Source organism: Rhinatrema bivittatum, chromosome 7 (genome assembly GCF_901001135.1).
Source record: "Rhinatrema bivittatum chromosome 7, aRhiBiv1.1, whole genome shotgun sequence".
In the NCBI taxonomy this organism is placed as follows: Eukaryota; Metazoa; Chordata; class Amphibia; order Gymnophiona; family Rhinatrematidae; genus Rhinatrema; species Rhinatrema bivittatum.
Genome location: NC_042621.1, coordinates 180,387,018 through 180,675,375, shown reverse-complemented (window position 1 = coordinate 180,675,375; position 288,358 = coordinate 180,387,018). Strand labels below are relative to the sequence as shown.

At 45.0% G+C, this 288,358-nt stretch overlaps 1 protein-coding gene across 4 annotated transcripts; it reads right to left on the bottom strand.

Annotated features, from left to right (window-relative positions):
* Positions 1-139,839: 139,839 nt before the first annotated feature.
* On the bottom strand, positions 139,840-287,798 carry ERLIN1 (ER lipid raft associated 1). 4 transcript variants are annotated; one of them, XM_029609575.1, is made up of 12 exons: positions 287,507-287,798; positions 250,285-250,343; positions 246,414-246,495; positions 241,570-241,616; positions 227,984-228,045; positions 215,463-215,588; positions 200,602-200,675; positions 182,952-183,010; positions 182,686-182,777; positions 180,939-181,028; positions 146,039-146,118; positions 139,840-140,894 (listed from the first exon to the last, which is right to left on the bottom strand). In XM_029609575.1, the coding sequence occupies exons 3-12, from the start codon at positions 246,447-246,449 to the stop codon at positions 140,682-140,684; spliced, it is 879 nt and encodes a 292-aa protein (XP_029465435.1). In that variant the 5' UTR covers positions 246,450-246,495; positions 250,285-250,343; positions 287,507-287,798; the 3' UTR covers positions 139,840-140,681. The 4 variants fall into 4 exon arrangements, with proteins under 4 accessions (XP_029465435.1, XP_029465434.1, XP_029465437.1 ...); XM_029609574.1 differs by having other exon boundaries at positions 250,220-250,343; positions 287,507-287,796; XM_029609577.1 differs by lacking the exons at positions 227,984-228,045; positions 287,507-287,798.
* Positions 287,799-288,358: the final 560 nt, after the last annotated feature.

Genomic DNA, 288,358 nt, shown 5'->3' with positions numbered 1-288,358 from the left:
GCCTTGTTTGGTAAGAGTTTTTTGTGCAAAGCCAACATAAATGGCATTATCGTAATCTAGGTGGACGGGTACAATTGATTTCATTAATGTTTTGAAATCAGTTGGATGCAGGAATGGGCAGAGTTGTTTTACCATACAGAGGTACCAAAAGGCTTTTTGAGTTACTGCTGCTGTTTGGTTCTCCCTGGTAAGGGCTGAATCAAAAATGACTCCTAGGCTTTTTACCTCCTGCTGAGGATGTAAAATAATATCTCCAAGAGTGAGTGGGGATGGGTGTTGTTGGAACATGGGTGTTGCTAATCCATAAGATCTTTTTCTTCTCCTTGTTTAATTGGAGTCAGCACATAAAAATGTTCTCAACAACCTTTATTTTTAAACACTGCCTAGAGTTTTTCATGCAAACATTTACTTTTAATGGGCTACTACCATTTTTCCCTTCCAGAGTTTGTGGTACTCCTGATTTAAAAACTACGTTTGCCTAGCTTAACTCTTATACTAGACTAAATATTCATACCATCTCTTATTCCTATTCAAAATTGTTTTTTTTGCCAGTCATAACTATGAACTCACCATCATTCTTAGCCAATGAGACAACTTTAAACAAGTTTAATAAATGCATATGTGTAGCTCACAGTTTGTTTTTTCAGTGAGTTTCTAATCTACTCAGTAAGTTGAGAGACAGTTGAGGGTCTACATGCAAAAAGATAGTTATGCTTCTCTAAAAGGAATAGAAAGAGTGTTCAATGAGCCCAGGTCCAGGTGAATAAAGGAGAAGGATTCCAGAACTGTGGGAAGTGAGATTTAGGGAAGAATACACAACACAACAGAGAAAAGTGGCTGTGAGTTTAGATAAATGCAGTAACAGGCTTGTAATCACATAGATGTGTCTATTGACATATTAGTAAAGAGAACCCTATGGTCCCTTCACTAGATCCATAGTCCTCCCAATGGGAGACATATTGAGACTGATAGAGTAATGAATGGACTAAACCATTTGCTATGGAACGCCCCTCTAGGAATGGCCACAATAGTGCAGTCCAGAGTTTGGAAAGAGAATCCTGAGAATATTACACAAGAAATGTGATGGGGCCTCTAAAACAAGGCTTGGACATTAGCTGGGGCCCTTGGAGAATTCTAGCCTCTACTTTTGCAGTTCTGTTGCACAGGGGCCTTTGATAAGAGTTTGGCAGGAAGCTGGAGTGAAGTCTGGGTGGAGGAACGTCTCTCTCTCTTTTCTTGCAGCTAGTGCTTGGTGTCAAGTAGGACCATGGCTCCATAAGATGCAAAATATACTCCTTGACAGTGCTACTGGGAGGAATCGTGGATTTTAACTGTAGGGAACTTCTTCCTGTGATCAGGGAAGGAGATGTAAAAGGATTTGTGAGTACCAAAAGCTATTGTTTTGTTTTTAATCATTGGCTAAGGGTTCGTTCCTATACTAAATAGGAAGAAGAGAAAGGAATTGATGTTATGCTAAAGGGGATTTTTGGAGGAAGTGTGTTTTGTTGTCATTGCTGCTATTGATGCTGTAAGAAACTTGTATACCCTGAGAAATCAGTAATTTTCATGAGTTTTACTTTGACATAGGTTTTCCTTGCCAGGCTCCATCCAATGATGTCATCCATGTGTGAGGAATGCCATGCTTCTCCCCAGAATTGTAAAATAAAAAATGTTGTTTGAAAATACCTTTTGGAGTACTGAGGAGATAGTGGGGGAGAGAAAAAAAAACCCTTTGCAGCAATCATTCCAATAAGGTACATAACATTTATTGAATGTTTTTGGTTACCTATGTGCAACAATTAATATATACTAACACTTATTTTTACAGACGATCAGTGAAAGGAGCAGGAGGAGGCTGCTCCCAGAAACACAGATGGTATGTCAGAAGACACCCACACAGCTTCTTTCATCAAGAGTCAGATCTTTGAAAGACCACTAATGTCATCTTTTCATCATGTAGTTGCTCCTTTAAAAAGTTTAAAACACATATTATCTGCTGATGGAACCATTTAGATATTATATGTAATTCTGTAGTTCACAAGCTGGTAACATATTAAACCTTGCAATTAATATACCATTTTTGTTCAATTAAATTTGTTTTCATTGCAGACATGGTGCTGTTTTCTTGTAGTTGCTGGATATGTCAGGTCCAAAATTCCAGGGGCCAGAGATTTATTTTTATATACTGACATTCGATCAGAGATATCACATTGGTTTACATTCAGGTACCGTGTATCTTATAAAATCCAGGGTCGGCGCACGCAAGGGGGTGCACATTTGTGCAACTTGTGCGCGCCAAGCCCGGCGCGCGCTGCCTGTTCCCTCTGAGGCCGCTCCGAAATCAGAGCGGCCTCGGAGGGAACTTTCTTTCCACCCCCCCCCCCCCACACCTTCCCCTCCCTTCCCCTACCTAACCCCCCCACCACCACCACCTTTGTTGGCAGATTTACGCCTGCCAAAAGCAGGTGTAAATCTCCGCGCGCCAGCAGGGTGCTGGCGCGCCATCACCCGACCCAGGGGCTGGTCTGGAGGCCTCTACCATGCCCCTGGGCCGGCACCACGCCCCCCGGTCCCGCCCCTGACCCCGGACACGTCCCCTCCCCACCCCTTTTACGAAGTCCTGGGACTTACGCGCGTCCTGGGGCTGTGCGCGTGCCGGCGGCCTATGCAAAATAGGTGCGCCGGCGCAGGGCTTTTAAAATCCGGCCCTAAGTTTGTACCTGAGGCAATGGAGGGTAAAGTGACTTGCCCAAGGTCGCAAGGAGCAACAGCAGGAATTGAACCCTGGTCTCCTGGTTTGTATTCTGCTGCTTTAACCACTAGGCTATTCTTCCTCCCCAAGATCTTTGGTCCTTGGCTCCTGGGCTTACTGGACTTGGGTCTGAGGCTCTGGGAGCCAAGATATTGGACCCAAGGTTCCCAGGCTTCTACTACTGGGAGTTCTGATTCCCAGGCTCACAGGCCAGAGTGTCTGCTTCCAGGGCACCCAAGCCTAGGAGTGTATTTCAGGTATCCCAGGCCTGGGAATTCTGCTTCAAGGGCTCCCAAGTCTGGGAGTCCAGCTTCCAAGGCATCAAGGCTTGGGGATCCTGCTTTCAGGGCTCCTTAGCCTGGGGATGGTTCCTACTTCCAGGGCTCCTGGGCCTTGGGCTCCTGGTTTCAGGGCTCCTGGGCCTGGAAGTCTTGGTTTCAGGACTCCTGGGTCTGGGGGTCTTGTTCCTCTTTTCTCTCTCAGTGCAAGTTGAATCTGAAACAATTCAAGCAGTATCATAATGCTGTCATGTCAAGCAGCTGTGAATAGCCGGACCAATACTCTGGAATTCCTTACCAAACCCCCTACGTTCAATATCTAACCCCTTTCACTTTCAAAAATCTCTCAAAACCCACCTTTTTCAACTTGCGTTCAATATTTCATCTAATTAAACGATTATTCATATGTCAACCTATACTTGCATAGTCGCTTGCACCCTCTATAATCCTCATTCTCTACATTTTCAATCTTACATTTGTCCCTACCCCTCCCCCCCTTCCGCAATATTAATACAATCTCCATATTTTCTATTATTTACACCTCACTCGACTCCCGAGAAAAAATTAAGCCCATGGCATCAAATCTTTCATTTTATAAAAGTCTTTAATCCTAGCATTCTGACTAGTTATTGTTTATTTTTATGTATATTTGAAACCTCATTTTATTTTGATTATTTTTATGTTTATTTTATTCTTGTAAACCGTTTTGACAAAAATTTATTTTAAAAAACGGTATATAAATGCTTTTATTTATTTATTTATTTATTTATTTATTTTGTATACCGACATTCGATCGAGATATCACATCGGTTTCCAGATAACTAAAGGAATAGGGTGATAACAGCCCTATTTTACATTATAACATGGTATTAAATAGATATAAGAATATTTTACATTATAACATGGTAATAAATATAACAAGAATATTTTACATTATAACATGGTAATAAATATATAACATGGTAATAAATTTAAATAAATAAATAAATAAAATAAACACGTAGGCACCAGGGTAACCTATTTGATAGGGTAACGCTTGCTACAGTAATGTGAGTTAACTTTACTTCAATTGTAACCTGAGGTTAAATTTTCTATGCTAAAAGCCAGTGTTACATTAAGCAAGTTTTAACAGACTTTTGTTTATTGGAAGTACCACTTAAGTTGTGCGTTCAAAGTCATTAGTATGTTCATTTGTATATATATATGCATTATGGGGCAGATTTTCAAAGGGGTATGCGTGTAAGATACACGCATAACCCCCGAAAACCTTCCCCAAGCTCCCCCTGCGCGCGTCGAGCCTATCTTGCATGGGCTCAGCGGCGCGCACAAGCCCTGGGACGCGCGTATGTCCCGGGGCTTCGAATAAGGGGCTTCTGGGGTGTGGCCGAGGGCGTGGTGGCGGGCCGGGGGCATGGCAGCAGTCCGTGGGCGGTTCATGGGCAGGGCCAGAGGCATGATGGCGATCCGGGGGTGGGGCCGAATGCTCCGGCACAACGGCCTATGCAGGGGCAGGGAGCAGGCGGCGCACGCAAGTTACGCCTGCTAGAGGCAGGAGTAACTCCATGAAATAAGGTAGGGGGGATTTAGTTAGGGCTGGGGGGTGGGTTAGATAGGGGAAGGGAGGGAAAGATGGGGGGGACCAAAAAAAAAGTTCCCTCCAAGGCCGCTCCGATTTCGGAGCGGTCTTGGAGGGAACTGAGGCAGGCTGCTCGGCTCGGCGCATGCAGGTTGCACAATTGTGCACCCCCCTGCGCGCGCCGACCCTGGATTTTATAACATGCGCGCAGCAGCGCACACATGTTATAAAATCGGATGTATATTTGTTCGCGCCGGGTTGCGTGAACAAATCTGCGCCCTCTCGTAAGTTTAAAGATTTGCCCCTATTTGTAGAGCACTTTACTAATCAGTGTTTAATGCACATCTATGTGTGCTAAATCCGATATTACATCAGAGGTAGTTTAGCTTATGTGACGGGGAGTCCAAGCCTTTACTCATATTGTCCTTGTAATTTGAATATTCAATGATTATAGGAGAGGTTTTGTATTTTTGATTCCTCCCTATGTGATAACCCCACCTTTTTGGAGATATGGTATCTGGAATATATATTGCCTAGGAGCATGTCCAGAACTTCAGAGGGTTAGGCTGAAGCAGCCTAGAGAGAAGGAGGCAGCTAAAGATTCCTACAGGATCTCAAGCAAGAGGAGTTAGTATGTTGATATTCCCTCCAGGATTTCAAATACTTTTGGGATCGCTTTAAATCCTCTCAGAATCTATAAGAAGGAGAGAGAAGTTTTGGGACTTTCCACAGGGTCTCAAAAGGGAGAGTGCTGAGCACTTTTTGGATGGGCCTTCTGCTCATCAATTGGCTAATTTTGATATTCAAGGAACTTTTGGATTAAAGGATTTTTTTGGACTTGACCAGTTTGAAGGGAAGGGCATACCCCCGGTATCCAAGAGGATTTGGGGCAAACGTCTGATTTCCTGAGCGATCTGAAGAAGCAAGGGTAAAAAGCTTTGATACAAGGACTCAAAGGGCTACACCTATTGGGATAATGATACAGTTTTCCAGTTTGAAGAAAAGTAAAAAGTCGGACCAATTGAAGTTGGATGTTTTTGTAGGTGGGGCAGTTGTCCTGCAGTTTTGTGCTTGGGAGATTTTCTTGTATTTGCTGATTGACTTCATGCTGGAACCCCATTCCAGTTTTCCCACATTGCAAGGGGAGCAGTTTTTCTCCATGGATAATGGTGCAAGAGAAGTGAGAAGGAAGATAACACCTAAGATGGACAAATTAACAATCATCTTCATTGCTATTATATTTCTGATGCTGTTCTTTATTTGTGGCATTTTGGCTTGAATTATTTTCTTTAAGTTGCAGTAAAGATTATTTTAGTTGAACACCACATTTGGACGTGTGAGTGATTTATTCTATTTTGCTGCTCCATCTATTGTCAGGACTATATGGCTGAGTCCTGGTGTGAATCAGTTTATTTATCCCTGCTGCTGGTAATATCATCCTATGGTCAGTTTGGCACCTATGTGAGGTCTTCTACCTTCAATATGAGCATTGAGAGTAAAGAGTGGATAGACATGCCAGAGGGACCCGGAAGATTATTCTTCCTCCCCATCCAGAATGAACCTGGACCTATACCACCCCAAAGTGAAGGATAAAGCACCCAACTTGAGGACCGGTTACACATATGTTAAAAAAAATGTACAAATCTGTGGGAATCAGAATGCTACAAATAGCACACTTTATTGCACAAGTCCCTAAAAGACAATTAATTCTGAACAGAGTTAACGTGTTTTTAATAGAGTAAAAATATAATTCTTTAAATAGACATTTCTGATAAATATATCTGTGAATGAGGATAGGTAGTTTATTATAACTGCTAATACAATTTTCACAAAATAGACCCCTTATCTGAAATTTTTTTAGCTGGGAATAAGAATTTCTGGAAATATAAATATGTTGCGCTCGGGGGTGGACCCTTGTCCTGGGACAGTGATGGAACACCTCCTGAAAGGGAACAGGAGGTAACTGCCCCCAGGGGCGGAGCACTGGAGGAGACAGAGGCTGTGAAGAGCTTCACCACTGGAAGCCCGAGGTCCCCCCGGAAGGAGCCCGTAGGGACCCAGGCCTCTTGGACTTAGGTGGGCCTCGCAGGGTCTCCTGAGAGAATGAAAATCAAGCGTGCCCACGGATACAGGGGGAGCGCGATCGGGTTCGAAGGTGGAGTCTGGTTGGAAGAAGGAGAACCAGAACAGAGTTGGTGATGACAAGGCAAAGTAGGAGTCAGGTACCGGAGGTCAGACGAGGTCAAAGGCAGACTGAGGTTTTGAGGCAGGTGGCAGGCAGGTCAGGAACAAGCTGAGGTCTTTGAGGCAGGCGGCAGGCAGGCAGGCAGGTCAGGAGTAAGCTGAGGTCAGTACCAGTAAGACAGTCCGAGGGTACTACCTGGGTAGACAGACGAACACAGGAACAAGCAGGACGCAGGAACTAGGATGCAGGAACAAATCAGGAACAGAACTGGAACAGAAGGATCCTGGAACAAGATTAGGAACAGGCAAGAACAGGAACAAACGCAGAGGCAATCTTAGAGCAAACCGACCCAATTGCCAAGGCAAGGAAGCATAGACAGGAACTTCCTTATATCAAGGGATCAATCAGGGCGCACCGCGGAGCTAAGACCCGCCCTTGGCCTTACATGAGTCCTGGCGGTCCGCGTGCACGCCTGCATAGAGGCATGGCCAAGGATGCCGAGCCTCGGCGTGAAGCCTGGCACGCAGTGGAAGGCCTGGCGACCGCTGCCATGGGACGCCGGGGCCTGGCAGGACTGGCAATTACCGCGAGGGAGGTCATCCCAGGACCCGTTGTGGAACCATAAAGGTGAGCAGGCCCGCATGCAGGACGGCCGCAGGCAGGGCACGTAACAGTACCCCCCTTTCTAGGCCTCCCCCTACACGGCTGTGGTTTCTCAGGGTACATTCTATGGAAGGTCCTTAAGAGATCCTTATCAAGGATATTTTGGGAGGGTTCCCACAAATTCTCCTTGGCCCCATGGCCCTCCCAGGCTAAGAGGTATTCCCACTTGCCTCGGCGTCGCCGGACGTCAAGGACCTCTCTTACCTGGAGAGAAGTGTCAGGTTCTGCAGAGATACGCAGAGCAGGAGGGGCTTTGCGTGAGGGCCAGGAGAGGACCAACGGCTTCAACAGGGACACGTGAAACGTGTTGTGGATACCCAATGAATGAGGTAGCTGGAGTTGATATGAGACAGCTCCCACTCTTCGGATCACAGGAAATGGTCCTATGTATTTTGGAGCCAGATGGTGAGAGGGAAGTCTCTGTCGAATGTGTCGAGCACTCAGCCACACTTTCTGGCCAGGTCAAAAGAGTGGAGCGGGTCGTCTATGAAGATCAGAAGTGCGCTTGGCGCGTTCAGCAGCTCGTGAAAGTCGCTCTTTTACCCGGGTCCACACTTGGCGAATGGTTTGAACCATGGATTGAGCTGCTGGAGATGGAACCATCAGAGGAACAGGCAGAGACAGTCGGGGCTGCTGTCCAAAGACTACTGCAAACGGGGATATGTCGGTGGCTGCTGCGACATGGGTATTGTGCGACAGCTCAGCCCAGGGGATAACATCCCACCAATTATTTTGCTGATCATTTACATAGGAGCGTAGGAATGTCTTCAAGGTCTGATTGGTCCTTTCAGCCTGCCCATTGGCCTGGGGATGGTAGGCTGACGTATAACTCAGAGAAATGTAGAACTTTCGACACAAGGAACGCCAATATTTGGCAGCAAACTGTGATCCCCGATCGGATACGATCTCCTTGGGGAGTCTGTGGAGGCGAAAGATGTTCTTCAGGAAGAGCTTTGCCAGTTCCAGGGCTGAAGGAAGGCCCGGCAAAGGGATAAAGTGACCCATTTTCGAGAACCGGTCAATGACGACCCAAATCACCGTGTTATTCTGGGAAGGAGGTAGATCAGTAATAAAGTCCGTCAAAATGCTAGACCATGGCTTGCCCACGGACACAGGTGGAGCGAGATCTGGTTCGAAGGTGGAGGATGGTTGGAACAAGGTGAACCAGAACAGAGTTGGTGATGACAAGGCGAGGAACAGAGCCAGAATCTGGAGACGAGGTCAGGCAGGCAAAGGTCAAGATCCAGAGGTCAGTCCGAGGAATGGTCAGCAAAGCAGGGGTCAGGTACCGGAGGTCAGATGAGGTCAAAGGCAGGCTGAAGTCTTGAGGCAGGCGGCAGGCAGGTAGGTCAGGAACAAACTGAGGTCTTTGAGGCAGGCGGCAGGCAGGTAGGTCAGGAGCAAGCTGAGGTCAGTACCAGTAAGACAGTCCGAGGGTACTACCTGGGTAGACAGACAGACAAACACAGGAACAAGCAGGACTCAGGAATTAGGATGCAGGAACAAGTCAGGAACAGAACTGGAACAGAAGGATCCTGGAATGAGACTATGAACAGGCAAGAGCAGGAACAAATGCAGAGGCAATCTTAGAGCAAACCGACCCGATTGCCAAGGCAAGGAAGCATAAACAGGAACTTCCTTATATTGTGGGATCAATCAGGGCACCCTGCAGAGCTAATACCCACCCTTGGCCCTACATGAGTCCGGGCGGTCCATGCGTGCGCATGCAGAGACGTGGCCAACATGGCTGAGGACGCCGAGCCTCAATGTGAGGCCTGGCGCGCAGTGGAAGGCAAGGCGACCACCGCCGCGGGACGCCAGGGCCTGGCAGGACTGGCAACTACCATGAGGGAGATCATCCCAGGACCCGCTGTGGAACCATGAAGGTGAGCAGGCCCGCGCACGGGATGGCTGCGGGCGGGGCGCGTAACAAAATATAAATGTTAATTTTTTTAAGTTCCCCAGTATTTTATTTAATGTATATTAAAAAATTAGACTTGTGTAGTGAACTATATATAAAGCAATTCATAAACATTTGCATGCAGAAGTACATCTTATTACCTGTACTGTCAGGTTTAGTAAGAAGAAATGGCGTTACATTTGTGAACCTGGCATCAACAAGATGTTTTACTTGTCAGTACCTACTGCCTTAGAACAATATTTCTATTGTCTGGCTATTATGTCAAGGAAAACACCAGTAACTCTACTACTGCTGGCAAGGCTTTACCCAAGCAAAGTAGTACTGCCAATTAATATATAGGAATTTCTTATTGTGATTATTTTTTCACAACCTGTTGAACTATTTCACTTGGAATTTATTATATTTTCAATATGATACTTAATCACTTTTAGAGTGCTACTGAGCATACACAGAACTGTACAAGAAGTCTCTGCCCCCAAAAGAGCTTACAATCTAAGAGGGTACCTGATGCAATGAAGGTGACTTGCCTAAGGACGCAGGGAGTTTTGGTGAGAGAAGCAGGGATTCGTACGCTGGCTTCCCTGGTTCTCAGCCCATTGCTCTAACCACTAGGCTGCACTTCCTCCATGTACAACTCTACTGTGACATAAAAAAAACAAACACTTAAGAAAGCTTCATTGTGTTTTATTACTGCTATAACAGCTATGGGATCAATTATCAGCTAGATCCCAAGTGGTGCAAAAATTTCCCTCATCACAGCAGCTCAATGTAGCCGCTAAAAAAAAATGGATAACCCTGCAGATGTTTCAGGGGGGAATTAGCCACTTTGTGCTGATTTTACAGGGTAGGCAGCTAAATGTAGCCACCAATGCACAGCAGCCAAATGACAGGCCTAAATCCAAGTAGCCTAATTTTGGATGCCTAGATTTAGACTCATTTTCAACTACAACTTTGTGCAGCTGAAACAAACCTAAGATTGTCAGCAACATTAGATGCTCAGAAACCAGCTCAAAATCGGCTCTATGACCTTTTATTCTGCAAAATTCAGTGAGATATAATAAAATATGCAAGGAGCAAATTTCATTTATTCTCATATTTAAGCCACTTCAACTTAAAAAAAAATTGGCTACAGAGCAATGAAATCTATGCATGACAGAAATGAATAGCCCCCTAGCATGAAGAAACCATTTCCAGACACCCAGTCATTTTCATGGCTCAGGAAATCTTCAGAACTGAAGCCTTTATATAAGTTTAGCATTTATTATAATTGGCAAAGTGTTTATACAGATTTGCCAATAAGCATGTCTCTAAGCCAATTTATAAAAGGAAATATATCATGACAATGTGAGGATATGAATTCTCGGTTATTCTGATGGGGGTGACCTTATTGCACCTGACTCACCACACTTACAAAGCGTATAATGAGACCATCCCTGTCCAAATATAAGGAAACGTCATATCCTCAGTTTTGACGGTGACAACTGAGTTCTATGCAATACAAGCATAAGAAATAAAGGCCAACAAACCAGTTGCAGATAAAACTTTTTTTTTTATACTGGATTAGGCTGAGAAATTTGTGACTAACCTTTAGTCTGTAATATATTACAGACAAACATTTTGTCTATCTGCAGCCACCCAGTAAGTTTGTACATCTGAGGTGGCTGATGAGGACAATCAGATTAACATGGTAGCCAGAGAAGTTTGCAGCTCAGCTGCTTTGGGCTGGTCTACCTTGGCAGATTTATTGGAAGTCAGTAACCCTAGAAACCCTCACAGCTGGAGAGTTCCCCTGGTGAATGCTTTAATCAACCAGATGTTGGTAGGGAATCTGAGAAACTAGTGACTGCTGCTCTTCCTGCCTTTTGCATCACTGATTAGCCCTTTAAATCTTTGAATACCAATAACCAATACCAATGCCAATAGCCAACCCTCATAGTTATAGCTTCATTAACAGTAGCAAACTCAATGACTATGGGTTTGTTTCTTATTCTTAGTCTTATCAGAACAAATCTTTAGGAGGCTGATGTACTAAAGTACAGTAATTTTGATAGATTACCATGGGTGACCTAACAAAAATGCATGCCGTAAGTTAGTCGATGTTGCCTTAAGTACCAAGATAATGATATGTCAGCCAAGGTAATTTAGTTACTATGACCCCCAGCTTACAAACCTGGTACAGCATTTGCACATGTAAGAGGGCGGGTGGAGGTTAATGCTAGTATTTTATAAACTGTGTAGTGGGAGCTGCACAATTTATAAAATATCATGTACTTCTGCTCAGAAAAGTATGCATGTATGTTTCAGGATGGGTGCTTATTTCCAATGTAAGAAAACACATCTTTCTCCAGCTTATACATTTATTTATTTATTTATTTATTTCCATTTATACCCGCCCTCTCTCCAGACAATGTGTTCAAGGAGGATAATAACATATTTAAAATCAGGGGCACAGGGTGACTGCTGAAGTTGGTGGTACATCAGAAAATGTGCGGCTGCCAGGTGCCCTAGAATACAGTCCCCCCTTCCTACATTACTTTCAGGCCAATACAACTGAGCACACTGTTTAACCCGCAGCTGGACACAGGTTTTGGACGTGCGTCCGTAACCCCTTGTACCATAAGGGGATTAGCACATCCAAAACCCCCACCCCCGCAGAACTAAAGGCGCGCATCACAGTCAAATTCATGTTGACGAGGCTATTAGCTATTCTCCCCAGATCCAAAATAAAATGTGCGCCAGACCCGCACATTTTTACACTCAGAAATTAGCGCCTGCCTAGAGCAGGCGCTAATTTCTGAGCCGCCCAAAAAAGTGTACAGAAAAACAGAAAATACTGCTTTTCTGTGCATCCTCCGACTTAATATTGTGGCGATAATAAAGTCAGAGGAACAAAAAGGTTTTAAAAAAAAAGTTTTTTTTAGAGTGTGCCAGCGGTGAGGTTAGGGAAACAGACGCTCAATTAACGAGCATCCATTTTCCTAACCTATGGCTGTGCCCAGGTTAGGAAAACGGACACTTGTTAAATTGAGCGTCTGTTTTCCTAACCCGCTGACAGTCATTTCTCCTGAGCGCCCGCTGCCAAGGAGGCACTAGGGGCGTACATTTGTCCCTAGCGCCTCCTTGGCAGCGCGACCTCAGGAAAGTGGACACTCAACACTGAGCACCCGTTTCCCACGCGGCTTTATTGTGCCGGCCTGATTGTGAGCACTTTGAAGCAAAAAGCCTATCAATTTTATGCTCACAGCAACCCAGTCCTTAGAGGGATAATTAGCTAAGTCCATCCCTTAAAATAATCATCTAATCTTTTAACAGCAGTTACAGTAAAATATGTGAATGAAAAAAATATTTTCTGCAAGAACATTCCAAACAATTTTCTGCATGTGTTATGGGCCCCAGTGTCCAGGAAACCTACCTGGGGAGCAGCACAGGACTGCAAGGCAGAACCTAGAGCAAGACAAAGGCTGGTCTTCTGCCTAGCCAGCCCCCTCCTCTGCAGGTTGAGCCCTTGGGTTCTGGGGGCCAGCAAGTCTCTGCGGTGGCAGTACATCATAATGGTGAGTCTGCACAGTCTGGAACATAACTAGGCATGCAAGGCTGGACAGGCAAGGCTGAAGACAAGGCAGGCTTGGCAGATAGGACAAGGCAGACTGGCAAGGCAGGCAGGACAAGGCAAGCAGGCTTGGCTGGCAGGACAAGGCAAGACTGGATACCAAGCAGGATCTGGAACTAGACAAGACATAGTTAAGGCAAGGCAAAGACAGGACTCTGATACAGGCATGACTGGACACTGAAACAGGACAAGTCCAACAAGGCAGACTAGGGCAAGAATAGACAAGGCAGACAAGGGAAACACCAAAGAAGCCCAAAGGCAGCAAAACTTGGAACTGACAGAATAGGCCCAAAAGCCCCAAGGCAGGATTCGAGAGAGAACAGGCCTGAGAGCCTCAAGGAGAAGGAAGAGACTAGAAGGCTCGAAGGCCACAAAGCTAGGCAAGGCAAGAAGGCAAGAAGGCCTGAAGACCACAAGGCAAGGCAAGAACAAGGGACAGGTCAAGGAGCCAGAATTGACATCATGAGATGATAAAGAGAAACAGGCAGGGCTGGTTTACATAGGGCTAGGTCTTGGGTGTAGCAAAGGCAGTGAGGAGGAGTTTGTCAGGACTAGTGATGAGGGTTACTGAGGACCTCTGCTGGTGAGAAGGCGTTATGAAGGTAGAATAAGGCTGCATAGCAGGCAAAATCCTAACAGCATACATATGAAATTAATAAAGAGCAAACTTCTGTTTAAAACAGAAATGAGGAAAAGAGGACCATAATGCCATTAAAGCCCGTGATGATAAGTACCATAATTTTCACAGCAAGAATTCAAGTTACACAAGAACTGGACCTTTCAAATACAGACAAACCTTCACCAAAAAGAAACAGAAATGTGCCAACAAAAACTGTACTGGAAACCACAAGCCTGACTGTATTATGCAGGTCAAAATGGAAAAACAGAAATATCATCGCAAAACATCGAGCAATAAAATCAAGAGACATAACACATTATTCATAATATTAAGACCTTGCTAATAAAAAGAATAAATGTCAACACAACGACGAACATTCAATAATTTTTAAAAACTTGCATAAGTTTGTTCTAACATTTCTCAAACATCAATAAAATATTTCAAAACAATAAAAATATCAAATTACACCCAATAATTAAAACTAATAAGGATTTAAAAATCTCCTGCTCTCCATACCTGGGACCTTTTGATTTCCACTCACCCTGAGATTATCATAGATTGTGGGAGGCAAGGCCACACAACTAACTCTTTCTCTTATTCACACACACTCCTCTCTCATATACATGCCAAAGCTCTCACACTCCCTCTCTCACACACACATAGGCTCTGTCTCCTGTGTGCATGCCTGTGAGAGCCTGTATGTGACACACAAGGCCCTAGAACAATAATATACCACCTACTGGACAAACAGAACAAGCCAGACTGCTACAAATCCTACAGAGAAACTACACGCTAGTCAAACTACTTCATCTCTGTCACACATGCGCATCACAGACCGACCTTTACCTAATACAGAATAAGGGACTACAAATTAGAAACAGAAACATGCAGGCAAAACTGAAATGGAAAACCAGAAAAAACAGACTCTGAACTCTGGAATACTAAAGAAAAAACAAAATACAAATATATAATAAATGCACATTCCCAAAGATGGCATATTCCAATTGCTGAAAGGCAAAATAACATTTTTACCTTTGTTGTCTGATCGTATTTTTCTTTTTTTTTTTTTTAATTTATATCTTTATTATTTTTCAAAAACATTACATATAAGGATTTCATACCTTACCGTAGGTATAACATACATTACACATTTATACTCAATCTTAACCCCTATATTTTTTATGCTATACCTATGTTATTACTATGCAATCAGAGAGATCATATTCAAAATAACAGAGCATATATTCACCATCTATTACTTAAAAAGAAAAAGAAAGTGGTGAGATTAATAATAATTTCCTGAGTTTCCACAAATATTAGGTCAATACTTCTTTGGAAATCAAAAACATTTCTAATTGCTCTGGCTCCATAAATACATACCGTACATTATCAATTGTTAATATACATTTACACGGAAATTTTATTAGTATTTGTGCACCCAATGCAGGGCTCTAGAACATAGATTCAAAACATTTTTTCTACGTATTTGTGTCGATCTGACAATGTCTGGATAAATCCATATCCTTTCTCCCAAATACAATTTATTCCTGTTCTTAAGAAAAACTTTTAATACATTATCTCACTCCTCTGATAGAGAAAAGGGGAATTCTTTTAGTAACATTTTCTGTATCTGCTCTTCTTGAGAAGTCTCAAGGAACCCCGATAGATCATCCAAAGGGGATGATGTCACTAAATTTGATTTTAATGTTTCTCCAATCACTACCTTATCTCCTCTTTTAATCACCTCAGGGAGAAAATAAGCTTTAATTATTAAAGGTAAATTGGAGGGGGAGAAAGATAATACTTCCCGTAAATACTTATTAAATTGTTCTTTAGGAGATACAAGCTTGCACTTAGGAAAATTTATCAATCTCAGATTATTATATCTGTGATTATTTTCCAGACTTTCAATCCTTTTATCTATTCTAGAGTCCCCTTGGATTAGGCCTACCTGAATCTCTTTCATCTGTGCTACTTGAGAATCTAATTCCCTTATCTTAATCGTATTAGTTAATACAACTGGATTTACAATTGTAGACTGATCTTGAAATCCTTGAATTGATTGAGTCAAGGAAATTATTGTTTTCTCAAATACTGATATAGCATTCCACAATACATCTAAAGTTACAATATCTGGCTTTTTTAACAATGTGATCTCCGGTATAACTAATGGAGCTCTCTGAGACAAAACTTCTAATTCGCCCATATCTGGTTTTCTTTTCCCATCCATGGACAGCTGCAGAGAACTGCCTGATCCACTCAATATCCCGATGTTAATTTCTTTCAGGGCAGATAATACTTTATCACCCTGAAATTGTCCATGGTTTATAACTGACGGAATTCCCTCGATCGCTTCTCCCTTCTGAGACAACTTTGGTCCGATGGGTTCAGCCATTCCGGCTGTTATTCCATGGGTGGGGGGGGGGGAGGGAGTCTCAGGAGCCCCAGGGCTCAAAGATGTTTCGTCGAGGGGTTCTGGTTTCTGCTCCTGACCCAGTAACCCAGCCGACGCTCCTGGGGAATTACCCACCGCGGGGTAGAACTCTTTAATTTTGTCTGACCTGGGGAAGGCTGTCGGGGAGTCGAGGTTCCCTCCCTCACCTTCCCCTTCCTCTTAGTGTGCGGCATGAAGTTCAAGAACAATAAACAATTTCAGACAGTATTTTGAGATCTGCTTACCCTTCCTTTCTTAAATCAAGATGATCTCTCTGTGGAGGCTGGTTTGCGGAGGATAATACAAGAGATAAGTAAAGTCAAAATCAAAACGAGGAGATTTCACACCAAAGCCGCGCGCCCCTTTGGCGTGCGTGGCTTAGGCAGCGCGCCGGCGTTGGCTGCGCGCCACAGCAGGCCTGATTTTATTGGCAGCATCTCATTGCAGGGCGGAAGTGACGTCACGCCCCCTCCTGCACAACGGGTCAGCGAGTCAGCTCTTACAAAACTCTTTCGGCTGATGGAAAAGCGCTCCTCGGCACAGAAACAGCGTCTCTTGCCTCCTCCTTCACAGGGCAACCCCGTTTCTCACCCGCAGCAGGCCTGATTTTATTGGCAGCGTCTCGTTGCAGGGCGGAAGTGACGTCACGCCCCCTCCTGCACAACGGGTCAGCGAGTCAGCTCTTACAAAACTCTTTCGGCTGATGGAAAAGCGCTCCTCGGCACAGAAACAGCGTCTCTTGCCTCCTCCTTCACAGGGCAACCCCGTTTCTCACCCGCAGCAGGCCTGATTTTATTGGCAGCGTCTCGTTGCAGGGCGGAAGTGATGTCACGCCCCCTCCTGCACAACGGGTCAGCGAGTCAGCTCTTACAAAACTCTTTCGGCTGATGGAAAAGCGCTCCTCGGCACAGAAACAGCATCTCTTGCCTCCTCCTTCACAGGGCAACCCCTGATCGTATTTTTCTAATCATTTGGTCCCAGTCTCTTTTTCCCCCCTTGTCTGTCTTTTCTTTATTCCTTTTTCAGGGTCTCTTTTATTCTTTCTGTTTCTTCTCTCTCCTCCTGTCTTCTTTCCTTCCTAAATACACACACACAGGCTCTCTCTCACATGTGCGCTCACACACAAGCTTTCTTTCACACAGGATCTCACTCTTGTATGCTCTCTCTCACATACACACAGGTTCCCACTTCCACACACAGACTCATACTCTCATATACTGTCTCACACATGCAGGCTTGAGCTCACATACAAGTTTCCATTCCCACACATATACGCAAGCTCTTACTCTTATGTGCTGTCATTCACTCACAGGCTCCCACTCCCACACATACACACACACACACACACACACACACACACACATACACACACACAGAGACTCTCACACTCATATGCTCTTACATGCTTGTTCCCATTCCCACAAACACACACATAGGATCTCTCTCTCATATGCTGTCTTACACATAAGCTCCCATTCCCCCTCAGACACAAACAGGCTCTCACTCTTACATGCTCTTTCACACCAAATACACAGGCTCTCACATGCAGGCTCCCACTCCCATACATATGTACACACAGAGACTCTCACTCTTACATGCAGGCTGCCACTTTCTCACACACACACACACACACACACACACACACACACACACACACACACACACAGGCTCTCTCATTTTCACATGCTGTTTCCATCATGCAGGCTCCCATTCACCCCCACAGACACATGCATTCTCACACAGCTTCATATTACCACAAAAACACATAGGCTCTTACATGCAGGTTCCCACTCACATACATATGTATACACACAAAGCTTCTCATTCTCACATACAGGCTGTCACTATCACACACACACACACACACAGGTTCCCATTCTCACATGATCTTTCTAACACACAGGCTCCCACTCACCCATACATTCCCTCACACCCATACACAGGTTCTCACACCCACATGCTTTCTCTCTCACACACAGATCCCCCAAGAAGACCCTCATTCACACACACACACACACACAGGCAGAGTCCCATTCACACACATTAAGGCAGCTTACCATTCTCTCTTACACACACACCCAGGCAGGCTACCATTCACACACATACACACATTCAGGCAGGCTACCATTTACACACACACACAGTCACACCCAGGCAGGTTCCCATTCACTCACATACACAAATACAAAACACAGGCAGGCTCCCCATTGGGTCTGAGAGGCTGCCAGCGGACCCGATTCCACCTGCAGCTGAGAAGAGGTGCAGGCCCAGGAGGCCGCCAGCAGCCAAGAAAAGAAGCAGGCCCGGGAGGCTGCTGGTGGCCAAAAGAGGAGCAGACCCAGGAAACCGCCGGTGGCCGAGAAGAGGAGCAGGCCCAGGAGGCCGCCACCACCATGAAGAAGAAGGAGCCCATTCTTCCACTGCTCTTCATGTGCCTGCCCCGTGCTATTCAAAACTCGTGAGGCTAGCACTTCCTCTATGCTGTTCTCATGATGCACAAAATCAGCATACAGCACATACTGGCTGCATGTAGTTTGAATTCAAAAGGCTGGCATACTTAGAGAAGCAGGAGAATGGACTTCTTCCTCTTCTTGGCCACCTGCAGGATGGGGTCTGCCGGCGGCCACCCAGTCCTGCTTCTCTTCTTGGCCACTGGCAAGATGGGGGTCTGCCAGCAGTCTCAGGGGCCACTTCTTCTCTGTTGCTGGATATGCACGCAGTTTGTGGTGCACAGCACACCCTGTTTTAAAATTGGTAGTGCTTGTGCACCACTGTGCAATATGGACGCTATGCCCATGTTCAAATTAACACAGAAGTATATACCAAGAAATCACTTCTTAATACATAAAAATTAAAACAACTAGTAAATAGCATCATAATTAAAACAAATGAAGTAAAAACTAAAAACTAAAAGCCTCACTTTATAACTGTGCTTTAAAGATTTCCTAAAGCACTTCTAGTCTGCTTGCATTCGTAAATTCCCAGGGAGATCATTCCAGAGGGAGGGGGTCACTTGGAAAAAAGCACGACCACGAACACTTTGTAGTTGTAAGATTTGGCCGCCCACAGAATAGCTCCACGACCGTCCATACTCATCCCGGATGTCATTAGCTGCCACCATGGCAAGAATGCTGCTGGCACCTTCCTCCAAGGCTCCTGCATGTTGCCCTAGTCACACGCGTGTGTCACCTGACACCCGATATAGACCCTGCAGCAGGAACTCCTGCACAGCGCACAGAGATGATGTCAGCATTGGCTGGGGATTTAAATCCTGGCCGCGCTTCAGCCAATGCCTCAGCAACTGTTCCTCCTGTCTTGCAGTGTGTGTTGCTACTCCCTGTGCCTTGTTTCACTGTTCCCATGCCTTGTCTTGCTGTCCCTTCCTTATTATACTGCTGTCTTGACTTACCTTGTCCATGCCTTTGCCTTGCCTCAGTTGTCTTGCCTTGTCTGCCTTGCCTTGTCCATCTTTCCTTGTCTTGCCCCTCAGTTTCTAGTTTCTGTCTGTCTTGTCTGTCTTGGCCTGATTCTCCAGTTCTGACTTCTGCCTTGGATTCTGACTTTGTCTGCTCGCTGTCTGCCCTGAATCTTGGCCTGAACCCGGATATATTCTGCTCACTGCCTGCCCTAACTCTTGGCCTGGACCCAGACATCATCTGCTCACTGACTACCCTGACCACTACCTGTAGTCTCTCTGATCTCTCCTTAAGGGACACTCCCCTAAGCTCTTATGGCCCTGGAATCCAAAGGCTCAGCTCACAGGGAATGGGCCTAGTACAGGTGAAGCTCCAGCTCCAGTCCCAGTAAGGGCATGTCTGCCAGCAGTTGGCGTGGTCCTAATAGGTTCGCCTACTAGGCTGTGTCAAGCACTCCACAGCCCAAGGGATCACAACCATGACAGCAATCTTGCAAAGGCAGCAGAAGGAACACTTAATAAATGTTGTCCTCTGGAGTGTAAAGCCCATCTGTGCTGATATAAAGACTGTAGATTTTTTAAATACCCTTGACTAGCTCTAGATATTACATGGTGCACTAAGATCAAGATTTTAAATTTCATTCTTTGCTCAATAAGCAACCAATGAAGGTCCTACAATATAGGAGTAATATGATCTCTCAAGGAACTCCAAGCTAGTAAGCAGGCAGCTTCATTTAACAAAACATTAACAATGCAAATGACATTTCAGAAACCCTACATAAAGGACATTTCAGTAATCTAATACTAATAAAATGAAATAATGAATTATAGGTAGATTTTAAATAGGCTGCACGTGTAAAATCCGGCCTTTACACACGTGACTGGGCCTTGAGCTCCAAGCCTATTTTCCAAAAGATCCGGCCATGATCATAAAGGCCAGAATGCGCATTAGTGCTGGCCTTCCTGCAAGGGGCGTGGTGAGGGGCGGACCAGATCAGCGCCATTGATCGCTGTCTCAGAGCTTTGCACGCTGGCCGGCTGCCGACGTGCGCAACTTACTTCAGGTCGGGCCCTGAAATAAATACAAAAGCAAAACAAATCAAGGTTAGATAGGTAGGGTTTAGGGGGTGGGAAGGAGAGGGGAAGGGAAAGAGAGGTTAGGTAGAAGGGTAAGGCAGTTGGAGCGGACTGGGAGGGAACTGGGGAAAGCCAAAATGCGTCGCCACACAAAGTTTGCAGAAATCCTCCCCCCCCTTGCGCGCGCTGCCTGCCTGCACAAATGCACACGGATTATAAAATCTGGTGCATATATGCATGCGGCCCATGTATATTATAATATGCAGGGTCTGCACCAAAAGCCTTATAACATGAGATTTAAGTCCCTAAGGCCTTGATTCACTAACCTTATTCCCATATATGCAGAATGGGGAAAAAGCCTTAATATGTATTCACTAGAGAAGAGAGACAGGGGAAATGACAGAGACAATCAGATACCTCAACAGTATAAATAATACCAAGAAACAAACCTTTTATACTGGAAAGGAAGTTCCAGAAGAGGAAGTCATGATAGGCGACTCCAAAGGGGGCTGTTTCAGGAATAACATTAGAAAATATTCCTTCATAGAAAGGATGGTGCATACACAGAACAGCCTTCCAGAAGAGGTGGTGGCAGCACAAATAGTAACCAAACTAAAGTAAGCATGGGATAAGTAAGGTAGATATTTAATTTTGAAGAAATAAAGGGAAAGCCAGGGATCAATGGAGGTCTATGGCATGCACCAGGAAATACATTGAGCAGATTATGGGCCTTACCTTTTGTCTTATTCTATATGTCTGTGTTTCACTGCAAGAGGAGGTAGAGGGACGTTCTCACAGCAGATCTCAAATACCAAGACTGAAAGAAGGTGCTCCTCCTGTAAACAGTTTTGGGTCATGGAGGACAGACTGAAGCTGACCTGAGATAGAAAGAGATTGAAAGTACAGGTCGGAGGTGCTCTGTACTGCCTGTACCCCAGCCTCAGCTGTGATACTAGCTGAGGCTGCTCCTTCTGCCTGCCTTGCTGTTTCAGAGTTTCTTCCTCTCTCTCACTCATTTTTATCTTTTCCTCTGCCTTCTTTTTACCCTCTCTCACATCTCCTTTCTCCCTCTGTCCCACCTCTGTCTCCTTCTTCTCTTTGTCTCTGCCGCGCTGCAGCTAGAGCACAGCCGAGACTCCAGGTTAGAGGAAGAACCAAACTGAACTTGCTTATCCTGTATCAAGACTGCTTGAGGTTTGTTCTCCTAAAATAAAAACTTTGTGGGACGCACCGCCACTCTTACCACAGTTTGGTACGAAGGAGTAAATGTGGAAAGAGGTCTTTACCCTTAATTACTATGTCCATTTTCCTACTGGAATACGCAACCGCAATAAACATCCCGTGATTTCTGACTTCATAAATACTCAGAACACAGGGTGGTATTTGTGGTGTGCAGCAATCATTACTGCACTCTAATACACCAGCCTTTCTGTATGTTGAAAAATCTGTTATAGTTCAATGTAGCTAAAACAGTCCTTCTATCAGAAGATGTGTGCATTTCATGGTAATTCCTTTGAAGAGGAAAATAACTTGAAAATACATGGCTAAAAATCCTTCTTTCTTTTCAATTTCCAGCTGCTCTCTGTGTCTCAATCAGAAAGCAGCTCACAGAGCAGAAGTTCTTTTATTTTACACTCCAGGGTTGAGAGAGAGCTCCCAGGATGACTGGTCTGGTTTGCAAAGGCCAAAATCTTTGCAAGCTTCAATGTCTTTTATTTCTGTTATTATTTCATTTAAAGGTCAGACACTAGCAGATACAAAAAATGTTCCCACATTATACAATGACCTGGACCTTCTAAGGACCACCCTCCCTAGGGGTAGTGCTGCAATTCAGTATCCATTACAGCTCTGTGTGGAACAGAAACTGCCAGCTAAGCCAAATTGGGGGATTTATGGAGGTTTGTGGTAGGGGTTCCTACAATCCCTCGGAGTCTAAACTGAGTTCACCAGCTCCTAAAACCCATTAATAACTAGCCCATGCAAAATAGTTGCTGGAAGATTTCACAAATGTCAGCTCATTATAATCCCAGTGATCAAAGATGTGTTATTATTACCCTTTCTGTGTCCATTCTTGCTGTGTGAATCATGCTTTGTAGGGGAGATAGAGCCTTGAAAAGGAAGAGCAATCAAGGGAAAAGCCAGCAGCTGTGGAACAGTCACAGACTTACTGCCTAGAAAACCAAAGAGCACCAGCCCTTCGTCAGCATTAGTCACCTGTATTAGTTGTGGTCCTACTACTTGGGTCATAATCCTATATGATGTTAAAAGCTAAGCAGTATCAGGCATGGCTAGCACATGGCTTAGAACCCTCTTGCAAGAAATAGACTTAATGGCTCTATAAGAGCAAGGCTTCCCTCGGAGATGGTACTGACCCAACGTGGAAGTGATTTCCTGCTGCTGAGGATGCTGTCGGCTACTATGTTAAGCTGAGATATGTAAGAACGGTCCTGGTGATCAGAGCATTGAATTACAACTCATCTAGTGCAATCATTTTAATAATCAGGAAACATTGTCCTTTGTTAAAATGTCATCTAGTGTTGTACACACTATAGGAATTCTGGGAGGGTGGAGATGGGAGTTGTGCACACACTATAGGAATTCTGGGAGGGCGGAGATGGGAGTTGTGCACACACTATAGGAATTCTGGGAAGGTGGAGATGGGAGCTGTGCACACACTATAGGAATTCTGGGAGGGTGGAGATGGGAGTTGTGCACACACTATAGGAATTCTGGGAAGGTGGAGATGGGAGCTGTGCACACACTATAGGAATTCTGGGAGGGCGGAGATGGGAGTTGTGCACACACTATAGGAATTCTGGGAGGGCGGAGATGGGAGTTGTGCACACACTATAGGAATTCTGGGAAGGTGGAGATGGGAGCTGTGCACACACTATAGGAATTCTGGGAGGGTGGAGATGGGAGTTGTGCACACACTATAGGAATTCTGGGAAGGTGGAGATGGGAGCTGTGCACACACTATAAGAATTCTGGGAAGGTGGAGAAGGGAGTTGGCACATGCTATTGATTTTAAACAGAACAGGTTAACTTTGTGCAGGTTAGAGCACATTTTTAGAGAAAAATTTCAAAGCAAACCTATGCACATATGTTTGCCTTGAAAATGGGCATAACCTGTTCTCTTCAGCACTGCATAGGTTTTATGAAAGTTATTATAAAATTACAGCCCTCTCTCTCTTTGTGCCTTGTTTTCCCAACTGGACCCCTGGGCTAAGGTCCTCACTGAGCAGTCCATGGGCCATCCTCAATTCCAAGGATGGCCCATGGACTGCTCAGTGAGGACCTTAGCCCAGGAGTCCAGTTGGGAAAACAAGGCACAAAGAGAGAGAGGGCTGTAATTTTATAATAACTTTCATAAAACCTATGCAGTGCTGAAGAGAACAGGTTATGCCCATTTTAGCCTAGGGGTCCAGATTTTCCAAAAACTCTTGCTAAAACCCCGCTCTCCGAATTCCAAGATTCCCTGCCAGGAGGGGACGGACGGGGGAAGACTTCTCTCCAAGGGACTAACGTTGTTAAGACAGTCTTTGTATAGAGCAGTAATAATCATGATGGAAGCTGATTATAGTTTCCAATTTAACTTTACTGACAATTGTTGATGGAATAATGAAAACGACTATTTACAGCTCCTCATTCAATCTAATCTATTTGCATATTTTCCTCTTCAGTAAATCTGTGATTTTGTAATACTTAATACATCTTGTTTTTCATTCCTGATCCTGGCCAAATGTAAAGGTAATTTAGAAGTTCTCTATCATATTTCAAGATGCAGGCAGATAATATGATACACCATAAAGTCCCATATTGCATGCCTTTCTCCAGATGAATAGAATGTACTTGTTACTTCTCAGTTCAATTTCCTCTCTTTATTATCCAGGTGACAGCATGGTGATCCATACCAGAATGTTCCACTGTTCTTCTTCTGAAGTCCATATCTCTTCCCCATAATGAATGAGAATTCATTCCTACAGAGACCTCTAAAGGGTTATCGAGGCTCTTCAAATGAGAAACTCCTACACTCTTTTAAGATGAGATTCTCTGAGTTCCTGGATCCAAAAGGAAATCAAATGAAAGATAAAAATAAAACCAGTTTCAAAAGGTAACCCAAATATGAGGAAAAGAAAGGTGGGTAAGCTTCTTCCTCAAACAACAAAAAGGGTCAAAAGCTGATGTGAATGTGGTATGAATGAGGTGAGGATGAGATGGTGGCTGGAGTTGAATGTAGAGGAGTTTGGGTTGGGGTGGGCGAGTGATGGTGGCAGATTTGACATCGGGGAATATAGATTGAATGGAAAAGAGAAAGAGGGGTACATTTTAGCAAAACTAGTGGTATAAATGTATATCTAAAAGTTTTCTGACATAAGTGATTCTCTTTGATTATATTGTATTTCTCTTACCACTACTATTTTCAGAAGTTATCTACATGAGGTTGAGATTCTGGTGTAATGTACCTTCTTTGTGCTGTATGCTGCTTTAATAAAAATATTTTGCAAAAAAAATAAAAAGGGAGAAAGGCACCTTTTCTTCTAGTCCATATCCCAAGTCTCTTACCAAGAAACCCAAAGGCCCTCTTCCCAAAAACAAAACAAAAGCCAGGAACAAGCATGATGCCATGCTATCCCTGTTAAGGGCAACTACAAAATGGTGCCTTGGGTTTGTATAGGTCAGGAGTTTACCATTATATTCTCCCACATGGGGGAGCTATAATCCAACTAAACCTGATCCTTTCCTCTACCCACTTAATTAATTGGTATGTTCCTTTAGTAGAAACCCAATAGGGCTCTCTACATAACTATAATTGTATAGTAGCAGTAATACAAGTATCAGTGTTCTTTCTTCTTTTTGTAAGTTTTCATGGACTTTGTGCTGTAGAATGTACTACCAGGGCATCCACTCCAGGAGTGATTGAAATATTACACTGTAAAACTTAATGGTATCCCCTTTTGAATGAAAGATGCTATTTTACAGCAAATTTGTTGCTGTTATTTAGATCTCTTCGTACTTTTTGCAAGAACAATTATGATAATTCTTTCATCATATTTAAATTCTAACAAAGGGTATATAATATAGCTTACCAATGTAAAGGGACCTATAATCTATATCAGGGCTTCTCAAACCTGTCCTGGGGACCCCACAGCCAGTTGGGTTTTTAGGATATCCACAATGAATATGCATGAGATAAATTTGCATACAACAGAGACTCAGTATATGCAAATTTATCTCATGCATATTCATTGTGGATATCCTGAAAACCCGACTGGCTATGGGGTTCCCAGGACAGGTTTGGGAAGCTCTGGTCTATATGATCCTCCAGTGGAGGATATATTAAAGTTGTGAGAACAGTGAGTTGACTGAACCATTTGCTATGCCACTCCCCTTCAGGGAGTGACCACAATGATGCCAAAGGGTGATGGTCAGAGAAGACCGAGAATATTCTGTCAGAGGGTGTGGAGCTGACAGAGAGATTAGACCAGTTTCTCATCTCTCTCCATGAGTGTGGAGAAGGGAGAAAGTCTGCCTTCTGTCCCTAGCATTTTGAAAGTTCTATAGTGGGTATTAAGGGCTGAGAAAACCCTGTGGTGGTGCTTCTGATACTTTAATGTAAGTAGCTGTTCCTGAGGCATCCAGCAGTGAAACGAAAAGGTTTCCCTGCCCCGAAGGCGTAAACCTACTCTCCCCACACGTTTTGTCTTTCCCTGGGGGAAAAAGGAATTTGGTGTGTGAATACAGGAGAAGTAAGAAGTGAGTGTCAAGTGCCTGTAGCAGAGGTATCCATTAATGTGGAGAGAAGAAAGGAGAAAAAGAGAGAACTGCCCATCTGGTATTCTGATCAAGGAGAACAAAGGATTCCAGAGGAGAGAAAGAAGAAGACGTAAAGAATAGAGATTCAAGCAATGGAGAATCAGGCACAAAAAACATTCACTGGGCGTCAGGGAGCCCAGCATCCGTCCAAGGGAGCCTTGTACACTAAGAACAAGGAGTGAGGGGGATCCCAGGTGGCTGCATCAACAAGGATTAGAAGTCCCCTTCAGTGTCTGTTGGAGTATTTTTCCTGTTTAAAGACTGTATAAATTGCAGCTTTCTAATTAGAACTTTTTAGTAAAGTCTTTTTATTTTGGAACACCAAAACCTGTGTCAAGCGTCTCCTTGGGTCTTGAGGTTATCGCTTCTCTCTGTTGAAGAATCTATAGCAAGGTTTTCAGGACTGCATTGGGATTAAGCGCTGGTATCATATGTGCTCCACAGCATAGAGGTGTACACAGGAAGGAAGGTGGTGTCACACTAAAATTATCCATGTAGCAAAGACCTGGCTAGTGTGAGATAAATCTGCCCTATTTTGTTCTATTTATTGATAATTATTAGTTAAAAGCTTATCTATTTAAAACTGTGTAGTGGGGGGGGGGGGGGGCGGTGTCAAGACTTTTATAGGGCTCAGTTTCATGAAGGGTTAAGTCTTCTGAAAAAAGAGTATGCATCTCACAAAGTAATTGCATTTTTGTTTCGGCTGCATTTAGTGTGATGATTCATCATCTTCATGCTGCAGGCAAAGGTGCAGCCTCCTAGAGACCCACATTTGAAGTCCAAGAACATACATTTCTCCTCTGCCCAGATGTTTCATTCTAACTTGCATTTTGCTGGGTTTTTCCCTGTAAAAAAAAAAGCATTTGTCCCTTTCTACTGCTAGATCCTTTTGAATTCCTTAACAACTATGGACCCAAGTCAAACCTACTCAGCAGGCAGCTAGCAGCTATATATCAGGACTTTGTTCACTGAAACAGCCTGAATATTATTAGCCAATTTAACTCTTACCAGTAAATAAAGTCTCAATACACAACTAATAAATGACACTCAAAAAATTGAACTGTGCCCCTGTCTATTTATAAACTGCTTGATAATACTCATTATTATTATAGCATTACTAGACATAATGGGCCTCACATTGAGCTGCTATCTGGCTAAGGCCTGGATTCATCATTCCTCGCAGAATGATGAATCCTGCGAAAACGGGGGGTGGGGGGGGGGCAGGCCTGAGAAAGCCCGCAGCCTTCGCACCATGGCGGTGCGCCGGCTGCCGGCTTTCGCACCGAATAGCGCCACCACCAATGATAATGTTAGTAACATTATCGCTGGCAGCAAAGACACCGCCGACTCCGCCCCTCCCCACCCTGACTCCTCCTCTCCCCCTAATTTGCATTCTATCACACGTGAAAAGGCCTTTTTCGCATGCGATAGAGGCTTATTGCACGCGATACTGCCGTATCGCGTGCGATAAGCCTTTGATAAATGACCCCCTAAATTAGCTGGATAAACTTATCCTGCTATTTTGGCTAAGATATTCAATGGTACTGAGTTTTATTTCCTTTAAAAATGGAAGTCATGTGGGTAATTATAGGGCCTTGTTCTTGTGATATACATACCAATTAACCACATAATGAGTGAAGTGCATCATTCAGCACTTAGCCAGATGTAGTTTATCTCCTCTGTTAGGTATTCCTCTCTTATCCCACATCCTTTACATTGATCTCAGTTTCCTCTCAATGCTCTTCACCATTACAGAGAGCTAATGAATCATGCACCATTTACACAAAGAAACTTATTGAAAGCACTGTTTTGGATATCAGTTAGCAAAAGCCTTTGTTGAATTCAAATGGCCTTCCAGTGGTAAAAATAACTGCAATGGCATGCAGAGCTCAGTGGCTGAGCTCATCAGACAGTGAGCATCTTAGATCCAGGGGCAGACTGCAGGCAAAAATCAGTCCAAAGACATCCCCAAAGCAGTGACAAATTTAGGTTTTGTCTGCCCTTACCTTCCCTGAAAGGTTGAACAGGGAGCAGTAGGTCTAAGATCTTCTGCAGCACAGAAGGAGAGCAGCAATACTACATGTCTTCAGCTCTTGCAAGCTAAACTGGGAGGGGGATCAGCTCCAGCTTCTTTACTTCATGGCCCTTGTGCCTCTTCCCTACCTCCCTAGCAGGCCATGATTTTAAAGGCACAGGTATGCTACTGCATGAACAATCCAGCAAGGAATGCCCATACCCCCGATAGGCCAGACCTCAACATCTAAAAAGAATTATATTGAGCTTTATTTGTTTTTAGTATGTTGTAACTGCCTCTGGCAGGCGTAACTTGTGCAACAAAGGTAGGGGGAGTTTAGATAGGGCTGGGGGGTGGGATAGGTAGGGCAAGGGAGGGGAAGGTGTGGGGGGATGGAAGGAAAGTTCCCTCCGAGGCCGCTCCGATTTCGGAGCGGCCTCGGAGGGAACGGAGGCAGGCTGCACGGCTCGGCGCACGCAGGCTGCTGATTTTCGGCAGCCTTGCTCGCGCCGACCCCGGATTTTAACAGATATACGCGGCTACGCGCATATCTATTGAAATCCGGCGTACTTTTGTTTGCGCCTGGTGCGCGAACAAAAGTACACGCGAGTGTAGTTTTATAAAATCTGCCTATTAATTCTCTCACAGTAGAACCCAATCAGTTAGGTGCCTGGATCAAATAACCACTCCAAGATCTTCAGGGGCAGATTTTCAAAGGGGTATTCGCGTACCCCCCAAAAACCTGTCCCATGTTCCCCCTGCGCGCGCCGAGCCTATGTTGAATAGGCTCGGCGGCGCGCGCAAGCCCCTGGACGCGCGTATGTCCCGTGGCTTTCCTGGGGGGCGTGTCGGGGGGGTGTCACGGCGTTGCGTCATTCGGGTGCGGGGCCACGGACGTGGTTATGGCCTGGGGGCATTTCAGGAGCATGGTCGAGGCCGCATAATCTGCTCCCAGGCTGGGGAATCTCGCAGCCGGCGCTCGCAAGTTACGCCTGCCTTGGTCAGGTGTAACTTGTCTAACAAAGGTAGGGGGGGTTTAGATAGGGCTGGGGGTGGGTGGGTTAGGTAGGGGAAGGGAAGGGAAGGTGCGGGGGGTGGAAGGAAAGTTCCCTCCGAGGCTGCTTCGATTTCGGAGCGGCCTCGGAGGGAACGAAGGCAGGCTGCACAGCTCGGCGCACGCAGGCTGCCGATTTTTGCACAGCCTTGCACGCGCCGACCCCGGATTTTAATGGCTACGCACGTATCTATTAAAATCCGGCGTATTCTTGTTTGCGCCTGGTGCGCGAAGAAAAGTACGCGTGGGCGTACTTTTATAAAATCTACCCCTTAATGTATAGAGTTCCACAGTCATCCATTCTATTCCCTGTCTTATTTATAATAAATATATCCAACCTCTAACCAACATTATTAGAACATTTGGCATTAGGTTTCAACTTTATGTAGATGATATCCAGTTGTACTGGATTTTTTTCAGGATGAATTTGGATTTAAAAATGCCCTAACCAACGAATGACATGAGGAACAGTTATGTGGCAAAATAATAGCGAAATGTGGCCCATGTCAACGTTTTTCAGGATAAGTATTGCACTTGGGAAATATATAAGTTATATGTTTCTAGACAAATTTTGTTAAATGGACATTTAGAATTTTAATACTATAATTGTGAAATGGATAAAATGGAAGTTTGTGGAATTTGAAAGGGTTTTTTTCTGCAATGGCAGTATTAAGTTTGGATCAGCCACTGGTGGATTGTTTTAACTCAGTGTGGACTGTCTGAGGTTTTTCCCTTTCATTTTTCCATTTTTGGTGTTTTGCAATACTATGGAGGTACTCTTGTTTGCTTAAGATTTATATAAAATAATTAAAACCTTTTCATCAGGTTTTTTTGTGATTATGGCCTTTTGATCAGAGGGAGGTTGAATGGTGTTTATTAATCTAAGATATTTACATCTATATTTATGATTTCATATTAAATGTGAAGTGTTTTGCATGTGGCCAACAGCAGCCATAACTAATGTTGAAATTTCAACCTTGAAAGATTAGCTCAAATCAAGCCAGATGTCAACGTTTATCTCAGACTCTTGTAATGATACACATTCTCCATTTATCATGGACTTTATATCCATATCCAACTCTCCCTAGCCCATCCACAAAATTTTCATTTTCCTACCATGAACTGATGGGGTTGTGGCTCCCGAACCATTTTACCACTGCCTTCAGCCCCTCGTTCATTTTCCTTAAATTCTTTCAGTTTTTCCCTCTTGGGCCTAGAATCATCAAAAGCTATGTTTTTTCGCAGGAGGGGTCCACAAGAGTGGGGCCCCCTCCCCTGAAAACATATCGCAGCATGATGGCGCATTCTTTTGTGTCGCGGCCAAACACTGGCACAAAAGATGGTAGTGAGAGGCCCTTTAAGATGATGGTGATCCCGTGAGGTTGGGGCTACCATTGCATTAAAGAGCCACTGGACGCCCAAATAAAAAAATGTGTCCAAAAGGGGAGGTTGAGCAGGGGTCATTGCTGATCCCTGTTTCAACCCAGGGCTGCCAGTTGAGGTGGCCCCAACTGCCCCAAAATTAAAATAAAGTTTACAATAGTGCAGCGGCAGCTTTCACCTCCCATGGCCCCCCCAATAGCCAGATCCCCCCTCCCCTCACCCCCTGGTCCCCCTGATAGTGGCAGGCCCCTCCCTCTTTCCCCCTTCCCCAGCCCCCAATAGCCAGATCCCTTCATCCCCTGCCCCCCAACTTCTCCGATAGCCAAGCATGAGTTCGATCCCCAGACCTTACTCCAGTCACATGGCTGGGGCAATGTGAGATCAGCGTCATTTTGGAAAATGGCACCGACCGGTCGGGTATGAGAGTGCACCCATCCCCGATATAGGATCCATTCTTTGCATGCAATTTGCATTGCATGCAATTTGCTTGCAAAGAAGGTCATTACTAGGCAATTCAATGCAAATATTTTATCGCGGCTGACTGAGATGATGGTCAGTTGTAATAAAATAACAACATCTCCCTGGTTAGTATTAGATGTATGGCAGGAGCCTCGGGACCCACATTAGGATCCTAGTAATGACCTTCTTTGCATGCATTTGCATTATTCATGATTCAAATTGCATACAAAGAAGATCATTGTAATAGGGGAGGGTATCTGGGCAGGGACATGCAAAATATCATGTATATCACGTGATTTTGCTGCGATCGTGGATTATCATGGTGATATTGCATTATATATGCGATATAACATGCGTTAGAGCCTATTATCACATCATAAGGCCCTAACACATGATGAATGACCCTGAAAATTGGCAAAAAAAAGATCTGGACATCATTGGCGAAGATATGATATTTCAGTTCTACTGCCTTAATGACCACACAAAGCAGAAACATATAGATATTATTAAATAAATATGGAAACATGGCTAAACCCTGGAACATTCTGCGCACCAGCTCCCTGGATCTAGACTGTCCCAACAATACTTGTTGTGAATATCTCTGCAAAAAGGAGACAAACCATCTCAGCACCTTCCTGCACATTCCCACCATCCTTAAATCAGTCTGTCTTCAAAACATGTTTGACTATATCAAAAGCATCAATAACATCCAAAAAGTCCACAATGACGTAATTTCCTCTATCAACTTCCCTATACAGGTCTTCTAACGATGATATCAAGGACATCTCGGGCTGAACTTCTCCCAGAAGCTGGACTGATATTTGTCCAGTAGGGACCTGCTTTCCCAAAAATCCAGCAGCTGAAGTAACATCACCTTCTCAATTACTTTGCTTACAAAAGGCAAATTTGAAAAAGGTCTATAATAATTTTTTTATAGCAGGATCTAATGATGGCTTCTTAAGTAATGGTTTTACCACTGCTTTCTTGAGGGTTTCAGGGAAAAAAAACCTTCTGAGAGATGGAGGGAGTGGATGCCTTCGGTGGAGCCACTAAAGCTCACCACAATCATCACTAAGAGAAAATATTTCAAATGTTTTGACAGTAAACATAATGCTAACTAATAATATTGCACTCTTGTCGCATTAAAAATGTTCTTTCCTGGAATTTTATTCTCTTGTGCTTTCATTTTCCCTACTTAGGTCTGAGTTACATTTCACATTGCAAGGGGAAGACTGTTCCTTTAACATCATGCCTGGCTTTTGACAGATTGGTTTCTGTACAGTAAATATGGGTGTCATTTGGGGAGCTGCCAGTTTTTGCTTGCAGATGTTACACTTCCTGTTTGTCTTGGGTGATGCCAAATGCTATCCATGCCATGTCTGTTAACAACTGAAAAAAAAAAGGAATTTCCATTGTACAAAGAGCAGCTTATGTCACTGTTTCAGCTGATAAAAATGCTTTACTTCTCTGCCACATGTAAAGTGTCCTAGTTCCTGTCCTCCCTTCTTCAGTCAGGCCCCTGGAAAATAACATCAGATAGTGAATTCAGAAGATGTCTGTATGATCAGCTCATTCATCTATTAAACTGCCAGAAGAGAGCGGCAGACCTGGGGGTTGATTGCACAATTATTTGTGCTGCAACAAACAGGCAAATAGCAGATTATTTTAAGCCTGTGGGTTGCAGAATCAGCAAGAATCATGTAGACTTGCATTTTGCTTATTTCTTAATAGTTACCACACTTCCATTAATAGCCTTTATTTTCTTTTGTTAAATAATTAGCGAAGTTTCAGATTTGAGCAGATTGATGCTTTTAAGGATCACAGGACTGGGTATCCTAATTGCACTACAAATGAACCCATGCATCTGCGTATGCTATTCTATTTTATGTGCCTTACTTGATGCAAACTCTATTTATGCTATTATCCATACTGTGCTATATATTTCTGTTGCAACATGTTTGAGCTCTCTTGATGGAAAAACATGAAATAAACAAATAATGATAATAATGATGATATATAGTTTACACTCCTAGTGCAAAAGCCTATTTTACTGCTGTTTTTTTATATTTGAAGGCCAAAGCTGCCATGTTCTTTTATGCACTGAGATGTTTGTATTTGAAATTTTAATTACACTGTTTTTTTTTGTATTAGGTATGTTTGTTCTTTGGGGTATTTTTAGTGCAACTATTCAGGCCTGAGACTTGAATACAGCAGTGGCGTAGCCACGGGTGGGCCTGGGTGGGCAGGTGCCCACCCAACTTAGACCCAGGCCCACCCAACTGGCACCGGAACTGCAAGGCTGTTGCGGGATCCCATCCCCGCGACAGCGAACAAGAGAACCCACGCCTCGCGCGCCATCACGGCACACATGGGGAAGCGCTGCTGCGGCCGTATGGCCAACCGGTCTTCCTGTTGAGGGGGGGGGAGCGGAAGCGCCGCGCGCAGCTTCCGCTGCCTCCCCCCAATGCAGGAAGATCAGCTGCCTCTCCTGCTGCCACCCGTTCTCCTGCTATCTTCGGGCCAAACGGCCCGCCGAACTTCCTGTTTGGGGGTGGGGGAGCGGAAGCGCCGCACACAGCTTCCGCTTTCTCCCCCAAAACAGGAAGATCAGCTGCCTCTCCTGCTGCCACCGGCCTCCTGCTATCTTCGGGCATTGGGCCGTATGGCCCGCCGAGCTTCCTGCTTGGGGGGGGAGGGAGGAAGCAGACGTTGTGCGCTGCGCTTCCGCTCCCCCCCCCCCCCGACAGGAAGTTCAGCGGGCCATACCTCCCGACGCCTGAAGATAGCAGGAGAACGGGTGGCAGCAGGAGAGGCAGCTGATCTTCCTGCTTTGGGGGGAGGAAGCGGAAGCTGTCCACGTGCTTGAATGTGTATGTGTGGATGAGAATGGGAGTGTGTGTGTGTGTGTGTGTGAAAACTGGAGCCTGGGTGTGTATGTGGGTGAGAATGGAAGCTTGAATATGTGGGTGAATGGGAGCTCGAATGTGTGTATGTGTGGTTGAGAATGGGAGCCTGGGTTTGTGTGTGGGTGAGAATGGGAGCTTGAATGTGTGTATATATGGGTGAGAATGAGAGCCTGGGTTTGTGTGGGTGGGTGAGAATGGAAGCTTGAATATGTGGATAAGAATGGGTGCTTGAATGTGTGTATGTGTGGGTGAGAATAGGACCTTAAATGTGTATATGTATGGATGAGAATGGGAGCTTGAATATGTGTGGGTGAGAATGGGAGTCTGGGTTTATGTGTGTGGGTGAGAATGGGTGCCTGGATGTGCGTCTGTGTGTGCATAAGAATATAAGCCTGGGGAGGGGTGAGAAAGTGAGAACTTGTATGTGTGTCTGCAGAGAATGTGAGCTTGGGGGGGGGGGGAAGAGCATATGAGAGTGAGAGCTTGAGTGTGTGAGAGGGAGTCTGTGAGAGAAAGCGTGTATGTGTGCGTGTGTGTGTGTGGAAGGGAAGAAGATAGTAATAGAAGAAAGACACTGAAAAGGAATTAGGAAATGAGCTTTAGGAAAAAATGGGAAAAAGAGACCAGGACCAACTGATTAGAAAAATACAAAGATCAGACAACAAAGGTAAAAATATATATCTATATTTTGAGATGTTAGCAATTTAAATATAAGCAACACAACCGCTCTCTCAAAATTTATGGACAGGTAGGAGCCATGTATAAAATCGTAATAATAAGAAGGCTAAAGTACCACAAATCACCGTGAATTATGTTTGTATCATTAAGTAAACCTCATACTTAGGCGTAGATGTGAATGCTATGCTGCATAATTTGGCATTATTTATCAGTAAAAAAACAACTAGTAGACCTGCATGCTTGCAGCCCACCCATGTTAACCTTGTGCCCACCCAAAAAATCAATTCTGGCTACGCCACTGGAATACAGGCTGAGATTGGGGACTTGATATAGTGTTCAAGGTGAACCAAGGAAAAGGGCAAGGACTGGGAAACAGACAAAAAAATGGACAGGGTGATGCAGGATCAAACAAGGACTTGCAGGGCAGCACAAGACAGAACAAGGACTGGACAGGACAAAACTAGGCTGGGATAGAAATGGACAAATGGCAATCACAGCATGAAGAATAAATCAAATGAGAGAATGCATGATTCTCAATCAACCCACAAACTAAGATTTGAAAACTACCATTTTATTTGTGATTACCCACACTCCTTGCCTTATGTACTTGTCGTAATTCCATTTGTGCCAGAAACCGTCATTAGAAACCGTTATTAGATTTATGGAAATTAATACCTACTTATGAATACCAGCTTCGTAACCATTCGCTTTGTTTTTTGCATATGTTTGTCTGTTGAAATTATAACTATGAATGTCATCTTGTAAACCGTTATAGATCACAACAGTTTACAAGATGACATGAATGACGGTATATAAAATGAGTACTGTATATAGGAAAGTCATATAAAGTGTGTGTATATAATGATTTTTTATATGTATTGTACTATATTTTGAAATAATATGTCGTCCTTGTCCAGTGAAGGCCCTGGGGATTTAGGCACACAGGGAGTTAACAAGCACCCAAGGTCTCCTGGCCTCCCAAGGTTTCTGGACAGGGTGAAAAGCTGAGTATTATATTAGCCATAATATACTTGTAAGTACTAAGACTTTCCTAGCTCCTTTGTCTTTCCAATAAAATACTCACTCTGTACATCTATGGTATGGAAGAAGCATTATTGATTGATGGCTTTGTAATAAATGTGTAACCGGGAACTTTTTATATATCGTGTTGCAGTATATGTATGTACATAGGAAGTTAACTACTAGAACCCACTTTCCTCTTACCTCTAGACCCACAGGAATGGAAAGGTCTTTGGGACAGGTACCCTTTCCACCCTAGCAGATGAAAGCTAGCTGCCATCTTATTCTCCATTTCTGTACAGCTAGAGCCAGTAAGCAACCCTTTTCAAGAGCCACATCATTCACTGTGCCCTTTCTCCACCATTGCATTTTGGTGCTTTACAAGTATTTTTAGGGTATATATCTGTACCACAGCAATGCTTTCAATACAATTTGTGGTGTAGCAGGAGGTGCTATATTAGGGATTATAAAGCTTTTCTGTTAGGCAGAAAAAAAGATCATCTGAGTGTAAAAAGAAAAATCTGTATTGCATGAATATTTAAAATATGTACAATTGTCAGTGTTGCAGGCAAGCAGCCTAGAGATGAGTCAGATGGGCTGGACTCAAGTGGCTACCAAAGGGCAAGGCAGCACTTACAGGGAGTATCTGCTACCACTGAGGAGGACCCAGAGGTGAGAGAAGAACTAGCAGAGGAGCAGCAACAACCCATAGAGGAGGAGAAGGAGGAGGAGACCGACCCAGCCAGCCATTCCTCTTTCAGTCATCCAATCTCAGCAGCTTGCAGGTGGCTAGCAGGATGGTAGCCTCAGCTGAGAAGGAAGTCATCTCTCCTCCAGAAGAGGAGGTGCAGGTGGTGGAGGAGATTGTGAGACTCGGAATGTTGTTACATGGTCTCCAGGATGCTGTGAGGGAGGAAATGTAGGGCCTCAAGTAAGCTGTGAGGAAGGAGATGCAGGGCATGCAGCATGAGCTATGATGCATTTGTCAGGCAATGGACACTCAGACTGCAGTATGGAGGTAGATGCTGCAGAGGATGCCCCCCTGGTAGCCTCAGCCCCCACCATGCAGCCCCCACCAGTTTTTGCTATAATGCCAGGCTAAATGGCCTCTCCTCAGGCCAGAGCTCCAGCTATGCATTGTCTGCTCCACTTCTCCACCACCACTCATCATGCTACCGCCTTCTCTGATGCCACCGCCGCCACCACCACCACCAGAGCCCATGCAGCTTGCAATATCACCACCACCACAACCAGAGAGAGAGATGTTCCCACCTCTCCAAAGGAACAGGTGGCTGAGGAGACAAGGCCAACCACAACTGCCAACCTATCTTTTCGGTTCATGCAAAACCCTGCAGGACCCTTCAGCAGCTATGATGATGTGGGACTGCCCCCAGTCCTGTACCCTCAGACATCAGCATCAGCTGCAACAGGACACCGCTGCAGAGAAGGCCCAGAATTTGGCAAGCGAAGGCAGCAGAACTTCCCATACCCCAAAAAGGAGGGTGGCCAAGGAAGCACTAACTTTATGTTATATATTAGTCATCATATTGAACATAGCAGGTAAATAAATGCATGTCCATCTTCTAAAATGTCTTTAAATCAGTGTGCCTTTCCTCTGTAGCCTGCAGTTGATTCTGGCGGTGTATCTCCTGCAATTCCTCCTGACTCAGCTACTTTGCTTCCTCCTCATCCTCTTCGTCTTCATCTGGATTATTTTCCCTTCCTTCTGGAGGAGGCATGTTTATGGTTTTGGCTAGGTTACATAGCACACAGCAGGTAAAAAGATCTCACAGACTTTGTGGCTGCTGTGGCAGAGGTTGGTGGGGTACTAGGTGTTAAATGTTTCTGTGTTGCAAGGTCAATAGATGGAATGTCACAGGGTATACTGTTTGATGCCCTCTTCCCTACTGGGTCTCCTATGTAGAAATGGGGTCCAAATCCCAACCAGCAAAGTCTCCCAGGTATAGGGAGGGGAAACAGGGATAAAGTTGGGATAACCATCCTGAAGGAGGATGTTATCTGAAGAACCTCTGTAACAAACAATTCCTGAGATAAAAGGTTTAACAAATTTTATTTTCCTAAAAGAAAAGGATTGGGAATTGCAATGAACAATAACAAGTACAGTATTTAAGTTTTCTCAATAAGCATCTATGAAACTATATCAAGAAAATTTCTCTTTTTCTTCTTTTACAATAATCAACAATTAAACAAATATTTAGAATGTAAAGGCTTTTAAACTTTTCTTTTATATATAGCAGTACTAAACAAGTATTAATTATTCTATTTTCTTTCTGGCAGAAACTCAAGCTGGTTCAATTCAGAGTCAGATAAGTATCACTTTTAATGTACTCTAGCTGTGTCCCAAACTTGAATCAAACTTCAGATTTGTATTTTAAGTACTTGAGTCTTTGTGGGTTATATTTTCTCTTTCAGGCTTTGCTGACACAAAGAGAGTCCCTCTTATAGTAAGTATCTTTATCTTGCTTGGCTGTATGTGTTTGTCTTTTCTGTTACTTTCCTACTGAGCTCAGTGATTTTTATTAGTCTGGCCAGACCTAGCTTGTGTCTCTCGGATGTGTGTCACACACTTAATAATCTGTGGTCCCAAGGTCTTGGCTCCGAGCTCTGTCTGTCACTGTGCCATAATCTCAGGCTCAGTCATGTCTCCTCCAAGTGTTGGGTCCGCCTCCGGGGGGGGGGGGGGGCGGGGAGTTACCCAGTATCTATCTATAAGAAATCAATAATAAAGACTGCCTCTCTGGCACCAAGTATCTCCTCTTCCTGTTCAGCTTTATTACCATTAACTATCCTTACCTTTTTGTCTTTACCTTGCAGAGCACAGGTAACACTCTGGAAACTGGAATCAAACTTCTTTTTTTTTTCTCGCCTTCTGCTTCCAAATCTCCTCAGGAACACAGTGGTACTGGTCCCTGTAGTTATTCCCCTCTGGTACAGACTGGCTCCACCACATTTATTTAAAGGAAGACAGAAGTGGTTATCAGCACTTATGCCTTCTCCAAAAGTTTTCTGCTTTCTCCTCAAAACCTATTTGCAGACCCTTTTTTCTTCACAGGAGCAGATCCCTGCTCCGCTGATGTTACCAAAGTAGTGCCACTTTTAAAACCTTTTTAGCTTTTCCAGCGCTGCCATTCTCAGCCATCACAATCACAGGGCAGAGGTGTCAGCTGCTTCTATTGTATTTTTTTTAGATTTGCTGTGCTGTCTCAAACCAGGTTCCTAAGGGCCGGGCACCTCACTTTTAGTGTCCCTACACTAGCAAATCACCTCCAAAAGCCACAAGGCATAGTCCTCATGCTTTTGAGCTTGTTACATGGGGAGCTGCAGGCAGAATCCAGCATGGATGCCTACCTAGACTGGAGTCCCAGCACAGGGGGCTGTCCCCTGACCACAAAAACTTTCAAAACCACCCTTGCACATGTGATGGGGGCTAGCACAGGGCACCCCCAACACCAATCCTGGCCCACACATTCAATTTAAATGGTTTTCCAGGTGGGGATACATGGACTTAACTCCTGGGTTTTCTCTTTCTCTCCAGGACAATGTTACAGCAGCAGAGGCTATCCCATAGTCCCCTGTGCTAGCCCATCTCTCCCCCTGTGCCCCAATCCATTACTGGAGTCTGGAGGGGCTGAGGGTTTTGTTCCATGCAGTGGGGCTTGCTGCATTCTCCCTGCATCCTTATCCTTTAATTTACATTTAATTTGCTTCTTTTATATTTTTACTTTTATTTTATTCCCTTCTGTTTATTTAGTTTGCCTGCCTGCTTCATCAGCCTGGCCAGGGGGAGGGGGGGGGGGGGGGGCTCTTCCAGGGGCATAGGTGCTCCCACAAGCAGGTAAAACTTTTAAATTATTTTCAACCTGTCCACTTAGAGAAAGCACCCCCAAATCTGTCAAAATAGCAGAAATGTGTAGACCAAAGGTTCCCGTGATGACTGCCCTAGACTGCCAGTGGACCCTGTTGTAGCAAACCTCTGCAGCAGTCTGTGGCTTATCCAGCAGGATGAAGAGCCACATTTTAAGTGAATATCCTCTTTCACCTATAGGAGAGAAGGCAGAGAAGAGCAGAGTTAGATATGTCTTAAGAGTGGGCAGCAGGGCAGTTCACAGGACAAGTTTAGAGCAGTGTTCTGGCCCAATGTTATCAGTCCACCTAAATATGAGGGTGATAATAATAAGTGGTTTGTTACATGATAAATGCATTCCGACCTAGAATCCACCCCAGAGTTGTGTTCTTCTTGGAAGCGGCCATGAATTCCTGACTGCGAGAGGATGTAGGCATCATTTATTTTGGTTTTTATATACCGGAAGTTCCTGTATAAATTATTCATGAGTAGATCCCGAAAACCTGGGTATGACATCAAGGATGATGGTCTTAGCATAGCAAACCACCTGCATATTGAAGTAGTTTGCAGTAGGTGGCATTGTCAGCCCCAATGCCCTTATCAAGACATGAGTGCAATTGATAGCCTCCAAAACAGAGGGGAAATGTGCTATTTGATAAAAATCAGTCATTATTATATATTATATATAGTGATACGTTTTCCTGAGCAAAGCAGCTAGGACCTAATCTATACACATAAAAGTGGCAAACCGGCTGATTCTATCCATGATCCTCAGAGGTGACTGGAAGGTGCTGGTGGTAAAAAATTTCAGGGCAGTAGTAACCGTGACAGGTACAGGCAAGGCATGGCCCTTTCGGGTGGTAGGTTGCAGGTCCCACCCTAACTGCTGGCATAAGAACAGTATGGTTTCTTTGTTGAACCAGAACCTGCACAGGTCTTGCTTCTTGCACAGATTCAAAAACTGTGTCCTAGCCCTGTATACTCTCTGAAAGGAGTATCTCCTCCTCCTCCTCCTCTTTTTTTCTCTCCCTCCTCAGCCATTGTGACCCAAGTATCCATAGGGCCAACAGAGTCATATTGAAAAGGGACTTTCCACCACTGACTCATCCCCCCCCAGTTTATCCCAGTAATACAACTCCCACCCTCCTTTATAGCCTGGTATGTCCCAGTTCTCCCCCCCCAATCTGTTTCAGTAACCCCCAGTATAAACTTGTATGGCCCAGTTCCCACCCGTATGGTCCAGTGTAACCCAGGTACACTCACTCCAACTCCCCATATGACACAGTCTCTTCCTGTAACCCCCCCCCATATGACTCAGTTTCCAGGTGTCCTCCAGTAGATCCCATTCTGTCCCTGGTACACTCCCTGCCACCTCTTGGTCTGCCTCTGTGTCCACTCACCCGGAGAAGCCAGCCCACCAAATGCCAAGTTGCTATTGAAAGTGAAAGTCAGCACTTGTGTGCGTAAATAAGCAGTTACAAATGTACATGCATTGCTGTAATGATTTTCGCTCATTTGTAGCTTTTAAAATAGCTCATTATGCATGTTCGCGCAAACCCCATCCCAATGTGCCCAACACACCCCTTTTTTACACATGTACATCTGGGCATGAACATGTGTATATATGCATATGTGACCCCTTTTTAAAAGATGGATTACATGTGAAAGGACCGCATACATGCATATATGACCTTTTTTCGCATGTAACTCTTTGAAAAGTTCCAAAAAGGTGAATATAAAGCAAATAAATAAATAAATGTTTGTGTTTATGTTACAATTATTATTTTTTTTTTTTTAAACAAATATGGAGTATAATCCCTTGAATGTTAAGGCCTGTGCCAGCTCAGAATCTGTTTGTGTAAGAGCTCTATACAAATCAGGAATGGATTTTATTTGCTCTCCTGAACATTTTATACATCGTCTTGTGATCACTTGGTGCACTGATTTTATTCTCTGTATAACATTAATTAAGTAAATTTGGGACCATGTCCCAAATTTTCTTTTTAGATGGGGAAGAGTATAGGGCCCCATCAGGATTCCCTATTAAAGTATAGCTTGGTAGCCAGACTAGGAAAGTGGAATCAAATCTTAGGAGCATACCATCTATTTTACAGCACACCCTTGTGAAGCTGCTGTAGTGGTTGCTCTCTGTTCCTAAATAAGGACAGTCTACTTGTGAATGTGTGCATTTTTACTCAGATTTCAGAGGATAACGCATGTTTGAGTTCCTTCTTTTTGGTTGGGAAGAAATCTTAGGTCCTACACCTTGTCGCACACAGGTTGGACAAGAAACATACAATTTCCGATTTCAAGTTTTTTGCAGTAGAGATAATTGATACCCCATAATCATGGGGGTGATTTTTCATCCCATTTGGCACAATGCAAACAGCATTGGATCTATGAACATAAGAACATAAGAAATTGCCATGCTGGGTCAGACCAAGGGTCCATCAAGCCCAGCATCCTGTTTCCAACAGAGGCCAAACCAGGCCACAAGAACCTGGCAATTACCCAAACACTAAGAAGATCCCATGCTACTGATGCAATTAATAGCAGTAGCTATTCCCTAAGTAAACTTGATTAATAGCCGTTAATGGACTTCTCCTCCAAGAACTTATCCAAACCTTTTTTGAACCGAACTACACTAACTGCACTAACCACATCCTCTGGCAACAAATTCCAGAGTTTTATTGTATGTTGAGTGAAAAAGAATTTTCTCCAATTAGTTTTAAATGTGCTACTTGCTAACTTCATGGAATGCCCCCTAGTCCTTCTACTATCCGAAAGTGTAAATAACCAAGACACATCTACTCGTTCAAGACCTCTCATGATCTTAAAGACCTCTATCATATCCCCCCTCAGCACAATTTTCATGACTGCATTAGGTATTACTACCAGTGCAGAGAAGTGAACTCTAAAATAAATTCTAAATTATCTCAATTTTTATTACTTTTTAAGGAAGCATTACTTCAGTGTCAGAAGTGAAGTTAATTTTTTTTTAATTTACCTCTGTTGGAAATAAATGTAAGTAAAAAAATAATAACCAACCTGACTCCAAGGACCCCAAGCCAGGGACCCCAGCTCTGAGTCAGAGATCACAAGGCCTGGGGGTGTTGGTGCTAGGGCTCCCAGGTCTGGGTGTCCTGGTTAAAATCATAAGAAATTGCCGTGCTAGGTCAGACCAAGGGTCCATCAAACCCAGCATCCTGTTTCCAACAGAGGCCAAACCAGGCTACAAGAACTTGGCAAGTACCCAAACACTATGAAGATCCTATGCTACTGCAGAGGACATTCCCTAAGTCAACTTGATTAATAGCAGTTAATGGATTTCTCCTCCAAGAACTTATCCAAACCTTTTTAAAACCCACCTACATTAACTGCACTAACCACATCCTCTGGCAACAAATTCCAGAGCTTAATTGTGCATTGAGTGAAAAAGAATGTTCTCCGATTAGTTTTAAATGTGCTACTTGCTCACTTCATGGAATGCCCCCTTCTTTCTATTATCCAAAAGTGTAAATAACAGATTCACATCTACTCGTTCAAGACCTCTCATGATCTTAAAGACCTCTATCATATCCCCCCTCAGCTGTCTCTTCTCCAAGCTGAACAGCCCTAACCTCTTCAGCCTTCCCTCCTAGGGGAGCTGTTCCATTCCCCTTATCATTTTGGTTGCCCTTCTCTGTACCTTCTCCATCGCAATTTATATCTTTTTTGAGATGCGGCGACCAGAATTGTACACAGTATTCCAGGTGCGGTCTCACCATGGAGCGATACAGAGGCATTATGACATTTTCTGTTCTATTAACCATTCCCTTCCTAATATGATCTATGAATTTGGCTCCTGTTCACCTAGGGACTTCAAGAAATGAAGTCAACTTCAGTAGCTGCCAACATCTCCATGTCAAAGAGGAGCAGGAGGTGCAGCAAGAAGTGTAATCAGCCCTAACCACGGCCTGTGAGGACAAAGAGAGAGAGAGAAAGAGAGCGCTGCAATGGGTGGGGTGGGGAGAAGATAAGTATGGGGGGACTGGAGGAGGAGGAGAGGAGAAAGAGATTAATACACGAAATAGATGGGGTGGATGGTGGAGGAAAGAGAGAGGAAGAACTGCATAGGGATATGCAATCTGCAGGGAAGAAATACATTCACCATGTGTTGATATTTCTATCCGAGGAGCAGGAACATAAGTAGACAGTTTCTTTTGTAAATCGTTTTACTTGCCATTTTCCAGAAGTAAGGAGACTTTGTTTTGGGAACCACACTCTGTGTCCCTGTCAATTGTACAAATAAACCAATTAAAAGAATCTAAAATTAAATGGAAGAGACTGTGTTGCTCCCGTTGGTCACAGACAGCTGCGCCCTCTGTTGCTCACCTCTCTTTTAGCCAAAACAACTCCTATCGGAAGAATAGCTATCTCTGCCTCAAGCAGCTCCTCAACCAAGACCTGGCGTCCTCGGTCTGACATGGGCGATTGCGTTTGCCATCTTTTCCCGGGAATTACCTAGGGCGCGCGCGCAGCCCCGTCTTTTCCATACGTCATGGCGGGAACCTTGGGGGCGTTCCCACCACATGACGTCTCCAACTCTGGACATTTAAACCCGTCTCTCAAACTCTGCTATGAGTTAGCAAGGAATCCTCCATGTTGATCTCTCTCGCTACCAGACGTCTCGCTCTGTGTGCCTTCGCTTAGGAACGACTTAGGTACCCGCTCCTCAGGGGCCTTGCCTCACTCCTCTACGCCCTTTGGGGTAACTCACTGCATACAAGGACGCCCAAGGTACCCGCTCCTCGGGGGCCTTGCCTCGTCCTGAACCCTCGCTCCTCAGGGGTTCCCGCTTCCATCTTCTACCAGCTGCTGAGTGAGTACTACAGCTTCTACTCTGTCTCTGCTTCATTTCACCACTCTCACCATAGATCCTCGGCCTACCCTGCATCGCGGACCAGGAGTCTTGGTGCTATTTTACATAATGAACTTCATCTAAAGGCATTTGTAAAGAATATAATTAAAGAAGGTTTTTACAAATTGCAAATTTTAAGGAAACTGAAACCTTTTGCCGTACAGCAAAATGGCGCCGGCCATACGCATATGGCCGGCGCCATTTTGCTGTACGGCAAAACGATTCGAGTTTAGGAGGTCGTTCCCGGACCCCCGCTGGACTTTTGGCAAGTCTTGTGGGGGTCAGGAGGCCCCCCCAAGCTGGCCAAAAGTCCCTGGGGGTCCAGCGGGGGTCCGGGAGCGATCTCCTACGCTCCTGACGTCGGGGGACAAAAAACAAAATGGCACCGGCGCTACCTTTGCCCTGTCATATGACAGGGCAAAGGTAGCGCCGGCGCCATTTCTACAACGCACCGCAGGCCCGAGAGTAAAAGATCACACCGGGACCCCCGCTCTGAACCCCAGGTAATTTAAGGCATTTTGGGGGGGTTCGGGAGGGTGGGGGATTTATTTTAAAGGGTCGGGGTGGGTTTTAGGGTTGTTTTAGTGTGCCGGTTTTTCCGCCCTCCCCCTTCCCCCGATTTACGATTTTTGACGATAAATCGGGAGAATTCCTATTGTATCGCGCTTCTAACGATTTTTGACGATTTAAAATATATCGGACGATATTTTAAATCGTCAAAAAACGATTCACATCCCTATCACATTGCTCCATCAGAGCAGACTGTACTTTTGTAAGACAATTCATGTGGATGCGCTGTCTCTTCCCATAAGAGTTTCCGAGCTATAGAAATTAAGTGACTTGCTAAGTCTTTTAAGGTACACAGTGGGTGATGAGTAGAAAAACTGAGTGAGTGACTTTGGCTTTCAGGTTTGCGAGACATGACTATAGCCACTATGCTTCAGTACCAGTCTAACCACTTGCTTTAAGGATAGAAAAATAACCATAGAAAGAAAACTTTTGTTATGTAATAGAAACTTTTATCAACATTTTCTATTATTTTTTTTTTACCCAAGCTATTTCCTCTTGCTAAATCATAATCCATCAGTGCCATGAGCCTTCATTTACAACTATATGGGGTTTCCCCCTCACTAATTTTGAAATCCCCTTTTATCTAGCCCACTCATTGCAGTGATAATCCTAGGCCAGGGATCACAGGTTTCTCTTCTCTCTGGAAGCTGATACAAGTATATCCTGATTCTGGTTAGCAGAGCATCATCACTGTATGGCTGTGACCCTCTCCCACATGGGGGCTGTGAGAACCTCCTACATAGAATTCCCCAGCTCTAATTGCCCAGAGGAGGAAAAACTGGGCTCGTGTTGAACCTGATTCTCCTTCATAGTAAGTCCAGCATTCCCATTAAGTCATCAATCTTTTTTTGTTTGTTATGAATATTTTTTTCATTTTTAACCAAATCAAATGTTTTTTTATCCAACAAATCCTATCGTTGCCTAATAGTATTCTATATTTTTGAAAATCGACCAGCATTTAAAAACTATTAACACAAAAGGGACTACCTTACACCGTGGAAAAACTTTTTATTAGAATTGCCCGACTCAAAGCATCTCGCAAAAAATGGCACTGCAACTAGTTGCAGTGCCATTTTTTGCGAGATGTTCCATTGATCGATAAGCTTTACTGCAACGGCTAATGTTCAGATTGATATACTGATATATGTAGCTGTGAGTATACGGTTACAGCACAAAGCCCCTGATGCAGCCTTTTGGCGAAACTCAGCTTGAGCTTTGAGTCGGGCAATTCTAATAAAATGTTTTTCCACGGTGTAAGGTAGTCCCTTTTGTGTTTTTTGCCTTGGCTACGTGGGACCACCTTCCGGTTTGTTTCATTGGACCATTTAAAAACTATTAAACAGGATATTTTTTAACAAAAAGGAGGATATGGTTTATCTTTCCACCAAAATCCACTGGAGCACTGGATTTCCCACTCTGAGCTTCACTGAAACAGTCAAAAAGGAAATTTAACAAATAAATAGGTTTGAAAGGAGGCAGAAAATAAACATGTCAAATTTTGATCTCTACTTAAAGTGTAAATAAAATTAGAAATCGTTCCTTCTATGAATACTAAATAATTCTTCTACTTGCATACATTTGCTTTGTTAGGTATGTGAGTCAATCCATCCCTGAAAAGGATCAGGTAACACCTTTTATAATGCTGAACATTTTAATTTGAGAATTGCTGTCTCTTCTTCAAGGATTATGTATTTAATCAGAAGTCATTTATACAGCAGGCATAGGGTGCTGCTGGCATATGGTGAGTCAGAGAAATGAACTGGTAGGGAAAGTTACCAAAGGATCTGTTGTCACAGGCTATAATAATTTATTCATATTGGGTTTCTGATTGCTCTCATTCTAAACTCATAAACCCAGGTTTGCATCTGAAGAAACTAATTTATTTCTCAAATCATATTTTTGTGTTGGTATGTAGCTGCCTTCTTGTAGGTGTGTGTCTAAGGTCTGTATGTGAGAAAAATCTGTTATTAATTCAATGTGTGATTCACACATCATTGCACTGTAAAAACTGGCAAGATTCTTATGCTTAGAACACCTGTTCTAATTCACGATTTCTTTATTATTTTTTTAGACTACATGAGCAGTTGTCTCTAATTAAAAAGTGGTTTAGTTTTGGAGTTGATTACCCTTCAACCGAGGTTATGAATTGTGAGCAAGGTCATATGGATTATTCTCTGCTAAGTGCTTCATTCCTTTCCAGAGGTCGCCAGTTTTCCATAAGAGCCTGTGGTGAAGATATCTGCCTTAACTGCAGACCTGGCCTAGTTATCAAGCCTCCATGGCAATGTAAGACAACGCTGACACTCATTTACAGTCTACTAGCAGGTATAGAAATATAAAATATGACAACAAATAAGGCCCAATAACACTAGACTATCCAGTTTAACTCCCAGTACAATGGCATAGACCCCAGTTAATCTCTGGCTTTCCTCTCACTTCTTCACAATCAGGGATCCTCTGTCTTTATCCCATGGTTTCTTGCAGTGGTGGTTTTATAATGAGGTAGAGTGAGGCAGCCGCTTCAGGCAGAAAACTTAAGAGTGGCAGCAAGTATCTCTCTCACCTCCAAACAAAACCTTGCAGTGGTGGTTGACACATTCTTTTAAATTCTCACCCCACCACTGAAGATCCCAAAGCATCGCAGGATGATATCCTGGCAAGGTTTCCACTCCCTACCAGCAATAGGGAAGACCTTTTGGCAGCACTAGATGACATGCTGGCGGGGTTCCCACTCCCCACCAACTCTAAGAAGGCCCCACAGTGGCACAGAATGATGATGTGTTAGTGGGGTTTCCACTTCCTGCCAGCAAAAAGAAGAACCCTGAAGCAGAAGAAGAGGTCCTGCAGGGCCATTGACATTTCCTTTGCAGCCAGTGGTAGAAGAAGTGGTTCTGCTGAGCTGCCAGCATTTCCCCTGCAGCCGAAGAAGGTGGGAGGTCAAAAGTGTGTGTGGCTGTGTATGTATATATGTATGTATTTATGTGTGTGTGTGTGTGTGTGTGTGTGTGTGTGTGTATGAGAGACTATATGTGAGAGGGTACCTCTATGTGTGAGTGCCTGCCTGTGCGTATTTGAGAGTGCAGTTTGGAATGATGAAGTGGTGGGGTTCCCACTTCCTACCAGCAATAGGAAAAATCCTGCGGTAGTACGTATGATGTGCTGGCAGGGTTCCTACTCCTCCATAAGTACTAGGAAGGCCTCGGTATGTTAGCGGGATTACCATTCCCTGCCAGCAATAGGAAACTCCCGTGGTAGAAGAAGAGACCCTGCAGGGCCACTGGCATTTCCCCTGCAGCCGCTGGCTAAAGAAGAAACCCTGCAGGCAGTTAGCATTTCCCCTTCGGCCTGCAGCTGAAGAAGAGTGAGAGGTCCAGAATATACGTGTGTGTATGTGTGTGAGAGAGAGAGAGAGAGTGCGCCTCTGTGTGTGAGAGACTGTACGTGAGAGAATGACTGCCTCTGTATGTGAGAAAGTGTCTGCCTGTGAATGTATATGTGTGTGAGAGAGAACAAGGTAAAGGTTTGTGCACCCTCCTCCAATCTATGACAATCTCAATGTGATGAAATCTAAAGTTCCAAGATATGGAGAGTGGGGAATTTTTTTTATCCTTATTAGTTTTAATTATTGGATGTGATATGCATGCTGTTTTGAAATATTTTATTGGTATTTGGTAATTTTTAAAACATTTTTGTATGTGTTTAATTACTGGATGATGTTCTGTTCATCAACTGATTTGACAGTCTTTTTATTTGTATGGTTGATGGTTTATATTTCTTGATTGTATTTGATGTTTGCACTGTATACAAAGTCTGGCTTCTTGCATGTTCCAGTTCAGTTTTTGTTTGCACATTTCTATTTATACTTTATGGACTCTTTATTTTGTATTTGGTGGGGGTCTGTTTGTATTCTGATTGTGTAATTGAGGCCAGCTAGCAAATAGTTTCTGAATAGGGATTTACAACAGCTTGTCTTGTTCTGTTTTCCTAATAGGAAGTGTATTGGTGATTAGGGCCTGAAGTAATATTTGCAGTGTTGCTTTTTCATAGGTAGAGTTGCTACTATTTGAGTGCTGGCAGTTATAGTATGGAAGGTTTACTAATTGTAATTGTAGTTCAGTCTATTCATGGCTTTCTGTGACCCAAGTCCATACCCAGTGCACTTTACAATAGGCCTAATACCATATGGGATCCAAGTGTATTGTTTGGAGTGCATTTAAATATAATATACATGTTGTAAGTGATATTTTTACCTAAAAAGATTGTACTTTGAATCTCCCTTTTCCATTTAAAATCTCCCTTTTTAGGTTGGGAAAGCGGTTAATAAGAAATTTTAAATTGGAAGAAAATGCATAATTTTTGATTGTTTGGGAAGGCGAGGGAAAAGAAAACGAAAGGCTGTAAGTTTTGCTTAGGGCATCTAAAACCCTTGCACCGGCCCAAAAAGTGTGCCGCATACAGATTCCCACCAATCACCAGACTCCAACATCCACAGGAGCAGATGCTAGGGAAGGATGGGAGGCAGGTGATAAGGTTCCCAGGAGGATGGCAAGGTTGCCAACTTCCTGAAAATATTATCACCAGGGGGGATTGGCTATCGGGGGATCGGGTTTCCCCTGGTGGACCGAGCTCCCATCAAGTGTGGGGGGGGGGGAGGGGGTTTCTGCTTCTCGGTCAAAAAAAGAAGAGGGGTTATTGCACCCGACGAGAGGGCTCCAAGGCTTTCTTGGGCAGTTCTATGAGGCAGGGGGAGGCGGCCACCTCAGGTGGAAATATTTTGGGAGCAGCAGGTATCCCCCTCAAAAAAAAAAACCCCTGCAGTGGCCACCTCACTATGCCTTTTATGTCTAAAGGCAGCAGGGTTCCCACACCCTGCTGACAATAAAATCCACAGCGCTGCGAAACGATATGCTGGTGAGGGTCCCAATTGCCACCGGCATTAGAAAGATCCCGCAGGGCCGCAGGCAATTTCTTCTGCAGCCAGTGGCAGAAGAGCCCCAGTGGTGCCACCGGTGTTTCCCCTGCAGCTGGCAGCAGACGAGGAGGCCCCGCTGTGCAGCCGGCAGCAGAAGAAGGGGCTTCCTTTGTGCTGCTGGCAGCCGATGAAGAAATCTAGTAAGTGAGAGAGACTGGCACCGGCTCGACCCCTGCACGTAAGAGAGGACACTGCAGCTTCAGTCTGGGCTGCACTGCTTAAGGGAGAAGGCTACTGCATCGGGCTGGGCCGCACGGCTGAAGATAGGATGACTGCTGCTGGTGAACTGTACACATTCCAGGGACATAGCGAGAGGGTGAGAGCATGTGTGTGTGTGTAAGCAATAGCATGTATGAGAGCCTGATTGTGAGTGAGAAAAAGCATGTATGTGTGTGTAATAGCATGTGTAAGAGTTTGTATATGTGTGTGTGAGCAATAGCATGTATGAGAACTTGTGTATGTATCTGCGAGCAAGAGCATGTGTGAGTATGAATAGTACATATGAGAACTAGTGTGTGTGTGAGTGTGAGAAATAGCATTTGTGAGAGCTTGAGTGTGAACATTAGCATGTGTGAGAGCTTGTATCTGTATGTGAGTGATGCTGTGTGGTCCCAAAGAGGCTAATGCTATCTATATGCTCCAGGGAGAGAGAGCATGTGTGTGTATGTGAGAAAGCATGTGAGAGCTTGTGTGTGTGTGAGAGATATCATGTATGTTTGAAAGCTGCTACACAGGCCCATGGAGGAAGCTGTTGCTCCTCTATATTAAAGGGAGAGAGAGCATCTGTTGTGCACGCATGTCTGTGTGTATGTGTGTAAGAAAGACAGCATGTGAGAGTGAGCATGAGAGAACAAATGGGAGAGAATGTGTGTGAGTAGACGAGTGTGTTAATGTATGTGAGGAGAAAATCTGCATGCTTCAATTAATCCACAACAATCTCAGAATGACTGGAAATCAAACGTTCCCAGGTGTGTTTGCTGTTTTGAAATGTTTTATTGGTGTTTGGGAAATTTTAATAACTTTTAATGAGTTTTTAATAATTGGATATTTTTTGTCAGCTGTTTTGAAATATTTGTTCTATAAGTATGGTTTTACTATTATGATGTTTTATATTTCTTGATTTTATAGTTTAATTTTTTTTATATGGCATGGTGATGTTTCAGTTTTTCTATTGTTGCACAGCATACAGAGTGTGGCTTGTTGCAGTTTCTAATACAGTTTTTGGCTACATGTTTCTGTTTACACTTTATGGTCTCTTTATTCCATGTGTGGTGAAGGTTATTTATGTTCTGCATATATGACCAAGGTGAGGTATTCTGCTGGCATGTAGTTTCTGTGTAAAGATGTATAGCAGCCTGACTTGTTCTGCTTTCCTAATAGGAGTTGGTATTTTAGAGCCTGGTAATATTTTCAGTGTTGCCTTTTCATAAGTAGGGTTGTTACTGTTTGAGTGGTGGCAGTTAGAGCTTTATGAGGGCCAACATGCTTTACAATAGTCCTAATACCATATGGCTGTAGGTGTTTTTTATGCAGTTTTTTGTGTAAATAATGCATGTTTTAAGTGATATTTTTACCTTAGAACACTGAATGTTTTTTCATGCAAAATCTATTACTATAAATGCATATCTTTGAATTATTTGTGGGAAGGGTAGGGCCAGGAGTCTGTGCAAGGCTGCAAGGTTCGCCGATGATACCTAATATCCTTGCACCAGCCCTGGCTGTACTGACTCCATAAGAGAAAGCAAGATTCCATTTGGAGCTGTGCTACTTTGGGTTATTTATTTATTTAACAGTTTTTTATACCGACCTTCATAGTCGATAACCATATCAGATCGGTTTACATTTTAACAAAGGGTAAACTGAGGTAACAATTCTGGTAAATAATAGATAACAAAGGAAAAAGGAATAAGTCAAAGTTACAATCAACAAGGAATGGAAAACTTGGAGGCTTAAAGACAAGCTGGAAGGAATATAGAGGCAGGAAGAATAAATATAACATGATACGAATAATTTAACGGGTTAGAGCATATGCTTTAACCTGGAAATGCCAGTGTCCATTGTTCAGGAGGAAGTGTGTCAAAGTCCTTGTAAGAAGTGAGGCTCAAACTAGTGATTATCCGGTGGATCTGTGAAGGCTTGGTGAAAGAGCCACGTCTTTAGTCTTAGGGTTAGTGGCTCTCCTCAGTCTTGGCCAGGGCTTAATCTTCTCTTTTTATAAGCTGAGAGAACAGTAGGCTGAGCAGAGCCTGAGGAACCATCAAAGCAGCAGACTGTGTAGCCTGCAGTCAACGGGCATGCACTAGAGTGGTGGGAGGGTTGCAAAGAAGTGGAGGTAAGCTATAGGCACAGAAAAGAAGAGGGTAAGCCAGGAGGAAGTGCCTATGCAGTGATGGGGAGGCTTCTGTCTGAGGTGACCATACTGAGCTCTGAGAGAAGCAGCTGGCTGTGGAACCAGCGAGTCTCTTAGAGAATGAGATTGGGAAAGGGAGGAGGCTGCTGCAGCATGGGGAAGGGTTAGCAGCAAGCAATAACTTTACACTATGATGCAGCAGTGCTGAACTGGAGGCACTCACTGTGTGAACACAAACAGCAGAACAAAATTAGCTGGTTAGAGAGAGAATGTTAGATTTCATGGACCCTTGGGTGGTAGTGACTCACTACTACAGGTGGATGAATCCCGCCGAGGGACAGTCAAGAACTTCACCTTTACCAACCATCTTCCCCGTGGGTTGAGCCCTTGGGTGCTGATGACCGGCAGGACATAGGTGGGTCCCTGGGGTAGAGACAATCAGCGGACAGCACATCCAATAGCAGACAAATGGTCATGGCAGGCAGGAGTCAGCAGATCTGATAAGCAGGTAAATAGTTAGGGCAGGCGGCAGATCCAGAGGGAGACCAGGGTCAGAACCTGAACAGATGGCAGAGCAAGAACGGGGATACCAGGGGCACACAGACAAGGAAGAACCACAAGGCACAGGAAGGGAGGAAAAGGGGCAAGGAAGGGACAGAAGGGGCAAGGCAGGAACAACCAGAACAGCAAACTCTGGAACAGCTGACTGAACAGGAACTCAAGAAGCCCATTGCCAAGGCAAGAAGCAGCAGGAAGAGTGGCCATTTAAAGAGCCGCTGCTGCAAATGTCAGTCTCATGTGAATTTCGGGGCCTACACGTAAAGTGCGAGTCAGTGGTATGCCCGAGGTAGTGCAAGGGTTGAAGTGGAGGTTCTGCCACTATTAGCAGTGGCATTTCAGAGTGGCGAGGGAGCATGAGGGCCCTGGTAAGTCTGTGGCAGGAGCACATTCTAACAGTACCTTCCCCACAAGGCCTCCTTCCCTGTCTCCTGGATCTGGGTTTTAGGGGAAAACATGGTGAAATTTGTGGATTAGTTGAGGGGCTTGAATATTGCTCACGGGGTCCCAAGAGGTTTCCTCAGGGCCGTAACCTTTCCAAGAAAGGTTTTTTTTTCTTACTCTCTTGATGTCTAGGATCTTGGCTACCTCATACTGTGTGTCATCTTCAAGAATCATGGGTGGAGGTTGTGGTGGCCAAGATATGATAGCAGTATTAGGGAGAGATACATGGAATATGTCATGGATTTGAAGCATGGGTGATAATTTAAGCTTATAAGCCACATTTCCTATCTGTCGAATTACTTGAAAAGGTCCCACGAAATGAGGGGGAAATTTCAGCGAAGGCATCCGCAATCTGAGGATGCGGGTACTTAGCCATACAAGTCCTCCTTGTCAGAGTTGTGGAGCTGAACTTTGGTTTTTATCAGCCTGTTTTTTGGATTGAGTAGCAGCTTGTTCCAGGAGTTGGTGTGTGGTCTGCAGAGATTGTGTTCTTTTTCAGTGAGGCTAGCAGCGGGGCAGGCTGATGGCATAGCTACTGGCATCGGCATCCAAGGATGTCGTCCAAAAACTAGGTAGAAGGGCAAAGCCCCTGTATCTCCGTTAATGTGGTTGTTGTAGCACATCTCTGCCCAAGAAATCAAGGAGGACCAGTTGTACTGGCATTGGTTCACTTAGCATCGTAAAAAGATTTTAAGAGATTGGTTTGTTCATTCTGCTAGTCCGTTTGATTGAGATGGTAGGCCAAGAAGAAATCAAAGTGAATTCCAAACTTCATACATAAACCCTTCCAGCAGCAGGTGGTAAACTGGACCCCCCAATCAGACAGGATGTGGTGGGGGGAGGCCGTGCAAACAGAACACATGTTGGACAAATAATTGTGCTAATTCTGGGGAGGAAGGTAATCCAAGCAGGGGAATGAAGTGGGCCATTTTCAAGAATTGATCTACGATTACCCAAATTGTATTATTTCCTTTAGAAGAAGGAAGCTCTGTGATGAAAGTGGTGGCCAGGTGGGTCCAAGGTTCCTTAGGGGCCAGTAAGGGTTGAAGTAGATCGAGCCCAAGAGCTCTTACTGGCCGCACAGTTAGGGCATGAGTCCACATATCGTTTGGTGTCTTTTTCCCACTGAGGCCACAAATAGTGAAGGAAGAGGAGCTCCTTGATCGCTGGAGCCCTGAGTGACCAGCAATACGTGAGTCATGAGCCCATTGGAGGACCCATTCTCGCAGAAGCTTGGGAACTTCCGTCTTCCCCACGGGTACTGTCAAGGTGGTGGTGATTAAGATTCTGGCCAGTTCGATGACATAAAGAAGTAAGTTAGAGGTTCCTCAGGATCAAAGCTTCTGGATAGGGCATCAGCCTACCAGTTTCTCTGCCAGCTGAAAACACAGGTTGAAGTCAAAGTGGCTAAAAAATAAGGACCACCGGGCTTGTCGTGGATTCAAATGTTGGGTATGTGATTGGTATGCCAAATTTTTATGATCAGTGTAGATAGTCACCGTGTGTCTGGCTCCCTCCAGGAGATGGTGTCATTCTTCCAGGGCTAGCTTGATTGTGAGAAGTTGTTGATATCCTATGGTATAATTTCTTTCTGCAGGTGAAAACTTCTTAGAGAAGTATGCACAGGTAACCAATGCTCCATTTGGGTCCAGTTGCAGGAGGATTGCCCCTACCCCTAAAGAGAAGGCATCTACTTAGACAATGAATGGTCGGATGGGATCCGGGTGCCGCAAGAAAGGTCATTGGTAAATTCTTCTTTTTAATTGTTAAAAAGCCCGAATCGCTTCTTGGGTCCAGTTATGGGCATCTGCATCCTTTTGGCTTAAAGCTGTGAGAGGGGCTGCCAGTGAGGAATATCTATGGATGAACTGGCGGTAATAAATAGAGAATCCCAAAAACCATTGTAATGCCTTGAGATCCACCTGCTGCTGCCATTCCAGGAAAGCCTTGAGTTTTTCTGGATCCATACATTGACCTAAGCGAGAGATTATATATGCAAGAAAGGGCAATTTGCCTTGGTGGAAGTCACACTTCTTCAGTTTGGCAGAAAGCTGGTGTTCACGTAACCATTGCAGGACCTGTAGCACATGGTTTTGATACTGGTCCAGAGTCTTAGAGAAAATGAGAATATCATCCATGTAAACTACAATGTGCGAATATGAAAGGTCCTGAAAGATTTCATTTTCCATAGCTTGAAATACTGTGGGGGCGTTACATAATGGCCATCTCTTGTATTGAAGGCGGTTTTCCACGTGACTGCTTCTCAGATGCGAATCAAGTGATAGGCCCCCTGCAAATCCAAATTTGTAAATATCTGAGCTGCTTTGAGCTGATCAAAGAGCTCTGTGATAAGTGGCAGTGGATATCAATTCTTTTTTTGTAATAGCGTTAAACCCACAATAGTCAATATAGGGCCATAGAGACCCATCCTTTTTTCCCACAAAGAAGAACCCGGCACCCGCCAGGGAAGAAGATGGTCTGATGAAATCTCTGGCCAGGTTGTCTTGAATATAAAGAGTCATGGCCTCTGTTTCCAGGGCTGACAGCAGGTACACCCTTCCATGAGGTGGCATTTTTCCAGGAATCAGCTCAATGGAACAATCGTAATTTTGATGCAGAGGCAAGTTCTCCGCTCTCTATTTACTAAAGACATCTGCAAAGAAAGCATAAGAGGCGGGTAGCCCGGGCAGAGTTGGGGTGGACTACTGAAGATTAAGTACCAGGGCCCTTACTTGGGCCAAACAGTACTCAAGGCAAGTGGGGCTCCATTTAGTCAATTGCAGGGTGTCCCAGTCAATGTGGGGATGGTGCAGAACCAACCATGGCAAACCCAGAATTACCTGGTTGACAGCAGAGGGCAGGACACAAAGACGAATTTGTTCTTGAAGTAAGAGGCTGGTGTTCATGGTCAAAGGTGCCGTGATATGGGTAATCCTCCCTGGAAGCAGTTCCCCTGAGACAGAGGAGACCATAACAGCAGGTCTCAAGGATGAAATTCCTGCACTAGTCTTTCTTCTTTGAAGTTCCTGGCAGCGCCGGTATCCAGGAAGGCTTGAAGGTGTAGTTGGGTCTTTCCTAAGGGAAAGTTCACAAGAAGTAAGAACTGTGGAGAGGAGCCTGAATGACCTGGGGTGGCCTCTCCCATCAGTCCTAGGTCCAAGAGTTTCCTGCCTTGAGAGGACAAGAAGCTGCATAGTGTTCGAGGCCAGCACAGTATAGGCACAGACTGAGTTGCCGACGATCCTCAGGGGAGATCTGGAGGCAATCCACTTGCATAGGTTCCTCAGATGAGGCTTGGGGTTCAAAAGTACTCTATAAGTACTTTTGTCTCTATAAGTACTTTTTGTCTCTATAAGTACTTTTATTGTAAAGCTTGTTGCTGATTTATGGTTCATTGTAAACCGAGGTGATGTTCTGAACGTGCCGCGGTATATAAAAAATATCTAAATAAAAAATAAATAAAAAAGGCTTGGCTGGAACAATGGGGCATTAGAAAGCGGGGGCTAGCCAGACTGGATGACAGGTTGAAGTCCCCTCCCAGGCACACTCCCAAAACCATAGGTCCAAACGGATTGCAAGCCAGATCAAATAATCCAAAGAGTCATGTGGCTCCTGCCTGGCCAGCTCATCTTTGATAGTTTCGGGTAGCCCTTGTTGGAAGATTGCCGTGAGGCTGTCATCTCCCCACCATAGTTCGGAAGTCAGAGTCCTAAACTGTACCGCATATTCCCCGACAGAGCGAGATCCTTGATGAATTTGTAATAGGTCAGAAACTGCAGAGATGGAGCGTCCAGGTTCATCGAACACCAGACGAAAGTCCCGAAGGAAGCAATCCAGATCCTGTAACAGAAGGTCTTCTCATTTCCAGAGAGGAGACGCCCATGCCAAGGCAGAACCTTCCAGTAGGGACAGGATGAAGGTAATCTTCATCTTATCAGTAGAGACCAGGGGTGCTTGAAGTGTAAAATGCATATGACACTGGTTAATAAAGACTCTGTACTCTTGAGATCTCCACTGAAGCATGGAGAAGGGGGTAATCAAAGAACAAGGTCCGCAGGAGGTGCTGGTGCCCGTGCTGGAGCAGCAAGAGCATCCATTCGTGCCACAAGTCTCTCGAGGACCCCGTTACCTAGTCCAGAAAGCCTTGTTGTTGCTGAACCTGAATTGCCAACCCAGGAATGGCTTGTAAAGCCGACAGATTTACTGGGTCCTTGGCCTCAACAAACTGTTAGATTTCGTGGACCCTTGGGTGGTAGTCACCCATTACCACAGGTGGATGAACCCCATCAAGGGTCAGTCAAGAACTTCACTTACTAAATGTCTTCCCCGTGGGTTGAGCCCTTAGATTCTGATGGCTGGCAGGACTTAGGTGGGTACCTGAGGTAGAGACAGTCAGCAGACAGCAAGTCTGTTGGACAGGCAAATGGTCGGGGCAGGTAGCAGACAGCATATCCGGTAAGCAGGCGAATGGTTGGGGCCGATGGCAGTCAGCAGATCCGATAAGCATGCAAATAGTCAGGGCAGGCAGCAGATCCAGAGGGAGACCAGGGTCAGAACCTGAACAGATGGCAGAAGCAAGAACGGGGATACTAGGGGCACACAGACAAGGAAGAACCACAAGGCACAGGCAGAGAGCAAAACAGGAAACAGAAGGGGCAAGGCAGGAACAACCAGAACAGCAAACAATGGAGTAGGTAAGACTGAGCAGGAATTAAAGAAGCCCATTGCCAAGGCAAGGAACAGCGGGAGGAGTAGCCATTTAAAGAGCCACTGCTGCTGACGTCAGTCTCATATGACTTCTGGGGCCTTTTCATAAAGTGTGTGCTCATGCTAGCGTGCAGGTGGAGCGGAGGCACTGCTGCTATCAGCGGCGCCATTTCAGAGCAGTGAGGGAGCGTCGGGGCCCTGGTAAGTCCACAGTAGGTGCAGGTTCTAACAGAGAGTTGTGTGTCTGTGTCAGAGAGCGTAAGAGACACACACCCATACACACTTTGTCTATAAGAGAGTGTTTGTGTGGGGGTATATCTTTCTCTCTGACAGACATGCACACTCTGTGTTTGGGAGAGTGTTTTTGTCTGAGAAAGAGTAGGTGTCTTAAAATAAGACTTGCCTTACAGGGTCAGACCAAAAGTCCATCAAGTCCAGTATCCGGTTTCCAATAGTGGCCAATCCAGATAACAATTACCTGGCAGGATCCCAGATACTATTGTATGTACCAATAAAGTTTCTAAAATCTAAAAATCTGTTTGTGACTGAGCATGTGCTTCTGACACTGGTTGGCAATGTTATTACTTGCAACTAGTTCAAGAGCCTTACCAGGAATCTAGGATATATCTCTTTAAGAGATATAAGCAGATATGTTAGGGGGCCCAACCAATTTGCATGGATGGAACGGGAGCTGCAGACCTGCTCACCCCTGATCTAGAATTTGCTCAACTTCTTAGTTATCTAGGAAAAATGTTTATTTTGGAGATATTTTGGCTCCAGAATATGAATATGCATGCAAATCTATCTCAACATATTCATTGTGGCAATCCTCCAGTCTGCTGAGTGTATCCTGAGGCCTGGATTGAGATGAACTATTCCGGGAAATGAATTTTAGTTGCTCATCATATTTATTAGATAAGAAAGCTTGACCCGCAGTATCATTGACAGCCAAGTTATCATAAGAAAGTGGCAATACAAAACAATTATTGAAGTAACTTGGTTGTGAATAACAGTGTTTCAAGCCCTTTCTCCCTCAATAAATGGACACCCTGGCCTCTAGTCTAAAGTATTAATCTATACATAAGAACTTGCCATACTGGGTCAGACCAAGAGTCCATCAAGCTCAGCATCCTGTTTCCAACAGAGGCCAAACCAGGCTACAAGTGCCAAACACTAAGTAGATCCCATGCTACTGATTCCAGTAATAGCAGTGACTATTGCCTAAGGGGCGGATTTTCAGACTCCGCGAATAGGCCTACTTTTGTTTGCGCTCCAGGCGCAAACAAAAGTACGCTGGATTTTAGTAGATACGCGCAGAGCCGCGCGTATCTGCTAAAAACCTGGATCGGCGCGCGCAAGGCTATCGATTTTGTATAGCCGGCGCACTCCGAGCCGCGCAGCCTACCCCCGTTCCCTCCAAGGCCGCTCCGAAATCGGAGCGGCCTTGGAGGGAATCCTCTAACGCCCTCCCCTCACCTTCCCCTCCCTTCCTCTACCTAACCCACCCACCCGGCCCTGTCTACACCCCCCCCTTACCTTTCTCCGGGGATTTACGCCTCCCGGAGGGAGAAGTAAATCCCCGTGTGCGAGCGGGCCTCCTGCGCGCCGGGCCGCGATCTGGGGGCGGGTACGGAGGGCGCGGCCACGCCCCCAGACCGCCCCGGGCCGTAGCCACGCCCCCGTACCTGCCCCCAAAACGCTGCCGACACGCCCCCGAAACGCCGTGACGACCGGGCCTGCCCCCGACACGCCCCCCTCGGAGAACCCCGGGACTTACGCGAGTCCCGGGGCTCTGCGCGCGCTGGTAGGCGTATGTAAAATAGGCTCACCGGCGCGCAGGGCCCTGCTCGCCTAAATCCGCCCAAAACCGGGCGGATTTAGGCGAGCAGGGCTCTGAAAATCCGCCCCTAAGTCAACTTGATTAATAGCAGTTATTTATTATTTTTATATGCCAATTGAGATATCACCCCGGTTTACATTCAGGTACTGTAGGTATTTCCCTATCCACAGAGGGCTTACAATCTAAGTTTTTTGTACCAGAGTCAATGGAGGGAAAATTGACTTGCCCAAGGTCACAAGGAGCAACAGCAGGACTCAAACCCTGGTCTCCTGGTTCATAGTCCACTGCTCTAACCACTAGGCTATTCCTCCTGAGTACATTTTATACACTTTATTGCTCTATTTATATTAAAGCTCATTTGATAAATCCTTGCTTGTTATTGAATACTTGAATATTCCTTTGAATCCATTTCCTACCTTATACTACATCATGCTCACCATGCCTTACACTACATCAAAGTTAACAAATCTGCATGCTGTTTCATGATCTCAGTGTACTATGGTGAAAGCAACAGTATGAAAGAAGGCAGTTGAAGTCTATATTATTGCAATAGGGAGAGTACTGGGCAGACTAAATGGGCCTAGTGTTCCTTATTTGTCATCATATTATATGTATTTTGTAGACAGGACCCAGTAAAAAGGGTAAAGTACAGAGACTGACCATATCAGTGTTTATCTATATCCCTGAATAAATAATTCCTCTAAGACAATACATTTTGGGGACAATTTTTAAAGGGTTTAAGCCTTTGAAAATTTACGAGGGCTAAGTTCCTAAATTTAGGCTTCAAGTTTCATTAGGCACCTAAATTTAGAATCCTATAAAGCAGGTGACTACAGGGGTGGAATGAGGATGGAGAAACAAAGTTAGGTGCTTATTGCTAAGCACTGATCTGCTAAACTAGCACTAGGGTCCTAAGTCTAGGTAAATTAATAGCTGGCCTAAATTTATGTACATTTTTTTTTTTATGCATTTCAAACTTTGAAAACAATAAAGTTTGTATATATACAAATACAGAAATCAAAATAAATTTAAGCAATAATTATTCACTCAAAAATATACTAATTTCTTTCTGTATAGTCTCTAGGTAATTCAGGAGAATTAACTTATATAAAGAAATTGAGCGATATACTTTAGGAAAAAGCAATTAAAGAAATATTTATTTATTTATTTATGCAAATTTTTATATACCATTACCCGGAACACAAGGTTCCATCTTTACGGTTTACAACCAATTAAAAATCAGAATAATACAAAAAAATCAATTAAAAATAATAAAATAGTAAAATTACTAAAAAAACATAAAAATAGCATTAATATAGATAAGAATATAAAAGAAAAAGTCAAATAAAAACTGCAGACTTAAATATCAACCTGAGTGTTAGTTCCGTAAGCTTGTAAAAAGCACCATGTTTTTAGGTCTTTCTTAAACTTCTTTAGATTGACCTGCAGTCTTAGGTCTAATGGCAAACTGTTCCAGAGTTTCGGACCCACAACTGAAATGGCCCTTTCTCTTACTTCACTCAAATGTGCCGATCTGACAGTAGGTATCGTTAATAGGCCTTTATTAGTTGATCTTAACTCCCGTTTTCACTGGTAGGAGATATCAGCCAAAAACTTTTATATGCTCCTATCCAATTGCTGTGTTAATAGGGTGAGATTCCAAGAAGGCCTGTAGGGGAGGTATCTCAAAGAAGACGTATTTCTTTCCTTATAATTTATCTCGAATCTACAAGGGTACCTTAAGATAAATCTTGCTCCCCTTGCAAGAACTTCAGGTTTCAACCTCAAAAAAATCTTTTCTTCTTAATTGGGTTGCTCTCACCAGATCTGGATAAATCCAGATCTATTGCCCATGAAATTTCTCTGTTCGGTGTCTTAAAAATAGTCTTAACACTGAATCCCTTTCAGTTTGAAACACAAATGATACAAGTAATGTAGTTCTTACAGATATCTCAGTGTGTATAGAGGTTTCTAACATCTCGGTCAGATTTAAAGAAGTTTGTGGCTGTATCTCACCCAATTGGTTTTCTGTCACTTCTTTTAAAGGAATATAATACATTTTTGCAAATACTGGTTGTTGTGTACGTGGACACTTGGGCTGGTTGGAACAGAGGATGGAGTGCTGTAGAGGTCCACAGCAAGTGTCCCAACCAGGAGGCGGTTCGGAGACTCGGAGCAAGCTGAGATACTGGGCTACGGTGGAGTCTTATGCGACCAAGGACTCGGTACCTACTGGGAGGACGGACGACATTGGACCCTGGCGATAAAAGAATCTTCACCCTGGAGACCGGCACTCCCCCGGGAGGAGCCCTTAGGAGTCCAGCCGCTGGGACTTTTGGAGATTCACCCTGGAAGCCGAAGTCCCCCCAGGAGGAGCCCGTAGGGATACAGCTGCTGGGACTTAGGCGACTCCCTGACGGTGGAAGATGGTCTGCAGGCGCCTCCTGCAGGTTGTGGGTTCCAGATGGCTGGTGCCTCCAGCAGATCGTAGGTAATCCAAAAGTCAGTCCAGGAGTCTGAGTCCAAAGAGCGGTCCGCAGCCAGTCCAGGGGTCGGTGTCCAGAGAGCGGTCCAAAGCCAGTCCAGAGGTCGAAGTCCAGAGAGCGGTCCAAAGCCAATCCAGAGGTCAAAGTCCAGAGAGCGGTCCAAAGCCAGTCCAGGGGTCAGAGTCCAGAAGAATCAATCCAGCGAGGAGGGCAGAGCAGAAGCGGGAAGAAAAGCAAACCAGGAACGCAGCAACAGCAGGCCGAAGACCAGGAACCTTGTTGCAAGGCACTGGAGTGATCTAGCTGCAGGGTACTTATCCCCTGAGGGCATCTGACGTCATCCACAGCCAGAGTGAGGTTTTCCCGCGCTGGTCCCTTTAAATGGGGGTTCTCCCTGCGCGCGCACGCGCGTCAGAGGACAGGGCCAACCGCGCCAGAGGGAGAGACGCGCTGGAGGGCCTGCAGGCCCGAGGAAGGCTGGAAACGGCCCGGGCCGCCCCCAAGGTAGGTGGAGGGACTGGGGCACGGCCCGGGACCGCAACACTGGTATAGCTTAACTAGGCATTTTCAGTACTTCTGGATATTCTATAAACATATCCTTTGCAGATGTTATTTTCTGAAAGGGAAAGTTTAAGACCCTCAGATTTAAATATCTCAAGGTATTTTCTATATATTCTACCTTCTTTATATTAATTGATTCAGATTTAATAAGATTTTTCTGAAGAGTTTCCACCTTTTCTAACCTCTCTTCATGATTTAACATTTTATTATTTCATAAAGATGTAACATTTTCCAGATCTAATACTTTCTGTTGAGAATTAGAAGTCTTTAAAGTTAAATTCATTATTGGCAATTCTAAAGATTTAATTGCGGACTACAACGTCTCCATTGTGATTTCAGTTGGTTTAGATGTGTGTGGCATTAGTATTAATAATACTAATTAAGGAAAGTCCACCAAGGTATCTCTTTTTATATCACTTACCATGAGATATTGACTTAATTCTCCTGAAGGTGGGGGATCGAGGATAGAGAGTAATGAGATTTACTCAGTTAATGGCTCGTTCTTCCAAGTTTATATGCCAATGTCCAGAAAACTCCAAAAAAGCCGCGCACCCCTTAGTCGCGTGCAGCTTGGGTGGTGCGCCAGCAGCAACTGCTCGCCACAAAGAGGGCCAGTTTAACAGCTTCCGGTCCCTCGATAGTGATGTCAGACGGGTGACGACTCCTCCTTTGGTGTCAGGAACAAGTCCTGACCCTCAGGTTAGGCAATATTCTTTGCGGAAATTCACTATAAGTCCAGGTAACAGCCACCGCTCGATGCTTGCTCTCTCCTCTCCCCCATTTATGTGAATTTTTAGCTAAAAAAGCTGAGCCCCTATATTTAGGGTCCTAAGTTAGGCACCTACTTTCAGCCAAACGACTCTATGTTTTTAGCTGAAAATTCACATAAATTTAGGACTGCTATTCATTTGTCTAGATTTAGGTCCTAAGTTAGTTGCTTAGTAGAGAGAGAGAGAGAGAGAGAGAGAGAGAGAGAGAGAGAGAGAGAGAGAGAGAGCGCCATGCTATATTGTCTCTTCCCTAGACAGGTATTTGTATCCCTATGGGAAGCCCACCTAGTAACTCGAGGTGGGGATTAGGTATGAGTGTAGGGGGTTGAGGGCCACTTTCACATTCAACATGAGACGTACGAACAGAACAGTGGTCTCTTGTGAAGATTTGATGGCCTTCGGAGTGGGGAAACTCACTCCAAGATGAGATTTGGGCAATGTTCTCTCCACCTAGCTTGATGGACACTCTACCTGGGCAACAACAAGCTAGGTGGAGAGAACATTGTCCAAATCTCATCTTGGAGTGAGTTTCCCCACTCCGAAGGGGTGAATGTGAACCTGCCATGGGGGTGTATGTGTGTGTGTGTGTATGAATAAATGGGAACCTGTCTGGTATATGTGTATGTGTAGGAATCTGTCTGGGATGTGTATGTTTGTAAATGGAAACCTATCTGGAGTGTGTGTGTGAATGGGAACCTGACTGGTGTGTGTGTGTGTGAATGAGAACCTGACTGGGGTGTGTGTCTATGTGAATGGAAACCTGCCTGGGATTTGTTTGTGTGTGTGTGTGTGTGTGTGTGTGTGTGTGTGTGTGAATGGGAACCTGCCTGGGGGGGGTTGCATGTGTGTGTGGGTAAATGAATGTGAACCTGTCTGGTGTGGGTGTGAATGAATGTGAGCCTGTCTGGTGTGGGGGTAATGTGTATGTGAACCTGTCTGGGGTGTGTGTGTGTGAATAGGAACCTGCCTAGGCATGTGTGTGTGTGTGAATGAGAACCTGTAAAAAAAATTTGTGCTACCACACTAATCCAAGCCGTACTCAGGATGACTGGAAATAAAAAGTTTTCAGGTATGGAGAGCGGTGAATTTTCCATCCTTATTAGTTTTAATTAGTGGATGTCAGTGTCTGCCACTTTGAAATAATTTATTGTTGTCTGAAATTTTTTTTAAATTTTGTATGAGCTCTTAATTATTGGATGTTATTATATTCTTTAGATTACTGGAAATATTTTTATACGTATGATTTTACTAATATGATTAATTTATATTCTTTGATTTTATCGGTTGATGAATGATTTATGAGGACTGGTGATGTTTCTGTTTCTCCATTGCTGCATTGCATTCAGAGTCTGGCTTGTTGTGGTTTCCAGTTCAGTTTCTGTTCATAGTTTATAGTCTCTTTATTCTGTATTTGGTGAGGATGAGTCTGTGTTCTGCAAGTTTAACTGAGGTGGGGTATTCTGTGTTTAAAAAAAAAATAAGGTGTGGACAGTATAGTAATTGTTCGCAAGGGCAGCAAAAATTCTAACACTGACCCTGCGACTGAATATATTGAATGAATGAATGAATGAATGAATGAATGAATGAATGGAGACCACAGATTCTTCACCACATAAATGCTCTGTTTGCCAAATTTTCTCTATTAAAGGAATTTTTTTTACAGTAAAAACTTTATTTGAAACATTCACGCTGTGTGTGGAAAGTGGGCTTTTTTATGTCTTGGAAAGTACACCTGAAGGGTCTAGAATTTGAGTTTCTGTCCTGCTCAGGAACGATTCACACCCCTTCAAAGTGAAAATACAGGAGGGTGATAGTGGGTTTCACATGCTTTGTGGATAATTTTCAAAGAGGAAATACGTGGGTAGTAGGCATGCGCACCAAAACAAATTTTGATTCGATTTGTTCATTTGGTTCAGTGATTCATTTTCTTTAGTTTGGGTCCCAAAGTTTAAGTCATTTATTTAATTCATTTGGTCATTTGTTTTCCATTAAAGTCAAAAGGGGAAGTCACACATTCTATTTTGGGCTCTAGGAACCAGATTCATTAAGGGGTAGATTTTCAATGAAGCGCGCGCTACCCGGCCTGATTTTATGACATGCATGCGCAGGTGAGTGCATGTCATAAAATCAAGGGTCGGCGCGCGCAAGGGGATGCACAATTGTGCACCCTGCGGCGCCGACACCCGCGGGCTTCACCCGTTCCCTCCCCACCCCTTCCCCTAACCTTCCCACCCCCTAGCCCTATTCTAACCCCCCCGACCTCTATCTTACCTTTTGCACCTGCCTCCGGGCAGACATAAGTTGCGCGCTGGCAGCCTGTCGGCACACGATCCTCCGACAAATGGCCGTTGTGCCAGAGGCCTCAGGCCTCGCCCCACCCCCAGCCTCAGGACTTAGACGCATCCCGGGGCTTTACGCTCGTCACAAGGCCTTTATAAAATAGGCCCTGCGTGCGTAAATCCACCCATTTTGTGTCTATGGCAAAAACCCATAGTGAATCAGGTACTAAAAGTGATGTTTCCTATTCAAGTTTAATTAAACTTCCAGGCAGATATCAGCAATAACAAGTGCCAGAATTAAAGAGTTGGAATTTTCCATTCAAGAAAACTATTGCAAGACCATAGAACAAGATAAAGGGTTTTCTTCCAAAGGAGCAATATAACTGGAGTCACATACGGTAATTTAAATGTTTTTAACATTTCAGCATGTAATATATAATCAGAGGAAGCATACACCTAAACAACGTATTCAACACTGTAGCAAGGATTCAGCAGAGTCCTTATTTCAAATTGTTTTTTCCAGCTAATAAATAACTGGTGAGGGAGGTAGGCTTAGCATATGTCTTATCTTTGTGGTTTTATGAAGGATGATGAGAAACCCATGCTCTTGCAAAAGGAATGTGCAGTTTATGATCTGTGTCAGAGATATGAGCAAAATAGAATCATACTTTTTTTCACTAAAGATATTCCTGGTTTTCTTCAATCATAGAATAGCTATATTTGCCTCTTTCGTTTTTCATCTGGCTCACCTTTCTCCACACTTGACCTACTAGTACCGCTAGAATCTTCCACAACTAGAATTACCAACTAACTCCAGTTTTTCAGGACAGGCTCATCCCATTGCCTACATTGGGTAAAGCCAGAACTGGATTTACTTATGAAAATCAGAGCCTCATGTCCATGCAGGCAATGAAGTAAAACCATGACTGGATCAAAATGCCCTGATTAAAAATTCGAATCAATTTATATAGTAACCCAGGCCTCTTTCCTACTCTCTTCCATTAATAATTGGATGTAATAAATGACTGCTTCATGGCGCAATTGGTTCAGGAACCAACGAGAGAGGGAGCAATTTTAGATTTACTTCTTAGTGGAACGCAGGATTTGATGAGAGAGGTAATGGTGGTGGGACCACTTGGCAACAGTGATCATAACATGATCAAATTTAAACTAATAACTGGAAGGGGGACAATAAATAAATCTACAGCTCTAACACTAAATTTTCAAAAGGGAAACTTTGATAAAATGAGGAAAATAGTTAGAAAAAAACTGAGAGGTGCAGCTGCAAAGGTTAAAAGTGTTCAACAGGCATGGACATTGTTTAAAAATACAATTCTTAGATGTGCAGTCCAGATGTATTCCATGCATTAAGAAAGATGGAAGGAAGGCAAAACGATTACCGGCATGGTTAAGTAAGGTGAAAGAGGCCATTTTATCCAAAAAACATCCTTCAAAAACTGGAAGAAGGATCCATCTGAAGAAAATAGAATAAAGCATAAGCAATGTCAGGTTAAGTGTAAAACATTGATAAGACAGGTGAAGAATTTGAAATGAAGTTGGCCGCAGAGGCAAAAATTCATAATAAAAACTTTTTAAATATATCCGAAGCAAGAAACGTGTGAGGGAGTCAGTTGGACCGTTAGATGACCAAGGGGTTAAAGGGGCTCTTAGGGAAGATAAGGCCATTGCAGAAAGACTAAATGAATTCTTTGCTTCCGTGTTTACTAATGAGGATGTTGGGGAGATACTAGTTTCGGAGATGGTTTTCAAAGGTGATGAGTCAGATGAATTGAACCAAATCACTGTGAACCTGGAACATGTAGTAGGCCAGACTGACAAACTAAAGAGTAGAAAATCTCCTGGACCGGATGGTATGCATCCTAGGGTACTAAAGGAACTCAAAAATGAAATTTCTGATTTATTTGTTAAAATTTGTAACCTATCATTAAAATCATCCATTGTACCTGAGGACTGGAGGGTGGTCAATGTAACCCTAATATTTAAAAAGGGCTCCAGGGATAATCCAGGAAACTACAGACCAGTGAGCCTGATTTAGATGCCAGGAAAAATAGTGGAAACTATTCTAAAGATCAAAATCGTAGAGCATATGGAAAGACATGGTTTAATGGAACACAGTCAACATGGATTTACCCAAGGGAAGTCCTGCCTAACAAATCTACTTAATTTTTTTAAAGGGATTAATAAACATGTGGATAAACGTGAACCGGTAGATGTAGTGTATTTGGTTTTTCAAAAGGAGTTTGACAAAGTCCCTCATGAAAGGCTTCTAAGAAAAATTAAAAAGTCATGGGATGGGAGGCAATGTCCTTTCGTGGATTACAAACTGGTTAAAAGACAAGAAACAGAGAGTAGGATTAAATGGTCAATTTTCCCAGTAGAAAAGGTAAACAGTGAAGTGCCTCAGGGATCTGTACTTGGACCGGTGCTTTTCAATATATTTATAAATGATCTGGAAAGGAATATGACGAGTGAGGTTATCAAATTTGCGGATGATACAAAATTATTCAGAGTAGTTAAATCACAAGTGGATTGTGATACATTACAGGAGGACCTTGTGAGACTGGAAAATTGGGCATCCAAATGGCAGATGAAATTTAATGTGGACAAGTGCAAGGTGTTGCATATAGGGAAAAATAACCCTTGCTGTAGTTACACGATGTTAGGTTCCATATTAGGAGCTACCACCCAGGAAAAAGATCTAGGCATCATAGTGGATAATACTTTGAAATCGTCAGCTCATTGTGCTGAGGCAGTCAAAAAAGCAAACAGAATGTTAGGAATTATTAGGAAGGGAATGGTTAACAAAACAGAAAATGTCATAATGCCTCTGTGTCGCTCCATGGTGAGAACGGACCTTGAATACTATGTACAAGTCTGGTCGCCGCATTTCAAAAAAGATATAGTTGCAATGGAAAAGGTACAGACAAAGGCAACCAAAATGATAAATGGGATGGAACAAATCCCCTATGAGGAAAGGCTGAAGAGGTTAGGGCTGTTCAGCTTGGAGAGGGTCTGTTCAACTTGGAGAGGGGGGATATGATAGAGGTCTTTAAAATCATGAGAGGTCTTGAATGAGTAGATATAAATCGGTTATTTACACTTTTGGATAATAGCAGGACTAGGGGGCACTCCATGAAGTTAGCAAGTAGCACATTTAAGACTAATCGGAGAAAATTATTTTTCACTCAACACACAATTAAGCTCTGGAATTTGTTGCCAGAGGATATGGTTAGTGCAGTTAGTGTAGCTGGGTTCAAAAAAGGTTTGGATAAGTTCTTGGAAGAGAAGTCCATTAATTGCTATTAATAAAGTTGACTTAGGGAAGGGCCTCTCCTATTACTGGCATCAGTAGCATGGGATCTTCTTGGTGTTTGGGTACTTGCCAGGTTCTTGTGGCCTGGTTTGGCCTCTGTTGGAAACAGAATGCTAGGCTTGATGGTCTGATCTCAGCATGGCAATTTCTTATGTTCTTATGAGGGAGGGAAAAGTCTGAAGCTGAGGCAATTAAGATTATGGTCATGGCTACTAGATTTAGTTCCCAATTAGACCCCATGCTCCTTTCTTAAGGTTCTAAAAGGAGCCCCAGAGGAGGGGCTAATTTCAGAATCTTGAAATCAGCCATGAATCCCATTTGCAGATATCACTTTTGCACAGTAACGAGGAACCCCTCAGTTTAGGAGCTGTGAACATTGCCTATGCAGTGATTTCTGCCCCTATCGGCCTAGTAAGTAGGAAGACCAAAACCCAGTTCTCCTACATGGCAGCACACAGAATTGGGTCAGTCTCACCGTTTCATCTTTAAGATATAACAATATTGGGCCGATACACCGGAGCGCACTGTTAGCCCGAGTTTGGACGCGCGTTTTTGACGCGCTAGCTTTACCCTTTATCCAGTAAGGAGTAGTAGCGCGTCGAAAACGCGAGTCCAACCCCCCCCCCCCCCCCGAAACTAGTAGCGCCCACAACATGCAAATGCATGTTGATGGCCCTATTAGCTATTCCCGTGCGATCCAGAAAGCAAAATGTGCCGCGAAGCCGCACATTTTACTTTCAAAAATTGTCGCCTGCCCAAAGGCTGGCGTTAATTTCTGCCGGCACCGGGGAAGTGTACAGAAAACCAGAAAAAGTGCTTTCTGTACACCCTCCGACTTAATATCATAGCGGTATTAAGTTGGAGGCCCCAAAATTTAAAAAAAATTTAAAATTGGCCCACGGCCCACTGGTCGGAAGATGGACGCTCAATTATGCTGGTGTCTGTTTTCCGAAACCATGGCTGTCAGCGGGTTTGAGAACCGACGCCGGCAAAATTGAGCGTCGGCTGTCAAACTCGCAGACAGCCACCGCTCTTGTCAAAAAAGAGGTGCTAGGGACCCACTAGTGTCCCTAGCACCTCTTTTTACCGCGGGCCTTCATTTGCATACTAAATCGCGCACACAGGAGAGTGGCCTGTGTGCGTGTCAGGAGAGCGGGCGCTCGCCTCAGAGCGCCCGCTCTCCCGCAGGTTTTACTATATCGGTTTTACTATATCAGTTTAAACAATCAGGTTTAAATCCCACCTCCTTCACTCACTATGTGTCCTTGAACCTGTCACTTCATTTATGCTCCAACTTGGTTTGTAAGATCTTTGCAGGTATATGATTTATCTTGCCCGGTGATACATACACTAAAACTTAAGAAGTGTCATGCTGAGTCAGATCAATAGACCTAGACCATCGAGCCCAGCATCCTGTCTCTGATAGTGGCCAATCCAGGTCACTTGAAAGGACCCTGCAGATCCTAATGGGGAGATCCATTTCATGTTGATCATTGCAAAAGTAAGAGGTGACAAACCCCAAGTCTATTTGGCTAATAACTGTTAATGGATTTATCCTTCAAACCTTTTTTAAATCTACTGGGATGTGCTGAATACTTTCAAGTGACCCGGACTGGCCACTGTCAGAGACAGGATACTGGGTTCCATAGATCATTGGTCTTTCTCAGTATGGCACTTCTTATGTTCTTATATCTTCTAAATCTCCACATATTTTCCTGACTCTTCAGGTATCCTTACTCCTGGCAGCTCTGAGCAGCTCTCCTGAAAACATCTCTGGGATCCTAGTATATTGCCTACTGAACAAGATCATTTCTTGTCTCACATACAGGAGAACAGGTTCATACTATTTCCCTGAGTTAGGATTTACTTGAATTGATTTCAGGCAAAAGTGCCTTATACTACGATGCAAAAGATTGTGTATCAGAGTTGCAGATACCTAAACAAAAGATGGTTTCTTATAGTAAAATCCTTTGCTATCTAATTAAAAGTGACAAATTTTGGCCTTTAAGTAGTTATCTGTATCTCTTTATATAGGGCCAAGGCCTTGACAATTGGCACTACTCCTCACAAATTTCAAACTTGTGCTAATTTAACCCATGATACCATATGTCCAAAATATATGCATATATTTAGTCAATTTTTTTCAACTGGTAAATCCCCATCTAATATAAATAGATCTTTTTGTTCACACACACATACATGCAAATATATACATATGTAGAAGTTTTATATATATTAGAAAAAAAATATAAACCGTATATATATATATATACACACACACACTCACACACACATTCACATTTTGATTAATTTCATCAACAAATTCTAACTACGTCTACACCAGGTAGGAAGCTGAAACTTGGCACATTAATCATCCAAGTGTGGAAACTAACAGGGACAGGAAAAGTCAGAAAACCCATTTTAGGGGGGGGGGGGGGGGGGCAATGAGCCCTGAAATGTTTCACAATATTTTTTTCTGTTGAAATTGGACAAATCTGTATGACGGAATTTTTAGATAGATGATGATTCAGAATCTGAAAATAGATTTTCTGTTGTTTTTTTTTAATTAAAGGTATTTCATGAATGGGGGAGGGGGCGGCGCTGAGTTAGCTTTACAATTTGTCCCTGTTGTAGGTAAGTTAATTGATTTTCTTGAACTCTCCACCATTTCTGGCTCTGCCAAAAAGAAGAGAAACATTATTAATATGGAAATGAGATAGCAAAGGAGGTAATATGTTATACATGGATATTTCTGACATTGCTTGAAAACCAATTTTTGTATTCCCTTTTGTAGAGGAAAATGAACCATCTCGAACTTCCCTCAAGAAGTAAACAAAGTAACTAGTAAATTAAATCGATAAAGTAAGCAGACATTTCCTTACAATGGGGAATGTAAATGTAATGCCCCTCACCTCTGGTCTGAAGCATCTCCAGCACCATGCTGCATCCAAGGAACATGGCTGAACTTCCTGTAGCTCTTGAGCCCTTTTATACGTCCTGCTGGCAGGACTTCCTCTGACATGCACAGATGACATCATATCCTGCCCAGTATAAAGGGAAGCTCAAAACTATTACTCAATGCCTTTGCAACAGGACTCCTGTTTGTTCTGCATTACTAGTTGCTACAGAGTGTTCCTGGTTATGTTTCTGTGTTTGTGCCCTGCCTTGTCTATTCCTATCTATCTTGTTGGTTCTTCTCCTGACTTGATTTCTCATTGCTTTGATCTTGGATTGGACCTTGATTCTGCCTCATCTTCTGCCAGCCCTGACCATGGATTGGACCTCGACTCTGATTCATCTTCTGCCTGCCCTGATCTTGGATTGGATCTTGATTCTGCTTCAGCTTCAGCCTGAAAATCCTGCTGGCTGCCAGAACCTGAGGGCTTAACCCAAAGGGGAGGTGGGTTGGTCAGGTATAAGATTGCCTCCCAGTGAGTCAGCTTCCACCTGTTAAGGCCTTTCGTGCTTCACAAAATAGGCAGTGACAACTTAACAGTGACCCAAGTCAGCGTGACATTAAATCTCAATATCCCATGTCCTAGTTTCCACACTTTAACTATGCATTTACTATATGAAGTATTCCTTGTCTCCGCAATGTTCAAGATGTTGCTTTACAAAGAACACTTTGATTGAAGTTAATAAATACAATTGCAACTGAAGAATTCTTAAGACAAATAGGTGAAAAGTAGATACAAGAAGACCTCTTAATTTAATTTTGTAACTACTTATAATGCCATATTGAGAGCATTCAAAGAATTACCTCCAAGAACTGGAAATACTGGAGTATGATAATAAGTTGAAAATTTGAACCAAGGATGTCCTTAAATAAAAACATTGGGCCAGATTTTAAAAACTACGTGCAGGCATAGATTTGTGCGCGCAACCCGGCGCGCACAAATCTATGCCCGATTTTATAACATGCATGCACAGCCACGCGCATGTTATAAAATCCAGGGTTAGCACGCGCAAGGGGTGCAACTTGCGCGCGCCGAGCCGCGCAGCCTTCCTCCGTTCCCTCTGCCCCCCCCACCTTCCCCTTCCTTCCCCTACCTAACCTGCCCCCAGCCCTACCTAAACCTCCCACTTTACCTTTAATTTTTAAGTTTCGCCTGCCTCCTGACAGGCATAGGTTACGTGTGCCGGCGACGGCCAGCCCGTGATCCCGGGCACAGCGGCAAATGGCCGCTGTGCCTGGAGGCTCCAGCCCCCCCGCCCACCCACTCCCTGCCCATTTTTTCAAGCCCCGGGGCATACGCACGTCCCGGGGCTTGCGCGCGTCGCCGAGCCTACGCAAAATAGGCTCGGTGCACGCAGGAGGCTTTTAAAAGGGTTACGTGCGTATTACGTACCCCTTTTAAAATCCACCCCATTGTATATTCACTCACTAAAATCAGATCCTCACAAGAAAAGTGGAGCTGACAGAAAATTAGTTAACATTCCTAAATGTAGGCAGTTACAAGTGTAAGGGCATAAACAATGCAATAAAATATGGACTAATACCACCCTCTGACTTCCTTGTTTTAGTGAAATCTACTATAATAGATAATATCAGATGTTGTAATTCCACATATTATTTAGTTATTGACAGTAATGCTAAGAGGAGAAAAAGACAACAGTCACTCAGGAGTGCATGATTCAGAGGGAGGTATCTTCAAAGGATACTAATGAAACAGGAGAGTTAGGGCGTGCCAACAGAGAGGGACCAATAAAAGCAAAAATAGTCCATGTGCCTATAAGTGAAGAATCACCTAAGCTAAAAGATTCCAAATTATCCCTGTCAATTGAAAAGCAGGTTCTTAATAGAAACAAAAACCACACTTTGAAATGTCTGTATACCAGTGCCAGAAGTCTAAGAAGTAAGATGGGAGAGTTAGAATGTATAGCAGTGAATGAGGAGACAGACATACTTGGTATCTCAGAGACCTGGTGGAAGGAGAATAATCAACAGGACAGTGTAATACCAGGATACAAATTAAATCACAATGATGGGGGGAGGATCAACTTGGCGGGGGGGGGGGGGGGGAGGTTGCTTTGTGTCTGGGATGGCATATAGTCCAATAAGATAAAGAGACTAAATGCACAGTAGAATCTTTATGGGTAGAAATACTATATGTGTTGGGGAAGAGTATAATAATAGTATATTATCATCCACCTGGCCTTAGGGAAGCTAACCTATTTGGCAGTGCAATAATAATTGGTGATTTCAATTACCCCAATATTGACTTGGTAAAATGTAACATCAGGACATCCTAGAGAGATAAAATTCCTGGATGGAATAAATGACTACTTCAGGAACCAATGAGAGAAGGAGCTATTTTAGATCTAATTCTTAGTGCAACACAGGATTTGGTGAGAGAGGAAATGGTGGTGGGGCCAATGGGCAAGAGTGATCATAACATGATCAAATTTGAATTAATGATTAAAGGGGACAATAAGTAAATCTATAGCTCTAGTTCTAAAGTTTCAAAAGATAAACTTTGATAAAATGAGGAAAATAGAAAAGAACTGAAAAATGCAACTGCAAAGGTTAAGAGTATACAACAGACATGGACATTGTTTAAAAATACCATCTTAGAAGTACAGTCCAGATGTATTCCACACATTAAGAAAAGTGGAAGGAAGGCCAAACAATTGCCAGCATGGTTAAAAGGTGAGGTGAAAAAAGATATTTTAGCCAAAAGAACTTCCTTCAAAAACTGGAAGAAGGATCCATCTGAAGAAAATAAGAAAAAGCATAAGTATTGCAAGTTAAATGTAAAACATTGATAAGACAGGCTAAGAAAGAATTTAGGAACATAAGAAATTGCCATACTGGGTCAAGCCCAGCATCCTGTTTCTAACAGTGGCCAATCCAGGCTACAAGTACCTGGCAAGTACCCAAACACTAAATAGACCCCATGCTACTGATATCGGTAATAGCAGTGGCTATTCTGTAAGAAAACTTGATTAATAGCAGTTAATGGACTTCTCCTCCATGAACTTATCCAAACCTCTTTTAAACCCAGCTACACTAACTGCATTAACCACATCTTCTGGCAACAAATTCCCAAGTTTAAATGTGCACTGAGTGAAAAAGAATTTTCTCCAATTAGTTTTAAATGTACTACTTGCTAACTTCATGGAGTGCCCCCTAATCCTATTATCCGAAAAAGTATATAATCGATTCACATTTACCTGTTCTAGACCTCTCATGATTTTAAAGACCTCTATCATATCCCCCTTCAGCCATCTCTTCTCCAAGCTGAACAGCCCTAACCCTCTTTAGCTTTTCCTCATAGGGGAGCTGTTCCATCCCCTTTATCATTTGAAATGAAGTTGGCAGTAGAGGTAAAAACTCTTAATAACATTTTTTTAAAATATATCCAAAGCAGGAAGCCTGCAAGGAGAGTTGGTTGAACCATTAGATGATCAAGAGTTAAAGAGGTACTTAGGGAAGATAAGGCCATCGCAGAAAGACTAAATTAGTTCTTTGCTTCGGTGTTTACTAATGAGGATGTTAGGGCGATATCCATTCTGGAGAAGGTTATCAGGGGTAATGATTCAGATGAACTGAACCAAATCACGGTGAACCTGGAAGATGTAGTAGGCCAGATTGACAAACTGAAGATTAGGAAATCACCTGGACTAGATGGTATACAGCCCAGGGTTCTGAAAGAACTAAAACAAGAAATTTCAGATCAATTACTAGTAATTTGTAACATCATTAAAATCGTCCATTGTACCTGAGGACTGGAGTATAGGCAATATAACTCCAATATTTAGAAAGAGCTCCGGAGTGATCCAGGAAACTATAGACCGGTGAACCTGACTTCAGTGCTGGGAAAAATCATAGAAACTATTCTAAAGATCAAAATCACAGAACATATAGATAGACATGGTTTATTGGGACACAACCAGCATGGATTTATCCAAGGGAAGTCTTGCCTCACAAATCTATTACAGTTTTTTGAAGGGGTTAATAAACATGTGGACAAAGGTGAACCGGTAGATGTAGTATATTTGAATTTTCAGAAGACTTTTGCAAAGTCCCTCGTGGGAGGATTCTAAGAAAACTAAAATGTAATGGCATAGTAGGCGATTTTCTTCTGCGGATAGCAAATTGGTTAAGATAGGAAACAAAGAATAGGATTAAGTGGTCAATTTTCTAAGTGGAAAAAGGTAAACATGGAGTTCCTCATAGATCTGTACTTGGATTGTTGCTTTTTATAATATATTTATAAATGGTCTGGAAAGGGGTACAATGAGTGAGGTGATCAAATTTGCAGATGACACAAAATTATTCAGTGTAGTTAAATTACAAGCAGAGGACCTTGTGTGACTGGAAGATTGGGCATCCAAATGACAGATGAAATTTAATGTGGACAAATGCAAGGTGCTGCATATAGAGAAAAATAATCCATAATCCATAATCCAAATAAATAGCATGGGATCTAGGCATCAAGGTGTGCCATGCCAGTCAAAAAATCAAGCAGAATGTTAGGAATTATTAGGAAGAGCATGCAAATAAAATGGAGAATGTCATAATACCTCTTTATCACTCCATGTGAGACTACACCTTAAATACTGTGTGCAGTTTTGGTCGCTACATCTCAAAAAAGGTACTGAGAAGGGTGACCAAAATGATAATAGGGCATGGACTAGCTTCCCTATGACAAAAGAGTAAAGAGGACTTGAACAGGTAAATGTGAATTGGTTATTTACTCTTTCAGATAACAGAATGATTAGGGGGCACTCTAGGAAGTTATCAAGTAGCATATTTAAAACAAATCATAGAAAATTCTTTTTCACTCAGCACACAGTTAAGTTCTGGAATCCAATGCCAGAATATGTAGTTACCAGTTAAGGCACTCAGCGTAGCTACATTTAAAAAAGGTTTGAATAAGTTCCTGGAGGATAAGTCCATAAACTGCTATTAATCATGTTGACTTAAGGAATAGCCAGTGCTTATTATTGGCATCAGTAGAATGGGATCTATTTAATGTTGGGTACTTGCCAGGTACTTATAACCTGGATTGGTCACTGTTGGGAAACAGGATGCTGGGCTTGAGGAACCCTTGGTCTGACCCAGTAAGGCAACTTCTTATATTGTTATGTTCTTATGGGCAGAGTCACAGCACTTGCATTTTTGCTTCTCTGCGGATAAATATGTGTATATGATGTGGGAAAGATTGGCCTATAAATTAGACCCTGTGCTGAATGACAGTTGTTGCTGTATTGCAGGATGCGGATGCCTAAAACAAACCAACATGAATAGCCTTTTGTGGTTTGCTGGAATATCTTCACTGGTCATCAGCTGCACGTAAATTAGAATGATCTAAACAAAGACCCCCTCCCCCCAGACATGATCACACTGCGAATACCAGTCATCTAAAAGCACAGACGAGCTCCCCACTTGCAACAGAACTGTTTTAAATAAAATCCTGGTGCATATATGAGAGGGAATGTGGTATGCAAGGCTTGATACACAACCTGAAAATGTACATGGGCCTTGCAGAATCTTTCCCCACCAGCATACAGAAGGATCTGATGCACACAAAGATGTTTAAATTGCCTTCAAACAAGAGAGGGCAGATCAAAAGACAGCATGCAGGAGTGGGATTACTCCAGAGTGACAAACATGGGATTGTGTTGAGACCAAGATACTCTGTTTATGTATATACAGGGACCTTCGTTCTCAGTTTTTATTTTATTTTTTCCATGAATTTATCAGTGTTCATTGTAACGAACAAAAACATGAGAGAAAATCAGTGGAAAAATGGAGTCCTTTTCTCACGGATTTTCTGCCATTTTTATTCCCTATTATAAACTATGATAAATTCCCAGGAAAAATAAATTAAAAACTGAAAATGAAAGTCCATATGTATTAAAAGCAGGGTTGTTGCGCGCCCCTTCCGCACACGGCCCGAGCACGGGCCTGCTCACCTCGCTAGCTCCTCTGCAGGTCACGGGTCGGCCTCCCCAGTGGCAGCCGCGAGCTCCTCCAGGCCTCGGCGTCCCGTGGCGGTGGTTGCTAGGCCTTCCACTGCACACCAGGCTTCACGCCAGAGTTTGGCGTCCCAAGTGGTGTTGGTCATGCCCCTACACGTGCGTGCATGGACTGCCCGGCCTCTTGTAGGGCAAGGGGCGGGTCCTAGCTCTGTAGCGCACTCTGATTGACCGTACGATATAAGGAAGTCCCTGCCTGCACTTCCTTGCCTTGGCAATCGGGTCGGCACTGTATGTGTACTAGTTTGCCTCCACGTTCACAGTCTTGTTCCAGTCTTGTTCCAGCCTTGTCCAGCGTCCTTCTGTTCCAGCGTCTGTGTGTCCTGTCTCCCCAGGTAGTACCCTCGGACTGTCTCTCTGGTACTGACCTCAGCCTGCTTCTTGACCATTCTGTTGGCTGCCTGGATCCTGACCCCTGCCTGCCTTGTGACCTCATCTGACCTCTGGAACCTGACCCCTGCTTTGTTGACTACTCCTCGGACTGATCCTTGGATTCTGACCCAGGCTGCCATTGACCACATCTCCTGATTCTGGCTTTGTCCCTTGCCTTGTCATCGCCTACGTTGTACTGGCCTTCCTTGCTCCTCCAGACCTACAACCCAGAGCCCGACCATGCTCCCTTGCTGCTCATGGGCACGCCTCTCTACTACCTCTCCGGGAGACCCTGCGAGGCCCACCTAAGTCCAAGAGGCCCAGGTCCCTACGGGCTCCACCCGGGGGGACCGTGGGCTTCCAGTGGTGAAGCTCATCCTAGCCTCTGTCTACTCCTGTGCTCCACCCTCTGGGGGCAGGTGCTTCCTGGTCCCTACCAGGGAGCCATTCTCCACTGCTCCAGGACAAGGGTCCACCTCCAAGCGCAACAAGGGTATTCTGTTATTTTTCTTTTTTGTTTGTTTTTTTTCTTTTTATGTGTTTCATTGTATGCCACCTAGAACAGTGGATTATGAGTAGGCTACTAATTTTTTAACTAAAGAAATGTTTAGTGTGTAATATTGAAAGGAAAACCCAGTATATCAGTGAGGAGTTTCCTAGGGGTGTGCATTCATTTTTGACGTATTGGCAATCCACAACATATATGTCCCTATTCGTTGTATTCGTGGGATCACGAAACGTATGGCGAACCCCCACGAATACAACGTATCTAATGAATAAATCCTCCACCCTCCTGACCCCCCCCCCCCCAAGACTTACCAAAAGTCCCTGATGGTCCAGCGGGGGTCCTGGAGCGATCTCCTGCACTCGGGCTGTCGGTATTCAAAATGGTGCTGATAGCCTTTGCTCTCACTATGTATCAGGGGCTACTGGTGCCATTGGTCGGCCCCCATCACATGGTAGGAGCACAATATGGCACCGGCCGTCCATTGTTCCTACCATGTGATGGAGGCCGACCAATGGCACCAGTAGCCCCTGTGACATAGTGAGGGCAAAGGCTATCAGCGCCATTTTGAATACCGGCAGCCAACCCGAGTGCAGGAGATCGCGCCAGAACCCCCGCTGGACCACCAGGGACTTTTGGTAAGTCTTGGGGGGGTCAGGAGGGTGGGGGGTTGTAGTTAATTAAATTTAAAGGGTTGGGATGGGTTTTTTTGGGGGGGGAAACGAATACATACGTAACTAATGAATGGATCAGGGTGCCCCGAGAACGGATGCAACGGATTTGGCTCCCCACGAATACAAATACCGAATGGGACAAATCCGTCCCTGCTGCACATCCTAGAGTTTCCTGAAGTACACTAAGGGGCTGATGTTCTAATCCACAGTATTCACCATGGGTTAGCCACCATGTCTGAGGTTTTGCCTCAGAAGCAAATGAGCTCATTTGCATCCATGGCAAAATTTTGTGTGAAATGTTCCACACAAAATGAACATTTCACAAGCAAGTAGCATGATTTAAAGGGGCCATGCAACCTATGTGAAACCCCAACCAAATTAAAAGTCCCTTCCTGGTGGGCCTCTCCTATCCTGATCACCTAGCTCCTTGGGGAGGCCAAAAGGTCCTGTAGCGGTGTGGGGGGGGGGGGGGGTTTAAGCCTTGCCTGTATGTGGCCCTTTAAAAAATGTTTACAAAAAAAATTCAGCCTCCTTCCTCGTGTTTCCCCCTCCCCCAAACTTACCCATTAGCATGGGGGAGGATGTCTCCCCGTGGCAGGAGCAATATCCACTCCTGCCACTCTGGCTGCCATTTTGAGAAAGATGCCACCTAACTGGCTCACCTCATTCACCCCTTTGCATGTGACAAAGATGCTTTAGGTTGTGAATATAGTTCCAGATTCAGAGATCCATTTTATTACAGATGGGATATTACTGCCAATCAGTACTATGATACAAGATTGGGGTGTTTTTCTGTAATCATAACTGTAGATGGAAGCCCAGATTATCACAGCCACTAAGGGGGTATTTGAGCAATTATGCTTGCTGAGACAAGAAATGTTTTAAGTCATCTGATCTTGGTACATTAGTACAAGTACTAGTCATATCCCGTATGGATTACTGCAGTGCTATTTATATTGGGCTACCTCAAAGTAACTGCAAAGACTACAGAGAGTGCAGAATTAGGCAGCAAGGTTTCTCACCAACTCTAGTTACATGATCATATAAAACCTGTAGTATAAACTTTACATTGGTTACAAATAAAGTATCGCAACCAATTTAAACTACTTATGTTAGATTTTAAGGCCAGGAATAGCTTAGGCCCAGAGTCTATAAGGGACTGGTTGGTCCCTTATATTCTGTGCTGTTTGTTGAAATCTTCATAAGGCCCTTTACTGTCCATTCCTTTAGTAATGCAGGTAAAATTACTGGGAATATGAGAGAAGATCTTTTATGTTCTAGCACCATGGCTTTGGAATTCATTGCTAGGATCAGACAATGTCAAAACCTGAATATTTAGACAGGCTTTTAACGTTATTTGATTAGTTTCCAAGACTGTGTTGCTTTTGCCGATCGTGGTTGGGCCCATAAACAGCTCACTCACCCCCAACGCCACACTGCCCAGCCTTCACGGTCCTGCCACTGCTGCAGCCAAGTCTCTGCACCACCTCTCCTTCATGCAGCTATGGGATACCGCCCACACTCTTCACAGCTTGGAGTGCTGCTTTCCCCAACGCCGCCTCTGCTATCATGCGGCGGAGGAATGCCATCACCAACACTGTGTCCTTCATGTGGCCTGGAAATGCTGCTGCCTCACTGCTCCAGACCCTGTTGCTGCTCCTGCATCCGATGCCCTCCTAGGCGCATTTATGTGCCCCTTTTCATAATTTAGAGGGCTTGCAGTAGGGAAAGCACTGTGGCCCTTTCTGATGATGTCATTCCTGCAGCCCTATAAAAGAGCTTCTCTGTCAGTCCCTCATTGCTTTTGCAAGGAGTTGCTTGCTCGTGGTCCAGCTTTTCACTCCTGGAGTTCTTCCTATTCCAGTCTTCGCTTCTTCAAGGCCTTCATGTTCTTCGTGGGAGCTCCATCATGTTTTGTTTCGTGTTCCTGGTCTCTCATCAGCTCCTGTGTCCAAGTCTTTGTTCCGGTGATGTTTCTGGCCTTGTCTCCCTGGTGTTTCTGGTTCCTGAGTCTTTGTCTTGTTCCCAAGTCCAGAGCCTTCTAAGTCTTCAGAGCCCTGTACACAAATCCTGGTTGGTGTGGACCATGACCGGCCCACGGTGGGCTGTGTAGGTCACACCATTATCCAAGTCCTGGGTCCAAGTCTTCTAAGTCCATGGTGTTCTGTGTCTCATCTCCAGAGTCCATGTCTTCATTTCCTGAGGTCCAGCCTAAGCTTTCATCTTCAGTTCAAGTTCTAGTCTTCAGCTCCTGAGTTCAAGTTCTCATCCACAGTGTTCTTGGGTTCCTGTTCCTTGTCCTAGCCAAGTCTCTGAGTTTCCCTGTGTGCGAGCACATGGTCCATGACCAGCCACAGTGGCTGTGTAGGGCACATTGTGGCTCAATCCTGAATCCAAGTCTTCAAGTTCGTTCCTGCTGGTTCAAGTTCTCAGAGGCCATCCTTGTTCTGATATGCTGGTTTCCTAGTTCCGGTCTCGTAGAGCTTGTACAGTAAATTGATCTCCTTGTTCCTAAGTCTTAGCCTAGTTCCTTTTTCTTCATCTGGATCCTTGTCTTCAGCTTGTGTGGTTCCCTTGACAAGCCTGGACCTCCATCTCAAGTCTAAGTCTCAAGGCTTCAGTGCCTTCGCTAAGTTCCTTGTCATAACCATGCTTTCTGAGTCACTTTGTCTGTCCTAATGCACAAGCCATTCCCAAGTGGCAGGTCTAAGAGGGCTATCGAGTGGCTGGAGGGCTACCCCAGAGACCAGCATACCATTGCTGGGTCTCACCCCCCTGTGCATACAGGTTCAGCAGAGTCCATGTGTTCCAAGTCTCCATGTGTTCCAAGTCTCCAAGTGTTCCAAGTCTCCAAGTGTTCCAAGTCTTCAGGCCTTGCCTAACCTATGCTTGGATGTGCTCGCCTATCCACAGCGCGTTCCTCGAAGCTTTGCCCTGAGGTTTTTCCATGGTCTAAGGGCTCACGCTCTCCCTGGTGATCGGGCCCTCTTGCCCACCTGCAACAATGAACATGAAAATCTCCTCAAGAGATGTTGCCATACTAGGGTACTTGGTACTTGGAATCCTACCTGGGTCATAGAAACATAGAAATGATGGCAGAAGAAGACCAAATGGTCTATCCAGTCTGCCCAGCAAGCTTTCACACCTTTTTTTTCATACTTTTCTGTTACTCTTGTCCCTTTAAATAACTTTTTTGGTTCTATTTCCCTACCACCCCCACCATCGTAGATAGCAGTGCTGGAGCTGCATCTGAGTGAAGTATCCAGCTAATTGGTATGGGGTAGTAACCGCTGTAATAAGCAAGCTTCTTCCACTCTTGTTTATCCAGCCTGTGAACTCAGTCTTTGTTGGTTGTTTGAATATAAATCCTCCTTTCATTCCCCCTGCCGTTCTCATCGGGGCGAGAAGGTCCTCTGCCAAAATCTGCCACTCTGTGCAGATTGCCACAGTATTTCCCTACCATCCTGGTTAGATAAGCATACAAGATACCATATTTCATCCCACATTCAGTTCTTCTTCTCCATGTTTTACCAGAATGAAGTACTGCTCCCTCTCCCCTCTACTAACAAAACAAAAATTAAAACAAGACTGCCCATGCCATATCTTAATGGAGAGGTTCAGTTTTCCAGCATGAAGCTCCGAATGCTTGTAAGGAGAGTTGACAGGTGGAGGTCTGTCTGCAATTGTCTGATATTTTCTGCTCATGATCACATTTAGTGGAATATGAGAATGGAAACAAAGGTTTATCCGTTCATATGAGTGCATTCAAGAAGCCATGTGGTGTATGCTCGAGTTTCCAGTAGTGACAACTTCATTTTACTAGCCCTCAAAAAACTAGAAAACAGGTAAATAGCCTCTGTCCATCTATTCAATTTTTATATAACTTTTAATGATTTGAACTTTTTGAAGTAGTCCTGTGCCTCTGTTCACTTTCATTTCATTTATTACTTATATGCCGCAATACCAGATACAAAACTTGCCCAAAGTGATGCACGTCATCATTATGATACAAACAACAATTAAAACCAAAATAAATAGTCCCACAGAACCCCCTCCCCCAACAAACTATAAATCAAAAAAAGGAAATGAAAAATAAAATAAAAAACAATAAAACCACAAAAGGTGCTCAAGAAAACCCAACCATCCCAACTTTTCCCCTTAAAAATTCTACCCATACCCAAATCCCAAATTCATGTATTAAACTACTACAGTCGCTCCATAATCCCACACCAGAGCCACGACCACACTCCTTAACCTAAATTACTCTCATTGCAATGGAAAATCACCCGTCTAACACTCACCAACATTGGACTACCATAACCAAACTTCCGCTTCCTCACCTACAGAACACTTAATGGAAACAACCATGATTTCACTTTTTTCTCTCTAAAGGCCAAATCATTCAGGGACAGTGGAACGCCTTTTTGGTTAGGGAAGGGGTGGAAGACCAAACCAACCAAGCTCTACTGCTCTTCCCTCTGCCCCTGCTGATTTCTTAATTTATATTTAAACTTAATATCATTCTTTCTTACATACATTGTTTGCATAAATCATAAAGGGCAATTTTCAAAAGCCATTTATCTGTGTAAAAGGTGGGTAAAAGGGCTTTTTGAAAATCGCCTACCCTGTATGTGGACAAAGTAGACGTATTGTGAAACAATGCACCTTTTCAATAATATGTATAGCTGCCATTGGTACTTATGTCTTATTCTTTGTTTCCACAGCTCTCACCTAGAAAGCTACTGGTCCCAACCAGGAAGCCCCAGGGATCAGCCAGCAAGCCACAGAGACCCACCAGCAAGCCCCAGGGACTAGCAACGCACCAGCCCTTTTGCATAGGGCCTTCATGATGGATGCCCGGACCCAAGTGAGCAAGGAGAAGGAGGAACAGCAGCAGCAACAGCCTCAGAAGGCATTGCAGATGCTTCAACCCCTGGCTTCACCCAGTCCACTCTCTGGCTTCATGGAGGAACTCAGCCTCGACTGGGAGCCAATTGATGCAGCACAACCTCAAGCAGCACATCATGGCGCCAGCCTGAAGCACCACACCTTCGGCAGGAGCAGCCCAGCAGCCCCCTCGTGCCACATTTGGAGGCCCAAATTTCAGCACCCCACACCACCATCACAGCACCGCCACCAGTTCTGGCACCAGCCCCAACACCAGCACCAACAACACCCCACCACCAACAGAGGAGTCGATGCATGAGCAGCTGGACCAGCTGGAAAGGAGGCATGGGGTACACCTCTGGCACATATGGGCTGAGCTAGTGCACCTCAAGAGGGCTATGAATAGGCAGAATCAGGCTGTAATGATGCTGGCCATAGCAGTCAATAGTATGACCAATGTGCTGATGCAGATCCTTCAAAGCAGCCATCCAAGTCTTCCCCAGTATCACTGGAATCCACACCCTGCAGCAGTCCCCAGCCTGACAGATGCCCGAGGGGTAGGCCCCCAAAAGACTTGTCCCGTCCCCCCCAAGTGGCAAGCCCGCTGGACCACCAGGGACTTTAGGCAAGTTTTTTGGGGGTCGGGAATATGGGGGGGGGGGGGGTTGTAATTAACTAAATTTGAAGGGTTGGGATGGGTTTGGTTTTGTTTTTTAATAAATGTGCCCCTCCCCCCCACGCTAACCCGAACAACATATTGTCTCCAAAGTTTGGGGAAAATCTGTCTTGGGATTCAGGTCCTCCGACCCATGCTAAATTGGACAATTTCTTTGAAATTGTCCAATTTGGCAAAAACAAATGCACATCCCTATTATAGGATTCACACAAAGCAAAATATGCCATCTACTTGCTGATTGTTGGAACAGAGTGTCAGCTGTTGTATGACAACTAGAGAGGAGGAATGAGGGAGTATTGTTGTGTCAAGAATGTCCAAAGGACAACAGCAGAGGCCTAGAGGGTTGCTGCTGCTGCTGCTTGGGACCACACAGACTGACGGCCATCCCTGTAGTGGGCTGCCTTCGGGATTTACATGCTACCAGTAAGGTCATCCTTACCTTACACATATTATCCAGATCCCCAAGCCAGGCCAGTAGAGGGGTGCCAGCCAGTCTGTGCAAGTCTGCCTGGTCCCAAGCAGCAGCAGCAGCCGCCTTCAAAGCCCTCTACTCGTCACCTGTGGACATTATCAACAAGACACTACTTCATCACTCTTCATCCATAGTTGTCACACAGTAGCTGATAGGGATGTGAATCGGGCTTCGGACGATTGAAAATATCGTACGATATTTTCAAAATCGTCAGAAATCGGGGGCTCCCCCAAAACGATAGGAAAACCCTACGAAATTGTTCATGGGGGTTCTCTTATCGTTTTGGGGGAGGGTGGGAAAAACGGCACACAAAAATAACCCTTAAACCCACCCATGGTAGGAGCACTGGATAGCCCACGCCATTTTTAAAGATGGCGCCGGCCATCCAGTGCTCCCTCCATGTGACAGGGGCCGGCCAATGGCACGAATACCCTGTCACATGGTAAGGGCAAAGGGCCATCGGCGCCATTTTGATTAGTGGCAGCCAACGGCCCGGGAGCAGGAGATCGCTCCCGGGACCCCCACTGGACCACCAGGTACTGTAAAAAGTTTTTTGGGGGGTCGGGAGGGTGGGGGAAGCTAAGGGATTCGTTTTAAAGGGTCGGGTGGGTTTTTTGTTTATCGGCTCGGGCGCAGCCGATAAACAAAACCGCGATTGGGCCAGACGAAAAAAAAAACACGATGTGAATCGGAACCGGAATCAGAACCAATTCCGGTTCCGATTCACATCTCTAGTAGCTGACACTCTGTTCCAACAGTCAGCAAGTACACAGCGGTGTTGGTTAGTGTACAAGTGAAGCACCAAAAGTGCTAAGCAAAAGGTGTCCCCTAGATTCTACAGCAGATATAGGCACACCTGTTCTATGTATGCACAGTAAACCTATTGACCTACATATGGCTAAATAAAGATTTAGCCCTACCCTGCCAGCGCATACAGAGGACAGAGTGAGTGTCAAATAATGTGGCCTGGGGCAGCAGCCTGTATGTCAACTGTCTATGAAATGATCAACAGAGAGGAGGTTAAAGAGACCAGTGACTGAAATAGGGAATCTCAAATTGAACTGCCACCAGGCCTCAGGCACCTGCCAAGCAAACAACCCCACATACACAAACACCTGTTTGCACCGGGTATCTCACTGCATGCTGGCACTAATCCTTCATCCAAACCATTCATCTGAATCAGCCTAACATCAATGCATTATGTGGTCCTTGCCACTCCACGTTCCTGCCATCCCTGCATCCCCACATTCAGTGGACAGCTTCTTAACACCCACTACCTCCCTCCCTAAAGTTGCAAGCCTGTGTGACTGCTTAAGCTATGGGAACCCTGCACACCCCCAAATAACTGACTATTAGACCCACTCCAAGTACAAGGTGGAAAAGCCTCAGTGGCGGGGGGGGGGGGGGTAGAAGGTGTACATTACAGGCAAATGGCAACTAATACTCACACGTAAGACTGCATATTTGGCATGTCACGCTGGCAATTTTCTCACCTCCGCCCCTCTCTCGACGCAAGGTATAAACATTGAACAGCCTAGAGAAAATGTAAGAGTACAAGGTGTGAGGCTATTCATACAGCAGCCTATATGGTCACCTCTCAGAGGCACCCCTTCTCAAGAGTGGAAGCACTGGATCACCGCTATCCAAAGGCAAAGTGTGCAAAATGAATGCACACACACTGCCTGCTCTGGGGTATGAATTGCTGTGGTAAGGGAGGGACCTTCGAGTGCAACAGCTCCCCCAGACACTGAGATCGACAGAGGCTAACACAGCACGTCACTCACCAAGTTGCACACTGAAACACTTATCTATTGAGTACTGACTACCTGCAGCACTTCCTGCACCTACACATAGGCAATGCGTATGCTCCTGGGCTGTTTGTCATCAAATAACATTGATGTCTGTCCCTAATTGCTAATGAGGTAGTCTGACTCCTTACTCAGCTCAGATACCTGGCCGCATAAAAAACATCTGTCAGAGGCAGATATGACACCTACTATGTCTGAGGTATTGACATAAGCCCCTCAAGGCCTTAGGTGGCACTAAATACGTGTCTGGCAAAAGACCAACAATAAAAGGCCATCAGTCATCATGCCAACCACATGAGACCTCTGGGAGCAGTAGACTGTGGCCCTTTTACAATGGAGGCAGCTTGAGGGCTCCTAAAGTCTGAGCAATCCCCTCAAAGACACACCAACAATGCAAATATACAAAACCTTTTGGCTAAATTTCAAAGATTTAAGGCAGTAATATATATTTAGCTTGGAGCCCTTCTGGACAGGAAATAACCAGAAAAGAGACTGGCACTTGCTATTCACAAGATGATAACGTTTGTGCACCCTCTCCCTCCCCCCCCCCAGCCCGCCCCAAAATAATACAAGACAATCTCAGGGTGACTGGAAATCAAACGTTCCCAGGTATAGAAAGAAGAGGAATTATTTTTATCCCTATTAGTTTTAATTGTTGGATGTATTTGATGTGTCAGCTGTTTTTTAAGTGTTTATTGATGCAATATTTGCAGTGGTTCTCTTTCCTGGGTAGTGTGGTTGCTGTTTGAGTCCTGGGAGTTAGTATTGTTTTGATATGGCAGATTTGTATTCTTGGCAGGCTGTGATAGTTTTTATTGGGCTTTGTAAGTATTATGCCAAAAATACTGTTTTTGAGCTATTGAGACAATATAGGACCAGTTTTTAGATGTGAATGTAGCATCTGAAGAAGGGACCTATTTAGTTTTAAAAGCTTTCGTACAATTTTTTAGGTACAGGTGTATTTTATTTTGAAGGTATTTTTAGGCAGCCTGGCTTGTTCTGTTTACCTAATAGGTGGTGTATTAGTGTTTTAGAGCCTGATGTAATATTTGCAGTGTTGCCCGTTTATAGGTAGGGTTGTTACTGTTTAAGTGCCAGCAGTTAGTGCTGTTTTGGTGTGGGAGGTTTACTTTATTGTAATTGTTTATTCATGGCTTTCTGAGGGCCATGCCCACACCCAATGCATGTTACAACAGACCTAATGCCATAGGGGTTCCAACTGTCTTTTGTATCTTTGGGATGGGGAAAGAGGGGACAGACAAAGCAAGACTGCTGGTGACTTGGGGTGGGGGGAAGGAGAGAGATAGAAGTGGAGAGGAGGCTAAGGGAACGAGACTGAATTCCCTACTATAAATGTCACCACACGCAACTACAAAAGACAATTACATCAGTCAAGCAAGGTGTTATTGACACCTGTACAACTGTCTTAAATAACATTTTCCAAACACAGGTGAAGCTTCTGCACATCTAAGCTTTAAAAACACTTTTAAACTACAGCTAAAATATGGAACTCAATGCAAAAGAAGCATCAAGCTGAACCCCTAGATCTTTTATTTTCGGGGTGCAACCCACTGCAACCTCATTTATCTTAATGGGGTGAGAGGGACTGATTCTCCTCCATAAATAAACAAGATTTCTGTTTTATCTGCATTCAAAACCAAACAACTATCCAATACTGCTATTCAGAAATCCTGCAGTTGCTGCAAGATCAAGCCCAGCTGCTACTACTTCTGTTCGTGAAGTTTAGATCAATTCCTTTTCCTGTGCTACAATGTTTTGAAAGCCTCCAATTATTATTATTATTTTATTTTTTAAAGTTTTACTTGTCTTAGCAGCTGCTGGCAGGGATATGATAAAGGAGCAGGATCTGCCCCAGCCTAATACATGGCAGTTTCCCAATGACTTCTGTCCTGTACAGATTGCACCACTGTAGATTTTAGCCCAGCTGACCTAATCCCACAACTAAACCAACAGTAATTAATATAAAAGCTAACAAAACATTTTGTAAAAAAATGAAAAGCAAATTTAAGGGGCCTATGGGTCTTCAAAGTAAAGAGAAACTGTCCCGAGAAATCTCATCCCTTTAAAGTAAGTACTGCTAAACATTGAGAGTCCTTTTTTTGCCCGAAGTACTTGTGATAGGAAAGAATGCTAGAACCAAACTTTTGATGTGAGATTACACAGTGCTCAGTATATTACTGGTGCCCTCTAATATCCCTCATGGGTAAAAACATATTTTTGGGTCCTTTGAATGTCAGAAGGACTGCCCAGCTGCAGGATGTGGAGGTCACACAAAAGCAATGCTGGAGAACAGTTGGAAGCATAGGAGTTGTTTGAGCTGCAATCTTCATGGCACTTTTTCACGGAGCGCGTGGCAGAGAGGGACTGTGGTATAGAGTATGGCTCCAGTAAAGAAAACATAGTAGCACTTTCTGCTACAAAAATGGAATATTTCCAAGCACCTATACAACTGACTGTGAATTAATGTAAAAAATCTTCCATAAAAATCCCATTATGCATCCCCTTCCTCCCTCCATGATCATAAAAAGAACCTCTTTATCTGTTAAAACACAAGGAAATGAAGCATTTCAAGGAAGGAATTAAGAAGGTTTTAAACATTTTAAAAATCTACTCCCCACCCTGCATTGCATAAAAGATTTAAAAATCCATTTGATAAGCAGTTGTGTCAACTAGTAATTGTACTTGTTATTGCTGAAATATTTAAATTGTTACCCTGCAATTTGCCTGAACCTCTGGAAGCAGCCATATTCAGAAATTTCATGAATGTCCTCACACGAGATGGGATCCGATTGCTTTACGTTCTTTATGTGATGCCATTGCAACAAATATGGGCCAATCAAAAAGAATAAAAAAAAGTAACCTGGAGCTTCAATCCCAATGGGGATAAGGTGGCAGGACATTAACAGCCCCTCCCCCTAACTGTACATGTTTCTAGCCTGAATCAAAAGGCCAAGAGGGGGCCATTCTCAGTCCATGGCTTGGAGCTTAGCCTTGGATCACAGGCAAAAGGCCATGAATCAATACATATTACATACTGTAGATTTCAAACAAAACATAAAATAAAATAAAAAAGGTGTGGCTTTAACAAATACATGGTACTTCATATCACTTTCCAAGTGCACTCTTGAAACTCTGCACACTTCATAGTGGTAACAGGTTTGTTTATTATATTTTAAATATAATCCTGCCGCCTCCCCTATGCATGCTCTCAGTAGCAGGGCAGGAATGGAACACCAGATCAGTCTTTATTTAGTTTTCTCCTGAGCCGTTGCATTTAATGTTTTCTTGCATAAACTCATTTAGGATTGCTTATTAAAAATATATTACAGCTGTTCTTCCCAAATTATTGATATGCATTTAGCTAGGCACCTTGCCTTGTTTGCTGAAGTGGTTACAAAAATCACTCACATTAATAACTTTGTATGTAGCATCACCTGGTGGATGAAATATCAACCTTCCGTATGGCAAGTGTATTTCATTCAGTGCTTTAGAGATAAAAGCAGAGTCAGTACAAGGCTATTAAGCACCTTAGGCAAATCTTCAAACGTATGCCCTCTCCCCACCAACTTATCAGCCCAGCACCTCCTCCTACCAACAGTGGCGGCTTCAGTACAGAGCTCCCTTTGGCGGCAGTGTCTCTGGCACAGGTTCCCTCTTGCTCTCTTCCTCCATCATCTGCCCAGCATACCCCTCCTTTTTTGCCCTGCCCACTGTATATTGCATGCCCGTGCTCTCTCTCCCTAATCAGCATCTCTTCTCCTCCACTCCCACAACATCCTCTCTCCCCTTCACTTCTTGCCCAGTATACCAGCATTACCCCATATCTTTTGCTTTATTTCTGCACTGCCCAGCATTCTCTTTCTATCCCCGTAACCTTTCCTCTGTCTTTTCCCCTCCACAGGCTCAGCAACTTTTCTCCCAACTCCCTCCCATACAGCACCTTCTCTCTCTCTCCACCCTTTGCCCATTCAGCACCTTTTCTCTCTCTCTCTCGCTCCACTACACCATCCACTCAACACCTTCTCATCTTTCTGCTCATCCAGGCATCAAACTCTTTCTCCATCCCACCATCTGCCATCTACCCAGGACACTCTCTCCACCCCTACCTCCTCAGCACCCTTTTTTTCACCATCTCTACCCTACCATTACCCATGCTAGCCAGCATTCATTTCTTTTTCAATCCCCTCCTCCTCCAGCAGTTACTAATCTAATTCGGTTTTTGGCCACTGGAGGAATGGGATTCACTAGCAGTGTCTAGCATTTTTCAGCTGCTGGAAGGATGGGGGTTGCTCTAGTGCCATAGTGCCAGCACTGCAGGCATTTTTACAACTCATATGCAGGCACACTGCATTGCTGACTGCTGATCTTGAACTGCATGAGATTAGCAATCAGGAAGTGCTGGCTTGCAAATTTGAAAAATATTTGTAGTCAATCATGGTGCTGTGCCTTCTTTAAAAGTGGGCCAGTGGCACCCATAGAATTCCAGGAATTTGTCATCTCCCAATTTTTGGCACTCTAGATTAGTGGTTCTCAAACTTTTTTCTGTCGGTACACACCTGATAGATGAGGCTCACATGCGTGACACACTGAACATATGATCACTACAAGGCTAAATGTAAACATATAGGGCCAAATTTTAAAAGGTGCGTGCAGGCGTAGATTTGTTTGTGCAACCCGGCGCGAACAAATATACTCCCGATTTTATAACATGCACGCGCTGCCGCGCATATGTCACAAAATCCAGGCTCGGCACGCACAAGGGGGTGCACACATGTGCACCTTGTGCGCGCCGAGCCCGAGGGGAGCCCCAATGGCTTTCCCCGCTCCCTCCAAGGCCGCTCCGAAATCGGAGCGGCCTTGGAGGGAACTTTTTTCCGGCCCCTCCCACCTTGCCCTCCCTTCCCCTATCTAACCCATCCCCCATCCCTAACTAAATCCCCCCCTAGCTTTACTCCAAAAGTTACGCCTGCCCAAGGCAGGCGTAACAAGGCAGGCGTAACATGCACGTATCGGCAGGCTGCTGGTGCGCCATGCCCCGGCACAGGCCGCTGTGCCGAAGCACTTGACCCCGCCCCTGGACCGCCCCCAGACCACCACCATGCCCCGGCCATGCCCCTGGACCGCCCCTTTTTGCAAGCCCTGGGACCTGCGTGCACCGCCGAGCCTATGCAAAATAGGCTCGGCGCACGCGCAGGGGCGGCTTTTCTCGGGTTACATGCGTAGCCTTTGAAAATCTGCCCCATATTCTGCAACAACAGGAACACCCCCCCCCCCCCCCCACCCCAATCCCCGGTCTCCAACAATGGGTGCAGAGCAGAACTAGGATATTTTGCTGTACAGCTCACCATATATCAGATTCTAGTGTCATCTCAGAAACAGCAACACAAGTATTTGGTACAATCCCAAAAAATAAATAGATCCCAAGTTACTATCCCACAGTAATAAGTAGTGGCTATTCCCCAAGTCTACTTGGTTAATAACAATTTATGGACTTCTCCAGCAACTTATCCAAACCTTTTTAAACCCAGTTATGCTAACTACCTTAACCATATCCTCTGGCAATGAATTCCAGAGCTCAAGGAAGCTGAAGGTAAAATTCTTTAGGCAGGCTTATACTTGTTATGTTTTGGTATGGATGTGAACCCTGGGCTGAGAAGAGAGGTGTCTCCGCACACAAGGAGCCTTATGGGGTCTCACATTGGTAGGCGTGGCCTCAGTAGCGTAGGACACAGCTGTAATAGATTTTATTGACAGGAAGGAAAACAGAAGCCACAGAGCGGGGAGGTAAAGTACAGTTCTGGGCAATGAGGAAAACCCAGCTGTGATGATCCGGTAGTGGCCCACAGAGCGAGGTATGCCAGGAAGTTCCTTCCAAAGAGAAGAGATACCTCAGAGTTGCAGCTCCGGTAGTGACCCGCAGAGCAGGGTACGCCGAGATGTCTGTACTGAAGATGATGAGGCAAAGTCCTGCAGCGCAGGGTATGCAGGAACACTTCACTGAAGAGAGAAAGGTAGTGGCCCATAAGGTAGCTTCAGCAAGGCTGGTATCGTAGAGTCAGTAGTAAGAACTCACAAAGGGAAGCTCCAGGCAGAGTCCCAAGGAGTGAGTCAGGCAGATTCTCCAGGCAGGAAGGCCCTCCAAGGAGCGGATATCCAGGACGCGGAAAGGCCCTCGAGGAGCGGGTACCTAGAGCGTCAAGACCCAGAGAGTAACTGGAACAAGACATCCAATCGTAGAGTGGAATTCAGCAATGAAGAAACTCCTTGCTAACTCATAGCAGCAGAGGGCCGGTTGGCATAAGTACAGCAGTAGGTTGACGTCATCCGGAGGGGACGCCCCGAGGTTCCCACCATGACGTGTACAAAGAAGGTCCTTGTGCGTGCGTGTGTTAGGTGATTCCGGGTCCAAAGTGGTGGTCAGCAGCGCCAACGCCATCCCGAGGACGTCGGGGAGGTCGGTGTTCGCTGGCGGAGGCTGCCACTCTTCCGAGGATTGCCAGTGCAGGGAAAAAAGCAGTGAGCACAAGAGGTCGCAGCCATCTGCGACCGACAGGCGTAACAATACTCTGTAATAGATTTACCGTATATTTTATTTCAATAGGGATAATGTTTTTAAGAAATTGTGTTTAATTTTGTGATTGATATAGTATTGTTTTGTATTATGTATTTAGTCTTTTAGAATTATGTATGTTCACTTTGTAAGCCACAATGAACACATTTTGTTTTAGAATAGGCAGAATATAAGTACAATCAAACAATCCAGTGGTTTCTGGTTTTTCCTCATCATCTTTGGATGCTATAAAACATTTAAGGCAATTTATATTTCTGAAAACTTCTCATAGCACATCACAAGATCAAGAATATTGAATGCTATTTTGTTCTTACAGACTATTCCTTTTGCTACTGCCATGCAAATTACTTACCTTTGAGACAGGTCTCTGAGTGTATTTATGCCTGTATTGTAAATTGCTCTAAGGCCTACTTGGAGAGAGGTGGTCAACAAATTTGAAAATATAAATAAATAAATAAATAAAACACATCAGGACGGCTACTCATTTTTTCAGTTCTACATGCTAGTTTTTCAAATTTGTTTGAAGCTGTTTGTTTTTTTTTTATGCCTATCAAAAGTTTGTTAATACTATTGTTTTGGATGTTTTCATCTGTGTAATGCATATATCTTTACATTCATTTGCATTTTAATAACATCTTTTGTTTAATATACTTCACATGATATTTTTATTGTGGCGTTGTTCTCTGTGAAAGGTGCACACTAGAGTCATATAATTCATTAATATACAATCCACATCTGGTTCTAGCTTCTTTTCTTTATCTTTTTTTTAAGTGTCAGAGTACTGTTACAACATATACTTAGAGTGTGTCATTAAGCATTAGACAGCTTGAGCACAGAAGGTATACTGGGAAAGAAGACAAAGGTATAACTCTCTAACAGGCTTTTTCATATAGATTTTTATAAAGCGATCTAGAAGGAACTGAATTTTTTTTTTGACTTATGAAACATAAATATCATTTCATGCTTTTCCAGCAGGAGAACTGAAAGTGTGCTACTACAAAGCAAAAATATTCAGGATACAAAATATAGAATAACAACATGAATAGAGTAAATTGAAGGAAGACACAAAGTAATTGCATATGTAGACCCATGCTTTCAATTTTAATGCGATTGGGACAGGTTTTTGGGGACTCTGCAATCTATATTTAATACAGAGTGGGTGGTAACATTGTGTTGTACAATTTTATAGTGTTGATCAACAAATTAGAAATATACAACATATAAAGCTATACAGTAATACCAAATAGGCTGAACAGAAGGAAGGCATAAAAAGTAGGGATAGTAGCACATAGAGACACACGGTTTCAGATTTACTGCAGGTTTTGTGGCTGTGGTTGGTAGCAGCAGAATATTTTGAAGTGCAGTTTTACAATACCCTCACAACAAGAGTATTTAATATTCAGAGACTGGCACTGTCAGATATACATCAAGTTGCTCTTTGAGTTAGGAAGGTAGTTTCAAAAAACCATGCTTTCAGTAATTTTCTGAAAATTAGCAAGTTTATTGATTGTCTGATGTTGAGGGGCAGGGAGTTCAAGGGTTGGGACTAATCCTGAAAAGGTCATTTTTCTGATGCTAATGACATGCTAGTCCTTGAATACTACAATGGTACCAGGAGTAAGCTTGAAAACAGTTAATATGTTAAAGATTTTGAGTTAGTCACTGAAAAAGCACATAGTTATTACCAAAATATTTTTATTACACTATTCTCCATAAATATTTTTGCATATAAAATTATTTTATTCACAGACTACATCAGTAATTGTAACAAAAAAAACCCAACACTCTCGTATATATCATTTTCAACCAGTTATTTGCAGGGAGAATAAGGATAGTGATCTTCACAAAATGGTCTTGCATAAAAATACTGTGTTCAAATAGGGTATGTATTTTTAGCTTTAAAATAATTTTCACACAACATAGTAATGATGGCAGAAAAAGACCAACCGGTCCATCCAGTCTGCCCAGCAAGTTTCTTATGGTAGTAACTGCTACTCCGAGCAGTCTACCCCCAAGTTCCTGAACATAAGAACATTAGAAATTGCCATACTGAGTCAGACCAAGGGTCTATCAAGTCCAGCATCCTGTTTCCAACAGTGGCCAATCCAGGCTACAAGTAACTGGCAAGTACACAAATACTAAGTAGATCCCATGCTACTGATGCCAATAATAGCAGTGATTATTTCCTAAGTCAACTTGAATAATAGCAGATAATGGACTTTTCCTCCAAGAAGTTATTCAAACTTTTTTTCAACCCAGCTACACTAACTGCACTAACCACATTCTCCGGTAACAAATTCCAGAGCTTAATTGTGCATTGAGTGAAAAATAATTTTCTCCTATTAGTTTTAAATGTGCTACTTGGTAACTTCATGGAATGCCCCCTAGTCCTTCTGTTATCCGAAAAAGTAAATAATTGATTCACATTTCCCCTTTCTAGACCTCTCAAGATTTTAAAGCTTCTATCATATCACCCCTCAGTCATCTCTTCTCCAAGCTGAACAGCCCTAACCTCTTTAGCCTTTCCTCGTAAGGGAGCTGTTCCATCCCCTTTAAATTTTGGTCACCCTTCTCTGTACCTTCTCCAGTGTAATTATATCTTTTTTGAGATGCGGCGACCAGAATTGTACACAGTACTCAAAGTGCGGTCTCACCATGGAGCGCTACAGTGGCATTTTGACATTTTTCGTTTTATTCACCATTCTCTTCCTAATAATTCCTAACATTCTGTTTGCTTTTTTGACTGCCACAGCACACTGAGCCAATGGTTTCAATGTATTATCCACTATGACACCTAGATCTCTTTCTTGGGTGGTAACTCCTAATATGGAGCCTAACATTGTGTAATTATAGCATGGGTTATTTTTCCCTATATGTATCACTTTGCACTTGTCCACATTAAATTTCACAAGGTCCTCCTGCAATTTATCACAATCTGCTTGTGATTTAACTACTCTGAATAATTTTGTATCATTTGCAAATTTGATTACCTCACTTCTCGTATTCCTTTTCATATCATTTATAAATATATTGAAAGGGGGGCGCTCTTGTGTGGTGACTGATGACTGCCTGCTCTGCTGTCTCTGCAAAATCCTTTTTATTCTTTCCCTCCTGTGGTATCCTTGAGGGGATTTTTATCTTTTTTTTTTTGCTAGCGCTATCTCAGCTCAATGTCCTTCACAAAATCAGGGAAAATTGAAGCTGCCTTTACAGCAGGAGCCGGAGCAAAACATTCTAAACAGGACCCACTGTCGCCCAATAAGGCCGTGCCTACTAAAACAATGGCGTCGGTGGAGCTTTTGCTCGCAGAACTATACAAGCTGAAAGAAATGCTACAGAACAATGTAGAGAAGACGGCGGCGATTCACACAGATATAACTATGATGAAACAGCAACTGGCCTCTTATACTGCCCGTCTGGATAACGTTGAAGCTCAACCGCATCATTCCTTCTATCTACAGTTCCCCTCCCCCGTCTTACTTCTCAAGTGGACAAACTTCAGAGGGAGCTGGAAGATATTGCGAATAGGAATAGATACAACAATGTCTGGGTCTACCAGAAGGGTTGGAAGGCATAGACGTGTTTTATTTTCCATTGTTCCAACGTGTGTCCAACTCACCTTCGACTTTCCCTTCGAGACTGAATGTGCGCACGCAACCCTTCCAGGCCTCTACAAAACGCGCAGTTTCCCAGACCCATTATTTTAAAAGTACTACGATATCCTAAAGTACTGGCTATTCTTAATGCTACACGTACCCATGCTCCTATTGGCTACCAAGGCCCCAAGTTGTTGTTGTCCAGATGTGGCTAAAACCACAGCCGCCCGGCGTAAAGCGTTCTTAGCATTTCGCCCACGCTTACAGAGGCTTGATTTATTTATTTATTTATTTATTTCAAATTTTTATATACCGGCATTCGAGACAGCAGTCACATCATGCTGGTTCACATAGAACAGGGGTGCATAGTAAACATAACTATAACAATGGTGCTGAAAAGGCAGTTACATATAACAGGGTGTTAAGAACTTGGCTTAGAAGAGAAAGGACAGGTTATTATTCACACGAGTAACGATAGAAGATAAGGTTAACCATGGTGTAGGTGGAGAATGAGGGTGGCTTGGAAGAGTTAGATCAATTAGCGTCCGGGAAGGCTTGTATGAATATCCAGGTCTTTAGTCTTTTTTTGAAGGTTGAGATGCATGGTTCTATTCTGAGATTTGAGGGGATGGAGTTTCATAACGGTGGGATGGCTGTAGAGAAAGCTCGGTCTCTTAGTGATGCCTGTTTTGGTCTCCTGTATCCCATTTGGATGTGGGTAACTTGTCATAACCTTTGAAAATCCGGAGGACCTGGACAAATTTTTGCACTCCCTGGAAAAGAATCAAGAGATGATCACCTGAGCCTGTAAATGATTAATATTGGGAATTCTTAAAATCCCTGTGTTATAAATCTCCTCCTGTAGAGGGAGAAGTTAGCAATCTATTATCAATCTCCTGCTGCTAGGAGTAGCAATCTGCTATAAGTCCACCAGGGAGTTAACAATCTGTTATGGATCACCCTGCCAAGGGGAAGAGCTAACAATTGTAATACTCCGTAGGCGGCGTTAATGATCTGTGGTGGGTTGGCTTCCCACAGAGTGGCAGTCTGTATAATACTGCTCTAGTAATGTAAGGAATGAACACTTAAGGTAAATTGGTGAATCCCTGGGCCGATGGCAGATGACAGCGCCCTCAGGAGGATATCCTGAGAGGGACCACCGGCTAGGCTGGAGTATGGAGACAAACACAGATAGTTCTTTATTAGACAGGAAGTAGAACCACCAGAGGTGGAAGTAGTGAGCTGATGTGCCCGACAGGGCTGAAGTCCTTCAGATACTGGAATTGCGGTCTCTGGGTTGCTGAGCTGTAGAGAGACTATAGGTAGTGAGTAGACAGGGTATGCTGGATACATAACCAGTAGTAGATGATACACTCACAATTGTAGATATCTGTAATGGCTTTTATGCAACAGAGTCTTCAGTATATTCAGGAACAGGAGCCATAGGCGAGTGTTGGTTCCTATATGCAGTCTGGAATGAGAACTCACAATATCTGTGTATGAGGTGGCGTCTGGAATAGAAGAGAGTCTTTGGAGAGTTTTAGGAACATGGGCCCTCGTGGAGCGAGTACCGGTTCCTATCTGTAATCTATAATAGTAATTCACAAGATATATAGATATATGATAGCTTCTGATATAGAAGAGAGTTGAGAAGGGATTTAGGAACATGGGCCCTCGTGGAGCGAGTACCGGTTCCTATCTGCAATCTGCAATAATGACTCACGATCTCCGTACCTGCAATAATGTCTTAGACAGAAAAGAGTCTTCGGAGATTAGGAACATAGGCCCTCGTGGAGCAAATACCGGTTCCTATCTGTAATAGAACTCACTGTGTTCACGTCTGCAATCGCTTCCAGGCAGCAAAGAGTCTTCTGAGCATTCAGGTACATAGGCCCTCGAGGAGCGAGTACCGGATCCCGTCTTAGCAATCTGAAATCAAGAAGAGAGAGCGGGGCCCCCGAGGAGCGGGTACCCCTAGGTAAGTTTGTGGAGGCAGAGCAGCGGAGAAAGAATTCCCCTTGCTAACTTGATTCGTAGTTGCAAGCAAAGACCTTTTAAGTTGGAAGCGGATGACATCACTAAGGGGGGACGCCCCCGAGGTTCGCGCCCTTGCCGGTACAACTCTGGAGCGCGCGCGCACACGCTTACGTCATCAGGAACATGGTGGATCCGCAGCATCAGGCCAGCCCGGGGATTCCAGGAAGAAATGGCGAAGTGAAGCCACGGCAGCATCTGCCCTTCAGACCCAAAGGGAGTCGCCACTAAGGTAGAGAGGGTGGAACAAGGGCGAGAACAGGCACCAACGCAACACCCTGGAGGATTGTAATGGTTTCATACCCCTCTCTCATATTTATAAGTAACACTGGTTTTACGGGAGATTCTTTTCCTAATCCATCCTAGCTGGATCTCGCAGCCTATGGCACTACCACGAAGCTTGTTGTCTCTTCTTTGTTGCCATTTACTTGGCTTTTTTCTGGATGGCTTTTTTAGCCACCCTCATTACTTCGTTCTTATGTTTTTATTTAACTTCCCCCTTTTGCTGCAGGAATTTGATACATGGACTCAGAATTTTAAGTTTTACTTTTTAATCTTCCTGGGAGCTGCGTGTCAATTTTGGATGTTATTTTTTCTTTAAGGATATCTCAGACATGTCTGCTGATTTGAAAATCATCTCTCTGAACATCAATGGGCTTTCTCACCCTATCAAATGTAAAAAGAGATTATCTTATTTGCATTCCTTGCAATCCGACATTGTCATGCTCCAAGAAACTCACCTCTCAGCATATGAATCCCTCAAACTTAAGCAAGCCTGGGTAGGCAATGTCTTTTTTAGCTCGGCTTTCAAGAAGAAGAGAGGAGCAGCTTTACTGTTTCTTAAACATCTTGGAGGCCAATTCTTTGAGCATACTACTGACTGAGAAGGATGTTGGACAGCTGTGAAACTGTGTATTGGCCCGGATTTATTTTTCCTCTTGAGCATATATGCTCCAAATGTTGATGACCCAAATTTTTTCCATGATAATACATCTCAGTTGTTAGCGGCAGCACCATCCAAAATTATTGTGGGGGGTGATTTTAATCTACCTCTGGACCCATTACTGGATAAACAATCATACGCTAAATTATCATACACCAAAGCCCATCCTGCTCTACACAATCTCATGGAGGTTGGCAATCTAGTGCATCCCTGGCATATTTTTCACCACACTGATAAAGATTTTACTTTTTTTTCCTCACCTCACTCTACTTATTCTCGAATTGACTATTTTTTGATCTCCTCCTCTCTCCTTTCAAATGTTACTGCAGCCACCATACATCCAATCGTGTTCTCCGATCATTCTGTAGTTTCTTTTACTCTGCTCTTAACTACACCATCCTCTGAAGATAGGATATGGAGATTTAACTCGGCACTTCTAGAGGACATCAATTTTCAAGACTTCATAAAAAGCAAGATTTCAGAGTTTTTTTCAGTTTAATGAATCTTCCAAGGTACCCTTCCCTATTGTTTGGGCTGCGTTCAAAGCCACTATCCATGGAGAGATCAATAGCTATACTATCAAACTTCGGAGGCAGCAAAGGTCACGTCTTCAACAACTTCATGCTGACATTGCTATCTTGGAAGCCTCCCACATCTCCTCTCCATTGTCAGTAACTCTTCTCCCCTTGGTTAAAGCCAGATACGAATACAACAACCTCGAATCTTCACACTGGCCACTCTATTTTACAGCAAAAGACCCAATACTATGCGGAAAATAATCGATGTGGACATCTACTAGCTAACTAAAAAAGAAAAGGGAGAAGAAAAAGGTCTATGATATCAAATCTCTACATGGCGGCAGTCTTTGATCTGATGATGCTATTTTGGGTTCTTTCAGTGACTACTATGCTGCATTATATCAATCGGAGGCCAAGTCATTGCCGCCTAATATCAATGACTTTTTGTCTCAACTTATTCATCCCACTTTGACAATGGAGCGGTGTGCTGCTCTTAACCATCTGTTCGAAGCTGCTGAACTTTCTGCTGCCATAGATGTTCTTCAATTGGGGAAAGTTCCCGGCCCAGATGGCTACACAGTGGATTTCTACAGGATGTTTAGGGCTGTGTTTATACCAAAGCTCCTTGTCTTGTTTTCTATGCTTCTCAACTCCATGACCGTTTCTTCCTTTTTCTCAGAGGCTTGTGGAATTGTACTTCCAAAGCCAGGAAGAGATTCTTAAATTGCAAACTATCGTCCCATTTCCCTTCTCAATACAGACTACAAACTCTTTACTAAAATGTTAACCGCCAGGCTGACCCTGTTTGTGGGTGATTTTATACACCCAGATCCATCTGGCTTTATTAAGGGCCAGCTTAGTTCTAATAATACTCGAATGTTTTTTCACCTTCAGGAGCTAGCAAATTGGCTACTTCTCCTGTTATTGCTATTTCTCTGGATGCAGAAAAAGCCTTCGATAGGATTGAATGGCCTTATTTACTAGAGGTTTTATATTGGTTTGGATTTGGACCCTCTTTTATTTCTTGGAATACAGCTATTATACCATAACCCATTGGCCTTCCTTTTCTTAAACAATAGGATCCCCCCACCCGCTTTGTTCTTCAAAGAGGGACAAGGCAAGGTTGTCCATTGACACACACACACACACCCCTCCTTTTCAACCTGGCTTTTGAACCTTTGTTATTGGTTATCTGTCAAAATTCTTCTATTGAGGGAATTTCTTTGGGAGCTCATGATTACAAACTAAATGCCTATGCTGACGATGTACTACTGTACCTTATTAATCCTTTATCTTCCCTTCCGGCTTTATTTTCAGTAATTTCCTCTTATTCTTCCTTTTCAGGTTACTGGATAAATTGGCATAAAACTGAGTGGCTTCCTCTTAAGGTTCTTGGCTCTGTTCTTGATCTTTCTTCTTTTTCGATCTGTCCTGCCACCACGGGTCTTAAATACTTGGGAATTTTATTTTTTTCATATCTGAATTCAACCATAACACACTGTGAAACATCTCTTTTACAAATGTTGCAGAAGTCATTTTTGCAGTGGTTTCCTCTTCATTTAACCTGGGGGGGCCATTTAGTTACTATCAAAATGATGCTGGCCCCTTGTTTGAACTATGTAGTTTCTCAAAGAGCTGTGGCTAGATGGTGCTATAGTCCCCTTTTCTGAGCTTTGTCACTCTTATTCCCTTCCTCGCTCTCAGTTTTATGCCTGGCTTCAATTGCCTAATTGTGTTAATGTCTCATTTTTCTTTGGATGCTCAACCCTTGCTATTAACCTCGTACCAAGATTATGACCAAGAAGGCCAACCAGCATCCTGTATTTATAAATTGCTTAAGTCATTCCTTTATCAACCTCCTTCCAGACTCCTCGAGGGCCCTCGTTCCTGGACTTCTTTGGAATTCACTTCTGCCTGGAAGTCATCGCTGCCTACTACATCTGTGAGTTACCATCGCTCTCTCAGAGCTTTCCCTGGAACCAGGTACTCACTTTGCGAGGGCCTACTTCATTCTAGCTCCTGGGCTTCTATGAGACATTGTGTGAGTGTTACTATCAGGTTCTGTCCATGAACTCTGCATACCCTACCTACTCACTATATTTCAGTTTCTCTACAGCTCAGCCTCCAGGGATCGCTTTTCCAGTATCTGAGGGACTACAGCCCAGCCGGGCATTCCAGCTCACTACTGCCACCTCTGGTGGTTCAGTATACTGTCTAATAAAAGAACTAGTGTGTGTCTATCTCCTAACTCTGAGCCTGACCTGTGGTCCCTCTCGGGATCTTCCCCCGGGGGCGTGGTCATCTGCCACCGGTCCAAGGATCCACCCACAACTTTCCTAAATAATAACAGATTGCTAACTCCATGAATCCGGCACAACTCAATACCTTGCAGGCTATACCGGGCCTGGCCCAGCGCATACACCAGGAGACCGTTGCAAACAGATCCCTACCTGTCAGCTCCTGGGGATCGCTGCTACCACCGCCGGACTCCACTCGCCGTCCTTCGCACAGCTCTCCGCAAACTCCGCAGGGGCCTTCCCGAGGCTGCCCCGTCCACACGACCAGCGCCTCCGGCAACCTGGGAGCCTAACAAGGCTACCCCCGAGCACGAGATTCTCCTGCCTTTCCTGACTCTCTGACCTCACCCAAGACCGCGGAAAGGCCTCTCGCCTGAACATCAACTTCCTCGCCGAAAGGACAACCCCCTGATGTCACAGGAGGGGCTGGGTGAGTGGATTTTAAATCTACACACTCCCCAGGCACCCCCCTCTAACACCAGGAGACCGTTGCAAACAGATCCCTACCTGTCAGCTCCCGGGGATCGCTGCTACCACCGCCGGACTCCACTCGCCGTCCTTCGCACAGCTCTCCGCAAACTCCGCAGGGGCCTTCCCGAGGCTGCCCCGTCCACACGACCAGCGCCTCCGGCAACCTGCGAGCCTAACGAGGCTACCCCCGAGTGCGAGATTCTCCTGCCTTTCCCGACTCTCTGACCTCACCCAAGGCCGCGGAAAGGCCTCTCGCCCGAACATCAACTTCCTCGCCGAAAGGACAACCCCCTGACATCACAGGAGGGGCTGGGTGAGTGGATTTTAAATCTACACACTCACCAGGCGCCGCGTGCCTTGCGCCGCGCGGCTGAAGGAGCACGGCCAAAGGAGCAAGCCCCTTTGCGCGCCCCTTCGCACAGCCCATTCAGCAATAGCCATTTCCCTCAAACTAGATTCCTACAACAACTGTCAAAAGAAATAGATTACCATGGAGTACAAAACCCTACCATCTAAGAAACAACTTTCATCACAAAGGAAACCTAACTCCTCGAAACCATTATACAAAGTAAAACATCCAAACAAAAACAATAAACACATCCAATCATCACACTATATGCTCCTTTCTTTCATACTTATCAACACCCGCTCCATAATAAAAAAAAGTCCACCTATTCAATGACTTCCTCGTGGAACGCAAACCTGATTTCATTGCTATCACAGAAACCTGGCTCAGAAACACAGACTCTGTAATAATAAATCAATTATCCAACCAAGATTACTCTATCTTCTCAATCCCCAGAAAAAACAAAAAAGGTGGTGGACTAATGCTCATCTCAAAAAAAAACCTTCAATTAAATCATCGTCCATCTAACTCGCCACCACCATTTGAAATCGCTTTATTTGATTCTCCAAAACTTCAAATATGCCTCGTATACTGTCCTCCGGGAACACTCGACAAAAACTGCTCCCCTCTTATTGAATATCTAATGAACAACATCTCTCTCAACAAACCCATCATCATCCTTGGTGACTTCAACATTCATTTCAATGTATCCTCCCACTCAAAAACCTGTCAAACCATTATTGATGCACTATCAACTCTAAATCTAGAACAAATAATTCAATCTCCAACACATAAAGCTGGTCACATCATTGATCTCATCTTTATCAATACTGAAATTTGGAATTCAATCTCAACTCACATCACTGAAATTCCCTGGTCTGACCACCACCACATCCAAGCTAACCTTCAAACCAACATCAACCTAAAACCCACTCAAATCCCACCAATTAAAATTTCTTACCGTCCACCTTTCAACAATGAACTTTTACAAAAAAATCTACAAAGTAAACTAAACAACATCAATCTATCCAGCGCTGAGAACACTACCTCATCATGGCTACTCATCACAAAACAAGTCGCAGACAACATTAATCCCATCATTACAAGATCTAAACAGCAACCCAAACATAACAATCAATGGTATAATGAAAGCATCAGAACTGCTAAACGCTTACTCCGGAAAAAAAGAAAGAGAATGGAGAAAAAACAAAAACAATACCACTCTAAATAATTACAGGTCTAATCTAGCTCAATATAAAAATATCATCAATAACGCAAAAAAAGAATTCTTCTCCAAAAAAAATCTCCAAATATCACCATAATCCTAGAATGCTATTCACAATAGTTCAAAATCTTACTAAAACCACCCAAGAACCATCATGCACCAAACATGGAAGCAATGATTTTGCTGATTTCTTCAATGACAAAATTTCTCTTCTAATCCAATCCAAATTAACCAACATCATCCAAGACAACTACCACAACAACAAGACATCCTCAATATGGTCAAACTTTGACACTACCTCCATCATTGAAATTCAATCAATAAACAAAATGAACCCAGCCAGCCACCCACTGGACGCCATCCCGATTACTACCCTCAAATCAATCGAACCGACCATATCAAAAACTATCACCAAAATTGTTAACCTATCACTGAATGAAGGCAACTACCCCAAATGCCTCAAATCCGCCATCGTCAAACCAATACTTAAGAAAAACAACCTTGATCCTGAAAACCTTAACAACTACCGTCCCATATCAAACCTATCTTTCCTAGCCAAAACCATTGAAAAAGTTGTTCACACTCAACTAGATGACTACCTGGAGACAAACAACATCCTTTCTCCATCCCAATATGGTTTTAGAAAAAACCTAAACATTGACTCTCTCCTCATCTCTCTAAATGACATCATCTTAAGAGGCTTTGACAAACAAGAAAAATTCCTACTCATTCTACTCGACCTTTCAGCTGCCTTTGACACAGTGAACCATAAACTACTGTTAGAACAACTATCCCAAATTGGTTTAACTGGCAATACTCATCGTTGGTTTTCTTCCTACCTATCTGACCGTACTTACCAAGTTTCAGTCAATAGCAACCTATCAAAATCAATCAACCTCAACACCGGTGTCCCTCAAGGATCAGCTTTATCAGCCACCCTTTTCAACATTTACCTACTCCCCATCTTTCAACTGTTAAAAGAATACAAGATCACACATTTCCTCTATGCTGACGACATTCAGCTCCTCATTCCCATACATAACTCGATTGATGACACATACAAGAAAACCTCTGAACTACTTATCTCAATCAAAAACCTACTAAACTCCCTCAAACTCATAATCAACTTTGACAAAACTGAAATTTTACTCATGGACAAAAAACCTAACCCATCTCTGCCACCCCTGACAATTCCTGACAAACATACCATAACTATACTCCCTACCAATTATACCAGAAATCTTGGAATTACCATTGATAATGAACTCTCTTACAAGAACCATATCACAAACAAAACCAAGGAAGGTTACCACAGACTCCTTACCCTAAGACACCTAAAACCATTCCTCAACCCCCACGATTTCATAACTGTACTCCAACTTCTCATCTTCTCCACCTTTGACTACTGCAACTCCTTACTAATTGGATTACCTCTCTCAGCCCTTAAACCACTCCAAATCCTTCAAAACTCAGCTGCCAGAGTCCTAACTGGTACAAAAAGAAGTGAACACATCACACCAATTCTGACATCACTTCACTGGCTACCCATCAATGCACGTGTTGCATACAAATCAATGACTATAATACACAAAATCCTAAATAATGATAATCAAGGTCTTAACTCGCTAAACATAATCCCTCAAAAGCCTGCAAGAAATCTATGATCCAACAACTCTGGTTACCTAAACATTCCCCCTGTCAAAGATGCACATCTGTTAACCACAAGAGAAAGAGCCTTCTCAATTGCCTCACCCAAAATGTGGAGTACCCTTCCTAAATTCTTACGAATTCAACAAGACCTAAAAACATTTAAAAAGGACTTAAAAACAATAATGTTCCGCAAGTTCCTCACTAACTTTCAATCATCTAATCATCCTGACTTTCAACTGAACTCCCAATCGCTTACCCCATAATCCACCCCTTTCCCCCTATTCCTTCTTCCCCCTCCCCCTCTATCCTATTATTATCTCATTATGGACTCGATATCCATTTCTCTGATATTGTTTAACGGTTCAAATGTTTCTGTATCACTACTCATTTATTAAGAATCTGTTTACTGTTCTTACTAATGCCTAGTTACAAGATATTATTCACTTTTGTAAACCGTTATGATGGCTCAACCGAATAACGGTATATAAAACTCATCAAATAAATAAATAAATAAATTGTGGAGCAGCAAGACGCCTTGGAAAAACATATTGCAGCATTTCATCAGCTACACACACAGAAGGTTCAAGGCACTGCCTCTAACCAAGAAGGTCAATTACCGGAGGTAACTTTGAAGACTGCTGTACCACTGGCGGCTCCAATCCGCTTTTCCGGAGAAATCCAGAAGACCCCGGGCTTTTTGAACCAGTGCTGCATGCACTTTGCCTTACAGCCGTCTCTATTTCCTACAGCTCTCTCCAAGACTACCTACATCCTTTCATACCTGGATGGTAGGGCCCTATCTTGGGCATCCACCTTGTGGGAATGCAAGGACTCTATTTTGCAGGACATAGAAGGATTTATGGACTTGTTTAAATCCGTTTTTTATGACCCTGCTCGAACTTCTGTAGCCAGTTCTGCTTTAGTGGATTTAAAGCAAGGCAACAGATCATTGGCTGAATTCGCCATAGAGTTCAAAACTCTTGTGGCAGAACTTCGCTGGGACCCCAAATGTCTCAAGACTCTCTTTTGCAGAGGCCTGGATAACCATTTAAAGGACGAGCTGGCTGCTTGCCAAACACCTGTCTCGCTAGATGAATTAGTAGCCTTGGCCACTCGGATTGATCACCGGCTTCGGGACAAGGTGAAGGAACTCTGGCCTAGGGTGTTACCCAGATTGAAACAGACCAGTGCTGTCTCTACACCTCGGATGGTTCCAGTAATCCCTGCTGCTGATACAGATGAACCTATGCAACTTGGTCATGGATGCTTGACTTCAAAGGAGAGAAGATTTCGGAAGAAGCGCGGCCTTTGCATGTACTGTGGTCAACCCGGCCATGATGTTTCTACATGCTCCATTCGTCCAGGAAACGGACGGGCCTAAGTCCTGCAGGAGGGACTGTTCTTAGGTCATACCGTGACATCTCCTCTGCTCTCCCAGTCTCTTTGACCTATGGACCGATCACGGTTCAGACTCCTGCCCTGTTGGACTCAGGGGCAGGAGGCAACTTCATTCTCAAACATCTAGTGGAAGACCTGAGGAGTCCCCTCATCAAATTAGAAGATCCACTATTGTGTTACAACTTGAAGTGGGCTTTGGACATTCCCCAACTTCGCCACTTCCACTGAAGATCTCAGTGACGTCCCCAGCAGCATCCATCGCTGCTGACATCTACAACAACATACTCAGCAAATTTTCTTCCAAGACTCAAGATCCACCTGTCATCAATGCAGAAGACGACTTAGAATACAAAGTCGAAGAGATTCTGGAATTTCATAAAAGAGGCAAGACTTTTGAATACCTTATAAAGTGGGAAGGTTTCGGCCCCGAAGAAAACTCTTGGGAGCCTCAGACCGATATCCTGGACAAAGAGATGCTTCATCAGTTCCATCTTGCGCATCCTTCAAAACCTAAATCTGGTACCCGAAGAGGAGATCGCCCTTTGAAGGGGAATACTGTTGCGAACGTCGCTGCCTGACGTTTCCACTCAGCCCACCTTACTGCATTGGCGACTCCCTCCGGGGTTGATGGAAGGCTGGCCGCCGCGGCGTCTTTCAGCCGTCCTCGTCCGGCGTCCCCGGACCGGCCCGACGCTGCAATCCGCCATATTGACCTGATGCCTAGGGGCACGCGCATGGCCCCGCCTCAAGTACCAGAAGTGGCGCAAACCTCAGGGGCATCCCCCTGAGATGACGTCATCTGCTTCAGATATTTAAAGGTCTCTGAATTGCTAACAAGTCGAGTTAGCAAGGAATGGCAACGGACTCGCTACGACTTTCTAAACTACTCTGCCTCCTCGGACTTACCAGGGGTACCCGCTCCTCGGGGGCCTTGCTCTCTCTCTTACTTTGTAGGTTGCAGTCTGGAACCAGTACTCGCTCCTCGAGGGCCCTCGTTCCTGGACTTCTTCTGAATTTACTTCTGCCTGGAAGTCATCGCTGCCTACTACATCCGTGAGTTACCATCGCTCTCTCAGAGCTTTCCCTGGAACCAGGTACTCGCTCCTCAAGAGCCTACTTTATTCCAGCTCCTGGGCTTCTATGAGACATTGTGTGAGTGTTACCATCAGGTTCTGTCCATGAACTCTGCATACCCTGCCTACTCACTATATTTCAGTTTCTCTACAGCTCAGCCTCCAGGGATCGCTGTTCCAGTATCTGAGGGACTACAGCCCAGCTGGGCATTCCAGCTCACTACTGCCACCTCTGGTGGTTCAGTATAGGGTATACTGTCTAATAAAAGAACTAGTGTGTGTCTCTCCTAACTCTGAGCCTCCCTCTCGGGATCTTCCCCCGGGGGCATGGTCAACTGCCACCGGTCCAAGGATCCACCCACAACTCTCCTAAATAACAACAGGTTAGACTTCAAGGTTGTATCGGCCAACCAATTTCTCAGCTATAGTTGACGCCTGGCTACTATTACCATAGCCACCCTTCTGGCTGAAATGTGTACCAAATTGCAGCCAGCATCTGCCAAAAAGGTGGCTGCTGGTTCCATCACTGCCCTGGAATTTACTAGGGATATGAATCGTTTTTTGACGATTTAAAAAAATTGTCCGATATTTTTTAAATCGTCAAAAATCGTTAGAGTGCACGATACAATAGAAATTCCCCCGATTTATCGTGAAAAATCGTTAATGGGTTAGTGTCCACTAACGGGAGTTATTTGGGGGAGGGCGGGAAAACTGGCACACCAAAACAACCCCTAAACCCACCCCGACCCTTTAAAACTAAACCCTTATCTTCCCCAACCCTCCCGAACCCCCCCAAAACTTTTTACGAGTACCTGGTGGTCCAGTGGAAGCCCCGAGACTGATCTCCTGCTCTCGGGCCATCGGCGCCATTTTGGCTGCCACTAATAAAAATGGCGCCGATGGCCCGATAAAAAAAACCCACCGACCATTTAAAAATGACCCCTTTGCTTCCCCTACCCTCCCGAACCCCCCCAAAACCGTTTTAAAATTACCTGGTGGTCCAGTGGGGGCACAGGGAGTGATCTCTCGCTCTCGGGCCGTCGGCTGCCACTAATCAAAATGGCGCCGATGGCCCTTTGCCCTTAGCATGTGACAGGGTATCCGTGCCATTGGCCAGATCCTGTCACATGGTAGGAACACTGGCTGGCCAGCGCCATCTTGTGCTCCTACCATGTGACAGAGGCTGACCAATGGCACCGGTAGCCCCTGTGACATAGTAAGGGCAAAGGCTATCGGTGCCATTTTGAATACTGGCAGCCGACTGTCCGAGTGCAGGAGGTCACTCCCGGACCCCCGCTGGACTTTTGGCAAGTCTTGTGGGGGTCAGGAGGGTCCCCCAAGACTTGCCAAAAGCCCCTGGTGGTCCAGCTGAAAGGCAGCAGGTGCAGAAGCCGAGCGTGGTGGTGACGGTCTAAGTCCTCTCCCCCCGCAGCCGGAGACCGTCTCTGTACTGAGCCGGTAAGCACTGAGACCAGGTAAGTAGAGAAGAACTCCTCCAATCCAGAGACGTGGAAGGGCTTCAGTAAGTTTTTCCTCCGGTCTCCTTGCTCGGCGTGCCATACCGACATTGTTCCTGATCTCATTTGGGTAATGGAAGGGGGTTTCTGAGCAGGTTGAGCGCCCCCCCCGATGGGCTAGGCCCCGCTTCAGGCTCAGTGGACTCTCCACATGGCGATCCATGCTGGCACCATCTTGCGCACAGGTTTGGTGTGGCGCCATTTTCCTCCCTCGTCCGGCGGTACACACATTGCAGGCCGGCCTTCTGTGCTCCCAACGTGCGTGTAAGTATGCGCATAAGCACGCACACACACTTTTGTGCACAACCAGCTGCTTACCTCTACATGTGCCGAGGTGAGTCTGTGTGTGCTCGAGAGGCTTCAGTCAGTTAAATGCACAAGCTACAGAGGTTTTGGCCCCAGCAGCAAAGAAGCTCAGACGACACTCCCTTTGCACTGTCTGCCATATTAGGGCTGCACAGTCTGACCTAGAATACTTTCTGTGTCAGCACTGTGAAGGGGCCTAGAGAGGACTGGATTCTCAGAACCTTTCCGAGTCCGGCCCATCCCAGTCGGAGGATGGGTCAGCCACGACCTTATCTGGCAGCACCCCGGACCTGAGTAATCTCGGGGCCACGTCCTCCCCGGGACAGGGCAAGTCAGTGGCCCCTACTCCGGATCCTCCTACGCCAAATATGGACCCGGCAGCCTTCTCTTGGTTAGAATTTTTTCAGGGCCTTCAAGCCTTTGTTCAGGCGCAGTCAGCCTCTGCCCTGGCCTGGGCTGAGTCCCAGCTGGGAAGGCCTCTCTCTCTCAGCCCTGTCAGCATGCATCGCTTCACCAAGGGTATCTCTGACAGGGAGCCAGACACCATGGATGACGACAGGGATTCATTGGAGAATGGAGAAATCCTTCCAGGCCTGGAGCCATACCGGACCATGCTTCGATTTTTCCACAGGATGAATTACTGGCCCTAGTCTCCCAGACCCTGAAGACTCTGGGAGTTCCGGGCATGGACCCCATGTCAGAGCCAAAGAAGAACCCCATCCTGGTGTCTCTACGGAAAGCCTCTTGCTATTTCCCGATGCTGGAAGCCATCCAGGAGTTGATTAACCTGGAATGGGACACCCGGAGGTAAGATTTAAATTAGGTCGGGCCTTGGAGGCCTTGGAGGCGTTCCTTGACCCAGTGGTCAAGGAACGCCTGCATTTCCCGAAAGTGGACGCCCTGGTCTGCACCGTCTCAAAGTGAACCACCATCCCTGTTCAAGGAGCAGCCTTGAAGGATGCTCACGATAGGCGATTGGAATCCATCCTCAGAGTAGCCTCAGTGGTGGCGGCCAAAAGACAACTATGGTTACGAAATTGGTCAGCGGACGCAACCTCTAAGGCGAACCTCACAAAGATGCCCTTTAAGGGATCTTTCCTATTTGGAAGTGAATTGGAGAAGCTAGCCAGTAAGTGGGGTGAATCTCCAGTGCCATGGCTACCGAAAGATAAGAAAAAGAGGTCAAAGCACCTCTCACCCATGAGAGGTCGGGGCCAGGGGCTCCCAGTGCTTTCTCCCCTACAGAAACTCATCATTGCAGTCATCTCGGCCCTCAGGAAAGTCTCAGTCCTTTCGGAAATGACAACCAAAAAGAGGAACAGGTTCGGGCTCAGGTTCGACCCGAACTTCTCAATGAAGTTGGGCCAACCCATCCACGTGACGAGAAGACAGAAGAGGGATAGTCAGCCCCCTATCAGCAGCGGGTCAAGATTACGTTGGACAAATGGGTACTGGACATCATATGAGAAGGTTATGCTCTGGTATTTCGCAGCATTCCTCGGGACAGGCTCATGATGTCACCTTGCCACTCCCAGCACAAGAAACTGGCAGTCTGAGGGCTATAACTCCAGTACCTACACCTCAAGTAAATATGGGGTGTTATTCCATCTATTTCATTGTGCCCAAGAAAGACGGTTCTTTCTGACCCATCCTGGACCTCAAGAGCATCAATTGTCATCTACGGATAACTCACGTCCACATGGAAACTCTTTGCTCTGTCATAATGGCAGTGCAACCGGGAGAGTTCTTAATCTCCCTGGACCTCGCGGAGGCCTACCTTCATATTCCAATCTGTCAAGAGCACCCGTGTTTTCTATGTTTGTGGTAATGGGACCACATTACCAGTTTCGGGCATTGCCCTTCGGCCTACCAACCACCCCCAGAACATTCTCCAAGATTATGGTGGTCGTGGTGGCGGCACTGAGGAAAGAAGGGATCCTGATGCACCCTTACTTGGATGACTGGCTGATCTGGGTGAAGTCGTTGGAAGAGAACCTCCAGGTGACCAGCAGGGTCAGATCCCTCTGACAGGAACTTGGTTGGGTCGTGAACATGGACAAGAGCAGCCGCAAACCCTCCCAGTCCTTAAGAGTACCTGGGGGTCTGATTTGACACCAAGCGGGATGAGGTCTTCCTTCCTCCCTCAAGGAGAAGGAAACTGATGGATCAAGTGCGTTGGTTGATGAACACAATGCGCACCAAGGTGTGGAACTACCTCCAGGTCCTCGACGTCATGGCATCAACCCTGGAAGCAGTACTGTGGGCGAGGGCACACGTGTCCTCTCCAACCCTCCCTACTGTCATGCTGGAACCCACTGTCTCAAGACTATTCAGTTTGCCTCTACCTTCCAATGGAAGTATGATCTCAGCTCCAGTGGTGGCTACAGGAAGTCTGTTAGCAGGGGAGCACATAACCCACTGGTCCCGAGTCCATCTGGCTACATGCTAGGAAATGGAGAAATTACTTACCTGATAATTTTGGTTTCCTTAGTGTAGACAGCTCATCAACTGAAATGAGATGGCCTCTGCCTTCACCTGAACAAAACCCGTGAAGGAGAGGTTCTCTGGTGGAGACATCCTTTGATCGACTGAGAGATGGTTCTGAGGGAGACCATCTGGAGTGGAATCGGAAGTCATGGAGGGAGTCAAACTCCCAGGGGTCATAGGTGCCCTCATCTCCGCTGTCAATGACTGGTGACAGGACCCTAGGCACTCGACTCCCAGTGTAGGCATTTCAACTGGCCATTTTGGCTCAGGTCCCAGTGCTGCCTCTGGTATAGGGGGCTGCCTCCCCAAGAAAACAGGGATGACAACTGGATTGGCTGGTGGCAGCACTGGTGCCCCGCAGGGTGTTGATTCTGCCCCAGGAATTGACACTGGGAATGGGGATGGTAACATGCCAATAAGCTCATGCAGGGATTCAAGCAGTGGCTCAAGAAGCGGTACTAGTATCATTGGTGCTCTGACATGGAGGCTGCGCATTGCCCTCTCCACAGCCAGCTGCACATGCCTCTCCAACTCTCCCTCAAAAATCGCTGATGCCAGGACAGGCTGGGACCCAGGAGATGTAACCAGATCCTCTTTGGAACAGAGAGGAGGCTCATTGGCACACATCAGGACCGGTGGAGACCATGATGTTCCTCTGGCATTGATGAGGGATTGGCTTTCCTCACCATAGGGTCCCTCTTCAGGGGCATCACAGCAGAAGCTGCGGAGTCCTCGTGCCCAGCACCATGCATCAATGGAAACTAATGCAGAACCTCTTTGGCTTCCCTCAATGCTCGGATTGGTCCCTGGTGCTGAGGTTGAGGATGTCAAACAACATCCTTGACTTGGAGGAGCCTGATAATGGCCAGTCTCCAGTATCCCTATCAGCTGATTACCTCGACAGAACTGGTGGCTCCGGGGTCCCTCGCTGCTGATGGTCTTCTCCAGCCCAAAAAGATGCTCCATCTTGTCGATCCAGATGTTACATTTCTTTGTGGTCAGTTTGGCACACTTGCTGCAACCCCGGATGTCATGCGATGCTCCAAGGCAGAGGATACATCTATCATGGGGATCTGTGATAGACATGGTCCTCATACACCTGAGGCATCGCTTAAAACCAGAAGTGGACATATCATCACAAAACAAAAGGGACACAAGATCAAAATCAATGGTGGCGGCCATCAATAGCTGGTGGGCACAAGCACACTGCCACGCTGGGGGGGGGGGGAAATTAAACTTACCCTAAACGCCAAGAAACCTATCTAGGATGCTAACAGGGGAACCCGGAGGGGGGGGGGGGGGGGGGGAGGACCCCATGTTGACTATACAAGAAAACTTGAAAGATAGAAGAGCAAAATAGCACTTATAAAAAGCACTTAAAACTCATGCGGAAAAAGAGACACAAAGAGAGACTGGGTGGATGCATGGTATATTGCATGTGTGAGCATGTTCAATGAGGCTCAAAGTTCTAGAAAATTTAACACAAGTTTTCTATGCTGGGCTCCATCCAATATCACCCATGTGGGAGGACTGCCCTCCTGGTTGTCCTCGGAGAAAGCTGTGCACACAACTGAACATACCTTATATTAAGACCTAAGAATAACACCACTTTATTTGGATTACCAAATGGATTCCAGTCATGCAGATACTAAGCTAGTCTTGGTTTGCAATAATCATTTTATTGTATAGATATGTCATTGTTTTTGTATGGAATTAAAGTTGTAAGACTGTATGGAGAGTGATAACACCAGGACTGGCTCAGCCTATGAGACTTGGAGCCATCCAGTAACCCTAAGATCACAGTTTAAAAAGAGAAATAAAGGTGGTCCATTCATATATTGCCAAGCAAAATCATTTGCCTGAACTCTCACCAGGAATCACTCATCACACAGAGTATTGTATAATTTTAAAAGCATTAGCATGGGAAACCCTAAGGAGCCAGCATCCTGAGCAACTGCAAGGAAAACTGATTTGTAATTGAAAAATCAGTTTCACTGTGCACTAAAGTAAAACAGGATATTTAACAAGAAGGCTGCCTATGTATATTTAACTTGAAATCTGTCCGTTATATATCCTACTAATAAATATCTTATGTCATGCAGTTGTGACCATCATATTAGGCACAACAAGCTTTAAAGCAATAGTTAATTGGCTCATATTTGCTTTATGTATAATCAGTCACCAAAAACTGTACCTCAAATCATACTATTTTAAGTTCATTTTTGTTTCTTTTTAGAGTGTTTTATAATGCAAACAGAATGAAATGACAAAAATTGATGAAAAAAATGTTTCTTGTTATAACTCCTCATTGCTTGTAAGGTGTTCCGACACAGGTCTGTGTTTGAACACAAGTTCTGTCTCAGGGGAACCTTCATTTGCACTATGTTAACTAATATTCTTCATGCAATAAATGAAATAAAAATAGATGGTTTAATTTAATGAACTGGAACTAGCCCATACAAAATTTATTCTGTTAGAAAATACACAAATATCCAAGTGTGTTAAATTATCTAGTCATGTTGTAAATGACTTCTGCTTATATATATATGTGTATATCTCATAGTGCCATAAAAAATACTCTAAATTTAAATTTAAAGGAAAATGCTCAACATGTCAACTTCAAAGGACGGGATACCATTCAATATCAGCATTCAATCCATGGAGTTTGAAAATCCAAAACTGTTCCCTTTATCTGGCTTGGCAACCTGCTCCCTTAGGTGTGTCTCCAGTTTGTTCAATGATACATCATTTTATTTGCTAAAAAGTATGGCCGTGGTCTAAACAATGTTGGACTATAGATGTCTGTTTGGTTAGAACATAAAATATGCCATACTAGATCAGACCAAGGGTCTATCAAATCCAGCAACCTATTTCCATCAGTGGCCAATCCAAGTCACAAGTACCTGGCAAGTACCCAAACATTAAATAGATCACAAGCTACTACTGCTTATTAATTAATAGAAGTTTATGGATTTTCCCTCTAGGAACTTATCCAAACCTTTTTTAAACTCAGTTACACTAAATGTTGTAGCCACATCCTCTGGCAATGAATTCCACAGCTTAACTATGCCGAGTGAAAAATAATTTTCTTTGATTTGTTTTAAATGAACCTACTTGCCAACTTCATGGAGCGCCCCCCCCCCCCCCCCCGTCCTTCCATTATCTGAGAGAGTAAATAACCAATTTAAATTAACCTGCTCAAGTCCTTTCATGATTTTGTAGACCTCTATCATTTTTTCCCTCAGTCATCTCTTCTCCAATAGCCCTCACTAGCCTTTCTTCGTAGGGGAGCCGTTGCATGCCCCTTATCATTTTGGTCGCCCTTCTCTACACTTTCTCAAGGGCAACTATATCTTTTTGAGATGTGGCAACCAGAATTGCACACTGTATTCAAGGAGCAGTCTCACCATGGAGCAATACAAAGGCATTATTACATCTACCATTTTATTTGTTTATAGTTATAGTTTATTAGTTTTTCTATACCGCTGCATTGGCGTTAGCCTTCGCAGCGGTTTACAACTTACACAAAGAGAAAATACAATAAATAAGTCCAATAAAAGATAACAGCTAAAATTATTTAAAAGCATATAAAAGTATTTTAGCTGTGCAAGTAGAAATAAAATTGTAAAAGGCTATTTCTCGGTGTATTATTCAAGGGTAAAAGTTAAAACAAAACAATAAAACCAACAAATATAATACCACATAACATAAAATCAGTTCTGCCTTTAGCTTAAAGTTTGGAGCATTCCTTTAAACCTGTAACTAGCCGTTCCCTTCCTAATAATTCCTAACATTGTTTGCTTTTTTGACCCCCACAGCACATTGAGCAGATGATTTCAATGTATTATCCACTATGATGCCTAGATTTATTTCCTAGGTGGTAACTCCTAAGACAGAACCTAATATTTTGTAACTACATCAAGGGTTATTTTTCCCTATACGCATCACCTTGCACTTGTTCACGTTAAATTTCATCTGTCATTTGAAAGCCCAATCTTCTAGTTTCACAAGATCCTCCTGCAATTTATCACAATCCATTCGAGATGTAACTACTCTGCATAATTTTTTGTCATCCACAAATTTGATCAACTTGCTGTACCCCTTTACAGATCATTTAAAAAGCACTGGTCCAAGTACAGATCCCTGAGGCATGCCACTGTTTACCTTTTTTCATGTGGAGACCATTTAATCCTAATCTCTGATTCCTTTTAACCAGCTTGCTATCCAAAAAAGGACATCGCCTCCTATCCCATGATTTTTTAGTTTTCTTACAAGCCTCTCATGCAGGACTTTGTCGAATGCCTTCTGAAAATCCAAATACACCACATCTACTGGTTCAACTTTGTCCACGTGTTTATTCACCCCTTCAGAAAAATGCAGATGTGAGGCAAGACTTCCCTTGGGTAAATCCATGCTGGCTGTGTCCTATTAAACCATGTCTATCTAAATGTTTTGTGATTTTATTTTATAACAGTTTCCACAATTTTTCCTGGCACTGAAATCAGAACCACTGGCCTAGTTTCCCAGATCACCACTGGAGCCTTTTAGAATATCAGGGTTATATTGGCCATCTTCCAATCTTCAGGTACAATGGATGATTTTAATGAAAGGTTATAAATTAATTGAAATAGGTCTAAAATTTCATTTTTTAGTTCTTTCTGAACCCTGGGGTGTATACCATCCCATCCAAGTGATTTTCCACTCTTCAGTTTGTCAAACTGGCCTACCACATCTTCCAGGTTCACCATGATTTGGTTCAGTTCATCTGAATTGTCACCCTTGAAAACCATCTCCGGAATGGGTATTTCCCCCAACATCCTCTTCAGTAAACACCGAAGCATTGTTTAGTCTTACTGCGATGGTCTTATCTTCCACGTGCCCCTTTAACTCAATCATCTAAAGGTCCAACCAACTCCCTTGCAGGCTTTCTGCTTTGGATATATTTAATACATTTTTATTATATTGTATGGGCTAGCTCTGGTTCATTAAATTAATTCATGTTTTTATTTCATTTATAGCATGAAGAATATTGGTTAATATAGTGCAAATGAAGGCTCCCCTGAGGTAGAAATTGTGTTCGAAACACAGGCCTGAGTTGGAGCATCTTAAAAGTAATGAGTTATAGCAAGATTACAGTTTTTTCATCAAGATAAGTTTGTCATTTCATTTTATTTGCATTGTAAAACATTCTTAAAATCCCCCACAAATGATGAATATAAATTGAGGTACAGCATTTACTGACCAATAGTTAAAGCAGATATGATCCAATAAGCTATTACTGCTTTAAAGCTTGTTTGTCCAGTATGATGTTCACAACTGCATGACATGAGACATTTATTAGTAGAATATATGTAATAAAGGAACATTTGTGCAATTGAAGTCTCATTCATACATTTTTTTAAATTGTTTTATGTATTAAAACTATGAAAATAGAGACAAAATAAAACAGACAAAATATTTTTATAAAGTAATATTAGCAACCATGAACTAAACCAGAGAAAGTTGTCAGTGTTAACATCTTTTGTGACAAAGGAAAGAAAATTTTCAAAGCCTATCTTTTTATTGTACAATAATCTTTGCAGTAAGCTTTCACATATCAGCAAACTACACCTCTATGAAACAGTGTAATATAAACAAATCATTCACAATCCTAAACTTCCAGCATAGACCCAAACAAAAACAGTGGGTACTGACAAGGGAAGGGAATGTAAATGAATGCTCTGTGGGAATGAAAATGTAGCATCACATGCATATTACAAATATTTAGAAAAAGCTATGAATGTGCTTTTACTAGAAATGAGGTGCAAAGTTTAATCCCAGTTAAATTTTTAAAGACCTAAAACAACAAAGATGAGAAGTCAGCACTAAGAAGGGTCATCTGGTTGCCCATTCACTGACAAGATTTTTTTTTGTTTCCAAGGGATGAATACCCCCAATATATTCAGTTACAATCACTTCCCATGCAAAATATCATTTCAATTATAAAACTGTTAATACAATTATAAGGAAATATAATTTTAGCAATACATCATCACATCTTGTGTATATTCTTGTTCTCTATTAAGAAGTTTAATAAAAGCAACAATACATGTTCATTTATAATTTTAAACTCTTAAACCACTTCCACTTCATTTACTGTGTGGTAGAAGGGGCCTGTGTGAAATACTAGCGCTTCAGAACTGTCCCCTACTGCCAATAAGGATGAATATCAGGCTTAGAAAAACTCCTGCACCATTTTTTAAAAAATAAATAATAATAAAAATCTTATCTGCATGTACTCCTCATTAAGTAGAATAGAGCTTTGGGTGAAACATGACCAATGTAGCTTGTGAACTCTGAAGTTCACAAGCTAGATTTTCCTAAAAGAGGAAGAGCATGAGATTTTATTGCTTGTAATATTTGTAAATGTATTTTAAATCATCCAAAAGAATATGCAGAATAAATTAAATGTCCACACATAGTTCAGTGATGTATATTCATTCAAAACGGCAACTCCAGAGTGTTGTTATAGCACGTTTGAGTGCAAAGTGGGTCCCCCGACACGGACCCATGTTTCGCCGCTAGGCTGCGTTGGGAGGGACAGACAAAACTTTAGTTGTTCTGTGTTCAATTTGTTGTATGGGCAAGATCGGGTTCATTAAATTAATTCATCTGTTTTTATTTCATTTATAGCATGAAGAATATTGGTTAATATAGTGCAAATGAAGGCTCCCCTGAGGTAGAAATTGTGTTCGAAACACAGACCTGAGTTGGAGCATCTTAAAAGTAATGAGTTATAGCAAGATTACAGTTTTTTCATCAAGATAAAGTATATTCAAATGACAAACTTATCACTGAACTATATGTGGACATTGAATTTATTCTGCACATTCTTTTGGATGATTTGATTGCTTGTGTGCAGCAGTGCTCCTTTTTGCTTTTTTGGATTAAATGTATTTTAACACATAATAAATCATACCACCATGCAACTTGTCTCCCTGATCCTTCTAATTGATTCAAAAGGCCACTTTTTCTTATTTAATTGCCACATACCAGCACAAACTGCAAGCTAAATTGCCAATATGAGTCTTCGATGTTTGGGTACTTGGTTTGTACATTATCCAACTTTATCATCTGTCTTCATCTGAAATCAAAAATTGTGCTTTCTACCAGAGAACCAAAATCTTGTTCTATATGCAAATTCCTCAGATCCCATTCTCTTCTGTATAACCAGATCCAACATGCTCCAACTGTATTATGACCTGATTATTTCTTACAATACCATAAGCTTTAAAAATCACAGCTGGGTTTGAAATGCTCTCAACAGCTCACAAGACCAGGATTGTAATAACTAAATCAGCACTAGCAAAAATATTAAAAACAAACTGGTTAACAACTAACGATCTTCCCTTTTCTATTGTTTGTTTTTTTTTTTAAACTCCTGAGACACAACTCTTGAGAATTCAGGAAAAACCCAATTTGCACACTTGTTTCCACTTTCCTTCCGGCCCTGCTGATCAACATCACAGGCAGGGCACCACTCTCCAGAGAAAAACTGTCAGCAAAGTTCCACTGAGTGTAGGACTGTGAACTGGCATGGGCTTTCAGTCCCTGTGGCAACCCTGCTCCCTTCCATCATGGGTTTTCTGTCAAAAAGGAAAACCTGGGGGGGGGGGGGGGGGGGGGGGGGGGGGGGGGGAAGTGTGTGTCTGTGGAAACTATGAGCACTTACCAGCTCATATTCCCACACCTAGTGGAACATCGCTGCCAACTGTTCTCCAGAAAGCAGTGCTCTGAAAACCTCTGTTGGGGCGCTGATCATGAATAGATGCATACAATGAGGCTAGGGTGAGAGGTATTCAGAGAGGCATAATTATATTTTCACATGTGGCTCCATGCTCCCCCATTCATTTTGTCTTCTCTCACCTTTGAGCTCTCAAACGGAGCGCACTGTTAGCCCAGGTTTGGCCGCGCATTTTCGATGCGCTAGCTTTACCCCTTATACAGTAAGGGGTAATAGCGCGTCGAAAACTAATAGCATCCGCAACATGCAAATGCGTGTTGATGGCCCTATTAGTTATTCCCACGCGATCCAGAAAGCAAAATGTGCAGCGAAGCCGCACATTTTATTTTCAAAAATTAACGCCTGCCCAAAGGCTGGTGTTAATTTCTGCTGGCGCCAGGGAAATGTACAGAAAAGCAGAAAAAACTGCTTTTTGTACACCCTCTGACTTAATATCATAGCGATATTAAGTCAGAGGCCCCAAAATTAAAAAAAAAAATTTTTTTAATCAGCCCGTGGGTTGGAGCGGCCTCGGAGGGAACTTTCCTTCGCCCTCCCCCACCTTCCCCTACCTAACCCACCCCTCCGGCCCTATCTAAACCCCCCCTACCTTTGTTGCCAGATTTACGCCTGCTGAAAGCAGGCGTAAATCTGGCAACAAAGATTCTGTAGATGCAGATTTACGCCTGCTTTCAGCAGGCGTAAATCTGCGCACGCCAGCGAGCTGCTGGCGCACCATCACCCGACCCGGGGGCTGGTCCGGAGGCCTCGACCACGCCCCCAGGCCAGCACCATGCCCCCGGTCCCGCCCCAAACCCCAGACACGCCCCCTCCCCGCCCTTTTTACGAAGCCCTGGGACTTACACGCGCCGGCAGCCTATGCAAAATAGGCGCGTGAGGGCCCTGCGTGCGTAAATCCGGCCAGATTTACGCGCGCAGGGCATTTAAAATCCGGCCCCAAGTGAACAGGCTGCCATAAAGCATCAGATCTACTGACATTTTTTAAAAGTCTTTAGAAATGTTAACAATGATTATAGACATGAGGTCTTTATCCTTTTGCTTCACCACTTTAATCGAAGGAATGCAGTAACTCTCTGCATAGTCTCATTAGATGAGCATGCATCTACAGAACCGGACAATCTCAGGGATGGGACATGTTATCACGAAACAGTGTAACTTAGTGACCGAAACTTCCAAAATTGGTTCAGAGTATATCGTTCTTTACCGTTTCATCCACAACATGATGAATAGAACTTCTACAACAAAATCACATCATGTCAGAAAATAGGATTGCAACACAACACATTTAACCACTCCTAGTAATATTACATGTACTAAGTTACCAGTGCCCAACAGTCAGTTTTTAGGTTAAGTCTGTTGTAGGCTTAGTATAAGATTAGTCCTATAACAATGGATCTATTTATTAAAGCAGATCCTAATCTCTCTGGAGCTTTCTACACAGAACAGGAAATTGAGTCCTACTCACTGGCCTGTTCATGGACACCTTCAAATAATTCAGCTGAGCTTTATAGCCAACAGACATAATTATGCTATCGCTAGGGGCAGTCTTAGCATTTTTGCAAACCTAAACAAAAAGGTAAGTGTTTATTGTAAATGGTGTTTTCCATAGTCAGCAGGATGAATTAGCTATTACATTTGGGTGATATCATATGGCGGCACTGAACAGACATCTTTCCTAGCTAGTAGAGCTTTTAGCTCTACTGAGCATATGCAGGAATTCCCGCATGGTCATTTCCTCGTGAGCCACCTCAGTCGATTTAACACTAGATCTAGCTAGTCAACTCTTCAGGGAGGTGGACAGGTATTCAAGCATGGCTAATTCATCCTTCTATCTATGGAACACAATTTATGATAAGCAAACTTGCTTTTCCATCAATATACAGGGTTGATTTAGCCATGACGTGGAAAGTCCCAAGCTGAGTGTTGCAGAGGAGTGTTTACTGAATAAGCAACTTGGATTCCACTGTAGAGAGTAGACTAATACGTGAATAAGCTATATAAAACTGCTTCCTCGAATTTACTGTCACTCAATGAGAAATTATTCAGACAGTAATGGGTCATAAAGATGTATACTGTGGACCAAGCTGCAGATAGGTGACAAGTTCTGCTTGCAGGTGAGTATTGGATGAGGCTATAGCTTTAACCTGATGAGCACTGATGGAGCCTATAACTTGTAAGCCTACTGGTGTAAAGCTGTGTTGAATACAGTTTGCTATCCACTTAGACAATGAATGTTTGGTAACTGCTATTCCCAGTCTGTTAGCATCATAAAATATGAAAATGTTTGAAGCTTGACAATTTGGCCGAGTTTGCTTGTAGTAGGCTAAGGCCTTTTGCAGTCTAGGATATGAAGGGCTTTTTCACCTTCATAAATGTGTAGCCTTGGGAAGAAGGTAGGTAATATAATGACCTGTGCAATATGGAAAGCTGATAAGTTTTAGCAGAAATTAGAGCATCACCATGCTGTGGAAAAATTGTATATATGGTGGATAATGAACTAATGCCTGAAGTTTGCTGACTCTTCTGCGAATGTCAACTACTACAAGAAACCATATGAAAAACTTAAAAGAGAAGCTAAGAGTTAAGATGAAACAATCAGATGCCATGGCACAGGTGCTTTCTGCACCGGAGGTTTAATTTGACATAAGCCATTCATATATCTTGATAACAGCGGAGAAGTTTATATAGGCTTACCGTCAACTTTAATATGCTAAGTCACTATGTCACTGAGATGTATTCTTCCTGATCATGTAGCCAGGCCTAACTCAGAGAAAGCATGTCTGTTAATAAATATTTGGGGGTCACATGAAAATGGGTCCAAAGTATGAAGTTGATACCACATGGAGAATCTTTTCTACTTAAAGCCATAGGCTCTTCTAGTTGATGGATTCCTGGCAGACACTATTATGTTCTCAATCACTCTGGTTATAGCAAGATAATAGCCTTCCTACTTCTTGAGTTAATAAGGTTGAATTTGTTTCCAGATGAATCGGAGGATTGCTGGAAAGCAGTATAACATATACAAACCAAATCTGTCTGGGCTATGCTAAAGCTATAAGGATCAGTCTAGCTTGATCATTTAGCATTTTCATTTAATATTTACATACCAAACTTACTTTCTGCACTGTTCTGGCTATCAGTGGAATCTGTGAAAAAGCAGACAGTAGATCTGCATTCTAGTTGAGAAGCAAAGCGTCCTGAGCTGACCTCAAGTTGCTGACCTCAAGTTGCTGGGTAGAATGGAGAAAAACTTCTCGTTTTCTGTTCTGACATGAATAGGTTGATCGCTGGGAAAGCCCATAAAATGAAGTTTGTCAGCTGGTAATTGTTGCAGAGACTACTCTTGAGGATGGAAGACTCTACTGAGATGATCTTCAGTGCTGGAGATCTCTAGAAGATAAGTGACTAGCAGGACACCTTGAAGTTTGCATGTCCATTCCCATATTCTTATTGCTTCTTGCCTACTTCCCGGCTTGTTTTCATAGAATATGGCCACTTGGTTGTCAGTTTGAATTAGAATACATCTCCCTTGGAGAAGGTACTTGAAAAGTTCACAGCACTCGCAGTTCTAGTAAGTTGATCTGAAAATGTTTTCTATGAGAGACCAGTATGGGCACCACAAACTTTTGTGGAGGCATCCATTGCTACGGTTACTTGATGAGGGAGCTGATGAAGTAGAACTCTTTCTTGAAGAATGTAAGGGTTTAGCCACTAGTACAATTCCTGTTTTAGGTTCTTTCAGACTTGTATTTTGGTTGTCAAAGGTTGCAGTAGCTAGTCCTATTGACAGTGTAGACCCCACAGTAAATGGTGGATGTGGAGGCTGGTCAATGGAAATAAATGAATGGATGCCACCATATGACTCAGAACCACCAAGCCTTCTCTGGCTGTTGAGCACTTTGAGTACTTGCCAAGTTCTTGTGACTTGGAGTGGCCACTGTTGGAAACAGGATACTAGGCTTGATGGACCCTTGGTCTGACCCAGTATGGCATATCTTATGTTCTTTTGTAACAAGTGATCACAGAGTGTTCACCTGTTTTGATGTAAGAAAAGCGTTTTCTTTTAGTAAATTTATCTATGCTCCAATAAATAGTATTTTCTGTGTCGGCACTAGATTTGATTTCTCAAAATGCACCAGAAATCCCAACTTCAGTAAAACAATTATTTTTTGCAGAGAATTTAACATGTCCTCCTGGGAGTTGGCTAATGACTAGCCAATTATTTAGGTAGGGGAAGACTTGGATTCTCTGACATTGAAAGTGTGCTGCTACTACAGCCAGGCAATTGCTGAAGATCCTCAGAGCTGCTGCCAGCCCGAAGGGCAGTAGTTTGCATTAATAATGGGAAGAATCCACTCTGAAGGGAAGATAATGCCAGTGGGTGGGAATGTGGGCATATGCATCTTTGAGTTCGAGAATGCACATCCACTCCCCCCTTCTTGATATAGTGAAGAATCATGTTGAGGGAATTTTGAATTTCTTTTGGAGCAGATGCTTGTGCAGGCTTCTCAGATCCAGAATGGATTTCAGTTCGCCAGATTTCTTGGGAATGAGGAAGTATCAGGAGTAGAATCCCTGTCCACTGCTAAAGAAAGGATTCCACTTCCAGATGGAGCTGTGTTATGTGAGACGGATCCAGATTGAAAGTCGAACAATGAGGAAAAGATGATAGCCAGGAGAAATGCAAATGGTATCCTGATTCCACTATATTTAGAACTTAGTCTTTTGTTATTTTGCACCCCTCCTCCAGAAAGGCCTGGATTTGCCTTACTAGAGAGGTTGTTTGGTGGACTTGCAAAGAGATCAAAACCTCAGCCCAGGTTTAAGCTGAACTTGTGTTGCTTTAGGCTGATGGCACTCATGCTGTCGTGTACAAGCCAGAAGCTGTTGCTATTGAGTGGGAAGAGACGGAAGCCAGTATCTTAAAAAAGCTGGAAGGGGCGTCTCTGGAAGAATGGTCTCTTAAAAGTGTTGAAGCACCTCAAAGAAAACTTTTGTTCAGGTTCTGTGGAGAGGGACTGGACCGCTACATTTTGTTCTTTTATCCAAGTTTTAATTTCTCTTGGCTTCAAACAGGTGTTCCCACAAACAAGAAACATCTGTCAATTTGTCATGAAGTTGACGCATAGGCTACTGGCTCTCAACCGGATCATGTGGCATGCTCTGATAAAAGTTGTTGAGGTATGTGATATAGTATCAAACGATTCAGACTGACAGAGAAGATGGCATATGGACTCTTCAGCGGCTAGAATTCATTGTGGATAATTCCCACCTTCAGTAGGTTGAAGAAAGAGCTTTAGCTTTTGCATACAATCGTGCAAGTATTACACCATGTAAAATTAGTGAAAAGAAATCAATGCAGTTAGCATGATCTCTGGAAAAACTTTCTTCCCAAAATTATTGAATAACCTGGAGTCCTTCCCTTGTGAAATAAATTCTTGTTTTCTTTACTCTTTTTAGGATGGATTCATCAACTGATTAATGAGGTAAATTGGACTAATCCAAAAGCCATTGATTTCTGCACTCTATATTTGAGGTCTAACTTCCTTGCAGCTGGGGCACAGGAGATGGGGGTTTTGCGACATTCTCATCCATAGCTGTTGTAGAATACTGTGAACTGGGAAGCTACCCATTCTGCTGGAATGCCCAAAATTTGGAGGAGACCAAAACCTCTGCAGGAGGATCTTTATCTTTGTGCACATTTACTTCAAGAAATTTTCCTAGTTTTAACTAAAATTTTCGAGTAAGAAAGACTCCAACAGCGAGTCAGAGGGGACTCCTGTTGATCTCTCTTCTAAAGTGTGTGGGAACACTAACCCAAGTCCCCAATGATGAAGATGGCGACTCAGAGGGGGAGGTGTACCTTGGTCCCCTCGGAGGGGACGAGCCCTGGTGTATGATCTCTGAATAGCTGAACTCTGCTGCAAATGAATTAGGCAAAGATCTATCTCATAACAGGGGTTCCAATAAAGTATTCACCCAAATTGGGGATACTGGTATGCCTTCCTGTGAGAGGATGCGAGCAATACTGAAGAGGAGAGGATAAAAAGTTCCTTCTTTCTCTGTAGTCAAAGAGGTAAAGACATTTTTCACTAGCTTTAATATTTGGTCATACAGCTATGTCCTCTGACCTGGAGAGGGTGGTGGATCATCATCTTCTGAGACTAGAATGGGCTCTTAACTGGAGACCTATTAGAAGTAAAAGATACCAGAGAACATATGGGATCTGGTGTTTCTAAGTGCAGATCTTCCAACAATCTTATTGGTATAAAGGCTCTAGTGATTGGAGGGATAGAGGTATCATCTCCCTCTGCTTCTGATCTTGGATGGTCTACAAAGTTGTGCTGGTAATTTGACATGATGCAATTGATGTGGGAAGGCTACACTGTCTGAGGTATCAGATGCATTGTAGATTTATGCATCAACGGTGTTGATATTTTACGTTTTGATGGAGCCAAATGTTTCCATGATTTTGTGGTCACATGCTTTGATTGCACCAACCCACCATGCCTAGAGTGCATTGATACATATGTAGATGGCACCAATGTTCCATGCATCAATGAAGCACAACTGCTATGTGTTGGTGCGCTGTGCATGGAGGGCCCTTTGTGCTTCTTCAATGCTGGTTGCTTCAGCAGCTCCGCAAAGTAACACTGCTTTTTCTTTGATGCAGGCCAGTCAGCACTTCTCGATACACAGGTTTCAGCCTGCCTTGCCAAGGTAGGTTGGGGGGGGGGCAGGCGTTTTTTTGAGGAGCTGCGGCTCAACTTTTCCTGATGAGGCAGATGATGCTGCACTGCAGGAGCTGACTGCAACTTCTAAGAGACTTACACAGTTCTTCCATTTTATAAGTCTAGGATGTTGTGTACATAAGAACATCTGACCACAATAACAGCAGTTGGCCTGACTGTACTCTGGTCCAGGAACTGTTAGCAGAGATCATGTCTATCTGTAATGGACATTGCTGCAACTATAGTTCTTGAATCCACTTGCTGCAGACTTTTTTTTTGTCTGACATCTTGAGTAGGTAAGTACTTTTACTTTTTTTGGGTAGCACAGAAAAGTGCTGTTGGGGGTGCTGCTGAGGTGGCAAGCCACTTTTGATAGCACTAGAACACAAAAGTGTACAAAAAAATGAGAAAAACAGAGTATATGTCTGTGTTATGCTTGGACGAAAAAAGATTTTGGTTCATGAGGCAAGAATTCCTGCACATGCTCAGTAGAGTTAAATGTTGTACTAGCTAGAAGAGACAAATCCATTTGGTACCATTAGATGATGTCACCCACGTCATGGCTAATTCAACCCTGCTTATTGATGTAACATTACATCTTGGCACCAGATTTAAAAGTCTTCTGGCAAATTATTCCAATAAGAACATAAGAACATGCCATACTGGGTCAGACCAAGGGTCCATCAAGCCCAGCATCCTGTTTTCAACAGTTGCCAATCCAGGCTATAAGAACCTGACAAGTACCCAAAAACTAAGTCTATTCCATGTTACCGTTGCTAGTAATAGCGGTGGTTATTATCTAAGTCAACTTAATTAATAGCAGGTAATGGACTTCTCCTCCAAGAACTTATCCAATCCTTTTTTAAACACAGCTATACTAACTGCACTAACCGCATCCTCTGGCAACAAATTCCAGAGTTTAATTGTGCATTGAGTAAAAAAGAACTTTCTCCGATTAGTTTTAAATGTGCCACGTGCTAACTTCAAGGAGTGCCCCTTAGTCTTTCTATTATCCGAAAGAGTAAATAACCAATTCACATCTACCTGTTCTCGACCTCTCATGATTTTGAACACCTCTATCATATCCCCCCCTCAGCCTTCTCTTCTCCAAGCTGAAAAGTCCTAACCTCTTTAGTCTTTCCCCAACTTCAGTACTGGATTCTTCATTATGATTGTCCAAAAGTGTTCAGTATTAATATTTACCTTGTACTGTATACATTGCCCCTACTGCAGAACCAATGAGTACTGAAGCAAGACTATTCATAACAAAACAGCTTTGCACCCAACTAAAAGGAAAATTGGTTCTTACCTGCTAATTTTCGTTCCTGTAGTACCACAGATCAGTCCAGACGGTGGGTTGAGCCTCCTGTCCAGCAGATAGAGACAGACCAAAACTGAAAGGGTATCCCATATCAGGACAGAGCCTACCCTGCATCCCTTCAGTATAAAGTACTTTCAAAGCAAATATAACTCCCCAAAGATCAAGCAAGTAACAAGAAACAGATAAATTGAACAATTGAAAGAATTCTGTATAAACAACACTCTTGCATAAACATTTATTCTCATTGGCATCTGTTAGATGCTTCTGGTGCCTTTAGTAATAAGAGAAAATTCAGGTATCCGGAAACCTGTAAAGGAAGAAAACTTTGAGCGGACGGAACGGATCTAGCACGGGAGGGTGTCTGAACTGATCCGTGGTACTACAGGAACGAAAATTAGCAGGTAAGAACCAATTTTCCTTTCCCTATATGTACCCGGATCAGTCAGACCGTGGGATGTACCAAAGCTTCCCTAAACAGGGTGGGACCAAGACAGTCCAGCTCGAAGAACCTGGCGCCTGAAGAGCCAAAAACTGGAGCCTGCACATTCAGGCAGCAATGCAGAGATTTCCAAGTGGCTGCCCTACATATTTCCTGCGGAGAGACTGACTGACTCTCCACCCACGAAGTGGCTTGAGAACGTAAGGAGTGGGCCTTTAGGCCTTCCGGGAACGGTTGTCCCTTACAGATGTAGGCAGACGCAATAGCCTCCTTTAGCCACCGTGCAATAGTGGTCTTTGAAGCCTTATTTCCCTTATTTGGGCCACTCCACAGGACAAACAGGTGATCCGAGACTCGTAACTCATTCATAACCTGGAGGTAACTGAGCAATACCCGCTTAACATCCAGGCAGCGCAGATCACCCCCAGATGTGCTTGCGATGTCTTTAGAAGAAAAAGCCGGAAGTTCTACAGACTGACCGACGTGAAAAGAAGAGACGTCTTTTGGCAAGAAGGAGGGTACCATCTTGAGAGATACCCCTGAGTCAGAAAAACGTAGAAAAGGTTCCCTGCAAGACAAAGCTTGGAGCTCTGAAACCCTTCTGGCAGAACAAATGGACACCAGGAAGACAGTTTTGAGGGTCAAATCCTTGAGTGTAGCCCTCCGCAGAAGTTTGAAGGGAGCTTCACAGAGAACCCAAAGAACCAAGTTAAGACTCCACGAGGGACAAGTAGCCTGTACCGGCGGCTTCAAATGTTTGGCTCCCTTGAGGAAGCAAACGACATCCAGATGAGCCGCCACTGAGTAACCGTCAATGTTGCCTAGGAGGGAGCAGAGGACGGAGACCTGCACCCGCAAGGAACTGAAAGACAAACCCTTGGCAAGACCATTCTGTAGGAAGGGAAGCACCTGTGAAACTGGAACCTTACGGGCCGACACTCCTGAAGTGGCACACGCATTTTCAAACACCTTCCAAACCCGGACATAAGCAAGGGAGGAAGCCGGCTTCCGGGTTCTCAACAGAGTGGATATAACTTCCTCCTTATATCCCTTCTTTCTCAACCTCCGCCGTTCAAAAGTCAGGCCGCTAGACAAAAGCGATCCGCCTGATCGAAAAATATGGGACCCTGCCGAAGGTGGGGGAGATGACCTAGCCGGAGAGGGCCATCCATCATGAGGTTCACCAGATCCACGAACCACAGTCTGCGAGGCCACTCTGGAGCCATTAGAATGACAGGACCCTGATGGAGCTCGATTCTTCTGAGCACTTTGCCCACCAGTGGCCAAGGAGGGAACACGTATAGGAGAACGTCTCGAGGCCAGGGAAGGACCAGTGCATCCACTCCTTCCGCACAATGTTCCCTTCTGCGGATGAAGAACCAGGGCGCTTTTGCATTGTGGCCATCAGATCCAAGTGTGGGGGACCCCACCTGCGGATAATCAGATCCATTGCCTTGTCTGACTACTCCCACTCGCCGGGATCTAACCACTGGCGACTGAGGAAATCAGCTTGAACATTCTCTTTCTCCACAATGTGAGACGCTGCAAGGCGCTCTAGGTGACACTCCGCCCAAATGAAGAGCTTGCTGGCTTCCAGAGCCACCAGGCGACTCCTGGTGCCTCCCTGTTGATTGATGTAGGCCACCGTGTTGTTGTCCGAGAGAACCCTCACCGTCTTGCGATGGAGTAAGAAGAGGAAGACCTTGAGAGCCAGGCATACCTCTCGAGCTTCCAATCGATTGATGTGCCAGCGAGATTGAACTGGGGACCAGCCCTGTGTAGACTGGGTCTAGCACACCGCTCCCCAGCCAGAGAGACTGGCATCCGTCATGACAACGATCCACTGCGGAGTCTGAAGTGACACCCCCTTCAGGAGGTGGGGCAGGCGCAAGAGCCACCGTTGCAGCTCGGCGACGGTAGACTCTGAGAGCGGGAGAGGCATTGAAACTGCTCCAACACCGGCTTCCAGCGGGACAGAAAAGCTTTCTGTAACGGACGCATATGTGCAAAAGCCCAAGGAACCAGATCTATAGTGGAGGCCATGGAGCCCTGAACCTGGAGATAATCCCAGGCCGTGGGCACAGCAAGTGAGAGAAAGGTGCGCACTTGGCCTCTGGGTTTGAGCGCCTGCACGTCCGGGAGGAAGACCTTGCCGACTCGAGTGTCGAATCACACCCCCAAGAATTCCAGGGCCTGGGAAGGCCGGAGCTTCCTCTTGGGAAAGTTGATTATCCATCCCAAGGAGGTCAGAACAGTCAGGACCTTGCTGACCGCCAGCTTGCAGAGAGACTCTGATTTGGCCCGGATGAGCCAATCGTCCAGGTAAGGGTGGACCAGCACACTATCTCGACAAAGAGAGGCCACCACTACCACCATGACCTTGGTGAAAGGTGCACGGCGCCATGGCAAGACCGAATGGGAGCGTTCAGAACTGGAAATGTTGGCCCAGTATCTTGAACCGGAGGTACCACTGATGGTCGCAGTGAATCAGAATGTGCAAGTAGGCCTCCATCAGGTCGAGCGATGCCAGGAATTCTCCTGAGCAAACCACCGCTATCACCACCCTTAGGGTTTCCATTCAAAAATGGGGAACCTTGAGAGCCCAGTTGACTCACTTGAGATCCAAAATTGGACGAAAGGAGCCTTCCTTTTTGGGGAAGACAAAGTAGATGGAATATTGGCCGGATCCTTGTTCCTCCACCAGGATTGGGACTATGGCACCCAGTTCCAGCAGTCTGCTCAGGGTCTGATCGACCGCAGGTACTCTTCCGACTTCCGCAGGGGGAGATTAGGTGAAGGTCCAGCAGATCTCGAGCAAATTCTAACGTGTAGCCTTTTTCTATTACCTCTAGACCCTACTGATCAGTTGTTATCTTGGCCCATTCCTCACGAAATAGGGACAGCCGTCCACCTAAGTTTAGAACGGAGGAATGGGCTGGCCGTATTTGATTGGGAGGAGGACTTTGTGGCCGAGTATTGCTGGCTACTATCCCAGAAGGGTCAACGTCCTCAAAAGGAATGAGACCAGGATTGGGATCTGGAAGTATTACCTCTCAGGAAGGAACCTCGTGCTCTGGTATTATATCGACGTTGACCTCTGAAACGTGTGCAGGAGGGGAAGAAAGCCTTAGCCTGTTTCGGGCGGTCCATCAGCTCAGTGTGCTCTGGCGATCAAAAAAAGAATTATTAGGAAGGGAATGGGAAATAAAATGGAGGATGGCATAATGCCTCTGTATTGCTCCAGGGTGAGACTGCACCTTGAATACTGTGTGCAGTTCTGGTCACCGCTTCTCAAAATAGATATAGCTGCACTGGAGAAAGGGCAGAGAAGGGCAACCAAAACAAGGGGCATGGAATGGCTGCCCTATGAGGAAAGGCTAAAGAAGTTAGGGCTGTTTAGTTTGGAGAAGAGACGACTGAGGGGGGAATATGATAGAAGACTACAAAATCATGAAAGGCCTTGAACAAGTTAATGTAAATCGGTTATTTACTCTCTCAGATAATAGAAGGACAAGGGGACACACCATGAAGTTAGCAAGTAGCTCATTTAAAACAAATTGAAGAAAATTCTTTTTCACTCAGCGCATAGTTAAGCTCTGGAATTCATTGCCAGAGGATGTGGTTACAGCAGTTAGTGTAACTGGGTTTAAAAAAGGTTTGGTTAAGTTCCTAGAGGAAAAATCCATAAACTATTAGGGTAATTTAATGAGCAATAATAGCTTGTGATTTATCTAATGTTTGGGTATTTGCCAGGTACTTGTGAAATGGATTAGCCACTGTTGGAAGAAGGATACTGGGCATGATTGACCTTTGGTCTGACCCAGTGTGGCATATCTTATGCTCTTATGTCCTCCGGCAGCTTATGAACCTTATTTTCCCCCCAGAGATTTAATAAGCTGCTTTAGATCCTCACCAAAAAGCAACAGACCCTTGAAGGGGAGAGTGCCCCAGCTGTGCTTTAGAAGAGGCATCCGCAGACCAATTTCTCAGCCATAGGAGACGCCTGGCCGAGATCGCGGAGACTATGGCTCTAATTTGCACCCGCAGATCATAGAGAGTATCAGCCCCATACGCAATCGCACCTTCTAACCGATCCGCCTGCTCCGCCTCTGCAGACAGGAGGTCTTGGGTGCTGAGTAATTGTTGAACCCACCTGAGGCTTGCCCGCTGCATGAGACTGCTGCAGATTGTCGCCCAAACTCCCAAGGACAAGACTTCAAAGATGCACTTGAGATAAAATTCCAATTTGCGGTCCTGGACATCCTGGTGGTGTGCTTAGTCACCGCGGAGCCAGAGGAATCCACCTTGGGGATCTTAAGCATATTCAAGCAGTCCTCAGGGAGAGGATAGAGCTTATCCATAGCCCTACCTACTCGTAGCCCTGCCTCCGGAGACTCCCATTCCCGAAGAAGCATCAGCTTATGCATTGGATGGAATGGGAACGTACGTGGAGGAGCCCTTAGTCCCGCCAGGACCAGGTCCATGCTAGCAGGCATAGCGGCCATAACCGTATCCTCAGGGGGCACCTCAATTCCCAGTTCCTGCAATAAAAAGAGAATGAGCGGTTCCAGTTCCTCCCGTTGAAATAAGCGAAGCACCCGTGGATCGTCCCCCTCTAGAGGGGGGTTTGGAAGCAGAGTATCAGCATCCGGATCCGGATCAGGGACCAACAGCGGCTGGGGGGGGGGATCTGGAGGTGGCGGAATCCCCGGAACCACCCTGACCCTAATGGAGCCCTGCCCCTCCGGCGCCTTAGGGAGTTGCGGAGGAGAAACCCGCGGATTCTTAGGGGGGGGTCCTCATCCTCCTGCAGACTAGCCAGAAAAGATCTGTGCATAAGCAGCACAAACTCGGTGGAAAAACGAGATTTGGGCTTCCTGGGGGGGGGGGGCTCAAATCCGGAGGGTAAATTAAAGAATCGGGCTCACCTTCTTCCTGCAGCCCTGATCCAGCATCAGAAAAGGTTTCCAAGATGGCCACCGTTCCTGCAGTTTTCCGAGTCAGGAACGGCCTAGCCACGAGGCGTGCAGCTCGTCCCCGGGCTGTAGTAGGTGCGGATGCCGAGGAGGGGCCCTCCCTACCCGGCAAGCACCCGGAGCAGAGCCCGCTGTGGGAAAGCTTTGTGGCAGGCTCCCCGCAGGTCTTACAGACGCTGGAACGTGGCATCAGTGTCAGGGAAAAAAATCACTGAGCAGAGAAAAACAGCTGAGCTCAGCCCCCAGGTCAGCGGAGGCAGAGAATGAATGCCGCACGCTGCCGGAGCTGTCCACAGTACTTAACTCACTTGCTGAAAAAAAATGTCTATTTAAAACAGCAAGTACAGGGGAAAGCTTTCCCTTTCCCAGGTCCTAACAGGACACATTTCCAAAAGGTGGACAGCTAGATAAGGGGGAGTGACTGGACCACCAGTATCACCCCCAAAGGTCACCGGGAATGGGAGCCTAGGCTGAAGAAACTCAAGGGGCAAGCCCCCCTAGGCCCCCAGCAGAGCGGAGAGACAGAACTTTCTCCCAGAAATAAAGGAGAAATCTTTCAAATGAATGACAACTTTTTTTTCCCATAGGGAAAAGGAAAGAAAGAATGAGAAGAGGAACTGCAGGTTCAGCAGCCTGCATCTGCGGGAGACAGACAAATACTGAAGGGATGCAGGGTAGGCTCTGTCCTGATATAGGATACCCTTTCAGTTTTTCTCTGTCTCCATTTGCTGGACAGGAGGCTCAACCCAAGGTCTGGACTGATCCAGGTACGTACAGGGAATGTACAATTCTACTTAAGATCATAAATCATTAGGTTTTTGTGGTTCAGTTTTCCCAATATCAAAAGCTGAACTACAAAACCCAGAATGGTTTGAAAGGATGAATACAAACAGCTCTGCAGCATCAAGGTCAAGGTAGTCAGCTGGTTATCCTGTCTTAGCAGGAAAAAAATCAGGAATCTTTACCAGGTTATTTCTTCTTGGCTGTTACTGATGTGCAATCATACTTGGAGCAATTGAGGCATAACTTGGACTTTTCTCCTTTGCAAAAACATATCTACTTCTGTGATTTTCTTTGGTCATAGAAACTAATGGGAAAACATGTCATAAAAATAACATAATCCATCCTTTTGCACTGTATTCACAAACCCCACTTCTTTCTTTTTACTACAAAAAACTGTACAACTCTTGAGTTTTGTTATTTTCTACCTTTTGTGCAGATAATGTCTCATAAAGACATGATCAGAATAATGTGAATGTGTGAATTTTTGCAAAATTAAAAAGTTACCTTTTGAGCATTCTTACTGAGTGCATCTAGAGGGTTGCCCATAACCTACAATATTTTGTGATATATTTGTATCCATACTCACTGTGGAGCATTTAAAAAACCTAAATGAGGGGGCATGGGCATCACAGTCTTACAATTTGGGAAAACAAAGTGCTTAACTACAAAAATATGATGAGCCTGCACATTTATGCATTAATTATACACAGAAGCACAGCAGTTTACAAAATAAAATTGTATGTTAGTTATGAGACTTACAATCTATTGGTGCAATGCTCTAGGATTTCTATACAATTATACAAAAATTATTCAGCCTTACCTGAAAATAGACAAAGTTTAAAATCTTCCTATTTGTATTAAGTGCATGGAAACAATTTTTAAATCATTCATGAACATTCTGTCATTGATATGTGCAGTATCACTGCTCTCCCATAAGGTACAGTTTGGCAGTGGATTATAAACCTGAGATAAGCAGCTGGAACATTAGAACAAGAGTCCCAATGTTTTCACTGACTGAGTGATGTCCCTAGGCATACTAATATCCCCCTTGACTAAAGCTTGCTTCAGCATACAATAAAACCTGTTTGATCAAGTTGATAAAATGTTGCATGTATAACAAACTCAGAATAAAACAAATTATAATCATCGTTTTGTTCAGAACATAACAGGAGGTAGGGCTGGCTTGATGGCTCAGCAGCAGTACCGAGCACTGCCATGCAAGCGATCTGGATTTAATTCCCGCACCAGGCTTCTGTTTCTCGTAGGGCCAGGGATGCTGCTGTGGAAGTGTTCACAGACCACAGGAGGGAATTTCAACATCACATAGCGACATCTAGTGGCCACTCAGTATGCACACCTTCCAGGTTTTGAAAGGGAGGTGTGATGTGTTGTCACTGGCCAGGATCTAATGCTGCAATAGTTGGGCTAAATGGGAGGAGATTAAAAACAGGGAGAAAATCCCAGGGTAGTTGTAAATGACGGCTCATAGTGTCGTAACCCAACAGAGTTCAGTTATGATGGAGATGGAAATTCCAAGGTACAGAAGGAAACTGCTGGGCCCCCATCTCCTTTCCCTCAAACAAACAATATCTTCTCTTAGAAAATAAAGCAAAATACAACAGAAATACAGTATGTTTATAAAGTCTGATTTAGAAAAACTAGGAAATCACCCAATTGTTCACTAGTGTTTATTTTGTCAGGAATTTATGGGCACTGATTTTTTCTAAACCAGAAAAAAAGAGAGTGGGGAAATACCATCATTTGGGGATAGATTTCACATAACATAAAACATACTTTCAAGGATTATACCAGGATTCAATAAAGTTGCAGCAGTTTGTTAAAGTCTGCATCCATTTCTCTTTGCTACAGAAATAAGCAGAAGATAATCCTAAGGAGCCTTTAATAAGTCCATTTTTTTAAATTGCAGTAGGCTTCTTGTTACTGGCTTCCTCCATTTCATCTATTTATAACCAGCCAGAAGAAGTGCAACATGTTAGGCACTGCCCTACAACATTATGGGGCAATTTTCTCTAAGAAATTAAGGGCTTCATTTACTAAGCATTTTTCTCATAAACACATTCACTAAAAGATAGATTTTAAAAGCCTTGCAGACGCAAAAATGGCTATTTTTGCGTGCAAGTGGCTCAAGTGGGAGCTATGCAAATTTTACTGACGCACGTAGCCTCTAATTTTTCTCGGCTGGCACACGTAAACATATGCATGCCACTTTGCTGCTGCTCCTTCTTAGGCGAAGGATTCAGGAGAACATCGCATGCTGGGGAGACAGCACCTCTTAAATAGGTCTCAGTCTGATACTCTATATATGGACCATTGTAAGGGGGCACTTTGATTCGGGGTGAGTTTTCGGGAGGTGGGTTGGGGTTAGGAGGGTGTTAGAGGCACAATCATAGGTATCCATTGTAAAATTGACCTCATTCAAGAATTTTTGACCTTGTAAGCGATGAAGAGGAATTGTTTTTTGACCTTGTAAGCGATGAAGAGGAGTTGATTTGCGCCTCTTCATCGCTTACAAGGTCAAAAATTCTTGAATGAGGTCAATTTTACAATGGATACCTATGATTGTGCCTCTAACACCCTCCTAACACCAAACCACCTCCCGAAAACTCACACCGAATCAAAGTGCGCCCTTACAATGGTCCATATATAGAGTAACAGACTGCCCTATAAAGAGGCTCAGGCTCTCTCTCTCTCTCTCTCATAATATTCTCCTGACTCCTGCGCCTAACAAGGAGCAGTAGCAAAGTGTCACGCGTATGTATGTGCATACAGCTCCAAACATGCGTGTGTGGAGAATATTTTATAACCTACATGCATCGGTTATAAAATAGCATGTATTTTTAGCCATGGCGAGATATGGGTGTGCGCTTGGCCCTTTTAGAATCTACCTTTTAGGCTTAAAGTTAGGAAATTTAAGGGCTCCATGGGTGTCTTTTTCACTTGTATTTGAATAGAAAAAGGGGGCACAAATTGGGTAAAGGCACATTTTAAAGATGGTCACTCCAAACTGTGACCTCCTGAAGTGGCTCATTTAATATCTCCCAAAGTTTAGGAATGCTACAACCCAAAAATATTGGACAGTTGTCTTTTTCTGATGTTTAATTTAAAAATGGCCTAGTTAAAAATCTTACAACAGAGTGCCAGCTCTGAAAATCAAGGTCTTCCATTAACCTACTGAGCACATATGCAACAGCAGTACAAGTTCCTCTCCACTGCTCCAATAGGCTTTAATCCTATTGATCAAGAATAATGGCAAGAGGAGAGAGGGTCGTATAGAATCTATGCTGGGTCAGCCATTAGCCTCTCTATGCTCAGACTGCCATCAAGGTTACAAACAAATGCTAACTGTAATGGCTATTTTGCAGCGGTAGCTGGATGACGACCGGTGAGCTGTCAGTTGTATTAGTCACTCCTGACCTGGGTCATTAATTCTTAGCAGTGTACATGATTAGCAACCAGTACTGACACAAGATATTTTTATTGGCATGGTGTAGTGCAAGATACTGCGCAAAGATAAATGTCCCACTGCCAAAATGTCCAGGATTTTTCATTGTAATTCTCAAAATGAAACTTCATCTCTGATTTTCCTAAGTGAATCTTCCAGGAATTTGTTTATAAAATCAGAAATACTGATTAATGATCTCTGTAGACTGTATCTATAATGGATAGTAAAATCTGCAAAAAACATGTCCTATTGCTTTACTTGCAGGACTTGGTGATGGTTCATTTATTGACAGATTGATTCAACTGTATAGCATGTAGCTGTGTAACGGGGAGTGAAGGGGTGCAAAAGCAATACAATGCCAATAGCCTGGATCACCAAAGCGACAAAAAGTGTTTTGTAACACGTAGCTCTTGATGTTTCACAGCATATGCTTTGAATATTCTTCCTGGTACATTAATGCATATATTCTTGCACATAGAAAAACGCGTTTTTGCAAAACTTATTCCTTTTATATTCCAGTACAAGCTGATTTTAGCATCTGATTATTACCACATACTTTTAGCAGCAGCTTATGATGGCATTGTAAAGGCAATCTTAATGGTCTACACAGTTAGAAGTATCCTCAAAATGTAGTTCAAAATATAAAAATTAAATTCACAGGTATTCCTGTGGATCATCTCTCTACTAATGCTGTATCCATCATTGTAGTGCATAGTTTGCAAAAAAAAAATCCCTTTTAATCAGTTGTCATATAAAAATAATATACGGCATACATGTTCTGTTCTTTATCATGTACACATGGCTCGTGTTGCTGCTTTCACCTTTTTTAGGTTGAATTGATTTCCTCTCACTTGCATCAACCTTTTTTGTTTTTAATGTGGCTTTTCCCAGTAGGCTCTGTGGACTCCTCAGAGAGGCGAGTCATGTCTTTCTGAGACCCAGCAGTCTGGTGTTTCAAGGAAGAAGATTCCACAAATATGCTGGGGATGTCACTACCAAAATAGATCTTACTGTTTGAAGTAATTGATTGGTATTTCATAAGTTCCAAGTACTGTGGGGTGAGCTTTACCTGTGGGAATAAAAGAATCATTTACTGTCAGAGGTACGCAAAATCATGTGCTGTGTGTTGTTCAGGGACTCAAATATTTCTTTCTCCCTCTACCCTTAGTGTATGCACAATACAGACTGACTGTGTAAACCAGTATTTACAACAGTGTGTATTGAGACACCAAAACCTCCCTCTCCCCTTTTTTCGTTTGCACATTGTACACACTGACTGTGTAAATGGTTTTATAGTAAACTATTGTGAAGCCTAGTACCTCACCCTGACAGTTTATACCCATCACTGCCATTCTCGTTGGACAGTTCTGAACACAACTTCATTGTCTATTTGCTTCCATTTTTGCTTACAGGGATGGAAACTTTTCAAAACTTTCAAAACAGCATTGATGTGTGTTAGTGTGTACCCAAAGATGCGGTGATTTTATAACTTGAGTGTACATTCGTACACATGTTAAATAGCCTGGCCATATGCATGTGTGCCCAATTTTAAGTGGGCATGTGCCTAGGTGCGTAAATCAGGGTATAACAGGCATGCGTCCACGCCATTGCCAGTTTCACCAGTTTGTCCATCAGTTCACCCAGTTAAGAGCTAGGTCCTCCAAACCCCATTGGTTTAATAGCTTGCATTCCCCCCAGTTACCCCAAACCTTTAAACCTGATAGAAATGGTTATCGTGTTTTTTTTGGGTTTTTTTAAGTTACACCTCCTCCATAGCAGAAGTAAACTTATGCAGCACTGAACCTGGGCACATGCCCTGGTGCACAAGTATTTACGCACACATCTCTTGGTTCCACCTCAGAACACCCCATTCATACCCCATTCTGGGGTGTTCCACCCCAGAATGTCCCATTCATACCCCACCCACACCCCGCCCCTTTCTGAATCTCAGTGAAATGTGCGCGCAGCCCGAGATGCGTGTGTATCTCAGAGCTTTGAAAATACGGTGGGTGCACGTAAGCCCAACTTGTTCATGCATCCCAATTTCGGCACGTCGGGCTTTTATAATTCACCTTTAAGGGCTTAATTTACTCAGGTTTTTCTCCCATTCTGGGTCAATTGGAAACAAGCTTAGTGAATCAGGCCCTTAGACTGAGGATAGAGGAAAGGGTACAGAAGGGGAAGCAACTGTTAGACCAGGCAGTCTAGCACACTGGTGCTAGACTGTCTGGTTTAATGCTAACTTGTATCAGTATGACGTTTTTGTTATAAATCTCCTCTAGGAGAGGGAGGAGTTAGCAATCTGTTATAATCTGGCTGCTGGATACTCCCGATGAAGGAGGAGTTAGCAATCTGTTACGGAATCTGCCAAGGAGTTAGCAATCTGCTAGTGCTTACCCCACCAGGAGGGCGGAGTGAGCGATCTGGTATCGATCAGCTCCTCCCAAGGGAGGAGATAGCAATCTGATAAGCTTGGCTTCTGTAGGAGGAGGAGTTTAGCAATCTGTTAGTGCTCTGTTTCCCCAGAGGGAAGGAGTAGCAACTGTTATGCTTTGTTCCTGTAGAAAGATGAGCCAGCAACCTGTATGATGCCCACGGGGAGATAGCTATCTGATACCCTATCAGATCGAAGCATGGAGTACCACAAGGATCTTCCCTTTCACCTACACTATTCAACATTTACCTCCTCCCTCTCTGCCATCTACTATCCAGCCTCAAGCTAACTCACTTCCTATACACGGATGACATCCAGATCATCATCCCGATAACTGAATCTCTCCACAAAACATGGTCTTACTGGAACAGCTGCCTCACAGCAATCAACAACCTGCTCTGTAGCCTCAACCTTGTACTAAACACCAGCAAAACCGAAATCCTCATAATAGCTTCAGATAATTGCACCCGGCTCAACCCAACTTTTACTTCTCAACTCTCCCTCACACCGATCGACCACACACCGCAAGTAAGAGACCTTGGGGTGCTCCTAGACAACAGACTCAACTTCAGCAAGTTCGTAAACACCACCACCAGAGAATGCTTCTTCAAATTGCAGGTATTAAAAAAACTAAAACCTCTATTACACTTCCGAGATTTCCGCCTGGTTCTACAATCTATCATCCTCCCAAAACTGGATTATTGCAACTCTCTCCTCCTGGGCCTGCCCACCAGCACCATCAAACCGCTTCAGATGGTCCAGAATGCGACGGCTAGAATCCTCACAAACACCAAAAAAAGAGAACACATTACCCCTATCCTCCAGAACCTTCATTGGCTGCCTATAAAATTCAGGATACTCTTTAAAGCAAGAATGATGATTCATAAGGCTCTACACAACATCTCTCCCCTCAACCTATCTTTTCGACTACAGCTACACACCTCAAAGAGACCGATCAGAAGTGCATACCAGAACTTGCTTCACACCCACCCGGCTACAACTTCACTAAGGAAACGAGCTTTGTCCACTGCTGGTCCCCTCCTTTGGAACAGGCTTCCGCCAGACCTCCGCCAAGAACCCTGCCTAGCAACTTTCAAAAAGAAGCTAAAGTCCTGGCTATTCACCCAAGCCTTCCCTGAGATCTAAAACTTGATGAAGAGACGGACGGTACCCATATCACCGTACTAACACTTCTGTTAGTGCACTATGTAGCACCTGTTATACCCTGATTTTGTACCTAGTTCTTTTACCATACCTCAGTTATTTTGTTTTTTGAATGTTCTCCCTCAAAGTTCTATGTCAATTTGTTACAATGTATTACGCCCCCGAGGCGACAGTTCAGTTCCTTGTAAACCGGTGCGATATGTATTGTATACAGGAACATCGGTATAGAAAAATTAAAAATAAATAAATAAAATAAATATGGATCAGCTTCCGCAGAAAGAGGAGTAATGGTCTGATGGGGGTTGGCTCCCACAGAGTGGCAGATGATAATACCGCTCTATTAGTGTAAGGAGTAACACTTAATAGAAATAGTAAATCCCTGGGCCGATGGCAGATGACAGCACCCTCAAGTGGAGATCCTGAGAGGGACCACCGGCTAGGCTGGAGTATTGAGACAAACACAGATAGTTCTTTATTAGACTGGAAGTAGAACCACCAGAGGTGGCAGTAATGAGTTGATGTGCCCAGCAGAGCTGAAGTCCCTCTGATACTGGAACTACGATCTCCGAGTCGCTGAGCTGTAAGGAGAGACTATAGGTAGTGAGTAGACAGGGTATGCTGGGCATAACCAGTAGTAGATGATACACTCACAAATGTAGATATCTGTAATGTCTTCTATGCAACAGAGAGTCTTCAGTATTCAGGAACAGGAGCCGCAGGCGAGTACTAGTTCCTATAGGCAGTCTGAAATAGAACTCACAATAACTGTGTATGGGATGGCTTCTGGAATAGAAGAGAGGCTAGAAGAGATTTAGGAACATAGGCTCTTGTGGCGCAAGTACCGGCTCCCATCTGTTAATCTGTAATAGTAATCCATAAGATATAGGTATGCGATACCTTCTGAGAAAGAAGAGTTTGAGAAAGATATTAGGAACATAGGCCCTCGTGGAGAGAGTACCAGTTCCTATTTGGAATCTGCAATGGTAACTCACGATCTCCGTACCTGCGATAACATCTTAGACTGAAGGGAGTCTTAGAGATTAGGAACAAGGGCCCTCATGGAGCGAGTACCGGTTCCTGTCTGTAACAGGACTCACTGTGTTTACGTCTGCGATCGCCTCCAGGCAATAGGAGTCTTCTGAGTCTTCAGGAACATAGGCCCTCGAGGAGCGAGTACCAGATCCCGTCCAACAATCTGAAATCAAGAAGAGAGAGAGCGGAGCCCCTGAGGAGCAGGTACTCCTGGTGAGTTTGAAAAGGCCGAGCAGTGGAGAAAGATTTCCCCTGGCCGACTCGGATCGTTGTTGCAAGTGGCGTGAACTGCCGAAGCAAGTCCCATTGGAGTTCCTTGTTAACTCGTTTGTGGTTAGCAAAGACCTTTTAAATTGAAAACGGATTACGTCACTATGGGGGGACGCCCCCGAGGTTCGCGCCCTTGCTGGTACAAAGTCTGGAGCACGTGCATGCACCCTTGCATCATCAGGAACATGGCAGATCCGTGGCGTCAGGCCAGCCCAGGGATACCGGGACCAAGAGGCGGGGAGAAGCTGCGGCTGCATCTGTCCGTCTGAGCTGAAGGGAGTCGCCACAAAGGTAGAGAGGGTGGAGCGAGGGCAAGAATAGGCACGAACGCAACAGTTTTCATTCTTCCTGCTCTTTTTGGCTTACATATCAACTGGAACCAGCCTCTACCAGGGCTGTGCAAATGTGAGCGTTCATTAACTCCACCTAAAGTTTCTCATTTTTAACTCCTGCCCAACCCCAGCCATCATGGCAGCAGTCCTTATTTAGGGACCACACACTGCAGCTCCATTTGGAAGTCAATGTGCATGCCCTGAGGTTGGCCACTAAAATGTAACCAACTCACTGAGCACTGGCTGGATGCACCCTTGGTAGCATTCCCAGTCTTCACAGCCAGAGGAGCAGAAGCCAATACAAATTCTTGATTTTACTCCTGTGACACTACATTTTCCTTTCATCTGGATTAGAGTTTGACATTTACTAAGGCTCTTACTCGAGAAAAAAATACCAACTATATTCAACAAAGCTCTTTATAAAAAAAAAATGGCGGCCAAGTGAGGCTTTATAATGAAAGAAAACCTCATCTGGGTAGTTGCTTTCTACTCTCCCAAAATGGAAGATTATGTCAATGTAACCCCACATTCCCTTATTTTCTATCCCTTACTTATTGTTTAAATAGAAGGTCAAAGAATAAATTACAGATGAGATACTAGCTTGCAGCAAATTTTTTAACTGTAATGAAGTCACAAGTTTTGTTCACTCTGTTTTTAATATGAATGTTCACTTGTTATCCACTACGAACTACTGGATGTATATGTACAAGAAATCGATTTTAAATAAAATAAGTGTGCTCCAGACACCAGTAAGGCAACTAATATTGAACCAAGTCATTTTCTGAGTGCACTTGGTAAAGCCTATGAATTGAACCTCTCTTAACAGATTACACTATATAACCATCAACAGGACATCAACAGGACAGAAAACACACAAGCCTAATTTGAGAATAAGAAGAGAACATCACTTGCTTTACCCAATATTACAAGCGAACAATATAGAAATGTCTGATGAAATCTTGGAAAGCTCTGAGTACTCACCTTGTTAGATTCTGCATGTTTATAAGCAGTGTAATATTCTGCATCAGCTCTAACCTTTTCCCTAGCCATATATGCAGCATCTAAAGGAAAAAAAATGTAATCTCATATTAAACTGTTTTGTAAATGAATACCAAGAACTAAAACAGCTGTAATCACTTTAATAGGAACACATTATAGGGTACTCCAATACACCAGCCTACTTTTATTCCACTATTTTGGTTCTACATCTCCCAAACTAAACAATATTACATTATTCCTCTGCTATATATGGGCCCACATTTGAAACACACACAAGGAGAGGCCAAGAAAGCACAGAGTTAGAATTTTCATGTTTTTAAGTTTTTTTACATTTTTTGATGCCCACATTGACTCAGTGTGCTGTTACTAGTTTATTTATAAACTAATGGACAAGATCTCCTGTACTGAGTGGTCAGCTCCTTAATTTTTCAAGGAATACTTTTCACTTACAGCAGGATGCCTGAAAATTTTTTTTAAAGCTCCTGTTTGAAAAGTCCTACCCAGCACTTGAGAATATCACCGCAGACATGCTGAATGCAAGTAGTCTTAATAACTATCAGGCCGATACAGTAAAGCGCGGCCGCAGTTACCCCGTTTCTAACCCGCTGTGTACTCACAATTTCGCCGTGTAAGTCTAACCCGCGATTCACTATCTGTTTTTACCAATCCTTACCGCTTCTTTAACTCGACGCGTATCCCTTTCCGCCCGCGGCATGTATATGTATGTAAACGATCCGATTAGCTATTCCCTCCCATACAGTAAAGTGCGCCCCGACTATTGCCTTTTTAACCTATCTTGCCACGTCTTTAACCTACTAATTTACCGCCTACCCTGACCCTGGCGTTAGTGTGAACTTAGCCGCCCAGTCCCAAACCAACCCAATCCACAGAAAAAAAATGCTTCTCGCACTTAGCCGCCCAGTCCCAAACCAACCCCCAGCAGAAAGAGACGAAATTTAGCCGCCAAGTCTCAAACCAACCCAATCCACAGAAAAAAAATGCTTCTCGCACTTAGCCGCCCAGTCCCGAACCAAACCAACCCATTCCAAGCCCCAGCAGAGAGAGACAAAATTTCACAGTTCCAAACTTTCCCCCAGCCCCCGCTCACCTGCCCTGGCCGTGGCCACGCAAGCCCCCAGCAGCAGCAGTAGAAGGGCAGCGAGAGAGAGCGGCTTCAGCAGCCCCGCCGAAGGTGAATACGTGCACGCCTGTAGGTCCAATATGGGCGCTCAAGGCAGCGAAGGCGCATGCGCACACGCCATAGTCACAGCATGTGCGCATGCGCCTTCGCTGCCTTGAGCGCCCATATTGGACCTACAGGCGTGCACGTATTCACCTTTGCCAGCGGGACTGCTGAAGCCGCTCTCTCTCGACGCTCTTCTACTGCTGCTGCTGGGGGCTTGCGTGGCCGCGGCCAGGGAAGGTGAGTGGGGGCTGGGGGAAAGTTTGGGACTGTGAAATTTCGTCTCTCTCTGCTGGGGCTTGGATTGGGTTGGTTTGGTTTGGGACTGGGTGGCTAAGGGCGAGAAGCATTTTTTTCCTGTGGATTGGGTTGGTTTGGGACTGGGCGGCTAAATTTTGTCTCTCTCTGCTGGGGCTTGGCTTGGATTGGGTTGGTTTGGGACTTTGAAATTTCGTCTCTCTTGTCCGTCCGAAAGAGGTTGCTTTGTTGCGCTCCCTGCCTCCGATCGCCGGCTGCTGGGGCTTGCTGGCGCTGGGCGCTCAAGGCAGCGGGGTCTGTAGGAGAACCATCCACTTCCTGGTACCTGTCATTTCAAACGTCATTTGAAATGACATTTGAAATGACAGGTACCAGTGCACCCAGGATACTGTATAGGCGCTGTATAGCGCCTATACAGTAAAATGGATTGCGCTTCATGGATGCGCGTTGGACGCGGCTTGCATTTGCATGCCATTTAAATACAGTTTCGAGCGGTAGGTGATCCGAACTGTGCGTGCGGCAAACACGGGTGCGCCGGGCACTAACGCACCTCTTTCTACCGCACCTTACTGTATCGGCCCGTTTGTGAGCAGAACAAGAGAGAGCCACTACTGCTGTTGCTGTGTGCTGCTGGATCATGGTGAAGTCCTGGTTCTACAGCTGTTGTGGCCCAGGGCAACCCCTGCTGTAAGGCTGTAGCAGTCAGATACTGCTGCAACTGAGCCATGGTAGAAAGCGTGCTGTTTCAGTAACCTGAGGGAACCTTCTGCTGCCAGGCTGTGGTAAAGAGAGAGTTTCTCTATGAAAAATAGGATAATCAGCCCTAAAAGTGGGTGACATAATCTGATAGTGCAACTGTGCAGCATTTCCTAGACAGCTCTAGAAAAGCCTAGGTGGTCTTGCACAGCTCCCCCTCCCCCTCTTAGTCCTATATAATTGCTTAAAATAAGGCAACTCCATAAGGGAAAAAGATATATACAGTCGATTATCCTGTTGTTCACAGAACAGGTGAGCAAGGATTAATCAGCCAAACAAGTGGGAATCCCTGGCTAAATGTTACTATTTTATCTTTTGTTGAAAGGCAACAGTAACAATACCATCAACAGGCAGACAACACAATTTTTGCTAGATGAAACCCATTTTATTTTCCATTTTCTGCGAAAGACAATCCAGAATACTACAAAGCATCCTATAGGGAAAGAGTAGGATTCTACTCCTCGCAGAAACTCCAGGGGACAGACTAGCCAACCCTATTGTTGCATCAGGAGTCAGTGTCTAGACTGATTCAACAACAGGGTTGTCTACACTGTTCTTTTCTGTTAATTACTATCTCACAAGAGATTGCAGCAAATATTATGGTACATTGGCATTGAAGAATTTGCAAGGCTCTCTTATGGTCTGTTCATCATTCTACTCAGAGAACTTACAAAGTCATATTTCTGTATGATTTTTGAGTTTTGTTTTTTTTTTAATGCATGTTAATTTGTACTCCACCGAGAACTCTGGAATCATGCAGGTAATAAATCATTTTAATAAATAAAATATGCATATGCGTAGACTGAACTCCATGTCATGACTTTGCAAATCTACTTATAGGCGGCTAATCTTAGATGGGTCATTGATGCTACAATGGCTCTAACATTATAAGCCTTGACCTGCTTTGCCAGAATTAGGCCTGCCTGGGCATAACAAAAAGAGATGCAATTTTCTAGGTAACAGAAAATTGTTTAGTTACAGCAATCCCAGGCCTATTGTGGTGAAAAGAAACGAATACCTGGATGGACCATTTATGGGCTTTACTTCACTTCATGTGGAAGGAAATGGCTCTTTTGCAATCCAAACTGTGTACATACAGTTTGTTTGCCTTTATAAACATGTGCCTTAAGGAAAAAATGTTTGTAAGACAAGTGGCTGGTTAAGATGGAAATCTGATATCACATTAAGCAGGATCATGGGATCCATGCTCAGCACCATTCTTATGATGAAAGGTAGTATAAGGTGATTAAGCCACTAGGGCCTGGAGCTCACTGACTTGAGTTACCTGAGCTCGCAAGAATTCAAAAGCTCAAAGGGAGAACATAAGAAAATGCCATACTGGGTCAGACCAAGGGTCCATCAAGCCCAGCATCCTGTTTCCAACAGTGGCCAATCCAGGCCATAAGAACCTGGCAAGTACCCAAAAACTAAGTCTATTCCATGTTACCATTGCTAATGTCAGTGGCTATTCTCTAAGTGAACTTAATAGTAGGTAATGGACTTCTCCTCCAAGAACTTATCCAATCCTTTTTTAAACACAGCTATACTAACTGCACTGACCACATCCTCTGGTAACAAATTCCAGAGTTTAATTGTGCGTTGAGTAAAAAAGAACTTTCTCCGATTAGTTTTAAATGTGCCCCATGCTAACTTCATGGAGTGCCCCCTAGTCTTTCTACTATCCGAAAGAGTAAATAACAGATTCACATCTACCCATTCTAGACCTCTCATGATTTTAAACACCTCTATCATATCCCCCCTCAGTCGTCTCTTCTCCAAGCTGAAAAGTCCTAACCTCTTTAGTCTTTCCTCATAGGGGAGCTGTTCCATTCCCCTTATCATTTTGGTAGCCCTTCTCTGTACCTTCTCCATCGCAATTATATCTTTTTTTAGATGCGGGAAGGAGGAGCTTTCATCAGCTGAGTTAAAACTATACTGAAGTCTCATAGAACAGTGGGTAACTTGATGGGAGGCTTCAATTGAGGAAAGACCTCCATATATCTGACAACTAGGAGCTATACAAATATAGGGTTTCCTTCTACATGTTCGTAATGTGGCAAATGCACAAAGGTGTACCATAAAAAAGTTAGTTTTGAGGCCAGACTCCAAAAGATATAGAAGATATTCAAGCAGTTTCTGTACACCCACCTCCCCCATTTAAAACTGTATGATTTTCCTTAGGAATCCTCCTCCTTTTAAATCCTTCTGGCTTCTGACACTTCATCAGCTAATCTGAACATGGGAAATTATTTTAAGCAGGAGTTAGCTTGCAGAAGAATATTGTACCACGAGAGAAAGGAATGAAGCAGAAAATCACTGATATTAGTGTAATTATCTACTAGATAAATGAAGCTTGACAAATGCGCAGTAGAGAGCAACTCTACCGCACATGCGCGGGCAGCACGTCGGTCAGAGCTTGCCTGTAACAAAAATGGCGCGGCGAGGAGCAGTAGTAGTAGCGGCGGCAGCGAGGAGCAGTAGCGGCGGTGGCGCGCGGGAGGGAGGGACCTCCCTCGGAGATCTTCCGTCTGCGCCATCCGAAGGGGTTGTGAATGAGCTGAGAGAGGGGGAGTGACTGAGGGGAGGGGGGGGAGGGAGGAGAGAGTGACTATGGGGAGGGAGGAGAGAGTGACTGAGGGGAGGGGGAGGGAGGAGTGGGTGGAGGGAGGAGAGAGTGGGTGGAGGGAGGAGAGAGTGACTGAGGGGGGAGGGGGGGGGAGGAGGAGAGTGAGGGGAGAGGGGAGGGGGAGGAGAGAGTGAGAGGGGGAGGGAGACTAGAGGGTGGAGGGGGAGAATGAGGGGGAGGGTAGAGGGGGAGGGGGAGAATGAGGGGTAAGGAAATAGACTGAAAAAAAAATGTTGATGTAGCCCGTTGTTACAGGCTTAATGGCTAGTTTAATATAAGGCCCATAAGTTCTGAGAATACATATGCCATTTTTCTTAGCCAGCTTGTAACAACAACAACAAAAAAAAAGTCCTGAGATCAGATATATTGAAAGAGTAGTTTCTCAGAAGGCTAACTGTGCAGAGCAAGAATTAAGTCAGCCACAGCAATTGCAAATAATCCTGCCAAGGACAGAAGACCAGAGGACCATGCTGCAGTGCAGACACAGGTTAACAAATGGCTTAAATCCTTATTAAAAACTTGTCGATTGGACATCCAATTCCGGGGCCTTCACAAGACGCCCTGGACTTTGGCATTGGTAACTTTGTCAAAAGGACACCTATAAGTTGAACAGCCATTACTAGATCAATGGACACTAAAGTCAAAGTCATCTGTGAAAGTCTCAGGCGTCTTTAATTAACAAGGGCCTTTTATGAACCCTGAAGTTTTGGGTCTTTTTAAAAACATGTCCTTTTGGATCCCACCCACCACACAGCTGTGATAAGCTGAGAATGTGGTTGGTCTGTGTTTAAAAAACATCTGATGGACTCTTGGTCTGACCCAGTATGGCATGTCTTATGTTCCTTATGTTACGCGGGTCCGAAACGCGATCGAGTTGGGATGTGCAGATAAGTACTGTTTATGAACGTATGAATTTTTGAAAAGTGACTGATTTTCGAACATGGGATTGAGTTTGTAGGAAAATTTTGTGTGATAAACATGAAAAAATGCACAAATGAGAAAAAAGTTTTTTAAAAATAATTTCAAAAAAATGCTTGAAAAAATACAAAGTAAAACGGACCAATTACCATGAGAGAGAGTCTGGAAAATGCTCTGACTCTGTGAGGAAAGGTCCTACAAACATACTGTAGCTACATTGTAATGATTTAAAGAATACCAAGTGTACCAATCATTTGAAGCATTGTTTACAACCGGGGTACTTGGAATACACAAAGTTTCAGAGCCGATATTGTTGTGACCAGTTATGTATATGCCATATTAAATAGTGTATATATATATATGTGTTTTGTGGTTTTTTTTCTGTGTTTTTTGATGAAATATTGCTTACCTCTTTTGTAGGTGATAGTAGCTATGGCTGTAAGCCGTGGTTGCTGACTCCCCTCCTTGCCCCGCGCACTGCAGTGGAAAGACGGTACAGCGAAGCACATACCAGCACTAGGTCTGTCATCGAGCGGACATTTGGCATGCTGAAAGGACGATTTAGATGCTTGGACCGGTCAGGTGGTGCCCTCCTGTACAGTCCCGAAAAGGTCGCATGCATTGTTATGGCCTGCTGCATGCTACATAACCTTGCATTGTGCTTTGGTCCCTGAAAACTTGACCCCAGATCCACCTCTCAACCAGCTGTGAAAGTGGACAACACAGTGCAAGGCTCGGAGGTTCACTGAAGGTTCACTGCGGAGTATTTCTCGTGTAGGTTCTTAGAGGTCTTACAAATAACCCCTTCTCCTCTGTCGAAGATAGTTGGAATAATCTAAATCCATTCTTTTGTGGTTTCTATTTCAGGAATTGTAATTGGAGTCCGAGAGATGCATTGAATGATGTTCAAGGATGTTCTATGACCTTTAGTTTTCTGATTTATTTTTAGTGAATAAATTACGTTTCTATAGCTTAGTTTATCTGTGGTTTAATGTAGTTCCTTTACATCCTTTCTGACCAGTGTCCCCTCACCCTCTCGCCAAGTCCCTTCGCTGATCAGCATCCCCTCACCCTCCTGCCATCAGATTAGGCCTTTCATGGACGCCCAAATCTGGCACCTTTGAGAGACGCCTTGGACTTCGATGTCCATGAGGGGCTGCATCAACGGATACTTAAGTACGGGTCATTTCTTAAAGACACCAAATTTGGCCTGCTCAACATGTTTATATGGCCTAAAACGGCACCTTTGAGAGATGCCCTGGACTTCAAAGTCCATGAAGGGCCGCACAGATGGATGCCTAACTCTGCGGTGTCTCTTAAAGGTGCTGGATTTGGGCTAGTCATCACAGGGTGTTTGGATGCCCAATTCTGGCGCCATTAAGTGACGCCCTGGACTTTGACATCCCTTATCTTCCTCACATGGGTCCTTGTGCGCATGACTTAGGACGTCCATCCCCTGTGGAACCACTGGCAGCATGCCTCGCGACCAGCTACCAAATTTCTCGGAGGGGGTTGTGCGATTGCTGGCTACCCTAATTGTGGAAGACGAGAGGCACTGTTGAGATTACTTACCTGATAATCTCCTTTTCCTTAGTGTAGACAGATGGACTCAGTACAAATGGGATAGTATCCGCGTGCTAGCAGTTGGAGACGGATCTGACGTCAGCACGGGGTATATAGCCCCACAGGAAGCGTAGCGATTCAGTAATCTTCCTTGCAAAAGCTGTTATGGATGTGTGTACTGACGCTCAGTGAAAAGTGAAAAAGTGAAAATAGGATTCCTGACCGAATAAGAGTAGCTGGAGACCGCCAGCCGTCCCAACCGGAAGGCGTTGACACCTGGTATAGTGTACGCACTGATAGGAATAAACGACATGTCTTACCTTGCATCGGTGAAGCCCATGTACACAGGCAGCTGGGCGGGATGCTGAGTCCATCTGTCTACACTAAGGAAAAGGAGATTATCAGGTAAGTAATCTCAACATTTCCTGGCGTGTAGCCAGATGGACTCAGTACAAATGGGATGTACCAAAGCTTTACTCCCAGCCTGGGCGGGGAGCTGCCTGAGGACCATGTAAGACCGCCCTTGCAAATGCAGAGTCCTCCCTGGCCTGGACATCCAGACGGTAGAACCTGGAAAAGGTATGGAGGGAGGACCATGTCGCTGCTTTACATATCTCTGCAGGCGATAGCATCCTGGACTCTGCCCAGAATGCTGCTTGTGCTCTGGTAGAATGAGCCTTGACTTGTAGAGGCGGAGACTTCCCGGCCTCCACATAAGCTGCTCGGATAACTTCCTTAATCCAGCGGGCAATGGTGGGCCGCAAGGCCACTTCACCTTGCTTCCTCCCGCTGTGCAGGACGAACAGATGGTCCGTCTTTCGTATTTCTTGTGTCACTTCCAGATATCTGAGCAGCAATCTGCCAATGTCGAGATGGCGTAATAACCAGCCTTCTTCAGATTTCTTCAAACCCGCCGTGGCGGGCAAGGATATGGCTTAGTTAAGATGAAATTGGGAAACCACTTTAGGTAGAAAGGAGGGAACCGTACGAAGATGAATAGCCTCAGGAGTGATACTGAGAAAGGGATCACGGCAGGACAGTGCTTGCAGCTCCGAGATGCGGCGTGCCGAACAGACCGCCAATAGGAATACCATCTTCAAGGTTAGAGAACGGAGAGACAGGCCCCGAAGGTGGATCCCGCGAGGAAATCCAAAACAAGATTGAGGTTCCATAAGGGCACAGGCCACTTTAGTGGCGGACGAATATGTTTGACTCCTTGCAGGAAACGAGAAACATCTGGGTGCTTGGCGATGGTCTTGCCGTCCCTCCTGGGACCATAGCAAGACAGTGCTGCCACCTGAACTTTGATGGAGCTGAGGGAGAGACCCTTCTGAAGTCCATCCTGCAGGAAATCCAACACAATAGGTATTGTGGGGGCATGTGAATTGGTGCCGTGAGTGTCGCACCACGCTTCAAATACTCTCCAGATCCGTACGTAGGTGAGGGATGTGGAAAACTTGCGGGCTCGGAGGAGTGTATCAATCACGGGCCCCGAGTAACCTCTTTTCTTCAGTCTAGCCCTCTCAATGGCCAGACCGTAAGAGAGAATTGAGCTGGATCCTCGTGGAGGATGGGACCTTGACGTAGGAGGTCCCGGAGAGGAGGCAGGGGAAGGGGCTCCCCTGCCAGTAGTCTTCTCATGTCCGCGTACCAGGGTCTTCTTGGCCAGTCTGGTGCCACTAGAAGAACTAGGCCCCGGTGTTTCTGAATCTTGTGGACGATGGCGCCCAGCAGCGGCCACGGAGGAAAGGCGTATAGCAGAGTCCCTGGCGGCCATGGCTGGACCAGGGCGTCGATTCCGCGAGAGAACGGGTCGCGCCTGCGGCTGAAGTATCTGGGTACTTGCGCATTGGACTTGTCCGCCAATAAATCCATGTCCGGAATCCCCCAGTGATCCACAATCATCTGGAAGGCTGTGGGTGACAGCTGCCACTCTCCCGGATTTAGCCTTTCTCTGCTGAGGAAGTCCGCTGTGGTATTGTCCTTCCTGGCGATGTGGACGGCGGAGATGTCCAGAAGAGTCGCCTCCGCCCAAATCATCAGTGGGGCGACCTCCAGAGATACCTGTCGGCTTCTGGTTCCGCCCTGACGGTTGATGTAGGCCACAGTGGTGGCGTTGTCTGACATCACTCTGACAGCTCTGTGCTTCAGTCTGTGAGCGAATCGAAGGCATGCCAATCGGACTGCCCGGGCCTCCAGGCGATTGATGTTCCACGTTGACTCCTCCCTGTTCCATCGCCCTTGCGCGGTGAGTTCTTCGCAATGTGCTCCCCAGCCGCTCAGGGTGGCATCCGTGGTGAGCAAGGTCCATGTGGGCGAGGACATCTTCGACCCCCTGCTCAGGTGGTTGGATTGCAGCCACCACCGCAACTGGGTCCGAACTCTGGCTGGTAGAGGAAGGTGCGTGGAATAGTCCCGTCGACGGGGGCTCCAGCGAGAGAGCAGGGAATGCTGTAGAGGTCTCATAAGGGTCTGCGCCCAAGGCACCACTTCCAAGGTGGATGCCATGAGACCCAGAACCTGCAGATAATCCCAGGCTATGGGCCGACTGGCTCCCATCAGATACTGGATACGCTGCCGAAGTTTCAACTGCCTCTTGGTCGTAAGACTGACCGTGTCTGCCCGGGTGTCGAACTGCACTCCCAGATATTCTAGTGATTGGGAAGGCTGCAGGCAGCTCTTGCTGAGGTTGATTACCCAGCCCAAGCTTTCCAGAAGGGCGATCACTCTGTCGGTTGTCCAAAGGCTCTCCTCTCGAGATTTCGCCCTGATCAGCCAGTCGTCTAGGTAGGGATGGACCAGAATCCCTTCTCGCCTGAGTGCCGCTGCAACCACTACTACCACTTTGGTGAATGTCCGTGGTGACGTGGCCAACCCGAAGGGTAAAGCCCGAAACTGGAAGTGGCGGCCCAGAACCTTGAAGCGTAGGTAGCGCTGATGATCTGGATGGATCGGAATATGAAGATATGCTTCTGACAGGTCTAATGCCGTGAGGAATTCTCCGGGCTGGACTGCGGCTTTGACGGAGCGCAGAGTTTCCATGCGAAACCTCGGTACCCGTAAGTATCGATTGACGGACTTGAGGTCCAGAACAGGCCGTAAGGTGCCCCCTTTCTTGGGTACCATGAAATAAATGGAATAGTGTCCAGAATTCACTTCCCAGGCAGGTACTGGGATGATGGCGTTCAAGGACAGGAGCCTCGCCAGGGTAGCCTCCAATGCTGCCTTCTTGTGCATGGGACATGAAGATTCCACAAACTTGTCCGGAGGAAGATGGTGAAAGTCCAGGTAATATCCTTCCCAGATAACGGCGAGGACCCACTGGTCCGACGTGATCTCGACCCATCTGGGGTAGAAGAGGGTCAACCTGCCCCCTATGGCTCCGTCCCCCAGATGAATCGGCAAATTCTCATTGTGAGGCGCGACCGGGACCCGATCCCGGACCAGCCCCCCGCTTGCGCTGCTTGGTCCGAAAGGACTGATTCCTGGCCTGAGGACGTGTCGCTTGATAGCGCCCTCTATACGGGACAAAGCGCTGTGAACTCCTGCCCCTGGAGGGCCTTGGAAAGGCGCGCTGTCCCCTTCTGGACCGATCTTCTGGCAGGCGAGGCACTGGAGAGGCACCCCAAGCAGTGGCTAGCTTATCAAGGTCACTGCCAAACAGAAACGAGCCCTTAAAGGGCAACCTGGTGAGGCGAGACTTCGAAGGCGCATCAGCTGACCATGTCTGGATCCAGAGCTGCCTCCTGGCAGCTACGGAGGATGAAATCCCCTTAGCTGTAGTCCGGACCAAATCCGATGCTGCATCCGTGAGGAATGAAAGAGCTGACTCCATGTCAGCCGCTGGAGCGTTGTTCCTGACCTGAGACAAGCAGGCACGTGTCACCACTGTGCAGCAGGCCGCAATCTGCAAAGAAAGAGCTGCCACCTCAAAAGTTTGCTTCAGAATGGCGTCCATTCGCTGGTCATGAGGCTCCTTGAGGGCCGTCCCCCCTTCCACTGGAATGGGGGTGCGCTTGACTACAGCGCTAATCAAGGCGTCCACCTGAGGACACGCCAGCAGGTCCTGGAGAGCCGGTGCCAATGGGTACATGCCCTTCAGGGCCCAGCCCCCTTTGAATGAAGCCGCCGGTGTCGCCCATTCCAAATCTATCAGTTGTTGGGCTGCTTGCAGAAATGGAAAATGGCGGGCTGTAGGACGAAGACCTTCCAGCAGGGGGTTCTGCGCAGAGGGTACCGAAGCGCTGGGACCAGTTATATCCAACTCCGCCAGACACTGAGACACCAGGTCGGAGAGGCCCTCCTTAGGGAAGAACCGCCTCATGGTTCTATATGGCTCAATCCCTGGGGGAAGGTCCCCCTCGTCCGGGAGTTCGGACTCGTCCGGTGAAACCTCCTGGTCCGATTGATCTGGACTGTCCAGTGGCGGGAGGTCCCGCTCCCGATAAGACCGTGAGGGTCCAGGAACCAGATCCCTAGGCGCTGCCACCGCAGCGGCAGCCGCAGCAGGCGCCGCAGACGCAGCCACCGCAGGAACCGTAGCCACCGCAGGAACAACCGAAGCAGCAGGAACAGCAGGGCCGGGACGGGAAGCCGTCTGCATCTGGACGAAGGCATGAATCCCCTTAAAGAGATCCACCCAGGAAATTGAAGCAGCCTCTAATCGCCGGGGTACAAGATCCCCCAGGATTCCTGATTGGTCGAGACTGCCCCCCAAATCCGGGGTAGCCCCTGGGGAACTGTCAATAAACTGTGGCTGAGACCGGCCCTGGCCTGAGGGTCCCCCGGCCTCCTCACATTGGGCACATAGGGAGTCTGGCTCAGTACTGCGCGTGGCTCTAAGGTGGCATTGCAGAGCAGAGGCCAAGGGCTGTAATGCCTGAAACAAGCGGTGCTGCTGCTGAAGATGCGGCAGCGTTCTGATCCATTTCGAGTAGAACAAGCGCACAAGAATAAGCGGTCGCAAGAGGCGCTGAATACAACAGGCGCACAATAGTAACAATATGCGGCAGCGATAGGCGCTCAATACAACAGGCGCACAATATTAACAATATGCGGCAGCAAGAGGCGCTTAATACAACAGGCGCACAAGAATAATAATATGCGGCAGCGATAGGCGCTTAATACAACAGGCGCACAATATTAACAATATGCGGCAGCAATAGGCGCTTAATACAGCAGGCGCACAATATTAACAATATGCAGCAGCAATAGGCGCTTAATACAGCAGGCGCACAATAATAATAATATGCGGCAGCAATAGGCGCCTAATACAACAGGCGCACAATAGGAATAAATGCGGCAGCAATAGGCGCTTAATACAGCAGGCGCGCAACAATAAGCAATAGGCACTCAGCACTAAGCAGTTAGCAAAAGACAGGCAATGGCATTCAACAGGCTTACAGCACTAAGCAGATAGCAATATACACTGAATGACCTTTAATAGGCGTTCAGCACTATGCAGTGAGCCAAAATACGCTTAATGGCCGTCAACAGGCACTCAGCAATATGCGGCGAACAATATACTCACAGTGGCAGCCAATGTGCATGTACAGAAACAATGCAACCTACGCACAAGGAGGAAGAAAGCCGCGCCTATTACGGGCGCGTAATACCTGAACAAGGCCACAAAATGGCGTCCTCCACGGCTTGCCACGCCGCCGATCCTCTATACTTCGGAGACCCGTAAGAAGAAATGTACGCCTTACCAGATCCTCGGCGCTTCCTGGCTGGAACTTAGGCAGTCTCCGGCTGCGGGGGGAGAGACCACCTCACCGCCGCGATTGAGGAACTGCACCCGCTACCTCGTCCACGCTGGGACCGAGGGCCTCAAAGCCACACCCGAGCCTCGCCCGGGGGCTGTGCCCCTGCCGCGGTTCAGCCGGACCAAGGACTTCCACGTCCGGGGGACCACGGTAATCACCCCGGGAAGCTCAACTGGGGGGATTGAAAACGTCCCCTGAGGAGCGCGGGGCTCAATAGTCGTGTAGATAGGTAAAGTAGAATCTAGAATAAGAAAAAAAGAGAAAAAATTAAAGTAGTCTTGGAAAGCACGCTCAACCAGCGTGCAGGCACTCCAAACTGCTTTGGAGACGGAAATTACTGAATCGCTACGCTTCCTGTGGGGCTATATACCCCGTGCTGACGTCAGATCCGTCTCCAACTGCTAGCACGCGGATACTATCCCATTTGTACTGAGTCCATCTGGCTACACGCCAGGAAACTATTATTTCTCCCTGGGCACCAGTGGAAACAAGAAAGGGCAGATGCTGCTGGCTGGTGCTCAGAAAGATATTCAATGCCCAAGCCTCTTTTCTGCGAGAGGTGAGTATGGGTGAGGCCTAGAGTAGGGTATTGAAGCTGTAAGCTTGGACCTTATAGCAGATTTTCAATACAAACACAAAAACGCTAAAAATTGCTTGAATTGCGGAATGGGTGGGAGGTGCAGGCCCTGCATCATTTTATTAATAAAGCAAATGTTGCTTACCTGTAACAGGTGTTCTCACAGGATAGCAGGATGTTAGTCCTCACATATGGGTGACATCACAGGATGGAGCCCAATCATGGAACACTTTTGTCAAAGTTTCTACAACTTTGACTGGCACCTACTGGGCATGCCCAGCATGGCACTAAACCTGCAGCCAAGCAGGGGTCCCCCTTCAGTCTTGTTTAAAGCTACAGGAAGTGCCGAAAAATAAAATAAGAAACGAACCGAACACCGCGGGGTGGCGAGCTGGTTTCGTGAGGACTAACATCCTGCTGTCCTGTAAGAACACCTGTTACAAAGTAAGCAACATTTGCTTTCTCATAGGACAAGCAAGATAGTAGTCCTCACATATGGGTGAGTACCGAGCTGAGGATGTCTGAGAAATGCACCAAATGTACCCAGGATGTGCAATAGGCACAAGGACTGGGGTGGAATTTGGTAGAGGGCACCCTGAACCCTAATGGGCAGGCGGAAGGGTGTTGGTACGTCAAGTTGTAAAAAGGTTGCGCAAGACAGATTGGCCGAAGATGGAATCTTGTCTTCCGGCCTTGTCTAAGCAATAATGGGTTGTAAAGTTATGGAGAGAACTCCATACCTGGTTGGTAAGGTAGCAGCCCTGCAAATGTCAGGAAGCGGCACAGAGCGTAGGTGTGCTACTGAAGTCGCCATAGCCCTCACAGTGTACTTTAACACGGTCTTGAAGTGGAATGCCTGCTTGCTGATAGCAAAAAGATATACAGTCCGCTGACCAGGAGGAGAGAGTCTGCTTACCCACAGGCTGCCCCAATTTGGTGGAATGGAAAGAGACAAACAATTGAGTGCTTTTCCTGTGGGCAGCTGTACGGTCTAGATAGAATGCTAGAGCACATTTACAATCAAGGGTATGCAGAACCTGTTCTCCTGGATTGCAGTGAGGCCTGGGAAAGAAGATAGGTAGTATAATGGATTGATTAATGTGAAACTCAGATACTACTTTAGGTAAGAACTTAGGGTGAGTGAGGAGTACTGCCCGGTCCTGCAGAAGTTTAGTGTAAGGCAGATAGGTAACTAAGGCCTGTAACTCACTAACTCTGCGAGCAGATGTTATTACCAAAAGAAAAATCACTTTCCATGTGAGATAGCGAAGATCACAGGATTGGAGAGGCTCGAATGGTGGTTTCATGAGCCGACCCAAAATCAGATTGAGGTCCCAAGAAGGGACCGGAGGGCGCAGTGGAAGCTTGAGGTGAAGCAAGCCCTTCAGAAAGCGTGTTACAAGGGGTTGTACTGAAATAGGAACGTCCCCGATACCTTTATGGAAGGCGGCCACCGCACTGACATGCATGCTGATGGAGGAAGGTTTTAGACCTGATTCTGACAAATGCCAGAGATAGTCTAGAAACTTCGTGGTGGAACAGGTAAATGGATCAAGGGATTGAGAAGAACACCATGATTTAAACCTGTTCCATTTGTAAAGATACGATTTTCTTGTGGAAGGCTTCCGTGAAGCAATCAGGACACGGGAAACTGGCTCCGAAAGGTTAAGTGGCTGAAGAATTATATAGAGCTGGTAAGAGGCGATCCGAGAAATGAGCATTGAACCCTGGAAGACACGCCGGCCAATGGCATCCAGGAATTTCTGCTCCTTACCTGGGGGGAAGGAAGAATGAGGTTTTGAGTGTCTTGCCCTCTTTTGGGCAGATTCTACAACCATAGATTGGTGATCCAGCTGAGGTTTCTGGAACCCTGGTGCTGACTGTAACAAGTAAGTGGTATCTGCCTTTCGGTTGACTGGGGTTATGGAACCAGGGTGTTCCCAATTCTTTTTGAGAAGATCCAAAAAACCTGGTGAATAGGGATGGAGGTTATTTCCTTGGGAGCATCCAGGAATTGTAACAGCTCCATCATTTGGTGCCTGTCATCTTGCTCAGTCTGTAATTGGAAGGGAACCAATTCAGACATTTCCCTCACAAAATTTATGAAGGACAAGCCCTCTGAAGGAGAACGCTTCCTACTTTCAGTAGGGGAAGGTGGCGATGGTAAATCATCGGTGTCTTGAGATGAATCATCAGTTCAAGTGTCATAGGGATCAGCACCTGCCCCTCTAGGAACCTGAGAAGGACGGGACGATGGTATTCCTGAAGGCCTTGGTCTAGGCTCTGAAGGCATCGAGGGAAGTACTGGAGGCACCAATGCAGGCATTGAGGGCAGCGATGGATGGATCGGTGGCGCCGATGGGTGCATCGGCATCGATGGTTGAGGCATCGGCAGGACTCCCGATGGAGGAATGCAGAACGGTGTTTCTCCTCCCGATGACAGGGTAAGCGGGGAAGGCACCGGAGCCATCGGTGACCCAGGATCCATCGGTGGAAAAGCGGCTATGAGCGCTTCCATTTTCGAGAGCAGCGGTGCCAATGCTGCTGGAATGGGATCGATGTTCGGTTCCGCGATCGGCATCGGGGGAAACTTGGAGTCTGTGCATCGCCTTATCGATGGCCTCCTGACCCATCCAGCCCAGTTCTTCACAGAGACCTGGAGCAAGCAGCCCCGGCTCCGGAAGGGAAGAAGAAGGCAGAGGCATAGCCGGAGGGACCACCGTTAAGGTGGAGTCGCGGCTCCCGATACCCGTCCGGGTGAGGGTTGCCTTGGTGAACCATTGCAGAAAGGGTCGATGCCTTTTCTGGACAGGATTTCTTCGATGGCGGCTCCGACAATGGCAGGGTCAATGATTTTCCTTCATCGATGGTCCGAGACTTCCGGTGTCGATGCCGATGTTTCTCTCTACGATCCCCTTGGTCCTGAGGGGGAGTAGAGGTAGTCGAAGGCCAAGAAGTTGTCTACGCCGGTTGGTCACCGGCTGGTGGCCGATACTGGCGCAAAGTGGACGGTGCCAGTTCAGACGACATCGATGCAATAGATGGCGTCGGAATTTGAGAATGGAAGAGAAGTTCCATTTTCTCCATTCTGGCCTTGCAACCTTTTGGTGTCATTAAGGCACATTTGGTGCAAGTAAGGATATCATGCTCGCACCCGAGACACATTACACAGACTTTATGCGGGTCTGTTATGGACATGGTGCGAGTACAGTCCGGGCACCGACGGAACCCCGACGCCATGGCCTTTGAAAAATTTAGCCGCGGTGCGGTTGACGGCCAGTAGGCCGCGAGGGCCAAACTCGACAGGAATCGACCGAAAACGGGTAAAAAACTTACCAAAGTACTGCGGAGTCAAAATTTCGAAAGAGGGACCCCTGTGGGGTATGAAAGTTTTTAGTGATTCCGTGAGGAAAATTCCTGTCAAGAATCTCTGTGGAGCTCCTTAACCCACGTGGCTACTGCTGCGTGGAAAAAAGAAGACTGAATGGGGACCCCTGCTGGCTGCAGGTTTAGTGCCATGCTGGGCATGCCCAGTAGGTGCTAGTCAAAGTTCTAGAAACTTTGACAAAAGTGTTGCGTGATTGGGCTCCATCCTGTGATGTCACCCATATGTGAGGACTACCATCCTGCTTGTCCTGTGAGAAAGTAATGTTTGCATTTTTAATTTCTGCCGCCAGGTGGAGGTGTTGAAAAAGAGGGCCACGCGTTTAAGATGGGAGGAGGAGAAGGAGTGGCTCCTGGCCCTCTGTGCCAGACCTTGGCAGCCAGATGATGAGTATATTAGGAATCACAGCCGATTATTCAACCCCAAAAATTGAGAAAATAGTGACTGATGGTCGCACTAGTCCATTACCTGCTCTTTGCTCCGTAAAAATCTTATTATTTGGTTTTGTGAGTAGAGATAAGGATCAATAGATTGGCATGCCTATAGGAAATAGAAATTGGTTTACTTATACCTGTTGTGTAAAATAGATGCAACTTGACCAACACTTTTGTATTTTTTATTTTAGACACCTGCAACACATCAGAGAGGAAGACGACGAGGGCGGACCGCCACTTCCGCCATCACCACCACCACCTCCAACACCATCATGGCCCAAGTCACCGCCGCCCCTCATTTCCCACCCCGTGTGTCCCTGTGGGATGAGGAGCCTTTCACTGATGCATTATCAAGAGGCAGCATCCGAAGACGTACCTCATGAGGGGGAAAGCCTTCTTCACTCGAGGCATGCCTGGATGCTGTGCTCGCTCGGCTGAACAGCAGGATGGACACAATGGAAGGGCTCCTGGTGTATGTAGGAGCCAACTCGGCAGAGCTGGTACAAGGCCAGCAGCAGATGATTGAGCTTCTGTCATCTATAGCAGGAGTTCAATTGCTCATGGCCTGGTCCCAGCCAAGTGGGCCCCTCCTGCCCCCCCCCCCCCCCCAGTGACACTCTTCCTTGTCTCCCAGGGACACCAACACAATCCTGCCCTCCATCCCAACCCTCTCCTCTTTTTTTTTTTTTTTTAAATATATATTATTTTGTTACATATTTTTATGTATATTTGTGAATAGTTAAACATTTCAAAATTTGTTGCTTGTCCTGTTGGCTCTCCAACTATTACAACCAGCACCAGCCTCCAGCGCTGTCCCTGTAATGTGCAATGGCAAAAATATGATGCAAAGGGAAGAGGTAGGAGGAGAGGATTTTGACAATTGTCATGCCAGGGTTGGGTGGGGATTGGGAAGGGAGATAGATGAAGATACCAGGAGAGAGGCAAGATAATGAGGATGGCATGATGTCTACAGGTTGGGGGGAAGAGGGAAGAAAATTGATAATGGGAAATGGGGTCTTCTGCTACAATAAAGTGACTGCTTGTGGTTGTGCCACTATCTTTTTTTTTTTCTTCGCAGGCTTCCCATGCTTGGGTAAACTCTTGATCCTAGCTGAATAAAACATATGAAGGTAAAAATAGACAACCATAAAACACTGGTATAATGAGAGACACTGCAGCCTGTAAAAGAAACACAACTATTTTACTGGAAAAAGTAAGAAATAGAAAGTGTCACTGTGGATTCGGTTTTGATAAGTCGGGCATGGCCACGACCAGTTGGCCCACTAGAGAGGTAATTTTGGTCATGAATTCAGCGTTCTCACGCCGCATTTGCTGAAGAACCGACTGGACTGCAGTCCACCCCTCGGCAACAGTAGTGCTGTGACCCTGCTCCCGTGGAATCAGATCGGTCACCATGTTGTTGGCCAGCTCATCCAGGCAAATGATGGGCATGCCAACCACTTCCTCCTGCTGCTCTATTGGAGCCCTATAGTCTCCACTGACTGTGTTTCCGGAGTGTCCTCCTGCAAAGTTAGTGTCCACTCTTCCTCAGGGGTTGAAGGGGACAGAAGAGGCCGAGAGATTGGAGGAAATCTTCCCCTTTTCAGATGGAGATTATAGGAGAGCCTAGGGTGCGAAACTGAGTAAAATCCCTAGTCAGAAGCAGGCAACCATGTCAGAAAAGGAAAAGATGGGAAAGGAGCTCCAAGAGTTTCTGGACTGGGGCCAGAGATTTTGGAAAAGCTGTCTCATTTCAGGGAGGAGCAGGAAATGGATGCTGTAATCCAAAAAGTCAAATGAAATTTGGAAGAGGAAAAAGTGTTTAATAAAAGTGAACTAAAAGCATAGTTCTACTGTGAGATGATTGGGGGGTTATGTCATGTCTAACCACATACCTGTTAAAGTTTATTGTATTCTCACTTTGGTTTCTCACCCCTTGTTAAATGTAAACCGGTATGATGTGACGCTTGTCATGAATGTCGGTATAATAAAAACACTAAATAAATAAATAAATAAATAAATGTCGGATTATTCCAGAGACTGGCCAGAGGGAGGGGAGGATACAGTTTCTGGTATCCAAGGTATTTTAGGGAACAATGTTGTCCCTTGCCCATGACACCCCCACGGCCAGACACCTAGGAAGTAAGGCAACCCTGGCTTGGTTAACCAAACACTTTTATTGGCTAGGGATAGCCCACACCCTGACAGATTATTGTTCATCCTGCCCCATTTGTGAAAGGACATCTATAGAGTTGCCAAAATGGAGCCCTCCTGATTCCATTACTGATAATGGCAGAACCGCTAGATTGGGTGGCAGTGGATATTATAGAGCCTATAGAGAAGAGTGCAAGAGGTTGCCTGTATATCCTGGTCATGATTGATTATGCCACCCATTTTCCCTGGGCAACTGCCCTGCAGACCACTTCTGCCACAATATGGCAGGGGAATTAATTTGAATCTTTTGCGAAGTGGGTTTCCCACGGACCATTTTGACAGAATTTTATATCCCAGCTATTAACACAGGGTCTGAGACCTCAAGACCGCAGTTTACCACCCCCAAACAGATGGATTATTGTAGTGTTGTAACCAAACTTTAAAAGGAATGTTATAGAAGTGCATCCAGGGGTACTTACGGATCTGGGATCAGTTATCCCGTTCCTCTTGTTTGTAGTCAGAAGAGTTCCCTAGAGCTCAACAGGGTTTTCTCCATTCGAGCTACTTTTTGGGAGACAACCCCCAAGGAGTACTGAGCACCCTGGAGGAATTTTAGGAGGGATGTTCCACCACTGACACAACTGTTGTCAGTTATGTGATCCAGTTAAAAGAACTATTAAAGAAAATGCAGCAAATTATATGAATCGCCACAGGCATGCCTGAAGATCAATGGGGGATATTCGGACTCCTTCGAGGTGCAGAGAGGGACTCGTCAGGGGTGCCCCTTAACACTGCTTCTATTTGCTCTTTTTTTAGAACCTTTCGCCATTAGAATCCGCAGCAATGTTGAGAATCAAGGTATGGTTATAAATGGTTTTACATCCAAAATGGCCCTATTCGCTGAAGACATTTTATTTTCCCTTACTGATCCCGAAACGACCCTACCGGGGATAGTAGATGAGATCTCACAATTTAACTCTATATCAGGGTTTAAGATAACTGGGACAAATTAGAGATTTTAAATGTATCAGTCCCCTACACCCAAGCACTACGTCTCCAGAAGGCTTATGCCTTCAATGGCCACCCAGGAAAATAAAATACCTGGGGATCTATCTTGGAGGCTTAGAAGAACTTTTTCATTTGAATTATACTCCTTTACTGGTTAAAATTTACAAAGAATTGAAGGAATGGAGTAGATATATTTCGTGGTTGGGCAAGATAGCGGTGCTGAAAATGAAAATTTTACCGCATCTAATATATCTGTTTCAGACCTTGCCGATCACAGTAACACAAACAGAGCTAAAACGTTGGCAGGGCCGACTACTGAAATTCATATGGGAGGGACAGTCCCCCAGAATATCTAGGAAAATATTGTACCTCTCCAAGGGACAGGGGGGTTTAGGGGTCCCTAATTTACTATGGTACCATATGGCAGCCCATTAATGGGCTATATTAGACTGGCACAAGACCCCAGTAGTCAAGATCTGGATAAAATTAGAGCAGGCCATGGTGGGCAATATGCCTTTACCAGCCCTCATATGGCAACCGCGGTCTACTTGGCTGCCACTAGGTATGTCTTCTATACTAATGGTAAATACCCTTGCTATATGGGATAAGTGGAAAAAGAAATTTATGGGTACAAAAGTTTATTCACCCCAATCCTATCTTTTTTATAATCTGGCTTTTAAACTGAGGCTTCACTCCCAAGCTTTTGCCTCTTGGAAGGCTAAACAGATTCACACTATAGCACAAGTGCAGGGAACAGAGGGGATATGTTCGTTCACGACATTTGTAATAGATATGGAATAAGTATATGTGAATATTTTCAGTACTTACAGCTCCGGTATTTTCTACTCACGCCACAGATACGGGGTAGTCTGCATCAAGGGGTAACTTTCTTTGAAGGACTATGTAGGGGAGCCAACAAAGTGACTAAGGCTATGGCTTCCTGAATGCGGATCTGTTGGCTAAACCCCATTTCACTACGGCATGGGAAACACACTTGGGAGTCGAATTGGAACCAGAGGGATGGTGAGCTATTTACCAAGGAGTGGGGAAAAGATTGATAGCATCCTCATTAAAAGAAAACTGTTATAAGTTGTTATACCGCTGGCACTACAGCCCTCTGCATATTCATAAACTATATCCAACTAAATCAGGGAGATGCTGGAAGGGATGTAGCCAGGACGGGTCTTATATTCATATGTAGTGGTCATGCCCCCTTATTCAACAGTTTTGGCAGAGAGTGTTTAAGTGGTTATCAGAGCCGAGTCATGTAGATAAGATATATACTGCTGGTCAGGTATTGTTAAATGTATCTGAAACCATGACAGTACCTCTCTCTAAACACCTGGATTACTATATCTTTGTTGTAGCCCGATGCGTTTTAGCTAAATACTGGGGTACCTCTGATGTTCCTCCTTTATCTGAGGTACAGAAGAAAGTCTCCCTTCTATACAAATTAGGCAAAATCGCAGCGTGTAAAAAGAAAACCATTCTTGTTTTTAACAAAGTTTGGGATCCTTATGTTAGTTGGTTGTCACTTGAGCAAAATAAAGGTCCAGGGGCTGGCCAGGTCACTTCATGATCTATACACCCCATTTGGGATGAACAGAGGCAAGAGATGGGACGAGGTCTATCAACCTAAAAGAGTATGAGGGAAGTACTCCCCTTTAGTTTGGTCTTGTTTCCGGGAGAGAGATGATTTACTGTATGAACCATAATTTGTTACAAAAACTATGCTTTATGGTCTATAAGGGCACGGGGATTTGGGAGGGGTGAGGGGGAAAGTTAAGGGTGTATTATTCAGCTGTTCCTTCTGATCTATTTAGCAGATGTCGATCACAAAGTGATTTCTAATCAGAGGATTAACATACACAACAGTCATGCTGTACACTTAAGACACTTCTGTTTGTTGTTGTTATGTATTATTTATTGCATTGAACAAATGTACAACTGAACTCATTTTTGTAACTATTTCCAGTTTATTACACTCTTAATAAACTTACAATTAAAAAAAAAAAAAAAAAAAGAAAATGAAGAAAATGCAGCAAATATCTTGAGCAAATTTGAAGAAAGCTTAAGGGAGATAGAAGATGTATTATAATAAGGGAGCCAGAGAGAAAATTTCAAGTTGGAGATAAGGTGTTAGTCCTAGTACTCAGCTTCCCAAATGGCTTGTTAGCACAATGGAGAGGCCCCTGTGAGATTCGAAAACACCTTGGAGTGGTAGACTATGAGGTAACACAAGGGAAATATAGGACCCAAATCTTCCACATCAATTTGTTAAAACCTTGGGTGGAACAATATGCACTGGGAATAAGTAATTATGACGAGGAGGAAGAAGACTTAGGCCCAGAGGCAGGAGAGGGGAGGAAATCGGTATAATCCAAGTAGGCCCGGGGTATATGGTGGAACAAGAACAAGACATCAAAACTCAAAGCGTTTCCCTGATGTATTTTTCAGTTTACCTGCAAAAACCCAGGCAAAGAGAACACAAAATATATACTGAACCGGGAAAATTTGTAAGACAAAAATCATATAATATCCTGAAGCAAAAAAAGAGGGAACTGAAGAACAAATGGAGATGTTGGAATTAGGAGTGATAGAGGCATCACCAGTGAGTGGGCAAACCCTGTAGTTTTGGTCCCTAAGGCTGATGGGTCTACCTGCTTTTGTGCTGATTTCTGCCAGGTAAATGCCATATTGCGCTTTGATGTGTATCCAATGACAAGGATTAGTTAGAGAGAGCCCACTGTCAACACTAGACTTAAATAAAGGGTACTGGCAAATCCCATTAACTCCAGAAGTCTGGAGTTAATGGGATTTACCATTAACCAGTTTAAAATCCTCCTATTGGAGTTCATGGGGCTCCCGTGAGCTTCTAACATGCGATTCTCCTCATACTTCGACCCCATCAGGCATACACTGGGGTCTATCTAGACAATTTAATAATTTTTTCTAACGCCTGGCAGAGTCACCTCCAACATTTAACAGGAGTATGGCAATCCCTATGCTGGGCAGGTCTGATGGCAAATTTAAAAAAGTGCACTTTAGGACAAGTAGAGGTCCATTTTTTAGGACATGCTGTAGGCAATGGAATCATAAGGCTGCTTGTAAAAAAAAAAAATAAAAAAAAAAAATTGAAGCCATGGAAAAAAACTCCAAGGCCAAGAACAAAAACAAAAACAGATGAGGGCATTTTTGGGTTTAGCCAGGTATTGACTATTTATATCAAATTTTGACCTGACACCCCTTCTATCTGACCTCCTAAGAAAAGGCCAGCACAACCAAGTCTGATGGGATACGGCAACAGAGGAAGCATTTGAGGAAATAAGATGAAAGTTATGTGAATATCCCATGCTGTAGACTTTAAACTTCTGTTTATTTTGCAGATGGATGCCTCATATGTGGGACTGGGGGCAGTACTACCACACAAAAGGTGGGAAAGGAGGAGCACCTATATCTTAGCCATAAGCTAGGAAATAATGAGAAGCATTATGCCACTATAGAAAAAGAATGCTTGGCAGTTAAATGGGCCATGGAAAAAAGCAAGTTTGCTTACCGTAAACGGTGTTTCCGTAGATAGCAGGATGAATTAGCCATGCTGTCTGGAAGCGTTGACGCGACCGGGAAGTAGGCGGAGTTTCTCTCAAGTAGTGACAGAGTTTTAACTCTGTGCATTTGTGCAGTCGTCTTCCCGCGCAATTCTATTTTTCTCCTCAGTCTCTTTGTAACCAAGCGAGGTGTATGGCAAAAAAAGGTGTTGAGTAGTAGTGGACTGTCTAGGGAGGTGGGAGGGATCGTATGGCTAATTCATCCTGCTATCTACGGAAACACCATTTACGGTAAGCAAACTTGCTTTTTCCCTTCGATAGCAGGCTGAATTAGCCATGCTGTCTGGGAGTCCCAAACTCCCGGGTTGTGTCTATACAGGGTGTATTGTAAGTTCAGGACGACAACCCATAAGTTGAGTAGACAGTCCTAAGTTTTCTTAGGGTTTGACAAGTCTGCTGTACCTAGTGTAGTGTCTGTAGAAGCTTGTTTGTCAATGCAGTAGTGTGACATGAAGGTATGAAGGGAAGACAAAGTTGCCGCTTTGCAAATGTCTAGTAGCGGAACCCTTCGTAAATGGGCAATTGATGTTGCTGTGGCGCGTATTTGGTGTGCTTTTGGCTTGCTGCCAAGTTTGGTAGAGTATTTGTTATAACAGAATTCTATGCATTGGCTCAACCAGTTCGCTATGGTTCTTTTAGAAACAGGCTAACCTGGGTTGTTTGAACTGAAGGAAAGGAACAACTGAGATGACCTGGATGGAGAATGTGTTCTCCGCTTGTAATAGGCCGAAGTTCTTTTATAGTCCAATAAGTGTAGGAGTTTATATCTCAGTCATTATGAGGCGGCTTTGGTTTGAAGATTGGTAGTGTAATTGTTTGATTAAGATGAAATGCCGTAACCACTTTTGGAAGAAAAGTGGGAGGCGGCCAGAGTGACTTTGTTGTGGTAAAATTCTAAGTAAGGAGAATAGTGAACCAAGGCTTGAAGTTCACTTACTTTCCGTGCTGATGTAATTGCCACAAGGAATACTGTCTTCCAGGTTAGGTACTTTATGTGGTATGAATCTAAAAGGTTCAAAAGAAGAAGCCATGAGCTGCTCTAGTACAACGTTAAGATCCCATGGTACTGGAGGTTTCGTTACAGGTGGACTCAACTGTAGCATGCCCCGCATGAATCTTGAGATTAAAGGGTGATTAGAAATTGGAAGACCATCATAATAGTGGTGATATGCTGCAATGGCGCTAATATGCACTCGAACTGAAGTGTACGCTAGACCGGATAGGTAGAGCATATGGAAGTGTTGAAGTTGCTGGGTCGCTGTAGATGAGAAAGGATCTAATTGTCGTGGCTTGCACCATTCTGCGTAACGATGCCATTTCCCCGCATAGCTACGTCTAGTCAAGGACTTTCTTGACGCGATCAGTATGTCCTCTAGATTCGAAGGGAGGCCTAAGTGGTTTAATACTTGTCTCTTAACCTCCATGCTGTCAGATGGAGGGATTTGTGCATTAGATGGAGGAGGGAGCCCCCTTCCTGAGTTAATAGTCGTGGATGGTTCCCCAGGGAAATCGGAGGGCGTATGGAGAGTCGCATGAGATACGTATACCATGGTTGTCTTGGCTATGCCGGAGCTATGAGGATCAAGTCTGTTATGTCTTGAATGCATTTCTGAATTGTCCTGGAGATTAGCGGAATGGGGTTAGCAAGCCCCCCATCCATGGAATGAGGAAGGCATCTGGAGCGAAATGAAGTTTGCTTGGGTAAATGGAGCAAAAGGTTCGTGTTTGTTGATTGCTTTGAGTGGCAAAGGGATCGATTGTTGAAAAATGCTCTGAACTACCTTCTGATTCAAGATCCATTGGTGTGGATGAAAAATTCTGCTGAGGCGATCCGCTGTAACGTTGTCCAGTCCCGGTAGGTAAGTGGCTTGAAGTGTTACTCTGTTCGCCCAAAAAAGTATGCGAAGGGCTTCCCAACATAGTGTCCATGAACCGGACCCTCCTTCTTTGTTTATGTAGAACATCGCGACTTGGTTGTTGGTGTATACCATGAGGCTTTTGTGCCAGACTTGAGGAGAGAAGGTTTGTAGTGCTCTCCAGATTGCGCGAAGTTCAAGGAGGTTGGTCTGGTATGTACACTCTTGAGGCGACCAGCGACCTTGAGTTTTTAGGTCCAACAGATGGGCTCCCCAACCCTTTCTGGAGGCATCTGTCGTGAGTGTTAGTTGATGTGGAGGCAGCCGAAAAGGGGCTCCCGAGGACAGGTTGGTGGGAGATATCCACCATTGAATATCCATGCATATTTGTTTGGTGATTTGGATTTTGGTAGACTGGTGGCAGGAACTGTGACCATTGATTCTTTAGGCCCCATTTTAGACGTCGTATGTGTAGTCTCGTATAGGGAACTACATGGATTGCCGCTGCCATGTGACCTAGGAGTTGGAGGACTTGACGTGCCGAAGCATGGGACTGATTAACCTCTGAGCCAGGGAGGAGAGAGTTTGAATTCTGTTTTGTGGAAGGTAGGCTCTCTCTTCTATTGTGTTGATGAGCGCGCCAATGAATTGTAGTGTTTGGGTTGGTTGTAGATTGGATTTTTCGTAATTATCAGGAAACCCAGTGTCTGTAGACAATCAATGGTTTGGATTGTCTGTGCACAAAGAGTAGCTGGATCCGAAGCCACTAACAGCCAATTGTCCAGGTAGGGAAAGATTTGGATAGATAATTTTCTGAGGTGAGCCACCACCACTGCTAAACATTTCGTGAAAACTGTTGGGGCTGAAGAAAGGCCAAAGGGCAATACCTTGTATTGGTAGTGCTCGTTCAGAGCCTGGAAACAAAGGTATCGCCACGAAGAAGGGTACATGGGTATATGGGAATAAGCATCCTTCAGGTCAATGGAACACAGCCAGTTGTTGGGTTGCAGGAGAGGTAATATGTTCTTGAGAGAGGTCATCTTGAACTTTTCCTTTTGGATGTGCTTGTTGAGGTTCCATAAATCTAAAATAGGTCGAAGGCCTCCGGACGTTTTTGGAATGAGAAAATAATGGGAGTAGAATCCCTGATTTCGTTTTGACAGAGGAAGCTTTTGAATGGCTTTCTGGATATGTAGATTTTTTATTTCTTCTTGGAGATAGGAAGAATGGGATGATGTTCCTCAGAGGAGGCACATAGGGAATTCCTGGAGGAGTTATAAAATTTAGACAATAACCTTCTCTGATGATATCTAATACCCAACGATCTGTAGTGATTGCTATCCAGTTGGTATAGAAATGCTGTAGGCGACCACCTATGAATAGTGGTGGGGGTGGCTCGGGACAGCTCAAAAAGCTGGTGCTTATTTTTAAGGAGCTGTAGTTTCTTGCTTTTTTGGACGCTGTTGAGAACGACCACGATTGGTGAGGTTGAGACTGGAATCGTTGCTGAGTATACTGTTGAGAACGATAAGGGTGGAAAGGCCTGAAAGATATCCTCGGGTATGACTTCCTTCTAAAGGTAGGGTAAATTTTTTTGTAGGAAGTCTGAGGATCAGTTGGTGCTTAAAGTGAAAGCACTGCAGAATTTTGTTCTTTTAAATGTGCTACAGTTTCAGCAAATTTATCGCCAAATAGGTTGCTCCCATGCAGGGAACATTAGCCAACTTATCATGAACGTCCTCTCTTATCGAGCTACCCCTCAACCAAGCTATTCTACGTGCTATAGCTGTCGCAGAACATCGTGAGGTAGACTCGAAGGACTCAAACTGTTCTGAGTAAATGTCAAAGTCCTTCTTCCATGTCAGTGAAGTGTTGCGGCAAGGTGTTGTCAGAGGCTAGACAGAGTGGTCGCAATCTTTGAAGAGTCTCAAACAGGTATTGGATTATGTAAAAATGATGATGCTCAATTTTGGTGGTCAACATCGAAAAGTGATAAACCTTTCGTCCAAAGTCATCCAAAGATTTATGGTTTTACCTGGTGGCGAATTAGCATCGAGTTTTGATCGCTTTGCTTTTGAGAGGGCAGACTCTACTACGATAGTAATGAGGTAATTGCGTCGAGTTGTAAAGAGTGGAGTTGCGCATCCTATATTTTAAATCCATTTTTCTAGATGTGGGTCCAGTAGAAAAAGGTATTTCCCACATCTTGTGAAGCACCGAATTCAAAACTGCATGAGGGGGCAAAGCTGTAGGTTCTGGTGGCATTTAACAATTTTTTAGAATGCCTACAACCTCTGATCTGGGATCTGGAATCTTTCCAGTCTCTATATTTAATAGGCCTCCCACCTTTTCTATAAACTTTGCATAAGTTAGGTCTATCTGTGGGGAATAGGGTTCTGGAAGACTTTCCGGAGGGTCAGAAGGCATGCCCGTAGATGAACTTGGTGAAGATGTTGCCAATTGAGAATTTGGGCTATCTGGAATCGGAGATGACACAGGTGGTTGAGCCGGTTGTGAAGGATCTGGTGAAGCCGGCGGTGAAGATGGACTTGCAGGTCGGTGGTGTGCGGATTGCAAATCCTGAAAAAACGTATTTAGTGCCTGAGAAATTTGAAGCATAGCTTTTGACACTAGATGTGGCTGCGGCTGTGATGGAAGTGGCGTTTGAGGGAGTGCTGTCAAAAGAACGTCTTGAGATGTTGCTGACTTCTTACGGTTTGGCATAGGTGGCTCTATTTGGGTGGACTGTGGTCCACTATGCGATGCTGACGACCAGTTTGAGATGGAATCCCCACTGAGTGAAGGGAGGATTCAGATCCGGTAAAGAGTTCAACTTCTACTTCAAAGTCTACATCTGGCTGGCTTGAGGTGATAGAAAGGAAAGGTGCCTGAAGTATGTGCTTGGTTTTTTGGGTTTTCTTGTGAGGTTGTTCCACCCCTGGAAGCAGTGTATGCTTTGAGGAAGGAGTCGTATGTGTCAGTGTTATAGCTGTTTTCACTGGCGTTTTTCTGAGAGTTAAAGCGCTCTGTTGGCCGATGCACCATGGTGCTTCTATGCGCCGTGCTGCATCGATTGTTTATGGTGCTTCGAAGAGGTAGGCACTGGTGCGTTGTACTCTAACCTCTTGACGCTTCGGCTCCTGTTGCGTCAATTTGTTCGACGCATGGGAGTGAACGGGAACAGGGCCTTGTATCCCGATAGGCGCATGAGGGGATTTATGAGGTAAAACCTCGACCCCTTTCCTCAGCATTTTCGGTTTTTCAAACCTGGCTGTTGCAGCTTAATGGTCCCTCTTTCCAACGACGCAGCTCTTTTGGAGGCCTTCCTTGGTTTTTTCGCCGGTCCCGGAGAAGACTGAGTAGAAGGCGATCTCAAACGCACTATTCTTTTTGCACGTTGCCTCTGGGCCTGGGGAGTCATCCGACCACAGTCTATGCAAGAGGCTTGGTCGTGATCTGGGCCCAGGCATATGTAACAATAATTATGTCCATCTGTTATCGACATAATTTTGCCACATTGGCAGTATTTAAAGCCTGATGGCTTGGGAGCCATCACTGCCAGAAAAATTCGATCAAAAAATAAAAAAAATTTCGCGAAACATTGAGACGAGGAGATAGAGAGAAAAAACCCCGCATACTATCGGCTCGCGGAAAAAAAAAAAAAAGAGACTGAAGAGAAAAATAGAATCGCGCAAAAAGACGATCGCGCAGACACAGAGTTAAAACTTTGTCACTACTTGAGAGAAACTCCACCTACTTCCCAGTCGCGTCAACGCTCCCAGACAGCATGGCTAATTCAGCCTGCTATCAACGGGGAATCTGCAGTATTTGTTGGAAAAGCAGTTTACATTGGTGATGGATCATGCCCCCCACCCCCCCCGAAATGGCTTAACCAGAAGCAAAATAGCAATACCCATCTATTAGGTTGTTTACAGCCCAAGACCTTCCAGTTTAAGATTCAGCATTGGGCAGGCAGGGAACATTAAAAAAAAAAAACCAAAAACATGATTTTTATCTTGAGAGGCTAACCATATCAGGGAGGAGGGGCCAGACACCCACTCAAAAAAAAGGGGGAGATATGTAATGGGAAATACATCCCATTCCTGGAGCCTATTAGGGGCAAGGAGCTGAGAAAATCAAATATACAGGAAGTTGTCAATTTCCCCTACCCTAACAGTTTAAGCAGCCAAACTGCAAGGCAGGAGATGATGGAGATCAGAGCTCAGGTGCTGACGCAGTTAAGGAGGAAGAGCCACAGGGTAGAGAGCAGTGGAACCAGAAAGTAGGAGTATGAGAGAAGACAAGATGGCTGTATAGGGTCTCGCCAGCTATCAGGTAAAACAGCACTGTTCAGTCTTGTCTTTGTGACCATGTGGAATAAGGACTGCCTAGGGGAAGAGCAGGGATAGGCTGTTATGAGCCAATGAAAATAGCATGAAGCTCTCCCCCTGTTTATCCTGCAGATGGGTAGTGGCAACCCTCTCCTAGTTGCACATCAGTGCTGGGGGAAGGGAACTTCAGCTGCTAAGAATAGAGTTGAAAACTTGGACGCTGACAATGAGCTGGAGCACGGAAGCTGTCTTTTTGAGACTGAATGTTTGCAAAGCAGTGCTGGGAAAGGGGAACTTATATTTATTATTTGATAATTGTGATGTAACTTAATTTGCATTATAATTTTATGAACGTGTGTATTTTTTATATTATTTGATATTTCTGTATATGCTGTACACCACTTAGAACATTTTGAAATATGAGGTTTATAAATTGTCCAAATAAATAAATAAATAAATAAATAAAAAATTCACGGTTTTAGGAAGCTAGAATGGAACTGGAGATAGGCCTCATGGAAGCCTCTGGAGTCAGGATGCAGACACACTAACCCAACCTTTGGATTAGACTCCCCTTGCCTTCCCCCATTTGATGTGGAATTGGAGGTCCTATAATCAGACAACAGAAGGCCCTGAGGAGGGAGCCCAATTTGGTGCACGTACCTTAGCCCAGTGATAGTGAACCCTAAACATACGAATGAAAAAAGATAACATGTATGCATAAAGCCTTGATTTAAACTTTGGAAGTAGGTATATTTAAAAATATGTGCACTTACTTTAAATGACCATCCTGCAAACAGCTCGGCCAGTTCACCTAGTCCGTCTACAGGTCACTGAGACCTTCTTAGTAGCCTAAACTCCCCCCCTCAGTCACCCAGACCTTCCACCCAAAAATAGTAGATAACAGACAAATCTGATATCAATTGAGCTAGTTAATTTGCAGATGAAAATCTGCACAAATAAGTTGCCTAATGTATTCGCGTAAATCTTTTATAAAATTACAACTTCCGCGTGTACTTCTTGGCCCCACCCTGGAACACCCCTAGACTGCCTCTTTTTTTGCACAGGTAAATGTGTGCGCAAAACCGAAAATATGCACAAATTTTCAATGTTTAGAAAATAGCATATATACAATACGTATGTATGCTAATTTTCCACATGTAACCCCTTTGAAAATTTATTCATTAGCTTCAATAGGCATATCTGCTGGTCTTTTGGGCCTCTGGGCAGATCAGTACAGTACAGCTGGGGAGATTTCCTTCTCATATGCTGTATATCTCCTGCTCGGCATGGACAGCATCAATGCTGAATCTCAGTGCTAAGACATTGGCATCAATGCTGAATTGCTCAGTGCCAATGAAAACAACAAGTATGGGTTCCATCCACATCACAGTGGTGCTCAGATGCTCAGCGATAGCACTTCTATGAGTGAAGTGCCAAGAGAGGACTGCTATTTTCCTGTCCAACTTCTTGAACACTGCTGAGGCCAAAATGAGAGAGATCTCAGTAGCAGTGGACACATCCGCCTGAGTAACTGTGTGTGTGTGTGTGTTTGTGGGGTGGGGGGGGGGGGGGGGAATTACAGATGGATTTGGCATGAACCCTTGGAAACAGTTGCAGCTAAGTCTCAGTATGGGAGGCTGTGCTCAGCTCCAGATGAAGCTATCTGGAAGGATAAAGAGCTAAAGCCATTTCTTCGCTACTCTCCAGCTTGCGCACTAATTGCTGATGATTGGTGCTGTGTCTCTTTAAGCCTGAATATGACTCCAAGTGTACCAAGTGAGAAGAGATAGAAAGTTCCCTGCTCCTGGGACTCTTCAATCCCAACTCCAAGGAAGATATTCAACCCCTTGGTGCCAGAGGATGGATGTGTCTTCCAGGACCTTAACACTGATGTGGGAGCACAAAAGTATGGCTGAAGATATCAAGGAAATGCAGCTGCTCAAAGATGTCATCCAGCGCCATTAAGTTCTGATGACTGTTACAACCAGGAACATTAAGCGTTAAGCACAGAGTGCATACATGGGTTGCAAGCTCCAGGTAAATCTCAAATATCAGGAAATGTCCTATCAGTGCTCACTACTTCGCACAATAAACACTATCAATGCACAATCTTCTTTGAGAGAAGCCAGTTAACATGATCGCCTGTAAAAGTGTTACAACTAAGTATGCTGACACTAAATTGAAACTCAAAGGAATAGTCATGTGCAGTTAAAGTGTGTGTGAGTGTGTGTGATAAGTTGCAGTTACTGTGCTCTGTTATTCTGTGCAAATCTGATGAGGGGAGGTGGAATTTGAGAAGGACAAAGAAAAATTTAAAAAATGTAAAATGGCAATGTTGTAAGCCTGAATATGACTCCAAGGAACCATATTTGTGTACTAGGGGTGATCCGGGAAACTACAGACCGGTTAGCCTGACTTCAGTGCCAGGGAAAATAGTGGAAAGTGTTCTAAACATTAAAATCACAGAACATATAGAAAGACATGGTTTAATGGAACAAAGTCAGCATGGCTTTACCCAGGGCAAGTCTTGCCTCACAAATTGGCTTCACTTTTTTGAAGGAGTTAATAAACATGTGGATAAAGGTGAACCGGTAGATGTAGTATACTTGGATTTTCAGAAGGCGTTTGACAAAGTTCCTCATGAGAGGCTTCTAGGAAAAGTAAAAAGTCATGGGATAGGTGGCGATGTCCTTTCATGGATTGCAAACTGGCAAAAAGACAGGAAACAGAGTACGATTAAATGGGCAATTTTCTCACTGGAAGGGTAGACAGTGGAGTGCCTCAGGGATCTGCATTGGGACCCTTACTTTTCAATATATTTATAAATGATCTGGAAAAAAAATACAAAGAGTGAGATAATCAAATTTGCAGATGACACAAAATTGTTCAGAGTAGTTAAATCACAAGCAGATTGTGATAAATTGCAGGAAGACCTTGTGAGACTGGAAAATTGGGCAACCAAATGGCAGATGAAATTTAATGTGGATAAGTGCAAGGTGATGCATATAGGGAAAAATAACTCATGCTATAATTAAATATTTTTATATTTAATTATATATGCTATAATTATATAATTATAGCATATATAATTATATTATATATGCTATAATTAAATATAATTAAATATTGCTTCACTGTAAATATTTTACTGTTCAGTTATCTCCCCCCTTTTTCTTTTCCAGATCCAAGTTTTTACTTCCCTGTTTTATTGTAACTATTTCACATTCTTAACCATGCTCTTGTTATTGTGGTTTGAGTTCTCTCTACCTTACACACATTGTTAAATGTAAACCGGTTTGATATGATTCCTGTCATGAAAGCCGGTATAGCAAAATAAATAAGTAAATAAATAAATAAATAAATAGCACAATGTTGGGTTCCATATTAGGTGCTACAACCCAAGAAAGAGATCTAGGTGTCATAGTGGATAACACATTGAAATCGTCTGTTCAGTGTGCTGCGGCAGTCAAAAAAGCAAACAATGTTGGGAATTATTAGAAAGGGAATGGTGAATAAAACAGAAAATGTCATAATGCCTCTGTATCGCTCCATGGTGAGACCGCACCTTGAATACTGTGTACAATTCTGGTCGCCGCATCTCAAAAAAGATATAATTGCGATGGAGAAAGTACAGAGAAGGGCTACCAAAATGATAAGGGGAATGGAACAGCTCCCCTATGAGGAAAGACTAAAGAGGTTAGGATTTTTCAGCTTGGAGAAGAGACGGCTGAGGGGGGATATGATAGAGACGTTAAAAATCATAAGAAGTCTAGAATGGGTAGATGTGAATCGGTTATTTACTCTTTCGGATAGTAGAAAGACTAGGGGGCACTCCATGAAGTTAGCATGGGGCACATTTAAAACTAATCGGAGAAAGTTTTTTACTCAACGCACAATTAAACTCTGGAATTTGTTGCCAGAGGATGTGGTTAGTGCAGTTAGTATAGCGGTATTTAAAAAAAGGATTGGATAAGTTCTTGGAGGAGAAGTCCATTACCTGCTATTAAGTTCACTTAGAGAATAGTCACTGCTATTAGCAATGGTTACATGGAATAGACTTAGTTTTTGGGTACTTGCCAGGTTCTCATGGCCTGGATTGGCCACTGTTGGAAACAGGATGCTGGGCTTGATGGACCCTTGGTCTGACCCAGTATGGCATTTTCTTATGTTCTTAAGCTTAACAAAATGTGGTATATAAAAGGAACAATTATGTGCCATATTCTTTTGTTTTTTTCCTAATCATTGACAGATTTAAACTAAAAGCAATAAAAATTAAGAAAACATTTGTGCACAAATGACTGAAATAAAATTTCCTTGCATTAAATTCTGATCTTTTACCAGCACTTGTAACCAGAATACTGCAAAGAAATGGCAGGACATTAATGTTAAAAAAAAAAAAAAAAAAAAAAGTGGCTCTTTGAAATAAAATGTTTCAGGATAAAAAAAATACTTTTTCATACCTTCAATTTCAGAAATTCTCTTTTCAGTTTCCTTCTCCATAACTTTCTGCTTATACTGAATTCTAGCCACTTGAGAGATTTTTTCTGCCTCTGTAATTACATGAGTCATGTTATATTACAGAATTAAGCAAAACTGGGTCCCACCAGGTATACCATTGAGCAAAAACTATTTACTCCAAGAAAATATTCACAACAAAATAATTTTAAACATAGTCTAAATTAAACATATTTCTAATATAGGCAGTATCCTTCATTTCCAGTTAAAACCTATTTTCACCCATAAATTCCAGGATTTTTCCAAAGGTGATTTGATTAAAACAATTTTCACCCTAATTTTACACTGCTTAAAGAGCAGCTCCAGAGCTGCAGATGCAGTGTCTCAAGGCCTTCAGCAACTGAAGGAAGCTAATGTGGACCAAAGCACCTGCAGCATTTCAAGTCCCGCCCCCACCAGCGAAAGCATTCGCTCTCAGTTGTCGCCGATGTGGCACTGGAGAGCAAGCGCTTGCCTCCCCTTTCACCAAGCAGTCAAAGTACCTGCTTGCTTGGTGGTGCCACCAATGCAGCATCTGAATTGAGCCATGCCTACTAAAACCACTTCCTGGTAGGCTCCCTGGCCCCACACAAAAGCAGAAGTACGGTGCTGCAAAGAAGGGAGCCTCAGTAAGCATACTGCCAAAGGAGAGAGAAGTTTGGAGTCACCACTAGTAAGGAGAAATGCTGTTTCAATGGGGGGAGGGGGAGGAAAGAGGGAGATTCGCAGGGACGTGGGGAGAGAAAGAAACATGCTAGGGGATAGGAGTATAGATAGGGATGCTGTTGAGTGAGTGAATGGGAAAATGTGTTTATTATTTTATTGTACTGGCTGGCTTCTATCCAGCAAAATAAACTCTGATATTTACCCAGAAAAATAATGAGCTGCATTTTTCTACCGATTTTCTCCTGTTTTTGGTTTTTTCATAATAAACCCTGATAAATTCCTGGGAAAATTAAAAAAATAAAATAAAACAAACCCCCAAAAATGAAAGTCCTTAAATATAGGCACCTGAATCACAACTTGGCTAAATGGGACTACCTGCTTAATAGTGACATTCTGCTTAGTAGATAGGTTAATGAGGTACCCTCTTCTCATCTCTTCATTTAGAAAGTGCTCTCATAAGCAGTTAGGGGCGTGCCATGTCTAACTCAAACAAGAGAATTTTCAAAAGAAGAATGTCATATTTTTCAGATTAAATGATTAACCTTTTAAAATTCTGTTCAGCCCTTCTCACGCTTATTGAAAAATGACATCCTTTATTCAGTACACTGAACAGACATCTGCCACACAACTCCTACTGATGCCAGCAATATTAAGGAAAGATGTGTGGGAGCACCAGTCATTCAGTTCAGTAGTAGTAGTAGTGTTGTGCTAAGCTGCAGGAAACCACTACTACTACTAAAGATTTCTATAGCACTACAACATACGCAGCACGGTACAAACATACAAAAAGACAGTCCCCTTCTCAATAGAGCTTATAAATCAGACCATCTTGGTAGTGCATGTGGGGTTTGGACAGGAATTGTTGCAATTCTAACAGTTGGATGGGGTAAGAGAAACTGAAGAAAGTTTTCTTCCTGCTCTTGATGGCCTAACATAACTAAGCAGATGTAGACAAAAGGAAGGAGAGTAAAGGACATGAGGATACAGATGTCGAAGAGCTTCTAATAAACAATCCGGTATATTTAATACAATGAGGTTTTGAGGTACCTATAATAGCCCTCTTCCTTTCTGTCTCTGCTTCCTTCTCTACAACTTTCTGCCTCTCCGCAGCAATAAGGAGTTTGGTCTTCTCACCCTCCCTTCAAAGAAAAAAAAAGTTCATAAATTGGAAGCTCTCTATCTACTTGGACAAGGCTTGAAATATTGTACTTAAACATATGAAAACGGTGAAATAAAAACTTTAAAATATCATGGGGTTTATATAATCCTCAAAAACAATCAGGCAAAAGTAATCTTGAATAATACTGACTCACATTAATTCAAAGTTTCTTCTTATGGCTTCTGGGATTTTGGGTTTTGTAACACGCACAGCCTATGAAAAGAACAACGTTTATTTATTTATTTAAGAGTAATCCTCTGTAGACACAGGCCCACAAATCAGGTCATTCATCTAAAACCAGTTTTTCTGACATTGCAATCCTGCACATTTCACGTTATACAAGTTAAAACATGCTATATTCTTGTAAAACATTAATCTGATGTGTAAGAAGCATAGCTATCACAGGTGCTATCATCAGGGTGCAGAATATCTAGCATTAGAACGGATGATGTTTTGGATTAAAAACAAAACCAGAAATGCACAAAAAAGGTAGAAATGTTATTTATAATTTGATAGTAACACCTTATAGAAGTAGATTAATCTACATAACATTAGGGTTAACTATAGGGTTAAATACACATCTGACCACTTCAGCCTGAGACAGGTAACAAGGAGACCCAGTTTCCTGCAGCAAATTTTTCAAAATTCTGTGGCAATTCTGTGACAAAATAACATAATTTTGCATACAGTTTCACACATCTCACTATGAAATAACTTAATTTTATTTTAAATTTTATTGTAGAATAGCAGGCTATGCATTTTTTTTAATTAAAATTAAACTGAAAACCATTCATATACTGTTTATTTTTAAATATTTAAACTATATATAAATAAAAAATGTAGCAAGTACAAAAATCACCAATTTAGCAAGTATAAGTTACAAACTTAGTGAAATGTCACTTTTGTTTTGAATTAAAATAGTGCAACCATCTTTTTAATATTCTCTTGAGAAAGCCATTGTCTTTCCGAGTATATGATCTTTGTATGCTGAAAATGCCCCAAGTATAGGAAAATTGGTTCTTACCTGCTAATTTTCATTCCTGTAATACCACAGATCAGTCCAGACCAGTGGGTTAAGCATCCCTACCAGCAGATGGCGTCAGAGAACAAAACCTTTGGGCACTGCTAATTAACAGAGTGCCACCTGCAGTCCCCTCAGTATTGGCCTGTACCCAAGCCCAACAACTAACTTAACTAAGGGGCGAAGGGGGTTGGAACCCAAAACACAACAGCCAATCACTCGCCCGCAACAGAACAAAAAAAACAAAACACTAGACCACCTCGGAACCTGCGCCTTCAAGAGCATCTGCAATAGGAGAACAAAATTCTTTCTTCAGCAAAACATTACATCTCAAGGCAATCTTTTGGAATCTGAAATGGGGGTGAGCTTATGGACTGATCTGTGGTATTACAGGAATGAAAATTAGCAGGTAAGAAGCAATTTTCCTTTCCTGAACATACCCAGATCAGTCCAGACCAGTGGGATGTACCCAAGCCACCCTAGACTGGGCGGGAACCCGAAAGACCCACGCGCAGTACACTCTCACTGAAGGACGACTCATCTTGCGCCTTAACGTCCAAACGATAATGCTTGGTGAAAGTGTGAAGGGAGGACCAAACTGCCGCTCTGCAGATTTCCTGTGGCGACCAGGAAATATGCAGACCAGGAGGTAGCCTGGGATCTAGTGGAATGAGCCCTCAAAACCCAAGGGTGCCAGATGCCCTCGGGCAATGTAGGCCGAACAGATAGCCTCCTTAATCCAGTGCGAAATTGTAGCCTTAAAAGCCTTGTCACCCTTCTTAGGCCCGCTGAATAAGACAAACAAATGATCAGAACGCCGGAAATCTTTGGTAACTTCCAAATAGCGCAAGAGAACGCACCTCACATCCAAAAGATGAAGATCTCTCCCTTGAGGGGAATCCCGGGACCACTGTGGAAACCCTGGCAGGTCCACTGCCTGATTGACATGAAAGTCAGACACCACCTTGGGGACAAAGGAAGGAACTGTGCACAGAGGAACTATTGTCATAGATCCTAAGAAAAGGATCTCGACATGACAAAGCCTGCAACTCTGAAATCCATCAAGCAGAACAAATGGCCACCAGGAAAACCATCTTCAAGGTCAAATCTTTTACTGGCGCCCTACGTAAAGGCTCAAGGGAGCTCCACAAAGCACCAGGTTTAAACTCCAATCCGGACACAATGGGTGGACGGGAGGGTGTAAATGTTTGACACCCCCCCCCCCCCCCCGAGGAACCGGGCAATATCCAGGTGAGCCGCCAGCGAACGACCGTGAAACTTGCCCTGCAAGATACCTAAGGCCACTACCTGGACCTGAAGGGAATTGAACGCCAAACCCTTAACCAACCCCTGTTGAAGGAAATCCAACACCTGGGGGACATCCGTTGATAACAGATCCAAGGAGCGCTGAAGGCACCACGCCTCAAAAAGCTTCCAGGCTAACATAGTCCATAGAAGTAGCCGGTCGTTGCACCTGAAGAATACCCCCTCAATCGCACCTGAAGAATACCCCCTCAATCGCAATCATCGCCTCTCAAAAGCCAAGCCGCGAGAGAGAAGTGATCCTCCCTATCCGAAAATATGGGCCCCTGATGGACTAGGCGCGGAAGTTGAGCGAGCTGTAGGGGACCTTCCAGAGTGATTCGAACTAGGTCTGCAAACCATGGACGACGCGGCCACTCTGGAGCTACCAGCACTATGCGTCTGAGAAGCCAACCGATGAGAGGCCAGGGGGGAACGGCATAGAGGAGAATTCCCGTGGGCCAAGGACACACTAAGGCATCCAAGCCTACCGAGCCCACCTCTCTCGATGACTGAAGAAGCGCTCTGTCTTCACTTTGGCCCGAGTTGCCATTAGATCCAACTGAGGCACGCCCCACCTCTGTTGTCTGCTGAGGAAGTCTGCTTGAACATTTTCTACCCCTGCGATATGAGACGTGGCGATTCCTTTGAGATCGCCCTCCACCCAGGCGAACAAAAGCCTTGCTTCCAGTGCCAACGCCTTGCCGGTTGATGTAAGCCACCATCGTCATGCTGTCGAAGAACACTCAAACCATTCTGTTTTCGACTTGGGACAGGAACGCTCGCAGGGCAAGACGGACAGCCCTCGTCTTGAGATGGTTGATGGACCAGGATCTCTCTGTTGGCGACCAGAGACCTTGAGCTTTGTTTAAACAAACCGCTCCCCAGCCTGAGAGACTGGCGTTTGTGGAAATTACCACCCAGTTCGGCGGGTCCAGATCCACCTGCTGTTCCAGGTGGCTGCGCAAAAGCCACCATGGCAGACTGACTCTGGAAGTAGAGGCAACGGTAACTGGAACTGCTCTGACACCAGGCTGCAGCTTGACAACAGCACACACTGCAAAGGTTGCAAGTGAGCGAACGCCCATGGAACTAAATCCAAGTGGAGGCTATGGACCCCAGGACTTGTAAGTGATGCCAGTCAGTAGGATCCTTCTTCTGAAGGAGGGCCTGGACCTGATCTTGCAACTTTGTCACACGGTCCAATGCCAGAAAAACTTTGCCTTGGGACGTATCGAAAAGCACCCCCAAGTAAACCAGTGACTGGGTGGGCTCCAAGTGACTTTTCTGGACATTTATGAACCAGCCGAGCGACTGTAAGGTGAACATCACCCTCTAGACTGATCTCTCGCAGTCCTCCTGTGACCACCCAAATCAACCAGTTGTCCAGGTACGGGTGGAGCTAGGACTCCCTCCTTGAGAAGGAACGCTGCTACGCCACCATGACCTTGGTGAAGGTGCGTGGAGCTGTTGCCAGGCCGAAAGGCAGAGCTTGAAACTGGAAATGTTGACCCAGCACCTTGAACCGCAGATACCACTGGTGATTCTGTCGGATCGTGATGTGTTGATACACCTCGGTGAGGTCCAGGGACGCAAGAAGCTCCCCTTTGCGCACCGCAGCCACCACCGTCCTCAAAGTCTCCATGCAAAAACGGGGGATTTGAAGACACCTATTCACCTTCTGCAAATCTAGGATGGGACGAAAGGTGCCCTCCTTGGGAACCACAAAGTACATAGAGTACCGTCCCTGGCCCTGCTCTACTAGGGGAACCGGGACAATGGCCCTGAGCTCGAGCAATCGTTGTAGGGTCCTTTGCACTGCCTTGCACTTGCTCCGCGAAACTACATGGGACTCCACAAAGGCCTCCCAAACTGGGCGCGAAAATTCTAGAGCATAACCGTCCCTGACTACTTCCAAGACCCAGCGGTCCGAGGTAATCCTTGCCCACTCCATGTAAAAGCTCGATAATCTGCCTCCAACAGCTTCTACGACGGAATGGGTGCCCCTGGCTTCATTAGGAGGACTTTCCACGTCCAGCACCAAGACCCGCAGACTCTCTACCTGGGTGACGGCTTCCACGAAAAGACTGCTGGCGTCTCAGGCTGACCTGGATCCCAAAGAAGCGGAAGGCCTACCGGCGCGAAATCTGTGAGAGTCCCGAAAACGAACTTGAGGAGGAAAAACTTCTGGAAGGTTTCCTATCCTCCGGTAGATGGTTGCCCTTGGACTCACCAAGTAACTTTACCAACTGATCTAGATCCTCCGCAAAGAGAAGCCAGCCCGTGAAGGGGAGGTTACAAAGCTGCGACTCTGAAGACAAATCAGACGACCAATTTCGCAACCAGAGGAGTCTAGAGCCATGACAGCGGATACCATACTACACACTGAGGTCCACACCAAATCATACAAGGCGTCTGCGACATATGCCACGCCCACCTCCAGTCGCGCGGCCTGTAAGGGCCCACCACCACCACTCGGAGCCGTAGATGCCTCTTGGACCCAACACAGACAGGTCCTCTGCATGAGGCTGGCACAAATAGCCACCCGAAGACTTAGAGCGGAAACCTCAAAGACTCGCTTGAGATGAATCTCCAGTTTGTGGTCCTGTATGTCCTTCAATGCGGCCGCCCTGACCCGGGAATAGTGGTCTTCTTAGTCATGGCAGACACCGCCACTTCTACCTTCGGCACCTTCAGGAGGTCCAAAACATCCTGCGAAAGGAGGTAAATCTTCGCCATCGCTCTGCCCACTTTCAAGACCGTGTCTGGTGAGTCCCATTCTCGGTTAACCAGTTTTCGAACCTTTTTCGGCAGCGGAAAGGAGGTCATCGGTCCACGAATCCCATCCAGGACCAGGTTAACCCCTTCACTGTCAGACTCATCCTGAACCATCCTGACCCCTAGAACCTTCAAGACCTGGGGGATGAGAGGCCGGAGCTCCTCATGCTTAAACAAACGCACCACACTGGGATCATTGTCCTCAGACGAAGGCAACTCGTCTGGGTCGTCCTGGGTCCTATTGCCCATATCATGCGGAAGACCTGCCTGAAACTGTGCTGTCTCCCAGCGGGGCCGGCAACCTATCTTCGACTCAAGTCCCCTGCCAGTCCCCTGAAGGTTGTTGAAAATCCGAGGGCCCCCTGGACACCCGCTTAGCCTGAGGTTCCAATGTAAACATCCGGCCGTGTTGCTCTCTTCAACGCTGCCTGCTTCCTAGCCAGGAAAGCCTGGTGAAGCAGCAGCACAAACTCTGGGCAAAACTCCCCTGGGTCCTCACCCCCCTCAGCTGAGGGGTCCGGTAGCCCAGAGTCATCCCCAAAGGAACAAACCTGCTCTATTGGGGATAGAATGGGAGGGGCTTCCTTGTCCTGCAATATCCGACAGGGTTCTCCCCCCCCCCCCCACACACACACACACAGGGGGGGCATCGGCCCAGAGGAATGTAGACTTTGCCTGACAGGCCTCTCTGCCCCGAAGAAGTTCCCTCCTGCCCCGTACTACAGGCAGAACATAAGGAATCCGCATCTAGGGCCTGTCCTGTTGTGCTACATGCGTGGCAGGCAGCCATTTTAACTCTGGGAGCCATGGGCCGGGCCGTGCAGCCACACAGTCATCGGCAGAAAGAAGAAAATTTGAGCTGGGAAACCTCCGCATGGCGGAGGAAGCTAACAATAAACACCTCCTTGCAAGCGTGAAGCTCTGATGCAGAGGCCTGCCAGTAAGAGACTCGCCAAGAAAAACATGCGCGAAGGCTGCCCCCCCACTCCGCCAACCTACTCAGAGCCCTGGGACGTCGACGAGGTCCCCAGGGTCTAGCTTCCCACTCTCCAACTGGGCTGCCGACAACGGCACGGCCAGTCCCCAGAACAGACTCCACTTACCTTGAGAAGTTTCATCTGCTGGGGTTTTTTTTTTCCAAACTTTTTTTTTTTTTTTTTAAATCTTTCGTCAAATATCCTAGGAGTCTGAGGGAAACAGAGGAAAGGGAGCCACTTCAGTGGTCGAGGGAACCAGGAGCCCCTGGTTGTCGAAGTCACTGAATCATTGCGGACAAGGGACGAGACTCAAGCAGGGGTGTCCAACCCCCCCCCCGGTCACCCGGCTTCCACTGAGGAATGGTACACAAAGGTGCCTAATATCTCAGGGAGCAATTTTATTAGCCCTATCTTTTTTTTTTTTTTTTTAAACAGATATGAAAATTGGTTCTTACCTAATTTTCGTTCCTGTAATACCTCAGATCAGTCCAGAAAAGTGGGTTGTGTATCCCTACCAGTAGGTGGAGTCAAAGAACAATTAGAACTTTGAGCATTGCTATATAACGAGAGTGCCATCTGCAGTCACTCAGTATTGACCTGTACCCAAGCCCATGCTAACAGAACTAAATAATGAAGGGTAGCACCCAACCAAAATTTCCGGACTACCACTTCGCCGCTGGCAAAAACCAGACCTAACAACTGCTAAAAACTGCTCCATGAATCATGTCTGCAAAAAAGGAGCTTCAACAATAAAATGTAAGCAGGTTCTAACCAAGACAGTCTTTCGGTATCTGAAGAAAGGGATGGGCCTCTGGACTGATTTGTGGTATTACAGGAACGAAAATTAGCAGGTAAGAACCAATTTTCATTTCCTGAACATACCCAGATCAGTCCAGAAAAGTGGGATGTACCCAAGCCACCCTACACTGGGCGAGAACCTGAAAGACCCGCACGAAGCACACTCTCCCCGAAGGACAGTTCATCAGAAGTCTTAACGTCCAATCGGTAATGTTTCATAAAAGTGTGAATAGACGACCACAGCGCCGCCCTACAGATCTTCTGAGGCGACAGTAACTGACACTCTGCCCAGGAAGTAGCCTGAGCCCTAGTGGAATGAGCTCTGAGACCCAAAGGCACCTGACGCCCTCGGGCTATGCATGCCGCGGAAATGGCTTCCTTAATCCACCGAGATATGGACTCCTTTGACGCTTTGTCCCCCTTCCTTGGGCCACCAATGAGAACGAACAAATGATCGGAACATCTGAAGTCATTGGTAACCTCCAGATAACGCAATAAGGCGCACTGCACATCCAAAAGATGAAGGTCTCTGTTCTGAGAAGACTCCCGGGACCAGTTAGGGAACCCCGGAAGCTCCACAGTTTTATTGACTTGAAAGGCTGAAACCACCTTAGGGACAAAGGACGGAACCGTACGTAACAATACCTGATCGTAGTAAATCCGAAGAAAAGGATCCCGACAAGACAGCATCTGCAACTCTGAGATCCAACGGGCCGAGCAAATGGCCACCAAAAACACAGTTTTCAAAGTCAGATCTTTCACAGAAACTTCACGAAAAGGCTCCAAAGGAGCGCCACATAGAACTCGCAGGACTAAATTCAAACTCCAATGCGGACACACCAACCGGATGGGGGGGGGGGCTGCAAATGTTTGACCCCCTTAAACCGAGCAATATCCGGATGCGCTGCCAGCGAACAGCTGTCAAAGTCTCCCCGCAAGGCACCTAGTGCTGCAACTTGTACACGAAGGGAATTGAACGCCAAGCCCTTAGCGAGGCCCTGTTTCAGAAAGTCAAGCACCCAAGGAACATGCACCGCTAAAGGGTCGCAGGAACACTGATGACACCATGTCTCAAAAAGCTTCCAAACTCTCACATAGGCAATAGAGGTGGCTGGACGTCTCGCCCGTAGGAGGGTAGAAATGACTTGTTCTGAATAACCCCTCAAGCGTAAACGTCGCCTCTCAAAAGCCAAGCCGTGAGAGAGAAGCGATCCTCCCGATCCAAAAATATGGGCCCATGACAAAGCAGATGCATTAGATGAGCCAGCTGAAGTGGACCATCTACAGCCAAGCGTACCAGATCGGCGAACCACGAACGACGTGGCAACTCCGGCGCCACCAGAATCACCCGTCCCGGGTGCCGCTCTATGCGACGGAGAAGCTGACCTATGAGGGGCCAGGGCGGGAAGGCATACAGAAGAATCCCCGTGGGCCAAGGACACACGAGAGCGTCTGTGCCCAACAAGCCCTGTTCTCGGCGACGGCTGAAAAAAACCTAACTTTTTGCGTTCGCCTGCGTTGCCATCAGATCCAGCTGAGGAGTTCCCCATCTGGCGCAAATGAGATTCCACACCTCGAGAGATAGTTTCCATTCCCCTGGGTCTAGTTGCTGATGGCTGAGATAATCGGCTTGCACATTCTCTACTCCCGCGACACAGATTGCAGCAATGCCCTCGAGATGGCGCTCCACCCAGGTGAACAGAAGACATGCCTCCAGTGCTACGGCGGGACTTTGAGTCCCACCTTGCCAGTTGATGTACGTCACCGTTGTCAAATTGTCTGAGAAGACTTGCACCATTCTGCCCTGGATCCAGGGTAGAAACGCCTGCAGGGCAAGACGTACAGCCCTGGTCTCGAGCCGGTTTATGGACCAGGATCTTTCCATCGCCGACCAGAGCCCTTGGGCGGACCTGTCTGCACACACCACCCCCCAACCTGAGAGGCTGTCATCGGTAGAGATTATCAGCCAATTCGGAGTATCCAAATCCATCCCCCGTTCCAGATTGTCCAGTGACAGCCACCATGACAGACTGGCTCTGGATTCCGGAAGTAGAGGCATTGGTAGATGGAATTGCTCCAACACCGGGCTCCAGTGAGACAAAAGCGCATGCTATAAAGGTCTTAAGTGAGCAAACGCCCAAGGAACCAAGTCCAAGGTTGAAGCCATGGAGCCCAGGACCTGAATATGATGCCACACTGTGAGATTGTTCTTTCGAAGAAGGGAATGTATTTGGTTCCTGCAACTTCCCTATTCGGTCCGCCACTAGAAACACTTTGCCCAGCAAGGTATCGAATTGTGCTCTGAGATAAATCAACTTCTGAGTGGGTTCCAAGTGACTCTTCTGCACACTGATTACCCAACCTAGGGATCGCAATATGAACATCACCACGTGCACCGATCTCTCGCTGTCATCCCGAGACTTTGCGCGAATCAACTAGTCGTCCAGGTACGGGTGGACCAAGATTCCCTCCTGACAAAAGAAAGCTGCCGCCACCACCACCATCACCTTGGTGAACGTGCGATGAGCTGCTGCAACACCAAATAGGAGGGCTCGAAATTGGAAGTGTCGTCCCAAGACCTTGAACTGCAGAAACCTCTGGTGATTCAGCCGTATTGGAATGTGTAAATACGCCTCTGTGAGGTCCAGAGAAGTAAGAAACTCCCCTTTTTGAACTGCGGCCATCACAGTCCTCAGGGTTTCCATACGAAAGCGAGGAACCCGAAGGCAACGGTTCACCTTCTGCAGATCGAGGATGGGCCGAAACGTGCCCTCCTTCTTGGGGACCACGAAGTACACGGAGTACCGACCTCGTCCCTGTTGAGCCTCCGGAACTGGGACAATAGCTTTGAGCTCGAGAAGTCGTAGAGTCACCTGAACCGCCTCTCGCTTGACACTTATTTTATTTATTTGCAGTTTTTATATACCAACATTTGTTTAGTAACCTCACATCGGTTCACAATTAACAGAAACATTGCAGCTGTGCCAACTAGAACGAACATGTGCAACAGTGCTTTACAATAAACAAACATTTACAATAAATAAACAAACTTTACAATAAACTTGTTAACGAACATATGCAATAGTGCTTTACAATAAACTTGTTAAGCGGGGGGGGGGGGGGGGAGAGAACACTGGAACAATGAAAGGGAAAAATAAAATAGTGGTACAAAGCAAATTGTTATCTCACTGAATTTATAAGTCCATAAATAAATAGAATGAATTTTATAAAACACAATTGGAAAAGAGAAAAGCTGGGTATGAGAGAAAGAAATGGGATAGAAGTCTTATATACAATTCATATACAATCAATATGAATAATTGCAAACAAAAAGTTAGGTGTGGTGAGAAAGAAAAAGGGGATGTACATTTAAGTAAATTAGTGGGGCAAGGCTGTAGGAGTAAGGGAGAGAGGAGAGCATAAGGGTTAAGTATAAGCCTGTAGGAAAAGCCATGTTTTCAGTTTTTGCTTAAATTTTATTGGGCATATTTCTTGCTGTAACTCCGGTGTCATATTGTTCCAACAGTTTGGTCCGGCTATGGTTATCGCACGCTTCCTAGTTGGCTCAAGAGTGGTGGTTTTATGTGTGGGGGTGTGTAGGGTGGCTGCATGTTGTGTTCTAGGGGTTCTGAAGTGTTTGTGGAAGTGAAGTTCATTATTGAACCATGTCATGTTTTCATTGTGTAGGGTCTTGTGTATTAGAGATAAGGTTTTGAACATGATTCTCTGCGCAATGGGGAGCCAATGCAGATCTCTGAGTATAGGAGTAATATGTTCCGATTTTCTGGTGTTGGTGAGAATGCGTGCTGCTGCATTCTGAAGCATTTGTAGTGGTAGAATGGTAGTTTTGGGTAGGCCTAGGAGAAGGGCATTACAATAATCAACTTTCGAAAAAATGAGGGATTGCAGTACAGTACGGAAATCATGTTGGTAGAGTAATGGTCTTTTTTTTTTTTTTTTTTTTTTTTTTTTTTTTAGAGTGTGTAGTTTGAAGAACCCATCTTTAATAATGTTGTTGATATGTTTTTTAAGGCCACTAGGGACTCCACAAAAACCTCCCAGAACGGGCGCGAGAACTCCAGTGCATACCCGTCTTTGATCACTTCTAAGACCCAGCAGTCTGATGTAATTCTTGCCCATTCTGTGTAAAAGTTGGATAATCTGCCTCAGATAGCTTTGACGACAAAATGGGTGCTCGTGGGCTTCATTGGGGATTTTTTTTTATTACTTCCTGTACCAAGATGTCCCAAATCTCTTCTGGGCCGGCAACCCCCTCGAAAGGACTGCTGATGCCCCGAAACAGGTTTAGAAGCAGGTGGTGCAGAGTATCTACCCGCTCTGAAGCGGCGAAAGTCCCGAAACCTAGCTCAAGGAGGAAAGATTTTCTTAAAAGATCTTTTATCTTCCGGAAACCGATTGCCCTTGGATTTGGCAAGCAGCTTTACCAGCTGGTCCAGATCCTCCCCAAACAGGAGCTTGCCCTTAAAGGGTAGATTACAAAGCTGGGACTTGGAGGACAAATCCCAATTTCGCAGCCAGAGGAGATGCTGCGCTGACAACAAGGACACCATACCTCTCGCCAAGGTCCTCACCAGATCATACAAAGCATCTGCAACATAAGCGATGCCTGCTTCTAGGCGGACAGACTGCAGAGCCCCACTATCACCCATACCGGCCCCGGCAGCCGACTCCTGGACTCAACACAGACAGGCCTTCTGCATGAGGCTAGTGCAAACCGCCGCCCGAAGGTGTAACGCAGCAACCTCGAATGCTCGCTTCAACTGGATCTCCAGCTTGCGGTCCTCCATATCCTTAAGGGCAGCCGCCCCAGCAACCGGGATAGTGGTCTTTTTCGTGACTGCCGAGACTGCGGCGTCCACCTTTGGAAACTTCAGTAACTCAAAACATCAGAAGATAACAGGTACAGTTTCGCCATAGCTCTGCCCGCCTTCAAACTGGAATCCGGAGTCTCCCACTCCTGGGTCACTAGGTTTGCGAACCTTCTTAGGCAGAGGAAAAGATGTTGTGGGACCCCTAATGCTGTCGAGGACTGGATTGGCGCCCTTATTGTCAGACTTCTTGAGAAACCTTAAGTTCCAGAACTTCAAGGAACTGGAGAATAAGGGGTCTTAACTCATCTTGCTTGAACAAACGCACCACGCTGGGGTCATCCCCCTCAGCAGGAGGGTCATCGAGCTCATCCGGATCAATCTACATCAGCCAGATCCGGCCGCGGATCCAGGTCTGCCCCCTACTACCCCAGAAGCCGGTGTCACCCCAGACTCTGGGATCGGATCTTGCGTACCCTGGGGAGAACTGAAGAATAGGCTGAGCAGACAACCAATAATTCCCAGACACCTCTGCTGTACTTTGGCTTGTCAAGAGGTGAATGAACTTTGAGTGCTTTTCTGAGCATGACTTGCAGAAAATCTCTGAGACAGATTTGCTGGCAACAACAGGAGAGAGGCCTATTTAATGGCACATTTGCTTCACAATACAGAGAAACTGAGTCCAAGATGCAAGCTGTTGTCTTGCAGATGCATATTTCAACTAACAGAAACTAGTTGAAAAAGAAGATCCTGTGAGGTGACAGTTTTGAATGAATCCTGGTGCTAAGAAGTGGAATTCAAGTCTAGCTTCTATTCAAGACCCAGACTGCGATTTGTTTACACAAACAAAGAATAACAAAAGAAGAACAGAAGAGAATACATTGCATCAAAGCCAGAGTGATACAGGAACTTGTATGATGGGAGGAGGGTTCAGGAAGGACTAGTATAGAATGATTTTTACAATTGAATGGGGGGTGTCATCAGAAGCATTTCCTATACAGGATAGATTGTCATGACAACAGTATCATGTGTTTGTGGGCGGTTACACCTTTCTGGAAGTTTCGGCAATACTGTATGTTTTAATTATAAAAGAAGGCTCTCTTCCTGTGTTGGAGGAGATGCTACTTATTACAGATAGAGGGCATATTGCATCTCACAAGAACACTTGTCTTTGCCTCTTCTTTAAAAAGCCAAATAAACTAAATTTTAAAACCTCTTGCTGATTTTGAGTGTTCTTGTGCCCTAAGCTTTAAGTCCAGAAAAAATTAGACAGAACCCCCTGTGGGGTGAGCCTGATCAGGGAGGCACTGACGAGGGTCTGTACCCCGGCCTCTTTTCTCAGGCGGATCCGGAACCTGCCCCCAGGAGACCAGGCCGTTTTACCGCTGAGCGTTTCCTTACCAGGAAAGCCTGGTGCATAAGAAGGAAAAATTCTGGGGAAAATCCCTCCGGGTCCCCCTCCCCATTGGCGAATTGGCTGGGGTAGTATCATCAGTTCCCCCGATGAGGTCTTCCCTCACTGGGGCTAGAACAGGTGGAGAATCCTCATCCCGCGAAGCCGAAGGCGAGACAGACGCTCCCCTCCCCGAGGGAAGAAGCAAGAAGCCCTGAAGAGCCCTCTAACCCCGGGGAACATGCTGCGCATAAGGAGGCCGCATCTAACGCCTGGCCACGTGACCCACACGTGGCAGGCCTGCGATACTGTTTTCAGTCCCATCCGCAGCAACGCGCCGATAGTCTGAAGTGAAATAGAAAAGGGCGCGAATAAAGAAAAAAACGCTCCGTGCCGCGACGCGGAGAAAATTTCAGTCAGGCCGGGCAAACAAACATTTCGTGCTGCAGGCTAAGAGACTACCGGCTGAGGAGAAAAAAAACGGGCGCAGCCGTGCCGCGGGAAAGGAGCCTGTCTATAGTGAAATTGCAAGGCCCCCAGCAGGGAAGCGGCGAGTAAACGAGGCACACAGAGAGAAAACTCACCCTTGCCCTCAGAAAATGACCCGGAGCCCCGGGAGCTGAGGGGAACACTGCTGACAGCTTCCCCAGCTGGCCTTAAAAGACCTGGTCCCTCCTGCACCTCTCCTTATCTCAGCACTGAAGACTGCCAGTCAGTTGCTGGGAAAACAGCTCTTTTTTTTTTTTTAAACTTTACCAAGACAAAGAGAAATGCTGTTGCAGGAGACAAGGGAACAGCTGTAGCAGAGACGGTGGTGAGTAGCCAGGAGCCGCCCCTGGTCGTCAGACACTAAACTGTGGCGGGCGAAACCCTGACAGGAATATCCAATTCCCTGGACGCCTGGCTTCTACTGAGGGATGGCCACAAAGTCGCCTAACACCTCAGGAAGCGACCGCAAACCAAAAAATTAAATTCAAACTAACTAAAGACTGCAGGTGTGCATCTGTACCACCCTCTGGAGTCAAAGAAATACTGAGTGACTGCAGGTGGCACTCTCATTATGTAGCAGTGCCCAAAGTTCTAATTGTTCTTCGACTCCACCTGCTGGTAGGGATACACAGCCCACTTTTCTGGACTGATCTGGGTATGTTCAGGAATGCAGGACTGCACCTCTACCATCTGCTGGAGTCAGAAAAATACTGAGTGACTGCAAGTGGCACTCTCGTTATGTAGCAGTGTCCAAAGTTCTAATTGTTCTTTGACTCCATCTGCTGGGTAGGGATGCATAACCCACTGGTCTGGACTGATCTGGGTATGTTCAGGAACAACAATCTGTCATGCTGTTAATTACACAGAGAGGAATTCACCCCCAACTGTTGGCCTCCATGCAGTCATTCATCAGTAGTCTTAACTTTGCATGTCATATGATACTTATGGGGACATGACTTGTTACACAGGTTGGTTGCTTCCAAGGTGGGCATCTGTTATCCCACCATCGCAATTGAATCGCATAACTCATAAAAAGAAATCTGATGATATGGCAAATATTCCTCAGATATGGCATAGCTGAATGAGAGGTACTACCAGTCTTGAATTGTGATTTTGACCTCTTTTGAAGAGGGGAGGGGAAGGAAAGATCTTGAATGGCACCTTCATGGCCAGAAGAACATTTTCACACAGATATCACTAAGATCACCACCTTTATTTAGTGATATGTGATTGTACTAAATATCTGGGGTTTGTTTTTCCAGGATAGGAAAGTGATGCAGAAAATATCATCAATAGGCCAAAATCTCAAAGTTATTAAGGCTGTGTGTGTTGTAATGTCTACATCTAAATCTCAAAGCATTAGCAAAACATGTTCCGAGTATTTAAAATATTCTCTGGTTTGTAGCTCACTAGGCAGCTATTCCACTCCAGATCCTTTTTTCCAGTGGTAACAGTTCAAGAAACTGATAGAGATAAATCAGGAGCAGAAATATTGAAAGAACTCTTATCCCTCCCTGCCATCACTCTTGCCCCAAGCTTGGGGCTAGCATTTTTGTCCCCAACTCCTCCATGCTCAAGGCCTACGCTTTCACCTCTTTTAACCAGCATCCATGATTTGCATTATTGCTCTTCAGTTTTTTCACTCCCATTCCATGGGGGTCTATTTTTTTTGTCCTTTGGGGCCCACATGCTCTCACAACTTAGGCTTGACATCAGCGCACTTGATCCTAAGGGCACACATGGAGTCTATGCACTTACTCCTTGAGATTGGTGTTTTTGCACTCCCACCCCACATTCAAGGCCTGAACTGTCTTTGCATGGGGCCCATGCTCTCATCCCCTCCTCCTTTCTTTTGGGCTAACACTTCAGGCATGTGCTTTAATCCCCAGGGTCCATGCTCCTTTTCTTAGGGTCTATCGCTCATTCCCGCGAATACACACTAGATGGCTATGCTCTTGCCCCTCAGGCCTATGCTCTCATCCCTTGTGCATGGAGTCTATGTTATTGCCCTTTGAGGGCCTATACTCTTACCCCTTAAGTTTCAGCACATGGGGACCATGCTCTCAATCCTAAAGACCAGCACTCCTGCTCTTTGGAGTCCATGATAAAGGCCCTCATTCTTGCTTTCAAGAGAAATTGCACTCTCATGCTTTGCAGCTTGGGATATGCCATGTATTGTTCATCATAAATTGTGCTTTAGTAGTTGCACTAGGAGACAAACTCACCTATTGTGAAAGGTGGGCTGAGTGGTGTTATATTATGTCATAGAACACACACACAATCTTGTAAAAACAAAAAACTTAGTTTAATATAATAAAAATGATATAAAATCAGCAAAGAGAAACAATATCAAAGTAAATATCAGTAATAAGCACACAGCATCACAGATTAATCAAGACAGTTATTGTAATAACAAAGATAGAAATAAAGAAAAGGTATATAAAGGAAATACTTTCCTCACAGATTTTCTCTCTGAGATAGCATCTTCACAAAAAACAGAAGGCTGTAAGGCACTGGAACTCCACAAACCAGCTATTCAATCTGTCTTTGGCTCATTCAAAGAACATTGCCAAAGGCAATTTCTTATATCCTTATTTTTCTCTGGCTCTAATCCAGGGTCTGCAAGTGTTGTGTTCTGATTTGCACTCATATCTCTGACAGCCATCTGTAGCTCTTTAAGCTATGGCCAATTAAAGAAACTGGTACTGCCTTACTCTCAAAAGGTTCAAACACAGGCCTTCACCAGGCTTATCTCTTAGAAAAACAAATGCAGAAAGAACAGAGTATCCTGCTTATCTTTAGCTCACTAGTATCATGCAGTCTGGTAAGAAAAACAAATGACAGCATGCTTCAGTTTCAGGCTTTCTTTAGGCTAAGCTATATGCAATGTACATACTGATCCACATTTATCAATTTTTGGTGATTGTTTTAGTCCATCACTAACTCCACCTTCATTTTCAATGTCTTCTGGGAATCTAATTAACTAACCGCCTAAAATAATTAATTTACCAGCGTCCATTTTTCCTAACCCATGGCTGTGCGCACTGACACGTCTCTTGAGCATCCGATGCCAAAGATGCACTAGGGGCACACAACTGATCCCTAGCACGTCCTTTTTAGCACTGCACCTAATTTCCATACTACATCGGGCGCCCAGAAGACCTGGTTGTTGTGCACATTAAAAAAAACAAAACAAAAAACAGGCGCCCAGTTTGGACTCATGTTTTTACGCGCAACTTATTGCATCGGCCCCAGAATTTGCTCTGTGGAACTGAGCCTAGTCAAGACAGACAACTGTGTTTGTAGAGAAGCAGGGTTTAAGATTTAAAGCAGTTTCATAGCTGGGGTTTAAGTGAGGACATGGACCACTTTAATTGGGTAAATGTGGACCACTTTAATTAGGTAAATGTTTAAGAAATCAGGCCCTGGCGCCAACAGTTTTGGTCTCGAGTATGGAACCAAAGTGCTGGTCTACAGCATAGGTCTAGCATGCTGGTCTCAAGGAGCAAGAGGCTGCTGTCTACAGACAGGTAAGCAACTTTGCTTTCTTTAAAGATGAGCTGGTTCATTAAATCACATAAGAGTCATATGATTGCCCTCTGCACCAAATGGGTAGAATTTTCCATAGCCCTCTAGAAAGGCAAAAGCAGATTCACCAAATCTTCAGAGAATTTTCTTTATCACACTTTGCTTAAATCGGTTTCCCAGCCCTCTCCTGGAGACACACCTAACAAATTGCATATTCATTGTGCATCTATCTCATGCACAATGAATATGCATGAGATAGATTTGCATACCCTGGGTCTCTCCAATGTATGCAAATCACTCTCATACATATTTGTTATGAATTTCCTGAAAATCCAACTGGATAGGTGTGCCTCCAGGAGAGGGATTGGAAGACCCTGGCTTAAATTGTGAGCATTTCTATTTCTAATTATATCCTGCCTTTCTATTTCACTAAAGGACAGCCCAAAATGACTTACAAGTAAATAAATATATATATATCAGCATATGAAAATATTATAAATGCAATAATTACACTTCATACTACCATCAAATTATAAATACTAAATATCTAATATAAGCAAGATCTCAATAGCTATAACTATATGTAGTGTCCTTGCTCTGTGTTGACTATCCTTTGTCTGTGCTGGCTTGCCCTCACTTTCCTATATACATCAACAGCATGCTGAACAATAATCACTACAACTACCTACCTGTATTGTGAGACCTGGAGCCATAATATTCAAATCTTTCTGCAGGGCCAGCTTCAGATTTTCATCTATTTGATCTGTTATGAATGGTCAAGAACAGCACGTTACATGATACATCATCAGCATGCATTACAAGAAAACAAAACATTTAAAGGAAAGTTGATTGAGTCCTCACAGGATCAATATAATAAGTAACTATCTGTACTCTCTTTTCTGCTTCCCACTAAGTGGGTTTTCATGATCTTGTTGCATTCCTTTTGATATTTTTTTCTCTTGTGGGTATCATTTTGTACTTGCTAGAAAGATTTGCTATTGTTTGATATAACTCATTTTTTTCTATTTGTATACTTTTATAAAAATGAATATTCAAAACAAAATAAATCACAGTTATGAAGGAGGGAGGATAAAAAGGGAGCTTAGCTTCCTCCTCTTCCTATCTTTATCAAAACTGGCCTCTACAGGAGCTATATCGCGAGCCTTCATGCTTAACTACTAGGGCTTTATTCCATCAGTTTCTTTTTTTCTTTCAATTTTTTTTTATTAAACGATATTCAGGAAAAATACAGAAAGATATACAAGTAAGAATCTTTTTGTTAAGCAATATAGCAAATTGGATTAATCAAACAAGTGCAAAAGATAAGACAAAAACAAAGCAAGATGAATAGGACAGTGTGTAGTATAGAGAAAAACAAAGTAACAAAATACAACCCTCAATTTCTAACTCTCCTCTCATCTAACCAAGTTTGAGAGTGAAGCACCCACAATCCTTCTGTCTAAATCTGAGAACTGCGGCTCTTCCACAGAATATACGAGGTCAAGTATATTAAACCCAATCTCCCACTAGACTGAGATATACAGACTGGGAGGAAGCAATTTTCAAATAGTGTAATTGCAAACTACTCGAGTGTTATAAACATGTGTACGTTATGCAAATTTTCAAAACTGAAATTACCCACATAGTTTCTCTTTGAAACTTGGCAAGTGTAAAGTAAGAGCACTAAAAAGGTCTGTGTACTTTGTGCCTTGCGCCTATTTCTGCAGGAAACAAAGAGGGAATAAGAAAAATGTGTTAATTTGAAAATCATATATATATAGCTGTGCTCATAAGTTTACATACCCCTGTCAGAATTTGTAAAATGTGTAGAATTTTAAGAAAACATGAGTGACCAGACTAAACACGTCTGTTATTTTTAATGTGTTTCAAATTATACTATTATGCATCACAGAATAGCACAAACATTAAATAAACCATAGCAATAAAGGAAATAACAAAATGTTCCTATTCAATAGTTTGTATACCTCAGTTCTTAATATCGTGTATTGTCCCCTTTTGCATCAATGACGGCTTGCAGTCTATTGTGATAGTTATAAATGGTGCCCTTTATTTTCTCATGTGGTAAAGCTGCCTATTCCTTTTGGCAAAAATCCTCCAGATCCTGTAAATTCTTTGGTTGTCCAGCATGAACTGCATGTTTGAGTTCTCCCCAAATTGACTCAATAATGTCGAGGTCAGGAGACTGTGACTGCCACTCCAGAACCTTCACTTTCTTCTACTGAAGCCACCAAAGAGTCGACTTGGCCTTATGTCTCAGATCACTGTCATGTTGGAAAATCCAAGTGCGCCCCATACACAGCTTCCTGATTGATGAATGCAAATTCTCCTCCAATATTTTTTGGTAAGATGCTGTATTCATCCTGTCATCAATTTTGACTAAATTCTCTCTGCCACTGTGGATCACATACCCACCCCCTAAAACTGCAGAGATCCACCTCCATGCTTCCTGATAGGGATGGTGTGCTTCTTTTCATAGGATTTGTTAACTCCTCTCCAAACACAGCGTTTATGGTTGTGACCAGAAAGTTCAATTTTGGTCTCAACACTCCAAATTATTTTGTCCCAGAAGTTTTGAGGCTTCTCTAGGTGCTGTCTGGAATATTGTTTTGTGACATTGGTGCAGCAATGATTTTTTTCTTGCAACTCTACCAATCAGCCCATTTTTGTTCAACTATCTCCATAAAGGTAGATTTTAAAAGCATTGCTCGTGCAAAAATTGTCCCATATACACGTATGTGGGTCACGTATGAGCGAGCATACATATCTTTGTTAGAGAGACAATCTGACACTCTACATATATCTCCCACTGTAAGAAGGGTACTTTCAACTCAGGGTGGGTTTTCATAGTGCGGTGTTACAAGAGTCTACAGACACTTGCGCCCTAGGCAGACCAATGTAACATGGCTCCCCGCCCCCCAAAACCCAGCTGAGTTGAAAAGGAGCACGTGAGCACCCATAAACACACATATTGGGCACGCGAGCAAAAATACACTTAGGGGTAGATTTTAAAAAGCCTACAAGCGCCGCACCTATTTTAGAAAGGCTCGGTGACGAGCGTAAAGCCCCAGGATGTGCGTATGTCCCGGGGCTTTGAAAAGGGAGGGGGAGGGGTGGTCCGGGGACAGGGTGGGGCCAGAGGGCTCCGGCACAGTGGCCATTTGCTGCAGTGTTGGAGGATCGTGTGCCGGCAGGCTGCTTGCATGCGCAACTTGCTCCTGCCCGGAGGCAGGCGCAACAGGTAAAATAAAGGTCGGGGGGGGGGGGGGGGGGGGGGGGTTGAGGATAGGGCTAGGGGGCGGGAGGTTATTGTGCACGTTGAAACACCCACACTACTTTTTTTCAGAGAAGCCTGTATTTCAGTAAAAGTTGCTTGTGGATTTTCTTTGCATCCCAACAAATGCTCCTGGCAGTTGTGTCTGAAATCTTTCTCGGTCTACCTGACCATGGCTTTGTATTAAGAAAACCCATAATTTTCCACCTCTTGATCAGTGTTTGAAGAGTACTGATTGGCATTTTCAAATCTTTGGTTATTTGTTTGTGGCCCTGTGTACCACAGAAACAATTGTAGAGTGTAATGTTCAGAGAATATATTGAGGCTAATGTGATTTCACCCTGTGAGAAGTACTAGAGAAGACAAAAGAGCAGGGAAAGTTCCAGCTAGTAAAAGGCTATCTGTTGGTCAAGGGGTGGTCCTGAACTTTTTGACACAGATTGGTTCAGCCCCTGGGGGTTGGTTTTTGAAAAGGAAATATAACCCTGCTTACAGCAAGGGCAGGGACTCCCTCAGTCACCAAAGCAAAGACAAGGCAGCAGCTGGAATGCTCTCCAGGACTTTCAAGGGGAAAAGAAAACGTACAGGAGAATGTCACGAGACCAGGGAAGGACCAGCGCATCCACTCCTTCATTGCCACCTAAACCTGAGTGTGTCAACTTGAGAGTATATTATCAACCCAAATATTCAAGGGTATGCAAATCTTTGAATAGGACCATTTTATTATTTCCTTTTGTAACCCCACCCCTGTGGGCATGTTCTGCATGGGCTGGGCAATAAAAGTATTTGTATATTCTTTAGGGCAGGAACCTTGACTAGCTCTCTCTTCTGTGCCCCTTTCTCCAGGGACCGAGACAGACCCACTCGAAGAACCTGCCGCCCGAAGGAGCCAAAAACTGGAGCCTGTACATCGAGGCGGTAATGACGAGCAAAGGTATGCAGAGATTTCCAAGCAGCTGCCCTACATATTTCCTGCGGAGAGACTGACTCTCCGCCCAAGAAGTGGCCTGAGAACGCCCTCTGGAACCGATCAGCCCTTACAGATATATGCCGACGCAATAGCCTCCTTTAGCCAATGAGCACTCGTGGCCTTAGAAGCTTTGTTAACCTTATTTGGACCACTCCATAGGACAAATAGGTGATCCGAGACCCGGAGCTCATTTGTAACCTGGAGATAGCGCAGTAAAATCCGTTTTACATCCAGGCGCCGGAGATCACCGCTATGTCTTCAGAAGAAAAGGCCAGGAGTTCCACCGACTGATTGAAGTGAAAGGAAGACACGACCTTCGGCAAAAAGGAGGGTACTGTTTTGAGGGATATCCCATGAATCAGAAAAACATAGAAAAGGTTCCCTGCAAGACAAAGCTTGGAGCTCCGACACCCTTCTGGCGGAACAAATGGACACCAGGAAGATGGTTTTGAGAGTCAAATCCTTAAGTGTAGCCCGCCATAGAGGTTCGAAGGGAGCCTCGCAGAGAACCCGAAGAACCAAGTTAAGACTCCACGAGGGACAAGTAGCCCAGACCAACGGATTCAAATGCTTGGCCCCCTTGAGGAAACGAATGACATCCAGATGAGCCGCCACCGCATAATCGTCAATGTTGCCTAAGAGGAAGCCAAGGGCGGAAACTTGCACCCACAAGGAGCTGAAAGACAAACCCTTGGAGAGACCGTTCTGGAGGAAGGAAAGGACCTAGGATACCGGAGCCTTATGAGCCGACACTCCCGATGCGGCACATGCATTTTCAAAAACCTTCCAAACCCAGACGTAAGCGAGAGAGAGAGGTAGACTGCTTCCGGGCCCTCAACAGTGAGGATATAACTTCTTCCTTATATCCTTTCTTTCTAAATCTCCGCCGTTCAAAAGCCATGCCGCTAGACTAAAGCGATCCGCCTGATCGAAAAATACGGAACCCTGCCGAAGAAGGTGTGGGAGATGACCGAGGCAGAGAGGGCCGTCCATGGCGAGGTTCACCAGGTCCGTGAACCACGGTCTGCAGGGCCACTTGGGTGCCACTAGAATGACGGGACCCTGATGGAGATCTATTCTTCTGAGTACCTTTCCCACTAGCGGCCAAGGGGGGAAAACGTACAGGAGAATGTCACGAGGCCAGGGAAGGACCAGCGCATCCACTCCTTCCACGCAATGCTCCCTTCTGCGGCTGAAGAACTTGGGAGCTTTCGCATTGTTCATTGTGGCCATCAGATCTAAATGGGGGGGGGGGGGGGGGGACCCCACCAGCGGGTGCTCAGATTCATCGCTCCGTCTGACAACTCCCACTCGCTGGGGTCTAGCCGCTGGCGACTGAGGAAATCGGCTTGAACATTCTCCTTCCCTGCAATGTGGAAAGCTGCTAAGCGATCCAGGTGATGCTCCGCCCAGGCGAAGAGCTTGCTGGCTTCCAGAGCCACCAGGCGACTCCTGGTGCCTCCCTGCCGACCGATATAAGCTACCATGGTGGAGTTGTCCGAGAGAACCCACACCGCCTTGTGATGGAGCAAAGGAGGGAAAACCTTGAGCACCAGATGGACCGCTCGAGCCTCCAGCCGATTGATGTGCCAACGGGATTGGACTGGGGACCAGTATCCCTGCATAGATTGGTTTTGACACACCGCTTTCCAGCCAGAGAGGCTGGCATCCGTCTTGACAATGATCCTCTGCGGCATCTGAAGGGGCACCCCCCTTCAGAAGATGGGCAAGCGAGAGCCATCATTGCATCTCGGTGATGGTAGACTCAGAGTGGGAGAGGCGTCCGAAACTGCTCAGACACCGGTTTCCAGCGGGATAGCAAAGCTTTCTGTAATGGACGCATATGCGCAAAAGCCCAAGGAACCAGATCGATAGTGGAGGCCATGGACCCCAGGACCTGAAGGCACTCCCAGGCCGTGGGTAAAGAAAGCGAGAGAAAATTGCACAATTGTTCCCTGAGTTTGAGCGCCCGAGCATCGAATCGCACCCCCAGGAATTCCAAGATCTGGGATGGTAGTAGCTTGCTGTTGGAAACGTTGATTATCCACCCAAGGGAGGTCAGACGTCAGGACCCTGTCGACCGCCAGCTTGCAGAGACTCCGACTTGGCTAGGATGAGCCAATCGTCCAGGTAAGGATGGACCAGAACTCCTCCTTGACGGAGAGAGGCCACCACTACCACTATAACCTTGGTAAAAGTGCGTGGCGCCGTGGCGAGGCCAAACGGGAGCGCCCAAAACTGGAAATGTTGGCCCAGGATCTCGAACCGGAGATACCTCTGATGATCGAGGCGAATCGGAACATGCAAGTAAGTCTCCATCAATTCGAGCAATGCCAGGAATTCGCCGGAGCGAACCGCCACTATCACAGCCCTCAGGGTCTCCATTCGAAAATGGAAAACCTTGAGGGCCCAGTTGACTCACTTGAGATCTAAAATTGGACGAAGGAGCCTTCCTTTTTGGGAATGACGAAATAGATGGAATATTGGTCGGACCCTTGTTCCTCCACTGGGACTGGAACTATGGCACCCAGTTCCAGCAGCCTGCTCAGAGTCTGGTCAAATGCAGGCCGCTTTAGACTTCCGCAGGGAGAGATTAGGTGAAGATCCGGTAGGTCTTGAGCAAATTCTAACACGTAGCCTTTTTCTATCACCTCTAGGACCTACTGATCCGTGGTAATCTTGGCCCATTCCTCGAGAAACAGGGACAGCCGTCCACCTAAGTTTGGAACGGGGAACTGGACCAGCCGTATTTCGTTGGGAAGAGGACTTTGTGGCCGAGTGTTGTTGGCTACCATCCCGGAAGGGCCGATGTCCACGAAAGGTATGTGACCAGTATTGGGATCTGGAAGCATTGCCTCTCGGAAAGGAACCCCGTGCTCTGCTGTTATATCGACATTGACCTCTGAAGCGAGAGCGGGAAGGAAAGAAGGACTTAAGACTGTTTCGGGCGGTCCTCCGGCAGTTTATGAATCTTGTTCTCACCTAGAGATTTAATAAGCTGTTCTAGGTCCTCACCAAAAAGCAACTGACCCTTGAAAGGGAGAGTGCCCAACTGCGCTTTAGAAGAGGAGTCCGCAGCCCAATTCCTCAGCCAGAGGAGACGCCTGGCCGAGACCACGGAGACCATGGCTCTCGCTCGCACCCACAGAAGATCATAAAGGACATCAGCCTCATACGCAATTGCGCCTTCTAGCCGGTCCGCCTGCTCCACCTCTGCAGACGAGAGGTCTTGAGTGCTGAGTAATTGTTGAACCCACCTGAGGCTTGCCCACTGCATGAGACTGCTGCAGATTGTCGCCCGAACTCCTAAGGACAAGACTTAAAAAATGCGCTTGAGATAAAAGTCACATTTGCGGTCCTGAACATTCTTCAGTGCCGTGGTCCCCACCACCAGGATGGTGGTGTGCTTGGTAACCGCAGAGACGGAGGAATCCACCTTGGGTATCTTAAGCATTTCCAAACAGGGAGAGGGTAGAGCTTGTCCATAGCCCAACCCACTCGGAGTCCCGCCTCTGGAGACTCCCATTCCCAAAGAAGCATCAGCTTGTGCCTAGGATGGAATGGGAATGTACGTGGAGGAGCCCTAAGTCCCGCCAGGACTGGGTGCACGTTAGCAAGCATAGCGGCTGTAACAGTATCCTCAGGGGGCATCTCAATTCCCAGCTCCTTCAAAATGAAGGAAATGGGTGGTTCCAGTTCCTTCCTTTGAAATAAGCGGCGCACTCGTGGGTCGTCCCCCTCGAGAGGGGGGTTTGGAAGCAGTGAATCCGTATCCTGATCAGGAACCGGCGGCGGCTGGGGGGGGGGGGGGCGGGTACGGAGGCGGTGAGGCCCCCTGCACCACCCTGACCCTAATGGAGCCCTGCCCCTCTGGCGCCACAGGAGGCTGCGGAGAAGAAACCTGCTGGCTCCTAGCTGGAAGGGGCCCTGGGGGGGGGGGGGTTCCTCCTCCTCCTGCAGGCTAGCAAGATAAGATTTGAGCATGAGGAGCACAAACTCCATGGAAAAACAAGGCTTAGACTTTCCGGGGGGCGAGGAGGAGAGGGAGGGGGGGGAAGGTCAGAAACCCCCTCCGGGGAACGTGCAGGGCTCAAATCAGGAGGAGAAACCGGAAAATTGGGCTCACCTTCCTCCTGCAGCCCCGATTCAGCATCAGAAACTGCACCCAAAATGGTTGCCGTTCCCGCGGTTTGCCGAGCAGGGAACAGCCTGGCCACGCGGCATGCAGCCCGACCCCGGAACGCTGGTTTCGACAATGCCGAGGAGGGGCCCTCCTCCCCCGCAGGCACCCGGAACAGAGCCCGCTGCGGGAGAGCCGCGTGGCAGGCTCCCCGCAGGCGGTACAAGCGCTGGGACGCAGCATCAGATGAAAGAAAAAAAGCCACAAAGAGAAATAAAACAGCTGTGCTGAGCCCTGCCAGCAAGGGAATACAGAGACTGAACCCTGCACACTGCCGGAGCTGTCCAATGTCCTTATGATTTGTAGCTGAGTAACTCGGCTTAGTTTTAACTTTTTTTTTTTTTTTTTTAATTCTCAGCAAGCACAGGAGAATAAACTTCCCTGTCAAAATGCCCGAGGAATGACCCTTCTCGGGGATGGACAGCCAGCAAGGGGGAGTAACTGGACCACCAGTATTACCCCAAAAGGTCACCTAGGCTGACAAATCAAGGGGCAAGCCCCCCTAGGCCCTCAGCAGAGCGTGGAGACAGAACTGTCTCCAAGAAACAAACAGAAAAATCTTTCAACATTTGCTTTTTTTTTTTTAAATATCAAACAAAACTAATACTTGCCTGATCCTGAGAAATAAAGAGTACAAAATCCCCACAGGGAGAGGAAATTAAGGAGAAGGGGAAAGGAAAATTAATTTCATACCTGATAATTTTCGTTCCTGTAGTACCACAGATCAGTCCAGACACCTGGGTTTTGCCTCCGCACCAGCAGATGGAGACAGAGCAAGACTTTGACGGGCTCTGTCATATACCAGGGTGCCACCCACAGCCTCTCAGTCTTACGTAATGTCAAAGCAGAATGGAATAAACAACCAAACTACCTAGCTAACTATACCTCGCCTATAAAAACCAAGTCCAAAAACCCCCAACTGGAACAGAATTCCCAGAACCAAAGGAGTGAACAATGATAAAATATAACAAATATCCAGGAAAAGAATATATGAGCGGACTCTCCGTTACTTCAGAATTACAAACATATAGATATGGACTGATCTGTAGTACTACAGGAACGAAATCAGGTAAGAAACGAAATCAGGTAAGAAACTAATCTTCCTTTCCCTGTACGTACCCGGATCAGTCCAGACACCTGGGATGTACCAGAGCCAAGTTATCTAGGGTGGGAACCAGAGAGTCCCGTTCGGAGCACTCCCTCGCTGAATCCACCCTCAGTCGAGGCTTGGACATCCAATGGTAATGCCTCGCAAAAGTATGCAACGACTTCCAAGGAGCTGCCCTGCAAATTTCCTGAGGAGACACTTGAAAAGATTCCGCCCAAGAAGCGGCATGAGACCGTGTAGAATGAGCCCGAAGGCCCACTGGCACAGCCTTCCCACGTAGCAAATATGCCGACCCAATGGCCTCCTTGAGGCAGCGAGCTATCGTAGTTTTTGAGGCTGCACTTCCTCTCTTCGGACCACTCCACAACACAAAAAGATGGTTAGACACACGGAAGGGATTAGTTACCTCGAGATATCGCAGCAGCACCCTGCGAACATCTAGTTTCCGTAAATCCCGTGCCATCGGATCAGACCGCTCCCTTTTGGGGAAAGAAGGGAGCTCAACCGACTGATTCAAATGGAAAGAGGACACCACCTTTGGCAGGCAGGAAGGAGGGAACCGTCCTCAACGACACTCCCGAATCCGAGATTCGCAAGAACGGCTCCCCACACGACAAAGCCTGCAACTCGGATACCCTCCTAGCTGACGAGATCGCAATTAGAAATACCACTTTCAGCGTAAGATCCTTCAGCGTCGCCCGCTTGATAGGTTCAAAAGGAGATGAACATAGGGCCGAAAGTACCCAATTTAGGTTCCAGAAAGGGCACGGATGACGCAGTGGAGGACGCAAATGCTTAGCCCCCCGAAGAAAACGTGCCACATCTGGGTGTAAAGCTAAGGATACCCCTTGGATCTTACCCCGAAGACAACCCAGAGCCGCCACCTGGACCCGGAGGGAACTGCAAGATAGACCTTTAGAAAGACCTGCCTGAAGGAATCCCAGAATGTCGGAAACAGATGCCCGCGTAGGATTCACTACCCGAGCCGCACACCATTCTTCAAATACTGACCAGACCCGAACATAAGCTAAGGACGTAAACGGTTTCTGTGACCTCAATAAGGTAGCTACCACCGCATCGGAATATCCTTTATTCTTCAAGCGTTGCCTTTCAAAAGCCATGCCGCGAGACAGAAGTGATCCGCCTCCTCCAAACAGACGGGGCCTTGATGAAGAAGAACCGTGGACTCCCGAAACTGAAGATGGGCCGCGACCGCCAAGTTGAGGAGATCCGCAAACCACGGGCGCCGGGGCCACTCCAGCGCCACCATAATTACCTCCAATGGGTGAAGTTCTATATGCCGAAGCACCTTGCCTATCAGGGGCCAGGGAGGAAACACGTACAGTAACATGTTTGTCGGCCAGGGAAGGACCAGAGCATCGACTCCCTCTGCCCCCCTTTCTCTGCGCCGACTGTAGAACCATGGGGCCTTTGCATTCTGGAAAGTGGCCATCAGATCCTTGTGGGGCGTGCCCCACCTCTAGCAGACTAGACGAAATGCCTCGTCAGCCAGTTCCCACTCTCCGGGATCTAGATGATGCAGACTGAGAAAGTCTGCCTGTATGTTGTCTACCTCAGCGATGTGAGATGCTGCAATGTTGCTGAAATGTCGTTCCGCCCAGCTCATCAAATGTTGTGCCTCCATCGCAACTAGTCGACTCCTGGTTCCTCCTTGGCGATTGATGTACGCCACTGTGGTCGCGTTGTCCGACAGGACTCTGACCGACTTCCAACGAAGCATCGGGAGGAAGGCTTGCAGGGCCAGAGACACCGCTCTGGTCTCCAGGCGGTTGATGGACCACAACGATTGTGCTCTGGACCACTGTCCCTGTACCGACCTTCCCAGACAAACTGCTCCCCATCTGGAGAGACTGGCATCTGTGGTAACAACTGTCCAGTCGGGCATTACCAGGGGAACTCCACACGTCAGATGATTCGAGACAAGCCACCATTCGAGACTGGTTCTCGCCTGGTCCGTAAGTGGAAGAGGTAGATTAAACTGCTCTGACACAGGATTCCAGCGGGACAGCAAAGAGGATTGTAAGGGATGCAGATGCGCGAACGCCCAGGGAACCAAAGCTAAGGTGGACGCCATGGAGCCCAAGACTTTGAGATAATCTCTTACCAGTGGCATCTGTAGAGACAATAGGTTCCTCACTTGACTCTGTAGCTTGACCACTCGTGCGGCCGTGAGGAATACCTTGCCCTGCCTTGTGTCGAAAAGAGCGCCCAGGAATTCCAGGGACTGTGTCAGGGTCAGACGACTTTTGGCAAGGTTGACCACCCATCCGAGAGACCGCAACAGTTGAAGAATCCGCCAGACCGCTATCTGACACAGAGGCTCGGACATCGCTCAAATCAGCCAATCGTCCAAGTAGGGATGTACCAGAAACCCCCTCCCTCCGAAGTTGAGCCGCCACCACCACCATTATCTTGGTGAACGTGCGGGGAGCGGTGGCGAGTCCGAAAGGGAGAACTCGGAACTGATAATGCCTGCCCAGAATGCAGAACCGGAGGACCTCTGGTAAAACGGCTGTATGCCGATATGGAGATATGCTTCCGTGAGGTCCAACGAGGCCAGAAACTCGCCTGGTCGAACTGAGGCGATCACTGAGCGAATAGTCTCCATTTTGAAACGCGGTATCCGAAGACACTTGTTGACTCTTTTTAAGTCTAAAATCAGTCTGAATGTCCCCTCCTTTTTGGGGACAATGAAGTAAATGGAGTAGCGACCCCTGCGCTGTTGCTCGGCCGGAACCGGCACTATGGCCCCCAAGTCCTGTAGGCGCTGCAGAGTTCCCTGCACCGCTTCTCTCTTTTCTCGGTACTCGCAGGGAGAAACGAGGAACTTGTCTGCAGGCGTCTGTACAAAATCTAAAGCGTAGCCTTGACTTATCATGGTGAGGACCCACTGGTCCGACGTTATTTTGGTCCATTCCTCGAAGAACAGCGACAGTCTGGCCCCCATGTGTGGTACTGGGTGAGAAATCGGAAGAGAGGAATGGACCGGATGTATCTCATTGTGGAGTCTTAGATCCTGCCCCCAATTGAGGGTTACTTTGTTTGCCGAATTGCCTGCCGCAAAAGGACTGAGGCCATGAAGTCTGTCTGGAAGAACCTGAGTGGTAGGATGACCCAGAAGATCTCGCTGGACGGGACCTCCTGTTTCCCCAGAACAGAGTTCTAGCAGAAAACGATCCCCGAGATCGAGGCCTGTCCTCTGGAAGTTTATAGGCCTTGTTCTCGCCCAGTGATTGCATCATATCATCCAACTCCTTGCCAAACAACAACTTCCCTTTGAAGGGCAGGGACCCCAGATGGGCCTTGGAAGAGCCGTCCGCAGCCCAATTCCGGAGCCAAAGGAGACGGTGTGCGGAAACCGCGGAGACCATGGATCTGGCAGACGTGCGCAGGAGATCATACAACGCATCCGTGCTGTAAGCGATTACCGCCTCCAGACGATTCGCCTGTGTGGCTTCTCCTTCCAAGAGATCGGCATTGGCCTGGAGTTGCTGAGCCCAGCGAAGGCCCGCCCGAAGTGCAAAGTTACTACATATCGTTGAGCGGACACCCAGCGCAGACACCTCGAAGACCTTCTTGAGCTGGAGCTCCAGCTTCCTGTCCTGTAAGTCCTTAAGAGCCATAGCCCCTGTCACTGGAATCGTGGACCTCTTCGTCACGGCTGACACCGCTGCGTCCACCCGAGGAAGACGCAGGATCTCCAAAGCGTCTTCTGGGAGAGGATACAGCCTGTCCATAGCCTTGCTTACTTTCAGACCCAAATCCGGAGTGTCCCATTCCCGGAAGAGAAGGTCTGTCGCCGAGAAGTGAAAAGGAAAGGACACCGTCGGTCCCCTGAGACCCAAATAAGACCGGGGTCCATAGCTCCCAAACGGAATTCTGCCGGTGGAGCGTCTATTCCGAGCTCCTGCAGGATGGCTGGAATGAGCGGTGCCAGCTTCCCAGGAGTCAGCTTTTTACCCGCTTTCTTAGCTTTAAAAACTTTGGGGCGGATTTTAAAAGGCGCGCGAATAGCCTACTTTTGTTTGCGCTCCAGGCGCAAACAAAAGTACGCTGGATTTTAGTAGATACGCGCGGAGCCGCGCGTATCTGCTAAAAACCTGGATCGGCGCGCGCAAGGCTATGGATTTTGTATAGCCAGCGCGCACCGAGCCGCGCAGCCTACCCCCGTTCCCTCCAAGGCCGCTCCGAAATCGGAGCGGCCTCGGAGGGAACTTTCCTTTGCCCTCCCCTCCCCTCACCTTCCCCTCCCTTCCCCTACCTAACCCACCCGCCCGGCCCTGTCTAAACCCCCCCCTTACCTTTGTCGGGGGATTTACGCCTCCCAGAGGGAGGCGTAAATCCCCGCGCACCAGCGGGCCTCCTGCGCGCCGGGCCGCAACCTGGGGGTGGGTACGGAGGGCGCGGCCACGCCCCCCGATGCTGCTACCCCTAGGGGACCGGGTCCTCGACCCTGAGCAGCGGCCTCAACCAGGGGGGGATGGTCCCCTCAGAACCTTCTAACCCCCTGGGAGGCTCTCAGTGACGAGGGACCTGACTTTTTTTTTTTTTTAAACTTTTAAAACAGAGGAAAGTAACCAATAAATCCTGACTATAACTAAACTATACAACTACACAATCAGGAATCTCCAGAGACTGTGGGTTTTGCATCTGCCATCTGCTGGATACAGAATAAGACTGAGAGGCTGTGGGTGGCACCCTGGTATATGACAGAGCCCGTCAATGTCTTGCTCTGTCTCCATCTGCTGGTGTGGAGGCAAAACCCAGGTGTCTAGATTGATCCGGGTACGTACAGGGAACTACAGGTTCAGCTGCCTGCATCTTCTGGAGACAGACAAATACTGAAGGGATGCAGGGTAGGCTCTGTCCTGATATAGGATACCATTTCAGTTTTGGTCTGTCTCCATCTGCTGGACAGGAGGCTCAACCCACGGTCTGGACTGATCCGGGTACGTACAGGGAACAGACGTGTTTTGTCTGATCACTCATGGTTTCTTAAAATGCTACACATCTTACAAATTCCGCCAGGGTAGGTAAGCTTATGAGCACAATTATACGTATTCTGTTTTCCTCCTCCAATCTAAACAAGCCTACAGATCACCTTTTTCCCCCACTGCTATGGAACAAACATATATTTTCAGCTGCATCTGATATGCCAATTTTTAGGTCTGGCCATTTTACCCAGTTAAATATCTTTTCATTTGGGTCAATTCTTTTGAAAATTGCTCACTTAGAGGGTGATTTTTCAAATGATTTTACCTGGATTAGTAAGCAATTACTCAGGCAAAACTATCAGTTGAAAATAGCCCCCCCCCCCCTTTCTATGGTTTAAATTTCCCATGATGCTATCAACTGTACAAAAGGGATGGGGCCAGGACAGGCAGAGTTGGCAAGACAGTGCATGGAGATTTCACTCTGAAATCCCAGAGTATGTTTATGGCAGGGGTCCCCAAACGTGGTCTCAAAGGGCAACAGGCCAGTTGGATTTTCAGGATTGCCACAGTGAAGGTGCATGAGACCTCATTCAAATGCTTCCATTGTATGCAAATAGATCTCATGCATACTCATTGAAGAAATCCGGAAAACCCGACAAGGTTGCAGCCCTTGAGGACAGATTTTGGTGCTGGCCAGGTCCAATTTTTCAAAAGGAAAATTCTATGGGGAATTTTTCTTTGAAATTTGCTTGCAGCCCCACAGGACTGCAAGCAACAAGCTGATATAAAAATTTCCCCCCTTAATGGATACTTCAAAACACTGAACATTTTTTCATTGATCAGTTCAGAAAAGTTGTGGACAACACTTGCTTCCAAACACTAAACAGATTTGGGACTACAATGCTTGCAATCTTACTTTAAAAACAAAACTACCACTTCTAGAAAAGAGACTGTCAGCCTCTTTATGTTTTAAAAAACAAAACAAAACACAAGTTAGAGTTTGGATATTCTTGGGATTGTATCAGGCAGGAAATATTTCCCTTACCAAATAGCTCAATGTAAACCTCCTGAAGTGTGTGGGCACTGCAAAACTGGTTCAATTCATGGTGAATCTTGTTGAAGATTAATGTCTTGTCATAGTCTGCAGTGTAATTCTTCACAATTTCATACACTACCGAAACAAAACGGTTGCACAAAGATTAAATCTTAGTATTAAACCTCTCTGCATAAAGAGGTTACATTAATCCCAGTGCTAGTAATTCACATTACACTGCATTTGGTTTATAAACTTAAAATTGTAGACAATATGTCACATTGTCTTTATTCACCCACAAATAAAAATGTCAAGTGGTCTCTCACTTTCCTAGGATGGAGAGTTATGTTACCATGCCAAAATAATGTCCATATCTCTGGTCTAAGCAGCCACAGAAAATTTACTTTAGAACAAGTCTGCTAGCTTAAGAATATTTTCTGTGGTGGTCATTAAGAAAAATAGAGCACTTCTTCAATCTTAACATCCTGCTGCCTCTGCCTGCTTACCACCCATTACAAGCCCTTTAGTTAAAATCAAACCAACTTTATGTAGAAGAATTAAATATGTGTCCTATTATTCAAATTGAAATTTGTGGAATTAAATACCATGTAAATCATTCACTTCAGTCAGACAAATTATGCTTTATACTACACTGCTTAACTATATTTTGGAGGGAGTTTTAAAAATAAGAATATTCTCTCTTCTGCTCCTTGCCAGAATCGCACTGAGCTGCCAGCTGGCTATATGGGATAGAGAATGGATAAAGCACGTTTGCTTACCATAAATGGTGTTCTCCATAATCAGCAGGATGAAATAGCCATGATTTGTGGATGTCGTCATATCACAGCACTGCATGGACTCTTCTCTCTAAGCTCATACAACTTTTGTTCTACTGAGCATGTGCGGGAATTCTGATGCAGGTGTTGCCTCATGAGCCGTCTATTTCTGAGTGAAATCTAACCAAGTAGTCAACTCTTTAGGGAAGAGGGTATTTAGCATGGCTAGTTCATCCTGCTGTCTATGGAGAACAGTTTACAGTAAGCAAACTTGCATTTTTCATTGGCAAGCAGGGCTGAATTAGCCATGACATGTAGGGAGTTCCAAGCTGAGGGTTGCAAGTGGAGCATTTACTGAATAAGCAACCCAGATCCTACCATGGAGAATAGACTACTGGGTGAACAGGCTATGCAAAACTGTTTGTCTGAATTTGTCACTCTTTGAAAGATTGGCCAGATTGTAATAGGACATAAGGTGTGCACTAACAAAGGAGTTGCAGATGTCTTCAATGGGTACAGCTCACACATGAGCCACTGAAGCAGCCATGGCTGTAACTTGATGAGCCTTGATTGAATTTCTAATCTGTAGGCCTGCTAGCACATATTATGTGATACAGTCTGCTAGCCAATTGGACAATGTTCATTTGGCAGCTGCTATGCCCTTTCGGTTAGGATCATTGCAAGGCCTAAATGTGGCTGAGTACTTTTCCTGAAGTAAGCCAAGGCTCTTTTACAGTCTAAGGAAGGAAGGAACTTACCACCTTCATATGTGTGTTGCCTTGGAATGAATCTAGGTAATATGATGGCTTAACATGGAAAGCTGCTATCACATGTGGTAGAAACTTTGTGTTTGTATGAAGCAACACCCTATTGTGGAAGAACTGCATATAAAGAGAGCAATGAACTAAAGCCTGGAGCTTACTGATTCTTATGACATGATTGCAACAAGGAATAATACTTTCCATTTAAGAAATTTGAGAGAAACCCACTCCACTGGTTCACATTGTAGCTTTATTAGTTCAGATCTCATGGAACAGGAGGTTTGACAACTGAAGGTTTAATATTTTATTTTTAAAAAATTTGTATTTCGCTGATCCACAAATCTCAGCAAACAAGTAACATATAATGCATATTCAGATCAAAACTGAACAAAAACAAATGTATAAGTCTACAAAACTAAAACCAAAATATTCACAAGAATATTGTAATATACCATAAGCCTTTCATGAATTTAGATACCAATGGATGAATGGAGATTGGCCTACCCTCAGCTTGGATGTGGTAGGCTGCTATGGCACAGAGATGAATTCTCACTTATGTTAAGTACTGAGAGCAAGTACATAAGTAGGTCTTTGGTTGACATGCAAATGAGTCTAAGGAAGTCTATAGATACTAAGATAACTGTATCCATTTAAATCCAAAAGCTCTTCTAGTAGGTGGCTTCCTCAGAAACACTACTATATTCTCAATCTCTTTGGGTAAGGAAAACCAGGTGATCAGTGAACATTCAATATCCATGCTATCAGGCTGAGGGAGAGAAGATTCAAGCAACATAGACATCCTTCCTCTTGAGTTAGTAAAGATGGATCTACCCCAAGAAGGATCAGTGGGGCAATGGACAACAGGGCCCAAACTTGTTTGGGCCATGCTGGAGCAATAAGAATCAGCGGGCCCGATCCTTGAGTACTTTTTACATTGTCTTGGTGATCTGCATTCCAACTGAGCCGAAAAGCATCCTAAATGGATACGAGGTTGCTGGGAAGAATGGAGCAAAATCTTTCCACTTTTGTGTTTTCTTCCAACATCAAGATTCAGTTGCTGGAAGCCCTCAGACTGAATAGTCTGCTTGCAGCTGATTGTTGCAGGGACCATTCACGTGGGTCAATACTCTGCTAAGGTGATCTACTAAGGTATTGCAAATCTTGCCCATTCATAAATCTTTGTCGTATTTTGGCAGGTGGTCCAATGCCCTGTGCCACCTTATTTGTTCACGAAGAACATAGCTACTTGGTTGTTTGTTTAAATGAGAATACTCTTCCTCTGAAAGAGATGCATGAAAGTTGTCAGTGTATCTGCTTGCTCATAGTTCTAGTATCTGAAATTTTCTATTAATGACCAAGTTCCTTGAGTTTGGAAGGGGTCCATATGGGCTCCCTATCCTTTTGTGCAGGCATTAGTTGCAAGCTACTTGGTGAAGAAGCAAACCAAGTGGCACCCCTTTTGGAGGATGAAAGGTTGTAGCCACTAGTGAAGCTCCCGTTTCTTTTCCTGCAAGACATCCACTAAAATAGTCAAGGGCCGAGTTAACTGGTCCCATTGGGAGCAGAAGTCCCACTACTGAGTCACATGTGAAGACGGGTCAGCAGAAGTACATGAACAGCTGCTACCATATATTCCAGAATGACTAGAATATCCCTGCTGTTGTCTGATCTATATTCAGGCAAGGGTCCAAGTGTGCTCACCCAGTAAGATGGGAGGAAGGCTTTTTCTTGTAGGAAATCTATCTATGCTCCTATGAATTTTATTCTCTGGGTGGAATTAACAGCATGCCTTCGCCATCTGGGCATCCAGGTCTTCTCTAACCTAGACGACTGGCTAGTAATGGTGAATTCTCAGCAAGGTGTTCTCACCTCCCTATAGAAGTTGGTTCAACAGGAAGCTTAATGACTGTAGAAGTTGAACCAACTTCTCAGCAAGGTGTTCTCACCTCCCTATAGAATTCGCCATTACTAGCCAGTCGTCTAAGTAAGGGAAGACCTGGATACCTTGATGAGGCAGGGGTGCTGCTGCTATTACTATTGCTAGGCATTTAGTGAATACTCTCAGTGTCACTAATAGACTAAGAGGGAACATTCCATGTCAACTGGACCAATTTAGAAAATCATCCATGCTTGACCTTCAAACTGAATAAAATTGTGTGTATGTTCGCTAGGGCCTCAAACCAAACTATGCAAAATTTTTCAGTTGGATCTCTATTGGTTCAAAAACATTAGAGGCAGCTGAATAAAGGTCACTCAGAGTGCTCCATGCAACACAAAATGCCAGGCACTGCAGCCAAACAACACCTGTTAGGGGCCTAAAATTTTGTGGATTACAACAACTTCTGGTGCTAAGTTCCTACGCAAAGTTTGGAACCTAACATGAGCTTGCCACCCTTTTTATGGGCCAGCAAACTACATGAAAAATTTTACAAAAGAAATTTAAAGCTTACTTAGACTCCTGGTGTATACTTAGATTCAGGCTATAACTGGATCAGTAGTCATGGCCCATGTCATACATCTAGGATTTGCACTAGGAGGCTTTGCAGCCAACTGGAAGCAAAGATATAGTTACATAAATACATGTCACCTTTTTATGCAAATGTTTTCCATTTTTTGGGTGCAAATATCTGTGTAGTTTTTCTTTTCTTTCTAATGTCATTTGAAAGAACACATTTTTTGCTATAAAAGTCACCCTTTTTCGTCTTAGACACAGCCTTGCTTTGGTCAGAATTATAGTCCCAAAGACAAGCATCATTTACATGTGTGAATGTACTATGTTAAAAACAGCCATCTTTAGCATCCAACTGTGAATCATGCAAATGAGCTAGAGATGTGAAATTTTACAATGCAGCTCAGTTTACTGTGCTTACCACACTTTTAGCTTTTGATACATATTTGTTTAGACCCATTCTCATAAAATTAGTCATCAAAGTCAGTGCAAAGCTTTGTATGCTGATTAGTTACCATGCATTAGTCAGTGGTGGCTGAGCTGCTGCCAATTCAACAAAACTGACAACCTCATTGTCTACGGGCCACTTCAGGCAGCCAGACAAGGTACCAGCCACAGGTTTCCATGCTTTTATTTATGCACAAAACAAGAAAAGGCAAGACACTACATATGAGATTTGCTTAAACTGCAGATTTCACAAAAATTCCCTTAGTGATTTCTCCTGCCTTGCACATGCTTTTGAATGTCCCACCAATGCGTGACTAAGTGGCTTATTAATAAATGTCCTGCCTGCCTGATGAAGTTATTATGGGTGCATCAAGGGTAGCAATAATGTGCTCTTCTGGAACCCAACAGGTGTGTCTACGAGGCGTCCAGTAAAATGACCTTGGGGATGCAAGAAATTGACCAAGATATCACATTCCTCAGTTGAGACTTTGCATATGTGGCCAATCCACCAGGATTTATCATAGATGCAAGCTAAATACTGACCAGGTTGGAAGCTGGATACTTGAAGGGCATGAAAATATTCACGTTGATGTTCTATAACACTTGCAATGAATGAAGTGATGTCATTTGAAATTTTGCTAGTGCAAATTTTAGTTGCATCAAAGAACTTGAATTGATGATTTTCCCTTGTGACAGCAACTGTATGACCTTTGCTAAACCTCTCATCCTAAACAGGTCTAATTGCTTCAATGTCCTCCTTTGGCACAAATAAAAATTTGATACCAGGGACACAAAGAGGCCAGGGCATGTTCCTAAAATCTCTGACACAAAACACTGTTAACATGAAATTACCATAGTTCCTTGTATTTGTATTTTTTGTATTTATTAAAATTTATTAATTGCTTAACACAAAATAGGTCTAAGCAATTTACAGTAAAACATACATAAAATTTAAATTAATGACAAAACATACACAATAAAAAGACAAAAATAAAGATCAACCAACAACAGCTCGAGATAAACATAAGCATGGTATAATGGAGAGTTCTTCAGAAGGAGTCTGTGATTTATAGGAATTGTCATATAGACAAATGTCACGATAACAAGCCACTGTCAACTCAGGCTAACCATAAGCCTGCTGTAAAAGGAAGAGCTTCAGTTGAGATCTGAATTTTTTAAAATTATCTTGAATACGGAGATCATATGGTAAAGAGTTCCATAAAGGTGGAACTGCTACTGAAAATGAGGTTTCTCTGGTTGAAGTCAGACGGGCAAGACAAATGTAAACCGGGGTGAAGGCACTCAGCTATACTTCAGTATAAAAAAAGAATATAAATAAATAAATAAATAAATGAAAGGAATGTCTAATAATCCACGTTGAGATGATCTTGAGTCTCGAGTTGGCTTTTAGATCCTTAAAAGAGCATTGGACCAGGAAGGTGGTCAGAGCAATTTTATACAAATGCATTCACGAATCAGTAACCATTTCAGGCGATTTAGAATAGGTGTGATGTGATCGAAGTGTTTGCATTTGATACAAGTCTGGCAGCTGAATTTAATAATAGTTGTAGCGGTTTAAGAGAAGTCTTAGATAAGCCTATTGTAGATTTACAGAGACTATTATGTAGACTATTTTATTATATTATTCATTTATTTATTTATTTATTTAATATTTATTATATCATATTATGTATTATGTAGACTATTACAGAGGTCTACATGAGGAAAGATAAGAGCACATACAATAATGTGAAAATTGGAATTATGAAACAATTTAATTTGAAACTGAAATGATAGAGTTGCATCAAGAAAGACGCCAAGGCTTTTAATGGGATTGTTCAGTGGAAAAGTCAAATTGTCGAGAATAATTGTGTAATTTTGAGGAACAAAGTAAGGTCGATGTAGCAACAGGAATTCGTTTTTATCAGTATTAAGTGATAATTTGTTCTGGTGCAACCATTGTTTTATAGCTGACAAACAGATCTGAAGATGATCTAAAGTGTTTTGCCAGGGAGTTTTGATAATAAACTTTGATATTTGAAGGTGATACTTTTGCATGCAATAAATACAGCACACTAAAATGTCCATTTTGAGGGGTCATTTATAAAAGTATGTAGAAGCAAGATGTGTCATAAGTTACAGGCATGGTAAGCACAACAAGCTTCACTGCACTGTAGAATTTCACATCTCTAGCTCATTTGCATGTTACACAGCAGGGCGCCAAAGATGCCTCTTTTTAACATAGTACAAATGATGCATATTGTTGGGGGCCTTAATTCTGACCAAAGCAAGATCGGGTCCAAAATGAAACAGCATGACTTTTGTAGAAAAAATGACAAAAAAGAATTAAAAACCACACAGTAGAGATATTTGCACCTGAAAACTGGCAAAACTTTGCATAAAAATGTGACATCGTGTCTTTATGTAATTATATTTTTGCTTCCAGTTGCCTGTAAAGCCTCTTAGAGCAAATCTTATACGTATAAGCCATGGGCCATGACTACTGGTCCAGAAAGAGCTCGAATCAAAGTAAATTTCAAGAGCGGTTAGCCTGACTTCAGTGCCAGGAAAAATAGTGGAAAGTATTCTAAACATCAAAATCACAGAACATATAGAAAGACATGGTTTAATGGAACAAAGTCAGCATGGCAGGGCAAGTCTTGCCTCACAAATCTGCTTCACCTTTTTGAAGGAGTTAATAAACATGTGGTTAAAGGTGAACCGGTAGATATAGTATACTTGGATTTTCAGAAGGCGTTTGACAAAGTTCTTCATGAGAGGCTTCTAGGAAAAGTAAAAAGTCATGGGATAGGTGGCGATGTCCTTTCGTGGATTACAAACTGGCTAAAAGACAGGAAACAGAGAGTAGGATTAAATGGACAATTTTCTCAGTGGAAGGGAGTGAACAATGGAGTGCCTCAGTGATCTGTATTAAGACCCTTACTTTTCAATATATTTATAAATGATCTGGAAATAAATATGACAAGTGAGATAATCAAATTTGCAGATGACACAAAATTGTTCAGAGTAGTTAAATCACAAGCAGATTGTGATAAATTGCAGGAAGACCTTGTGAGACTGGAAAATTGGGCATCCAAATGGCAGATGAAATTTAATGTGGATAAGTGCAAGGTGATGCATATAGGGAAAAATAACCCATGCTATAATTACACAATGTTGGGTTCCATATTAGGTGCTACAACCCAAGAAAGAGATCTAGGTGTCATAGTGGATAACACATTGAAATTGTCGGTTCAGTGTGCTGCGGCAGTCAAAAAAGCAAACAGAATGTTGGGAATTATTAGAAAGGGAATGGTGAATAAAATGGAAAATGTCATAATGCCTCTGTATCGCTCCATGGTGAGACTGCACCTTGAATACTGTGTGCAATTCTGGTCGCCGCATCTCAAAAAAGATATAATTGCGATGGAGAAGGTACAGAGAAGGGCTACCAAAATGATAAGGGGAATGGAACAGCTCCCCTATGAGGAAAGACTAAAGAGGTTAGGACTTTTCAGCTTGGAGAAGAGACAACTGAGGGGGGATATGATAGAGATGTTTAAAATCATGAGAGGTCTAGAACGGGTAGATGTGAATCGGTTATTTACTCTTTCGGATAGTAGAAAGACTAGGGGGCACTCCATGAAGTTAGCATGGGGCACATTTAAAACTAATCGGAGAAAGTTCTTTTTTACTCAGCGCACAATTAAACTCTGGAATTTGTTGCCAGAGGATGTGGTTAGTGCAGTTAGTATAGCTGTGTTTAAAAAAGGATTGGATAAGTTCTTGGAGGAGAAGTCCATTACCTGCTATTAAGTTCACTTAGAGAATAGCCACTGCCATTAGCAATGGTTACATGGAATAGACTTAGTTTTTGGGTACTTGCCAGGTTCTTATGGCCTGGATTGGCCACTGTTGGAAACAGGATGCTGGGCTTGATGGACCCTTGGTCTGACCCAGTATGGCATTTTCTTATGTTCTTATGTTCTAGCAATCTGGTGTCAAAGTAGGCCTTATATTTCTTTTGTAACATTTTTCACATACTGTGCTGACCCATAAAAAGGGAGGCACACTCACTTTGTATTCCAAACTTGGCACTGGGACTTACCACCAGGGGTTGTTCTAATCCTCAAAATTTCAGGCCCCTGAGAGAAGCGATTCCACCTCCAGGCAAAGTTGTGCTGAACGAGATGGATCCGGATAAGGCTGAACAGTGAGGAAGTATGGGAAATTGGGAAAATATAAGTAGTATCCAGACTCTTCGATTTTGAGAACTCAGATTTTTATAATCTTGCACCATTCCTCCAGGCATAGCTGGATTCTCCTCACTCCCAGAGAGGGGGATTGTTGGGTTTGGAGGATGGTCAGAAAATTGGCCCAGGCTTAGGTTGGGCTTGTTATGCTGTTGTAGATTGATGGCATTCTCACGGTTGAGTACAGGCTGGAAGCTGTTGCTTCTATGGAAGCAGAGGCAGGACCTGGTACCTTTGAAACTGCTGGAAGGAGCATCTCTGGGAAGTGCAGCCAGCATGAATTAGACTGTTGCTATGAGCCGGTTGAGAGAGGCTTGACTACTATATGTTACTTTTTGATTTGAGCATATGTTTCCCTAAGCTTATCTCCCAAGAAGTAGTCTCCCAGGCAGGAGATATCTGCTAGCTTATCATGGACATCATCCCACAAACTACTAGCATGTAATCAAGCCATCCAACATGCTATCAATGTCAATGAACAGCAGGCAGTAGTGTCAAATGCTTTGTAAATTGACCAAATATTTATTCCATTACATGTTGTCTGCACTAATATCACAAGAAGATTCTGAAAACCATCCACATGCACCATTTTTCTTTCTTATTATTTTTATTTTTTTGCACTCTTATTTCTTTACCCCCCTTTTTTCCTCTTTTTTCCTTGTTTTTAATTTTGTAAGTTTGTATATGTTATTCTTTATTTTCAGTATACATTTATGTAATATGCTTGATATATATTATAGTAATACAATATATTTTCATTTTTAATTAATTATACTCCTTATTTAAGGTTTATTTATCAAGTTATTATGTACACACATTCTCCCCTTTGTATTTTACCTGTTTATTGTATGCCATTGATATTTGTATACACACACGTACATTTGTTTTATACAAATGATTGTAAACACATACAAATATTATAGGTACATGTTTGCAAGTCAGTTTGTTTATATTACAGTATGTCCGTACTCATTTATTATGATTTAATATTATTTATACTACATTTTTATATTCCATTTTACTTGTTTCAAATATATATGTATGTGTGTCTTATTTGTTTGCAATAGCCCCTGAGGCAGCTCGTTGAGCGAAACTCGGCCAGAGTCGGGCAAGATTCAATAAAGTCCATTTTATACTGATTCAACCTCTTGTGTTTGTAAACTTAGCAAGATACAGCAGATATCTATTTGTACAATATAATAATTTATACATAAACTCTGTTTTTATGGCAGATTGATAAGATTCTGAAGAGACCACCGTATAGCGTGCCAATCATCCACATTCTAGTCAAGAGAAAGATTTTCATTCCACAATTAAAACATTAGTTACATTTGCTCTGGTTTCATCATCAAAATAACAATACATTTGTGAACTGAGTTTGCCTGGAAACGTTTCTGTAAGATTTGTTTCAAAACCGCTCTTTTCTTGCAAAGTGTCTGCCTCCCCAGTACATTTAAGAATATCTCTACAAAGTTGTAAATATAAAAATGGCTGTGAATAGGTCCAAATTCTTCCAACAAATCTGCAAAAGATTTGTGCATTGCCCCTGCACAGCTGATCAAAAAATGTGTGTCCACTTTTAGTCCATAACTTAGTCTACAGAAAGAGTAGCATGTAATTAAAAAAATGATTTTTTAAAATAAAGAATAGGAGAAAAACACCCTAAATTCCTTACCAAGTCTGTTAACTTCATACCAGACCTTTAAAAAGTGTGATACTAGGATTCAAAGAACTAGTCCCATAGTAATAACTGACAGTAAGTGAGAAGAACAAAGCAAGGCAGCCAAGCTATAACTGCAAACTCCAACTCCATCCAAGGATATAGCAAAGGATCAGTTTCCAGCTTATACTCTGTACTTGAGATCTAGTTTTCTTGCCACTGGGGCGCAGGAAATTGGGTTCTCCCACATTCTTGTTTGAAACTCTTGCAGAATATAATGGATTGGAATAGCTGCTTGTTGAGATGGTGGTCTCTAATTTGGAGAGGTTCAAAGACTTATGTGAGGACCCTTGTCTTGATACAAACTTCTGTACCCAATTGTTTAGAAATCTGGAGTAAGAGGTCCTCAGGTGGAGATGAGTATCATGGAGGCTTAGGTAAGGGATCAGAGGGTTGAATCCTCTTTAGATCTGAGTGGGGGAGGGAACACTAAACTAGGACCCCAAAGATGAATTTATTACCTTAGGAGAGAACCTTGGTTGTCTCAGAGGGGTGTACTACTAGTGAACCTCCTGAGACTAGCTGGACTCCACTGCAAACGAGTATCTGGGACTGGAACCATCCTGTGGAGGATGTGATGGTGTATCCCACACATAAGTGGGGAAGCTGGGACTCCTTTTTTGTTGGAGTAAATTTAATATCTTGGAAAGGAGAGGTTGGAGAGTACCCTCCTTACCCCTAGAAGTCAGATGTAATGAGAGTGTTCACCAATTCTGTCACTTGGGCCAAGGGCTGATATGCTCTTGGGCCAGGCATTAAAGGTGGAACATCTTCTGACACCAAAGTAGAAACCCCCTTGCACCTCCTCTAAACACCAGAAAGAAGTCTGAAATTAAGGGAAACATGGAAAAAACAGAATCCAGCATATCTAGATGGAGGCCTTGCTCCAATCTCAATAGTAACATTGCTCTGGTGCTTGGTGAGGGTAAGCATATTAGGTCACCTTCTGCCCCTGACAATCCACTTCTCTGTGTGGGAATTATAGGTAAAGGAGAGAATAGCTGAGTTGGTAGCACCGAAGCATGATGCATCGATGATGGAGCATTCTGTTCTGATGTTCAGAGCAGTAGTGGGAGCAAAGCTCAACTTATAGAGGGCTCTGCGGTTCGGTGTGTCAAGGACTTATGTCGACGATGCAGATGCTTTCTTCTTTGACAAAGCCCTATATGTCAACTGTATCAACAGCAGTGATTGATGCTTTTTCAGAACTGGATGCACTGCCAGCTCCACATAGCATTTCTTGGTTTTAGGTTTGCTTGACGCCGAGGACTTAGCCTGTTCCACCCATGGAGGAGACCTCTTGGAGGAGCTCCTGCTCAACTCGACACCTGGGGAGCATGAAGAAGCTCTGCTCCAGATGGAGGACAGATTACATTGTCCATCCCCTGGATTTCTGTTACCAGGGAGACAAGCAGCCACAGTGATAACAGTCGCCTGGTCATGGTCTGATTCAAGATAGTGGTAACAGAAATCATGTCGCATATACAGTCTTTGAAAACACTTACTGTGGTAGTCTTGAATCCAGACATTCTGAGAAGAAATCTTTTTTAATTTTTATTTTTTATATAGCACTGAATAGTACTTTTTAGGGGGCTACAGAGGCAGCAAAACAACAAAATAATTGAAAATAATATGAAAGATATGATTAAATGAAAACATTTCCAAAGAAACGGTACATGTCTGTGTCAAAGCTCAGACAAAAAAAAGACAGCTCACGAGGCAATATCCACCTGGGAATTCCAGCACATGCTCAGTAGAGCAAAAGCTCTATGATCTTAGAAAGAAGTATCTGTTTGGCACCGTTGGATGATGTTTCCCATTTATCAGTTGCCCCGTTCCCCCTTTCCCTGTTTATTGTAATTTTCCACCTTTTTTACGTTAAAATGTAAACCGATATGATGTGTATTTTAATGTTGGTATAGAAAAGCTGTTAAATAAATAAATAAATAAATAAATAAATGTGTCATGGCTAATTCAACTCTGCTTGTCAATAGAGAACTTCCCAACTTTTAACACAAAAAAGGATGTTTCCCAAAAGTGCATCTAGAATCTCCAACTCTTGGTATCATACCCCAAATCACCAGGGAACTACCCATAAAGTTCTTGCATGAAAAATAATCTCAATACCTGCAGACTGTGTTAACATGTTCACAACTTCAATTCGGTCAAAGTAGATCATAACACCTCCACTGTAACACACCAAAGAATAGACCTCAGCCAATAACCAAAAACTGACCAGATCTTATGCAAAGCCAAAAGTAATACATTCCTGATTAAACAGATTTCATTTACAAGAAATAAAATTTAACACTTCACAAAGCGCAACTATCTGGGAGAAGCCAACAATTTCAAAAAGTGATAGTTTTTACAGTAATTAGTACGGTAATTTCAGAAGACAATTAATTAAAAACATCTCCCATATCACAAATGAGCTCCAAATTAGATTGCAGCCCCTTGTGAACTATTTTCTACAAACACTGTAGATACTTCTAGCACCACACACACAGGCATCAGAATGGGTGGTTCAGGTAGGCTCTGGCCTCACCAAATTTCTGCCATCCCAGAAGAGTTACTGTGGCTCTTGGCATGTGTTTTCTAGTCTTGCTAGATATGCAGATCAGCATGAGTGCCCGTACTCTCGTGCTGATCTGCATATTTCACAAGACCAGTGTTAAGACATTCAGAAAATTGCATGGTGTAGTTGGCAGCAGCACTTCCCCAAGAGACAGCAAGCTGGCCTGTAGGCAGATAAGGGACTGATATGCTGGGGAAAGGGGGTGGGGGTTCCTGCAGCTTAAGGCTTGCTGGGGAAGTTGATCCTGATGCTAGAGACTTGTTGGGGAAGAGGCAGCGGGGGGGGGGGGGGTGTTTGCGGGCTGGCTAGGGAAGAGGTGAGGAACGGCTTCGAGGCTAAATGGGTCCATGCCAGAGTTTCATTGGGTGAGGGGAGGTTACCCGAGGCTGGCTGCAGGAGGATGGATTTGGGTGGTTTGGGCTGACTGGCTGTTGGAGGGGTCAGGTCTGGTAGCTGGCTGCTATGCACAGGGGAAAGAGAGAGAGAGTCAGGGGATACCAGTGCTGGTCAAAGTGATGGTGCTGGGCTGGAAGCAAAATATCACGCGGGAGGGGGTGAGAGGGTTATGATAGGGCCCCCCTGCTCTTGTGGGTGGTGGTGGGGGGGGGGAGGGGTGAGTTCTATGTAAAAAAAAGTCTCCGCTCTCATAGTAACATAGAAAGGATGGCAGAAAAAGACCAAATGGCCCATCCAGTCTGCCCAGCAAGCTCCCATACTTATCAGTTTCACAGACTGCCAAGGTCAGGGCCCTTGTTTGTTACTGTTTGATTCCAACTTCCCACCACCCCTGCTGTTTAAGCAGAACAATGACAGAAGCATGGCAGCTCCAACATAACACCCCCTACTCTCCATAAGAATGATGGAAGCTTGGCTTAAGAATTGGAAGAAATGTATTTGTTTCTAGTTTTCCAGTTTTGTATTGGCTTCTTGGCATTTCCTTTTCAGTTTTTGTCTGCATATTTGTAATCTGTGGTCATTTATTGTTTTCTTAGCATGTAGACAAATAGACTCAGGACCAGTGGGTTTATGCTCCCCTGCCAGCAGATGGAGAAGGAGCAAGCTGACCGAGTATACAGTATACATAACCCTGCAGTTACCCCACCCTGCCAGTATTATTTCTCCAGCAGATGGTGAACATGGATCTCCTTATGGGGATTGCTTTGTGCTTTTTGAAAGGAGAAATCTGAAATTCTAAATTCAGGAAAAGAAATCCCCGCTCTCCTGTGGTGAAACCTATAGGTCCCTTCCCCGGTTTAGAATTCCTGAGAGGATTTCTGTGGTCCCTCAGAGGTGTGCCTTGGTTCAGTAGCTGGGTTTCCCGGCGTGGACTTAACTGCTAGTTCAGCTGAAAGGCAGCAGGTCCAGGAGGCCGAATGTGGTGGTGACAGCAGATACCTTCTTCCCCCGCAGCCAGAAAAAGTCTCTATACTCAGTCATTAAGCGCTGAGCTCAGGCAAGGTATAAAAAAAAAAAAAAAAAAAGGAGGTGGTTTTACCTGAATCAGGAACAGTTAGAGGGGTTTCAGGACTTCCTCCGATCTCGCCACACCGTGCAGACATTCATTCCTGTTCCTTTTGGGGTTGGGGAACTGGGCAGCCTGGCGTGTTGAGTTGACCCCGGTAGGCTAGGTCCCGCACTTAGGCTTTTTCTTGCACGCCGCGTGGTAGGCCAAAGCGACCATTTTCACACGCTCTTGTGTGTGTTCTGCTGCCCTCTATAGATTGTCAGTGTTTTGTCTTCTCATCCTGATGTGAAGCACCTTAGGTCTCCCCTTGAGGATACCAGTTCCATTGTGGAATCTTAATTTGGTGCTGGACTTTTTGGCGAGCCATACATTCCAACCACTGCATAGCCTTTCCTTACAGTTGTTGACTTTGAAAACTGTGTTCCTGGTGGCTATATGTTCTGTGCATCAGATTTCTGAGCTGCAGGCAATATCTTGCCGGGAGCTGTTCCTTCGGGTGACTCCGGGGGCGTTACAGCTGCGTACTGTTCTATCCTTCTTGCCCAAGGTAGTCTCGGACTTTCATTTGAATCAGTCCATCTCCTTGCCATCCCAGGATAATGTCAAGTATGCAGTGGAGTTTCGCCTTTTGTGCTCCCTGGATGTTAAGCGTCTTGTCGTGTGGTATCTGGAGGTCTCAGAGTCTTTTCGAAGACTGATCACCTGATTGTTCTCCATGGCAAGAGTAAGCAGGGCGCTCCGGCTTCGCGGGCTACCATAGCTCGCTGGATTGAGGAGGTGGTCGTGGTCTCAAATGGCGTAAGAACCCTTCGACCGACACACTTTCAAATTACAAAGCCCACCTTAATGTATACAGGATTGCCATCCTCAAAGCCAAAAAAGACTTTTTTGCAAAAAAAATACACAACTTCACTTTCGACCCCAAAGCTTTATTCTCTTTTGTATCATCTCTTACAAAACCTTCGCCCCCTATCATCCCTGACGATCAAGCTTCCATCAAAGCTACCGAACTCGCCATCTACTTTGAAAATAAGATAACCAACCTCCTCAAGCCTATCACTATCGCTTCAGCTCAACTGACAACCCCTCCTTCCAGCACCTCATCACGGACAAGGAGTTCCAACCTTTCATCCTTCGAGTCACCATCCTCTTTAGAGATCGAAAGCATCCTCAAAAAGCTAAAACCTTCTTCACACCAGTTGGATGCAATTCCCTCCAATCTTCTCCTCTCCATTCCCAACATCATTTCCAAATCATTGGCAGACATCATCAACTGCTCTTTATCTCAAGGAAAGGTTCCAGAACAATTAAAAATAGCCATTCTAAAACCCTTACTAAAAAAAACCCAACCTTCCGACGTCCGACCCAGCCAACTTCCGTCCAATAGCCAATCTTCCCCTGATCTCCAGAGTAATGGAAAGAATTGTAAACAAGCAACTGTCCGACTACCTAGAAGAGAACAACATACTCTCCCCCTTCCAGTTCAGATTCAGAAAATCTCAAAACACGGAAGCCCTACTATCCTTCCTATCAGACACCATCTTACTTAACATGGAAAGAAAACAACCCTACCTTCTTGCCCTTCTTGACTTATCCGCCGCTTTCGATACGGTTAATCAAGCCTTTCTACTTGAGCGCTTATCAGAGATCGGCATCCAAGGAGAAGCTCTGAGTTGGTTCAAATCATTCCTCGAAAATAGATTTTACAAAGTTAGAATTAACAATAAAGAATCACTCCCTATCAAATCAATCCTGGGAGTCCCACAAGGATCATCCCTCTTCCCCACGCTTTTTAACATCTATCTGCTGCCTCTCTGCCATCTTCTCTCCAACCTTAAATTAAAATTCTACATTTTTGCCGATGACGTCCAAATTCTACTTCCCATCTCCGAATCCCTGCAAAAAACATGGGCACACTGGAACCACTGTCTACAATCGATCAATACCTTACTCACCAGCCTGAACCTTATTCTTAACTCTAATAAGACAGAAATTCTCATCATCTCCCCAGATGACTCCCACAATCCCCTTAATTCACAAAACGCAGCTCAATTTGCAAAAACATTCATCAACCACTCCCCATTGGTCAGAGACTTAGGGGTTCGGCTTGATAACCTCTTCAACCTTAAATCATTTGTCCTAAATACAACTAAAGAATGCTTCTATAAACTCCAAGTTCTCAAAAATCTTAAACCTCTCCTACACTTCAGCGACTTCCGGCTAGTAGTCCAGGCTATCATCCTCACTAAGCTTGACTACTGCAATGCTCTTCTCCTTGGCCTCCCTGAGATAACAACCAAACCCTTACAGATGGTCCAGAATGCTGCGGCTAGATTACTCACGAACTCAAACAAAAGAGCTCACATCACACCTATATTACAAAGACTCCACTGGCTTCCCATAAAATCCAGGATCACCTTCAAAACATTGATGATGATCCACAAGGACATTCACGGCATCGCCCACCTCAAATTAAGCTCCCAACTCAGCTTACACACATCCGATAGACCGATCAGAAACGCTTACAAAGGAACCTTATACGCCCCACCAATCAAAACCACTCTAAGAAAACACGCCATCTCTACAGCTGGCCCCACCATTTGGAACTCGCTAACTCCGGAGCTACATCAAGAACCTTGTACCCAATCTTTTAAGAAACACCTCAAAACTTGGCTCTTTAGAAAAGCATTCCCGGAGTCTCAAGAACACTCAGACACGGGTCAAAGGACATAACTGGACAGCAGAGAGCCACACTCTCGTCCCTGACCACCTTCACTAGTCCACCTTAGCAAGTCTTAATGCCACTCCTCCCCTCTCTCTTCTATCCCTTCTCTCATCCTACCCCTTACCTTCCCGACCTCCCCCATCCTTAAACTCTACATTACGCCTATCAGCTACAACATCACTACGGCACTGTTGCTCCATCTAAATGTGCCTTTGTTCTTTGTCACACTCATATTGGGTTTAGTCTTGAAGACTGTCTGTCTGATTTGTTGATTTATACTTTTTTTACTCTTTACTTATGTTTTCTTATAATGTTACTCATAATGCTTTTGTTTATGACAACTTGTTTCAATGTAACGCCACAGCTGCGATTGTTCAGTTTTAATGGAAACCGATCTGATTTGATATCTTCTTTCAAGAATGTCGGTATATAAGAATTCTAAATAAATAAATAAATAAATATGTGGATGCTGGAAAGTTGTCTACTCAGGTTAGGGCTCATTCCACTAGGGCTCAGGCAGAGTCATGGGCAGAGGTTAGTCTGTTGTCTCCCGCCAATATTTGCCAAGCTGCAACGTGGTCCTCCTTACACATTTTTTCCAGGTTTTATCGTCTGAATGTGCAGGTCCGGGAGGATGCGGTCTTTGCACCTGCAGTGTTGACTGGATTGCAGGCAGCCTCCCACCATGTTGGGGAGTAGCTTTGGTACAACCCACTGGGCCTGAGTCCATCTGTCTACATGCTAGGAAATGGAGAAATTACTTACCTGATAATTTCGTTTCCTTAGTGTAGACAGATGGACTCAGCTTCCTGCCCTTGGCTGCCACGTGAGTGGGTCAAAAGTCCTCCTGTGGGGCTCTGGGTCCCAAGGGATTACTAGGAAGTGTTCATCCAGTCCCTAGCTTGGGGTACCTAGAATCTTATGTGAGTTCAGTGTTTATGGTTGGTTGAGTACAGTTCTGGTTACCTGTTTTTTAATCAAGTTTTTTGCTAGTCTGTACACAGTTGCTTTTGAAGAGAATATTGGCAGACTAGGATCACTACAGGGTTATATATATTGTGACGTCAGGGAGTAAAAACTCACTGGTCCTAAGTCCATCTGTCTATACTAAGGAAAATGAAATTATCAGGTAAGTAATTTCTCCAATATTTGATGAAGGTCTTTCTGTGTTCTGCAAATATGACCAACCTGATGTATTCTGCTAGCATGTGTAGCAGTCTTATTCTTTGTGTCTTCTTAACAGATGTTGCAGGTCCTGGTGTAATATTTGCAGTGCTGTCTTTTAATAGGTAAAGTTGTTTCTGTTGTAAGTCCTGTGAGTTAATGTTTCTTTAGTAGGGCAGGTTAGCTTAATATGGCCTAAGTGTTTTTCTTTTCTTTTTTTTTTTGCAGGATTCTGTATTATTTCACAAGGTGCTTAGTACTGGAGGGAGTTACTGTTACTTAGATGACACCAAAATTTGAATATTTTTCTTTGTATGGAGAGGTACATAGGGAAATATTCTGCTCTGCCCTCTTTTTAGAGTATATGTTTGTGTGGGGTTTCCTGTGGATACAGACTATAATATTTATAGAACTGGAGATACAGAATTTATATATTGGGTTCGTTTTGCACAATGACAAGAACAAACTCACTTGTAAATCAGGGTATGCTGGATAGGATCTCAATTTCTCCAATTTACTGCTAGTGCTCTTCTTAATACTTGAATTGTGCTAAATGGCTTCTTTCTGAATCTTCTTCAGTGTAATATATACAGACAATACTTCAAGGTGAGGTTGGATGTTCTTTATAATCAAGCAAGTGGTGCCCAAACAATTAGGACTGTTTCTGTATAAGAAAATTATTCCTTACCTGCTAATTTTTGTTCCTGTAGTACCACGGATCAGTCCAGACAGTGGGTTATATCCCCCTTCCAGCAGAGGGAGTCAGAGGAAAACTTGAAGGGCGCTCTCCCAGTCACAGGTGCGGCCTCTGTGTCCCTTCAGTATTAAGAATATCAAAGCCAGAAGAAAACGGAGGATGGATCATGGAAAATCAACAAATAACTGGAAACATATACAAAATGTAAGAAACCTTGAGTTTAACATCAAGAAAACAACTTGCAAACTGAACCATTAAACAGGTACAGACAGTCTGAAATCTCCCCATCAATCAAGCTGGAGGATAATCCCAAAAACCCATGAAAATCTGAGGGCGGGCGTCTGGACTGATCCGTGGTACTACAGGAATGAAAATTAGCAGGTAAGGAATAATTTTCTTTTCCCTGTACGTACCCGGATCAGTCCAGACAGTGGGATGAACCAAAGCTTCCCTACGTAGGGTGGGCCCCGGATAGCCCTGCTCGAATGACCTTAGTGCCAAACGAGCCAAAAACCGGAGGTTGGAGATTTAACCGATAATGACAAGCAAAAGTGTGCCACGACTTCCAGGTAGCAGCTCTGCATATCTCCTGTGGAGAGACTGCTTGGGTTTCCGCCCAAGAGGCTGCTTGAGACCGAAGCGAGTGAGCCTTAATGCCCTCCGGAGGTTGCTTCCCGGCACCAATATATGCTGCAGAGATGGCTGCCTTCAGCCAGCGAGCAATAGTAGTTTTGGAAGCCACATTCCCCTTCCTGGGACCGCTCCAGAGGACAAAGAGATGGTCCGATAGTCTGAAGTCATTGGTAACCTCCAAGTAGCGAAGAAGAACTCGCTTGACATCAAGCCAAAGTTCCTTGGAATCCTCGTCAGGAAAGGATGGAAGCTCCACTGATTGGTTCAAATGAAAGGCTGAGACCACCTTCGGCAGAAAAGAGGGCACTGTACTCAAGGATACTCCCGAGTCCGAGGAGCGGAGGAAGGGCTCTCTGCATGACGGCGCTTGAATCTCCGAGATTCTGCGGGCAGAACAGATAGCCAAAACTGTCTTGAGAGTTAAATCTTTGAGTGTAGCTCTGTGCAATGGCTTGAAGGGCGGGCCACCCAAGATCCGAAGAACCAAATTTAGGCTCCAGGAGGGACATAAGCGGCGAACCGGTGGATGTAGGTGCTTCACTCCCCTTAAAAAGCGGACTATGTTCAGATGCGAGGAAAGAGGAGCACCGTCAGGCGACGGATAAGAGATCCAAGGACGGCCACCTGAACCCTCAGGGAATTGTAAGCCAAATTTTTCTCAAGGTCTCGCTGTAGAAAGGAGAGGATCTGGACTACTGAAGCGTGACTTGGCAATATCTGGATGGAATCACACCAGACCTCGAAAAAACTTTCTAGACCCAGGCATTGGAAATAGAAGAGGATGTCTTCCTGGCCCTCAGGAGCGTCGAGATAACCTGCTCCAGGTAGCCCCGTCTCCGCAATCTGCGCCTCTCAAAAACCAGGCCGCAAGACAGAAGCAATCTGCCCAGTCGAAAAATAGAGGAACCTGACGCAGCAGATTCCCCAGGCGAAGAGGGCTGTCCACAGTGAGGTTGACGAGGTCCGCGAACCATGGTCTTCGGGGCCACTCCGGTGCTACCAAGATTACTGGCCCCTGGTGAATTTCTATCCAAAGCACCTTGCCCACCAGGGGTCATGGTGGGAACACAGAGCAGGAGATGTGTCAGCCATGGGAGACTAGGGCATCCACGCCTTCTGCGCCGTGCTCCCTTCTGCGACTGAAGAAGCGTGGAGCCTTCGCATTCCGCTGAGTGGCCATCAGGTCCAGATGGGGGGACCCCCACCGTCTGACGAGCAATGCCATCGCTTCGGCGGAGAGCTCCCACTCCCCAGATCTATGTGCTGACGGTTTAAGAAGTCCGCCTGAACGTTGTCAACCCCTGCTATGTGGGAGGCTGCCAGCCGGGAGAGGTGGAGTTCCACCCAAGCCATTAACTTGTCCATCTCCAGAGAGACATGCTGGCTCTTTGTTCCCCCTTGACGGTTGATGTATGCCACTGTCGTCACATTGTCGGAGAGGATCCTTACCGCTCGGTGATGAACCAGAGGGAGGAAATGCTTTAACGCGAGACGAACCGCTCTGGTCCCCAGACAGTTGATTGGCCATGTCATCTGCACTGACGACCATCGTCCCTGAGCAGACTGCGATTGACATACCGCTCCCCAGCCGGAGAGACTGGCATCCGTGGTGATGATCACCTACTGAGGGATCTCTAAGTCCACTCCCAGAAGCAAGTGGTCCAGACAGAGCCACCAGCTTAGGCTGTCCTTGGCAACCTCTGACAGGGGCAGGAGGGCTTGGAACTCTTGCGACCCAGGCTTCCAGTGGGAGAGCAACACTCTCTGCTACGGTCTCATATGTGCAAAGACCCAAGGAACTAGATCTATAGTTGAAGCCATCAAGCCCAGGACCTGAAGATAATCCCATGCTGTGGGGAGAGGGAGACAGCGGAATTGCTATACCTGCGATATAAGAGACTGAGCACAATCATGACGGAGGAAGACCTTGCCCACGCTAGTATCAAAGTGTGCTCCCAAAACGTCGATCGTCTGTGAGGGCGAAAGGCTGCTCTTGGCAAAGTTGACGACCCATCCCAGAGAGTGCAGAAGGTGAAAGACTCTGTTGACTGCCCGTTGACAAAGGTCCAGGGTCTTTGCTCAGATGAGCCAGTCATCCAGGTAGGGATGGACCAGAATCCTTTCTCTTCGTAGGGTTGCCGCCACCACCACCATAACTTTGGTGAAAGTGCGTGGAGCAGTCGCCAGACCGAATGGTAAGGCCTGAAATTGAAAATGTCAGAGTATCTTGAACCGAAGGAAACGATGCTGTTTCAGGATAGGGATGTGAAGGTAAGCCTCCGTCAGATCCAAGGTGGCTAGGAATTCTCCACCATGAACCGCTGCTATTAAAGACTGCAACGTTTCCATCCTGAAGAGTGGGATTTTGAGGGCCTTGTTGACCATCTTGAGATCCAGGATTGGCCGGAAGGCGCCCTCCTTTTTGGGGACAACGAAGTAGACGGAATAATGGCCTGACCCATGTTCCGACGGAGGCACCGAGAGGATGGCCCCTAGGTCCAGGAGTCGGTCTAGCATTTGTCGAACTATACGTTGTTTCTGCAGCGTTCCGCAGAGAAAAGAGAAACCTGTCTCTTAATGGGCAAACAAATTCTAAAGCGTAGCCGTGCTGTAGAATATCCAGGACCCATTTGTCCGAAGTAATTTTGACCCACTCCTCGAAGAAGAGGGAAAAACGTCCCCCTATCCTGAGAGTTGAGGAGTGGATTGGCAAGGCTTCATTGGGCAGGCTTGGAGGGGGCCCCTTGGGAGAAACCATCTCTGGCTGGTCTGTGGCCCCGAAAGGACTGAGACCAGGACTGCGACCGTGAGGAAGGAAGTCTTTGTGAAGATGGTCTTGACTGACGAAAACTACGCTGCCCCCGGAATCAGCTTCTGGTAGAGTTGAAGGTCCTGAAGGTCCAAGGACGATCCTCCGGCAACTTATGCACTTTATTCTCTCCCAGGGATTTGATGATCTGCTCTAGATCTTCCCCAAACAACAACTTGCCCTTGAAGGGAAGAGAACCCAACTGAGTCTTAGAAGAGGCATCCGCTGACCAGTTACGAAGCCAGAGAAGACGTCTAGCAGAAACTGCTGATACCATCGATCTAGCCAAGACGCGGGAAAGATCGTATAAAGCATCTGCTCCATAAGCTAATACCGCTTCTAAACGTTCTGCTTGCTGCGCTTCCTCCGGAGGCAGATCTTGAGTACAAAGTAGCTGTTGGACCCAACGGAGACCAACGCGCTGCATCAGAGAGCTACAGGCTGTGGCTCTGACCCCTAAGGCTGAAACTTCAAAGATCCTCTTGAGGTAAACCTCGAGTTTCCGATCCTGTAAGTCCTGGAGGGCAGCTCCACTAGTCACTGGAATAGTAGTTCTTTTAGTGACTGCCGAGACTGACGCGGCAACTTTGGGAACCTTGAGGAGTTCCAAATACTCCTCCGGGAGGGGGTAGAGCTTTTCCATAGCCCTGCTGACCCTTAGACTAGCCTCCGGCGAGTCCCATTCCCTGGACAACAACTGAAGTAACATAGGGTGGAAAGAAAAGGTGCTTGCCGGCGGGCACAGCCCAGCAAGGACAGGGTCACCCTTCTTAGTTCCCGAAAGAGTAACTGGAGACTCCTGAGGAGCATCAATATCTAACTCCGCCAGAACATGGGGGATGAGGGGGTCCAACTCATCCTTTTGGAATAAACGCAGAACCCATGGGGCATCGCCTTCCACTTGCACATATTCATCCGGCATATCTTGGTCAGTATTTGGTGGTGGGCAGAGATCCTGAGGAGAAGGATCAGGCTGCGTAACCACCCTAACCCGGGAGGAACCCTGAGAACTTCCTGCAGCATCGAGGGAATCCGAGACTCTGACAACTTTGGGAGGAGTAGGTCCAGGAGCTAGATGCTGCTACTGCTCCAAACTGGCTAAGTAAGCCTTATGCAGAGATAAAATAAATCTGCTGAGAAAATGGATGGGAGGGGGTCCGGGGTGGGGGGTCAGGGGGGCCCCCCGAAGGAGTCTCTTGATCAGGGAGGTTCTCCAGAGTCAGGATCGGTGGAGAAAGCACATCTAAATCCTCAGGGGGCTGCTGTGGAGCAGCCGGCACAGAAAACAAAATGTCCGCCGTTCCCTCTTTGGACGGGAGAGGAGCCGACCCCCCATTGAGCCACCACGCTTGAGAGCGCATTGAGGAACGCCCCCGCTGGCCTCGAGGTACCCTCCCTCCCAGGGAGGCATCTCAAACACAGGCCCTGGTGGGAGAGACGGGTCCCCGGCTCTCCACAAGCCGAACATCGCGAAGATCGCGGCATGGGGGAAGAAAAGGTAAACAAACTATAGAAAACTTCCCCCGAAGCCTGTGAGGAGCGGGAAACAGCAAAAAACCTCCGCTCAGGTAAGAAACAACGACCCAATAAATGTCCTCTTAAAGAGTCCTATTATATTTTATTTATTTATTTTTTTTAAAGCGGAGGAATGCCGCATCTCTGCAAGTGCTGCCCTGAGGTAAACGGCTTCTCAGGACAGCGGGTCGTTGTGGGGGGAGAGGTTGCACCACCAACATGCACCCCCAGACAGCCAAAACTGAATCTGTGAAGTAAAAAATTACAGACACTTACCCCAAGTTTAAAACAACATTAAACTAGCCTGCTGCCGGTTCTGTCTGCAAGAAGATTTACTTACAGGCCGATACAATACAGTGCGCTCCAACAGAGCGCACTGTTAACCTGCCCTTGGACGCGTGTTTTCCCTTACCCCTTATTCAAGCAAATGCATGTTGATGGCCCTATTAGATATGCCCACGCGATACAGAAAGTAAAATGTGCAGCCAAGCCGCACATTTTACTTTAAGAAATTAGCGCCTACCCAAAGGTAGGCGCTAGTTTCTGCCGGCACCGGGAAAGTGCACAGAAAAGCAGTAAAAACTGCTTTTCTGTGCACCCTACGACTTAATATCATGGCATCCGGTTTCTGAGCCCGTGGTGTCAGCGGGCTCGAGAACCTACGCCGGCAAAATTGAGCGTCGGCTGTCAAACCCGCTGACAGCTGCCACTCTGGGTCAAAAGGAGGCGCTAGGGACGCGCTAGTGTCCGTAGCGCCTCCTTTTGCCCGTTTCTACTGCACCACCTAATTTAAATACAGAATCGCGCACACAGGTGAGTGGCCTGTGCGCGCGCCAGGAGAGCGGGCGTTCGTCCGCTCTCCCGCGGACTTTACTGAATCGGCCCGTTAGAAAGCAGGGAGAAAGGTCTCAAACTTTCTCGGGTTATATATTTCTTTTTTTTTATATGATCCATCCAACAGAGAGAAACAAAAATTAGTGAAAGTAGAGATGAAAAGGGAAATTCAAACCCTCTAGAGAGATTAGTAGGGAACCGCAGGTTCTGTGACTTTCCTCTGCTGGAGTCAGAGCAATACTGAAGGGACGCAGAGGCCGTACCTGTGACTGGGAGAGCACCCTTCAAGTTTTCCTCTGACTCCCTCTGCTGGAAGGGGGACATAACCCACTGTCTGGACTGATCCGGGTACGTACGGGGAACTTCAGGCCACAATTTTTTGGTTTCAGATTACATCTCTTGGTACTTGATTATCTTTTCTCTCTCAATAGATAGTACAGAATAATCACTTAGTACTGATACATCTATTAGTTATACTGTTCTGTCATTTTTTCCTTTACCATTATATCTGTTTTCAAACCTCAAGCTTTTTATTGGTTGGTTTGAGAATTATACTGTATTTTTTCAATATTATTTGATTTATATTCTGCCTTTCAGCATTTCAAAGAGAATCACATTCAGTCATTGATTTACATGAAGAATATATGTAGAAAGATTTATATTAACTGTAACTTAAAGTAAGAAATTGTCAGTGGAAGCTGGGGACAGACTTTGGTTGATTTGCCTACCACCTCCACCCAAAAAGGCGTTCCGCTGCCCCTGACCACACAAATAATATGTATATCATTTTTAAAGTATCGTATTATTAAAAGACTAATTATCAGTTATTTCAGTAGTATGGGATCTATTTAATGTTTGGGTACTTGTAACCTGGATTGGTCACTGATTGTAATAGGATGCTGGGCTTGATGGACCCTCGGTCTGACCCAGTATGGCAATTTATGTTCTTATCTGACAAGCTCATATGCGATAATAAGAAAACATTTTTTTAAGAAAAGTTTTTCATCTACAGTTTTAAACTTATGCAGAAAGAAAAGCTTGCATGGTAATGGGTATGAATGGAACTGTGAAATAAGGCAAAAGATTAGCACAAGAGAAAATCAACAACTCTAAACATATAAGTAGGTTTCTGAAAAAATCAGCTTGCTGTTACCACCAGAAATACATAGTCAGTTGTGTCTTATTGCTCAGAAAAAAAGGTACCCAATCAAGAGACATGAAACACTATGCAATTTGCGAGTTTAATTAGGCAGAATCAGCAAGAGGAGAAACAAAACAGAACAATGAATACTATACCTGGTTCCACAAGGCACATTTTTCACTTCATCAGTTTGCAATGTTGTCTGAAAAAGATAAAATAAATTTACTAACAGTTCCACCATATAGTGATAGATCCACTGTCTTACAACACAATTTATGGTTTATTTTTAGAAAATTTGGTAATCCTGTGGTAGATTAGCCAAATAAGAAGGGGCTGACTGAATATGGCATTTAAAACTGAGGATTTTAAATTTTTCTCTGTAGACAGTAGGCAGCTAATGCAGCTCTTGCATAATATATGAATACGTCTTAGCCTCCACCAAAAAACATACAGCAGTATTCTACAAGAGCTGCAGTCACTTAAAATTGGCCATCGGCATGCCTGTGCAAGTGAGACCACTCAAGGGCCAGGCCATAAGACAGAATGGAGCTGGATCCTCCATGAGAATCAGGCATTTGTGTAAAAGACCCTAAACCCCTAATTGACGGGAGGCTCTGACCTGCAACCGCATCAGATCTGCATACTATGGACTTCTTTGTCAATCCTGAACTAGAATGTCCAATGATGTATGATCCTCTATCTCAGAGTTCTGCCTGCAAAAGGCTACAGAGAAAAAAAAAAACAAAGCTCATTCTTCAGCCATGGCTAAATCAGGGCATTGATTGCATTGGAACCCCATTCCTTCCAACAACTGAAGATCTTACCAGTCTTGGAGTTCATAGGAGCTACTATCATATCCTGAAGGGAGAGCTACACCAGCCTATCATCTGGAAGGCTTCCCAGCTGTGCTCCAACTCTTCAAGGTCCAATGTGCTTTTGCTGAGAATATCAGCCTGAATGTTCTCCACTGCTGCTATGTGAACTGCTGATATTTGCGGAAGATTTTATTCGGCTCACTAAAAGAGAAGAGCCATCCTTTGGGCAGGCATTAGGCTCTGAGTGCTCCCTTGTCTGTTCACAAAAGCCACGTCTGTGACATTATCCAAGAGCACACAAAATACTGCTCCCTTTACCAGAGGAAGATAATATAGAAGGGTTTGTCTGATCACTGGTTTCTAGCATGTGCATGAACCACGGGGCCTCCATCTCAATCCAGGGACCTTATTCTACATGATCGCAACAATGGGCTTTCCAGCTCATCAAGCTTGCGTCAGAGGTAACTACAGTCCAAAGGGGAGGCTCCAGACTGATTCCCTTTGAAAGTTTAAAGAAACCACCCACCAAGATAAGCTCTTCCCATTAGGAGAAGGAGAGCTTCAAATTCTTGAGACTGCAGGGACCAATGAGACAGAAGTATGAAGAAGCTGCATATGAGCCCATGGGACCACATCCAAAGTAGGTGTCACAGAACTCAAGAGCTGAAGGTAATGCCAAGCCCTGGGGGCTTCCTGAAGCTCTGCTACTCTTCCTGCATTAAGAAAATATGGCTGACTGATGTCGAAATGACCTCGCAGAAACTCCAGAGACTGCAAAGGGACCAGATCGCTTTTCACAAAGTTCACTAACCAACCAAGATCTGTACCTGTTCGAGAACAATTGATCTTCTTGAAACAACTTGGCCCTTATTGGCTAATCATCCAGGTATAGAAAGACCATGAGACTCTTTATGAAAGTGGATTCTATTACAATCATCTTAACCCTGGTTCTTGGCACTGTGGCAAGGCTGAAAGGGCTATGAACTAGAAATGTTTCCTAGAATGTAAAAATGAAGAAACTTTTCTTTCCCCAACAAGAATATGAAAATACACCTCAGATACTTTCCTTGCCTCACCATCATAATTTACTGAACAAAGAAGTTCCATATGGAAATGGGGTATCCGATCACAGCTGTTGACTCCTTTCAAAATGAAAATATACCTTGACCCCGAGATTCAAATGGCACCGGAACCACAGCCAACAATTCTTTAGGCTCTCCATAGAGCTCTCCACCACAAGCTTCTTGGAACTTGATGTGCATGGGGATTCCATAAAAGTATTGGAAATAGGAAAAGAAAATTATTCCTTACCTGCTAATTTTTGTTCCTGTACCACCACGGATCAGTCCAGACCATGGGTTATGCCTCCCTTCCAGCAGATGGAGACAGAGAAAAACTTGAAGGGTGCTCTCTAACAACCTGGTGCACCCCCCTGCGTCCCTTCAGTATTAAGAATATCAAAGCTGGAAAAACACGAACCAACTGATGAATAATCAAGAAAAATCGAAACATATGTAACTATATACAGTCCATCTTAGGACAAAAAAAAAAAAAAAAAGTTAAGAGAAACTTGCAAATGGAAAACCCGAGCATTCGAGATTCTTTGCATTATCTTAATAGTGTTTTCGTGCTGGGTATCTGCGCCAAAAGAAAGATCTGTGAAAGACCAAACCATAAAGACCAGCGGGTGGGTGTCTGGACTGATCCGTGGTACAACACAAACAATAGATGCCAGGTAATGTCCGTTAAGATGCTTTATTAGGAGACTTGTATGTCCAATAAAATTAACAAAGAAAAACTACAAAAATTAAAATAGACGGAGCACAAGGGTTGCACGAAGGGGTGCACAAAGGGGAGTGTTGTGCATTGAGTAAAAAAGAACTCTCAGATTAGTTTTAAATGTGCCCCATGCTAACTTCATGGAGTGCCCCCTAGTCTTTCTACTATCCGAAAGAGTAAATAACCGAAAGAGTAAATAACCGATTCACATCTACCCGTTCTAGACCTCTCAATTTTAAACATTTCTATCATATCCCCCCTCAGCCATCTCTTCTCCAAGCTGAAAAGTCCTAACCTCTTTAGTCTTTCCTCATAGGGGAGCTGTTCCATTCCCCTTATCATTTTGGTAGCCCTTCTCTCTAACCTGGAGTAAATCCGAAAGAGTAAATAACCGAAAGAGTAAATAACCGATTCACATCTACCCGTTCTAGACCTCTCAATTTTAAACATCTCTATCATATCCCCCCTCAGCCGTCTCTTCTCCAAGCTGAAAAGTCCTAACCTCTTTAGTCTTTCCTCATAGGGGAGCTGTTCCATTCCCCTTATCATTTTGGTAGCCCTTCTCTCTAACCTGGTGTGCCCCCTGCCCCCTGCATGCTTCAAGTGTATCTCCCTATCCTGAGGATCTATGAGGGCCATACCTCCTCCAATTGGCATGACAGTCTTGTGGGGACACAGCCAAAATCAGGATACCGACCCAAGGCATCTGAAAAAGGTGTTAACTGACCTCACCTGGCAACAGATATCACTTATTTAAGATCTTAATACCCTTGAGACCCCACTTAGGGAAATCCCATTCAAATTCAACCATATCCTCAACTGCCTTGTGAAGAGAAAAGCCTTTAGAGAGACACCCAAAAGAATAGATTTTCAAGTAGGAGCCTCCTCAATCTTAGACATCCGAAGAGACATCACCACCTGGGAGATCAGAGAAAGTGCCTCATCCTTATGGAATAACCAAATGATGGAGAAGTCTTCTCCCTCAGAAGACAACTACCCTTTCTCCAAAGACGACCAAAGGCTGTCTGCATCAAGTTCCTCCTCTGCTCCAGAATCCAGAGGAGACCTTGGAGAGGACCACCACCCACATCAAGCTCAAAACCTTTTGCCCAAAACCTCTTTTGTTCCCCAAGAGAGAACTGAAGCAGCCTCTTTACCCACTGTCACCGGGGATCCTCCCCAATCAGATACCTGGATTGTTCAAAAAGCTTGAAGGAACCTACAAAAACTTCGGAGATAAGGTCCCTTGGAAAGGAGGATAAGAGAGAAGAAAAGAGACCAGCAGAAATCTTGTGCTATTTCCCCTTCCAGAGACAATACCGAGCCCCCCCACCCCCCCGGAGCAAAAAACCCCACAAATTCAAAACAGATTGCAGGCTAGAATGGGTGTATGGACAATCTAAAATGGTGGCAAATCCTGCTGCAGTACGGCCCTCACAGACAGAAGAGGAAGTTAAGGCACTTGACCCTGCAGAACTCTCCATTGCTCCAACAGTAGGGGAGCAAGACGACCTCCTTGACCATCTCTCTCACATTAGAATCACTGCCCCCATCACACACAAGGCAGTAAATGCCAGTTGTACTGCGTATGTGCTTGCTCCTGTACAGGACCATGCTCTGAAATAAAAATGCCTAAAGAATGGACCCAGCTGGAGCCATCTTAAAATCTTCCTCCATGGGCCCAATGTGAACTTTTCCATAAAACATGCACAGCTGAGTGCTTTCTCTCCTGTGCTGCCGGACCTTCTGCTCTTTTTAAAGCAACATTATCCAAACAGAGTTAAATATAGAGAGAGACTTAGAGAAGAGGAGGAGGAGAAGGGGCTGAAAAAAAGGGGTAGGGTCCAAGGCAGTCTTTCCCCCCCCCCCCCCCCGCCCAGAAAGAAGGCTCTGACTTAGAGGGTACCTCCTAAACTAGCCCAATACTCCCCTGAGATCAACCAGGCCTGGGAGAACCTGGGAGCTGCATAACCACACTCACTCAACAAAAAAAAAAAAAAAAAAAAAAAGTGCCCTAGGAACCTGACCGAAAACCTGCACCATCAGGGAAATAATTCAAAGAACTGCTGCCCCAAGGAACAGAAAGACACTGAACACAAAAAGCAGAACTGAAAACAAGCTCCTCCAGGTGAGACTGTGAGCCAGACAATGGGAGCTAGAGATCCTCCTGCACTAACCCAGTGTGCTATCATCTGCAGGAGACAAAAAATACTGGCCTTTTGCCTATGCTGTACCATCTTAATACTAGGTGATGTCACTGGAAAAGATGTGTCCACTGCTAGTAGACATTAAATACCCACATGTCTGGGATGGATGATAAGGAATTTAGCTCATTTTTTTAAACTCATGTTTTATTACATTGGCTCCCAAAGTAGCTCCCAATCCCTATGACAATTATGTCTAACCTGCACAGATCTGTAAGAGGTGAGGAAGGGCAACATGATGTGATAACCTGGTCCACATGGATTATTCAATAGCGCACCACCCCTGAAACAAACAAACAGAAAAACATGATTTCAGAAGTATGCTCCTGTACAATCCAGTAATTTATGAAGAAATACTGATTTTTGAGTTAGTAAATATTATTATATTTATATTTGAGTTTATATATTCAACACGTCAACACTGAATTTTAAATTTAAATTTCAGACAGATTTCCGATTTTCATCATTTCACGTATACCAGGTATAAGTGTGTTAGACCTTCATAACACCCACAGTATTTTGGGCATGACTCCTCCATTTTTAAACCACTGATGGGGCCATCTTTAATCATTGGTCTTTACTGAATCCTGTGTTGAAACTCATTTTTCATTCTTTTCTATTTTTTCTTTTTTATATAAAATAGGTTCGGAGTACTTCTCTTAAGCAAATATTGAAATGCAATTCTTTCTCTCTTGCTATTTTGCACAAAGAAGTAAATTCAGGGTACTTCCCTTTAGCAGGAGTACAGTTCGACGAGATCACGTTTCGCGTCCCAGCTGCCTCAGGAACCTCTCTGATATCAGGTTGACACTCCGTTACTTGTATATCATAGGGTTTATTTTCTGTTTCATCTAATGATTTTTTGATCCGCAAGCACTGCAGTACTCGACAACATATAACTGTATACCTGTGATCGCAAGATTACAAAATTCACAAATGCCACAGATGGAATGCCCACCAATGTCATGATTACTAGCAATGGAAGGAAGAAAAGAATGAACCAATAAATCTCTTAAATTCCTTCCTCGAGAAAACACAAACTTTGGTGTTTTTTATAAACTTCCATGCATAAATCTATCCATCGGAATTGGCATGTTCTTTCTATGCATGACATTGGTGGGCATTTCATCTGTGGCACTTGTGAATTTTCATTTTTTGAGTCTTAAGTACACTTTCAATCAAATTACTTGGACGGTCATCGATCATGTTCCTGAATCGGAGGGGGGAGGTGATTGGCAAAACATTTAGCTTTGAAGGAACAGATGTGGATTTTTAAATTGAACACTAAAGCGCTGAACGGGCTGAATGAAGATGTTGATTGGTTTAACATTTTATGACGTGGATTCATTTTATTGGCTTTCCAGTGCTCTGATTGACATTTAAGCACAAATTTATAATATGATTGGCTGTTTCATAACTTTAATTAATTGACTGTATTTCTGACCAACAGAAACAAAGATCTGGTTGGATTAAATGGCGAGTTCCCCTGAAGCAGAGAGGAGTTGAGCACACTCTCGAAACACGGTAGAGTCTTAGCTATTTGTCATCTGGGCGAGATGTGCAAAGTACTGTTGGATATATAAAGTTTGGATATACAAAGTTTTGAAACATTTTTTATTTACAACAAAAAAAAAAAAAGTTTTTAAATCATTGAACTAAGTAACACTATTCCTATGATGATGGTGTTTCCCCACAGCGTATTTCGGCTGTTGAGGTGTAAGGTTTGAGGAATTGTGTTTATATCCTTTACATATAAGGCATGGTTGCTGTCTTTTTTGCAATTTCTTAAGATTTTACAGCTTGCCTTTTTGTGTGGTTTTTTTTTTTTTTTTTTTTTTTTTTTTTAATTATTATTGATATATAGCATTACAAAGCATACACAGCACTGCACAGATACATAAATTTCTACCTCATATCTGCTGCTGTCTGAACACTTACTGTATTTTGTGCTTATCCTGACTGAAATGGCTCAGTATGGTGGATCAACTATGTGGCTGTTTGAAAATGATTTATAAAAACTGCCTTAGTCAATATTTCTCACAAGTAAAGAAAAAGACCCAAGTATAAAAAGAAGAATCTTGTCCCAGTCTTAAGTTCTGCTAACTCTTTTGTATTTCTTTTTACACCTTTTAGGACCAAGGTGTGCCAAATGGGAGAATGCCCAGTAGCAAAGAGGGGAACCGCAGCAATGGTCAAGCAGTAGTCTGGGCCAATCCTCTTCTTTCAATTTATATATCTTAGCTGCTGTACCACAGCTGTAAACAAGTGACAGCAATTTTCAAATTCTCTTTTTATCAACCTAATAACATTCTAAATATATCCAAAGGGCTTTGAACACGGAAGCAAAATGACTACTACTTGAGATAAATAGAAAATTATTTGAGGCCTTGGGAAGATCACTTTGGAATTTCTTCAATTTCCAAGTGAGAAACTCTCATGCAGACTAAGAATGATTAAAGTAGCAGCAGATGATTCATACTAACGATGAAAACTCCAGATGAGTACAAGTGAAAGTCTTTGGAGCGTGGGATGAATTCTATGTCAAGAGTTTAATTTAAGGAGAGGCGGTGGCAGGCCAGGAATTGGGAAAACTGAGATTGAGTACTGCCACTATCTGTTATATCCTTGGGCAGGTCAATTATCTCCCTACACTACTTAGCTTGTAAGCCCTTCAGAGCAGGAATTCACTGTTCCTGTAAGTGATTTCTATGGATACCATACAAAATTAAAATGAAGTTCACAGAGGGCTGCAACTTTGACCTTCATGACAGATTCTCCAGTGCACTTTGTCAAACAAAATGTTTATGCAAGGCAAATGCTTCTGATTCATATGAATAAAGCAGTGGTTATCAAACTTAAAAATAAAAGAAGTTTCAGTATTAGGAAAGTCTGGATTTGAAATTATCTAAGTTACTATAAAAGTAATAATAAATTGACAATGCATGTATTCATAACACACAATTTTATTGTCCAACGCCATTCTTACCAACTCATCTCATGCCATACTGTAGATAATACTTTTGCAGCAGAATCTGAAGCAGGAGGATTTTAACATTCTTTGGCAAGTGAGATGCTACTTACCATAAGACACTTATTTTCAATAACAAAATGGCTTATGAGGCATTTCCTTGACATTTATAAAACCTGGGTGAAGTCAGGAGGTGAACATGCATTTGTGACAGTCTGTGATTATAAAACCCCTTCTCACAGGAGGACTGCACTTCTCTTCTGTTGTAAAATCTCTCACTTGAGATGGGTCATTAACATCTCCATATAAATATTTCTAACAAAGTTCTGGATATTGGAGCTCTTGGATCAAAGAGGGACACTATGGCTAAAACCAGTAGTACTTTTCAAAAAAGTAAAAAAAACTGATTAGGGCCAGCTGCAGTCACCATTTTCCATCCCCCCCCCAAGGAAAGGAATAAAGATCAAAAAGAATCCAGGCTGGTGACCTGGCAGAAAAATCACCACTAGATAAAACAATATTAGTATTAGGATTTTAATGGAGTTTTTACTTTTTTTTTTTTTTTTTAAATATGTTTTACTAATTTTGTTCTGATAACCTTGCAACCAGGTGATGAAAGTGCTGCCAAATAGCAGCCTAAATTGAAACAAAATATGGATCAGATCCTGCCTGGTGTCAGGGATTTAACAACATGACCCCTTGAGATCCCGTTCAACTATTTTATTTTGATTCTATGATACGGCAACACTCCTGGATACCAGGCCATCGCAGCTGACAAAATCTGTAACATTTAAAAATAAGGGCAAACACACTATTAATCAAAAGTTTTATCTGCATTGTAGCCAAATTACCCAAATCAATTCAAACTACCAAGTGATTCTGTGATGCACATGATATAACAGTTTTGAGCTGACAGAAAAGAAAGAACAACCAGGAAAAAGAAAAGATTGGAGAAATGGACCAAGAAACCAGTAAACTGATATTCTAAAATGAAAATGTTCCTTTTAAAGCAGCTGATAACCAATTCAGAGAACAGTACCTATAGTATACTGCAAGATGTCCTTCCTCAATCTTATGAATGGCGGTGTGAAGAATAATACCTACTATTCCAGTAACAGCCGCCACCACCACCCCAACCTGTGCCATGGTCATTCTAATTTAATCTGTGGAAACAAAACACAAAGATCCATCAAACCAACTCATTGTATTAAAGTTTCAAATAGACGACACTTATAGCAGCATGTTCTCCGCAAAAGCAAAGATCCCTGTACATTCCAGCCCGGGAGTCACGGGAGCGATCTCCCGGGACCCCCGCTGGACCACCAGAGATTTTTGGCAAGTCTTGGGGGGGGGGGGGGGGTTTGTAGTTAGGTTTGGGGTGGGGTTTTTTTCCCCCCATGAAAGAATGATAAAAGTTTTCTAATCCGAGGAGTGGACCGAAATGGCCCTCCCCAGACCCGAAAACGAAACGGGGACAAAAAAATTGTATGCATACCCCTAATTTGCAGTTATGGGAGAATTGCAGAATAGAGTAAAAGTCCACACAAGGATTTCAATATGATATTCAAAATGATTTACTTGGTGATGGCAATTCCACACTTTAAATCATTTTGAATATCATATTGAAATCCTTGTGTGGACTTTTACTCTATTCTGCACTTCTCCCATAACTGTGTATTGTTTAAGTGCAGGATTTGCTCCCCTTTTCTGTTTTTGGATTGCCCCTAATTTGCACAGACCCCCGGGAACAGAGCCGGTTTAGCGCACCATTTTTTTCTTTTTTTTAATTTTCCCCCTCTGAATGAATCCTAGGTGCGACTTATGGTCAGGTGCATCTTATGGAGCGAAAAATACGGTATTTTCCTGTTTCTGGGCAATTTCTCCTTTTTACATCTTTCTTTTGCTTTCTCATAGTTTGTAGGAAAATCTTCTGGGATATGGATTATTTAAATTCTGTATAAGCATATATTACATACTGAGAAATTACTACTTACCTGATAATTTCCTTTTTCTTAATCTAGACAGATGGATTCAGGACCAGTGGGTTATGCACCTCTACCAGCAGATGGAGAAGGAGCAAACTGTCATCACAGTATATATACTACTGCAGTGACATCAGCCTGCCAGTATTCTCTTCAAAAGCCAACTGTGGACAGTTTAGCAAAAACTTAATAAAAGATAACCATTTCAGTACTCATCTGTGGATTGGATATCTGTGGATTGGATGAACACTTACCAGTAACCCTGGATCGTGTAGCCATGCAGGAGGACCATAACACAATCATTTGGCAGTCAAGGGCGGGAAGCTGAATCCATCTGTCTAGATTAAGGAAAAGAAAATTATCAGGTAAGTAGTAATTTCTCGTTTCCTAGCATTCAGACAGATGGATTCAGGACCAGTGGGGTGTACCCAAGCTACTCCTGAATAGGGTGGGAGGCTGCCCACAGTCCAGTTAAAACTGCATATGCAAAGGCTGCATCCTCCCGGGCCTGCTTGTCCATGCAATAATACCTGGAAAAGGTGTGTAAGGAGAACCATGTCGCAGCTCAGCAAATGTCGATGGGAGACAACAGTCTAACCTCCGCCCATGACACTGCCTGAGCCCTAGTGGAATGAGTCCTAACCTGAGTAGGCAAAGGCTTTTCAGCCTCCACATACGCAGCCATAACTATCTCCTTAATCCAGCGAGAGATACTGTAGCCCACAAAGCCAGCTCACCTGGTTTCCCTTCACCATGAAGGAAAAGCAAGCGATTTGTCTTTCAGAAAGGTTTAAAAACCTCATGACATATCGTGACATCCAAGGGACACAGCAGTCGATATGCCTCCGTATCTCTTTTCCTATCCAGAGATGGCAGGAAATGGCCTGATTCAAGTGAAAATCTGAGACCACTTCAGGCAAAAAGGAAGGAACAGTATTGCAGCTGTATTGCCCTAGAGCCACCAGAAGCAATGGCTCCCGGCAAGATAAGGCCTGTTGCTTGGAAATTCGACACGCTGAACATATCACCACCAGAAACGCTGTTTTCAAGGTCAGTAACTGCAATGAAAGGCTAAGCAACAGACGAAAAGTAGGGCCCGCCAAGAAATCCAACACGAGATTAAGACTCCACAAGGGTACGGGTAACTGCAAAGGAGGATGAAGGTGTTTCACTCCCCTCAAGAAACGGGCCACATCTGGATGAGCCAATATGGATTCACCATTCACTGGTCCCTGAAACAGTCAAGAGCTGCACCTTGTACCTTCAAGGAAATTAAGGGCCAATCCTTTATTCAACCCATCCTGAAAAAATTCCAAAATGAGCGGGATCTTAACTGAACGAGGAAGCACTCCTCCATCTTCTCACCAAGCCTCAAACACTCACCAAACCTGCACAGAGCCTAAGGAAGTGGAGAACATTTGTGCGTGTAGCAAGGTGGCAATCACCGCAGTAGAATATCCACGCTTCAGCAAGGGAGCCCTCTCAAGGGCCATTCCATAAGACAAAACAGAGTCGGGTCTTTGTGAAGGACAGGCCCATGCTGCAACAGATTCCTGTGTGCTGGAAGACAAGGGGAGGGGGGGGGGGGAAAGTCTACCAGGAGCCTTCACAGATTTGCAAATCCAAGGTCTCCTGGAGCAATCTGGTGCCACAAAAAGCACCATCCCCTTGTGACCCTTGACCCTCTGAACTATTCTGCCCAACATAGGCCACGGAGGAAAGGCATACAGCAGCTTGTCCTCCGGCCAGACCTGCATGAGAACATCGATACTCAAGGACTTTGGTTCTCTTCTGTGACTGAAGACTTGAGGAACCTTTGCATTGTGAAAAGTCGCCAGCAGGTCTAGAAACGGAAGGCCCCAGCGATCCACTATTAGCTGAAATGATTCATCTGACAATACCCATTCTCCTGGGTCCAGACTCTGCCTGCTGAGAAAGTCTGCTCTTACATTTGCTTTTCCTGCAGATCTCCTGAAGATGCACTTCCGCCCAATTCCATAAGTTGGTCTATCTCCTGTGATACTTGCAGCCTGTTGCTGAACTGCAAGCACACCAACCGGACTGCCCGGGCTTCCAGCCAAATGACATTTCAGAAAGACTCTTCTGTATTCCAGCGCCCTTGCACTGTTAGTTCCTGACAGTGAGCTCCCCAACCCTGGAGGCTCACATCCCCGCTGTAGGGACGAAACCGCTTGGAACCCCTGAGACGACCCCTCATATCAAAGGGGTGTGGCAACTGCTTCTTATCCTCTAGCAACCGAGGAACTGGAGATTCACCCCACTTACTGGCAAGTTTCTCCAACTCTCTCCCAAACGAGTGAGCCTTTAAAAGGCAATTTCGTAAGATTAGCTTTGGAGGTCGCATTGGCCTACCAATTCCTCAGCCATAACTGACGACTGACTGCTATTACCGAAGCCACTCCTCTGGCCGAGGTGCAGACCAAATTGCAGCCCGCATCTGCTAAAAAGGTGATGGTGGGTTCCATAACTGCCCTGGAGTTCACTCCAGAGTCATCAACCTCCTGAGAGAGAAGCAAACAAGAGCGAGCAATCAGGGAACAACAGGAAGCTATCTACAATGTCATTGCCACTGATTCAAATGCTTGCTTAAGGATGGCCTCAATCATACTTTCATGCACAGCCTTCAAGGTTGCGCCTCCCTCCATGAGGATAGTCGTCCATTTAGAGACGGCACAGACAAACACATCCACTTTCAGAAAATACAGATGCTCACTCACCACTGGATATAGGGTGTATAGGCCTTCCAAGGTCCAATCCCTTTTGAAATTTGCCTCTGGGGTGTCAAACTCAATATCAATCAATTCTTGAATGGCCTCCATAACAGGGAAAAAGCTAGAGGCTTTACGAAGAAGAAACCAAAATGGGATTTTTCTCTGGCTTAAACATGGAATCTGCCTCAGGGACTCTCAGCATTTTCAGTGCCTGGGAAAATCAAGGTCAGCAGTTCATAAGAAAGAACAGCAACATAGTTCTATACTGTCCCAGTCCCGAAGGGACAGAATGTTGGGAATTATTAGAAAGAGCATGGTGAATAAAACAGAAAATATCATAATGCCTCTGTATCGCTCCATGGTGAGACCGCACCTTGAGTACTGTGTACAATTCTGGTCGCCGCATCTCAAAAAATATATAATTGCGATGGAGAAGGTACAGAGAAGGGCTACCAAAATGATAAGGGGAATGGAACAGCTCCCCTATGAGGAAAGACTAAAGAGGTTAGGACTTTTCAGCTTGGAGAAGAGACGGCTGAGGGGGGATATGATAGAGATGTTTAAAATCATGAGAGGTCTAGAACGGGTAGATGTGAATCGGTTATTTACTCTTTTGGATAATAGAAAGACTAGGGGGCACTCCTTGAAGTTAGCATGTGGCACATTTAAAACTAATCGGAGAAAGTTCTTCTTCACTCAACGCACAATTAAACTCTGGAATTTGTTGCCAGAGGACGTGGTTAATTCAATTAGTATAGCTGTGTTTAAAAAAGGATTGGATAAGTTCTTGGAGGAGAAGTCCATTACCTGTTATTAATTAAGTTGATTTAGAAAATAGCCACTGCTATATTACTAGCAACGATAACATGAAATAGACTTAGTTTTTGGGTACTTGCCAGGTTCTTATGGCTTGGATTGGCCACTGTTGGAAACAGGATGCTGGGCTTGATGGACCCTTGGTCTGACCCAGTATGACATGTTCTTATGTTCTTAATTTTCCCATCCTGCAGAGAGTCAGGATCTGCCTAATCATCAGTGTCATCTGGATTTCTGCCGGGAACAACTGAAGCTAATCGAGGTCTACATCGGCATTAAACATAATACCGGAAATGGGAGAGGCCACCACCTGAGGGTCAGACCTGACAGGATTGGAAGGGGCTGAGGACTATGCCTGAAGAAAGGATTGCAAACCTTGAAAAAAATTCTACCCAAGAAAAGGCAGAAGGATCCATGCCAAAATCAGGAAGCATTCATTCGGCACCCACTGAGCTGCTGTCCCCTGCTGAGGAGCCAGTCAAGGGAGTTCCAAGGTCAGGCGTCCCCTCCTGACATGTCCTTTAGCAGACCATCCTCAGGCCGGGAAGAACCAGGCTTAGTAAAATCAGAGGAAGATAATTCTCCCTGTTTCTCTAAGCAGCGCTGGCACAAGTTAGAGGGCGCTCCAGGCTAAGATACCCAAATCTGAAAGGCAGCACAAAGGGAAAGGCGCTTAAGTTTCTTAGCCACCAGTACCATTAGTTCATCAGTATGCTTTACTGGCGTCCAGCTGAGTTCACACTGAAAAGATGTAGGTGTACAAAATTTACGCGAACTGTCACTGCGCCAAACCTGGGCGCACAATCAATATGTATTAGAATGTGTGCACAGGCAGCGCGCCCACAGGCACACACACTGCGCACACCGACAGTCCTGTAGAGGGCAGCCAAATGCACAGAAAAGAACACGCAAAAACACCACCACGGCTTACCATGTGGTGCCCAAAAAGAAGCCTAACAGCAGGGCCTAGCCCACTTGGGCTGCTCAATCTGCGAGGCTGCCCAATCCCCTTAACCCCCACAGGAGCAGAAACGATGTCTGAACAACACACCAAGCACAGAGACCAGAGGAAGTCCTGAAACAACCCCTCTATTCTCTCTCAGACTTTTTTTTTTTAAACTTACCTGAGCTCAGCCTTTTCCAGCTGAGTACAGAGATGGTCTCTGGCTGTGGGGGGAGAGGGCATAAATGTCATATATAATGTCACCGTTGCACTCAGCTTCCTCTGCTTGCTGCCTTTCAGCTGCTTAATTCAGCTAAGTCCACTGAAGAACCAGCTACAGGATCAAGGAACTCATCTGAGGGACCACAGAAATCACCTCAGAAATTCTCAACTGGGGGAGAGACCATTAGGTATCACCGCAGGAGACTGGGGCAACTCAAATTTCCAAATAATTCTCCTCTAAATTTTGAAGCAATCCCCAATAAGGAACTGCATGTCCACCATCTGCTGGAGATGGAGAATACTGGCAGGCTGTCACTGCAGGAGTATATATATATATATATATACTGCGATGTTAGTTTGCTCAGTTTCCATCTGCTGGTATAGGTGCATAACCCACTGGTCCTGAATCTATCTGTCTAGATGCTATGAAATGCAAGGTATTGCACATAGGGAAAAGCAACATAACCTGTAGTTACTCAGTTAGGTTCCATATTAGGAGTTACCACCCAGGAAAAGGAGGTGGACATCACTGGTTCAGTGTGCGGCAGCAGTAAAAAAAACAAAAACCAGAATATTAGGCGTTATTGGGAAAGAAATGGAGAATGTCATAATGCCTCTGTATCGGTCCATGATGAGACCGCATCTACAGAACTGTGTGCAATTCTGGCTATTCATCTCAAAAGACAGAGAGCTGAAGTGGAATAGGTACAAAAAAGAGTGATCAAAATGATAAAGGGGTTGGAACAGCTCCTCTGTGAGGAAAGGCTAAAAAGATAAGGACTGAATTTCCCAGGCTGGGTAAACAAATAAGCATGGGTGTAGCTTGCTTATTGCGGCAGTTACTACCCCTAACCAATTAAGCTAGATACTTCACTTAGATGCAACTCCAGCACTGCTCTCTACATCAATGGAGGGGGTAGAAGGTAAATAGAACCAAAAAGTTACTTATAAAGGCCAAGAGTATCAGATAAGTATGAGAAAAAAAAATAAGTGTGAAAACTTGCTGGGCAGACTGGATGGACCATTTGGTCTATGTTTCTATATTTCAGCTTGGAGAAGAGATGGCTGAGGTGGGATATGATAGAGGTCTATGAAATCATGAGTTGAATAGAGCAGGTAACCCTGAACTGGTTATTTACTCTTTCAAAAAGTTAAAAAAATATCTTTGTGGGAACACTATGAAGTTAGTAAGTAGCATTTTTAAAACAAATTAGAGAAAACCCTCAAACCTCTCCTCAAGAAACCCAATGTGAACCCAGCAGACCCGGCCAATTTTCACTCCATCGCCAACCTACCGTTTGTCGCCAAACTTATGGAGAGAATTGTTAAACAGTTGTCGGAATTCCTAGAAGACCACAAGATCCTCACAACAGCCCAATTCGGATTCCGCAAATCCCTCAGTACGGAATCCCTATTAATCTCATTGACGGACAGAGTCCTCTCCGGACTGGAGAAAAAGACCCCCTACCTCCTGGCACTTCTCGATATATCAGCAGCATTTGACACCGTAAATCACTCTATCCTCATCTCCCAACTCTCGGACATAGGCATCTCAGGTTCAGCCCTTGAATGGTTCAGATCATTCCTTAACAGGACATACGAGGTCAGAATTAGTAACAAGGACTCTCACCCGGTCTCTAGGAGTCCCTCAAGGATCCTCCCTTTCCCCAACCCTGTTTAACATCTATCTCCTCCCCCTATGTCATCTGCTCTCAAATCTAAAGATCACACACTTCATATACCCGACGACGTCCAGATCCTGTTGCCAATCACTGAATCTATCTCCAACACCATCCACTTCTGGAACAATTGTCTACAGTCCATAAACTCACTCCTCACTAGCCTCAACTTAGTGCTCAATACTTCAAAAACGGAACTCATGCTGTTCACTTTGGATGACAACTTTCAGGCTACCAACAATCTAGTCACACCGCTAAGGATCTCCCCGACACACGTAAGAGACCTAGGCGTCACTATAGACAATAGACTGAATCTCAAACAATTTGTCAAAAACACAACGAAGGAATGCTTTCACAAACTACACATATTGAAAAGGCTGAAACCTCTCCTCCATTTTCAGGACTTTAGAACAGTCCTCCAAACAATTCTATTTTCAAAAATTGATTATTGCAACTCGCTGCTGATTGGCCTCCCAGCTATCACCACCAAACCACTACAAATGTTGCAGAACTCAGCAGCCAGGATTCTAACCAACTCTAGTAGACGAGATCACATTACACCTATTTTAAAAAACCTACACTGGCTCCCTATTAAATCTAGAATCATTTTCAAAGTACTAACCATAACCCACAAGACCATTTATTCCTAAACTTCGCTAGATCTAAGCGACCCACTTCGTCCTCACGCTTCACTGAGACCTATCAGAACCAGCTACTTAGGCACCTTATATGCACCTCCCATTTTTCCCCCAAAAGCTTTGTCAGCCCTTTTAACAGGGAAGCCTGGCAAAAGAAGGAGAGAGGGGGGGGGGGGGGAGGCTCCAAGGTCCCTTATTCTCAATGTCTGCCAACATCTACATCATCTAGGGCTGTTCAAGAACCCATTCTCTGTTATGTCCACAGATTCTTAAGGGTACTGGGATCACACTCAAGAGAACTCAACCAGGTACTCTGGCTTCTATTGGAGAAATCCGTCCCAAAGGACTGTTGCTCCAGAAGTGAAGAATGCAGGAGCAGGACTTAGACTCTGGGAGCTTGTGCAACCAGTCACCACTTGTCTGCAGTTGCTGGAGACAGAGACAACTGCCTAGGACCACATCTCCCAGAATGAGGTCATAAAAGAAGTTTGTTTCTGTCAGCAGAGGGGAAGAGAAATCCCAAGAGCAAGAACTAGTATGTATTTTTCTGATAAAAAAAACAAACCTGAATGTTGTAACCACAATTATATGCAGCTGAATCTGGATAGGATACATCTGAGGATACTAAGGGATGACCTGGAGCTCGGCCAGCTGACTTTTTTCAATGCTTCCTTAGAGTCTACAATAGTTCTGGAAGACTGGAAAAGGGCAGATGTGGTTCCTATTCATAAAAGTGGAAGGAGGAGGCTGGAAACTACCTCTGTCTGACCTCTATGGTGAGCAAACATGCAATTGCTGCTAAAACAGAGGATAGTGCAATTTTTGGAATCCAAAGGATTGCAAGATCTAAGGCAGCATGGTTTTACTGGAAGTAAATCTTGTCAGTTGAATCTGATACATTTTTTGGGTGACAAGAGAGTTGGATCAAGGGAGAGTACTAGACATAGTGTACTTGGATTTCAGCAAGGCCTTTGACACGGTTCCACACAGAAGACTTATAAATTATGGATCCTAGAATGACTGACGGTTAGAAACTGGCTCAGTGGGAGGCGACAAAGGGTAGTGGTAAATGAAGTTTTCTCTAAGGACGGGGTAGTTTCTAGTGGTGGTGCCTCAGAGATCAGTCCTTGGACCGGTTCTTTTCAACATTTTTGTGAGCGACTTAACAAGGGTTGTTGGGAAAGATTTGTCTTTTTGCCAATGATACCAAAATCTGTAACAAGGTGGACAGCTAGGAATGATTGGAAAACATGAGAAGGGACCTAGGGAAGCTCGCGGAATGGTCTAAGATTTGGCAGCTAAGATTTAATGCTATAAAATGCAGAGTAATGCATTTAGGATAAAAACCCCAAGGGAAAGGAACATTAGTGAAATTCTTCTAAGCACACAGGAAGAGTGGGATCTGGGGGTAAATGTATCTGATGATCTTAACGTGGACAAACAGATGGATAAAATGAAGGTAAAAACCAGAAAGCTGCTTGGCTGCATAGGGAGTGGAATGGTCAGCAGAAAAAGGGAGGCGATATTGCCCCTCTATAGGTCCCTGGTGAGACCTCACTTGGAATACTGTGTACAATTCTGGAGATCGCACCTTCAAAAGGATATAAACATTATAGAGTTGGCCCAGAAGGTGGCTACTAAAATGGTCAGTGGTCTTCATTCTAAAGCCTATGGGGATAGACAAAGATCTAAACATGTGTACCCTTGAGAAAAGGCGAGCTAGGGAAGAAATAAAGTGATATTCAAATATCTCAAAGGTTTTCATGCATTGGTGGTGAGCCTTTTTCAATGGAAAGCAGTCTCTAAAACGAGGGGTCATGAGGGTGAAAGGGAGTAATTCAGGAGTAATTTTAGGAATATTTCTTTACAGAGAGGGTGATGGGTGTGTGGAACAGCCTCCCAGTGGAGGTGGTGAAGACATTAACAGTAACTGAAATCAAAAAAGCATGGGATAAATACAGAGGATCTCTAAGGAAGTGATGCTAAATTAATTATGTGGATAGACAGATTGGATGGGCCATATGATCTTTTTCTGCCATCATGTTTCTATGTTTTTATATATTTCCTGATCATAACTGACCTCCAAAATTCTCTCTTTTCATTGGTAAATGGCTAAAAGCGAGAAGTTTTTATTCTAAACCAAAGAACAGCAAGAACCTTGTTATACTATCGTACTTACTCTAAAAGAATTATAATAGTAAAGCTTAAAAAAGGGAGACCACATGGCAACGTGATATAAATATATCCACCATATAAAGATGCAGAAGAGAGTTGGAAGTCAAAAAATTCTATCAAGAGCTGGAAAGTCATAAAGGAGAAGAATATATAAGGACAAAACTTGTCATTGTAGGTGACTAATGCAAAAGTGGGATGCTAAATTATGAAGGACATTGTGGGTCTTTTTGAACTAAGAGAAAGAAATAACAAAAAAACATTTGTTAGGACACGGTCACAAATACCAGCTTTTTATAACCAATACACAGTTTCAACAGGTCTGCAAAATATGATCATATGGCACAATTAAAAATTAAGGGATCTAAGCAATATTTAGTTTACATAGTAAGGTAATTTTGCACATGTTAAAATAACTTGTTATGCAATAAGATCTTATTTGCACAGTAAAATGGGGTCTTGAGGGTCATCTGACTCCTTTTTTTCCTCTGCAGACATCTACAACACTGCTAAAACATTTCTCTCTCTATAAAATCACCAATACACATCCCTATCTTTGTGAATGCATGACCAAAACCTTTAGTCACTATTACCTCCCATAAACTAGGCAATCCTCCACCTCACAGATCTCCCACTGAACCACTTATCTGCACTACATTATATTCAAAATTTAGCTGCCTGACATTTTCTTCCTACAATGCTATTTATTTTTATATACCGACATTCGATCTGAGATATCACATTGGTTTACATTCAGGTACTGTAGGTAGTTCTCTATCCCCAGATGGCTTACAATCTAAGTTTTGTACTTGAGGCAATGGAGGGTAAAGTGACTTGTCCAAGGTCACAAGGAGCGACAGCGAGACTCAAACCCTGGTCTCTTGATTCATAGCCCACTGCTCTAACCACTAGGCTATTCCTCCTCCTCCATCACCAGCTGTATAGCCCCTGGATTCACTCGAAGGAATGGCTCCCAGCAAGACAACACCTGCAGCTCCGATATTCTATGCGCTGAACAAATCATCACAAGAAACACTGTTTTCAAGGTCAGTAACTGCAATGGAGAAATTACTTACCTGATAATTTCGTTTTCCTTAGTGTAGACAGATGGACTCAGGACCAATGGGTATAGTGTACTCCTGTTAGCAGTTGGAGACGGATCAGATTTCAATCTGACATCAGTCCCTAGTACATATACCCCTGCAGGAAGTGCAGCTCTTCAGTATTTTTCCTTGCAAAGCATTGTGGATATATGTGTGACTGACTGATTGATTAACTTAATATGGTTAACTTAGATAACTTTGTTAAACGTTAAAAACTTGATTAACTTGATTAACTTGAAATGGTTGATTGACTATAGCTGGAGACCGCCAGTGTGCTCAACCGGAAAGCGTCAACACCCGGCAGAGTGGATGCCCTAGGTAAATGAAAGCATGGCTTACCCTTGATTCGTTGAAGGACCATGTATAACGGCAGCCAAGGGTGGGCTGCTGAGTCCATCTGTCTACACTAAGGAAAACGAAATTATCAGGAAACTAATTTCTCCATTTCTTAGAGTGTAGCAGATGGACTCAGGACCAATGGGATGTATAAAAGCTACTCCCGAACTGGGTGGGAGGCTGCCCGTGGTCCACTTAGAATTGCCCTTACAAATGCTGTGTCCTCCCGAGCCTGAACATCCAGACGGTAGAATCTGGAGAAGGAATGGATGGAGGACCACGTTGCCGCCCTACAGATCTCGGCAGGTGACAGCATTCTAGTTTCTGCCCAGGAAGCCGCCTGGGCTCTGGTAGAATGGGCCTTGACCTGTAGAGGTGGTGGTTTTCCCGCTTCTACATAGGCCGCCTTGATGACTTCCTTGATTTATTTATTTATTTAGAGATTTTTATATACCGCGGTACGTAAGAAGATACATCACCGCGGTTTACAATAAACAATAAATTAGCAACAGGCTTTACAGACAACAGGCTTTACAGACAGTAAACAATAAAATAGTAACAGGATTTACATACAAAAATGATTTCGGATGTAACTAATAAAATCATTTACGAAAAAAAAAAACCATAGAAAAATATAAATCAATAAAGGAGCTGAATGTAAACAGGTACTAAATTGATAAAAGAATTATTCTATTATTTAAAACCAATTTAAAGATCATAATCAGGGAGAGAGCGGGAGTAAAGGGAGAGGGGTAATTTAGAGGGAGGATGATGGGTAATAGGAAAAGGAGCAGGGAGCTATTGAAGAGAAGACAATTAAATGGCATTTCAGATTAATCGGAAATCATTGTGTAAACGCTTGTTCAAACAACCACGTTTTGAGACTTTGTTTGAATTTCTTATGGCAGGGTTCAAGACGCACCAGCGTGCGTCTTGAACCCTGCCATAAGATCCAGCGGGCAATGGTTGCCCGCGAGGGCCGCTTCCCCTTGCCTCTTCCTGCTGTGAAGGACGAAAAGGTGGTCCGTCTTTCGTACTGGTTCCGACATTTCCAGGTATCTGGATAGGAGTCTGCCGATGTCGAGTTGGCACAGACGATGTCGAGTGGGCTTCTTCCGACTTCTTCAAGCCATCCACTGTAGGTAGTGAGATGGTTTGGTTGAGGTGGAAGTGTGAGACTACTTTGGGGAGGAAGGAGGGAACCGTGCGTAGCTGAATGGTCACCGGGGTGAGTCTGAGGAATGGCTCACGGCAGGACAGTGCCTGTAGCTCTGAGATGTGGTGGGCCGAACACATGGCCAGCAAGAACACAGTCTTTAAGGTTAACAGACGGAGTGACAGGCCTCGGAGGGGTCTGAAGGCAGAACCCGCTAGGAACTCCAAGACGAGGTTGAGGTTCCACAGAGGTACCGGCCACTTTAGTGGTGGGCGAATGTGTTTGACTCCTTTCAGGAAGCGTGATACATCTGGGTGCGAGGCTATGCTGTCGTCCTCGTTCCTGGAGCCGTAGCAAGACAATGCGGCCACCTGTACCTTGATGGAGCTGAGGGACACACCCTTCTGCAGTCCATTCTGTAAGAATTCCAGGATCACGGGCACTTTAGAGGAGCGTGGTTTGACGTTGTGGTCTTCGCACCAGGCCTCAAAGACTCTCCAGATCCTTATGTATGTTAGAGATGTGGAGAACTTGCGTGCTCGGAGGAGAGTATCTATTACTGCCCCCGAGTATCCCCTCTTTCTCAGGCGGGCCCTCTCAATGGCCAGACCGTAAGAGAGAATTGAGCTGGATCCTCGTGGAGGATGGGACCTTGTTGTAGCAGGTCTCTGTGTGGAGGCAAGGGTAGTGGATTCCCTGCCAGTAGTCTTCTCATGTCTGCGTATCAGGGTCTTCTTGGCCAGTCCGGGGCCACCAGAAGGACTAGCCCCCTGTGCCGCTGAATCTTGTGAATGATTGCGCCTAGCAAGGGCCACGGCGGAAAGGCGTATAGCAGGGTCCCGGGTGGCCAGGCCTGTACCAGGCCTGTACCAGCCTGCGGCTGAAGTATGTGGGTACTTGAGCGTTGGATCTGTTTGCTAGAAGATCCATGTCTGGAGTCCCCCACCGATTCACTATCATCTTGAAGGCTGTGGGTGACAGCTTCCATTCTCCTGGGTTTAGACTTTCCCTGCTGAGGAAGTCTGCCGTGGTGTTGTCCTTCCCGGCGATGTGGACGGCGGAGATGTCCTGGAGATTTGCTTCCGCCCAAGCCATCAGAGAATCTATTTCTAAGGACACCTGCCGGTTGATGTAGGCCACCGTGGTAGCGTTGTCCGACATCACTCTGACTGCTTTGTCTCGAAGTCTGTGGGCAAACCGCAGGCAGGCTAATCTGACCGCCCGTGCTTCTAGGTGGTTGATGTTCCACCCCGCCTCTTCTTCGTTCCACCGCCCTTGGGCGGTTAACTCTTCGCAGTGCGCTCCCCACCTGTGTAGACTGGCATCTGTGGTGAGCAGGGTCCAGGTTGGGGAGCATAGTCTTGATCCCCGGTTCATGTGGCTGGTCTGTAGCCACCATTGTAGCTGGGTCCATACTCTGCCCGGTAGTGGTAGACGTACGGTGTAGTTCTGGGATCGTGGACTCCACCGTGATAGAAGTGATCGTTGCAGGGGCCTCATGTGGGCTCGCACCCATGGCACCACTTCCAGTGTGGATGTCATTAGTCCGAGGACTTGCAGGTAATCCTATGCTGTGGGACGAGAGGCGCTCAGCAAGGTCTGGAGCCGGTCCCACAGCTTTGATCTCCTCGTGGGGGTCAGGCTGACCTTGTCTTCCTTGGTGTCGAATCGGACTCCTAGGTATTCCAGCGACTGCGAGGGCTGTAGGGAGCTCTTGTTTGTGTTGACTACCCATCCTAGGCTTTCCAGTAGAGTTATGACTCTGCTGGTTGCTTGGTGGCTTTCCTCCGGTGATTTTGCTCTGATCAGTCAATCGTCCAGGTAAGGATGAACGAGGATTCCTTCCTTCCTGAGTGTTGCCGTCACCACCACTACTACCTTGGTGAACGTCCGGGGTGACGTGGCTAACCCGAAGGGTAGTGCCCGGAACTGGTAGTGACGATTCAGGACCTTAAAGCGTAGGTAGCGCTGGTATACCTGATGAATTGGGATGTGTAAGTACGCCTCCGACAGGTCCAGGGATGTGAGGAACTCTCCTGGCTGTATTGCACGTATGACTGATTGTAGGGTTTCCATGCGGAAGCGTGGGATCCTTAGGTGTCGGTTGACCGACTTGAGGTCCAGGATGGGCCTGAATGTACCCTCTTTCTTGGGTCCGATAAAGTAAATGGAGTAATGTCCAGTATTTATTTCCCATGTAGGTACCGGGGTTATGGCCTCGAGGGCAAGAAGTCTGGTCAGTGTAGCATCCACTGCCGCCCTCTTGCGGGGGTCGTGGCAGGGAGATTCCACGAACTTGGCCGGAGGGGTTCGAAAGAAGTCCAGGTAGTACCCTTCTCGGATGATGGCTAGGACCCACTTGTCCGAAGTTATCTCGACCCATCTGCGGTAGAATAGGGTTAGCCTGCCCCCTATGGCTTCTTCCCTTGGATGGGTCAGCTGAATCTCATTGTGGGGTGCAGCTGGGGCCTGGACCAGAGCTGGTTCCCCTCTTGTTGTGCTTGTTCCAAAAGGACTGGTTCCTGCCCGTAAGGCGGGGCGCTTGATAGTTGTTCTTGTAAGGGTTGAAGCGCTGTGAGCTTCTGCCTCTGGCGGACCTGGGGGAAGGGACGCTGGTTTCTCTTCGTCTTGTCTTCCAGCAGGCGAGGTAATGGGGAGTTGCCCCATTTGTTGGCCAGTTTCTCTAGTTCGCTGCCGAAGAGGAGGGATCCTTTGAAGGGCATTCTCGTGAGGCGTGTCTTGGAGGAGGCGTCAGCCGACCAATTTCGAAGCCAGAGTTGTCTCCTGGCTGTCACTGTGGACGACACTCCTCTGGCTGCTGTGCGCACTAGATCGGAAGCCAAGTCAGTGAGGAATGATAGTGCTGATTCCATGTCTTCTCCCGGGGTGTTGTTCCTGGCTTGGGATAAACAGGAACGTGTCACCACGGTGCAGCAGGCCGCAATCTGCAGGGACATGGCTGCCACCTCAAATGATTGTTTTAGTATGGCTTCCAGGCACCGGTCGTGTGCATCCTTCAGCGCCGCTCCTCCCTGCACTGGGATGGTAGTGCGCTTAGCGACCGCGCAGACTATGGCGTCCACTCTAGGGCACGCCAGAAGCTCCTTGGTTGCTGGGTCCAGGGGGTACATGGCCGATAAGGCTTGACCCCCTTTAAATGAGGACTCAAGCGCATTCCACTCCAGGTCAATTAGCTGTTGTGCCACCTGTAAGAGAGGAAAATGGCGAGACGTCTGTCGAAGGCCCTCCAGCAGGGGGTTCATTCTAGGTTCCCCTGAGGTGCCTTGGCCCGGGATAGCGAACTCCGATAGGCATTGGGATACAAGGTCCGGAAGCTCATCCTTTGAGAAGAAGCGTCTCATGGTTCGGTGTGGCTCTGTCCCCGAGGAAAGTTCCCCCTCAAGGGGCTCGGCTTCCTCTTCGGAGAAATCCGTGTCCCCGTAGGTGGGGCTTCTGGATGGTGGGAGCCTGTGCCTAGGCCTCAAGGGTCCTGGGGCTTGAGGGTCTTCCGGTGGCGCATATGGCTGGTCCGCCCGGGGTTCAGTTTGCATTTTGACAAAGGCGTGAATCCCCTTAAACAACTCTACCCAAGAGATCGACGCTGGGTCTAAGTTGAGGGGCGCCGGTTCCCTGGGGGTCCCCGTCTGTGGGATGGACTCACTGGGGCCTCCTAGGTCCGGGGTGCCCCCTGAGGAGCTAGCACTGGGCCCTGGGTGGGACTGGCCCTGACCTGGATCTCCCAGGGCCTCCTCACAGTGTGCGCATAGGGAGTCTGCTTCCTCGCTCTGTGCGGCTCTGATGTGGCATGCTGGGCAGAACCCTTGAGCTTTTATTCCTGTTTCTGGAGGTGCCCTTTCTGTGGACACGTAAGCTCTTATGCGCTCCATTGCGTCTGACATGTGCGCGCAAATGTGCGCCTAGCCGTAGATGTGCGCCTTGTACTGTGCGCACAACTTATGGGCGTAAGGTTTTCTGTGCGCCTAAGATTATGCGCACAAATAATTTCGTGCGCTTAGCTTAATTTTTGCGCTCGGATCGGACGGCGCGGCGAACAAGGCCAAGATGGCGACAGCGAGCATGCGGGCAATATGGCGACCTCCTCGGAGGGTCTCCACGTGGGCAGACCCTGGAACAGCCGGGGCCTAGCCCAGCTATGGCGGATCAACCCGGTGGCACAGATTCCGATCGCCGACCTGTGCTCCTCCTCGATCTTCGGAGACCGGGCTAAAGTAGAAGCTTTCCACCTTACCTTGTCTTCGGCGCTTCCCGGTTTCGCCCTGGGCGGTCTCCGGCTGCGGGGGGAGAGGGCAAATACCTTCACCGCCGCACTCAAGGGGGTGCACCCGCTGCCTCTCAGCCGCGCCCGAGATCGGGGGCCAAGTCCTCGCCGCGATTCGGCCGCCAGACAGAGGCTGCCTCTACGCCGCGCCAGAGGATTCGGGGGCTAGGTCCCTGCCGCGAATCGGCCACCGGATCGAGGCTCACCTCCGAGGGACCACGGAAATCACCTCGGGAAACTCAACTGGGGGAGGGACCCGAGGGTATCACCGCAGGAGTGCGGGGCTCCTCTTCAGGTAGGTTTCTTCTTTAAATTTCGGGTTTTGTTCTTTAATCTTGGTCTAATGCTCTGAGAGCGTGCAGATAGTCCCTAACTGCTATGGAGACGGAAAATACTGAAGAGCTGCACTTCCTGCAGGGGTATATGTACTAGGGGCTGACGTCAGATTGAAATCTGATCCGTCTCCAACTGCTAACAGGAGTACACTATACCCATTGGTCCTGAGTCCATCTGCTACACGCTAGGAAAAGAAAGGTTATGCATTGGTCGAAACGTAGGGCCCGCTAAGAAATCCAAAACTAGATTAAGACTCCACAAGGGCATCGGTAACTGTGGGAGGACAAAGATGTTTCACTCCTGGATGAGTCGACAAGGGTCCACCATTCACCTGACCCCTGAAAACAGGCAAGAGTTGTTACCTGTACTTTTAAGGGCCAATGCTTTATTCAATCCATCGTTCAAAGATTCCAAAATAAGCAGGATCTTAACTGAACGAGCAAACACACCTCAGTCTTCCCACCACTCACCAAACCAACACGTAGGCTAAGGAAGTGGAAAGCTTTCTCGCTTGCAGCAAGATGGCAATCACTGCAGAAGAATATCCAAACTTCAGCAAGCAAGCCCTCTCAAGGGCTATACCATAAGACAAAATAGAGTCGAATCTTTGTGAAGAACAGGCCCCTACTGTAAAAGATCCCTGTGCACTGGAAACTGGAGAGGAGAGTTTACCAGAAGCCTTCACAGATTCGCATACTATGGTCTCCTGGGTCAATCTGGTGCCACCAGAAGCATCATCCCTCTGTGACTCTAGACCCTCCAAATCATTCTGCCCAACATGGGCCACGGGGGAAAAGCATACAGAAGCTTGTCCTCTGGCCATTCCTGCACGAGAACAATCAACACCCATTGACTTTGGATCTCTCCTGTGACTGAAGAATCGAGGAACCTTTGCATTGCAAGAAGTCGCCAGCAGCCAGAAACGGAAATGCCTCATCTGACAATACCCATTCTCCTGGGTCCAAACTCTGTCAGCTGAGAAAGTCTGCTCTTACATTGCCTTTTCCTGCAATGTGTGAGGCTGAGATCTCCTTAATATGTACTTATGCCCATTCCATAAGTTGATCTTTTTCCTGTGACACTTGCCGGCTTTTAGTTCCTCCCTGCAGATTGATGTAGGCCACTGTCGTTGCACTGTCTGACATTATCTGGACCGTTCGACCCCGTAACCTGTCATTGAACTGCAAGCTTTCCAACTGGTCCGCCCAGGCTTCCAGCTGATTGATGTTCTAGAGACTCTTCTGCACGCCAGCACCCTTGCACTGTCAGTTCCCGACAGCTAGCTCCCCAACCCTGGATCCTCGCATCTTTCATGAGTACTAGTCAGTCCGGTGATTTTACTTTTTTTAGATGATGTACTCGTAACCACCACCTTAGGTGAGAGCAGACCTCCATTGGCACGTGGAGCAGAATCAAATATTCTTGAGACTGAGGGCTCCAATGAGAAAGCAGGGAGCACTGAAGAGGACTCGTATGTGCCCTCACCCACAGCATCACTTCCAGGGTTGCTACCACCAATCAGTGCACCTGTAGATAGGACCACACTGTCAGGTGTATTGTGTTCAACAGATGCACCTGCACCAACAAACAACCCTCCGGCAGGAAAACCCTGTCCTGCTTTGTGTCGAACCGAACACAGATACTCTAGCGATTGAAATGGCTGAAGACTACTCTTGGTCAGGTTCACCACCCAACTGAGCTCCTGCAACAAGGAAAACACCTTGCATGACACCAGGAGGCTCTCTTCCAGAGACTTGGCCCAAATCAGCCAGTCGTCTAAGTACAGGTGTACTAGAATCCCATCTTTTCTCAACCTTGCCACCACTACCTCCAAAACCTCGGAAAAGGTTCTGGGTGCGGTGGCCAGACCAAAAGGCAGCGCTCAAAACTGGTAATGACATCCCAAAACAGCGAATTGTAGAAATCATTGGTGCTCTAGCTAGATGAGAATATGCAGGTATGCCTTGGACAGATCCAAGGAGGTCAGAAACTCCTCCGACTGCACGGCCAATATCACTGAGCGAAAGGTTTTCATGCGAAAATGAGTCACCCGCAAATGACGGTTAACTTCTTTGAGATCCAGGATGGGATGAAAGAAGCCCTCCTTTTTGGGCACAACAAAATAAATGGAATATCAGCCCATATTTTCTTGGGATGGGGAATCACAGCCCTCAGACTAAGGAGCCTCTATAATGTACACTCCATCGCCTGTCTCTTCTCTGGGTGTGGCAAGGAGATACCATGAACATGTCCCGAGGAACACTGCAAGATTCCAGCGCATATCCATCTTGTATCACCTCCAAGACACACTGGTCTGACGTGATCCTGACCCACCACTAATAAAAGAGAGAGAGTGAGGTGACCCCTATCTCCTGCTCCCGGGGGTAGGTCAGCACACATTCATTGGGAGGCTCGGGGGTCACATCGGCCGACCAATTTCTCAGTCATAATTGACACCTGCTCGCTATTACCGAAGCCACTACTTTGGATGAGGTGCGGACAAATTTCAGCCTGCATCTGTCAAAAAAGTGGCTGTTTGTTCCATCACTGCCCTGAGAGAGAAATAAACAGGAGCGAGCCACCAGGTAACAGAGTCATTGCCACTGCTTAAATACTTGCTTAAGGATGGCCTCACTCCTATCGTGCATATCCTTTAAGGTCGCTCCTCCCTCCATTTGGATAGTCATCCACTTGGTGACAGTACACACAAGCATGTCCACTTTCAGAAAACGCAACCTCTCTCTCGCCACTGGATCCAGGGGGTACAGGCCTTCCAAGACTCATCTCCCGGCACGCCCCACTCAAGTTCAATCAATTCTTGAATGGCCTCCATAACAGAGAAAAAAACAAGAGGCTTTATGCAAAGAGATCAAAATGGGATTTTTCTTTGGCTCAGATAGATTCAGCCCCAGGAACTACCAGCTTTTTTTAATGTCCTTTTTTTTTTTTTTTTAAGCTTTACCTGAGCTCAGCCCATCCCAGCTGAGTACAGAGTGGGTCTCTGGATGAGTGGGTGGGGCAGAGTGCATATACAGTCACCGCCGTGCTCAGCTTTCTGCACCTGCTGCCTTTTAGTTGTTTCAACAGCTAAGTCCATGCCGACTGAAAAACCAGCTACCGGACCAAGGCACTCATCTGAGGGACCACAGAAATCACTTCAGGAATTCTCAGCTGTGGGAGGGACCATTTGGTATCACCGCAGGAGAGCAGGGCCAATTACATTTCCTTCTTCTTTCTCCTTCTAAAACTTGAAGCAATCCTCAGTAGGGAGATGCACATCCAACATCTGCTGGAGATGGAGAATACTGGTAGGCTGATTTCACTGTAGGGGTATAAATATACTGTGATGTCAGCTTTGCTCAGTCTCCATCTGCTGATAGAGGTGCATAACCCACTGGTTCTGGATTCATCTGTCTGGAAGCTAAGAAACAAGCTTTTTTCTTAAACCCTGTCTGCTTTCTGATAAATTTTTAATAGTCATTTTTGAGGAAGGTTCCTTGTTCACTGAATGCTGTGTGAGAGTTATCATTAATGTGCAAAATTTTCAATTAAGCTGGACTGTGGTTATGCATATTAAATAATGGGTGGTGTCCTGAGCTGTGCAGCAACATGCCCTGCAAGAAACTACACTGTAAAAATTAAACATTTGTTTTTGACTCACTGAATATGAAATTGTTCCACCACCCAAACACTCTACCTTACTCAAAGCAATGCAAAACAGCTGAGCAGATGTCAAATACATATCTTCAAGTTACTGTCTTATGCGAGCAGGATGAACTACAATCCTTCACATTTTTGTTTGGAAACAAAAATGTTTTATCCTGCATGATTGTGAGAACTGCTGTTAAAGGAAAATTAGTTTCTTACCTGATAATTTTCGTTCCTGTAGTACCACGGATCAGTCCAGACTGCTGGGTTTTGCTGCCCCCCAGCAGATGGAGACAGATGTTTTTAAAACAAAGCTCTGCCTTATATAGGAGAGTGCCACCTACAGTCCGGCAGTATTACATAATGTCAAAGCATAATGGCTCCCATAAGATACCATAACTATGTACACTAACCCTTGAACTAGAAAAATTACAACCGGGTCACTGAACCCTTCGAAGACCTGAACCTGTAGAACCACTCGAGGTTAATCAAATCAAATCTCTGCAGATGTGGAAAAACTGAGGAAAAAACCTTAAGAAAAGAGGGGACTCTCCCCCACGGTCATGACTCTGTTCGGGCGGGACTCTGGACTGATCCGTGGTACTACAGGAGCGAAAATTATCAGGTAAGAAAACTAATTTTCCTTTCCCTGTACGTACCCGGATCAGTCCAGACTGCTGGGATGGGATCCAGAGAGGCCCGCTTGCAGCACACCTTCTCCAAATCCTCCCAACTCCGCAGCTTGCACATCCAATCTGTAATGCCTTGCAAAAGTATGTACTGACTTCCACGTAGCCGCCCTACAAATCTCCTGTGGAGAAACCAAGTGACACTCCGCCCAGGACGCCGCTTGCGACCTAGTAGAGTGAGCACAGAGCCCAACTGGGAGAGGTCTACCCCACAGCAAATAAGTCGTACTGATAGCCTCTTTCATCCATCAAGCAATGGTAGTTTTTGAAGCCATGTGACCCCGTTGAGCACTACTCCATAGCACAAAGAGATGGTCAGACAAACGAAAACCATTGGTAACCTCCAAATACCGCAGCAATGCCCTGCGAACATCCAGCTTCCGCAATTCCCCGGACAAAGGATCTGACCGGTCTAACTCCCCAAAAGCTGGAAGCTCCACCGATTGATTGACATGAAAAGACGACACCACCTTCGGCAGAAAAGAAGGAACCGTCCGTAAAGAAACTCCCGAACTGGAGATCCTCAAAAAGGGTTCCCTGCAGGAAAGAGCTTGGAGTTCTAAGACTCTACGAGCCTAAGTAATGGCGACCAGAAAAATCACCTTCGAGGTAAGATCCTTCAGTGAGGTCCTCTTTATAGGCTCAAAAGACACGGCACACAAAGCGGTAAGCACCAAATTCAGACTCCAAGATCATCAAGGCTGTTTGACCAGAGGACGCAAGTGCTTTACTCCTTGAAGGAAACGAGCTACATCCGGATGCGCCGCCAACGCTCCACCTTGCACCGAACCACGCAAACAACCAAGAGCTGCTACCTGAACTTATAAAGATCTGCACGATAAGCCCTTGGACAGTCCACTTTGAAGAAAACACAGAATATCCGACACCGAAGCTCGGGTTAGCGAAACGTCTTGTTCTAGACACCAGGACTCAAAAACCTTCCACACTCTAACATATGTGAGATTAATGGATGTCTTACGTGACCGGAGGAGAGTGGATACCACCGCTGGAGAATAACCTTTGCGACTTTGGTGGTGCCTTTCAAAAACCATGCTGCTAGATAGAAGCGATAGACTTCTGCCAAACAAACGGGTCCTTGGAGAAGTAGGTCTGGGATCTCTGGAAACCGTAGCGGACCTACCACCGCTAGATTGAGGAGGTTCGCATACCATGGGTGCCTCGGCCATTCCGGCGCTACTAAAATTACTCGCACCAGGTGACGCTCTATCCGGAGAACCCTGCCGATCAGCAGCCAAGGCAGGAATATGTACAGTAGAATGTCGGTGGGCCAGGGTAGTACCAGGGCATTTACCCCTTCTGCTCCCGTCTCTTTATGATTGCCATGAGATCCATGCTGGGCCTGATCCATGCTACGCATATGCGCTGAAAGGCATCGTCCACCAACTCCCATTCTCCGAGATCGAGATGATGCCGGCTGAGGAAATCCGCCTGCACATTGTCCATGCCTGCAATGCGAGACGCCGTGATGCTAAGTGTTGTTCTGCCCAGCTGATCAACTTACTCGCTTCCACGGCCACAGGGTGGCTCCTGGTTCCTCCTTGGCGGTTGATGTATGCCACCGTGGTCGCATTGTCCGACAACACCCAGACTGCTCTCCCTTGCAGAAGAGGGCAGAATGCTTCTAATGCTAACCGCACTGCTCGAGTCTCCAGCCGATTGATCGACCACTGAGATTCCTCGGGAGACCACAGTCCCTGTACAGATCGCCTCTGACACACTGCTCCCCAGCTGGAGAGACTGGCGTTCGTGGTGACCACTGTCCAGTCGGGCACCTCCAGAGGAACCCCACGGGATAGATTGTCCGTCACCAGCCACCACGCGAGACTGTCCCGTGCCACCCCTGTAAGCGGCAGAGGGAGAAGGAACAGCTCGGACACTGGGTTCCATCGGGACAGTAATGCGTACTGCAAGTGCCGCATATAAGCAAACGCCCAGGGCACCAGCTCTAATGTTGAAGTCATGGATCCGAGAACCTGTAGATAATCCCGGACCCTGGGAATACTCTTGAATAACAAGCCCCTCACCTGGTCTTGTAACTTGGAGATGCGTTCCATGGTAAGAAAAACTCTTCCCTTCTGAGTGTTGAAAAGATCTCCCAAATATTCCAAGGACTGAGAGGGTAGGAGCCTGCTCTTTGAGAGGTTGACCACCCAGCCCAACGACTGAAGAAGCTGTAGCACTCTGTGAATAGTGTCCCTGGCCAGCATTTCTGATTTTGCCCAAATCAGCCAGTCGTCCAAGTAGGGATGAACCAGAAGGCCTTCCCTCCGGAGATGGGCCGCCACCACCACCCCCAAAATCTTGGTGAATGTCCTGGGCGCAATAGCCAGACCAAAGGGTAGAGCCCGAAACTGAAAATGCTGGCCCCAGAACGCAGAACCGAATAAACCTTTGGTGGTCTGGACGGATGCCTATGTGAAGGTAAGCTTCCGTAAGATCCAGCGATGCTAGAAATTCTCCCTTTCCGACGGAAGCAATGACCGACTGCAGGGTTTCCATGCGAAAGCGAGGAACCTTTAGACATTTGTTCACACTTTTGAGGTCTAGAATGGGCCGAAAGGATCCCTCCTTTCTTTGGCACCACGAAGTAAATGGAGTAGTGACCTTTTCTTTGTGCTTCTGGAGGAACAGGGTCGATGGCCCATAACTGCAAAAGCCACTGCAACGTCTCCCATGTCGCTGCTCGCTTTGTGGCATACCCTCAGGGGGAGACAAGAAACTGATCCCGAGACTGACATGCAAAATCTAAAGCGTAGCCTTGTTTTATCAGGGTCATCACCCACTGGTCCGTAGTCACCTTGGCCCACTCCTCGAAAAACAGGGACAGCCTGACCCTTACCGCCGGTACCGAGGAGTGAACCGGCGCCCCTTCATTGTGAAGACTTGGACCCTGGGGAAGGCTGAGCCGAACCGGTTCTGCCGAATCTTCGGCTCCGAAACGGCTAGGACCAGGATTGTTGCTTCGCTGGTACTGGATGAAAGGAAGAGCTGGGCGCCTTCGCTGGTCAATACCACCGATTCCCTCTGAATCTGACCCTAGACAAGAAGGAACCTCGAGAGCGAGATCTGTCCTCCGGCAAACGATGAACCTTATTATCTCACAGGGATTGAATCATATCTTCCAAGACCTTTCCAAAGAGTAGCTTACCCTTAAAAGGCAGAGATCCCAGTTGTGCCTTGGACGACACATCCACCGACCAGTTTCTTAACCACAAGAGCCTCCGGTCGGAGACCGCCGACACCATGGACCTTGCCGACGTCCGCAAGAGGTCATGGAAGGCATCAGCGGAGTAAGCCACTGAAGATTCTAGACTGCCCATCTGGGCAGCCTCCTCATCCGAGAAGCTTGCATTGGCTCTTAATTGCTGTATCCAGCGGAGTCCTGCTCTCATTGTAAAGTTACTGCATATAGTCGCCCGAACTCCCATGGCTGAGACCTCAAAAATCCTTTTGAGTTGCACCTCCAACTTCCTGTCCTATAGGTCCTTGAGCACTGTCGCCCCTGTGACTGGGATCATGGTTTTCTTGGTGACAGCAGAAACTGCCGCATCTACCTTAGGGACACGCAACATCTCCAAAGCCTCCTCTGGCAGAGGATACAGCTTATCCATGGCCTTACTGACTTTCAACCCGAGATCTGGGGTATCCCATTCCTGGAACGAAAAATCCGTAGCTGAGAAATGGAAAGGAAAAGCAGTGGCAGGACCTCTCAGGCCCAACAACACAGGATCCATCTTACCGAGTTTGGATTCCTCAGGAGGGCTGTCAATGCCCAGCTCAATGAGAATAGCCAGGATAAGCGGTACAAGTTCCTCTTTGCGAAAAAGATGTGCCACCTTAGGATCATCACTCTCCATGGCCTGCGAGCCTCTTTCAGCCTGCTGTGGATTAGGATCCGCCTCATCCGCTCCATGCGGAATCTGGGGTTGCGAATCCAGATCTCCGGGATCTGAATCTTGCGTTGAAGAATCAGTAGCCCCCTGCGGATCCCCAGTGCAGAGAGGACGCTTAGGCTTGACCGGACCCGCTCCCTTTTGAGTCTTAGCGCACTTGTGAGCATGGGGCTTAGTCCCTTGAGAGGCAAGTTTCACCCCCTCATGCAGTTTCCCTGCTTTTTTGGCCTTAAAAGCTTTATGCAGGAAACCATGAAGGATGAGTCAGAGGAGGAGTCAGAAGTCCCCTCAGGACTGTCCTCCGTGGCGGGGGAAGCAGGCTGCACAGATTCCCTGAGGACAGGGAATCTGGGCTGAGGAGGAAAACTCCCCTCCCCCATGGCTGACTGAGTAGCAGAGTGGAACGTTTGCAATATGGCCTCCGTTCCCGCGCTTAGCTGAAAAGGATCAGGTGCAGGCTGAACAGCCCCATCTGCTACCGAAGAGATTCGCGCCGGCTTAGTTTTCGACACTTTCTTTGATTTCCCTGCACCGGAGAAATCCTCTCCCCTCGGTAAACATTCTGCACACAGCCCCTCACGGGAGAGCCGACCGTGGCATCGGAGGAGCCGGCAATAAAACCAAAACCACAAAAAACCCCACAAAAATCAGCCCCCCCTCCCGAACCGATAACACGAAGAAACACCCCCCCCCCCCCCCCCAACGCGATGAGAGGGAGGAGAGAGACGGCCCAACAAAATGAAAGTAAAAGTGAAAACTTTTTCTTTTTTTAAATTAGACTTGCCTGAAGTGGTCTAGGGTGCTGATCTGTCTGGGTGGACTGAGCCGGGCTCCCCGGTATTGCACCCACGCTGCCCAAGGCTAACAATAGGGTCCTCAACCCTCTTTGGCAGCTGTCTCAAAACCAGCAGGGGATAGCCCTCTCAGGACCTGCCGACCCTCTGGGAGGCTGACCACAGAATCGCAGTTTGTTTGTTTTTTTAAGAGACCAATCCACTAATTTAGGCTAGAAATCTATTATCTAATTCTGACTAACTATCCCAGAAAATAATATACACTGACCAGACTGTAGGTTTTGCACTTCCACCATCTGCTTGGAGACAGAGTAATACTGCCAGACTGTAGGTGGCACTCTCCTATATAAGGTGGAGCTTTGTTTTAAAAACATGTGTCTCCATCTGCTAGAGGGGGGCAAAACCCAGCAGTCTGGACTGATCCGGGTACGTACAGGGAAATGGCATATTGTTTTCATTATTACATCATCACATCTGACAACCAAAGAATTATCTTGCAACTAGAATAAGACTACAAAGTGATATATACAGTAGTTTGCAAATGTATTTGATCCCCTAAAAAGTTAGATGTGTGTGGTTTACAAATGACACCTACACAGACTGTTCCGGTAGTATGTTCATTGCAAACCAGTATGCTCTTAAAGTACATTTTTCAAAGTCAATTCATTATTTATCTGTATTTTTTATAAAATAAAATTAAAAACTGAAAAATACTGCTTGCATAAGTATACAGCCCCTTCAGACTAGTAACTTGGTAGAACCACTTGTTGCAATAACAACTTTAAATCTGTTGGGGTAAGTTTCTACAAGCTTTGCAACTGTTTGGCTGTGATTTTTGCCCATTCTTCCTGGCAGATTTGCTCCAGGTTGTCCAGGTTAGTTGGATGACGCTTATGGACTGCAATTTTTAAATAGTGAAACATTCTCGATTGGACTGAGATCTGACTGACTTGTAGAACATTCACTTTTTTATTGTTCATCCACTGTGTTGCTTTGGCCTTTGTACTTGGGATCACTATCCTGCTGAAAGATGAACTTTCTCTCAAGTTTTAGTCTTTAGCAGACTGAGGAAGGTTGTCTTGCAGTATTTGCCTGTATGTTATACCATCCATCCGTCCTTCAATTTAAGAAGATGCCCAGTCCTTGCTGAGGAAAGCATCCCCAAAACAAGATGCTGCCACCCCCATATTTTACTGTTGGCATGGTGTTTTCTGAGGAATGCGCAGTGTTAGGTTTGTGCAACACAGAGCGTTTTGAATTTTGATCAAAAGGCTCCATTTGAAACATAGAAACAGAGAAATGACGGCAGAAGACGACCAAACGGCCCATCCAGTCTGCCCAGCAAGCTACGCAGTTTATCCATTTTTTTTTTTAATCTTCCCCCCCACCCCTTTTTTTCTCCCCCTCCCCCGTCACTATTGGCTTCCAGCACCCTCCGGCCCCAATTCCCTTCCACCCCTCCACCAATGCAGAGAGCAGTGCCGTATCCGCATCCTAATGAACATCCAGCTCAATCAGGGGTAGCAACTGCCGCAATAAACGGCCACACCCCTGCCCCATACTCTTACCCACCTCTGTTTTGCTTGTTTGTTTTTTGTTTTTTTGTTTTGGTTTTTTTGTTTTTTTGGAGATGGCAGCCCTCCAACCTTCCGCTCCGTGAAGGTGGAACACAAACCACTGGCATCCCGCTCCGTGAATGCCTCTGTGGCTACTGCTGCTCCGTGCAATATTTTGCTGCCTGAAGGTGGAACAACTACTCGCCACTGGCATCCCGCTCCGTGAATGCCTCTGTGGCTACTGCCGCTCCGTGCAGTGTTTTACCACCTCCTCTATATTTATGCCCACTAGACTTGATGGATCCACAGTGTTTATCCCACGCCCCTTTGAAGTCTTTCACAGTTTTAGACTTCACCACTTCCTCTGGAAGGGCATTCTAGGCATCCACCACCCTTTCCGTGAAGAAACACTTCCTGACATTGGTTCTTAGTCTTCCTCCCCGGAGCCTCAGCTCGTGACCTCTGGTTCTGCTGATTTTTTTCCGTCTGAAAAGGTTTGTCGTTGTCTTTGGATCATTAAAGTTTTTCAAGTATCTGAAAGTCTGAATCATATCACCCCTGCTCCTCCTTTCCTCCAGGGTGTACATATTTAGATTCTTCAATCTCTCCTCGTACGTCATCCGATGAAGATCCTCCACCTTCTTGGTTGCCCTTCTCTGTACCGCTTCCATCTTGTCTTTGTCTCTTTGTAGATACGGTCTCCAGAACTGAACACAGTACTCCAGGTGAGGCCTCACCAAGGACCTGTACAAGGGAATAATCACTTCCCTTTTCTTACTCGATATTCCTCTCTCTATGCAGCCCAGCATTCTTCTGGCTTTTGCTATCGCCTTGTCACATTGTTTCGCAGACTTCATATCATTAGACACTATCACCCCAAGGTCCCTCTCCTGCTCCGTGCACATCAGCCTTTCCCCCCCCCCCCCCCCATCGAATACAGTTCATTCGGATTTCCACTCCCCATATGCATGACTTTGCACTTCTTGGCATTGAATCTCAGCTGCCATATCTTCGACCACTCTTCCAGTTTCCTTAAATCCTGTCTCATTCTCTCCACTCCTTCCGGCGTGTCCACTCTGTTGCAGATCTTAGTGTCATCCGCAAAAAGACAAACCTTACCTTCTATCCCGTCCGCAATGTCGCTCACAAAGATATTGAACAGGACCCGTCCCAAAACCGATCCTTGTGGTACACCACTTAAAACCGCTCTCTCTTCAGAGAAAGTTCCGTTTACCATCACACATTGTCTTCTGTCCGTCAACCAATTTGCAATCCAGGTCACCACCTCGGCCCTCACTCCTAAGCTTCTCGTTTTATTCACCAGTCTCCTGTGCGGAACCGTATCAAAAGCTTTGCTGAAATCCAAGTAGATGACATCGAGCGCTCTTCCTTGATCCAATTCTTTGGTTACCCAGTCAAAAAAGTCAATCAGATTTGTCTGACAGGATCTTCCCCTGGTGAATCCATGTTGCCTCTGGTCCATTAATTCTCCTGACCGTAGATAGTTCACTATTCTCTCTTTCAGCAGTGACTCCATTACTTTTCCCACCACCGAAGTGAGGCTAACCGGTCTGTAGTTGCCAGCCTCCTCCCTGTTCCCACTCTTGTGAAGCGGGACCACCACCGCTCTTCTCCAATCTCTTGGTACCACTCCTGTTTCTAGGGATCTATTGAACAGGTCACACAGCGGACCCGCCAGAACATCTCTGAGCTCCCTCAGTATCCTTGGATGAATCCCATCAGGCCCCATAGCTTTGTCCACTTTCAGATTCTTTAGCTCTTCCCATACATTTTCTACTGTAAAAGGATTTTCATCTATTCCACTTCCCTCCAGTTTCTTGTTGTGTAGAGATGGTCCTTCTCCAGGGTCTTCTTTAGTGAACACAGAGCTGAAGTATTCGTTTAATATTTCTGCCATTTCTTCATCTCTCTCCACACATTGATCATTACCACCTTTCAATTTCACTATACCACTTTGGACCTTTCTCTTTTCGCTGATGTATCTGAAAAATGTTTTGTCACCATTTTTTATCTCCTTGGCAATCCTCTCTTCCGCTTGACTTTTTGCCAACTTGATTAATTTCTTCGTCTCCCTCAGTTGAAACAAATATTCTTCTTTGTGCTTCTCCCTTTGGGATCTTTTGTATTTTTTGAATGCTGTTCTTTTAGCTTTAATTTTGTCAGCCACCTCCTTTGAGAACCAGATAGGTTTCAATTTTCTTTTGCTTTTCTTTACATTTCTAACATATAGAGCAGTTGCCTTGGTGATTGCTCCTTTTAGATTGGTCCACTGCTGATCCACATCTCTTTCATTCTCCCATCCTTTTAGTTCTTCCTCCAGGTACTTCCCCATTTCCTCAAAGTCTGTGTTTTTGAACTGTAAAACTCGGGTCTTTGTGGTTCTTTTCCCTATTCTTTTAGTGATATTAAACCATATCGTTTGATGATCACTGGTGCTGAGGTGGGTGCCCACCTGGACATCGGAGACATTATCTCCATTAGTGAGCACTAAGTCGAGTATAGCTCATTCTCTCGTGGGTTCCAACACCATTTGTTTGAACAAAGTTACTTGCATGGCATCCACTATCGCTCTACTATTTTTAGTTTCTGCAGATGGGATTTTCCAGTCTACATCTGGCATATTAAAGTCACCCACGATCACCACTTCTCCCTTCTTACCTATCTTATGGATTTGTCTCATCTGACCAGAACACCTTATCTCACATTTTAGCTGGGTCATGCTGATGCTTTCTGGTAAATTCCAGACATGCTTTGATGTGATTTTTCTCCAGTAATGGCTTTTTTCTAGCCACCCTCCCTTGTATGCCAGTTGTATGCAGAGTTCTTGATATGGTTCACTGGTGCACCTCTACTCCAGTCTCAGCCACTGAACTCTGTTGCTCTTTCAAAGTGATTGTTGGCCTCTGTGGCTTCTCTCTCAAGTCTCCTCCTTGCTCTGATGCTGAGATTTTAGCAATAGCCTTGTCTAGGCAGTGTCTGGGTGGTATGATGCAGCTTCCATTTCTTCAGAAATGAATGATCCAACAGTGCTCACTGGGATATCCAAGCACTTGGATATTATTTTGTTGCCTTTTCCTATCTTGTGGATGCGTATAACTAACTTTAATTTCCTCAGAATGCTCTTTGGTCTTCATTTTCACAGCTTTCCTTCAGATTCACAGTCTGACCAATGGTACTGGAATTAGGGGGTCTTTTATTCAGAAAAGCTGACCTTTGTTTAATGATTCACAAATAGAGGCCAACCGTAAGCCAATTAACAATATCTTTCATCTGTGAAAACTTGGAGCTTCCACAGCACAGGGGTTGAATTCTTATGCAAACAGCATTTTTCAGTTTTTATTTTACAAAAAATGCAGAGAAATTATGAATTGTGACTTTGAAAACTTACTTTAAAAGCATACTAGTTTTCAACAAGCATACTGTTTGGAACAATCTGTGTAAGTGTCATTTGTAATTCACACATCTGATTTTTTTTTAGGGGGTTGAATATTTTTGCAAGTCACTGTACAGATGAGGCAAAATTCTTGCATTAAACTCAAAAGTGGAACCAAGTGCCTCCAAACGTTAATTCAATAGAATTCTTTGTGCTGCTGCTCCCATTTCTTATAAAATATCCTGCTTGAAATTAAAGGCCTTATTAAATGAAATTGTCTTTACATAGGTAAAGAATGAGGAAAAGACCTTTATAAATAAAACTTTAAAATCGGTACCGCAAGCTGAAGTGCCCCTTTGGAAAACCAATTCAGTTTGAAAGTCTTTTATAAATACATCTAATAATCTGAAAATATATTGCTAACAATGCTGTAGCTCAGGGTTGAGCAATCTGGGGGTGGGGCAGGTATGTGAATGATCCTGAAGAGGGGCACAATGGCTGCCCAATCTGAAAAGAAACAAATGCCTATTCTGTCAAGTCTCAGTGCTGTGGAGGCACTACAAGCTCAGGATGGTGGAAGCTGAAAGAGCATTAGTGACATCATTGTAAGTATAGAAAACCAGACGTCAGTATAATATGTTTCAAAATATTTTGATTGAGCAAACAATTTAAATTTTTTAAATGTTTGTTGAGGACCATCATACCGCCCAGCGGGTACTGAAGCAAATTTTTCAGGCTATCAGTGTTCTCACCGCTCTTGGGCACACTTTAATCACCAGTCCAAGCAGATATTTAAACAATTTTTTTATTTTTAAATTTTTATGTTAAAAAAAAAGAAGTATGCCAAACGGGGGGCTGATTGCTACAGATTTTCTTACTATAAACAACTTTATTAAATAAAATTTACATCTCATCACTTTATATAATCAAGCAGTCTCTTGCTGTACCTTCCTTAAATAGAACGGTTATTTTATACCTGAATGCAATAATTTATTCTTAAATCTTTCAATATTTAACTGTTATAACATTTTTGCTCTTTTCCTTTATTAATTGTTGCTAGTTGTGCAAAAGTATGTAAGTTACCTTTGTAATATCATTGAACAGACTTCATCTTATTTGAAAAAAAAAAAGGCTTTCCTAGCGTGTAGCCAGATGGACTCAGGACCAATGGGTATAGTGTAATCCTGATAGCAGATGGGAGATGGAGTCAGATTTCAAAGCTGACGTCAGCCTACATATACCCGCGTGAAGGAAGCTCTGCTCTTCAGTATTTCTCAGTCTCCTAAAGCAGATAGGGACATTTCCACCCACTAGAATACTGTTAGCAATTCTAAAACAAAGAAGAAAGAAAATTTACCTCAAGAAGACGAGCCCCACTCTCCTGCGGTGATACCTAAGGGTCCCTCCCCCAGTCGAGAATTCCTGAGGTGATTTCCGAGATCCCTCAGAGGTAAGCCTCGGTCCGGTAGCCGTCTCCCGGCGTGGACTTAGACCCCAGTGTGGCTTAGAGGCAGCGGATGCAGAATTGAGTGTGGCGGTGAAGGTAACTCTCTCTCCCCCCGCAGCCGGAGACCGCCTGGCACGAGACCGGGAAACGCCGAGACCAGGTAAGGTAGAAACCTCTTTTTAAGTCTCTGGTCTCCGAGGCTCAAATAGCCGCACAGATCATCCCTTCCGGCATCTGTTAAAATCGGGTTGAGCAGCTCCGTCCGAGCTAGACCCCGATCTGGTGCGAGGGTCCACACACGTAGAGACCCTCTTTGGGGGGGGGGGGGGAGGGCCATCGTGGCCGCATGGTCGTCAGCATCGTTCCCACCCCTTGACCACCGTAACGTCCTCACAACTGAGCCGGGTGCACAACCGACTTGTGCGCACAGCGGCGCGCACAACGGTACCGGGCACACAAATAGGCCCGTGCGCACAGAGATGTGCACATCTCGCCCAGGCGCACAAAGTGGTAGTCTACACACACATCCCGCTTGCACATCGTCGGAGCACCTGGAGCGCAGAACTAAGCCTCCCGGCACACATACCAATGCGCACAGACGAGTTTTGAATCACTACCCGCGCACAAGTCATGGCACCGCCGGCCAAGAAGACCAAGGGACAAGCCCTCTGTTCAGCCTGCCACCTGAAGTGGCCTCCGTCCTATGCCAGCAGTGTGAAGAGGTTCAGGGGGAACCTAAGCAAGCGCCCCCCCAGCCAGTAGAGGGTTCTGGATCCACTAACGATAGTACTCTGATCCTCTGTATCTCCGACTCGGTGCCTACACAGGAAGGCACCTTGAGGCTTCCACCATAAACCCGCCGGGATTCAGTATGGACCCAGGGACCTTTTCTTGGGTGGAATTCTTCAAAGGGCTGCAAACCTTCATCCAGGCGCAATCGGTACCGCGGAAGACAGTCCCAGTCTCCACCAGAAGCACAAGATCTTCCAAGCAGCTCTCGGACCTCTCGAGATGTGCCCCACATAAGCAAGAGCCTCCCTACAGGCGATACAGACACCTCAGGGGACTAGACTGACTCCCTGGAGGAAGGGGAAATCCCTCCAGGGATGGAACCATACCGAACCATGTTGCGATTCTTCTCCAAAGACGAGTTACCAGCTCTCGTGTCAATGACCCTGAAGACGCTGGCCATTCCAGGCACGGGTACCACAGCGGAGCCAAAGACAAACCCCATCCTGGTGTCTCTCCGTCAGGCCTCATGCTATTTCCCAATGTTACAGGCCGTACAACTGATTGACCTGGAATGGAATGCCCTGGAGGCCAGCTTCAAAGGAGAACGGGCCTTAGAAGCCCTATACCCTCTGAAACCCACAGCCAAGGAACTCCTACGGTTCCCAAAGGTAAACGCCATGGTCTTTGCCATCTCAAAGCGCACAACCATCCCAGTCGAAGGAGGAGCGGCACTCAAGGTTGCCCAGGACAGAAGTCAGGAGGCCATCCTTAAACAGTCCTTTGATGTTGCTTCAATGACCCTGCACATCGCTTCCTGCTGCGCCATGGTAACACGTGTCTGCTTGCTCCTCTCCAGAGACGCAACCACGTCCAGTGAAACACTGGAACCAGTGATATCCTTCCTCATGGATGCGACCTCAGACCTAGTGCGCACCTCTGCCAGGGGCGTCTCCCCATAGTGGCAGCCAGAAAACAACTATGGCTCCGAAACTGGTCAGCCGACGCGACCTCCAAAGCAATTTCAACGAAATTGCCTAATTCGGAATGGTTCAGGAGAAAATGACAGAATTTTTTCGAAATCTTGGAAAAAATTCATTTTTGGGTTAGTGCGCGCTAACTCTGCCACGTTAGCGCGCACTAACCCGAAAATCGGGGCTCCCCCGAAAAAAAACCCTGAACTACAGGAAAAACAAAATTCCTGCGGGGGGTGGCTCAAAACGAAGCCCGAGACGAAATCCTAACCCAAAGCACATCTCTATCATCTACTAGATGGCTAAAAGTTCAGATATTAGACAATGTTTTTCTCAAGCCTATTACCTTCTCCTTAAGACCCAGCTACATTTTTTCTTTGGACAGACATGCACACACAAAGGTATCCATCCACAAGACTATGAAAAATCTCTGCTCCTCTAATTCTGCTTCCCTCCCCCAAAAAAAAAAAATCTAAACTGAAGCAAATTTCAACAAATTCAAATGAAAAAAATTATACAAAACATTGCAAGACCCACACTGTAAACTGTACCAGTACATATCCCACAACCTTACACTTACCTACATGGGAACTCTCTGTTGGGTGGAGAAGCATAAATGATGTTTATGTAGCTTATATTATCAATGCAGATAATGTGAAAAATGGTACGTTGGTGAAGTGGGTCAGAAGTTAAAGACAAGCATAAACAAGATCATATCGCAAAAATGAGGGTAACAGTTTTCCAGGCCGGATCACTGTACCAATGATTTTTTTTTGGGGGTGGGGAATTTATTTTTAAATTAGCAGGAACAGAATAAACAGCAACTATCCAACACTGAAAAATTTAACATCAAAGCAATACATGCATATAAATGGGTCAGAGGTTTTTTCTTTTTTTTTCCTTAAATTACCCACCCCTGGCCTTCCCTGCACCCTAATTCCCCCATCCCTCCCCCTCCCCACTTTTCAACTCAAATTTTTATTAATGGTCAGATAAGCATAAAACAAAAAATCAACAAATCTACAATCATAAAAATAATCTACCATATTAATAAGCAATAATGAAATTATTACTAAATGTATTGCACCAATGATCTTATGATCAAGATACTAAAAGGGGAGCTCAGAACTATTCAAGAACATATTTTAAATAAAATTGATCATGCACTTCAAACCAAGTAGAAAAGGACTTCCACAATTATCAAAACATAGGTTTTAAAATAAAAAAAATTAGGAAAAAATATTTCAATGAATGTGACCCAAAAGAGAACTGCTTATCTTCATGCATCTTAAAGTCTGCGCAGGTCTGTCCTTCATCCATCCCAGATCATCCTTTATCATGTTCTCCCACCCCTCTTCCCAAACTCATGCTCACCTCCTCTGGCCATCCCCCCTCTTTAGTGGTTGGTGAGATAGACTTCACCAGTCATGCAGAGGTCAGGCATACAGTCAGACCATTAAACACCAGGCAATATAGGCCACTTAAGTGCATCTTATGATCTAATAAATACAGTAACAGACATAGAAGAGGAAAAATCTATTACCAGACAAATCCTGTAGTTTCTTTGTCAATTTGGTAAGGCATTAGCCCTCTCTACTTTGCACTACCAATGAGATGAAACCTGTGGTTTACTTGTATATATTCCATAAACACCATCCTTTGCATTAACCTAGTCATTTCACTTCCAAACTGCAATTTGATGAAGGAAGAGTAGCTTCTGAAAGCTACTTTTTTTTTTCCAAATAATTTTTATTGTGGAGTAACCGTCATGTTACAATAATCGAACTTTACAACACTGAAAGCTACTTTTAAATTTCTCAAGTGAAGTACAAAATGAGATCAAGCAGCATGGATAAAGTAATTAAACATGATTTCTTTGATAAGTTTAAAAATACAACAAATAATAAATGAAAGATAGCTCCACAGACAAATCAGTTACCACTTCTTTCCCAACAGTAAGATTTTGCTTGTATCCTCGTTTTCACTGAGTCTCTCTGACAAAAACTTACACAGTTAAAAAAAAACAAAACAAAAAAAAAGACACTTACACAAACTGCTTGGCTCATATCTTCTATCAAGTCTCCTTTACAAAATCCCAACACCCTACAAATTGAGGCTTCTAAGCAAAATAGAAAGACCTGAACTAAAAATAACTAGCAGTTTCATATTTTAGGCAAAGAGAAGTTTATGTAGTTATTAACACATTTGTATGCCACATTATCCATTGTTCTGTCTCACAACAAAACAATAAGTAAAATAAAACAAGAGATAGACAAATAAACAAAATCAGACAAAAGCATTAAATACAGTGAACATTAAAAATAAAACACCTAAACCAGAGTCACTAGCCAAAAAAGTTAAAGAACATTCACAATCTCCCCTACAGATGGCCATCATTATTCACAAGGGCTTTTAAAAGTATATTATTCCAAGGAGACTTACTCCCCCCGGTTTCCCAATCTCCTTTTCATTGCCTCCTAACCCAAGGATCATTCTTCAATGCGTCTCTCTTCTAGTGCCGAAAAGGAGAAGCGGCCACAGCCGCTTCCTTCACGCCTCTCAAATCTCTATCCCCTACCAACACAACCTCCCCCATCTCCAGTGCCTCACTACCATCCCTAGCCAATAACTTCCCCAAAGCCCAAGCAGTTGCTCGCATTTTATCTCCTCCCTTAAGTCTCATAACCCCGCTCTCTTTAATCTCTGCTATGCCTTCCTCAAACTCGCACACTTCTAATCCCAGGCTCCCGCTCAAGTTCTTCTGACACACGTCGCAGTGTCACGTACCTTCTTTTTCCTCCAGTCGCCTGTTATTTTTCCTCTCACCAATGTTATCAAACAGGCAGTTTTCCCACCAAACTGGACTGTTTTTTAAATTAATAGGCAAGTTTTTTTTTCCTTTTCTGTAGTGGATTTTTCACCGCGTTATCGCCAACAGCTAAGCACGACTTTCTTCTTCCTTGTTTCCACATTCAGCACAGACCAACACCGTGGAAAGGAGCAAGTACTCTGCGCATGCGCACCACCACGGTGCCGTCACAGCCTGCCCGCACGCGAGAACCTCCTGGAATTCAACGGTTACTTCCGGTCTCGAGATCCCTAAAAATGCTGCGCATGCTCCTCTCTTAGAATCGGTTCATCTTAGTGTTTCTTGGCTGTAGAGAGCAAGTGAAATTTGGGTTTAGGAACAGCGTTGGGCTCACATAAAAAAATAAATATTTCTGACATCCCTCAAGATATAACTTTTTATTTCGGATAAAAAAATATTATTTGTGACAATACTGTGAATATGTGCAATGCGCTGCCCGCAGGCTACTGAGGAAAAATGGAGCAGGTAACCGAGTCTAGTCTGGGATAGAAGACCCGAATCATTGGTGAAGAGCTGGCATTGCAGAAAATGCTATGATAGCAGTTGGTCTGCATGAAGAACTGCTCGGTTCTTGCGCTCACAAGATCGGAATGAGCTCATTTCTAAATGATGGGCTGGTGGTCTGCGGTTGCCTTGAGAAGGTGAAGCCCGAGCATGGTCTTGTCATTTTGCGAGCAGAGGCACTGAAGAACAGGTGGTATTTTTTTTTTTTTTTTGGGGGGGGGGGTGTCCTCCCCAAATGCTCCTACTAAATCGCTCCTCAAAGATGC

Coding starts and splice junctions, on each gene's coding strand:
- ERLIN1 (XM_029609574.1), bottom strand. CDS start 250,332: ATGACCATGGCACAGGTTGGGGTGGTGGTGGCGGCTGTTACTGGAATA. Junction 228,046..241,569: donor AATGTGCCTTGTGGAACCAG/GTATAGTATTCA, acceptor GGTGTGTTACAG/TGGAGGTGTTATGATCTACT. Junction 200,676..215,462: donor GGTTTACATTGAGCTATTTG/GTAAGGGAAATA, acceptor CATTCATAACAG/ATCAAATAGATGAAAATCTG.